The 288,358-nt window shown below is 40.4% G+C and overlaps 4 protein-coding genes and 2 long non-coding RNA genes across 10 annotated transcripts in view; 3 read left to right on the top strand and 3 right to left on the bottom strand.

The window, feature by feature from the left end:
- usp28 (ubiquitin specific peptidase 28) overlaps window positions 1-4,165 on the bottom strand; it is a 40,738-nt gene extending 36,573 nt beyond the window's left edge. For 2 of the 4 annotated variants that reach the window (XM_034682900.1, XM_034682899.1), the window contains exon 1: window positions 3,943-4,073. In XM_034682900.1, coding sequence (XP_034538791.1) covers window positions 3,943-3,987 — 45 coding nt within the window. In that variant the 5' untranslated portion in view covers window positions 3,988-4,073. Of the gene's footprint in view, window positions 1-3,942; window positions 4,085-4,108 lie in introns of those variants that run through there. The other 2 variants (XM_034682901.1, XM_034682898.1) reach the window with 2 other exon arrangements.
- Window positions 4,166-8,847: 4,682 nt separating this feature from the next.
- On the top strand, window positions 8,848-24,928 carry htr3b (5-hydroxytryptamine (serotonin) receptor 3B). The gene is made up of 9 exons (XM_034684042.1): window positions 8,848-8,881; window positions 12,467-12,630; window positions 12,988-13,032; window positions 13,180-13,289; window positions 14,117-14,286; window positions 17,608-17,765; window positions 20,679-20,889; window positions 24,206-24,415; window positions 24,663-24,928. The coding sequence occupies exons 1-9, from the start codon at window positions 8,848-8,850 to the stop codon at window positions 24,926-24,928; spliced, it is 1,368 nt and encodes a 455-aa protein (XP_034539933.1).
- A 10,171-nt stretch (window positions 24,929-35,099) lies between these two features.
- Window positions 35,100-49,996, top strand: htr3a (5-hydroxytryptamine (serotonin) receptor 3A). The gene is made up of 9 exons (XM_034683647.1): window positions 35,100-35,169; window positions 36,223-36,386; window positions 39,354-39,398; window positions 39,710-39,819; window positions 39,934-40,103; window positions 43,587-43,747; window positions 46,465-46,675; window positions 47,010-47,246; window positions 48,966-49,996. The coding sequence occupies exons 1-9, from the start codon at window positions 35,100-35,102 to the stop codon at window positions 49,274-49,276; spliced, it is 1,479 nt and encodes a 492-aa protein (XP_034539538.1). The 3' UTR covers window positions 49,277-49,996.
- Window positions 49,997-70,682: 20,686 nt separating this feature from the next.
- LOC117813211 lies at window positions 70,683-71,157 on the bottom strand. Its single transcript, XR_004631363.1, has 2 exons — window positions 70,955-71,157; window positions 70,683-70,726 (listed from the first exon to the last, which is right to left on the bottom strand). It is a non-coding gene; the product is annotated as an uncharacterized LOC117813211 (long non-coding RNA).
- Window positions 71,158-73,413: 2,256 nt separating this feature from the next.
- On the bottom strand, window positions 73,414-275,526 carry zbtb16a (zinc finger and BTB domain containing 16a). 2 transcript variants are annotated; one of them, XM_034683747.1, is made up of 7 exons: window positions 275,173-275,526; window positions 270,666-271,992; window positions 198,883-198,980; window positions 152,674-152,760; window positions 103,118-103,288; window positions 86,072-86,242; window positions 73,414-79,624 (listed from the first exon to the last, which is right to left on the bottom strand). In XM_034683747.1, exons 2-7 carry the CDS (start codon window positions 271,901-271,903, stop codon window positions 79,395-79,397), a joined length of 1,995 nt encoding a protein of 664 aa, XP_034539638.1. In that variant the 5' UTR covers window positions 271,904-271,992; window positions 275,173-275,526; the 3' UTR covers window positions 73,414-79,394. The 2 variants fall into 2 exon arrangements, with proteins under 2 accessions (XP_034539638.1, XP_034539637.1); XM_034683746.1 differs by lacking the exon at window positions 275,173-275,526 and adding an exon at window positions 274,455-274,822.
- Window positions 274,539-275,769, top strand: LOC117812802. The gene is made up of 2 exons (XR_004631271.1): window positions 274,539-274,919; window positions 275,289-275,769. It is a non-coding gene; the product is annotated as an uncharacterized LOC117812802 (long non-coding RNA).
- The last annotated feature ends 12,589 nt before the right edge of the window (window positions 275,770-288,358 follow it).

The following is a 288,358-nucleotide window of genomic DNA, read 5'->3' as shown; positions in this document are numbered from 1 at the left end:
AAGCTGTTGTCTCTGATAGACATTTTTTTTCCAAATATATATTCTTGTTAAATTCTTGTACTGTACACCTTCTTGTTTGCTGCTGTAACTCCATGAATGTCCCCGTTGTGGGACGAATAAAAGAGTATCTTATCTTATCTTATTAGCTCGTCTTTAACCCTTTTTCTTTCCTATAATCAAACTAACCTGTGTAACTCATCTTTAACGCTAGTTTTAACTGGTAAATCTCCCACCTCTCCCCCCTAAAAGAGTTGCCCTGTAGTCCACTTTGCCCCACAATGAGGCACTGGAACAAGCAGGCAACAATGTGGCAGCTGATGATAATAGTTCATGGCGCACTCACGGTCTCACTTTTAGCCTGTGACCCACATTGGTAAATCTGGAGCTGAAGGACAAACATCCGACGGACAGTCTGCCAGGCCATGACTATGAGGTCATCATGATAGCTGGGTGCAGTGTTCAAAGAAACACATAAAGGTTCTAAAATATTGCTGATATGCCTTCTAATCTAGATTTCAAACAGAGACAGACACCACTCTGACGTCCTGTAAGCAACCAGCAGGAGGAGGAAGGATGATAGTGATCCAAGCAAAGAAGCAGTCCAGCAAGTTAAACCTCATGAAACTGCAAATTAGAACATTCACACTTCATCCTTGAAATGAATCAAACAAACATTGTGTTGAGTGTTATTAAGTTAGCTTTATAAGTGCTAGAAGAAGGAGGACAAAGTTGTCAGGCTAACTCTTTCTGCAAAGCTAAGCGATCTACACTACCAGCCAAAAGTTTGGAAACACCTTCTCATTCAAGGGTTTGTATTTATTGTAATGATTGTAAACACTGTACATTAATACTGAAGACATCCAAACTATGAAAGAACATATATGGAATTATTGAATGAACCAAAAAATGTTAAACAAAGCAGAATCTGTTTTATATTTTAGATTCTGTAAAGTAGCCCCCTTTTTCCTTCATGACAGCTTTGCACACTCTTGGTATTCTCTCAGTCTGCTTCATGAAGTGGTCTCCTGGAATGGTTTCTAATGAACATGAGCCCTGTCAAGAGTTCATTTGTAGAATGACTTGCCTTCTTAATGTGTTTGAGACCATCAGTTGTGTTGTTCAGAGGTAGGGTTAGTACACAATGGATAGTCCTATTTGACTACTGTTGTAATCCAGATTATGGCAAAACCAGATTATTTCATAGTTTTGATGTCTTCAGTATTAATCTACAATGTTGAAAATAATTACAATAAATAAAAACCATTGAATGAGAAGGTGTGTCCAAACTTTTTACTGGTAGTGTAGCTGAATGCTAAAGCTTTGATTAACTGATAATAATCTGAGCAGTCATTTCTAAATTATTTTGATAATCACAGGAATAATACTAAGTGATGTACGACCTGACCTGACCTGACCTGACATGACCTGACATGACACGGCAGGTGAGACGAGAAGATATGAGATGATAGGATATGATGCAATGCAAAGCGACACGATATGATGCACAACACCTTGCCTATGATAACACTTATATCTAGAAGCCAAAGATCTTTGGTTGCACAGTTAAGATCTGGTCTTCCTCTGGCCATTGAGGTCGGTTGATTCAAAAATATCCCAGAAGAAAACAGACTGTGAGATGTGTGATTTAAATGAAGTGGAAACAGAGTCCCATTTTCTTTTGCACTGTACAAATTATGATGACCTCAGAGAGTTATTGTTTCAACAAATTTCCTGTAAAAAGCCTGAAATATTGTAGTGGACAGATGTTTCATTTTGACGTGTTTAAACTTGCTAATTTTGTATTAGAAGCCTGGAAAAGAAGACAAGATAGTCTCTTTAATTATTGTGCTTTTTATTTTTATAATTTTCTTTTATTCTATTGTCATTTTCTCCCTCAGTTTCCTTACAAGGAATGATCGTACTGTACACTGTGACCCTGGACCCATGCGAGCTGGGCATATGATCGTATGCATGACACAATAAAAACTTCAAACTTCAAACTGTATCGTGATACAGCAAGTCTGTGCTAATTGAAAAAAGTGCAAGACATTCAATAACAATAAATCATAATATCTGATGCACAGAAGAAATAAAGATGCCTCTAAAAGGTGAAGATTTCATTAACAACAACATCAGGAGTCCTGAAGTCACAGTGTGAGTCAGATTGGAAGAAAAATCTGTTTACAGCCCTGATTTATTTCTAAATTAAGATATTGATACATAGCGCCAGCAATATGACTACAGCATGAGCCAGAATGACAAAATATCATCATGAAGATATTATGTCTGAGCCTCCCTTTAAAAAACTAGCTGCTATCCAAAGTTTGTCATCCAATCTGAAACCTTATTAAACTATAAAACAGTCTGTTTTTGTTTTGGTGTCATCTTTTTGGGTTTGTTCCATCTAGAAATCCTGACTGTCTCATCATATGTTCTCAGGTTATTTTTAATTCTTCTGTATTTATTTTAAATCTTATTTTAGATTTAAGATTTTTGTACAATTTTAATGTAATGTTTGCATGTTGTTTTTAATCTGTTTTTATGTAAAACTGCCTAAAATCCAATATCCCCCCCTATGGGATAAATAAAGTTATTGTAGGATTAAGTATTCTCCTATCCTGAAGCTTCAAAAAAACAGTTGAATATACTCTCATGTATCTTTGTTATGGTTACATGTTTAATAAACTTGAGCTTCTTTCAAAAGTTTTGATGCTTGGTTCATAAAACTGTGTGCCACTTCATGTCCACATCATGTTATCCATCACATTCATCCAAGTAAACACAAACCCTCACAGGCCTTCCTCTGTTTTGACCATGTCGACGGAAACATGAAGTGCTCAGAAGGAATAACACACAGGTCTGCTGAGTGAGAGGCGCTATAATAAGCCTGCTTCCCCAACAGCAGGTGGACAGTCAGGGCATCTCTCTGACACACACACACAAGAGGCCAAGCGCAGGCTGACCATACTTATATGGAGTCCAGGGGCTATCTGAGACCCCCTTGGTTAGCCTCTATTTTAGTCTATGACATGGATACCTCAGGCCTCTGTTTATCATTCCACTCACCATGCCACCAGAACTGACTGACAAAGGCACTGGGTCTCTCTCTCTCTCTCTCCCTTTTTCTCTCTCATGTGCACACACACCCCTCCCTTGACAATACTGACCAGAAAACAGAATTAAACATAACTTTTCCCACAAAAAATGTAAACACTACACATATTTACTGCTGTGTGTAGACCCTGACCATGAGCAAGATCCAACATAGTGGACTGTCTGTTAGAGTATTAGTGAGGAAGGCCTGCTGGTAAAGCAATGGAGTATCTAGAGCTAATAATGACTTAAAAGCTACTTTTGGACTCCCTAATAATGAGTTGAATTCTTCCTGGGAAGCCAAAACTAAATATAATCAAATATATCTTTACACTTTTAAGCTTCTGAAAGGATTATACTGATAAGTCATGCGTCCTATGACATAAAAATGTGAAGTTAAGGCTCAATATGAAGGAAAATAGGGAACATAAGTATTTGGTAATTCATCACTTTGGGCTGCACCCTCTTCAAACACATTGGTTATAAAAGGAAACTTTACATTAAGTGTGCTGTTATTTTGTCTTCTTAAAATGTTCCAAATAAATAAATAAATGAATGAATGGAAGTGAGGTTAAAATGTTATTTAAACTGTATTTTAGTAGGTAGTAATTAATTTAGCCAAGAAGAGAGCAGCTTGTAAAAACGAGCAGATAAGAAGCAGCATAAGTAATGGTGAAAGTAATAAGTAGTCCTTTCTAAATATTTCTAGTGGAGTTTAAAGCTGTGGATCTTTAGTACGGATTGGCATTCAGACCACAGAGGGGTTAGTGTTCACGTTAGTTTCTCAGGCATTCAGACAAACATGTCACTTGTCATGTTAATATTGGTCCCATCATCCTTTGCGCTCACCGAGTTCGTTGAGTTTTCTCCATGTTCAGTCTGTTCACCTGTCATTGCAGAGTTTAAAATGTGAATTTCTTCCTGTTTCCCTAAAGTGTGATCAGCCGAGACTCCGAGTCAAACCAACTCCATCTGTCAAGCCCCCGAGAGCGACCAGGCAGCTGTGCGCGCTCACCTGTTCAGACATGCGCGCCGGCACGGACGATCATGCGCGCTCCCTGGCAGCGTGAATGGACAGTCCTAATGTAATAAAATTCTCTCTGTATCTGGGTCAGATTTAAATTTCAAACCTTACCACAGCGATTTTACAGAATGTCTCTATGCAGGCCGGGGACTTCAGCTTTTCTTGGCTAAAAAAATATTCAAACAAATGAAGAAATAAAAAACAACAACATTTAAATATCTGTAAAAATGTGCAATACTGTCATTTCATTCATAACATAATGTGTTTATTATTATATTCATCAACCAAATGTACACTCTGGCTTAGGCTAACTTATTCATGTCTTTAAAAGTAGTTCTATATCTTTCTTTGTACAGATAATATTTTTATTTTTATCTAGAATTTTTAGTTTAGTTTTTTAGGTGCAATTGTCCTTACTGTCTTGTTAAGTACAAGTGTTCCATTCACCACATTAAATTAATTAAAAGTGTGCGAGCTCACTTGGCAATAAACCTTTCTTGATTCTTAAAAAATAAAAGAAGAGAACAATTAAGATTTATTTTATTTTTTGAATTTCTTTTGAATTAAATTTTTTGAGGAATCATAATACAAAAATACCTCTCAATGATCTCTGCTTGCTAACAGAAATAAAGGAATAATTTCTGTTGTTACACCCCTAAGTCAGTTTAACATTAATTTAATTCCTAGCAATGCAATGAAATGAGAATGCTGGTCTTTTTTTTTTTTTTTTTTTTTAATCTAAAATGTATTTTATGAACCCAGAAAACTCCCAAATAATAGATAAATTAGACACAAGTGCATCTTGAAGCTGACTCCATGAATCTGTTATTGATAACTTCCTTAACCCTCAAATGAAAATATTCTACACTATTCAATGATCATATAAGACACATTACCTCCATATAACAATAATAATAACTCTTTGGGAAAAATGGGTCTCAAATTGGGTCTTAAATTTAAATTTCAAAAAGATTTATATTTTACAATGAAGAATTATTCGATTTATCTGATTTTATTGGGGTTTTTTGTTGCATTTTTTGTGGAATCATAATACAAAAATACCTCTCATTGATCTCTACTTGCTAACAGAAATAAAGGAATAATTTCTGTTGTTACACCCCAAAGTCAGTTTAACTTTAATTTAATTCCTAGCAATGAAATGAGTATGCTGGTCTTTTTTTTTTTTTTTTAATTTAAAATGTATTTTATGAACCCAGAAAACTCCCAAATAATCTATCAATGTGACAAGTGCACAAGTACATATTGAAGCTGACTCCATGAATCTGTTATTGATAACTTCCTTAACACTCAAATGAAAATATTCTACACTATTCAATGATAATATAAGACAAATTACCTCCAAATAACAATAATAATTACTCTTTGGGAAAAATGGGTCTCAAATTGGGTCTTAAATTTAAATTTCAAACTTCATCCAAGCGGTTTTACAGGATGTCATATGCAGGCTAGGGACTTCAGCTTTTCTTGCTTTTAAACATTTTTAAATAATAAAAAAAAAACAAAAAAAACAAAAAACATTTAAAAAACTCTAAAAAAGAAAAAAAGATTTATTTTACAATTAAGAATTATTCAATTTATCTGATTTTATTGGGTTTTTGTTGCATTTTTTGAGGAATCATAATATAAAAATACCTCTCATTGATCTCTTCTTGCAGTACTAAAGGAAAAAATTATGTTGTCACAACCCAAAGTCAGTTTAACATCCATACAATTCTTAGAAAATAAATGATTGTGCTGGGCTATTTTTTTTTCTGATTCAAATTTTCTTTGATAAACTCAGAAAACTCCTGAATAATTGATCAATGTGACAAGTGCACAAGTACATCTTGAAGCTGACTCCATTAATCTGTTATAGATAACTTCCTTAACCCTCAAATGAAAATATTCTTCACTATTCAGTGATCATGTAAGGCACATTAACTCAATATATTATTAATCATTCTGCGGGAAAAATGGGGTCTTGAACTTGATTTTAAATTCAAATTTCAAAAGTTAACCAAGCAATTTTACAGTATGTCTTATTCAGACTGGGGACTTCAGCTTTTATTTGTTTAAAACATTTTTAAATATTGAAAAAAAAAAAAACCAAACAAACACAACAACATTTAAAAACTCTAAAAAAAAAAAAAAAAAAAGGATTTATATTTTACAATTAAGAATTATTCAATTTATCTGATTTTATTGGGGTTTTGTTGCATTTTTTGAGGAATTAAAATGAAAAAATACCTCTCATTGATCTCTTCTTGCAAATAGAAATAATTTGAATTTCTAGCAATTTAATAATTAGGCTGGTCCCTTTTTTAATTCAAATTTTCTCTGATAAACTCAGAAAACTCCCGAATAATTGATCCATGTGACAAGTGCACAAGTACATCTTGAAGCTGACTCCATGAATCTGTTATTGCTAACTTCCTTAACCCTCAAATGAAAATATTCTACACTATTCAATGATCACATAAGACACATAACCTCCATATAACAATAATAATAACTCTTTGGGAAAAATGGGTCTCAGATTGGGTCTTAAATTTAAATTTCAAACTTCATCCAAGCGGTTTTACAGGATGTCATATGCAGGCTAGGGACTTCAGCTTTTCTTGCTTTTAAACATTTTTAAATAATAAAAAAAAACAAAAAAAAAAAAACAACAACATTTAAAAAACTCTAAAAAAGAAAAAAAGATTTATTTTACAATTAAGAATTATTCAATTTATCTGATTTTATTGGTTTTTTTGTTGCATTTTTTGAGGTATCATAATACAAAAATACCTCTCATTGATATTTGCTTGCTAACAGAAATAAAGGAATAATTTCTGTTGTTACACCCCTAAGTCAGTTTTACATTAATTTAATTCCTAGCAATGAAATGAGAATGCTGGTCTTTTTTTTTTTTTAATCTAAAATGTATTTTATGAACCCAGAAAACTCCCAAATAATAGATAAATGAGACAAGTGCACAAGTACATCTTGAATCTGACTCCATGAATCTGTTATTGATAACTTCCTTAACCCTCAAATGAAAATATTCTACACTATTCAATGATAATATAAGACAAATTACCTCCAAATAACAATAATAATTACTCTTTGGGAAAAATGGGTCTCAAATTGGGTCTTAAATTTAAATTTCAAACTTCATCCAAGCGGTTTTACAGGATGTCATATGCAGGCTAGGGACTTCAGCTTTTCTTGCTTTTAAACATTTTTAAATAATAAAAAAAAAAACCAAAAAACCTACAACATTTAAAAAACTCTAAAAAAGAAAAAAAGATTTATTTTACAATTAAGAATTATTCAATTTATCTGATTTTATTGTTTTTTTTGTTGCATTTTTTGAGGAATCATAATACAAAAATACCTCTCATTGATCTCTTCTTGCAAACAGTACTAAAGGAAAAAATTATGTTGTCACAACTCAAAGTCAGTTTAACATCCATATAATTCTTAGAAATTAAATGATTGTGCAGGGCTATTTTTTTCTGATTCAAATTTTCTTTGATAGCCCAGAAAACTCCTGAATAATTGATCAATGTGACAAGTGCACAAGTACATCTGTACAATGCTGACTCAATTAATCTGTTATAGATAACTTCCTTAACCCTCAAATGAAAATATTCGACACTATTCAGTGATCATGTAAGACAAATTACCTCAATATATTAATAATCATTCTGCGGGAAAAATGGGGTCTTGAACTTGATTTTAAATTCAAATTTCAAAAGTTACCCAAGCAATTTTACAGTATGTCTTATTCAGACTGGGGACTTCAGCTTTTATTTGTTTAAAACATTGTTAAATATTGAAAAAAAACAAAAAACAAACCCAACAACATTTAAAAACTCTAAAAAAAAAAATAAAAAAAAAAAAAAGATTTATATTTTACAATTAAGAATTATTCAATTTATCTGATTTTATTGGGGTTTTGTTGCATTTTTTGAGAAATTAAAATGAAAAAATACCTCTCATTGATCTCTTCTTGCAAATGGAAATAATTTGAATTTCTAGCAATTTAATAATTAGGTTGGTCCCTTTTTTTAATTCAAATTTTCTCTGATAAACTCAGAAAACTCCCAAATAATTGATCCATGTGACAAGTGCACAAGTACATCTTGTAAATGACTCCATTAATCTGTTATTAATAACTTCCTTAACCCTCAAATGAAAATATTCTACACTATTCAATGATCATATAAGACACATAACCTCCATATAACAATAATAATAACTCTTTGGGAAAAATTGGGTCTCAGATAGGATTTTATGAGTTTTTTATACAAAAATGTTACAGCATATTTTCAGGAAATGTTCAGACTTACTATTTGATATTTAAGTTGATAATGACAAATGAACTCAAGTGTAATATGAACAACTTAATAAAAAGGGAAAGGTTAGAAAATAGTGAAGTTAAGTTTGTATTATTTCACATTTTTCTGTAATGAAGCAACACACAGACACTCAACACATCTTTAGGGAGTCTTATCTCCACGCTGCTTCATTATTATATGTATCACCTTACCCGAGGAGTGGAAAATCAATATCAGTGCATCCAAAATGTCTGTGCCTCTCTGTTCACTCTCCTCCTACTACACAGAGTACTCCTGCTCTTCAAGTTATGGGATGAAACTGAGGATATTTGGGTGCTAACAGAGCGATTGTTTTGATTTAACACCTGGATATTGCTTTTAATCTGAAGGTTGATATTTAGCATGATGGATCTCATTTGGTTGATACTTTTATTCTCAGGTAAGAAATCTCAGTTTGGCTTATAAGAAACATTTCTGTGCATGTTTAAACTTTCCTGCACAGTTTTTATATAATATTTAATGTACCTTTTTTTTTTGATTGGACAACACTGAGCTACTTTCAGATGTTGAAATCACCTTTGTGATGTGATCTATGCATGTGCATGTACTTCATTTGCTACACTGGGTCAGCCACCAGTCTGTCTGTATCTGTGCTGTCTAATTGAATGTGATACATGCCTACATATTTAGTGCATCACAACAAATGTGAGCACATAAATCAATTCACATTTAATGTAAAATGTAAAAAGATTGGAGAAGCCATCAAAGTGCATTTGTAATTACCTTTTTCCTTATAAATCCTGACTGATAAAAGTGATAAAGTGACTTTTATTGGTCAATATTAAGTGTAATAAGGAATACATTTCTATCCCTGTGTAAAAAGGTAAAGATCCATGAAGCCATAAAGGTGCACATTCAATTTAATCAAAATATTTTTACCAAATCCTGACTGATAAAAAAAATATCTTGATTTTTTTTGTGTTTGTAAATATTAATGTGTGTAAGAACTTATTTAACGTCATATTAACCATCAGTGTGGAGTGTATTTGGCATCTCATGATCACTTCTTATTCCACCAGCCATTAAGCAGGGGTGGAGTAACTGCAGAGGAGGCCCAAGGGTAAAGACTAATTGAGGGCCCCCTTGCTGGCCCCCCATTTTCCCCATCCCCTTTTCCATACAAATAATGTTTCCATTGACTTATTGAAACACATATAAACACACTGCTCACTAAGGTCAAATCCTGTGTTGGTTTTCTTTATCTGCAACAAATCCTCCTTCACACACTCTGCTAAACAGCTTCTGGTTCAGATGACAGTCCTCACAATTCTTGATTACGGTGACATAGCCTACAGGTCTGCTTCCAACACTCTCCTTCACAAACTGGATGTCATTTACCACGCTGCTATCCGTTTTGTCACTGGAGCCCCATTCACCACTCACCACTGTCACCTGTCCTCTCAGCTGAACTGGTCCTCACTCCACTCTCGCAGACAAACACACTGGTTTCTATTCATTTACAAATCCCTCACTGGTAAACCCTGTTATATCTACAGTCACTAATCAAACTTCACAGCACAAACCGTAGCCTGCGCTCAAGTAACTTTATCAAACTCATCACACCCAAAGCCCGGACCTCCTTTGGTTGCACCTCCTTCCAGTTTTGCAAATGACTGGAATCACCTGCAACAATCCCTAAAGCTGACCTCTCTCATTCCACTCTCCACTTTCAAAAACTTAATGCACCCCATAACTCAACATCACTGCACTTGCTTTTAAGTTGCTTTTAAGTTGTTCACTGCTGTCATATTTTTGTATTGTATTGTTCTGTCTCTAGGTTTCTCTGAATGTTCTCTCTGGTTTTTTGTTTTGTTCATATTTATTGTCATGCCACCTGTGTTGCCTTCTCGCCCAGGTCGTTATTGCAAATGAGAATTGGTTCTCAATTAACTCACCTGGTTAAATAAAGGTTAAATAAAAAAAAAATAATAATAATTTATGTGCACATTTTTAAGTTTTGCTTCACAGAGCTGCAGGGAAGAAGCAGAATTCAATCACTTTTCTTATTGTGGAAAAAAAATTGAAAACACTGAATAGGTGGGTTGTTTTGTAAATTGGTTTCCTAAGCTTTTGCCTAAATCTAAATATACTAAACAAATGACATGCAAAAAATGTATCCCCGAAATGTAACTTAAATTAAAGCCGCAAGCGGCGATGAACGGGCCCTCGCACACCTGCGACCGCCGCCTACGCGAGCCGCCGCCACATGTAAACCGCCTCCTGATATTTGCCATCACATGATGTCAAAACAAGATCTGAGAGTATATGCTGCCTTAGGTGGTGCAAACGTTCCAAGTTTTTGGCAGATTGCCAAGAAAACCTCAAACTTCAGAGTCTGCCACGCCGTCAATTTTAGTCTGATCAGAATGCCTTTAATGGTTCTATAATCGTCAATATACCTGCTATACAATGTGCCTTGTTTGGACTGAATTGGAGAAAAACCCTAAGAGGAGCTCTCAAAAGTATGCACCTTTATTCGGGCTTCATTCTTCACATTCAGACCTGTGTGTGCGTTTGATGCCACGCCTCAACGCATGCCACGCCCACATTTTATGTCTGATCAAATTTTTTTCTGATAATTTTTTCTCATCAAGGTGTCTACTATAGGTTGCCCTTGGTTTGGACTGAATCAGAGAAAAGCTCTAGAAGTTAATAGTGTTAGTATGCACCCTTATTTTGACGCCACTTTTCATGTTCAAAGCTAGGTGGCGCTCTTCCTGTTGAGTTTGGGATATGGGTGCAAGAGGCTTTTTTGTGCGTCCTGATGCCATGAATATGTGTAAAATCTTTCAAGCATGTAGCTCAAAATAACCCCTATGGGGAGAGGTTTTTGAAAACTGTAGGGGGCGCTAGTGAGCACATTTTTTCGACTTTTTTTGCAAAACCCATAAAATGTCGCAATTTTCCCGAGGACTGATGAGTGTGTTGGATGAGGTGAGATTACGTGCATTTTAAAGTCACAAAAATCCATTTTCCAACGTTTTTTTTTTATGCCCCGCCCCAAAGTCTGCCACGCCCACATCCTTCGTCTGAACGGAATGCCTTTACTTTGTATTAATCGTCAATGGGTTTACTATAGAATGTGCCTAGTTTGGACTGAATCTGAGAAAAGCTCTAGGAGAAATGAGCAAATGTATGCACCCTTGCACAGACCCATTTTGGCCCATTTTTTCATGTTCAAAGCTAGGTGGCGCTCTTCCTGTTGAGTTTTGAATATGGGTGCCACTGGCTTTTTTGTGCGTCCTGATGCCATAAGTATGTGTAAGATTTTTCATGCATGTAGCTCAAAAAACTTGATGCGTAGGGTGTTATTTTTACCTCTAGGGGGCGCTACAGAATTTTTTTTTACAAGACCTATAATAACTTGCAATTTTCACCAGGCCCGATGAGTGTGCAAAAATACTCGCGCTTTCATTAACGTTCAGGGGTCCAAAACTGCAATCTCCTATAATATGAAACCCTTAGGGTTACAATAGGGCCTTCGCCACCATCGGTGCTCGGGCCCTAATTAATTTTCTAAAAAAAAGATAAGTTTAGAAAAATCAAACAACTTATACTGTGTATTAATGGCAAACTAAATAAAGAACTATAAGCTCCTACAGTTATTATAGCATTGCAAATTGAGAAGCCTTATACCTTTGTTGAAAAAAAAGTTGGCGCATGAAATAGTGTTGATTTTCAGTGTTTTTCAGTGAGGCTCACATGTAATATAATATATATTATATAATGTATGCAGGTTTGTTTACATTTTCCAAAATACCTGGAAAACAATTGCAGTGCTGAAACAAGTCCCTGTTTTTAAGTGTCAGTCATTATAGCAACTCCAATCAACGTTCAAGCATTAATCAGTACTACTGAAACATTTGTTGACATTTTGGTCTGAGGGACGATGAACAGCCTCAGTCTTCTTCTCCATGTGCTGATCCTAAAGTGATCCTGAAGTCTCTCTACCTTTCCCTTTCAGCTCACCTGGCTGAATGTGTGCCAGAGAAGCCAAAGAGATCAGCTCTGAACCAGCTGACCAGGACCCTCCTCAGGAAATACGACTGTGGGGTCCGACCTGTTCACAACTGGACCAGTCTCACCACCATCCACATAGACCTCATCCTGCAGTCTGTGCTGGACGTGGTATGTTAACTCATGATTTGATTTGAACACACAGCTGCTAGTCGTCATTTTTTCACTTCCACGCGTTCAAGAGATCTGACACCACATCAAACGAACATTATGAGTAAGAGCTTCATTTTGAACTCATTCTTCATAATTACACTGGCAGACATGAAATTTGCATTTCAATTTTTGATTGCCCGTACAGAAGATTGGTATGCTGCGTCCACAGCCCCCCTCTCTGTCTCAGCTCTATGAGCTTACCATTACAGCTGTGCCTATAATCAAGGTTAATCTAATCAGATTCAAACTGTTCATCAGAGCAAACACATGAAAAGCAATATCTAAAAGTATATTCAAACACTTTCTGTTATTCAGGATGGAAAGACTCAGAGCATGACTATAAGCATTTGGTACAGACAGGTGAGTGGTCTTCCTTTTACTTAATCTTTCCTTTAATTGTCTTGTCTTAAAAATAAAGTAAAATAATCATTCACCATATCTTACATCCCTATAATTCACACATTGATCTACCTTATACTATGCTGACACTTCCTTGTCCTCTTCAAGGTCTGGACGGATGAGTTCCTGGTTTGGGATCCAGAAGAGTTTGATGGTATCACTGAGATCTCACTGTCGTCTGATGCCATCTGGAGACCTGATGTTATCGTCAGTGAGTTGTAAGAAATCAAAGATATTCTAATAAAGTAACTCAGTGTCCTTCAGTAATACCAGGGTCCAAGGTTTTCAACCTTTTCTACTTTCCAACTGACCTTTGACCTCCATTGATATTGGTAATCTGTGAAAATCAACTCTATGAGACCTTGCCCCAGACCTGACAAATAATCAGGAGGTGCTTTAGCAATTATTCAACATGGTGACAACAAAGTAGTTATTGGCATCCTCCACTTTTGAGCTAGAGTGAAAACCAAGCAGCAAACCTCTGGTCTAAAAATATGAGTCAATGCGGAAGTGTTAAAAACTGCAGTTCATCGAGGATCCGCTTGAGGCTGGCTCCGGAAGTACCGGAAGTCACATACACATGAATGGGGAAAAGCTGATCTTTGCAGCATTAATAAACATGTTTACAGCCTGGTACAAAAGATGAGTGTAGTCTGAATAGCTCATTTCTCGATGTCCTCTCACTGTGAGGGGGGTGAATTTTTTTCTAATTTGGTAATTTCGAAGATATTGAGATTACTAGTCTTCCAATGAGAGGCACAGCTGCCTGCAGGAACACTGCAGCTGTTGGCTAGGAGGCTCAAAGCCCACCTCTTTATGTCACACTGGCTCGACAGCAGCAATATGGCTGCCGCTGACGATTGGTCTCAAAACAGCTCTTCAGAAACAGATGGGTGACATCACGGATCCTACGTCCATATTTTATACAGTCTATGGTGAAAACTGAAATGTTAACATGGCCTTTATACTTGAATATCTTAAAAGTGAGCCTTTCAAGCCTCCTGCCTCACCTTTCCTCCCTTCTCCCCCCCGTCTCATTTCACAGCGTGGATGCAGGGAAGTCTCCTCCGATCCCCTACGTGTACGTGAACTCCTCTGGATCAGTCAAGAACAACCGGCCCATGCAGGTGGTGCTGGCCTGCACCCTCGAGTTGTACGCCTTTCCATTTGACAAGCAGAACTGCAGCCTCACGTTCCGCAGCTGGCTCCACTCAGGTCTGTCCTCCTGTCTCTGATGGAGAGGTGCAAACCTGCTTCATTTATGATCCTAAGTAGTATAACTTTGGTGCAACTTGTCTTTGAACTTCTCAGATCTGAAAGGAGTTAAATCAGGATGAACTTATTAGCTTAGTTTTACGATTAACAGAGATCTTGTGTGCCTGGATGTTGGAATATAAAGCTGGAGTTTTCAGGTCCAATGAAGGCAACATCGTATCCTGGTTCACCTCCAATAAACAGAAAACACAGCCTCCCCCGGCTGGTCTCCCTAAAGAAGTAGACATCATTCAGTCGACCTGTGAACATACCAATCCAGGTCACAGCATCGACTGAGGAAAAATCAATAGAGCCCAACTGTGATCAGAGGCAGGGGGTTACGGTTAGAGATTAATCTGCCAATGACTTTGCTAAGTAACTGACTAATTACTCTGTCTATAAAATGTCAAATGTGTTGATGAATGGCAATCACAAATCTCTTAAGCTCAAGGTGACTACTTCACATAGTTGAAACCTTATCTCTGCTTAGTGATGACAGTTTTGGGTATCAGAAGCATTCTGGTCTCAGTTTTTAGTCCAAGTACTTTTTTCTGCTTGCATTTTAGCAGTCATTATATGGGGGAAAAAAGTCAGAATACATCATCTGTAATGCAACCCTGGATCCCAATGGAAGTCATTTGGCAACTATTTAGCCTTTTATTCATTTTTATAAAAAGGCATCTGTGCACAAGTGTATCAATCTGCTCCTAAACCTTGTTTCTGACTCCTGTCCATTCTAGCTTCTATAGTTCTAGTTGAATTGTACACAGAAAAAGCAGTCTTGACCAGAAGTCCCACAGCTAACGGCTGGATTCACCAAAAGGCCCTACAAGTTGCCTGCTTTTTACATCAGCTTGTCAGACATGAGCTGATTCCAAGTTTAAATTTATTATCAAACAAAGCAAAACAAAGCAGTAAGTATTCAACCTTGAGACCTTATTCAAGAAAATTCACCAACAATTTAAACCTATAATTGATAACACCATAGGGATGAAGCTCACCACAAAGGCTTGTCCCAGGAAAGACTGTGAAATCTGGTTGAAAGCTCAGAAAATATTTGCAAGTGACTCTGATTTCCAAGGGGTGTTTGTTATAACCATAGACTGTATGGACGTCACCCATGTGTTTCTGAAGCGCTTTTTTGACGCCAATCGTTGGCGGCAGCCATATTGGAAATGCTGAACTCAACACAACTGCTGTTGAGCAAGTGTGTAATAAAGAGGCAGGCTTTGAGCCTCCTCTTCAACAGCTACAGTGTTCCCACCTGTCAATCAAGTCAGCTGCACCTCTCGTAATGAAAAACTCGTAATCTTCATATCTTCGAAATTGCCGTGTTATGAAAAAATTCACCCCCCTGTACCGTGTGTGCCGATCAAGAAATGAGCTACTCAGACTACACTCACCCTTTTACCAGGCTGTAAACATGTTTATTTCTGCTGTAAAGATCGCCTTTTTTTAATGGGTGTGTATGTGGTTTCCAGTACTTCCGGAGCCAAGTGGACACTCCAGAAACTGCAATTTTTAAAACTTCCACATTGGCTTCAATTCTCACGTTCGGAGGTTGCCGTGCACAGATGTGCAGATATTGGGAATTACCTTTCAGTTTGTAATTTTGTAATTATTTTCCAATAACAAATTACCAAAATGAAGTTAATTTGAAAGTGCAATTCCTGGAGTGTCCGTTAGAGGCTGTATCCAAAAGCCAAAGAAACCCCATAAAAGTCCATGTGAAAATGCCCATTTTTATAGCAGAATTAAACAAGTTTACATCCTGGTACAAACAATAGTTTCAGTCTCTATATCTCATTTCTTTGGTCATAACAGCTGTTCAGTTTTTTTCAAATTGTATTAAGAGTAAGAGTTGTGCATAAGTAGGCATAATTAGGGGGGCTTTAAAGGCTTATCTGACTGACAGGTGGGCGAGTTGTACTCAAGGCTCAGCTACACTGTTAAAACAAAAAAGCTGTGAAAACTTAAAATTTCCAGGTAACTGTCTGCACTAGATTTTTGAGTTTTGAGGGTAACTAGAAATCTTACATTTGAGGCAACTGATGAGTTTTTGTTGAGATAAATTATCATTCATATGTAGTGTAACTTAAAGTTTGGAGTTCTACATACTAAGAGGTGAAAGTTGTGCCAACTTATTATTGTTTGTTCAGAAAATGTTCCTTTGTTACTGAACGTTACTGCACCGTTTTCACACCTGCAAGGTAGCTAGCTAATGTGCAAGGCTGCTAACTATTGGTAATGACCATGTCTTATTAAACTAACTAAACAAATTAAAGTGACAGTAACCGGTAATCAACTCACCATCAACTGACCAACTGTAAAGCTAGAGTTTCAATACAATACTCAAACCAAACACTCACCTTTAGGGCGATCAAATCCACACAGGACAGGAGAGATAGCGCCACATGTGAGGAACTGAAAGTGTGGATGAAGACCCCTGTAGATTTGAGTTGGAGACCCCGTTCTTTGCCTGAAGCAGACTCAGATAATTTAGCCGAGCCTCAAACCCATAACTTTAAGTTTTGCCAACCTAACTTATGAAATGAGACCAACTTTAAAACAAACTTCATACAGGTAGTTGAGATCACTACTTCGATGGAGTTTGAAACTCTAAATGGAACATTTTATGTTTACTTAACCAAAAAATCATTTTCAGGCCAACAATTTTAAGTTTTCATTTTTGCAGTGTACTTTGCCTTTTTCACACTCAGAAGTTAATTCAGCATTTCCAGGATGGAGTCCAAATCTCAGGGCTTCAAAACACCATCTATAGAAACCTACAGTCACTGAGACAACATCCATGTTTCCTACTGTCCATACGAATAACATATTTGGAGCAATACACGTCAGCAGCAGACATCAAAATGCCTTGACCAGAAATCAAACCAAACTTACCTGACATTAGAGGAACAGATGTGACAAACCTGAATCAAATCAGATGGATATTTGCCTGAATGAGAGTAGGACCAGAAGACATAGCTTTAAAGATTGATCTAAGATCCTGGCTCAGAAAGAATGTGACATAAAGACAGGCACTATGCCATTAATGATTCAACTTGTGTGCATGCCTTCATACACTGAGGAGACTGAAATACTTCTCAGGCACAGTTTTAGAGATGTGCCTTCACTGAGGCAAATAAAGATAAAACACATTTCTGCTTTTTCTTCATTATACTCCATCCACTATCTCTCTCTCTCTCTCTCTCTCTCTCTCTCTCTCTCTCTCTCTCTCTCTCTCTCTCTCTCTCTCTCTCTCTGTCTGTCTTCCTGCAGTGAAGGAAATAGACCTGGCTCTGTTAAGAAGTGCAGAGGCCATCGCTAATGATCAGAAGGAGTTCATGAATGACGGAGAATGGGAGCTACTGTCAGTACCCTCCCACTACTGGCAAATCCACCAGGACGACACCGACTATGCACAGATCCAGTTCAATGTACGGACTTTTATGTTTTAAGCGTGTTGATTATTCAAAACAAAATCATTTAAATAAGAAACTAATGAGTGACTAATACTTCATATTGTTTAAATAAAGCCATATTAAGTATTTTAGATGTGTAACAGCTCTGTAAAAAGTGAGCCAGTAAGTGCACAGTGATGTCTGTGATTGCTTATCGATGGTGGGCTTTAAACTGTAGCTCTCTGTGGGTTAGACCCCCTCCTCCTCCTCCTCTGCCTTCTCCTCCTCCTCCTCCTCCTCTTTACACTGTGCAGCAGGATTGCAAAGTGTTAAGCAATTGGCCGCGACCTTCATGGATTGGGGCTAGTGAGCTAATGCCAAATGATGAGACTGAGGCTGTTTCTGGCAAGTAAAGACACAGATAGAGAGGGAGGCTGATAGACAGGGGAGGGTGAGCAACCATAATGAGCCTGTCTCAGTGGCTGCCTGATCAATGGACTTCTTGTTAGTGGGGAGGAAAATGGCTCCATAGCCCATTGCAGGTGGAGAGCTGCTATTTATTCAGCTCAAAGAGAGAGGGCTTTTTGGTAACGCAGGGGTTCATGGCTCTCTGAGATATTGTTACACTGAGGCCATTTATTTCCAAATGCAGCTATGTGATGTGGAAAGAGTTGTTCAAGTCTTCCTCAGCTAAATTTAGATTAAAGCAAAACATTGGAGAGGTATTAGGAAGCAAATGTCATGAATAGACAGCTAAAACAGGAATATTACAAAACACATACAAATATAGCACATAAATTAAGCAATACAAAAAATCCTGTTGAGACGAAAATACTTCTCGATGGTCGAATGCCCACACAATAATAATAGTGATAAAGTTTATTTATATAGCACTCATCAAAACAGACTTTACAAAGTGCTTTACATCAAAAAACCCAGACATATAGAGCTGGCAAGACAATTTAAAGGTGACATATCATGCAAAATTGACTTTTTAATGGTTCTCTACCTGAAATATGTTTCCCTGGCATGTCTACAAACCCCCCGAGAATGAAAAAAATCCATTCTGCCCCTGTTGTGATTTCTACACCTTTCTGTAAATGTGTGTGAAACGAGCCGTTTCAGACTTCAGTGTTTTTGTTACATAACAACAATATCCGGTCTGTCACGGAGTCAGAGCTCGGAGCTTGTTCAGCCCATAGACTGTATAAAATAATACTGAATCCCTCCTCCGTTTTTCATTACCTGCACACATGTGTGCTAACAAGGAGCTTAGGAGGGAGGCATGCTAGTTGTAGGCTGTCTTAATAAACACAAAGGTCGGTTTTACTCCCCACGTCTTTTAGATTTGAAGATCTAGTGGATGATTTTTATTTATCATGGATAAGTGCTAGCGCTAGTTAGCATAGCTACATAGCTACATGTCGTAGTTGTAGTTGTGTAGCAAGACACACGTCAACATACTGACAAATAAAACAACAAGAAACACAGAATCTTTGACCAATCCTTCAGAAAAGGTCCCGCTGCCTTTCTGGCAGAGGTCGGTTTTACTCCCCACGTCTGCAGATTTGAAGATCTAGTGGATGATTTTTATTTGTCATGGATAAGTGCTAGCGCTAATTAGCATAGCCGCATAGCTACATGTTCATAGCTGTAGCTGTAGAAATAAAACAACAAGAAACACTAAATCTGTGACCAATCCTTCAGAAAAGGTCCCGCTGCCTTTCTGGCAGAGGTCGGTTTTACTCCCCAGGCCTGCAGATTTGAAGATCTAGTGGATGATTTTTATTTATCATGGATAAGTGCTAGCGCTAGTTAGCATAGCCACATAGCTACATGTTCGTAGCTGTGGACCAAGACACACGTCTACATACTGATAAATAAAACAACAAGAAACACTAAATCTATGACCAATCCTTCAGAAAGGTACTGCTACAGGCGCCTCTCCGTCAGGATCAGATTCTGGATCAGATTCAGAGGGTTGAAGAAACGTGATCTCTGAGCAGCCGTATATATTCAGCCAACATGTAAACATTAGATCAATGTGCTGGAGAGTCGAGGCACATCCACTTCCTGAGGGGGCGTGGTCAGAGGGAAAACAGAGTGTTTTGAGGAGGACTGAAGAAGAGGGTTTTTCAGGCAGACCAAAATCTGATTTCAAAGTGTTTTTTTGAGCATAAACTTTAAAGACATGTTTTGGGGACCTCTTAGACCAATATATGTATATATATATATATATATGGATACAAATATGTTTTCAGCTGTGATTTCAAAGAAGATGCAGCTCGCCTGAGATCCTCAGGCAGGTCGTTTCACAGTCGTGGAGCCTGCAAAGCAAATGCTTGCTCACCCTTAGATTTTAAGTTTGCGACAGGAACTTTAAGAAGGTTCCTGCCTGAGGATCTGAGGCTGCGCCCGGGCTGGGTGACAGCTAATCACATATATATTCAGGGGCCGTGAAGTGCTTTAAAACATGAATGAAAACAGACTTTAGTTTCAGAATGAAGAAAAGCTTTCTTAAAAACAGCAATTTACTTCCATTAAGATTTAAACAAAAGGATGCAAGAATAAAACAAAGGAAAAAGACTGCATACATCCCCTTTGTTCAACAAGACAATATTCAAATCAAACCTTTGTTTGGAACGTCATTGTGCAGAAGCATCAGCTCAAACATGACACGAAGCTTAGCAGACAAGTATTTATCATTTAAGTGCAGCAAAACCCCCCCCCCCCACAGTTTAAAAGGTCCCCAGTAAGACTAAAGAACAAAACATATCCATGAAATATTAAATAATAGCATGTGAGGTGCGGTAAGCTGGAATATCTATGAGTCTGATGGAAGTCATGGCAGGTCTTCATAAAACATATTTTGTGACATTTGGTCCAATAATCTTGTTTTGTTGGCCTCAGTTAAATCTCAGCTCTCTCTCTGTACTGTCTTCTGTTCAGGTGTTGATCCGCCGGCGCCCCCTGCTGTACGTGGTGGGTCTCCTCATCCCCAGTATCTTCCTCATGCTGGTAGATGTCATCAGTTTCTACCTGCCTCTGAACAGTGGAACACGCATCGCCTTTAAGATCAGCATCCTGCTGGGCTACACGGTCTTCAGAGTCAACCTGACCGATGAGCTGCCGTCCACTGCCGTCAGAACTCCACTCATAGGTTAGAGACTTTATCTATTGTGATGTAGTTCAGAATATTTATTTCCTTTTGATTAAACTCAAATTGGTTATTTATCTTTGCTGTAACCTAAATTATGTCAGCTTGGATTTTGAATATGTAACAAATGACTGGTGAAGAAGGCCAGCTCTGTCCTGGGCCGCCCTCTTGACCCTGTGGAGGTGGTGGCTGACAAGAGAATGATGGCCAAGCTATCGCCTCTGATGGACAACATGTCACACCCCCTGCAGGAGACATTAAAATCACTGGGTAGCTCATTCAGTTGGAGACTCCTTCACCAGCTGTGTCTCAGGGAGAGATACTACAGGTCTTTTCTTCCTGTGGTGGTCAGACTTTATAATCAACGACAAACACAAGCTCGATCTCCCCTGTTAAGAGTGCTGCAACCTCCATCTACATGTGCATCACATTTGTCCTGTAGACATATTGTAAATGTACTTTATATTCAATTTTATCCTTATTTCTGTACATGTTTTTCATAGGATACACTAATTTAATTTTAATAACTTATAATTGAATATTCTATATTTTGTATGCTTGCTATTAATATTTACCACTATCCACTTTGCTGCTATAACCCATAGACTGTACAGCCATGGCCAAAAGTTTTGAGAATGACACAAATATTACATTTTCACAAAGTCTGCTGTTTCAGTTTTTATAATGGCAATTTGCATATACTCCAGAATGTTATGAGGAGTGATGAGCTCAACTGCAATTAATTGCAAAGTCCCTCTTTGCCTTGAAAATGAACTTTATCACCAAAAACACATTTCCACTGCATTTCAGCCCTGCCACAAAAGGACCAGCTAACATCATTTCAATGACACACAGGTGTCACACACATTAACACAGGTGTGGGTGTTGATGAGGACAAGGCTGGCGATCAATCTGTCATGATTGAGTGACTGGACACTTTAAAAGGAAGATGGTGCATGACACCATTGTTCCTCATCTGTTAGCCATGGTTACCTGCAAGGAAACACGTGCAGCCATCATTGCATTGCACAAAAAGGGCCTAACAGGGAAGTTTATAGCAGCGAGTAAGATTGCACCTCAGTCAACCGTCTATCCAATTATCAAGAACTTCAAGGAGAGAGGTTCAATTGTTGCCAAACAGGCTCCAGGGCGCCCAAGAAAGTCCAACAAGCGCCAGGACCGTCTCCTGAAGGTGTTACAGTTGCGGGATCGGGCCACCACCAGTGCAGAGCTTGCTCAGGAATGGCAGCGGGCAGGTGTGAGTGCATCTGCACGCACAGTGAGGCGAAGACTTTTGGAGGAAGGCCTGGTGTCAAGGAGGGCAGCAAAGAAGCCACTTCTCTCCAGTAAAAACATCAGGGACAGACTGATATTCTGCAGAAGGTACAGGGACTGGACTGCTGAGGACTGGGGTAAAGTCATTTTCTCTGATGAATCCCCTTTCCGATTGTTTGGGGCATCTGGAGGAAGGCTTGTTCGGAGAAGACGAGGTGAGCGCTACCATCAGTCCTGTCTCTTGCCAACAGTGAAGCATCCTGAGACCATTCATGTGTGGGGTTGCTTTTCGGTCAAGGGAGTGGGCTCTCTCACAATCTTGCCTAAAAACACAGCCATGAATAAAGAATGGTACCAGAACGTCCTCCGAGAGCAACTTCTCCCAACCATCCAAGGGCAGTTTGGTGATGAAGAATGCCTTTTCCAGCATGATGGAGCACCTTGCCATAAAGCAAAAGTCATAACAAAATGGCTCGGGGAACAAAACATTAAGATTTTGGGCCCTTGGCCAGGAAACTCCCCAGATCTTAATCCCATTGAGAACTTGTGGTCAATCCTCAAGAGGCGGGTGGACAATCAAAAACCCACAAATTCTGACAAACTCCAAGCATTGATTATGCAAGAATGGACTGCCATCAGTCAGGATTTGGTCCAGAAGTTGATTGACAGCATGCCAGGGAGAATTGCAGAGGTCTTGAAAAAGAAGGGTCAACACTGCAAATGTTGACTTATTGCATGAATTCTGTGTAATTCTCAATAAAAGCTTTTGATACTCATGAAATGCTTCTAATTGTATTTCATTATACCATAGAAACATCTGACAAAAACACCTAAAAACCCTGAAGCAGCAGACTTTGTGAAAATGTAATATTTGTGTCATTCTCAAAACTTTTGGCCATGACTGTATATAATGGACAGTGTTGCTCTGCCTTTTCCCATTGTACGGTTTTGAAGCCGTTCCAGAACGCTGACATCTTGTAAATTTTCTTCAGCCAGAGTCTGCACAGTAGGGAATTTGTGTGTTTGTGTGCCCCACAGCGTACCGTCCAAAGGTCCTATGGAGTTTCTCTCTACAGCAGCTGTGAATCAAAGTAAACGCGGGTGTAGACCCCCGTTTTTTAACCTCTAATAACTAACGAAAAAGAAACTTCAGAAAAAAGAGGCCTTGAACACAAAACAGTCAAATAATAACTACATATCACAACAGCATACGGATGAGAGAAACGTTCGTACGACGTGTATTTGCAGCCCCATTCAAATGAATGGGGGAGACAGAGCTTTTGATCTATACTGCAGCCAGCCACCAGGGGGAGCAGTTTTTGTGGCAGCCTCACTTCAAGCCGAGAGAGATGACGTCCATTTTTTATACAGTCTATGGTATAACCCTGTAAATTTCCTCGTTGTGGGACAAATAAAGGATTATCTTATCTTGTATTGAATAAGATTTAAATCTTCTTTGTCTTAAAGCTGGGGTTGGTAGTCAGATTTAGATCCACTTTTTGTTATACTGGTTAAAATGATCTTTATGTCCTGATGGTAATCAATACATAATGTGTTCTTAAAAAAGAGGTAAAAAAAAAGCTGCTATCTACAGCCGGAGTAAACCTGGGAAAACACCAACCAATCACTGCCATCAGGAGCCAAATGATGAAACCAATCAAATCCCGTCCTGCCGTTCTGCCCGCCTCCTGCAGAGCGTACATTTCATGTTTGTTTGTGTTTTTAACTTTCACTATGAGAATGTAGGTAGACTGAATCCTGACTACCATGACTACCAACCCTAGCTTTAAATAATTAGTTTTGAAGAAATAGATCAGGAAAGCAAGTTTTTCATCGTCACTGCAAAAACATAACCAGAGGAGTAAAACTATGTTGGAAGGTTGGAAGGTCTTAGCAAAATCCAGAGCTGCAGAAATGATTGATGAAATCATGTCCAGAACAACTCATGTTATCAATCATTCCTCCCTCTGATTATTGGCTGTCACCAGCTGTTGTAAATGTGTGTGGCAGTGTTGAGAGCTTTTTCTTTTCTCTTTCCATACAGGTGTGTTCTTCGCGGTCTGCATGGCCATGTTGATGCTCAGTCTGTCTAAATCCATACTCGTGGTGAAGCTGCTCCACCACAGCGAGAAGGAGGTCAAGCAGTTCTCGGTGTCAGCCTGCCTGTTGGACAAGTACGGCTCAGCTGGTCAGGAGTTCACCGAGAGCGCTTTAACCTCCCTCAAAACCCTCGATTTCATCAACCCCTCTGGAGGTGAGACGCACCTGAGGATCTGAGATTTTTTGAGTCAAAGTTGTAATAAACCTTGGACAATATGATTCATTGGATATTTTTTTAAGCTCCTGTTATAGTAACTCAAACTGACCTTAAAAACAAACACAGTCTTGAAATGTTTCTTCCTGTTGAGCTATCTGGAGGCTTCGTTTTGTTGTTCTCGCCTGTTTGAAGGAACTGCATCAATCTGCATAAATCAAAACCTGATTATTTCATCTTCCTGCAGATTATGAGCTGGAGCCCTCTCTGGAGGAGGATCTGCTGTCCCTGAATGAGATCCAGGAGGCTCCTTCTGGACTTGAGTGGCTTCTCCAGGAGCTGGTCTCCCTCCGTCTGGCCTTTTCTGAGGACGACAGTGAGTCTTCGGCTCAGGCTGACTGGCTGGCTCTCTGCTCTAAGCTCGACCTCTTCTTGTTCCGCTTTTACCTCTTTGTTCTGGTCCTCTATGCCAGCACTCTGGTGCTGCTGTGGGCCAGCTGGAGCTTCTCCTGAACAAACACATGAAGACATAATGGGATTTATTTTGACACTGAAACTTAAAGGTGACATATCACGCATTTTTCATCAACATATATTGGTCTAAGAGGTCCCCAAAACATGTCTTTAAAGTTTATGCTCAAAAAAACACTTTGAAATCAGATTTTGGTCTGCCTGAAAAACCCTCTTCTTCAGTCCTCCTCAGAACACTCTGTTTTCTCTCTGACCACGCCCCCTCAGGAAGTGGATGTGTCTCGGCTCTCCAGCACGTTGATCTAATGTTTACATGTTGGCTGAATATACACGGCTGCTCAGAGATCACGTTACTTCAACCCTCTGAATCTGATCCAGAATCTGATCCTGACGGAGAGGCGCCTGCAGCAGGACCTTTCTGAAGGATTGGTCACAGATTTAGTGTTTCTTGTTTTATTTATCAGTATGTAGACGTGTGTCTTGGTACACAGCTACGAACATGTAGCTATGTGGCTATGCTAACTAGCGCTAGCACTTATCCATGATAAATAAAAATCATCCACTAGATCTTCAAATCTGCAGACGTGGGGAGTAAAACCGACCTCTGCCAGAAAGGCAGCAGGACCTTTTATGAAGGATTGGTCACAGATTTAGTGTTTCTTGTTGTTTTATTTGTCAGTATGTCGACGTGTGTCTTGGTACACAGCTACAGCTACAGCTACAGCTATGTGGCTATGCTAATTAGTGCTAGCACTTATCCATGACAAATAAAAATCATCCACTAGATCTTCAAATCTGCAGACGTGGGGAGTAAAACCGACCTCTGCCAGAAAGGCAGCAGGACCTTTCTGAAGGATTGGTCACAGATTTAGTGTTTCTTGTTGTTTTATTTGTCAGTATGTAGACGTGTGTCTTGCTACACAGCTACAGCTACGACATGTAGCTATGCTAACTAGCGCTAGCACTTATCCATGATAAATAAAAATCATCCACTAGATTTTCAAATCTGCAGACGTGGGGAGTAAAACCGACCTTTGTGTTTATTAAGACAGCCTACAACTAGCATGCCTCCCTCCTAAGCTCCTTGTTAGCACACATTTGTGCAGGTAATGAAAAACGGAGGAGGGATTCAGTATTATTTTATACAGTCTATGGGCTGAACAAGCTCCGAGCTCTGACTCCGTGACAGACCGGATATTGTTGTTACGTAACAAAAACACTGAAGTCTGAAACGGCTGGTTTCACACACATTTACAGAAAGGTGGAGAAATCAGAACAGGGGCAGAATGGATTCTTTTCATTCTCGGGGGGTTTGTAGACATGCCAGGGACACATATTTCAGGTAGAGAACCATTAAAAAGTCAATTTTGCATGATATGTCACCTTTAAAAAGTCAAAGTGTGAACACATTACTATGAGAAAAGAAGACTGCAGAATGCATATGTAGATAAACATGTAACTTATAAGTAATCACATGTAATATCCTCCCCTCAAGTGTTTGTAGACGTTAAACAAGTATAATACAAGAGGACAATTTGAACTGGATGCTAATGCTGTTAATCAATGCTTTTAAAGGTGACATCATAACCTGCCGTCTATGAGGTTTTCATTAGCCGTGGTAACTGAACACTTATCACTGTTTTCTCACATCGTAGCCTCCTTTTTTTTTATGTTATTGACAAAGTGAAATGTGGAAAGAAGGAAAAGCCTTCAGGGTATCAGACAGGTTGAAGAAAAATAAGTTAATTGAGATCATGCACAAAGTATGATATAGAGACAAACAAACCCTGTATAGTCCAACATACTGTAAGTCCCTGAGGGGTGAGTTGTGGAACTATTTGAGGACAAGTAGTCTGGCAAGGCAACGTCTAGTGTAAGATCAGTTTATATCAATCAATCAATCTTTATTTGTACAGCGCCAAATCACAGCAAACGTTATCTCAAGACTCTTTTACAAACAGAGCAGGTCTAGACCACTCTATGTCAAATTATGAACAGAGACCCAACACCAAGACAGGGTAAGACTCAGTCTGACCCCACCTTAATCCACCATTAGCATTGCACCTCACAGTATTTAGCTAGTTACAGCAGAGAGGAAACACTTCCTTTAACAGGCAGAAACCTCGAGCAGAACCAGACTCATGTTAGACAGACATCTGCCTCGACCGAGTTGGGTCTGGAAAGAGGGATAGAGGAGAATAAGAGAGAGAGGGAGCGGTGATAGTGATGAGACGAGTAGTAGTAGCTGTTGCCGCTGGAGTCCAGCACGTCTGTATCAGCTGGAGTCTGGAACGTCCACAGCAGGAGGACGTCTACGGCAGCTCAGAGGAACCTACGAGACAAGGGAGCTCAGGGACTCCAGAAAGGTCTATGGTTAGTAACTTTAATGGGACAGGGAGAGTTAAAGTAAGTGATGAGGGGGTTGGGGGAGGGGTTGAGATAGGATCCCAGTGTGTCAGTGCGCCAGTTACCCCAGCAGTCTGAGCCTATAGCAGCATAACTAAGAGCTGGTCCAAGCCTGATCCAGCTCTAACTATAAGTTTTATCAAAAAGGAAAGTTTGAAGCCTACTCTATATATGATGATGCATTTATTTAAGGTGTAATCAGGATTCCAATAATTTATGCAAACAATGTTCCATTAAATCAAAGATCAACAACAATCCTAATAAATCTCAAATGAAAGCTTGCAAATAAAAAAAGTTCAAAACAGTTGGCTTCTTTTTGTCCACCTGACTGCCATCACCTGTAGCCTTGACTGTAGCAGAGCATAAGCTCAGTGTTCAGTGTCGAAATTACACTTAGGTACAAATCCGTCATTTAGTGCATCATTTCAGCTCCAACACCAACCACACAACACTGGATTTACAGAGCACTGAAGTCAGGCTCTAATCAGCTGATTGGTTTCTGCAGATTTGCATCATATAATCACAGATTATTGGCAGATCAATCCTTCATGTGTATAATTCCTATCTCTCATTTTCAGTAGTGGACAGTAACAAAGTAAATTAACTTGAGTACAGTTTTTGAGTATCTGTAATTTACTTGAGTATTATTTTTTGGCGAACGTATTACTTTTACTCCATTTAAAGACAAATATCATACTTTTAACTCCACTTACCCAGAGGAAAATGTTACTGCTCAAGGCTTTCTCTTCTAAGTCTCCAGAGACAAAATTGAGATTCTCACTTCAGCCTCATTCAAGTTTCAAATTGTTCTCATTGGTTTCTCATTAGTGTCTCCTAAAATTCACTAGGAGAAATAGTTGAGACCATGACATGAGTCTTATTTGAGACTTAAATGAGAGATCTCATGAGAGAGGACTGTAGCCTCTGTATTTGGGACGCTTAGACTGCTAGGCCACCAGTGTCCAATAGAGTCCACCCCTTTAATTATAATAATCTGGCTAAATCTGGTCGGCCCTTTTGCGGCCCATATTTTAAATAAATGGTCTGTCATACCTGGAGATATGAAATCTCTATCTTTTGCAATTTCTCTCAAATCCACTAAATCTTTGTGAAGTTGTTTTGTTCCAAACAGACTTGAAAAGGAAGGTCCATATTGTAAAGTCAAAGAAGAGATCATTTCACATCTAAATTGCTGATCTTACAAGTGGTTCAAATGTTTTAATGAGAATTGTAAGTTTGTGGACAATTACATTGAAATCTTAATTTTGCAGGGCACTATAAATGTTCATGAAAAGATGAGCTCAGGCTCTTTCTTTGCTCCATCTGAGCTCAACTTGAGACACAAAAACTGAGTCTGACAAAAACAAATGGATGAGGTTAGATTGAGAGAGCTCCCTGATTTCTCCACCTGAGCTCAAAAGGAGTCACAACACTTGAGAAATACCTGAGAATCATTTCAAATTCTGACCAGGTCTCCTTTTGAACTGAAAGGGAGACTAAGCTGAGACTTTTTACAACTTTTTTTCTGGAGGCAAGAATGAGAAACAGGAAACATAAGCTATAGTCTCATTTTGCTTTCAAACAGATCTCATTGTTGTCTAGGAGACAGAATGAAACACTTTTGAGATCTCCTCTCTAAATTTATTTTCCTATGGGTAGTCAGCTGATGAATCTTCTTTTCTGAAATCAGATCCCAAAGATCGTAAACTGTTTGTGTACTTGTGTTTAACTTTACTTTAACTCAAGTCATAATTTAAAAGAACAACTTTCACTTGTATTGGAGTAATGTTTGACCAGAAGGATTTATACTTTGACTTAAGTAATGAAGGCAGCTCCTTTGTCCACCACTGTCCATCATCCAGTACTGAAACGTTTGTAGTATCTTGGTTTGATCAGGTTTCTGTATGTTCCTGTATCTGATGATGTCGCCCCTGTGCTTGTATTCATTAGGAGTTTTCCCAAATCAGCAGATCACTTTACACTAAATCTAACTCTAACTATATTAAATTCTGTAATGGGATAATGACATAAACACAGACTGTATAACTGATGTCACACATTGTTTTCTGAAGAGGCAATTATAAGGCCCCTATATTGGAAATGCTGACTTTAATTTACGCCAGACGATTAGAGACCAATAAAGGGGTGAAGTAGAGGCTGTACTTTTGCTACCTGACAGTTTATCCCTTATCTAATCTAGGGGTGTCAAACATGCGGCCCGTGGGCCAAAACCGGCCCCCAGAGGTTCCAATCCAGCCCACGGAACGACTTTGCAAAGTGAACAAAGACATTAACTGCAATTTTTCAATAAAAGTGACTACTATTTCAGATTTCTCTACTGGGGGTTGCATAAAATCATAGTGGTGACGAAGTGCACCCGAATGGAACTTTTTTTCTGAAAGTGAGAAAATAGATGACTTGCTGTTTGCATAATCCGGTTGAGATTCATAAAGACTTTTTAGAGCACTATAAGATGATCCACTAGCACTATACCCCTGCATACAACACTGTCCAGCAAGCAAATTGTTCATGCTGGAGCTGAGGGGTCCAAAATAATCAACTTATGTATTATAGGTCAGTTCATGTGCTCCTTTGGAGAAAATCACCTGTTCCATCAGAGGTAGCCCACAGCTGTTTCACAAGACCTGGGACCCCTGGATGGCCTATCTAGAGTCCGGTCAATACAATGTTTAACTTATTGGTACTCGTACTTCATCTGTGTTCAAATATCAGCCACCTGTAGATGTGTGAGTAAAGTGTAAGGGGAAGATATGTATGTATGTGTATGTTACATTGAAGATTGTGGGTGCATCTCTCCTTGTCATGGCATGGTTTTGTTTTTTTGTTCTTTGTTTTTGTTTTTGTTTTTGTTTTGTTGTTGTACTCTATGGTGTTTTGTAAAATGTTTGTCCGAATAAGAATGAAGAAAAATGAATAAACAGAATTTTCCAAAATAATCAACTTTACCTTCTTCATTATTATAATCTATCTGTTCTTTTGCTGTAAACATTACACTCTGTGTGTCAGGTGAATGGGTAACCTGTGTGTTTGCAGCAGGTTTCAGTGCTTAAAGAGTAAAATATTCGACCCCACTATGAGACTCATCATGGTGAAAAATACACCAGCTGTTTTTGTAGAAAGACAGTTCATTAAATGTGAACATTTTCAGAATATACTTGTACTGTTTTACACTAAAACAAAGGGAACCATGTAGAGTTGTAGTTATTTATAGATTATTATGTTATGATTTTGCTGGTCCGGCCCACTTCAGATCAACTCAGGCTGTATGTGGCCCCTGAACTGAAATGAGTTTGACGCCCCTGATCTAATCAAAACAGATGAGTTTATATAAATATGTCGTATAAATATGCAACACTGATGTTTGAATCCGGCTGTAAACATGTTTAATTCTCATGTGAAAATGGGCTCCAATGGGGTCTCCTTGGCTTTTCGAGCCTGCCTCAAGGGGACACTCAAGGAACTGCAGTTGTTTGCACTTTCACATTAGCTTCAGGAGGTACTTGGGCAGAAATGACTACTGTTACAAGAATTTGACTGTTTTTAGTGACGATTTCTTCAAACAGATTTGAAGCAGCGGGGATGGGGATCAGCACCTCCAAGTCTGAGGCCATGGTGCTCAGTCGGAAAAGGGTGGCCTGCCCTCTCCGGGTCGGAGGGGAGTCTTTGCCCCAGGCGGAGGAGTTCAAGTATCTCGGGGTCTTGTTCACGAGTGAGGGGAAAAGGGAGCGGGAGATTGACAGACGGATCGGGGCGGCGTCTGCAGTGATGCGGGCGCTGTACCGGTCTGTCGTGGTGAAGAGAGAGCTGAGCCAGAAGGCGAAGCTCTCAATTTACCGGTCAATCTACGTTCCGACCCTCACCTATGGTCACGAGCTGTGGGTAGTGACCGAAAGAACGAGATCACGAATTCAAGCGGCCGAAATGAGCTTTCTCCGCAGGGTGTCTGGGCTCAGCCTTAGAGATAGGGTCAGGAGCTCAGACATCCGGGAGAGGCTCAAAGTAGAGCCGCTGCTCCTCCGGATCGAGAGGAGCCAGATGAGGTGGTTCGGGCATCTGGTTAGGATGTCTCCCGGGCGTCTCCCTGGGGAGGTGTTTCGGGCATGTCCGACTGGGAGGAGGCCACGGGGAAGGCCCAGGACACGCTGGCGAGACTATGTCTCTCAGCTGGCCTGGGAGCGCCTCGGTATCCTCCCAGAAGAGCTGGTGGAAGTGGCCGGGGAGAGGAGTGTCTGGGCTTCCCTGCTGAGACTGCTGCCCCCGCGACCCGGACCCGGATAAGCGGAAGAAGATGGATGGATGGATGGATTTTTATAAGAATTTTAATGATGTACATAATTTTCTCTTCCAACTAATTTTATCACATCTATTAGACTGACCTGTAACCTTTTTTTTTTTCTTATCCATCTTCTTCTCAGCTCTCTCAGAGTATTCCCATTTGTCAGCTATAACTGTGATATGTCAAACCAGATCCAAATGATTTCTAAAGCTAAGAGAATAAAATCCAGACTGTCAAACACCAGGACTTTCTTTAAGTATTCTGTGTGCATAACCTCCAGGTATGCACTGCCCTTGTATAACAACAACATATTTTGACTGAGACATTACTGCATTGAGTCTGTTCAGTTTCCCCGACAGGGAAGATTTACTCCAAGTCTGTGTATAATATATCAGCTCTCTGGAGAAATTCCTCAGTGCCGGTGTGATGTTATGATACTGTATTCAAACTTTAATCTCCATCCCACCGCCACAAAGGAGATCAATAAAACCCATTCAGAGCTCGGCTGCTGTGTCTCTATTCCCCCGATGGCTTCCTAACAGTCATGATGAGAATATCAAGAGTGTTTCATAGAAAACCTGCTGCAGGAAAGATCCATATTAATGCAATTTTCACAGTATCTGAAAACCTCTTCCTTCAGTGGATCTGGTTACAAGTTGTTACCCAACAGAGCTGAAGATAAATGTTAAGTGAGTGCTTTGTTACAGTCTGTATGAGCTAACTAATGGCTGCCTGTGATGTGGAAGCTTTGTGTTGAAGCTTATAAGTGTAATCTCAAGATGATTCTTCCTGTTCTTTTGGAATAAAGGCATTTATGGTATTATTTTAAGATAATACATGACAGGAGTGGTAATAAAAGCTTTAATGACAATCCTGCCTATTCTTATTTCTAATGCACTAAGAGTCATAAAAAATCAGTTGGTTATTATAGACACAAATGGAGGCAAGGATGAAGAATTGAATACAGGGTTTTGATGAGACAACTTGCTACAGGTAGAGTTCAAGGTGTTATGGATGGCGAGTGGCTGGCTGTGGTTCTGGAGCTGAGCGTTTGATTCTTGATAAGGGAATAGTTTGTTTCAAGAGGAAAAAAAAGGATTTAAAAAGACACATTTCAAGAGGGCCTCAGCTGAGTACCACGCTTGGTAAATGGACGATCTGGCGATGAGTGGAGGACTGAGCCGGGCTTATGTACTACAGACAGAGTTGAAGGCTTGATTGTAGATTAGCAGCAGGTGAGCAGATTTGATTGCAGCAAGGTGAGTTAAGTCCACCCCCATCTTCAGGTGAGCAGACAAACAAGAAAGGCTGTTTTTGAAACCGCCTACTAAACTAGCAGTATGTTCTGATTTGCCCAAAATTCAGTATGTAGTAAGTAGTATGTGAACAAGAGCAAAATCTGCAGTATGCCAAAACTCCCCGGATGTCTACTGATTAGAGAAAATTTCACAGTGTGCATCAGACCAGTCTGCCTCACGTACTGTTTCCCACAATGCACAGCACTCGTTCAGCTTTTTATTTTTTCTTCTTTTTTGACGGTGGAACTCAGTTTTTATGTTCTGTAAAAATTATTAAATTCCATGTAAACCACTTCCTAACTTTTTATATCATAAGTGATCACTGTCTGGTTTGGCTCTGCAACCAAACTAGACAAACAGAAAAAATCATCGGTGTCGACCTGCCCCCCATCCAGGACTTGTACCGGTCCCGGGCCAGGAAACGGGCAGGTAGCATCACCGCTGACCCCTCACACCCTGGACACAAATTCTTCAAACTCCTCCCCTCCAGCAGGCGCTACAGATCACTGTGCGCCAAAACAACCCGCCATAAGAACAGTTTCTTCCCCCAGGCTGTCACTCTGATGAACACTAAACCATAACAGTGTCATACCTGTCAGATAAATACTCTCTGTAAATATACATGTAGATATACAATGTAACAATTCTCAAGCAGAATTCCATATTTCTATTTTTTGTACTATTTAACTTCTATTTTTATAATGTAAAACTACCTCTGCAACTCACCACTGCACTTTATCATATTATTTTAGCCTGTACATATTAGTCATGCCTATTTGTTGTTTCTTTGTATTTATAGCTAAGGTTATTGTTATTATATTTTTATTTTATTTTTTATTGTAGTTCTTATTCTTATTCCTATTCTTATGCCTTGTACAAAGAGAGCACAGTTTACTAAAGTCAAATTCCTTGTGTGTTCAAGCATACTTGGCGAATAAAGCTGATTCTGATTCTGATTCTGATTCTGAAGTGATGCTAAAGAAGCAGTTTATCTATCAGCTTGGCCGTTGTTTACTTCCACTTTCTGAAACCAGATATCCAGTGACGTCTGGCTCAGCATCCTGCAGAACAGATCCAATAGAACAGTCAAGCTACATATTAAATTCAAATGCAGTATGTAGTAGGCAGAAGGTACTACCTACTACATTTGTAGGTGTAGCAGGCTGTTTCAAAAAGGGAAACAGAAGAAGAAAAGGGAGGGAAGGATAAGATAAGATAAGATATACTTTATTTGTCCCCCATTGGGGGAAATTTATTTTGTTACAGCAGCTTACAACACGGGACAGGGGAATACAACAATGTACTAACATAGTTAAGAAATATAATAACAGTAATAATACAATGACAAAACAATGACAAGGATAAAATATAATGAAAAAATAAATAAATAGAATAGAATAGAATAGAATAGAAAAGAAAATAATAAAATAAAATAAAATAAAATAGAATAAAATAAAATAAAATAAAATAAAATAAAATATGGCAACTATTACAGATATATACACACTATGTACACTTCTATCTGATAAATATATAGTTAAGTTATATTAGGAAGACTAGTTATAAGGAGACTAGGAACCTCACAGAAATATCCATGTTTTGGATTTTTTGGACACATTCAACATGAATTCAGCTGCACTTAGTATCAATCAGTAGAGTTTGCTTATTACATTTGGATGCAATGAGACTGTTTACAACTTTGAATGCTCTATATATTCTATTTGTTATCCATCACGCATTTACGCTTTGGAAACATGATTTTCTTTATGTACTGGTAGCTTTTAATTTCAAAGTTTTGGGTCTTAACTTGCAAGAATTTTAGGTAGGCACATGAGGTTATATGTGATGTAGTTTCTATGAGGTAACTTGAAATTTTCAGTCAGTAATAGAGATGAAACAGTCTCTTAATTGTTCTAAGTCACAAAAACACACTACAGTCTCGGCATATCACTTCATCAGATGATCCCTGGCTCATGTTCCTGCACTCAGCTCTATTTATCCCACAGAGCTGCTTCTTTATTGAACAGGGAGGAGTGGCATCAGAACAAATGATACACCCCCCGTGAGCTGAGTGACACTAACAAGGTTCTGATGGTAGAACAGGGTGAAGTGATGGATATGGAGGATATGAGTTTCAGGCATCTTGTGGATTTCATCAGAGCGGCAGACAGACTGTCACAGGGAGAGGAGGAAGCACAGGTGAACTGTCACCATGAGACTCTCTGCAGCCTGGACGACACTCTTATTCCTGCTGATGCAGAGAGGATCCAGAGCCTGCACAGGTACCACTGATTCTGCTTTATTAACGACAGTTACTGCACTTTTATTCAGATTTATTGTCTGAGGAAGGCGACTGCAGAGAAAGCTTTAACTGTCCATGCAGCATGTTTTGACAGGGACAGACACATTACTGTATAAAAGATAAATGCTGGGCTACTCTTTGCATCATTTTTGGTAACATTTTTTAAGATTAATTTTGCAGAATTATTTAAAAATGAAAGAAAATTATGTAGATTTTGGAAATGTTATAATTACAATTGAGTGACTGTGAAAGTGATATAAATCAAAGCTGTAACACCTTCATTAAAAACATCACTGCTGACAGAAAGTATGCTGGGATAAAATAGAAGAATCATCTAATAAGAGTTTTTAAAAAATAATTTAACAAAAATATTCAAAAGTCTAAGAATCCTTGTTTTATTCTTCTATTTATAAAGAAATGTGTGTACAATTCAAAACTAATAATTATAAAATAAATTGATTTAAATCAAAAACTTCAACAGGATTGATTTACCTGTAAATTAAACTGTTACAGAATATATTAAACATTTTATTGCATTTCAATTTCAAAATTATATTAAATTACCGCAGCTCATATTTACTAAAGTGAAATGCTTTAAGGACTCAGAGGTCAAAAAGTTAAAATGCAAACAAACGTATCACATAATTAGACAACTTAAAAAAAAAACTTTTGTGTATTTAGCTATTTAGATTTAATAGTTAAGAAACCCAACAGATATTTGATGTATTCAAAAATAACAATCACAATTTATTTAACCAAATGTCTGCTTTTAAGTATCAGTTAAAGGACATATTCAGTAACATTGTGGCTCTATTATGTTACAGTGGTCTTAATTTAACTTGCATAGAGGCATACTAATTAAAAAGTAGATAAGTATGAACTGAATTATTTTAATGATTAAAAACTTTAGCATTAAAAGTCTGATAAGTGTACTTTTCTATCTGACAGTGTAACATATATTCACAGTTTGTTTTACTCGTTGATGTCAGTAAACAGAACGGTAATAAACAGAATATTATTTTCTGATCTTCAGTAAAGAAACCGGGCAGCAGCGCAGGAAGATTTGGCAATGCCACGTTAGTGCGGCTGTCTGAGTTCCTGAGCGCCGGGTACAAGAAGGGAGTGAGACCGGTGAAAGACTGGAGGACGTCCACCATCGTGGCCATAGACCTCATGGTTTACTCCATCCTCAACGTGGTGAGTTATAAAGCCACACACACAGAATGTCACATTTACAAAGTGTGACCTGCTGTTCAGTGTTATTTATATCCTTAACCGTGTGTGTGTGTATGTGTGTGTGTGTGTGTGTGTGTGTGTGTGTGTGTGTCCTTATCCTATATGCCTAATTATATCTAAGTGATTATCTCTGCATAACACAAGTGTGCAGACCACATTAAAGGCTCTATTTGATTTGTAACACTTTAAATTAACCTCACATTAGTGTGTGATTTAACATGCTATGGCAGATTCTGTCCCCATGTTCAGAGATGCTGACTGACCCAAAGTCTAATGTGAGGTAACTTGATTAATAAATGAATGTGGGGGTGTGTAGACACACTGTAAGAGAAGCCCTTTTAAGACTCGGCCTCAGGATTAAGTTAAGATAAGATAAGATAAGATAAGATATACTTTATTTGTTCCCCGTTGGGGGAAATTTCTTTTGTTACAGCAGCTTATAACACGGGACAGGGGAATACAACAATGTACTAACATAGTTAAAAAATATAATAACAGTAATAATAGTAATGACAAGGGTAAAATGAAATAAAATAAAAATAAGATAAAATAAAATAAAATAAAATAAAATAAAAATAAGAGAAAATAGAATAAAATAGAATAAAATAGAATAAAATAGAATAAAGTTAAAATAAAATATGGCAACTATTACAGATATATACACACTGACATTCGCCATCATGGACTCCAATTTCACTGTTACGCCGACGACACCCAACTCTACCTTTCCACCAAAACAATCAGCGCTGCCACTGTTTCCACCCTCACCACCTGCCTATCTGCAATAAAATCATGGATGACCACCAATTTTCTAAAACTCAATGGTAACAAATCTGAAATCATCATCATCGGCCCCAAATCCCTCCTCCCCTCCACCCAGGACTTCAAGCTCTCCATAGACGGTCACTCAGTCACCCCCTCCCCTCAGATCAAGAACCTTGGCGTCATCTTCGATCAGACTCTCTCCTTCCAACCCCACATCCGTCACATCACCAAAACTGCCTTCTTTCACCTCCGCAACATCGCCCGCCTCCGTCCCACTCTCTCCAAATCCGCTGCTGAAACCCTAATTCATGCTTTTATATCCTCACGACTCGACTACTGCAATAGCCTCCTGTATGGTCTTCCCTCCTCCCATCTACAAAAACTACAATACGTACAGAACTCTGCTGCCCGGCTACTCACCTACTCCCGCTCCAGAGACCACATCACCCCTGTCCTTCAACAGCTCCACTGGCTCCCCGTAAAATAGCGCATCCATTTCAAGATCCTGCTCACCACGTACAAATCCCTCAATAACCTGGCCCCCCCATACCTCACTGACCTTCTCCAGTACTGCCACCCCTCCCGCCGCCTCCGATCCTCTGACTCCAACCTCCTCACTCCCATTACTAAATCCAAGCACCGTACCTTGGGGGACCGGGCCTTTGCCATAGCCGCCCCCACCCTCTGGAACTCTCTCCCCCCACACATCCGTGCTTCTGACTCACTTCATTCATTTAAGAAACAGTTAAAAACTTAGCTTTTCAAACAGGCATTCCCCACACATTCATTATTCCACCTCTTCCCTTGTCGTCTGCTTGTCTTATATGTCTTTATTGTATTTATTTATTGTCTCTCTTGGAAAGCATCTTTGAGTTCTTGTAAAAGCGCTATATAAAACTTAGGTATTATCATTATTATTACTATGTACCCAATACATCCTTAAGAAGTCCCTTATAATGTCAGGTTGTGCTTCAGTAGTGCACAATTTATTTAACATTTTAAGTTAACTTGGCATAAATGAGTTGATACACAGTAAACCTGGGGCTTACTGGGGTTATTTTTTTATTTAAATTTGATGGTTTCAAAAACCTTTATCACAGGAGACAGGCTGATTTATGATCTAGAGGCAGAATGTGAAAAAAGGCTCTTTTCAGGTGTCCCAGTAATCATCAACCTTTATTTATACTGGAGAGATCAATGAGGGTAACGCTCATTTACAATGATTTCAAAAAACAAACAACAAACAAACAACAAGGCATCAAGAGTTTGAAAGTCATCAAATAGGATCATTTGTGATTTGGAGATCAAAACAATTAAAAGATAAAATGAAATAATACAAAAAGGAGGTGTAGGGGATTTAATATAAAATGCACTACAATAGGAAGGGACTGTTGATTGAAATGGTACAATAAATATACACAGGTAAACCTAGCTAAAACAGTTACAGAGCGGGGTTGAAAGGTTGAAAATCAAGTTTCTAAATTGTCCAAGAGGTAAAAGTGCATTTAATTCAAGACGCTGCTGTAACTTGTTCCAGGACTCAGGAGCGTGCAGAAGCAGCTGGTTTGAAGTACGAGTCTGATATAAACGGTCTGGGTATTTAAGAAGTTCAGTGAGGTATGGTGGTCATTTTCCTGTCTGTCTGTCATGGAGAGAGGGAATATCCATTTGCATCTTTAAGCCATAAAAGTGTGACTGTGAGTCAAAATGCTTAACACAAGGACCCTGGAACTGATTTTACTAAATATAGTTCAGCCATCACTGATTGAATACTTACACTGGACATTTTTATACTTTGAAATGTAAAAAAAAAGGCATTCAGGAGGATAAAACATGAATGGATGAAGTTCTGGGTGATCCTTCATGGTGCTTTTATACAATCTACTCCTTTCAAAGCTCTAATAACTACTGTTTATCAAAAGGACCCTAAACATTTTGATGGAAAAGTTTGATTTTTACATTTAATTTTATGTAATAAGTTGGACAAATGGGAACATAATATTAATATTTCAGATATCCAACAATATACAAATCATATTTCTTACAGAGAGTCACCCTGTATCTGAAGTGTGCTGTTATGTGCTGAACATAAAATACAACAAAATAAAACCTCATTAAAATGAATCTTACCTGTTATTGATGTCTTCTTGTGTTCCACTTCAGGATGAGAAGAACCAGGTTTTGACAACATACGTGTGGTATCGTCAGGTGAGATGAAGCTGGATGCATTCACAAAAAGCAACACTAAAAAGATTTGCCCTGCAGACGCTTTCAGCAACACCTAAATGAACTGAAGTCAAATATTTATCCTTCAAACCAACATGTCACGCTTTTAATTACAAACTTAAGGTCATTTGTGCATTTAGTACTTAAACAATATGATAGTTTCATTTGTTTGAAACTAATCTCTGCAGCATGTGTTACACAATGTGTAACACACTGTGTAACACACTGTGTGTGGATCTGTTTGTCTCACCTTGTTGTTCTCACTCAGCTTCTCCTGCTCTTTAATATTTCAGTCCTGGACAGATGAGTTCCTGGTGTGGAATCCTGAAGACTTTGATGAAGTTAAACAAGTTTCAATCCCCACAGCTAACGTGTGGGTGCCTGACATCCTCATCAATGAGTTGTAAGAACTCCTGCTTTTGTTATCATTGCAGCTTTAACGCTGTCAGGGCTGCATCACCTCTACCTCTCCTCCTTAATGAAAACTCAAAACAGCCTGTTTGTGTCTGATCTGCAGCGTAGATGTGGGGAAGTCTCCAGACATACCGTACGTCTATGTGACACATGATGGACTGGTGCGAAACTACAAACCCATCCAGGTGGTCACAGCCTGCACGCTCAACATCTACAACTTCCCATTCGACGTGCAGAAGTGCAGCCTCACCTTCCAAAGCTGGCTACATACAAGTAAGACAACAGCTGACACTTCAACCATTCTTCATATAGAGGAGTAGAGGTACCTATCACATACAGTAACATGTTTAAACTTGCAGAACAGAGCGACGCCTGTGAGTTAGTGTAGGCAGGCAACTCCAGCTGCACTGATTTCACACTTCACATATGTTGTTCTTAAAGGTGACATATCATGCAAAATTGACTTTTTAATGGTTCTTTACCTGAAATATGTGTCCCTGGCATGTCTACAAACCCCCCGAGAATGAAAAAAATCCATTCTGCCCCTGTTTTGATTTCTCCACCTTTCTGTAAATGTGTGTGAAACGAGCCGTTTCAGACTTCCGTGTTTTTGTTACGTAACAACAATATCCGGTCTGTCACGGAGTCAGAGCTCGGAGCTTGTTCAGCCCATAGACTGTATAAAATAATACTGAATCCCTCCCCCGTTTTTCATTACCTGCACAAATGTGTGCTAACAAGGAGCTTAGGAGGGAGGCATGCTAGTTGTTGGCTGTCTTAATAAACACAAAGGTCGGTTTTACTCCCCACGTCTGCAGATTTGAAGATATAGTGGATGATTTTTATTTGTCATGGATAAGTGCTAGCGCTAATTAGCATAGCCACATAGCTATATGTTCATAGCTGTAGCTGTAGCTGTAGCTGTAGCTGTAGCTGTAGCTGTAGCTGTAGCTGTAGCTGTAGCTGTAGCTGTAGCTGTAGCTGTGTACCAAGACACACGTCGACATACTGACAAAAAAAACAACAAGAAACACTAAATCTGTGACCAATCCTTCAGAAAAGGTCCTGCTGCCTTTCTGGCAGAGGTCGGTTTTACTCCCCACGTCTGCAGATTTGAAGATCTAGTGGATGATTTTTATTTATCATGGATAAGTGCTAGCGCTAGTTAGCATAGCCACAAAGCTACATGTTCGTAGCTGTGTACCAAGACACACGTCAACATACTGATAAATAAAACAACAAGAAACACTAAATCTGTGACCAATCCTTCAGAAAGGTCCTGCTACAGGCGCCTCTCCGTCAGGATCAGATTCTGGATCAGATTCAGAGGGTTGAAGTAACGCGATCTCTGAGCAGCCGTGTATATTCAGCCAACATGTAAACATTAGATCAACGTGCTGGAGAGCCGAGGCACATCCACTTCCGGAGGGGGCGTGGTCAGAGGGAAAACAGAGTGTTCTGAGGAGGACTGAAGAAGAGGGTTTTTCAGGCAGACCAAAATCTGATTTCAAAGTGTTTTTTTGAGCATAAACTTTAAAGACATGTTTTGGGGACCTCTTAGACCAATATATATTGATGAAAAAAGCGTGATATGTCCCCTTTAAAACATGACAAACACATCTTCCAAATTAGGCGGTCTCTGCTGTGTGAAGTAATTAGCAGCATTCAGCAGCACAGACTTGCTAACAATTGAATATACTGTTCATGAGTATTTTTAAATTAGAGTGTAATCACCCCAATGTACAAATATTTTTGTTTTTGTTAACTCAGATTGAGGTTTTTGTATCTAGAAGCAGGTCCTTTTCCACTGAGGATGCTATCCTGCACCGTCATGTTTCTACAGTCGCTCAGAGCAGACAAAGCAGCCACATTTGCATTTTTGTATTTAGTGAGGGGCTGAATGGCACCAGTTGGTTGACGATTTTTTTTTTACAGTGGCTGGGTAGTGCAATGCATATTTACAAATGATGAAACACTTTAAAAGTTTAGATACAAATTTAAATTTTTGGAAAACATTTTTACATTTTATAAAACAGAATTAAATTAGAAAAACACTTTTACCAAGGCCAAAAAATATTTACATTTAAGAAAACAAATTTACAAAATCAGACACACTTTAACAAGAGACGGAAAGTTTTTACCAGTCCTGAAACAAAATTACAAACTGCAGATTCTGACGGAAAAGGAATGTACCAATGATTTTCAAAATAAAATACATCTGTAATATGAAAATGTGCAACAGCCAGGGAATTAATACAAAGTACCAGTCAAAAGTTTGGAAACACCTTCTCATTCAAGGGTTTGTATTTATTGTAATGATTGTAAACACTGTAGATTAATACTGAAGACATCAAAACTATGAAAGAACATATATGGAATTATTGAATGAACCAAAAAGTGTTAAACAAAGCAGAATCTGTTTTCTATTTTAGATTCTGTAAAGTAGCCCCCTTTTTCCTTCATGACAGCTTTGCACACTCTTATTCTCTCAGTCTGCTTCATGAAGTGGTCTCCTGGAATGGTTTCTAATGAACATGAGCCTTGTCAAGAGTTCATTTGTAGAATGACTTGCCTTCTTAATGTGTTTGAGACCATCAGTTGTGTTGTTCAGAGGTAGGGTCAGTACACAATGGATAGCCCTATTTGACTACTGTTGTAATCCAGATTATGGCAAAACCAAATTATTTCATAGTTTTGATGTCTTCAGTATTAATCTACAATGTTGAAAATAATTAAATAAATAAAATCATTGAATGAAAAGGTGTGTCCAAACTTTGAATTGGTAGTGTATATTTAACATTAATCACCCTGTTTCCACTTAAATATTTTGATTCAGACTGATAAGAGAACACCTCAAAATGTTTTCCTGCCAATCACACATATATCTGATTTGGAATTTCAAAATAAAAAACATTTGAAATTCAGCATATACATTTATTTTGAAAAATCTGCAGTTTGAAAATGTATTTCAGGTACAAATTTTCCATCTCTTGTAAAAGTGTTTCTGATTTTATTAATTTGTTTTCTGAAATATAGATATGTTTTGGCCTTGGTAAAATTGTTTTGCTAATGAAATTCTGTTTTATAAAATTTAAAAAAAATCAAAAATGTAAATTTGTCTCAAAATTTGTAAAAGTGTTTTATCCTTTGTGGATTTGCATTTCACTTCCCAACCACTATACTTTTTTTGATTGCAAAACTTGACAAATGGACTTATCGTGCTTCTTTTCCTCTGAAGCCACTACCGCTTCAGTGAAGGGAGGGGTGAGAAAGGGAGTGTTTCAGTTTGGAGTCTGACCACTAGATATTGCTAAATATTCCCATTTATACACACTGTACCTCTAAGCTGCAAGATTTCCAGTCACTCTTTCAACTACCGCCCTGCACCAGTACTCTACTCATACATTCAGCCCCTCAGCCTCTCCAGCATCCACCTGTTAGCTCCAGGGGGTAGGGGAGTCTGCTAGGGGTTTACAACATCATGGCATCCCTCCTTTCCATCAATCAGTATTAATAAATTCAAACTGCAAGGAGTGATGAGGTCGCTACAGATGCCAAACATGAGCAACATTTCAAACCAATAAACCCAGGGTTGTCTGACTGAAGTAGAAAAATCCAGCTCTCTCTGTAACGTCTCAGTGTGCCTCTGAACTGTCTCCCGCTGTGACATGTGCTCAGAGAGCTGAGTGCTGAGTGATAGTTAACTTGTTAGTATGGCTGTTTCACGCTGCTCTCGACATCGTGTTCGATCTGCAGTCGATGACATCAACATCACCCTGATGAGGAGCCCCGAGGAGCTCAGCGAGGACAAGAGTGTCTTCATGAACCAGGGAGAGTGGGAGCTGCTCCACATACTGTCCAACTACAAGATCTTCAGTGTGGACAATGACGACTACTACGCTGAGATGAAGTTTCATGTAAGTGTATGAGATTAGGATTAATGAGGGATTGAGCGTCTCCAGTTTTATTAATGTGGACCGATCTTTAAATCTTCTCTAAATCTTTCAATTCAATTGTACAACAGCTGATCTGTCAATAACTATAGTATAATGCTTTATCAATAAACAACAAAAATAAGGCAACCAAGCCGTACATCAAAAGCGCATACATCACACAAACAGAAAGTAGCTCACAGGAGCTTTAAAGTACAGAAATCAAAACACAGAGAAGGCTAATGTCTTGACTTTACGTCTACCACGTCTGACAAGCTCATAAAGGAATGATAGTTCAGGCTCTGCAGCTTTCAGGGTGACACCTCTTGACGATACTCTGGTCTGGCCTTAAAGCTGGGGTTGGTAATCAGATTTAGATCCACTTTTTGTTATACTGGTTAGAATGATCTTTATGTCCCGATGGCAATCAATACATAATGTGTTCTTAAAAAAGAGCGAAAAAGAGCCGGAGTAAACCTGGGAAAACACCAACCAATCACTGCCTTTAGGGTCCAATTTTTTAAACCAATCAAATCCCGTCCTGCGGTTCTGCCCGCCTCCTGCGCGTACATTTCCCCGGCGTGTACTCCCCGTCCCCGTCTCCTGCCTCTGCTTCCCCTGACTCTATTTACTGCCCGTCTTGCTCGACCTCAGGCCTGTCCCCTCTGACCCAATGAGGTGGTTTGCTCAGGACTGTAGTCCGGATCAGAGTCTAAAAAGCTCTCACCACGGGGGCTCTGACAAGCAAAATAATCAATGACATTTAGTAAGTCCTACAGAAATGTATATGTACTGGTCCGGACACTGTAGTGATGACGAGCCGATTCGTGAACACGTTGAGCTTTAATAACCGGTCACTTTCGGCCGTGATCACGCCAACCAACAAAACAACAATCAATGTTTGAATGAAGGAAGAACTTCTCCTCTTGTCTCTCCAGCTCACACACTCTACACCTCTCCTGATGCCTTCACTGACCGTCAACACTGTAGGAATTAAGAACATCTATACTAAACACGTTTAACAAACAGTAGAGCTGTTACAGTATTATATGTGTGTTATAACTTTTCTCCTGATATCATGTTCACCAGTACAACTGGATAATGCTAGCATGATAGTTGTGAGTGCTAACAGCAGCCATGTTTGTTTGTGTTTTTAACTTTCACTATGAGAATGTTTTGGTGAGGACCGGTTTTGAATCAGTCACCATCATATGTTCGCGGGGGCGCTGTTTTTGAGGAGCTCCGAGGGGAGGGGGGGAGGGGTTAGACGGAGTCCTGAGGAAATGCTACATTCAAATTCATGCTAGTTTTCCGAGACTACCAACCCTAGCTTTAAAACCAGTATCAGGTCCAATCCAAAACCTCACTTGTACTCGTCACACAACTCAAAAATAATAAAGAAAAATAATAAAGAAAAAGCAGTCCGCCTGTACTATCAACACACTCAGCTAATTCACCACCAATCAATCAATCAATCAATCAATCAATCAATCAATCAATCAATCAATCAATCAATCAATCAATCAATCAATCAATCAATCTTTATTTGTATAGCACCAAATCACAACAAACATTATCTCAAGACTCTTTTACAAACAGAGCAGGTCTAGACCACTCTATGTCAAATTATGAACAGAGACCCAACACCAAGACAGGATAAGACTCTGACCCCACCTTAATCCACCATGAGCATTGCACCTCACAGTATTTAGCTAGTTACAGCAGAGAGGACAAACTTCCTTTAACAGGCAGAAACCTCGAGCAGAACCAGACTCATGTTAGACAGCCATCTGCTGAGACCGAGTTGGGTCTGGAAAGAGGGATAGAGGAGAATAAGAGAGAGAGGGAGCGGTGATAGTGATGAGATGAGTAGTAGTAGCTGTTGCCGCTGGAGTCCAGCACGTCCGTATCACCTGGAGTCTGGAACGTCCACAGCAGGAGGACGTCTACGGCAGCTCAGAGGAACCTACGAGACAAGGGAGCTCAGGGACTCCAGAATATACAGTTAGCATTGTTAGTCATGCTAACTTCATGGCTAAAAGCAAAGTCTGACCCTTTCTTTAAGGGTGATCACATATTTAAAATGGCAGAGACACATGCACCAACAAAAATCTAATCTACTGAAATTCAAAATGTAACTATACTGAAACTGCCCCCACCTCCAATAAACTCTGTCTACAACAACTAAATTGTAAATAACCAATCACAGCAAGCATTACTGAGCAGCTGATGATGCTGGACCGTTCAAACACAGCTTATATTTTTACTATTTAATATCCTTATTAAACTTTACTCACTTTCTGTATTTTTAACTGAATCATTTTTTAAATGTCTGCTTTCAACATTGAAGCTCTAAATGAGTTAATTCTAAGAGACAATATAAAAGAAAACCTTCATCAAACAGGCATCGACCCTGACTCTGACTTGTTCTCCCTCAAACTCTGTAATGAAGGCAGAAAATCACCCCAGATTATTTTGAGGGTAGAGTTCAAATGATATTAAGTAAGTAATAATGGGAGTGATAATAACTGTGTAGGATTATTTTCAGAAATATACAAAGTTTGAGTGTCATACCACGGTGTTAGGATGTTGTTCTCCTGAGGAGAGCCAGGCTGACTGTTCCTCTGTGTCCCTTTCACACAAACAAGCCATGCCCTGCTTTTTATCACAGCAGACGTTTTAACAGAGTATATTTCTCCCAGGTGGTGATCCGGCGTCGGCCGTTATTCTACACAGTGAACCTGCTGCTTCCCAGCATCTTCCTCATGGTGATGGACATCGTGGGTTTCTATTTGCCACCGGACAGTGGAGAGAGGGTTTCCTTCAAGATCACTCTTCTGCTGGGCTACTCTGTGTTCCTCATCATTGTGTCTGACACGCTGCCTGCCACCGCCATAGGAACCCCGCTGATAGGTGACCTGGATCCATTACTGTTAATCTGCAGTTTGTATTCAAGGCGTTTCTGTGAGGAGTTTCTGAAATATGTGGCGGCCTGAGAAACACTTTCCCCCCCACCTGATGTGGTGATGGTAGACTCACTCAGACGTCAGCTGAGCAGAAAACAAAATTGAGTTTAAAGTGTCTGAATTCAGGGACAAATGGAGAGTGCAGACTACATTCGGGCTGTAATGTTAACAGTCTGGAGGGCTAAAGACCAAAGTCTGGGCATAAAAAGTCTGGGGTACAATCATTCCACCATTTTCTTAAAGATAATCATCTACTCTTCATTATCTCACCTGCTCTGTAGGTGTGTACTTCGTGGTCTGCATGGCCCTCCTGGTGATCAGCCTCACAGAAACCGTGCTGATTGTGCGTCTGGTCCACAAGCAGGACCTGCAGCCTCCTGTGCCTCAGTGGGTCAAGTACTTGGTTCTGGAAAGAGCTCCAGTTCTCTTCTGCATCCACAAGAAGCACCGCCTCTGCTCCAGACTGTCCTCACAGGCCTCTGATATGGAGCACTACAAGGAGAGCAACTATGGGACGGGTAAGGTCCTGAGTGCGGAAGGCACAATAATCCATGAATAACGTTTCCTGTCATGTGGAAGCGTTACATTCGGCATTTAAATCAAATTTAAATGTCATGACCACAAATCTCAAAACTCTGCCTCGTCACTGCTAGAGTCTGTGACATTGTCTTCTCCATGTATCAGTCCTTAAACACTGCCGTGTCCCACACTGTGTTCCCTAAAGTGTTAACTCCATGTGACAGTTTCAATTTTGCAGATTTCTCTGTTGTAGCCTTCAGTTGTTGTGGCTACAACTTATCCAGCCTTTTCTCTGCTATGTTGGTCTCTTTTCTTGGTTTTCAGATCATATGAAAACCAAATATACCAAAAATCTCTTGCCACATTAAGATGCTCACAGTTAGTTTTCAAGAGTCTTTGATAAGAAACACATCACCAGCACTAAGTCTATTATTCATAACAATGGTCTGCTGTCAAAAAACAACGGACTGGTAGTATACAGTGCTGGGAAAAAGTATTTACCCCTTTCCTGATTTATCATATTATTGCACATTTATCTCACTTAAATGTTTCAGATGATCAAACAAATTTCAATATTAGACAAAGATAATCAGAGTAAAAATTAAATGCAGCTTTTAAATGATGATTTTATTTATTAAGGGAAAAAAGTGATCCAAACCCACCTGACCCTGTGTGAAAAAGTATAAATTAACAAATTAACTGTGATAAACCAGATTTTTTTGTAAAGCAAGCTGAGCTCAATTTCACTCACCACACCCAGGCCTGATTACTGCCAGACCTGTTGAATCAAGAAATCACTTAAATAGAACCTGTCTGAAAAAGGGAAGTGGGCTAAAAGATCTCAAAAAGCAACACATCATGCTGCGATCTAAATAAATTCCAGAACAGATGAGAAACAAAGTCATTGACATCTAACTCCACCTGGACCTGGACAACTTGCTGTGATTGATGGAACCATGAATTCTGCTCTCTACCAAAAAATCCTGAAGGAGAATGTCCGGCCATCAGTTTGAGACCTCAAAAGCTTAAGCACACTTGGATTATGCAGCAGGACAATCATCCAAAACACAGCACCAAGTCCACCTCTGAATGGCTTTTAAAAAACAGAATGAAGGTTTTGGAGTGGCCTAGTCAAAGTCCGGACTTGAATCTGATTGAGATGCTGTGGTGTGACCTTAAACAGGCCGTTTATGCTGGAAAACCCTCCAGTGTGACTGAATTAAAATAATTCTGCAAAGAAGAGTGAGCCAAAACTCATCCAGAGCGATGTTAAAGACTCATCGCCAGTTATTAACACTTGATTGCAGTTATTTCCTCCAAGGGTGGCACAACCAGTTATTAGGTTTAGGGGGCAATTACTTTTTCACGCAGGGTCAGGAGGGTTTGGATCACTTTTTTCCCTTAAAAAATAAAATCATCATTTAAAAACTTCATTTAATGTGTACTAGTAGTTATCTTAGTGAAATATTAAATTTTTTTGATGATCTGAAACATTTAAGTGTGAAAAATGTGCAAAAATATAAGAAATCAGGAAGGGGGCAAATTTTTTTTCCACAGCACTGTATGTATGAAGTTATGCTATGTATTAACCAATCAAAATCAAGTACTTAACTCAGCATTGTAACAAAGTAAAGATAAGATAAGTAAGACTGATAATAAGAAGTGTTTCAGAGTGAAGCAGATTAAGTAAAGTGACTGGTCTTTGTCTCACCCTGCAGCCCAGTGCACCGTCCACCACACCTGTGAGATCGGACGGAGACTCAGCCAGCACGACAGAGAGGGTGATCTGCTCAGACTGGGCCTGCCCCCCTCCAGAGACCCCACCCCGCCTGTCATGGACAACATCCTGCAGGAGGTGACCGCCATACGCCACTTCCTGGAGAAGAGGGACAGGTGCCGGGAGGTTGCGAAGGAGTGGCTGCAGGTGGGCTACGTGCTGGACGTGCTGCTCTTCAGAGTCTACCTGGTGGCTGTGGTGGCGTACAGCATCACACTGGGCACGCTGTGGTCGGTGTGGCAGGTCGCCTGAGTTTAACCCTTTGCTGCTGTGGACACAAGCTCAGAGTGTAGAGCAGGGGATAACAAGGCCAGAGGTACAGCTTTAGGCCTCATGTGGTTCAGAGGATACAGGGAGGACTCTACATAGTATGGAACTAAGAAAAGCTTCCTGTAGTTGAGGCATGTGTACACAGGTTACAGATGGTTCTCCACATTATATCCCTGCACACATTATTACTATCATCATCATTGAAGGACAGAGAGCGTGACAGATTTTATGAGGGCAACACCAGACTCTTTTCAGGACCAGGCCGCGCAGAATCTGACAAAATGACCCACACACTTATTACTTAATTCATATTTATCTTTATTATGGATTTAAAAAGATGACAGAAGAGCTAACTATACTGTATGAAAATTATATTACGACTAAGGGAAGAGTGTTGATATTAAGACCAGACCATCTCACTATCAGATGATATACATAAATATAATTATTTGCAGTGAATTTAAATAAAAAAGAACATTTACATATAATCATGGTTGTGAAAGTACAATAAATGTTATGGTTTTTTATTTACTGGTTTTAGGCCCTTTTAGAAGCTGAGGTGGGCTAAAAACCCAGGACAGTAGTTTGTGTTGTGTTCAGGAGAATAAATGTGTTGGTGGATAAAGTTTAGGATTAAAATTAGCTTTAAAAAATGAATAAATAAAAACTTCTAACATGTTAAAAGCCTTTTAAAACAAAGTATTGTTGGGATAAAAAATCTTGATGTTTGCAGCCTTACAGTGAAGACTTGGACGGTGAATCAACTTTATATTATTGATGTTTGTAATATATGTATATCAATAAGTCAAATAAGTATTTACAGGGGCGCTGGTGGCCTAGCGGTCTAAGCGCCCCACATATAGAGGCTACAGTCCTCGTCGCAGGGGTCGCCGGTTCGATTCCCGCCCGGTCGACCATTTCCTGCATGTCTTCCCCCGCTCTCTGCTCCCCACATTTCCTGTCTCTCTCCACCTGTCCTATAAAATAAAGGCAAAAAGGCCAAAAATATAACTTAAAAAAAAAAAAAAAAAAAAAGTATTTACAGGGATTAGGAAAATTACAAATGTGTTTAAGTAAAGTATTAAGAGCATATATTTGTCCCACAAAGATGTGACTCCACATCCTCTCACTGAACAGGTTGAATATTATTGCACTATTTTCATGCAAGTTAAATGTTTACACCTTCAAATACTTATCTGTAGTATCTGTGGAGAATTTTTGCAACGTTACGTATTACTTTCCTTACTCCAGCTTTCATGACAGTGTGCCTTTCTATCTGTGCGTACAATAACAGATCTGTGCTTCAAGGACTGCTATTTTTGCACCTTTTGTGTAACTGTGTTCTTGTGTCAACAACAAACAAAAGTTAGGATGTAATTACACAACGATAACAGACGTTTCAAGATATACTCATATTTCAATGAATGTTGTTTTGTTTCATCCTCACCATGAAGGCTAGAATTAATAAAAACATTAACGGGAACAAACCAAACCATGAAAAGATTCAACTCTAAAAACAGACAATACATTATTAAATCAAATAAAACATGATATTTAATTTGATATTATTATTGTTAAATTCTTATTCATTTTACAAGCTTTAGAAAATTTTAATTATCCACATAGCCAATTCATAGCCTGTACATACCTGTAGCAATAGTCACTCATGCAGATATATATTATATTTATACATCATTCATACCTCTGTATATTCTGTATTATTCATATTATTTAATTACTGCTAAAGCACTTCTGGTTAGATGCAATCTGTATTTCATTGCTTGTACATGTGACATGATAAATGACAATAAATTGAATCTAATTAAATCTAAAAATCTTTAAAATATATTTTGGAGTCATTATAATTTACAGTGTCTTTAATATCTGCTTTGTTATTAATTTGGTTGTTTATTAAATGGAGGATCATAATTTAAAAAATACCGCCTCACTCAACTTGATACTAAAAGTTTAGCACAAGAACTAGTCCAATGAACATCACAGCTTTGACTATGCAGACCTTATTTTCAGACTACGCTCATTTGGTTTCATTTCATAGACAAATAATTTCGAAGTTGCAAGATGACATCCATCAAAATCCTGGCTCTCCTGCAGCGTTCACATGAAACAGAAGATGAAATGCTCCACAGGTTGAGGAAATTGTCCTCATCATCACAGGCTACAAAATTCCACCAAAGAAATACTAAAATGATCTGAAAGTGAAGTTCCTATGACCATATCGTGTTATGATATGTGAGGAAAATATGTAATATGTTAAATCTACATTTGAGCATGTGATTAATTTAATTTGACTCTGCTGTAAATAGTAAAAACATATATTTGTTGCTGGTATAAGTGTCCTGTGTGGCTTTTGTTCTCTGTTTCAAACTGTTAAACTATTCACACAGTCAAAATAATGATGTTCACTGTAAACCTGAGACATAATGTAAGTTAGTATCCAAACAGACTCAAACAGCACTATCATGTCATTATAATTAACATTTAAGTGCGACTATGCTCATTTCTGTTCTAAGTGTTGCAGTTCACCCCGGCAGCCAGAGGATGGCAGCATGCACAACAGCATGAGTGACAGCAGCGAGGCAGTACTGTTTTCCTCATGCTCCTACAGTCTGTGATGCTAACACTGAATAATGGGGCTGAATATTAACAGGACTTAGCAATACATCTTTTAAAGTTAGCTTGTTATTGAAGATGAAATTAAAAGCATGTGGGATAAATAACAAAAAAAAGCATAATAATAATAATAATAATAATATAAAACAGCTCAGAAGGGAGTGTAGACCTCTTGTCACTTAAATCTAATCACATCAAGAATATCCTGGATTATTTGTTGTTTTTCCAGATTTTAAATGCAGTGCAGGTGAATCAACAATGCAACATAAAAGACATAAGCAGCACAGAGCTTCAGTTAAAGCAGGGATTTATTAACAGAATTTATCTTAATATTATGATTTTTAGATGATAATTTAAGACTTCTGAAGTAATACAAACTGTCTGAAAGCATTGGATTTAAAAAATGGAGTTGAGGGTCAAATATAAATATTTAAAAGTACATTCCTTATGCTTCACTGTGACTACACACATCAGACCCCAAATGTGTTTACTAATGGTGTCAATATTTTAACGCAGTAAAAATTGCTTCTTCTGACAGCAGCATTTCATCACTCTTTGTCTAATCTGACTGGCGTTGTACCAAAACACATCAGCTTCACATCAACAGTGGGGTTTTTATTTTATTTTGAAACACGCTGCCTTGATAGTTTATTTTATCAGATTATGTTTAGATGTGTTAAAATGGCAAACCTGCTCTCTGAGTCACCTGATGTTAGGTGAGGAGTTATCAACACACACTTTTCATTAAGTGTGTGAAAAACCACTGCACAACCTTTCAATGTGCAGTGGTTCTGTCTGTTTGGGGGGTTAGTTGATGGTGGAAGGCAGAAGTTTTAGTTCTTTAGTTTTAGTCACCTTAATTATTGTGTCTGATTGTTTTTTTTTCCTGGAGAAGTCAACCAGAGCTTGTGTTTAATAAATGTCTCAGTTGTTGTTGCCTATCAGCTCACAGAATCCAGGAGGAGCACATGTCACTCACACAGATTAACCCTCCTGTTATGTTTGTTTTTCAGTAACAGCAAAAATGTTCCTGGGTCAATTTGACCTGGGGCATATTTAATTATCCAAAAGTGTCAGAACCCCAAAAAAACCCAATAATCTCATTTTTTACTTCATTACTAACCATTTAAATCAAGACTTAGTCCATTGGTGTTCTTTAATCCTCACCGATCATGGTTCAATGAAGAGAACTCACTCCTTTTTCATTAAAATTCATGTTAAAACTTTTTCTAATTTACATTGGAAAGCCCTAAATATCAATACAATCATTTTACATGATATAGTTTTTTGTTCATTTTATTTTACATTTTGATTTAGTTATTTTTTTTATGAAGTGATGTTGATAAATTAACACATTAGCTGCTTTGGAAGGCATATATTGCCTGAAATAGACTTTAAAAGGGTCAATTTGACCCGCAACATAACATAATACATTTAAATCTCTTCAATACAAAACTAGGGAAGATGACTTGAAATAATATTCAATGATTCACAAATTGATAATATCCTTTTGTATAAGCCCTAAAAGGACATGGTTCAATTTTCTCTGTTTTCTCAAGAGCTCATCTTATTTTTCTCATGATAATGGGATCATTTATCTTGTTTTATTCAGAGAACGAAGCTCTTATTTTTATGGATTTGATCTTCAACCTGTTAGATATACAGTGGTGGAAAAAAGTTTTCGGACACCCTCAAAGGGATATTTCAGTGTTTTTGAAGTGGGGTCGTATGAGTTACAGTACACTATTGATCCTGTTAGCCACAATGAGTGCCGGTGAGCTCTTCCCCTTTAATGAGAAAATTCCCCGAGGACCAGCAGGTAAGCTAGGCTACAATTCTCTGCAGACTGGGCCTCCTATTTCATGTAATTTCGCCAAAGTTAAGAAAATATGGTCCAGGCACTCATCACGGTGCAAATGCATGAACCAGTAAAATAAATTGGAGCTATTCAGTTTGCTGTCAGAAACTCCTGTCCTTTGTTTTGGCACTATTTTCAGACGCACCTCGCAGACAGGTGTTCTTCCGCTGCATGAGCACTGATACACGCCGATCAGCTGTTTGGATCAACAATGTTTGTGAAAAGAACCAAAAAACAAAGTTGTTTATTTTTTCAGTGAAAGAAACTGACAACAGGCCTTTATCACCAGAAGTTACTTGGTTCCCATATCTATAAATGTACTCCTCTTATGTTTAGTACTGAAGCCCTAAAAGAACATGTTTAAATACATGTTTATTTTTCTCTGTTTTCTCAAGATATTGGGAGAGCAAAGCTTGTTATCTTGAGATATCAAGAAATATAAGTTGGGATCAACAGAGAAATTAAAATGTATTTAATCATGTCCTTTTAGGGCTTCTGTACTTCTGCTAATTTTCTTTTTACTTTTTAAATCTGGCCACAACAAATGTTGTGCTGTGCAGCTCTTCAGGGATTATTGTTATTAAAGTGAACAGCTGATTTATCGTCCATTATGAGAACAAAGCTCTTCACTAAGACATGGTGGTAACATGAGACAGGAAGAGACTTCTGCCTCTAATGTTTAAAGCATTTTTATTTTAAGTCACCAGCCTTACAAATTTGTAAATTACTGCTCCAAGTCACCAGATCAGTTAAATGTAGTCTGTGTTTTTTAATCAGTAGTTTCATTCAAACTCACAAAACCCTAAAAACAGGAGTATTTGGGATCAGTGCTTTACGAGAGGAGGCTGGCAACCTGAAGAATCTTAGATATGTGGGTCAAAGATCAGAGCTGAAACCTCACGCTGCAACACAAAGAGCCTTCTCTGTTCATATTACCATCCTGACAAACCATTCACCAGCCCCTGCCCCTTCCTTCCTAAAACCCCCAAAATAAGATCAAAGTCCAACAAAAACGCTCACAATGAGACTCTTTTCTCTCATTTCCTGATTTTGTTTTCTGCCACAATCTAAAAAAGTCAAATAAACAAACAAAACACAAAGCTGCACGGCGCTGGGTTTTTTGTGTCTTATATTTGGGAACGAGTGCATAACTAGACAGGGAAGTGGAGAGCTGCCTCATTAGTTTCAGAATCTGATCCTGTGTGCTGCAGACAGGAAATGAGCAAATATGAGGCATTATTGGGACACATTTGGAACACTTTTAATATGATATCTGTTCGTTGGACACACAGATACACCTCTCTTGTTTATCTTTATTGGGTGTAAAGGTGCAGCAACAAGCTGAAAATGAGGATTTATTACTGAGTCTGCAGGGTTTTGGAGTTTAAGGAGTAGTCAGGTGATTTTTGCACATTTTGGTGCATGATCAAAGTTTCACCTTAAAGCAGACAATTGAGAGTATAAATCCAGCATGTTTGTGTATTTACATGCTTATTGTGGCATCAAAATGGTAGCTTTTTTTATTCTGTGAAAGTAGCTCCTGTGTGGGGCGCTGGTGGTCTAGCGGTCTAAGCGCCCCACGTACAGAGGCTACAGTCCTCGTCGCAGGGGTTGCCGGTTCGATTCCCGGCCGGTCCATTTCCTGCATGTCCTCCCCTGCTCTCTACTCCCCACATTTCCTGTCTCTCTTCAGCTGTCCTATGAAATAAAGGCAAAAAGGCCAAAAATATAACTTAAAAAAAAAAAAAGTAGCTCCTGTGTGTCAGTCATTGAGTCCCCCCTGCAGAAACCCTACAATTGGTCTTTAATTTGAGCTTTGTGTCTGCAAACGGTTTATTCACTGAGAGACTGTGGACGCTCTGGCCTGAGTGGCACTAAAGGAAAAGGTCAGGAACAATAATCATTATAAATCTTTCAAAGACTACATGGAAATATTGCATATAACAGCTCAAACTGTTATTATTAAATTGCAAAAGCAGAATGATTGCAAATAAATGTAATCCCACTTATTTATATTGAATAATCACAAAATGCTCATCCTGAGTGTATTTCCGGATTGTTGTCTAAAGATGTTTTTAAATGGCTTTCTTTTCGAGGTATGTTAGCTGCTTCTAGTTTGTACTCTTAGTCCACATCCACAATGTTTTACCTTAGTGTCACGCTTGCTATGTTTACGCCTCGTTTCCACTCTGACATTATCAGCCCTTTTCAATCCACCAGCCTCATGCAGCTCCACCACCATCACACCATTGTTCTTTGGTATTGATCCTACAGTGGTGTAACATTGGTGTCCTTGTGTGTGTTTTCATACAGTGTTACTGGTCGAGGACGCACAGGAGGTAAACTCCAAGCAGCAACCTCCGGTCTGAAAATATGAAGCCCATGTGGAAGTGTTATAAACTGCAATTCAGTGAGAATCCGCTTGAGGCTGACTGCAGAAACACAGGAAACCACATACACACCCATTCAAAGAAGACCATCTTTACAGCAGGAATAAACATGTTTACAGCCTGGTACAAAAAACTGCTTCGGTCTAAATAGCTAATTCCTTTATCAGCACACACTGTAAAGGGGGTGAATTTCTTTATAACGCAATGATTCAGAAGATAGAAAGAAAGGTACTTTATTAATCCCCAGGGGGGAAATTAAATTTTTTTCACTCATGCTATTTTTGGACATGCTACACATACAGTTTTTTTGGTATATACATACAAATGCACACACATGCAGTGAACATGCTTAGGGAGAGATGTCAGAGTGAGGATACTGCCGTCAACCAGCGCACCCAGGGCAGTTGGGGGTTCGGTGCCTTGCTCAAGGGCACCTCGGCAGTGCCCAGGCAAGTGAACCAGCACCTCTCCAGCCACCAGTCAACTTGCCAAGCTTCGTCCACTGGTACTCGAACCGGCGACCCTTCGGTTCCCAAGCCAAGTCCCTATGGACTGAGCTACTGCCACCCCCAAGATATTAAGATATTAAGATTACAAGTTTTTGCCCAAATAAGGACATGACTGACTTGATTGACTGGCGGGAACACATATCTGTTGGCTAGGAGGCTCAAACCCCGCCTCTTTACCGCACACTATGTTTGGTTGAGTTCAACATTTCCAATATGGCTCCCGCCGACGATTGGCTTCAAAACAGCGCTTCTGGAACAGATGGGTGATGTCACGGATGCTACGTCCATTATTAACACAGTCTATGGTAAACACACAGTAACAAACAGACTTTCCGAGTGACGCCAGATCTTTTAGGGCTTCCCCTGGGGGTGGCTGGCTGCAGTATAAGCCTCGAGGCCTGCCTCCTAAATTATAACAGATGGAGCATGGGTCATATTAAGAAATTAAAATACACATCAAATACATTTATCTCAAAGATTATTTTAGTCATAGCAGTTAGTTCTCATAACACTGATATATTTGCAAGATTTAATTTTTCAGAGGAGTTTAGTTTTGATTTGATGTGAAAGGATCATTGATTGACTGATAACTCATGTCCTGCAGTGTTTCATATTATATTATCAGAGTAGATGTTGAGAATAAATGTAACAAACTTTAACACATGGGCGTTGAACTTTTCATCAGCTTGAGTGTCCGCTTGAAATCAGCAATCTGTCCTGCTGGGGGCTGTACCAACCTGAGGGATCTTTGATGTTTCACTGGTGAGATAAAAGTGCGTTTTGGTTAGTAGAGCGGGTGTGACGTCAGGCCCATATGTCAGCACCCATTGAGGCGGTATTTCGGCTTCACATACTCACACTCACACAGCGCCTTTCTGTCTTACCTGATGTGCTATCTTAATGTAGTCCAGTCTCACCTCTGGAATGCTGCTGTCACTTCCTCTGATGCCGACACAGCTATGGGACGACTTGGTGATGTTTACACTGAAATCCAGATGTTACAGAAAACTATAACAAAATATGAAGAGGGCTAATGAACACTCTTATTCTGTTTAAATCTGAAAACTAAAAGTTATATTTAGGTGTTAAAGAAATGATGAAACTGACACCTGAGAGTTGGATACTAAAAGTCACAAAGTTTGACCTGTTACATGTCTGACGTGTGACTTCCAGTCCAAGTTTCTCATCGTGTTGACCTCTATGCAAACATATGAAGAGATCAGAAATCAGATAAATCTGTTTTTATAAAAAATAATATTTATTTTTTAATATACATTTTAATAAGTTAATTTTTTAAGATACCTCTGATTATTAATTTAATTTTTGACTTGGGCAAAGCCACCCAACTTCAGCTGACTGATAATACCTAAAGCTAGAAATAGAAAAAATATGTTTTTTTAAACATTTTCAAAAATGTTAAAAAGTGAGTTATCTGTTTTTTTGCAAATGAACTCTTCATATCTTCAATTTTGGTGACAGCTCCATAGTCTTGTTGCTCAAAACACCTCAAAATGCCCTGGTCTTTCTCTGCTTCATGGCTGTTATTTGTCATATTTTCTGCAACCCAGAAACCAACACCAGATGAGATGAGTTTTACCAAGATCGTCTTAGCACATTCACAAGTTGATCTGGTTGCAGCTGTTGTAAGCACAACAAGCACAGACCCATTCGGAGTAAAGTCGCCAATTAAAATGGTCACTTGTTGAACCAAAACACCAGCATGCCATCTGTGAAAGGTAATGTGATATGTGTTTTTCAGGTTAAGTATTGTGAGAGATGACATCTTAAATAACTTGTTTCTGCTGGGTTCATTGATGTATCTTCTCATCTTCCTGTTTCAGAAACTGTGAAGTGCATCTTGAACTTACAGTCATGGCCAAAAGTTTTGAGAATGAGACAACTATTAATTTTCACAAAGTCTGCTGTTTCAGTTTTTATAATGGCAGTTTGCATTTACTTCAGAATGTTATGAGGAGTGATCAGCTCAACTGCAATTAAATGCAAAGTCCCTCTTTGCCTTGAAAATGAACTTTATCACCAAAAACACATTTCCACTGCATTTCAGCCCTGCCACAAAAGGACCAGCTAACATCATTTCAATGACACACAGGTGTCACACACATTAACACAGGTGTGGGTGTTGATGAGGACAAGGCTGGTGATCAATCTGTCATGATTGAGTGACTGGACACTTTAAAAGGAAGATGCTGCATGACACCATTGTTCCTCATCTGTTAGCCATGGTTACCTGCAAGGAAACACGTGCAGCCATCATTGCATTGCACAAAAAGGGCCTAACAGGGAAGTTTATAGCAGCGAGTAAGATTGCACCTCAGTCAACCGTCTATCCAATTATCAAGAACTTCAAGGAGAGAGGTTCAATTGTTGCCAAACAGGCTCCAGGGCGCCCAAGAAAGTCCAGCAAGCGCCAGGACCGTCTCCTGAAGGTGTTACAGCTGCTGGATCGGGCCACCACCAGTGCAGAGCTTGCTCAGGAATGGCAGCAGGCAGGTGTGAGTGCATCTGCACGCACAGTGAGGCGAAGACTTTTGGAGGAAGGCCTGGTGTCAAGGAGGGCAGCAAAGAAGCCACTTCTCTCCAGTAAAAACATCAGGGACAGACTGATATTCTGCAGAAGGTACAGGGACTGGACTGCTGAGGACTGGGGTAAAGTCATTTTCTCTGATGAATCCCCTTTCCGATTGTTTGGGGCATCTGGAGGAAGGCTTGTTCGGAGAAGACGAGGTGAGCGCTACCATCAGTCCTGTCTCTTGCCAACAGTGAAGCATCCTGAGACCATTCATGTGTGGGGTTGCTTTTCAGTCAAGGGAGTGGGCTCGCTCACAATCTTGCCTAAAAACACAGCCATGAATAAAGAATGGTACCAGAATGTCCTCCGAGAGCAACTTCTCCCAACCATCCAAGGGCAGTTTGGTGATGAAGAATGCCTTTTCCAGCATGATGGAGCACCTTGCCATAAAGCAAAAGTCATAACAAAATGGCTCGGGGAACAAAACATTAAGATTTTGGGCCCTTGGTCAGGAAACTCCCCAGATCTTAATCCCATTGAGAACTTGTGGTCAATCCTCAAGAGGCGGGTGGACAATCAAAAACCCACAAATTCTGACAAACTCCAAGCATTGATTATGCAAGAATGGACTGCCATCAGTCAGGATTTGGTCCAGAAGTTGATTGACAGCATGCTAGGGAGAATTGCAGAGGTCTTGAAAAAGAAGGGTCAACACTGCAAATATTGACTTATTGCATGAATTCTGTGTAATTCTCAATAAAAGCTTTTGATACTTATGAAATGCTTCTAATTGTATTTCATTATACCATAGAAACATCTGACAAAAACACCTAAAAACCCTGAAGCAGCAGACTTTGTGTAAATGTAATATTTGTGTCATTCTCAAAACTTTTGGCCATGACTGTACACACAGGAGAAAGACAAGACATGATTCACTAACTACTGAGAGTCAAATCTTTACAGCTAAGACGAGAGATTGAGCAAAGACACAAAAACTCATGTTAAATCAACTGCTAAAGCAACGAAAACACACCCAGGTAGATGAACATGAGCGACAACCTGCCACAAAAACACTCATCTAAAGCTTGTTCAGGTCAATCTACCCCGAACATTTTGTGTCTCGGCTCACTTCCTCTGTAATGACAATCATGCAAGTGTGACAGAAGAGGTGCGCACACGCTCACGCCCTGCATATCTAATGATAGCATTTATGACCTCTATGGCACAAGAAGCAGAGCAGACAAAGGGCAGTCAGGCTTGAAGAGCTGCAGTAGTTACCATTAGCTCATCACAGACAGGTGGTGAGACTGAGGAGCCAGACAGCAGAGTGTGCTTTAGCTGGGAACATTTGTGGGAACACACAGCAGACTGTCAGAGAGAGAGAGAGAGCGAGGGAGAGAGTGAGTGGCAGCATTTAGTCCTGTGCTTTTCACTTTCTTGCATCAGTTTGTGCTTTAAGGATGTCTCCCTCTTTGAAGGCCTGTGCTGCCCACATAACATCCAAAATCTACAAAGAGTAAACCAGATTATAAAACTGTGTGCACACAAGCCCAAGGTGAAGTTTACTGGAAAAGAAAATGATGGATTTTTAGGTTCAAGAGCTGACTGGCTAACTTAGCATTGCCGTACTAATTCCAAAATTCAAATGTCTGGAGCATGTCACTTCACTTTTGAGTCTCATGAGCGGTAAACAACAGACGTGAGCTAGAATACAACCAATCAGAGCAACAGTTGGTAACCAATCAGAGCAACACAACGTGTGATGAAGCAGGAAGCTGCTTTTGAAGGTAGTTATTTCATACATCCAGGTCATACATACTGTTTTCAAAACCTACTATACTAGTATTATGTACTGATTTGGCCTAAACTCAGTGTGTGAATCCAACTAAATATCTCAGAATGCTGCGGACAAGTCTGCCTCATGTACCATTTCCCACAATGCACAGCACTGCTTGGTTTTTTAGCTGCATTATCGCCACCTACTGTGTTGGAGTTGTATCAGACATTTAACGGTCCGTTACATTAACAGTGAAGTAATGTGAAATAAACGCTGGTGAATCTTGTAACTTCCAGTAATTACAGATTAAATTAACTTTTTACTTTAGCATCACTTAAATCATAAATGAAGTGAAGCTAAATAAGCAGTTTATATATCAGCTTGGTCGTTGTTTTACTTCTTCTTCCTGAAACTGGAAATCCATAGACCAGGCATGTCCAAAGTACGGCCCGGGGGCCAATTGCGGCCCAAGGTCCATTTATTTATGGCCCCAGGCTTCCATCTTAAATTGTGTTATTCATAGCAAAGACTTTAATCACCTTCTGAATCATCTGAACATTTGCAGTTTCTTTCAAGAGCTGAATCAAAACCAAAGTCAATCCAGAAACATCTCAAAAAACATCATGTGGACTACTTTCATAAAGCCAAAGCACTGGGGATTCTGCAAGACGGCAATAAAGAAGAAACACAAGAACTCTTAAAGCTGACAGGTTTTCAAATTAATGTTTTTATCATGATGTGAAATCTGATACATTTTCTTGATAAACTCTAAAAGTTCAGAAGACACAAAAGAGGACACAAGACAAGATCAAAATTATGGAATTGTACAGAAAAGGCAAAATTTGGTGCATAAAAAATGTTCAGAACTCAGGAAAATAATCATTTTGTTCTCAAAATGTCGTCCGCTGGTCAGAAATCCTTAATAACAACATGAAAAAGAAGTGTGATGAAATCCAGATCGTGATCCTGTCATAGAAAAATAATGGTACAATATTTTTCCCACATTGTCCGACCCTAATGAAAAACATTTTCCTCCAGAAGAAGGTAACGTTTGCTAATGTTTACATGGCTTGTTGAGAACTGAGGACTACCAAGTTACTGATTTATTGAGAATTTTTTTTAAATATTGTTATTAAATAGAGATTTCATGCATAACTTTTAAGATTCCAAAGTCTCAGTAGGAGCCACTGACCCAGAGGTATTCTGACAACAACATATGTGGCCCTCTTTGACAAAAGTTTGGACACCCCTGCCATAGACTGTATAAATAATGGATGTAGTATCTGTGACATCACCCATCTGTTTCTGAAGAGCTGTTTTGAGGCCAATCGGCATCGGCAGCCATATTGCTGCTGTCGAGTGAGTGTGATGAAAAGAGGCGAACTTTCCCATAGGAAAATACATTTAGAGAGGAGATCTCAAAAGTGTTTCATTTCTGTCTCCTAGACAACAATGAGATCTGTTTGAAAGCAAAATGAGACTATAGCTTCTGTCTCCTGTTTCTCATTCTTGCCTCCAGAAAAAAAGTTGTAAAAAGTCTCAGCTTAGTCTCCCTTTCAGTTCAAAGGGAGACCTGGTCAGAATTTGAAATGATTCTCAGGTATTTCTCAAGTGCTGTGACTCCCTTTGAGCTCAGGTGGAGAAATCAGGGAGCTCTCTCAATTGTCTCAATCTAACCTCATCCATTTGTTTTTGTCAGACTCAGTTTTTGTGTCTCAAGTTGAGCTCAGATGGAGCAAAGAAAGAGCCTGAGCTCATCTTTTCATCAACATTTATAGTGCCCTGCAAAATTAAGATTTCAATGTACTTGTCCACAAAGTTACAATTCTCATTAAAACATTTGAACCACTTCAAGATCAGCTATTTAGATGTGAAATGATCTCTTCTTTGACTTCACTATATGAACCTTCCTTTACAAGTCTGTTTGGAACAAAACAACTTCACAAAGATTTAGTGGATTTGAGAGAAATTGCAAAAGATAGAGATTTCATATCTCCAGGTATGACAGACCATTTATTTAAAATATGGGCCGCAAAAGGGCTGACCAGATTTAGCCAGATTATTATAATTAAAGGGGTGGATTCTTTTGGGCACTGGTGGCCTAGCAAATAAGACTCATGTCATGGTCTCAACTATTTCTCCTAGTGAATTTTAGGAGAAACTAATGAGAAACCAATGAGAACAATTTGAAACTTGAATGAGGCTGAAGTGAGAATCTCAATCTTGTCTCTGGAGACTTAGAAGAGAAAGCCTTGAGCAGTAACATTTTCCTCTGGGTTGAGCCTCCTCGCCAACAGCTACAGTGTTCCCACCTGTCAGTCAAGTCAGCTGTGACTCTCATAATGGAAAACTCGTAATTCGCGTTATGAATAAATTCACCCCCCGTACAGTGTGTGCCGATCTAGAAATGAGCTATCCAGACTACACTCGTCTTTTGAACCAGGCTGTAAACATGTTTTTATTTCTGGAAACGACGAAAGATCGTCTTCTTTGGATTGGTGTGTATGTGGTTTGTAGTACTTCCAGAGCCAGCCTCAAGTGGATCCTCGATGAACTGCAGTTTTTAGCACTTCCACATTGGACTCATATTTTTAGACCGGAGGTTGCCGCATGGCCTGATCCAACATACTGCAAAACAGATCCAACAGAACAGTCATACTACAGACTACCCTCCAACGCAGCATGCAGTATGTAGTATGTGGTACGTTACAGTGCATATACGAAATTCGTAGGTAGTATGTAGCAGGCGGTTTCAAAAACAGCCATAGCTTCAAGTTAGCTAACCTAGCGTAGCCGGGCCAATTTACAAATTTAAACATGTCTGGGACCTTTCTTGATTTCAAACAGGCGTCACAGGGCCACACCAAAATACTTCTCTTGGTACATGACCTGTACCAGGAGGCTACTATGCTAGGTGGCTATTTTAAACATCCAATTTATTTAGCTTCTAGTTAGCTCTGCCTAGCATTGCCAGACCGATTACCAAATTCAAATATGAGTTGAACTTCACAATAACATTTCCACGTGTGTTTTCTTCTTCTTCTTCTTCTTCTTCTTCTTCTTCTTCTTCTTCTGTGATGTTTAAAAGCAGCTAACATCCCAGAAGTTGCATTACTGCCATCTCTCATTCAGCTCCTACATTATTCTTATCAGTCCTCTTTCCGTTACAAAGTTAATAAAGCCCCCTCTGCCCTCTTTACTTGTAGTCCATTTCATTATTTTCTTCATTCCTCTTTCTCTCTAGCTTTTGCAAATCCTCCATCATGCCCTCCCTTTCCACTGCAACATGTGCAACACACCTCTGGAAGCCATCTTGGTTGGCAGGCAGGTTAACCAGCCTTGTTTGAAGACTGGTTGTGATTGGCCCAGCATGCATCTGATAGAGCAAGTGAACCATGAAGTTGTTCCTTCTGTACATTATATTTAGTTTTACACACTATCTTTTTTTTTTGTCATTCTGAAAGGTGAACTACTTGGATCAAAGTTGCTAACACAATGTTTTATTATATTTCCTTGTAGAAGCAAAGAGTAGTTGTGCAGAGCCACTTTAAAATACAAATCCTTTTGGTGTTTTGTTCTGCAGGTCTGTCCCTGAAATTCCCACTTTTATGTACAGTCATGGCCAAAAGTTTTGAGAATGAGACAACTATTAATTTTCACAAAGTCTGCTGTTTCAGTTTTTATAATGGCAATTTGCATATACTCCAGAATGTTATGAGGAGTGATCAGCTCAACTGCAATTAATTGCAAAGTCCCTCTTTGCCTTGAAAATGAACTTTATCACCAAAAACACATTTCCACTGCATTTCAGCCCTGCCACAAAAGGACCAGCTAACATCATTTCAATGACAAACAGGTGTCACACACATTAACACAGGTGTGGGTGTTGATGAGGACAATGCTGGCGATCAATCTGTCATGATTGAGTGACTGGACACTTTAAAAGGAAGATGGTGCATGACACCATTGTTCCTCATCTGTTAGCCATGGTTACCTGCAAGGAAACACGTGCAGCCATCATTGCATTGCACAAAAAGGGCCTAACAGGGAAGTTTATAGCAGCGAGTAAGATTGCACCTCAGTCAACCGTCTATCGAATTATCAAGAACTTCAAGGAGAGAGGTTCAATTGTTGCCAAACAGGCTCCAGGGCACCCAAGAAAGTCCAGCAAGCGCCAGGACCGTCTCCTGAAGGTGTTACAGCTGCGGGATCGGGCCACCACCAGTGCAGAGCTTGCTCAGGAATGGCAGCAGGCAGGTGTGAGTGCATCTGCACGCACAGTGAGGCGAAGACTTTTGGAGGAGGGCCTGGTGTCAAGGAGGGCAGCAAAGAAGCCACTTCTCTCCAGTAAAAACATCAGGGACAGACTGATATTCTGCAGAAGGTACAGGGACTGGACTGCTGAGGACTGGGGTAAAGTCCTTTTCTCTGATGAGTCCCCTTTCCGATTGTTTGGGGCATCTGGAGGAAGGCTTGTTCGGAGAAGACGAGGTGAGCGCTACCATCAGTCCTGTCTCTTGCCAACAGTGAAGCATCCTGAGACCATTCATGTGTGGGGTTTCTTTTCGGTCAAGGGAGTGGGCTCTCTCACAATCTTGCCTAAAAACACAGCCATGAATAAAGAATGGTACCAGGACGTCCTCCGAGAGCAACTTCTCCCAACCATCCAAGGGCAGTTTGGTGATGAAGAATGCCTTTTCCAGCATGATGGAGCACCTTGCCATAAAGCAAAAGTCATAACAAAATGGCTCGGGGAACAAAACATTAAGATTTTGGGCCCTTGGCCAGGAAACTCCCCAGATCTTAATCCCATTGAGAACTTGTGGTCAATCCTCAAGAGGCGGGTGGACAATCAAAAACCCACAAATTCTGACAAACTCCAAGCATTGATTATGCAAGAATGGACTGCCATCAGTCAGGATTTGGTCCAGAAGTTGATTGACAGCATGCCAGGGAGAATTGCAGAGGTCTTGAAAAAGAAGGGTCAACACTGCAAATATTGACTTATTGCATGAATTCTGTGTAATTCTCAATAAAAGCTTTTCATATTTATGAAATGCTTCTAATTGTATTTCATTATACCATAGAAACATCTGACAAAAACACCTAAAAACCCTGAAGCAGCAGACTTTGTGAAAATGTAATATTTGTGTCATTCTCAAAACTTTTGGCCATGACTGTAGATGAAAATGGATGTGTCTCTAAAACTTCAGTAACATTGAACTGTGATGTGTCTTCCTAGAACTGTGTCTATTTTTTCAGATTCAATCTACTATCTATCAAGACTCTTTTTTTTAAATCAAAATAATCTTCTTTAAAGCTGCTGTGAGGAACTTTTGATTTATATCCATTTTGGCACCCCTTTTAGGACAAAGTGATACCTCTTATCTATTCTTCTGTACATGCAAAGTAGTGTTTTCAACAAAAACCACACCCTGCTGTATTTTAACAACCTGATGTAACACTCAATTTGATTATTTGCCATGAAAACAGACAGAAAAAGGTGTTTCTAAAGCCAAATGTTAATCATGTGGTCTGACACCTACCCCCTCTGAGTGGTTTAAGTCATTAAAAATGACAACAGAGAAGGTATCAGTGTTGTTCTTTATGGTTTTGTTTGCTTTTGAAGGTCATATTGAGGCATCAGTGTTGGTTTCAGTCTGTTTCTCAGCTGGTGAAAAACTCCTCATAGTGCCTTTAAAATACTGTTGTGTTGTTTATGTTGTCTCAGTGTTTGTTGAGAATCTGCTGAGGTTGTTTTTCTCTGCGCTCTTCTGGACCTCACCTGTCAGAAAAACAATCAGTGTGCTCTGTTCGGCCTGGCTGGTACACCTTGTGTTGTACAGCAGTGAGGGCAGAGGAGGTTACTGTAAACCAGCGGTAGGAAATGTGTTGAATCTCTATCAGCGGTGCAAAAGGTGCAGGACTCGCTCCTTCTTCAGCACAAGTTGAAAGCAGAAGCAAATCTGATACAGTAGGTGGGTGTGTTAAACATGTAAATCAGTATCTTGAGCATCAGGGCGAGTAAACACTGATACTGTTTTTTATTTTCTATACAAAACTAATGTAGTTCAGTGTTTCAGCACTCAGTGTTATTAATTAGACACTTCCTATCTCAAACTAGTCCATGCATTTGTTACCTCCAGGTTAGATTACTGTAACTCCCTCTTATCAGGCTGCCCCAGTAAGTCTCTAAAGATTCTTCAGGTAGTTCAAAACGCTGCAGCTCAAGTACTGACTAAAACCAGGAAGAGAGAGCACATCTCTCCAGTGCTAGCTTCTCTACACTGACTCCCAATAAAATGTAGAATAGAATTTAAAATCCTTCTTTTAACCTACAAAGCTCTTAAAAATCAGGCACCCTCGTATCTTAAAGAGCTCATAGTGCCCTATTACCCCTCTAGAACTCTACGCTCCCAACATGCAGGCTTGCTAGTTGTACCTAAAATCTCTAAAAGTAGTATGGGAGGTAGAACCTTCAGTTATCAGGCCCCTCTCCTTTGGAATCATCTACCAGTCAGGGTCCGGGAGGCAGACACCCTCTCCACTTTTAAGAGTAGACTTAAAACTTTCCTTTTTGATAAAGCTTATAGTTAGAGCTGGATCAGGCTTGGACCAGCTTTTGTCATGCTGCTATAGGCCTAGACTGCCGGGGGAACTGGCACACTGACACACTGGGATCCTAGCTCACCCTCTTCCCCCCAACCCCCTCATCACTTACTTTAACTCTCCCTGTCCCATTAAAGTTACTAACCATAGACCTTTCTGGAGTCCCTGAGCTCCCTTGTCTCGTAGATTCCTCTGAGCTGCCGTAGACGTCCTCCTGCTGCGGACGATTTGGACTCCAGCTGATACGGACGTGCTGGACTCCAGCGGCAACAGCTTCTACGACTCGTCTCATCACTATCACCTCTCTCTCTTACTCTCCTCTATCTGTCTTTCCAGACCCAACTCAGTCGAGGCATGATGGCTGTCTAACATGAGTCTGGTTCTGCCTGAGGTTTCTGCCTGTTAAAGGAAGTTTTTCCTCTCCACTGTAACTAGCTAAATACTGCGATGTGCAATGCTCATGATGGATTAAGGTGGGGTCAGACTGAGTCTTATCCTGTCTTGGTGTTGGGTCTCTGTTCATAATTTGACATAGAGTGGTCTAGACCTGCTCTGTTTGTAAAAGAGTCTTGAGATAACGTTTGTTGTGATTTGGCGCTATACAAATAAAGATTGATTGATTGATTGAGTGTCCTAAGCATGAAACCCCCCCCCCCCCCTCAGAATCAGCTGATTTTTTGTTGCTGTGTTCTCAGTTCTCAATAATTAAACTTTTGGATCACCTCTACTTGTTAATGTCACTCTCAAATACCAACCAATCAAAAACAAGAAGAGACGGGACTTCTGATATCAACTGTGTCAACAATGACTGAAGTCCATATGGAGGAAACACAAACCACTCTCATTTTATTGAATGTATCATTTTCAGGTCTAAGCTGCTATGACACAAATTATGGCAATTATTTGATGTTTTCTTGGTGAAATGTTAATGAGTAAGAGCAAACAGAGCAAATAGAATAATTGGAAACAGACTCAACGGTCACTATTAAGGTAACAGATAATGCTGTGGGACAACTTTTGTCCTCGCAGCAGAATGAACTGCCAAGAAGTGCTCAGAACTGCTGAGAAATAGAGGTCATGGGCACTGCTAGAGAGACAAAAAAAGAGGTTGCAAGTGGACACAGGCCCTTATGCACCCTTTATTTGTCACATACTGGACTTTGGATTCATCTTTGAGCAATCTTCTAACACCAAAAAAGACAACCACAACTTTTCAGTTTGATTCAAGACCATCTGTACTCTCTCTGTGATTGTTGTTTCACTTGATTATTAAAAGACATTTGGTGACCATGGAAGATCAGTGTGCGAACAGTTTTTTCTCCCTGCTTGTTTTTGCAACCTAACCAGCTTCAGAGTCAGAGCGGTGAATACATTTTAAAACTTAAAGAGAAGTGCTAAGTTTGTCCTAAGTGGTGTTCTAGTCTACGTTAGTGATGGGAATTCCGGCTCTTTTTAACCCTCCTATTATCCTTGGGGTCAATTGGACCCCATTCAATGTTTAACGTCTCTAAATGAATGACTAACATCAGTTTTTTGTCTTCATATTTCATGACTTTCCGAATTTAATGGGGACAACTGGGGAAACATAAAATAAAAATTTTGATATGTTCCAATTTCCTGTCAAAAAAAAAGTCAAATCGGTGTTCCTTGGGGTCAATTTGACCCCAGGCTGTTATAGCTGTATATAACATAAGAAATATCAACATTTAACACACATTTGTTTTGGTTGTTTTGGATGATTTTGAGGTCACTATAACCAAGGACACTTTCGCATGTGGCTGCAGGAGCAGGGATCGAACTACCAACCTTTACATTGTTGAGAAAGAATATTTCCAGCCACCATGTCTCTAAAGACATTCAATGATGTGTCCTGTTTCATACGTTTTGATAACATAAAAGTAAGGCAGGGCCAACGAGAGCATGACAAACTCACAGCAGTTTGATGTTCTGTTTTACAGATAAAGTCCTTCTAAATGCTTTAAATTGTTTTTATGCTTGAAATATATATTGTTGACTATTTAGATAGTCAACAAAGAAACATAAAGTACCTGACACATAAACCTGGGTAACAATCATTTGACCCCAAGGATAAAATATGTTAGTACATTTGAGGGTAACAGGAGGGTTAAAGAGCTGGTTCTTTTGGATCGGCTCACTATAAAGAGCTCCCATTAGCTCCGCTCCCAAGTGGCTCCTCAGATTTTTTCTTGTTTAAATTAATGTATTATATCAAATGTGTATTATTTATGAGGCTTTATTTATATACTCAACATGGAGCAGAGTGCTACAAAAATGTGTTATAAAGTACAAAAACAAGACCCATCACAATTAGACAAAAAGATCCAATCTCTGATGTATGTATATTATTTTATAATCTTTTAAACACCTTCATTAACAGCAGGTTCCCTTCACTGTCTTTATTCTTCACTTGTTGCACTGATGGATAAACAGCATAGACTGTATAAAATATGGACGTAGTATCCATGACGTCACCCATCTGTTTCTGAACGCTGTTTTGAGACCAATCGGCAGCGGCAGCCATATTGCTTCTGTGGAGCCAGTGTGACGTAAAGAGGCGGGCTTTGAGTCTCCTAGCCAACAGCTGCAGTGTTCCCACAGTCAGCTGTGCCTCTCATTGGAAGACTAGTAATCTCAATATCTTAGAAATTGCAGCGTTAGAAAAAAATTCACCCCCCTCACAGTGAGAGGACATCAAGAAATGAGCTATCCAGACTACACTCATCTTTTGTACCAGGCTGTAAACATGTTTATTAATGCTGTAAACATCGTCTTTTCCCCATTCATGTGTATCTGACTTCTGGAGCCAGCTTCAAGCGGATCCTCCATGAACTGAAGTTTTTAACACTTCTGCATTGACTCATATTTTTAGACCGGAGGTTGCCGCTTGATAAACAGTTCTAATGTCCATGACCTGGATGACTGAGATCCTTCACAGACAGTTCTAATGTGCCTTTGCAGGTTTTTTTTTGCAGGACCCTGATTGTTCTGTCCTCAGTATATGTCCTGTATACACCTTGACAGACAGCTAAACTCTTTCTTTACACCAAGACTCTGAAGACGTTGTCTGCTTGTCCACAGGTTTATTGGTACCTCAGAAAAGGGTGAAACTATAAAATGTACAGAAAACAATATCAGTGTTGCTTTGACATATATACAGCGTTAATAAACATATATCACCTCTAATAAATTAAATCCTTTTAACGTAACCTTATTTATATATCTATGTATTTATTTATTACTATTAACTAGGGAACACAGTGTCACACTATAAAATATGTTAATCCCAAAAATAATCTGCTACTAATAAAGATATACATTGTACAAAGAACACTTACCCACGATGCTATCAAAAACAAGAATGTTCAGGCAGATGTCCCTGGATTGCTACTGCCATTAAAAAACACCACCATGCTCTCTAATGCTCTTTTACTTTCTGTTCACAGGTCATGTGACCCAACCACTAGAGGCACACTTTCTGTCACTCTTAAAGTGACAACACCAAACTGAAACTTATAATAAAACAGGAATAAAATGAACATATTTCAACTGTGTAACAGCACACTGATTGATGACAATTTCACATCAGGGTTTAAAAAAAAAACGTCTCCCAGTCAGGAGCCGGCTCCCGTCGATCACTTCAAAGAGCTGACTCTTAGAGCCGGATCGTTTGTGACCGATACATCACTAGTCTACGTGTATTAAATGTAAAGAGTAGACAAAACTAGTTCTATTGTCACTCTTTTCATAAAGCCTCTGTATATTTATAATAAGTAGGTGCTTTATGAACAGAAAGTTCTGGGGACACTTATTAAATGTATTTAAAACCTTTGTGTTGATCTTTTTTATTTAACTAAGACAAAGAAATCCAATAAGAGAGGTTTAATAAGCTTTGTTTTCAGGGGTGACTGTAAATAGAAACTAATGTAATTAAGTAATGTGATGCCACTGAGGCTGTTGGTGGATTAAGTACGCAAATATATACGATATATTCCACTATTTAAAGGTGACATATCATGCAAAATGGACTTTTTAATGGTTCTCTACCTGAAATATGTTTCCCTGGCATGTCTACAAACCCCCCGAGAATGATAAAAATCCATTCTGCCCCTGTTCTGATTTCTCCACCTTTCTGTAAATGTGTGTGAAACGAGCCGTTTCAGACTTCAGTGTTTTTGTTACGTAACAACAATATCCGGTCTGTCACGGAGTCAGAGCTCGGAGCTTGTTCAGCCCATAGACTGTATAAAATAATACTGAATCCCTCCTCCGTTTTTCATTACCTGCATACATGTGTGCTAACAAGGAGCTTAGGAGGGAGGCATGCTAGTTGTAGGCTGTCTTAATAAACACAAAGGTCAGTTTTACTCCCCACGTCTGCAGATTTGAAGATCTAGTGGATGATTTTTATTTGTCATGGATAAGTACTAGCGCTAATTAGCATAGCCACATAGCTACATGTTCATAGCTGTAGCTGTAGCTGTAGCTGTAGCTGTAGCTGTAGCTGTAGCTGTAGCTGTAGCTGTGTACCAAGACACACGTCAACATACTGACAAATAAAACAACAAGAAACACTAAATCTGTGACCAATCCTTCAGAAAGGTCCTGCTGCCTTTCTGGCAGAGGTCGGTTTTACTCCCCACGTCTGCAGATTTGAAGATCTAGTGGATGATTTTTATTTATCATGGATAAGTGCTAGCGCTAGTTAGCATAGCCACATAGCTACATGTTCGTAGCTGTGTACCAAGACACACGTCGACATACTGATAAATAAAACAACAAGAAACACTAAATCTGTGACCAATCCTTCAGAAAGGTCCTGCTACAGGCGCCTCTCCGTCAGGATCAGATTCTGGATCAGATTCAGAGGGTTGAAGTAACGTGATCTCTGAGCAGCCGTGTATATTCAGCCAACATGTAAACATTAGATCAACGTGCTGGAGAGCCGAGGGCTCATCCACTTCCTGAGGGGGCGTGGTCAGAGAGAAAACAGAGTGTTCTGATGAGGAATGAAGAAGAGGGTTTTTCAGGCAGACCAAAATCTGATTTCAAAGTGTTTTTTTGAGCATAAACTTTAAAGACATGTTTTGGGGACCTCTTAGACCAATATATGTTGATGAAAAAAGCGTGATATGTCAACTTTAAGATGCAGTGGGTCGTATTTAGCAGCATTTCGTAAACCAACTTGGTAGATATAGTATTCATAAGTATGTTTGAATTAGTGTATAATCACCTGAATATAAGAATCATTTTGTCTTTGTTAACTTAGAATGAGTCTTTTATATCCACATAAGAAATAGGTTTTCTTCCTAGCTGGCTGCCATCTTGCAGTGCCATGTTTCTACAGCTGTACAGAAAAGACAAACTACTGATGTACACAATGTAGAATCTGACCGCTAAATATTCTCATCGCTACACACTGTACCTTTACGTACTGTTTTGAAGTTGTAGCAGAAGTTCTGTATGTTATTAAAACCTTAAAACGTCAGTAAGATGATCATTATTTAGTGTTTCTGTTCTTTAAAAACATAATCAGGAAACAAATAGCGAGCCAGAAAGAGGGCTAAGACAGACAACATGAAGTCCATTTTTTTTATTTTTTTCTAACCGCAGATTGAAAGTATACAACTGAACATCATGATTTGATTTTTATTATGAGACTCATAAATAAAAATACAAAAAATATCCACTACAAAAACAATCTACTGTTAGTAGGATGTAGAAAAAGAAATATTCTTTATATTTTCACTATCAAAGGCACAACATTGACTTTAGTGACAACATGGAGAAGAGAACCTGCAGCATTAAATCTTTTATTTTTCCTTTTTATTTTTTTTCACACTCCATCAGAGAACACTGAAATGTTACAAAGAGAGGTGTCTGATTCTACATGGAAAGAAACAAAAAAGAACAACCTCTATATCAACAGACGGTGGCTATAGATTGGTGGCACAGCTCAACAGGAAACGTACTGCCACGGAGAAAAACAAAAATAGCACGTTGTCGCTGGAAAAGACAAAGGACCTTTGCAAAGCTCTAATGCAAATTTTCAAAAACTTACACAACCGACAACAATAAGAGAACGAAAATAAAGAAAATAAAAAATAATAATTGGGCACCTTCTAAGATTAGGCTAAGATTAGGTGCTGAGGTAGACAAAAACTATAACAATTCAAATCATAATAAAAACACTATTTTCTTAATACAGAGCAACTCGACTGGCACTTGTGCTGTCACAACAATGGAGGAGAGAAGTAGCACAGACAAGCCAGGGAAAGACAGAGAGAAAAGCTTTGTTACATAAAAAGCTTTGTTATGCTTGGTCCGACAGGGCAATTGGTCCTCAGTGCTAATATAAAAAAATACAATGTCTTGGTGCTTTGTTACTCAAACAGTTTTTAGTCTAGACCTCGATGGCACATGCATTGCAACACTGCATGAAATGGCTACTTTTGTTCTAGAAACACCACACCAAAACACAGAGTGCCAGCTCCAGGGATGCCATGAATCCTCTCTGACGAATTTTACATCCCCTTCTGAATGCAAAAGTAGAAAAAAAAAAAAGGGGGAAGAGGACTTTATGAAAAACAGAAACAAAGCAAAAGGGGAACTCCCTAGTGCCAAGCCACCCTAATGGAGGTTTTCTTTATCCTATTTTTTTTGAAGAGCAATATAAAGTTCACATCAGCAAACCTGTTGCTGACAAACAGGAGAAAAATAGAATCTACGTTGACCGTTGGGGCAGACTTTTCTATGTAAGGAGCAGGTTTTGTCTCTGCAGCCGGTCTGGAATCCAGTTTTTTTCTACGCCTTGTTTTGTCTCGCTAAATAAATGCTTTTGGGTGCCAATCACAGAGGACGGCCAAAGAAAGATGCAGAATCCCTCTGCTATGTCAGTAGCAGTGAGGGTTTATTGCAGTCCTTGAAGAAGAAAAAGCCCTGCTCCATCCAGGATTAAAAATAAAAGAAAAATCAGGTCATTTTCGAGCGTCATGACATCCCTAGGGTGCTGAAGACACCATTTTTATTTTCTTCTGAAAATACAGAAACTAAGCAGATATAGATGGATATTTTTGTTGAACAAATTCCATTTTAGGCACAAAGATAGTACAGAAACATCGGAGGAACACTGAGGGAAGAACTATAACGATGCCAATGTATATATATATTTTTTTCCAACATAGAGAAAAAAAGTGGCATAGAATATCATTTTATTTTGTATCTGATCTGATTAGTGCATTTTTCCACTAATACACACACACACACGCGCGCACACACACATTTGCACACACGTAGTAACACACTCTTTGACTCACTCTTTCACCCGCACGAGAAAGTAGAAAACATTCAGAGGACGATGATAGGAACATTGTGACTGATCAGTTTGCATTGTGGTGGTTCAGACTGAGCCGTGTGTCTGGGTATATTATAGTGGGTGGATATTATGCGAGGGTGCAAAAGCCCCTCAGCTCACAGTGTTTGAGAATAAAATGGCAAGACACCGCGGGACATGCCATCCCTTCTTCTTTTTTTTTTTCAAATACAAAAACAAAAAACATGTTGACAGTCAAGTTTGATTGAAAAACTGTGAATGACAAGTACTAATTGGTCGGTTTGGCAGCGCCCCCCTGCCGTCCCGTATTTTATCACCTTTTTTTTTCTGTTATTTTTTAACTTTGTCACATACACACACACACACTCGTAAAACTTGTGGCGGATAGATTTAGTCCTTCACCTACAATGCAATTGACATCCAGAAAGCAACACTTATTATTACAATATGTTCACACACGTTTTTTGTCCAACAATATCAAAGAGGAGCAAGGCAAAAATGATTCACACCCAGAGAGAGAAAATAAAACAGGTAAAAAATAAAAGAAATACAAATATTTGTGCCCTGCTGTAACCCTCCACAAATGGAAAAAGGACTGACACTGAATACAAAAATATCACAATTTTTATATATCAAATTGCCTCTGTTGGCTCTTGTTCAGGAATATGCTCGTGTCTCGAGAGAGCTGGTCAACCGAGAGAATCTCTATTTTCAACCTTCTGGTTTTCTTTTTTTCTTTTTTGATTACCACTTGCAGTTCCAATTGTCCAACGCACTCTGCATCACTGCAAATATGACCTGTCACTGGGCAGCTCAGCGCTTTTTGATGAACCTTTCTTTTTTCACATTACAAAACTACACTTCTATTCACATATTTTCAAGTTTAATCTTGTTTTTAAACCCTCTTAAAAAGCAATAGTACTTCCTCTTATCTGCCGCATCCCTCTTCCTCATCACTTAAGGCTTCAAAATTGCTTTTTTTTTCTCTGCTCGTCTGTTGTTGGAGGTGCAGGGGGAGACTATAAGAGAAGAATAAACATCCATTTGAATGACTTTTCCAATTCTATCAACCTCTATGTTTGTTATCTCTTACCCTTTTATATACACTTTGCTTAAAAACACAATCATAAATCAACTTTTGAAAAAAAAAAAAAAAAAAAGCATGAGATGAAGTAGCAATGATGAAATAATGCAAAACACAAACACACACAAAAATGTGCTTTTGCCAAAAATGAAAAACAACTTAGAGGTAGCTTTTATACATGACCAAACCTTCCGGCTCATTAACAAGCGGGGTTAATAATACCAAGTTTGGTAACAAATAATGCACAAAGAAATACACAGCATTAGAAAAACGAACAAAAAAAGAATCTCTTCACCGTGGCACTTATATTTTTCTCTGCACACACATTGCTTCATCATGTTGTGCAATGCATCTTTTCCAACATACACTTATCAACAAAATAAAAGTGTACAAATGAAAGAAAAGGGAAAATTAAAAAAATACACAAGCAACATGAGGTCACAAAACGAGGTAATTCAAGTACGATGTGTTGAGATCAAACTCAAGGTCAATAATAACAACAACAACAACAACAACGATTACAACAACAACAACGACGACAAAGAACAACAGGAGACGAGAGACGAAGCGCAGGGACAAAACCACAGAGAAAGAGCTGATTTATTCTGTCGTCTTACTGGTCGCCCCCTGAGCTGCTGGCTCGTCCTAACAGTGATTTCCCCCTTTTTCCACCGGCCATTTGGATATGTGATCATCCCGGTAACGCTGTGACGATGCAGTGATGCTAAATAAAGCCCAAGGTTCACCCAGAAGAGCTGCGGCTGTGTAAGCGAAACAGAGCTAATGCTGCTTTTCAGAGAGTTCAGAAAGTCTGACATTCAGAGTTTTGTGTTGTTCAGGGTTTTGTCAACATGACAATGGTTCTGTAAATATTAATATCTGCTAGCTTTTGACAACAGCACTTAATGCTGGATGGAGAGAATCTTCCAAACTGAGTCACCATGTTCACATGGCAGCCGCTTTCCTCAGACATTACGTCCAAGATGAGAAGCTAACACTCTGTCCTAACACCCTCCGACTGTCTTTCGGGTATCAGGTCTGAGAAAAGTAGGAATTTTGACAAATCACAGATTGATCAGCAAATGAAAATGGATAACACAAATTCAAGGAGACATCCAGTCATGTTTTAAGGAACACAACATGTTTAGCTACTGTTAAACCACAGCTAATGTTAGCATCCAAAAACCTCCAAGCTAACATTACACTGTGATTTTTAAACATGAAACTTTAGGAGAAGTCCAGGGTCTTATTCCCAGGCTTGACTACATTTTTTAAAGATGAGAATTAAAATTAACAAACAACTTTTTGCAACCTTTTTTGAGAAACTCCATCCAAAGGTAAGCTAACTCTAGCCACTCTCTAACTGCAGCTTGATGTTTCACATGTCTTTTTACTTTTGTCCAGAGCAATAAAGCAGTGAAATAAAAAAATGTAACACTTTGTTTTTACTGATTTATAACCTTGAACAAAGCAACATTTTAAGAGTCTTAAATCTTCTCATCCTGAGCTTGATGTGAGTGGAAAACAACCACCATGTGAAGCTGGTGGATTAAAAGCGTTCTTAAAGTTACATCCTCCTTGGTTTTGTGAAATGCAGGTGTTGACTTCAGGTGAAAGGCAGCATCAGCACCCTGTCTGATCTTACACAGCCCAGTATGAACCCGGCTCACAGTCTTTCACATTCATATTTTTTATGCCATTTAACAGTCTTCAACCAGCCGCACTCCCTTCGACAGAAAGCGTGCAGCTAAGGCATTCCCAACACGTCTTCAACATTCACTATGAGCAGTCGAAGTCACAGGACTCCCCACGGAAAGCAGCGATTTACCATTTCCCCATTTAGTCTTCCATCACTGTGGTGAATGGACAGGTCTGTTGTAGTCAGAGTGTTACTGTCTGTGTGTCAGTTTGTGTAGTTCATTATTAGTGTGAGATAACGATAGTCATCAGGTTAATGTACATGGATATAAGCAGTCCAGTAATCTATTGCTGAGTAGGCTGGGTTTAATGTGGCGTACTGTAATAGTGAGTAATGATGTAATGAAAAGAGATATAACTTGAAGACATCAAACAGAGACTGTTGTCGTGACACGTTTTACCTGTGCAATCAAGCTACGATAAACTACGATGCAGAGCTTAAAATATATAGGATGAAAAAAGTGACGCTTGTTAGCCGTTGGTTCTCCGCAGAGAACCGTGAGCGGCCAGTGGTGACTTGACTTTCGCCAGCCCTCATCTGACAGAGATGCAGAACCAGGAAGACTACTGAGAAACTGGGGAGACTTCCAACAAACAAAAAAAGCAGCACTGATATCATCCCCCCCTTACAACCAAACAGACGCTTGGTTTGCAGTATCATAGTGCTCCCATTCATCCAGTTCAACTGTGTAATCTACTGCACACTGACTCGGCTGCTGATTCTCAGGGGCTATCTCACTGCCGGGGCTGAGATCTGGAGGATCTCATGTAAAGACCGGCAGATCTGTGTGAAAACTGGGAGGATATGTGACTTATGTATGGGTAGAAATGACGAGAGGCTGTAAAACAGATACAGAAATAAAGGGGAACTTACACTGAATTTCTAAAGATCAGCTTCTTAGTGAGATTCTGAAAATTAATCTCCATCCTTCTTTGAGATTTCTTGGTTGTGGTTCATCACAACCAAAATAAAAATAGATGTGGCCATTTGGAGAACGTTTGGCTTCTGAAAGTCAGAAGTTTGTTTTTTTTACATTGTAAAGTTAAATCACGAGGACTCAGGGGCCTGAACTGAGGCTCAATTTCACATTTTCTTCATGTGATCTGAAAAACTATAACAGAACGGGCTTTGTGTAAACAAACCAATACTAAAGTAGAACTATAAAGACCCCAAACCTCCTGTTTGGAGAAGAAGTAAAAGGTTCAGTTTTTGATGGGGAGAATATTTTCAAGATAGCCCTTGAGAATCTGCATTCTCCTTCCTGGCAGCAGCATCCACAAAGTCACTTTCTGGCAGCTTTCTTGCTTTCTGACGCTGCATGAAAATGACCTGAAACACTTAACACAGTTGCAGATGTAGTGAATAACCCGATGAATCCGAACAATGGTGGAGAGGCTCTCTCCATGTCCAAGTCTTCCTCTTCTTAGCACTTTTGTCCCATCATCACCACCTTTTCACTCCGTCAGTCGGTCGTCGCCGCCTTTGCATGAACAGAAAAAAGAGAAAACAAACCCTCTTGCTTTCGAGTCTCTCGCCGTTGACATTCCTCGATCGTCAACACTCTTCACCTCTCCCCTCTTTGCTAAATTTCTTTCTCCTTTACTTCTCAAACCCTTCCCCTCCCTCACCCGTAACCTTTCTCTTTTCATCCGCTCTCCGGCCTCAGACGTAGCAGAGGTACAGGTAGGTCTTCTCTATGCGCCAGTCTGGAGGGACGTCTTCGGGCTTGTGGCCTTTCATGTGCTTCTGCATGGCTGACAGGCTGGGGCAGTACTCCAGGCAGATGGTGCATTGGTAGGGCGAGGCGCCGTTGTGGGTGCGCAGGTGCTTGATCATGGCCGAGTAGTCCCTGGATCGCTGGTGGCACAGCTTGCACTCGAATGGCTTCTCACCTGAGGATGATAGGGGTGGGTTTGAAGACAACAACAGGGTTAGCCTAAGTGCCTCTCAGTGATAGTGTTGTGACCTTTAGAAACATGATGTGACTGTTAATCAGGAAACAGAAATTGTTAAAAGGAGAAAGACAAGCTGTCTTTGTCTATGAGACACCTTCACATAAATTTAATGCAACACTTGTCACCACCAGTAGCATTAAAGTCTGCGTTGTTCCAAACACAATGTGATGGAAGAAGAAGTGTGCTAAATCAGAGCCTTTTCTGCCCGTACATGATATGGTAGGATGGATTTACTGAGCCTAGATAGTCAAATTGCTGTGATTTATTCCTAATGAAGTACTTTAACAAGCTGGCTCTTACTTGTGTTATTTTGGTCATGATTCATACCAGTTAATGTGATGAAGAGTCAGACCTGTGACATAAGTTGTTTCAGGAGACTTAGGTGAGACGTGTGCGTAATTACTGAGACTGGATGAGAATAAACATAAAGGATTAGAGTAAATATAAAAACCAATAAGAGTCATTTAACCAACATGTGAGGATTTCACTCTCTGTTTACATAAAGGGTTATTCTTTACTGAGCGGACAAGTTTGAAATTATGCTGGCTCATGTTGCACGTCCTCAGGTTGCACAAGCAAATACAACGGAGATCAGATGGTTGAGATTCAACATCATCAAAGACCTTGATTTGAAGATGAAGCATTATCTCATGTATTGCATTGAGATGAGCAGGTCTGTGTTTTGCTCTTAGACCTGAATGAGGGAGGATTCCTTCATGGTTACATTACTCTGCTTAGTTTAGTAATTTCTTGTCTTCCTAAATCTCCTTCTATCCCACTTGCAAGCCCAACACAGTCGGGGTTTCTGCCTGTTCTCTCACCACTGTTAATCGTTAAATGCTGCAACAGGCTCAGGATAGATTCATGTTGGATCTCTGTAGAAAGTATAATGAGTACAGTGTAAACCATAGACTGTATAAATCATGGCTGTAGAATCTGTGACATCACCCATCTGTTCCTGAAGCTCTGTTTTGACTCAAGCTAACTTAGTGTGAGGTACAGAGGTGGAGTTTGAGCCTCCTAGCCAACAGCTATGTGTTCCTGCCTGTCAATCAAGTCAGTCATGTCCTTATTTGGGTAATCTTAATATCTTCTGAACTGTTGCATTAGAAAAAATTCACCCCCCAGTGTGTCCTGATAGAGAAATGAGCTACGTAGAAACCAGCGATTTTTGTACCAGGCTGTAAACATGTTTATTTCTGCTGTAAAGATCATCTTCTTTGAATTGGTGTCTATGTGGTTTCCTGTGTTTCTGCAGCCAGCCTCAAGTGGACACTCGATGAACTGCAGATTTTAACACTTCCACATGTGCTTCATATTTTGAGACTGGAGGTTGCCACTTGGGTTAGACGTGCTATTTGTGCCTTGAGGTAACATGAATCATGAATTGATACTATATATGAATAAAGATTGATTGGTTAAATAAATCTGGGAATGATATTTCTACTAATGAGTTTGATGGGGCAAGAAACAAAGAGAAGATTGGGAACAAACCATCAGCTTATCAAATATATCTATTGTATCTGGACTTTCAAATGCAGGTGAAGATTTTGAAAATAATCATTATGACAACTCCTTTTTCAGACTTCTTCTTGTTGAGCATGTAACTCAGTGAAACCCTTTTTAAGGGGTTCAAAACAGCAAAAGTAACATCCACAAAGTAATTAAAGTGACCCATCCTATGATGGCAACATGTTTTGTTTTGGCAGTAAAGACTGCTGGACATGAAACCTGTCGTGTTAGAGGTTAAGATGTCCCTCTGTCAGGCGACAGGAGGGAAACATATCCCATCAACGCTAATCTAGAGACCACAGATATCACCCTGTTCGACCACCAAAATTCTGCTGTTGCTTTCATTAATTGGACTGTGCACAAAGTTTGCGGCATGTCAAACCCAGGAGTGAAATCCCAACAGTGTCCCTCGCAGCAGCTGTAAAAGACCACACTAACTCTGGTTCATCTGCCCCGAGTAATTGGAAAGAGAGACGAATAACAGTGCTGTACTGTAGTGAAGTCTGCTCACCTTAGAGAGACCTGCAAATTTTCCCCGGAGAACTAATAAAATAATCTGATTAATCTCATGGTTCAAGGGGAAGGAAATCATTTGTGTTTGGTTATCAGTTCATTTTACTGGTTCTGTTAAAAGGAGGTCACTGTACGGGACAGTGTAGCAAACAAAGGCTTTTTTCCACGCCATGCTGAGCACAAAAGATGTCCTGCCAGTTAATCAACTATTAAATGTGTCAGCAGAGGTTTTTAATGACTTGCTTTCGCTTTGTTATGTTCAACATTTACTTTCTTTGGATGTCCTTTTAAAAAAAACATGAAAGGAGAACGCTGAGGAGTCAGTAAATGATCAGTAAAGTCTGCATCCAGGCTGGAACATGAAGCTCCTGTGAGGAACTTTGGGTTTTTTTTGGTGAACAAAGCAGGACATTTTACTGCTTTGCTGGTCTTGTTCTTTACTTAATGAAAGCTGTACTTATTGTTTTTTTGTTGTTACATTTTTTGTGCTTTTGTGCCTTTATGATAGAGAGACAGGAAATGTGGGGAGCAGAGAGTGGGGACTACATGCATGGCAGGAGTCAAACCAGCGAAACCTGCGTCAACCTGCGTAGGGGCGACGCAGAAGTATAAATCAGCCTTTAGACTGCTTGGCCACCAGCGCCCCGAAAGCTGTATTTTCTAATAAAAACATCATCCTTCTTTAGTTTGAATGTCCAAAATGCAGCAAACAATGGATCTTTGATGTGCAAAACTTAAAAATGACTCCACGGTAGGATTGTTGGGCGTATGGAATAACTGTGAAGAAATAATCAGTCTTATCTCTGCTGCTCTGGTTTGCTTTTGTAGGTCATATGAAAGCATTAGCATTCATTTCAGGCTGTTCATTCCCAGGTACAAAATCCTCACAGGAGCTTTAAGCTGATACAAAAAGCGTACATTTCTTGGCCTGTTGGACTTTGACCGAGCAATGTCAGCACGTTCTTAGGTATAGTATAGTGTGATTAATTTCCTCATAAATGTTAGACATGCTGGTCAGAGCTGTGGAGAATACTAAAGAAGACCTAAGGTGCCTGAGACAAGAACAATGTCATAAAATTTACATTAAGAACCAAAATGGGTGTGAAATCTAAGAATATGTGATGTTTAAATGTTCCTTTTTGAATCACCTAATCTATGCTACATTACACTAAATACAGGTGCTGTCATGAAGAACTCCTGAAGGTGTCATAAATCAAAGTGCAGCGCTGTTCTTGTGCTGTGTGTGTGTGTGTGTGTCTGTGTGTGTGTGTGTGTGAGGGGGGGCTGCTACATTCTAGAGGCACATTTCAATTCAGCCACAGCAGCCATCCTAAATGTGCTAATGATTTGAGTGATGGCAGGGAATAATCCGCCAGCGCTCAAGCCGGCAGACGCAAATTAGACATGTAAATGCTGACCTTTACCAATGGCATTTGAAATGAGCTGTCGGAAGTGATCTGGCCCGGCGCTCGCTGTCACCTTTCAGCTGAGGCCCTCACGCATCTGTGCGGGCGAAATGGGCGCTCTCACACTCACGCCTCAGCCGCTCGCTCGCTCCGGTTCTTTTTTCAGAGGCCTGGTTAACCTTGACCTCCCTGCAGGGTTGGGTTACTGTGCTATTGAGCCAATGAGCGTAAACGCAGGGATGCAGGTTGTGGTGTTTGTGCAGAAGTGTGGACACCTGCACTGTGTTGATATTGATAACTGGACTGTAAACAGAGTCGCCTCAAATAAGCAGCTAATAATGAATTGCAAATGTGGCCCAGGTATTGATCCGCCATTGGCATTTGGGATGTGTGGAGAGGAGGGGCTGGGGGGGTTAGGTTGCCAATGTCGATGATTCATCAAGCAGCTCCCTTTTGTGCGAGGTGGCCTTTGACTGTGAGCTTGTCACTTGCTCTTGTTATCTGCTGTTGCTCCCTGGCTTAACGCAAAGCCCCCTCCCCCACACAAAAGGGGAAAGGGTGGACGGAGGGGAGCCAATTATTGGACAGGCTGCCTTGATAGTGTGGCTTAACAGCTGGCTTATTGAATGGGAGATGGGAGGGGGGCTGCTGCGCGTGTGTGTGTGTGTGTGTGTCAGAGAAAAAGAGATGGTGAGGAAGCATAAAGCCTTGGCAGCGTGCCATCCTGGCAAGCACCCGTGGTATCCTCGCTCAGTCTGCCTCATAGTGCGCACTCATTCTCCAGGGCACCCAGCTTATCACTGTGTCAACATCTTTATGGGGCTCTAAATATACCGGGATCAATACAAAGTCTTCTGAGACATCCATCTACTGTATCACAGCAACAAAGATATTCATCTGCTCTCGTCTGTGCCTCGCAACTCGGATTTCCTACAACAGAGTCCCTTAATAGGAACAAAAAGCTGCCTCACTTTCAAACCTGCATTATTATATGGGGCAATGAGGAGCTACATAATGTGGCATCTGAATTAAACCAGGAGAAGCAGGACAGCCGCCATATTTATAGGTGAAATATCTTTTTTTAAATAACAAAACAACAACATACAGCTGCTTGTGTTTTAACCTGGTGAGTTATTAGCTTATTAGCTAAAACATTCCTTGAAAAGGTTTAAAATGTTTTGGTAGATATTCCTTCTTTCTGAGGATGAGATTAGAAACGAGTGTCATGTGAAGGCTCCTATAGTGAGCTTAAGTCAGGAAGATCTTAGCTTCACTTAGCTTAGCTTAGCATGAAGACTTTTGTGTTTTGAAACCCAAAATAAAATGAAAATTTCACAGTTAGGTTTTTAACTTTAGGAAGTGCTTTTCTTGCTGAAAAAGAAAGAAACATCACAAGTCTTACGTCTGTGTGCAGAGGTGGAATCAGGTAGTGGAAAGCTTAGCTTAGCATCAAGACATAGTTAATGTGTTGGTAATAATTTAAAGTTTCAATGAAGAGCAGATGAGACTAACCCAAATCTGTAAGCTCAGCTCAGAGGATAATACTTGAAGTTTTAACTGAGCTTCCAGCAGGAGAACTTTTGTGTTTCAACAAAAGACATGCTTAAGGCTTGTTCAAGCTTCCTTCACTTGTGAAATTAGATACTTTTACGTTTAAACCGTATTACAAACTTCATGCTCCCATGCAGGGTGTAAAATGAACACCCGCCAAGCGCTAATGGAGGTAAAAAATTAGTTTGGCGTGTAAAACAAAAAACACACACCTGCCAGTGGCCGATGGAAAATGTTGTATTGCATGTGAGGTTTTGTTTTCATACTTTCACCCATTTCTGCAGACTGTCAGGCTATTTTGACCCACGCGGCCCGCTGAACTTGTGTTGTGATTTGGTACATTGGGAACGGTGTGACGTCAGCTACTGGAGTTCTATTCATTCCCTTTGCTTGATGAAGCACGGCGGGAAGAGCGTTTCGAGGAAGATGTGATATGATACATTCCCACCACAAACAAAAAGGATAAAGAAAGAGGCAGGAGACGATCAAGTTAAAGACGTTCCTGTTAAAGCTGTGAGACAGACATTTGGCTCACTCAGTCAATGTTAAAAGTTGCACTTTTGAATATTTCTAATACATGATGATGCAGCGGTCACCTTGAAATGAAGTATAACCTAATGAAATAGCAAGAATCTCATTTTATCTGTACATAACTGTATTCTTTAAGTGACGCCTAAGTTGGATTTTCATAATAAAAACATATGGTAATTATTTTAAATCAAATAAGGCATAAAAATATTTTTTGGCCAATACATTTTTGGAGGTCACTAGCCAATGGCGGATGAGGTAAAAAGTTAATTTCACGCCCTGCTCCCACGCATCCTTTATGTGGGAGTGGTCTTTAAACAAGGCATTCAATAATAAATGCACTTGCTGGCGGTACAGCACTGTTCATTGTGTGTTCGCTAGCTTCCAAACAACATGCAGAACTACGGGTAGAAGGCTCTGTCCGTATACTTAGAGGATGTAAAGTATAGGCAGGCCTTTAAAGGTTCTCATAACAAAATTAGCCATGCTTTATTCCTTATAGATTGAGATTAATAAATTATGTAAGTTCCCTATGAAGCTGGAGTCAGGAAACAGCCTAAAATAAAACCACCAACTCTTACAATTAAACTCAAAAATGGTATCTCAGTGGTTTGCACAGATTCCTTGGTCTACATCCTGGTAAACCATTGTGGGGTTGCCAGGTTTGATACCATTATGTCTGTACCAAAACCTCACTGTTTGGCAACCTGTGTGCTTGAAACACTGCAAAAGATATTCTGGGCATAAGAATAAACCAACGTGAAGAAAGACGTCGTTCCAGCACAGACAAGTTTCCAAACCTTTGATTATCTCCTTCAAATAATTTTGCATTTTTGTCCTCTAACATCATCCTGGTGAGTTTTGAACACGGTACCTGTGTGCACACGGTAGTGGGTTTCCAGCTGGTGCTTGAGGCTGAACTTCTTCCCACAGCCGTTACATTCATAGGGCTTCTCCCCAGTGTGGATGCGTTTGTGGCCCTTCAGCGTGCTCTCATCTCGGAAGCAGCTCCCGCAGAACTCGCACTCATATGGATGGTCCCCTGCTGTAATGTGGAGAGAGAGAAGCCAGGTTTACTTCATGTGCAGACAAGATGGTGTTGTTTGAAGCAAAAGCATGACAGTTAACCAAAGAGCAGGATGGACAAAAAAAAACCTTAGTATTAATTCCAATTGATGGGTGAAATTTGCATGCACATGGTAATCTAAAAGTGTCACCAGAGTCGAGGTTTCACTATAAACAAGAATCTTTTATAACAGCTTAGCTCCAATCAGCAGTCTGAGTGCAACTGGAGGTAAAAACACAGCAGAGAAACCAACAGGAGCCAGGACACTACACATGTTGTCTGGTTATTTGGGTGTTTCTATGCACAAAGCTACAACAGAAGCTGTTGTTGTATACTCACGTACAGGCTGTTAAAACCAGCCAACAAATCAAAGCAATCTTTTGTCTGTTCCTAAAAAAATCACCTGCATCGTAGGAAATCAACAAGATGTCTTTTTAATGGAAGCTGTAAAACTTTAATTAAAGGTTAAATTGAAAACCTTCAAGTCTCAGCCAATCACCATCCACTATCTGTGCTGGTTTGAATACTGTATTCAAAGTTATCCAGCTAATGACATCTAGGTTCAACAGCATGTGTGCGCTGTGTTATATCCCTTCCATGCTCTGTTTGCTCTTGCACACCCTGCCCCACTGGAAGCGCGTTTCAGGCGTAGTGTAGCTCGGCACGGCTCACAGCAGCACAACTTGTTGGTTTAATGTTTATAGTCATGTTGTTCTTTGTCATGCTGTTAGCTACAGACGAAGTCAATCGCTAGAACTCCAGTTGTGATCGGCGTGGATCACAGATTTGTGCCTCTATATGATCTGACATACAGTCAGGGGACTGTACAGTGTTGTGTTTCATAATTGAACAGATGCTCTATGCCTTTCCTGCGTCTGACTGCCTGTCCGGGGGGATCTATCTGTTAAGTTTGAGGTCTGCTGGGCGGACTCAGCATGCTTCTTTATCGAAGCGGACCGGACTGAGACATGATACAACGTTCTCTGTGAAAACACAAGCGTTGGCCATCATGGAAAACATTCACCACCCTCTCTGTGAATCACAGGAGCACATTCAGTGCAAGACTCATTCCCCCTAAATGCACCACAGAACGCCACAGGAAGTCATTCCTGCCTGTGGCTCTCAGACTGTACAACTCCTCCCTCTGATCACTGAACTACAACCTGTACTCTGTGAATTAACCGTACAATACATTGTGCAATATCCTTACCACGTTAACAGCCTTGTATATATATCTCCTTCATTCCCAGCGCTTTTGTACAAAGATATTCTGCGCTTCTGTATATACTTATTTTTATTTCGTTTCATTTCATTTCATTTATTTTATTAAATTAAATTAAATTAAATTAAATTTAAATTAAATTAATTTAATTAAATTTAATTTGTATTTATATCTTATTTTATTCCTTCTATTACTATTCTGACTCTCTTAAATGCTGTTTTTTAAGAGCTCTGTAATAACCGAATTTCCTTCCCTCCCTGGGATAATACATTTCTGATCTGATCTGATCTGACTAGAGGGGCCACAGATTGACTCTGGGGAGCGTAGTGCTCACAGACTGGACCGTGGCTCACTATTGTTTGTGTCATCAAGGCTTGAGAGGAGTCAGGATACAATTCTGTTCACGTTGGTTATTCATGAACACACTGTGGGGTTATTTTGGGTGATTAATCTGGATCATCATCTTACTCTAAATGAAACACATCACAGTTCACTTTGAATGGGTCCAATAAGTCGTCATCCGTCTCTCTGATAGGTCGACTCTCTGAACTGGATAAGCTTTGAAAGCAAACAGTAACTTCAGGTCGAATGAAAAGTTTTGTTTGCACAAAGTAAAGACTGATTTGGTGTTGCTGGATTATTTGGTGTCTGGTTATTTGCCTTTAATCCATCCTCAGAAACTCGTGAATAATGATTGTTGTCTCAGGAGCAAAGGCAGATGAAGTGTAATGTTGTTACAGAGCTGCAAACTTCTTAAGAAGAAAGAGGCAATTTGTCTTTGACACTGCAGACTGCTGTTAACCACCCATCTCTTTGCAGCTGCTTCTATTAAGCATGACCCTCATGTTTCTCTTCCATAAATCAAGCTCTCCTTCACCACTCTGGAGAGTGTTTGCTCATACTTCTTTATAACCTCCTTCTGTATCTTTTATGCTTCTTTTGATGACTGTGATGGAGACCAACAATCTAATGCACCTTTACATCAGACAGTCAGGTTATAGGTGTGAGTATCCAGACATCACCAGTCTGTTTAGATGAGTTACACACAACAGTCAGCACATATGGTTCTGATAGGACTGCACAAATTTGAACCAGATTTTGAACCAAATTCCACCAGATCTGTGTCCGCTACGTCTCCGATCCGTCACGGCACCAGATCTGATAGGTTTCTATTCTAGTCAATGTGTTAACTTCCACTGGATCCGCTCTGTTGCGTTCCAGCTGTGACTCTGATCTGGCAGGTTGGAACGCAACGGATCAGATAGTCAAGACTTCTATTGTTCTCGGATGCCGGAGCATGACGCATCAATCTCAACAGAGCAGATGGAGCGGGACAGGAAGTCAGGTTTCACCAAAACAAAATGAAAACATCCGGTTAATTTTCAGAATAAAACACTGTGTTATCACCAGATCGTATTTCACTTAACTACAACAACAAACCAAAGTCATGATGAGCGGAGCCAGGCCTGGAGTCAACAGGTCAGAGGTTTTCAGAGGACCAGAAAGACAACATGGATGAGGAGAGGAGGAGGAGAATCCTTGATTCAATGATTACAGAGTGAAAACCTCGGTCACATGACTCCAGCTGTCCGGAGGTCCTGCTCCGTGCTGCGTTCTGAAAACGCAACCGGTGAGTGTTGACAGACAAGAGAGGATGGAGCCGGACCGCAGCGGATCAGAGACAGACCGGACATGGATCTGGTGGAAGACTTGTGTCACAGAAGTCTGTTTTAAACACGTTCTCTGTTTTGTGTTCTGTGAAGCTCTGCTTGTAATCTGCAACTCTTTTGCACTTCTGTAACTCTGGTTTGACATCCTTGTTGAGTGTCAGGTGGCAAAAAGACATATTGAAATCTGATTTGAGCGTGCAGGATCTGAAGACTGACACAAGTCTTCAGAAATCTGGTTGGACTCTAATTTTCAACCTCCTCCAAATGCAGCTTGAAGTCAATTTTCTGTGTTTGCTTCGTGTTTTCTTCTTCTCAGACTTCAAACATGAATCTGAATAATAATTTCCAAACAACCTTGAAGTGCAAGAATATCAGATTTGGGATTAGCAGCATGAAAAAAGCCAGGGAGTCAAGGGTGCCAAAAGACATGGTATGAAAACTTTGTTTCTTTGCTTCATGTCTGAGAAGAGGACTTAATGAGTAAACTGTAGGAATAGGTGACTTAATGAAACTGAACTTTGAACCTCCTTTGAGGAGCATTTGGTTTTTGTTTTAATTTTGGTGCCCCTTACAGGTCTTATCTCACGCTGGTCTTGTCCGGTACATGTGTAAGTCGTGTTCTCTGATGAAAATCTGCTTCTTTAATAGTCAGGTTTATCTCTCACTGAATCTAAATCTTTGCCGTAGTAAATGCAAACAAAGGCTGATTCTGCAAACAAAGGCTGTTTCTGTGGTGTGCTATTACTCACTTAGTCTGACACCTACCTTGCCGTAGTGGAAACAAGCAGTGAAACAACCATAAACAGATGATCACTCTTGCTCCTGATGCTCTTGTTTGCTTTTAGAAGTCATGCAGGGGCATTCATTTTTATTTCAGTGTGTTTCATGCCCAGATACAAACTTCTAAAGGGAGCTTTAACTGCAGATATTTGGCTTTAAGTGCTTTAAGTGTGATGTTTTTGTTTTAAATAGAAGAACTGAGAACCTGGAAGTCCAGAGACGGACAAATGATACCCCAATCTGCCTCTAAGTGCCTTTACTTTAAACGTAACCCTTCACTGTTGGCATACCACTTCTCCTTTTGACTCCTCCTGCTAAGGGAGATGTTTCCTCCCTTTTTATTTACAGTGCATTGTATTTCCACTCTGAGACTTATTCCACGCATCAGGCCGACAGAGGAACGAGGGTGACAACAGGCGTCATGCTCACCACCTCGTGCTGTCAGAGCACAGGGCAGCAGTAATGGATATTCTGATGTCACTGATCAGGGATATTATGATTTCCAGCAGGCTGAAGACTAATTGTATTCGGGTGTTTGATGAGGAGCTGCTCCTTGCGTCATTTGCACTCTCCAGCCCAGTAATGTTGTGGATATTTATTAATGTATTTCAGTCCAGCACTGCAGGTTTAAGTCACCATCAGTGACCTATGCCTTTCATTATCTGCCTGTCCGAGCAGCAACGTGCCAGTGAATAAATTGCATTTCTTGTTATGTGCTGCTGCTGCTGCCCTGCTGTTAAGAGACAATTTCCTATCCATCCTGCATATTTCATTCCAGATGTTAATGCACCTCATAAAGTATATATGACTTTATTTGGTATATCTCAGGACGTATGGATGGATGAAATACAAATGAGAGGTGGATACGGATCCCATTTGGAGGTGTGCTACAGTGTCATGGAAGAAAAGGTTTTCAATGCTGTGTGATGTTGGATGCCTTGCTATTAAAGGGAAGCTTTGATGGGGATTGAGGGGTGTGGGTGGGTGGGGTGGGGGGGTAAAGCTGAGACAGGGATGGAGCAGGGGATGTGGGTGTATATGGCAGCAGAGGTGGGGGCGGGGTAAAAATCAATAAAAGTGACAGTCTTTATTTGTCTGCGTGAAGTTATCAGTGGCTCCTGCTGTAAGACATTGTGCTCTTTCTAGCGTTTCAACCACAGCAGAGATCACAATCCATCACGGAGCTCGGTTGGCTCGCACGACGCCACAGGAATAATAATTGAGCTCAGATTCACCTGACTTTAATTAGGGCCTCCGATCAGAGCAGCGAGCGGGATGCTAATACTTACAGGAGGCCTATGGAGGGTTATTTACGCTTAATGTCCTGTTGCTGCGCTAACGTTTGCTGTTACCAAACACTATCAAAAAGCTGGAATTAACAGGAAAGTGCATTTTCTCAAGGATGTTACTGAAAGGACTCACCTGAGTTCTTTCCTTAAAAGATCTACAACAAAATATGTACACTTCACATTTTTCTCCTGAAATGATTTACAGAGAGGTAAAAACAGAGGATAGAAAAGAACACATATGAAGTCCTTGAAAGCACTTGTAGATGTAAATAGATAAAGTTATGAAGCCTTGATGTGGATAACACTTCACTTTACACAAGTTTGTTGCTCAAAACCCAAATCCCAAAAAATTCCGAATGCTTCATCTCACTTATTTCATCTTTTGTGCTTCTTTCAACTTTATCTTTCATTTCAAATGTTTATTTGAAAAGCGTATACTGACATTTTGTTTTATGAAGTATTTTTATTGTATGTCTCTGAGCTCCAGTCCAACCCTCAAAACTACAAAATAAAATCCAAAAAAATCCAAACTTAAAATGATAAAATGTGTTTCACTATGCAGACAGCCGACCTGGATGCAGCAGCTGCTTGTTTAGACAAATAGTGCTTCTGCAATCGAGTACAAGCCTTGTCCATTACAACCTGATTTAGCAACAAATAGAAAGCACACACCACACTGATGCCATGTCTCTGATTTGGATAAGATATGGTACGTGCACCCAGAACACAGAGTGAAGATGTGAGCATGTTCAGTGTCCTCTGAAGCAGACTGCTTGTTTCAGCTCCAGCGTGCTGTTTTTGCTCAGGATGCATATCATGCATGTTAACTCCTGTTACCACTCGGGGACGCCAGAGTGCAAAGTTGCTCTGCAGAGCTTTAAATAAATGAGACTGAGTTCTATAATCACATTGTGAGGATGTAAAAGGCCTAACAGGACTTCATTTTGTTGGGATATTCTCACGGGGCGCTCACAGAATAATGGGGACATGTCCTCTGCCCATCCCAAATCTGACACTATTCACCCCTCCTCATGTTGTCCCTTTCTTTCTCCCCTCCTTCCCTCCTATCCTCTTTTCTCTGTCCACATGGCAGAGAGACCGCAGATGAGGACCCAGCACAGTGAGGTGGAACCACGGCACGGTGAGTGGACCCTTGGGTGCCCCCGAGCATCACCACCTGCGTCTCCTGACCCCCTCCTTCCACCACCACCTCTACATTTACACCCCCTTCCCCTTGTTTGACACCCTAAAGGCCGGCTGCTGAGGGTGCCTGTGCCTGCGGGCAGCCTGAGCGTCTTCATTATACACGGTAAGAGCCTGTAAATCAGCGGGCTCCATCACTGCCAGCACCAGAACCGACTCTCTCTCTCTCTCTAAATTTAATTCAGCGCTCTCTCTCTCGCCCTCTCTCTCCCTGGCTGTAGCGCTATCAAATACAGCTGCGAACACAAAACACCCCGCCACAGCAGACAGCAAATTGGCTCCGAGTTAAAAAAAAAACACACACACAGACACTTACACACAGACAGTGCACAACAACGGAATATTAATGAAGGCCTCGTCTGTGTGGAGTGTGTGTGTGTGTGTGTCTGTGTGTGTCTGTGTGCAGTGTAAAGGGAAGGGGAATGGCACAGCTGCTATGGATGCCACTGTTCGAAGCCCACTATGTGTATTTGTGTCATACTTTAGCGAACATACATGCAACAATGATAAATAAGCGAAATAAAGAGGCAGCATGGAGCTGATGGAGGTGATGAAACAGCAGGTAGATGGAGGAAAATAAGCAGAAAGACGCAGCGAGGGAGAGGAGGGAGAGATGACATGATTAAGATGCTGAAATAAACACCATTAAATCCGTTTTCTTTCCCTCGTCCTAAATGGTGATCCAGTGTCAGAGCGGCAGCAGCGAGGCTGCTTTCACTAGATAAGGCAGCAGACAGGTAAAATGAAGCACGTGTAATGAATGTCTATAAAAGTGCTTTTTGCTGCTATTCTGTCGTCGGTTGATACAACGGAGTGGGGATTCAACCAATAACAGAGCTATATCTAGAAAGCTTTCCATGGCTGGATGGGCAGCCACACTCTATCCATTAAAATTAGGGCTGAATACCTGGAACCGAGTCCGTGGTGTTTACAGGAAATTCTTGTGAAATTGACTCAGTTTCTGAGGAAACGCTCGCAGGAAATTGTGACGTTAGCAAAGGTGTGTTGTTGCACATGTCTGTGTGCTATAGAATTCTTTATCTCTATTTAAAGATACGGCACAAAATAAAGCAATTTGGCATTTAATATCTGTATTCAAGTGCAGCTGACAATCCACATTTTTGCACAGCCAAAACAAAAACACATGTGTTACTAGTTTGTCTGTTCTGTGACACTGTGACACTGTGGCTGTTTCCGAAATCGCCTACTATACTAGCAGTACGTACTGATATGTCCAAAATTCAGTATGTAGTAAGTAGTATGTGAACAAGAGCAAAATCTGCAGTAAGCCAAAACTCCCCGGATGTCTACTGATTCAGGAAAATATCTCAGCATGCATCGGACCAGTCTGCCTCGCGTACTGTTTCCCATAATGCACAGCGCTCGTTCTGCTTTTTCTTTTTCCTCATTTTTTGACGGGAGGAAATCCGTTTTTGGGTGCTGTGAAAGTTATCAAATTACATATAAACCACTTCCTAACTTTTTAAATCATAAATGGATGCTAAAGAAGCATTTTATTTATCGGCTTCGCCGTTGTTTAGATCCGCTTTCCGAAACCGGAAATCCAGCGAAGTCTGGCTCAGCATGCTGCATGACAGATCCAACAGAACAGTCATACTACATACTAAATTCAAACGCAGTATGTAGTAGGCAATACCTACTGCCTACTATATTAGTGAGTAGTATGTAGCAGGCCGTTTAGGAAACCAGTCCCTCCAGGAAGTTGCGATTTCGCGATCGCAACTATCAACGCAAATTCAACCAATCGGCGCGATTTTTTTGCGGCCTTGCAATTTCATACAATCAGCGCAACTTTCCCGCAACTTTGACCAATTACCTTAATCTCAGCCCCTGCACGTCATCGGTTTTGTCATCAATTTGACTTCCTAGGAACATAAACGTAAGTCCTCACTTGATCAGCACTTTTCAACAACAAAACACGCACAGAGAACGGGTGAAGAGAGGGGACAGCAGGCAGGACAAGTGACCATGACAACGTTATTATTTATAGATTGAGGGGCTCAGTGTTCGCTTGGTCTCTACCTGCAGCAGGTGTGCTTTATGAACCAGCTCTCCTCACCTCCATGCATCTGTCTCATCTTCATTGATGATTTTTACCCCCCCGGTGTGCGTTAGTGACAGAGACACACCCGGGGGACGTCTGTTTAATATTTGAGGTTTGACGTTGTTGCCGTGGTTACCGTAAAAAGCTCCGCGTCTACAGCTTGATTTAATCCAGTTTGGTGATACATCAGACACATTTAGTAAGTTTTGATCAACTCCTAGTCATCAAAGATGCAGATTCACTTCAGAGTGCGTGAACTGCCTGTCAAGTGCCTCTGTCACTGCGAGGTGCATTCAGGGACCATCGTAAATGTGCAATACAGACCTTTCATGGCATTTTTCTGTGAATCAAGAGAATCAAAATATAGTCAGTGGCCACATCAAGAATGTTTTCTAAAAACAACTGTAATTTAGCATATTTACTTGCCCCTGAGATGTTATTGGGGGAAAAAAGCAAAAAATAAAAATCGCAACTTTCACCGCAATTTTTTCAAAAAGCTGTCGCAAATTCAGGCTATTTGGGCCGCAACAATCACAAAAAAATCCCGCGAAATCCTGGAGGGACTGGGAAACAGCCCAAGACACTGGCTGTTTCCGAAATCGCCTACTATACTAGCAGTACGTACTGATATGTCCAAAATTCAGTATGTAGTAAGTAGTATGTGAACAAGAGCAAAATCTGCAGTAAGCCAAAACTCCCCGGATGTCTACTGATACGGGAAAATATCTCAGTATGCATCAGATCAGTCTGCCTCGCGTACTGTTTCCCATAATGCACAGCGCTCGTTCTGCTTTTTCTTTTTCCTCATTTTTTGACGGGAGGAAATCTGTTTTTGGGTGCTGTGAAAGTTATCAAATTACATATAAACCACTTCCTAACTTTTTAAATCATAAGTGATGCTAAATAAGCATTTTATTTATCGGCTTCGCCGTTGTTTACTTCCGCTTTCCGAAACCGGAAATCCAGCGAAGTCTGGCTCAGCATGCTGCATGACAGATCGGACAGAACAGTCATACTACATACTAAATTCTAACGCAGTATGTAGTAGGCAATACCTACTGCCTACTACATTAGTAAGTAGTATGTAGCAGTTTCGGAAACAGCCCAAGACACTGGCTGTTTCCGAAATCGCCTACTATACTAGCAGTACGTACTGATATGTCCAAAATTCAGTATGTAGTAAGTAGTATGTGAACAAGAGCAAAATCTGCAGTATGCCAAAACTCCCCGGATGTCTACTGATTCGGGAAAATATCTCAGTGTGCATCGGACCAGTCTTCCTCGCGTACTGTTTCCCATAATGCACAGCGCTCGTTCTGCTTTTTCTTTTTCCTCATTTTTTGACGGGAGGAAATCTGTTTTTGGGTGCTGTGAAAGTTATCAAATTACATATAAACCACCAATACCTACTGCCTACTACATTAGTAAGTAGTATGTAGCAGGCCGTTTCAGAAACAGCCACTGTGACACTTGCACATGGCAGTGCAAGATGGCTGCCTCTGTGGAAGCAGAAGACAAAAAAAGGCGAGAAATGAATGATCGTGCAGGACATCCAGCAACAATATGTGTGCTGGCAGCAGCGGGCCACACCTTCCCCTCTCTATTCCCCCCACCCTGGATCATCCTCTCTGAGGCAGAGTTCTCTCCTCAAGGACTGGCTTATGCTGATTAAAACCCATCGCAAAAAATTTTCGCAGGAAAAAAAGAACTTGTGGCATTGTCACCTACCTGAATCAATGAAGTTGCTTCTCAGTTAAGTTTAAGTTGGAAATGGTTTAGAACTGTTATCTTGATGTTTAAAAATGCCACAAATTTAATTGGAAAAAAAGCTGCTGGTAACTAATAAAATAAATGTCTTTGGAAAAAAAAAAAAAAAAAAAAAAAAGGCTCATTTTAAGTTAACAAACGGCAATTCATTTGTATATTCAGGTGATTAAACACTAATTTAAACATTCTTATGAATAATATATTCAATTTATAACAAGTCTGTTCTGCTAAATTCTGCTTCTTACTACACACTGCACCTTTAAGTCTGTTGAAAGTTGTACAAATTTAATCTCTCTCAGGTCACGCACATTTTAATCTGATTATCGCCAATAGGTCCCACGATTTCAGTATACTGTATAGGTCATATCCAAACCTCATTATTGGTACCATACAACTAGTAGCACCTGATGACTTTGACCTTGAAATGTTGGTTATTACTCTGATAAAACTTAATCAACTTTCAGGCTCTAGTGGTTTCCACATTTAATGGCTGCAGCGGCTGCTTCATGTCCAGCCTGGTCGTAAAAACCTGTCGTGAAAAAAATCTCCATGAAGTCCAGAGTGAACAAATGACTGAAGGATGTTTCAACAGGTGGATGTCTAAGTCAGCATCCAATGTCACCAAATTTACTCCTCAAAGATAGCCGTGATCTGAAGTTTCATTTGGGATAATGGATGGAACTCAATAATTAACAGTATGTCAGGTATAAACTCTTGTTTCTGTCAGATCTCAGCGTTTATTTCAAGATACACTAACAGACAGACTGTGAAAGACATAAAAGGATACAAAAGAACAATAATTATGAAGGACAGATTTGGTTAACCCCCTTAGATCTCACTCTCTTTACAGTGCCCTGACACCATCAAGGTGTCATTCATGATTCAGATGAAAGACACTCAGAATTGATGAAAATGTTGATTGGCTCATTTAAGTCGCCTTCAATTATAATCGTTTGCTCACAGCAATAAAGTTTACGAGCAGCAGTAAATATGGGCCTCTCTAGCCCTGGTTGTTACCTCTCAGGGAACTTAACAGGCAGGCCTAACCTCTAGACTAGCAGCACCACTGAGTTCTGAAATAAGAAATATGTCAATATTTTAATTACTGGGAAAAAAATACCCCAAAAGCTGGTTTAATCTTATTCTGATGAGCGGAACTGACCTTTAATAAACAACAACTGAAGATAAAACCTCAAAGGATGAAGTTTTTTTCGTGAGGGTGCAAATTTTGATATTTGAAATCATAAAATCAGCAGGATGAAATATTAAACACAGCATTTAAACTGCCTTTTTATGATTTTGTTTTGTGGTTTGATATGAAAACTAGAGGAAGGCGTTAGAAGTTATGGTGCATGCAGCCCTAAAACAGGAACCAGTGGATGGGTATGACAGATGTTAGCATTGGATGAGAGCCACCCACGTGTCTGTAAAAACATGCACCTCTTCATGTAACCTTGCAAGGCTGATTCACTGAAGTGAAAATGCTGTCTCACTCTGTCTGTTTGAACTCTATTTCTGTCCTATTACTCAGCAAACTGTGAATGAGATTATGCACATCAAAGTGTAAATGTAGAGGAACACCATGCCTCAGTTTGAGTTTTTTTGGGAGGGTAAATTAGGACCTATTTCTGGCGCCTGTAATGGATGTGAGTTGCTGACTTTATAATCCCCTGACAAAAGGCTGCACATCATATTTAAACGATTGCTTTCATGGCGGGCTCATTGTGATTTAACACACGCCCGCAGCGGGATGAGGTTCAAAGTGGCACGAGGCTGCAGAGCCTCATCTGCGGCTCAGGAGACGAGCTGAGGTGACATTTGCGTCGCCCGGGTGGGCAGGTGGATCAGGGACGCTGCCTGTGTCCTCTCCAATGTCTGCTAGACGGAGCAGATGTGTGCTTCTCTGCTACTGTACAGGCGGCTCAAGTAGCTCTATCCACCCTCCCCCCCCACACCTTCCCCCCCTCAGGCCGCTACCACCATCACACACTAATGGTGTATTCGCCTGACTTGTAAATAGGGCCGACTGCTCTCATCTCACAGCCTTTCGTTTCAAATATTTATCCGTGCGCTGGTGAGCTAAATCGGCTCTGACAGTGAGACTGTTATTTAAGGTCGCAGACAGGCGGCTGGGTGAGAGAGGGAGAAAAAAAGCATCCATCCCTCGCCGCTGAAATGGGATTCATTTCCATGTGTTCATATTCTGTCATGGCTCTTTTTTTTTCTTCTTTTCACTCTCAATAGCCGCATCCGTCAGACTACCTCTGCTCCCCCTGCTACAAACAATGTATTAGTATCCCGGCCTCGCCTCAGCAGAGAGCCGGTGCTGAGAGAATTACTAGTGGACTGAAGAAAAAACAACAAGGAAGAAGAAAAAAACCAAAAACAGCTCTGCACTGTAAATAAGCTTCGTCTGACTGCTGCAGAATTCATTCTGTGTTGACCTGGATTAATGCTGTTTATTCAGCTGAGCTAAAGCAGCACTGTAACTGGGTTGGAATAACATAATTCACTCTCATTTCCTAAAATAAAACATGACTCTTACTTTGTATTATACTGCGCGCTATACTTGCGCATGAGAATCCTCACAGTGAGACAGGGACTTCAATTTTACACAAAATAACAGAACAAATACTTTATTTTTTTTTAGATTAAGGGTGCATATTTGTTAGAGAAAAAAAAATCAGAAATGGGCTCAACATTTGTATACAAATATACAAACATTACGGTATTCAGTAGAAGGGGAAAACTACATTTTCATGCAAATAGTTGGATATTTTCACTGTAAACCTAAGTAGGTTTAAAATATTGGAGTCTTGTGAAGATTCAATATGCCTTATCTTTTTTTATTCTGTACATCTGAAATGACTTAAAATGTGTACTGTTTTTTATTTTTGTAAAGTGTGCAGTGGTTCTGTAATGTGCATTCAAAATATTGCATTAGTACATTAACAAAAATGTAATCTGCAACAGATCTAAGCTTCTGGACCTCGATTTCATTCATTTTAAATCAAATATATGCACACACTTTAGCATCTTGTCTTTTGTTTGCATTTTGTTTCCATTGCATCACTTTGTCATCTTTCCCTCAGAAAAGTCTATAAATCCATAAAAGTGTATCTTCATTAAGGGATTGTTCTGGACCAAGCGTGCCGGATACGGCCCTGGTGGTGAGGCTTTCAGCAGTGTGACTGCCCCCTGGTGGCTGGCTGCAGTATAGGTCAAAAAATCCGTCTCCCCCATTAATTTGAATGGGGGAGCAGTCAAACTTTAAAAAATGAATACAAGTCGTACGAATGTTTCTCACATCCGTATGCTGTGGTGATATGTAGTTAGTATTTGAGTGTTTTGTGTCCAAGGGCTCTTTTTCCTGAAAAGTTTCTTTTTCGTTAGTTATTAGAGGTTAAAAAACGGGGTTTTACTTCCTGGTTTCCTTTGATTCACAGCCGCCGTAGAACGAAACTTCAAAGGGCACACAGCGTCTTGTGACGCTACGCTGTAGGGCGGAGCTTATTACAAAGGCTTCACAGGCTCTGGCTGCACAATGGCTGCGCCCAGGAGAGGGATTTTTTGGCTTCAGAACTGTACAACGGGAAGAGGCGGAGCAACGCTGTCCATTTTTATTTACAGTCTATGTTCTGGACCCTTGCAAGGCGCCGCCTCTGGGCAGTCAGCTTTCTCTGTTTGTGTGTTGAAGTGTGTATGAGATATGTGTTACTCTGTGTTGTGTCTTGAGTTGATGTCGTGTTTATACAATGCAATGAGGCAAATTAGCCTTAAGCTCATACTGATATAGTGCAACAAGTGGCAACATTCAAGTTCAATATTGAACATGGTCCCTTTAAATACTAAATAATTAAAACTCTTTAAAAAAAGAACATTCTTCAACAAAGATTTAAAAAGTTGAGGAAGGTCACACCTTAAGGCTTCCATCATGTCAGTGACGCTGCCCTGAGATTTAGAGCACAGAGCAGTAATAGTTTAATCTTGTTATTTTGCCAAATAATAACAGAACATCATTCTAATATTGAGAGTGTATTTAACCATGGGTTGGAGGTCATTATTTACAACTCAACAGCTTGTATAAATGTGTTTTCTTCTGTTTGCACACCATGAACCCTCAAGTAGCTAATCTATGCCATCACTCAACAATAAATGATCCACTTACAGCTTTGCTCTTTGACTCTCTTCAAATAACTAACTGGTTCAGAATGTCTGAGATACCATCTTTTCAATGACTCTGATCCCTGAGATGCAACATTTGAAATTCCTTTCATTTGGCGACAAACTCTTGATGTCACAATGAATGCTCTCTGCTCTGTCATGCCATGCTCTATTAACAGAAGAAGGACATTCAAGTGGGATCTCTTCTGAATTAAAGGGCTCACTTTGTGATGCAAGTTTGCTGCAAGTTCTTATCCGATCATGAGCGACGGAGTGTCTTCCTGAACAGAGATGCTGCTGCGGCTTTGTGCTGGTGCGCCTCAGGCTCTAATGCAAAGCAGGTTGGACCAGGAGGAGAGAATTATTGGAGGGTGTGATAGAATTAAACTTACATTTACATTCATGACTCCAACCAGGTTATTTTGGACTGGTAATAGATGATAGAAGTACTGCTCATTTACTGGATTATCATGGATTGTAGAGATAAGGGGTGGATGGTAATGCTCTTAACGTGCCGGTAAATCTGTCGTCTAACCCTCATCTGGCCTCTGGACTGGATAGTGACTGCCACTCTACTGTAGTTATGAATGTTTGATGGGATAACTACTGTCTCCTCATGCATACAGAGCTTTGTATGGTGGGTCATACATCTGATTACATCTACAGGCCTGCAGATATTTTGGGTTTAAAATGGAAGCAGATAGTAGGGTTAACCCTGCGGTTAAAAATCTGCTATGATTCGAGAAGCTCGGTGTGCATCCTCAACCTGGACCTCAGAAAAGCACTGAAAATGAAAGGCTAGCCGCAGAGGTTAATGGTGTAATTGTTAAAAGTAAAACTATATCTATAGGTGAACAACTGACACTATAATTTGTTTTTGTTTTTACCGGTTCTCAGCTGGTTGAGCTGAGGCCGTCCGGCTCATCGGCCAAACCACTGGATATCCTGCAGAACTCTGGATTTAGGATGCATAGAGGCAGAGGAGGCATAGAGCTATGAGGGAGGAGAGCTGGTATAAGGAGACGGAGGTTTATGGAGAGGAGATAGAAGCCGTGTCTCTCCTCTCTCATCATGGGCAAGGTGAGATCTCTGGATAATAAGATGGACGAGCGAACAGGACTAGCCAGGAGTCAGACGGAGTTTCAGGAATGTAGCATGGTGTGCTTCACTGAAACGTGGCTGCATCAGGATATTCAAAACCACCTTCTGCATAGGAACAACAAACAACAGTGCCACATAAAGTCACAAGGGCAACACTTTTTGGTTCTCCTCTTCCTCTTCCTGAACCACAATGCTGTCTAATGTTACTGCTGTTAGGTGGTGTAAGGTTTTCTGTCAACTGTATGAATGAATAAATGTGATCATCAAGTATATTCAGTGGGGGTGTAACCATTCATCTACTACATCCATTTATATTCCTATGATCCGACTACATGGATCTGTGCTCGGCAAGTTGGCCTTCCAGACGACATATATGGATCTAACATCGTTTTATAAGGTAATAAATGGATTGTATCCATACTAGGAAATAACACATTGGATTTAAGCACAGCAGACTTTACATGGATGTGTTTTTTTTTACAATTTTAATGATAAAGACGTTAAACGTTAGTCAATTCAGGCTGCCTGTCTGTGATGTCATCGCCACGCGCCAGCAGACAACAAAACATAGCATGGCGGACGGCAGAGGAGAAGCCGGCGAGGTAGATGGTAAATGATCAAGCCACCATTGTGGTCCAGTGTGTGTAAACACTTTTGCTTTTGCAAAGACAGAGATGTTCTAAAGAAGTCGCTCTCTGTTTGTAGGATATGTAAAGGTCAAGTAAAGTTACCACGGCAACACCACAAATCTATCCAACCACCTACTAAGGCGCCATGGGATTTCACACAACGCTGGCCGTCCAGGCACCTCTTGCAGCGTTCCCGCTGCAGCAGCAGTGCAGGGTGACATCAGCTCAGCAGAAGCCTCAGGCCTCACCAGCAATTCATTATAATTAATTGATACCTGATTCCCTAACAAGAATCAACAGGAATCTAGGAATGTCCAGTATCAAGGGATTTATTTCACAGTCACACTGGTTGAATTTTGGGCTACAAACTGAATCGATTTCAAGTCACTGAATCGTTCTATAGTATTGTTCTAAATGAACCAATATCTTCCTTCAATCATTTCGGCAACCCCGAATCATGATATGAATGGAATTGTTGTTATAAAGAATCGTTACACCCCTAATAAGGGGGTGGCAGTAGCTCAGTCCATAGGGACTTGGCTTGGGAACCGAAGGGTCGCCGGTTCTAGTCCCAGTATGGACGAAGTTTGGCAAGTGGACTGGTGGCTGGAGAGGTGCTGGTTCACTTGCCTGGGCACTGCTGAGGTGCCCCTGAGCAAGGCACCTAACTCCGCCCTGGGTGCGCTGGTTGACGGTAGCATCCTCACTCTGACATCTCTCCCTAAGCATGTTCACTGCATGTGTGTGCATTTATATGTATATACCAAAAAAAAAAACCAAAAAAACAACTATGTGTAGCATGTCCAAAATAGCATGAGTGAAAAAAATTGAATTTCCCCCCTGAGGATCAATAAAGTACCTTTAATATTCAGTAACATCTGTGTCATCTTGAGTGTATCTACCAGTGGCATCTCTAGAAACTTCATAGTAAACTCTAACTTCCATGCTGAGTGCTTCCACTGACCTGTGTGGGAGCGTAGGTGACGCTTGAGTGCAGTATGGCTGGGGAAAGTCCGGTTGCATTCGCTGCAAATGTAACTGCGAACGCCGGCGTGGACCTCCATGTGCTGCTGCAACGCCGTCTGGGTCTGGAAACGCTTCCCGCAGAGCAGGCAGAAGATGGCCATGTCGGAGCCTGCGGAGACAAAAACACACCAGAGGAGTTAATGAGAGTAGATTTCATTCATAAACAGTCAATGGTTCATTACAACATGAGTTTGCTTTTGTGATTTCAGGGCGGTCTGATGTCTTTCCAGAGTTGGCGGCATGTTTCCAGATTGCAGGAATTACCAATTTCAGTTTAACTTGAACATTTTTTCACTCAACCATGTGCATAAGCTTAATAGTTAAACACCAGGAGATGCAACAGGTGTGATATCCTGAGCTCAGTTATATTATATTTTACTAAGTGTTCCTGCAGAGGCTTTCATGCTGTATTTATAGGATTAAAGGTGCACAAAATACTCGTGTTTCAGAGTGGGTGTGTAGAGCGATAAAGATCTCCTATGCAATACTTCAATCGAATCTTGACTCCAGCGAGCACTGTGCATTTTTCTCCAGCAGAGATAAAGAGCGCACAGTTGCAAGCACACAAACACATAAAAAAATCACAAACAGGAGAAACACACACACAGACACACACGCGGCTGCACGCTCCCTTGAACACACTCCCTTCACACTTTTTCAATTACCAGGCTGGGGAAAACTCTGGGGAAGGACTGAGTGTTTGGAGCTCAGTTTCTATTTCATCAGTCAATAACACATCTTTGGGGCAAAGCTGACACTAATTTAAAAATCTATGAAGAGCAGCCCGCCTCATGTTCATAACCACTGAAGGAGGAGGAGGGCCCACGACAGCCTCCGCGCCAGATCAATCACTGTCTCGGCTGCTCCACGCGCCGAAGACGAGGCATGGCGGGAGGATACAGCGCTGGAGGATGATGATAGGAGGAAGAGAGGAGAGGAGCAGCAGGTAAAGATAGGAGATCCAGTTTAGAGTAGAGGAACGTGATGGACAAACAGAGGGAGGGGAATAAAAATCTAATTTTGAGGTGTTTAGTGGAGAGAAATAACTATTGACAAACCTTCCCTTTCAAATTTAGACTCCGTCGCTGGGTTTATTTTGTTTTTACAGGAGAGAAGGTAGGTGAGTCTACAGGAGGGAAGAGCTCTTAATGGACATGAGTTAAACTGCCATGACTAAAAAACCTGAGGTACTAATCTGTCACTCTATAGGAGGATGTTTTCCTCAGTATTAGTGACTCATTAAAGCAGATTTGACACTTTTTACAACAATAATATGAAATTCAATCAAGCAGGCTGCTGTAAACTCACTTTAGATAAAGACCTGGTTTTCATGGCATCATTGAGTTTTTACCTACTCTCTCTGGAAGCTTGGTCATTCATTGCATGATCACTGTGCTTGGAAATTCATAGTGTTGTGCTGTTTATAAGACAAATTAATGACAGGAACAAACATGTGCATGTTAAGTTTGAACTGTCTTTGTCAAAAGAGTTCATCCTGCATGGCCCTTTAAAAAATACACTCTTCTCTTTTCTATTTTGGGGCTCTTATCGATCTGTGTTTGAACATATTTTAATATTTAATTATTGTTTAATGTCTTAAAATGTTCCAAAATGTTTGATGCAATGGTTTAACTCAGGCAGGGCCATTGCAGCGTTGTTGCAGATCAGTATAATGACCATAATGCACCATATTTGCTTTTTTTCTACAGATTTTCCCCGATGGTTTAGAGGTCAGAAGGAAAGTAAAGCAACGTTTATGAAGGCTGCTTTAAAATAGTTACAACTCGAATCACACCGCCAAACAATATATCAACAGGTAATTTAAAATGTAAACATAAAAGCAGCATAATGAGAGACAGACTAACTAAAAGATGAACCCAAACACAAGATAGAAGATTGAGGTCTGCTGGACGGCTTTGGATAAGCCACCTGAAGCAGACTGAAGATTCAGCAGATGAGACAGGTTGTTTGAGATGACTCCAGAGGGCTTCAGCTTAAACCTGATTACCTTTTGTTTTTGCAGTTTGTGCAGGGGACGGATAAAAGACGAGCGTTTGATGACTGGAATCGCCGAAAGGTTGGGTAAGGATTAAGATCAGAAGTTTAACTGATGGTGAGGTCATGAAGGGACTTAAATGTGACCAAGAAGAGTTGTTTATTCTGTTGTTTCATCTGAGTATTTCAGGAAACTGAGTGAGGGATGCAAGGACAGGGGAGTGGCATGACTTTGTCGACTACATGATTCTGATTGGTCATTGCACAGCCACAAACTGTAATCATGTCAGTGAGGCAAATGAAGCCTGGTTATTCGATGTTGGTTTGTTTACCACAGAAAACCAAGGATGGACAAACAGCAGAGAAAAGGCAGGAGAGGTAATAGACACAAAGACTTTGGGCTGTAATGGACAAATCTACAAGACTCAAGAAGGTGCATGACATAGCACCCTTTACTGATCACAGTGTGGGATACAGCGCTGTTTAAGGACTGATAAATGAAACAAAACCTCACAGATTGACAGTGACGGGGCAGAAAAACCCAAAGCTGTATGCCGCTGCTTCATGCAGGCATGTTCACCTCGCTACTTCACCATCAAAGTAAACGTCCAGTCTGATGTGAGTAATAACAGCTACGTTAGCTCATTTAGCATGCAGCTTGTGCAGCTCGTGCAGCTCAAACTGTGAGTGTAACACCCTACTTTTAAATACAATTATTTCTAAATCAATAAAATTATATTCAAATCAATATCTAGTGTAACATTATTGATATATCTAGTAAGTAGGGTCCATCTCCTATACTTACCCCGGAGGTTAGGTGTCAGTAAGTGTTGCTTTCTACTCTGAAGATATGACAAATGTCCCTGCACACTAACAAACAAATGATTCCCCTGTGTGTCCAATCACACTGGGATTGTAAACTGCATTACTTCTTCTGTACAGCTGGACTTTTGCCAAACAGCTGCAGGCACAGTGTGTCTATAACAGTAAATGTAAAACCCTTTATTGACTGCATGTCTTGTTATTCTAATTGGAGCAGCAGACAAAAGAAGAGGCTGTGAGGTGGTGAAGGCGTTGCATTTTATTCCTTCTGTTTGAAGTGTAAAGGGTTAAGCAGGGAGGTTAACGTGGTGAGAATGCAAACTTGTACCTAAAGGTAACTAATGCTAAGCTAGTCTTCTCCTGTGTTGCGTTCACTTGCCTGTCCCTTCTCCTCCTCTCTGCTTTTATCAATGAAGAGGGCTATTGACTGGGGTCGATTGCTTGTGGAATCCCTCCAGGACTCCAGGTACTTAAGTGGCCTTGATTGACAAGCGAGCCTCCTGTTCACTTCTATTCTCTCTCTCTATCCTTCTCCCTTCTTCCTGGTTTATCTTTGGAGTATCTTTGGTTTTCCGTTACTAGATGAGCTAACGCAGAAGACTTCTTCCTCCAGATACTTCACAGTCACGTTAAAGACTTCAAGTAACACCATTACGGTTGTTTGGAGAAACATGACAATGGTCAAAGAGGTAGAGAGTTTGGGAGGAGGGACTCAGAGAGGCTTTAAGTAAATAAGGGGAATTAGAGGAAGAAACTTTGAGGAATGTAAAAGGTTATCTGACCTCTGACCTGTGGTCCAGGCTAAGGCGTGGACACGGCTGAAACATGAAACCCTGATATTGACACACATGCACGCACACAGACAACAAAGCTAGAGAACAAAAAGAAGAAACACAGCATGAAAGGACTTTTACTTTGAAGTCAGGGCCGTTACAGTGGAGAGCTGCACTGTTTGTGAATGATGTGCCAACTTTAAAAGAAGCTGGACCATTAATGCTTTTAGAGGTGTGTTTTAAGGTATCATGAGGCAGCAAACGGAGGGTTAAAGCCATCTATCAACTAACCACATGAGACCTATGGATGTGTGATGATGCTTCTAAATAATGCAGAACTAAATACTGAAAATGACAACACCCTGAATCCTGTCTTTACTTTTTTTCCCTTGAAAAGTTTTCTTTCCTCCATTCAGCGGATAAACACGTCTTTTATGTCAACTGTGCAAACGCTTCCACTCCACAAATCAGAGTTTGACTTTTTATGCTTTTAGAAATTCAAGACTTCTCATGCTGCAAAACATGGCTCAGAATATTAACATGAATTGGGAAAGATACATGGGAACATTTTGCACAGGGAGCAAACATTGATGTGCTTTCACATTATTTTGGTTAACTTTTATTTAAAGCTGCTGTGAGGAACTTTTAGCTTGTATCGATTCTGGCACCCCCTTGTGGACAAAGTGATACCTCTTATCTCTTGTCCTGTACATGCAAAATAATTGTCTTCAGACAATAACCTCATCCTGTTGTCTTTTAACATTTAGACTTATCTTACAATGTGATTAGTTGCAATGAAAACAGCCAAAAAAGGGTGTTTCTAAAGCAAGATGTCAATCATCTGTTCTGACACCTACCCCCTCAGAGCAGTTTTAGACATTAAAATGACAACAGAGAAGGTATCAGTGTTGTTGTAGATGGTCTTGTTTGCTTTTGAGGGTCATAAAGAGGCATCAGTATCAGTTTCAGTCTGTTTCTCAGCCAGTTAAAAACTCCTCATAGTGCCTTTAACCAAGTTTAGCCCCTGAAAGAGGGCTATTGCAAGGAATAGTAGCAACACATACTTTCTACAACTAGAAGAGAGCATCTCCTGACAGATAGAATCTTAATGTGTGAAAACTGTAAATGTGAGTAAAACTGGAGATAGTGGTTCAGTCTAGATCCAAGTCAAGGCTTTGACAGTTTTTTAATATTCAACAGTCTATTTAGGGAAAGCAACTCACTGTCTTCGTCCCTCTGTCTGTAACCCCCAGATTGTGGTAAAGTGTAGTGTGGACTCTGATTAGAGGTAGACTAAATTAAGTGGTACAAACTGTACAGTCGGTCCAGGGAAAAATGTGCGTTAAGTGAGTAAAAGGTGCAGCCTGATGCTGATAGATGAAGAGAGCAGCGGGGAGATAAAAAAGGAAGGAAAGGCTGGAGAAAAGTAGTTGACCCAGGAGGTCCATTACAGTGCAAAATTGAGTCAGCCCAAAGTGACACCTGAACGGAGGAGTCGGGTGGAGAGGTGGAGGGGGAGGTGGTGGCGGTGGGGTTCTTAGTCTCAGTCCTGTTTGGTTGTTTTGGAATAATTTACCTCCTCTAACCAGCCTCTCTCTCCTTCTCCCGCCATCTATTTATAAAGGCTCGGGCAGTTTGTGGCTGTCTGTGTGTGCGGCTGCAGCAGTGCCGGTAGTGTCTTAATGGGCATGGAGTGGCAGGGCTGCTGTTATTTAAGTGGGGGACGGACGGAGGCCGGTAATGGAGAGGAATACTGCCCGATGGGAGGTGACAGAGGCCGGATAGGCACAGAGCAAAGAAATGCTCTGAAGCTAGAGGCTGGCTACTTTTACTGATTCTGATGTGGAGGCAGCAAAACCAAACATCCTCCTACCAGCTCGGGTCCTAAAAGTCCTATAATGATCAGTGATTGGCATTTAATGTTAGTAATACTACCTTGTTGACCTGCTCCATTGCTTGTGCATAACAATGACACTGAGGTTTTAGGAGGAGTAGGCTTACTGATTTGGCCCTGCAAGTTCTAGCAGATAACTGTCTACTAACGAGTCCGGTTCTTCCTCCTGAGGTTAAAAGAATGTTTTTTCATGCCATTGTTGATCAATGTTTGCTAATTAGTAAATTGATGTGAGTCCCTGTAAGTAACATTAGACACAGTCCAGTCCAGACCTCATCTTAAGTTTCACAGGAAACTATTACTGTGATTTGATCCAATTAAAACCATTACTGGTTGACTCACCTGATTTTGGTAAACTCACCCAAAGGACAGAAAAAAGAAAACTTTCTACAGGCTTCAGAATCTAAAGATGATGTCATTAGCACATTTAACATGCATGTTTTTTGTTCTTGTGGACAATGAACAAGAAATGGATGTAGCTTCTTGGTTTTAAGAGTGAAGCTGATGTGGAAGTTTCTTATATCTACATTATTTCTGAAGAAGTAAGAGCTGAAACCCAGGATAAGCTTCTCATCAGAGCAGTAAAAAAACAACATTTTCCACTCCTGACGCCTGCAGACAAACATGTAGAGTTCACAGATACTATTTTGTATGCTGCCCATGTCTCAGAAGCTTTAACATAAAGCTGTAATGTTTGACTCTACCAAGTCAAACACACGTTTTAAGATGAACATCACAGTCCTTAGGATCTGGGTCCAAATCTATCCTGAAAGCTTGTGTTTCTTGGCCTGCAGACGAGACAGTTAAATGCGTCCCGGCTGTGGCCTGCAATGCAGCGTGCAGAACAGAGGACCTGCCAGAGTTAATGAGGCAGAGAGCAGCGGGACCTCAGCACAAGGTGTTCAATCACAGGCCATTACCACAGCCCTCAACCTCTGTTACTGCTTGCTCCTGTCAATAGCAATCAATAATAAGCTATAGTTTGTCTATAGAGGGGGCTGCTAGTGAGTTAATGTAGGCTGCTGTGTCTTAAAAAATCTACACCAGTTCAAGGTGTCTCATTATGAGGCCTAATAACTAAATCATGATTCTGAAGTCAACACGTCTGGATTTATGACTGCTTTGTGAGACGCTGCCTTTAAGTGCTGCTTATAAAATCAGGCTTTAGAGTTATAGCTCACCTCAGTGACTCAGCTTTAGCCCTGTTGTTTAATCTGGACTTAAAAACATTTGTTAAGCAAATATATTAAATTGAAGGTTCACTCACAGGCTTTCCAAGCACAGTTTAAAATCTGGACACACTATGCAGCGTTCATTTTAAGGCTTATTCTGTCAAAGTAGTGATTTACACTGAGGTGACCTTCAATGACAATGATCACTATAACAGACTTTTCACATCTTCTTTCTGCTACCAGGCATATTCATTTTATTTAGCAGCTGTGCTTTATGTTCTCATATTAAAGTATTTGACATTCATAGCTCCAAAGAGTTCATTATTTTTCCTACTATGCTCACTTTAATTGACACAAAAAAGTGCCCAGATTAATATCCAGAGAAGATCTTTAAAATATTTGATAATTTGTCAAAAAAATTGAAGGTGCTTCATTCGGTTACAGCTTTAAATTATGGATTTTGGAGTTTCATCACACAAAAACAAGGTTTTATCTCATTCCTCAGAGTAGTTAGAGTTGAAAAAATGCAGTCAGTGTCATTTCCCTCCCGAGGAAATTATATAAAACGACCTTTTTATGAAACCTGTCTTTCTTTATTTTGAATCTTCCAGTTTTTGTTGATTCTTTTTGAACTGAAGTTTGTGCTACAATGACTGAGTGTTTAATACACGTAGCCCCCAAAATGCTCAGCTTCATTGTTTTTCACCATATGCTCATTTTAAGCAATGAGGAACTGAGGCAATGAGGGAAGAGCATGTGCACTTGTTGTCATGGTGCTACCTACAAGTACTCCTTACAAAATCAGGCTTTTAAATTGAATCTAAAGAAATAATGCACCTTGGTGTTGAATCACAGGAAAGTAGTTTCACTTGAAGTCTCTCAAGAGGCTTTCAAGGTGCGCTGGAAAAATGACGAGTGATGTAAGATAAACTATTTTGTCAGTGAAGGTGATTTATCTTTGTTTATGGTTACGTTTCTAACAAAATGTTCAACATTGATCTCATGCGTTCATGCAGTTTTCATTTCATTTGAAACCATCGTTTATGCTGCGATGCTAAAATGTGGCTCTAAAATCTCCAATTTCATCTTCGTCCTTTAAAAGGTCAGTTTATCAGAAACTGAGGCGGATATCTCTCCAAGCTTTGAGAAGAGAAATGGCCCGACATGTAAAAGAGTCTTCATCAGTACATCACTAATATTGGCGTTGCTGTATAAAGACACAGGCTTGCTTTCCAACAGCAAACCCAGGCTCCAAGAGTCAGTCACAACAACAGCCGTCCACCCAGGTGCTCTGTTGAATCCTCGACTCTGCTAACTGCCAGTCACTACAAACACCAGTCACAACAGAGAGAGGTGTGAGAAACCAAAGCAGGGGTGACGTTCCTGCTGTTCTTTAGCTTCGTCTAGTCTGGATGTGTTTGTTGTTACTCTCATCGGCTGCAATCAGGCTTCATCACACATCAAGAAAAAGACGTTCTGAAAAGGTCGCCAGGCACCTTTTTTTTTACCTGCAACTCCACAGGGTGTCAACAGTGAAATGAATAAATGCCGTGTATGATTTACTCATGTATGGATCAGAAAAGGTCCCCAGTCCTATGTAAGGGTATGTCCCTTAAACTCAGGAGTCATCATATCTGGCATTTGGCTCGCTACAAGGACCCCTGTGGTCGACTGTTGGTGTCGTGTGTCATGTGATGTGATCATAAGACACAAACAGTGCCCTCAAAAATTCCACTGAACACAAAAACATTGTCAAACAGTGTTGGGAACTTTTTCAACTTCAAACCAAGCGGCTGGTTCACTAAAGAAGATCTACTGGAGTTTGCTCTAGATATCTACGGCTGAGTTATTGGGTTGGAAATGGGATATGATGATCTCAAGCATGTTCTTATTAATGTGAAATCAAATAATAAGCTCAAATCGTTGGTGGTTTTTATGTTATCTTAGAAAAGGGTAAGACTGTCAACAACCATGGCGTCACAGAGTGAGACGAAGACACTGAACTGGACGATGGACAGCCTGCATGTCTGTAGTTGACCATACAATGAATACATGAGCATAAACAAACTGTCATGCCCAACACTTATATTTGTCAATTCCAAATCTAACAAAGAAGAAGGTGATGATTGATTGCTAAATGCTGACTTGAAAATAATAGGATGCTAATTATCAGACATTCTCCTGTTTCAAGACTCATTTTTATAAAAGTCTTCTCCTTGTTTCAGTACCTTTCAAATTTAACTCATCACATTAGAATAGAAGTAAAAATGGCCATGTGTCGAAGTGAAGCAGTTGTGTTTTTGGTTTTTAAAAAGCATACAAATTCAAATAACCTGCAGGCTCTCAGATGGATGACAGGTCTGGTGATGGGCATAATTTTGATCTGGTTTTCAGTCACATGACTGCTCTCATGTGCACTTAGGGACAATCTTTTTGTGCTTGGCACCTTTGGAAATTACAAATATTACAAAAAATAAGGAAAGCATCAAACTCCTCAAACACTCCTCACTGTGTCTCTCCATCTTCCATCCCCTTGGCACTGCAGCGGCAGATGCCGACTATTCTTGTGAAACCCTGAATATAAGAAAATCCCACTTTTTCCAGATGTACTTTAAAAAAGTATATATTTGGGTTAATACAGTAGTTAAAGTTCTTCTTGTTTTAAAACATATTGAAGTACTGTTTTCCACAGAATCTGTCATTTTCTTACTGCGTTATGATTTCTGTTTCCAAACTTTCAGCATCAACATTTGTGTTATCTGTGAAAAAAAGCCCAGTTTCTTGGTTGTAGATAAGATTAAATGGAGAAAACCATCCAAGCCTTTCATCCTATTCTGAACAGCTCATCTACATGTGCACAGACAGGGCAGGACAGCTTCCACATGGTGCTTCCAGAAGCATGTGGAATTACAACAGAGATACAGAAATGAGGAAATAAGCATGCTGTTAAAGTGGTTTACATAACTTGCATTGCATCCAAATTACATCACTCCACAGGACCTGGGCAAATCATCTCCTGTTTGTAACATTTAAAGTGTGGCTAATGGATGCATTTAGGGAAGTAAACAATCTGGGTTTAAGATGGAGATCAATTTGGATCTAATTTTATAAATATTCAGGCACTGGCATATCTATGTCCTGATATTTCCAAACACTCTTCACCAAAGGCTGTTCATCTGTCATGTGAGTGTTTCAGTGTTGAGCCTGTTGCTACTGAACACATGTTTTTGTTATTTTTTATGGTCATTTCTTGCACGAAACAACATGATTTCTCCACTGTTTGAGGAAATCATTTTAGATTTATGCTCTTACAGGAGAGGGCACAGTGCTGCGGGATCATATCTATCACCTTTTGGCTGCTGTTTATGATGCATAGCCTTTTTACTCAGTATCTAGTTATCCAGCTGTGCACGACTATCAACAACATCCTCTTTTCTCAGCTCACATTTTCAGTCTGGTTCCTCCTAATGTGCTTCAAAACACAGACACAAAACTCAAGGAACATGAACACAGTGTCCTTGCCTCTATAAAAGCACACTCCGGATTGAGTTTGTGTGTTGGAGGAGGAAATGAGATGTGATGTTGATACTATTGCTAATTTATCGAAAACACCTCCTCAGAATTATTAATTAATACTGGAGGCCAGAAAAAAGGCTCCTCTTTTAAGAGGCCGTAGTAACATCTGCAGGCACTGATTAATAATTTGACTGGGAGAAAAACTACATAAATTGATTAATTCTTGCCGTGCACCGGCTTAATTTTCTCACTTTTTCATTGTTTTGGCCTCTAGATGAGACTTCCTACTTTAAGATTAAAATCTCATCTGACTGAATAAAGAATAAGCAAACACAGAAAAGTCTGAGCTATGAGCTATCTCTGTTTTGACTGAAAATAGTCAGTGCTTGATGTTCAAGGTTGATAATGTTGTGCTATATTGACAGATGCAATGGAAATGGAAGAAACACCTACAGAAACATACTGGAAGAAGTATTAAGTTTTGGAAGTTTCTTTTTAGTTGTGAAATTTTAAAAAAGTGCAGTCTATCAGCTGATATCTTGAATCAGTGTTTCTAAAGCTGCTGAGGAAGAATCCCCCCTCAGGTTGTGAGATAAGTCTGAAGAGTCGAGAGGTGCTTCACCAAAAAAGTAAAGCAAACTGAAGTTATCCTTTGGGCAATTTTACCTTTATTAGATAGGACAGCTGAAGAGAGACGGGAAGTGTGGAGGAGAGAAAGTGTGTGTGTTAGTTTGTGTGTGTTTGGGTGGGCTGATAGCAGCAAAGGGCGGAGGTCTGTATTGAACCTGGGTTGTTGGGATGAGCACCAGAGACTCTGTACATGGGGCACGCCTTAACCACAGAGGTAAAAATGTAAACAATTACTTTTCACAAAAAACATGAAGCTAAGAAAACTTTCTGCTGTAATGATATTTTTTAGTAATATAAAAATGGACTGTTTTAGGGTATTTAAATTGCTATTTATAACGACATTTTGAGAAAAAAAAATCTAAACTATGAGAATGACATAAAGAGTAAAAAAAGGCATTAATTTATCAGAATAAAGACAAAAGATTAAATTGAATACAGTCTTCTTTTTTACAACAAGGTCTTAAATTTACTGGAAATAAGTCATAATATGATGAAATAAATGTGTATTACTATGAGAAAAAAAGTTGTCAATTTATGAGAACTAAGTCGTAATATGACAAGAAAATAACTTAACTTTATGAGAATTACATAAATAATTTAATAAAAGTCATTAATTCATCAGAATAAAGATAAAAAATTTAATTTGAATTGAGTCTTTCTTTAAAAAAACAAACAAGTAATAACATAATAAAAAAAAACTTGTTCTATTATGAGAAAAAGATTGTACATTTACTGGAATTAAGTCATAATATAATGAGAATTAAGTTGTGATATTATGAGAACAAAGTTGTTAATCTCTGAGAATAAAGCTGTAAAATAATGAGTGTAAGGTGGAATTTTACATGAATAAATTCACACATATATGAGAATAATGTTGGAATGTGACAAGAATAAAGCTGTAATATAACAAGATCATAAAGCTACATGAATAAAGCTGTGATGTTATGAGAATAAAGCCATTGGTCCATTGGTTAGCCTACCTTTTATTTTGGATGGGATGATAATAATAATAATAATACAAATAAAATACTATGGAATTGGCCATGCAGTATTATTTGGATTTTAAGTGCAAATAAACACACCCAAACAAGCCTTTGAATGTTTCATAAAGAAGTATCTTGAAAATAATAAGAAAAGCACAGTGACTGGCGTGGATCTAATCATGACTTCAGAGCTATAAACTCAGAAAAACAGCATCTCCTCACATTATTTATGCAGGAACAAAAGGAAAACAGAGAGAAAGCTTCCCCTATAAAAGAAAATGCTCCAGCATACAGTGAACGCAGCCTGCCCCGCTGTGTGTTGTTTTGTTTGGTCTCTGCCTCCCGGTTCCATCGGGCAGTGATAATTCACGTCGGGCCCGCAGCAGCGCTGACATTGTAAGATGAACTGCTCGCAGCTAGATTAATGCCACCAGATGCCAGGCGAGATGCCATATTAATTACCCAGAGATAATGTCAGCACAACCATATGGCAGCTCAACTGGCCATTTAGTTGACAGGGAGAGGTCTTTATAGCAGTGCAAATTTCCTCACAGCCGCGCCATATTCTCTGCGTACTGTAGCAACTGGAGCACTTCACTGCTATCAGCACATTATTACTTATGGTGTTAATTTGTGATCTTTAAGATGTTATGAATAATACATCATTTGGAGGACTTGATGGTCAAATGTTTCTCAGTAATTATGAAAAATGTGGTTATAACGACCTCGTTCAGATGGTTTAAACGTTGTAAACATGCACATGCGGCAGAGCAGGAGGACATATCAGGATATCAGGGCTGAGGATTTAATGATTATAACGTCATTTATATGGGGACTTAAGAAAGAGAGGTTTGCAAAGTGTCTTCTTTAAGTCAGAGAAGTATACTCACAGTCTATATAACAATAGAAATATTAACAGTAAGAACAAGAACCACTCGGCTACTGCACCAGTGAGTCCCCCTGCCACACCCACCTACATGACACAGAACACAGACTCTCATCCAACCCCATCGTCTCCAAACATTACACCAACATCAGGTCTCCAAATCAGACGCCATGTGCTACATTAACACAGACTAAAGTATTGTGTGTGTGCATGCACACTGTTTGTATATGTATCACTGTGTGGTATTTGCACTCAACCAGCACCATGCGCATTTCTGAACTACTGCACAGCTCCCCACAACAACCATGGCACATATTTGTTCGGCATTATATTTCATTTTTGTTACATGTTTGATCTTGTATCTTTTTTCTGCTACTTTTATGTTAATTTTATCTTTGCACCAAAAACACCAAAAACAAATTCCTTTTATGTGAAAACCCACTTGACAATAAACAGACTCTGAATCTGATGAGGCCAAACATGAGACAGACAGTATTAGGATACAGTTGAGATAAAGTTGAAGCAAGAAGACAACAGATCTAAAAACATGCAGGGTTTTTTTAATTACATGTCCAAGGAGCCAATTCTGTCAGCTTGTAGAGGGGTTGTTATTTCGCTAGTTAAGTACAAGCGGCAACCTCCGGTCTGAAAATATGAGGCCAATGCTGAAGTGCTAAAAACTGCAGTTAATCAAGGATCCACTTGAGGCTGAATGGGGGGTGCAATTATTTCTAACGCGGCAATTTCAAGATATTAAGATCATGAGTTTTCCATTATGAGAGGCACAGCTGACTTGATTGACAGGCGGGAACACTGTAGCTGTTGGCTAGGAGGCTCAAAGCCCGCCTCTTTTACTTCACACTTGCTTGACAGCATTTATGTTGAGTTCAACATTTCCAATATGGCTGCCGCTGCCGATTGGCCTTAGAACAATGCTTCAGGAACAGATGGGTGACGTCACAGATACTATTTATACAGTCTATGGTTAAGTGTCGGTTTAAGGAAACTTGTCAGATATGTCATAAGAGCTTATGTTGTCTGTTCCTTTAACGTTGCTATCACTGTAGAAAATGATTCATGTCAGATGCTAGCTGCAGGAAAGTGTAGATCAAAGACTATTTGCACATTCATAGAGGCATATCATTTAAAAGTAGAGATGCAGAGCAGTACTCTAGCCATTTGAAGGTGTAAGTTCTGCTTATAGCTGTCCCACCGTCACATCGTCGAATGTGTGGGCTCTCTCACGCAGACTTTACAACGCCATTTAACGCATTTTCTATAAATCAGCCTATCTGCAGACTTCCCTGTGGGAGGTGCCTAGAGTTCATTGCAAACTTGGTGACAGGACTGAAAAAACGTCTCACTTCCAGGCAACATGTGATGTCATGAAAGTGAGTCCCATCCCTCATCTTTAAAACCATCTCAAGCTCTCACAGATTCGGGCACTGAACACCTGACACCAGTGAAGTCTGTGAGGGTTCAGGTCTTGGGTTTAATGATGAACACTGGGATTAGGCATACGTGTGTGCAGCATCTACTCTTACATACATTAGCTTATCCCTGCCCATCATAGAGGCCTCTTGTTGTCCAAACGCTATTAAGAAACACGTCAATGAGGCACATTGATTCATGGGAGGACATGTTCATCCCATGACCAGGTTACATCCTCATATAAGTCCTGCTACTGTAAAGGGCATCACACATGGTTTAATCTTGCAACACACTACAGTGGCCATCTTTGCTAGGAAATACCAAAGGCTATTACAACAACAAGGCTGTATTTTTGTGACCTACGTCTTAAAAATTACATCTGCAGTGGAAACAAATAAGCCTAAATCAGGTCATAAAGCACTAAGATTATACCTTTTTGGTCTTTAATGGGTTAGATTAGAGTAATGCTTTAAAAATACACTGACCACAGCGCAATATTTCTTTTGAGTTAACTAGACAGAACATGTAAACAGACAAAGAAAAATCAGTATGCCTGAAACGTGGCCCCTGAAAGGTTTCTCAGGTCTTAAATACACATCTCAAACCCTTTCTTTGCACGACTGCAGTGGATATACATCCTGAAATGTCAGCGGAATTTATTTAGCAGCATGTGTTTGTTTCTTTCCTCACCACCATGCTGACTGTAAAGATCATAAACGACACACGCTGGGAATTAATGTCAGTGTGAGTAACAGCAGCGAGGCCCTTTATCATGATTTACAGTTGCACCGCCGGCCCCTTCTTGTTGTTGGACTTGAGGATCATTTACAAAGACGGACCTCGCTTGCCATCCAATCCGCCTGCCCTCCCACCACCACCACCGGAGCACCCACCTACCCCACCCTCCAATCCCCACAAATCCGATTTAATCAGACAACTTGTGCAGTGTGGCTCGGAGTAAGAAAAAGGATAATTAGTAAACAGAGGAGCTACTCGCCAGGCTTCATTGGCATTCGCACCGGGTTACTGTGTCGCATTTAAAATGCAGTCTGATGAAGTCTACAGAATCAAACCATTTGTTACTCCTATTGAGGAGGCTTCGGGCTACTGGCAATTAAATTGGAATTAGCGCTGGGGAATGAGATACGGCAGATTCATACCAAGGAGAGGAGGGAGGGAGGGAGAGAAAGGAAACAGAGAGAGAGCTCTGTCTGGACCTGGCTCGGCTTGACAGTGGGTCAAATCTGGAAGTGATTCGCTTTCTTTGAGTTTTGTTTATTTCCTGCATGACTTCAGATATCATTTTTATATCCCAAACCCTGCACTTAGCCCCAGAGTCTCTTATAAATCTCTAGTTTGTGGAGCAATAAACTGATTTATGCGCTTCTAAAAATGGATACTTAGCCAAAAAGGAAACAAAAGTGGTTTTCTATCAAGATAAAAAACATTCATGGGTGAATTCGAGTGTCTTTAATATCCAAAGGCTTTAACTTCTTAATGAGTACATATATATATTAGATGAAAACAAACATACGAGTGCACTTTAAGTCCAGGAGTCTATGAGGAAGAGAGAGACGAAACAAAGAGATGCCATTTGCTCTGCCACAGCTGACTGGGCACAGTGGAGCTCAGCATGGAGAGAGAGCTGGTCCACTGGCAGAGGGAAGGAAGGGAGAGGAAGCGAGGGGGATAGATGGATGGATGGATGAAAGAAGGGCGAGGGGGAGGAGGAGGAGAGGGGGCAGATAAATGAAGTGGAAATGAGAGGGAACAGCTCCTGTGCTACAGCTGGCCTCCCTAACTCTCAGCCAGCCCGGCCGTGACAACTGGCTCGCTCTTCCTCTGCCAGTCAGGAGGAGGGGGGGGGGGGGGGGGGGGCAGGTTTGACAGGAGGGGCCCGGGCTGGGGTGTAAGACTGGTGAAGGGCCAGTAGAGGCCAGTAAGAGGGAGAATGAGTCTAAATGTGCATGCACCAAAAGAAAAAGGGGGTTAATCTAGGATGTCATATACTGTAGGTCATATTTTTCTACCACCCAAAAACTATTGTTTCTGAATATCTGTTAATGAACTAACATGTGATCACTTTAAAAGCATTGAATGGAGCAGAACTCTGAACACTTTGGACTGGTCGAGATGATGATCACATCCAAATATTGATCTTACACGGAGCGTAACAAGTTAAATATAAAAGCTAGGTATTGTCCTACTCATCAGGTGAAAACATTTCCTCTGTGGCTCTGAAGGAGCTTTGCTGTGTCTGAGTAAATTATCGATTTTATTCTTATTATGTATTGTCATTGTTCTGTCATTAGGATCCTCTCAGCTTGGACTGGAGACTAACATTTTGAATTGGAAACATCCACATGACTATGTTTAGCCTTGAACATGCACATCTTTGTTTTTGCCTCTTTTCTACTTTGATGTTTTGGAGGCCAAAATCATCCCCCTGAGAACCTGCTGCCGATCTCATCTTACCTAAAACCTAACTCTGGGGTTGCAGGGTGTTGAAAAGGACATCCAAACGACTGGCTTGACCTTAGTCCCTGTACTAAATCTGTTTGGCCCCTATACCTATGAATACCTCACAGGATCGGCTGACATTGCTGTCCATGCTAGTCACTGTTGATGCTACCATTGCTTTCATGTGAACTCCTCTTTTGTCAAGTGGCAATATTAGTCTGACATAGATCATACTTGATTAAACATCCAAGGCCTTGTTACAAGCTTTTGCATTCCAAGTGTGTGAGCATTGTCATATGATGAACATTTCCAGGCTACAGTGCGTACAAAGATCAGTATTGGGTCGGTGCTGGTCTGGGCAGAGCTTGTTAAAGGTGACATATCACGCTTTTTTCATCAATACATATTGGTCTAAGAGGTCCCCAAAACATGTCTTTAAAGTTTATGCTCAAAAAACACTTTGAAATCAGATTTTGGCATGCCTGAAGAACCCTCTTCTTCAGTCCTCCTCAGAACACTCCGTTTTCTCTCTGACCACGCCCCCTCAGAAAGTGGATGTGGCCTCGCTGAATATACACGGCTGCTCACAGACCTGTGTTACTTCAACCCTCTGAATCTGATCCAGAATCTGATCCTGACGGAGAGGCGCCTGCAGCAGGACCTTTCTGAACGATAGGTCACAGATTTAGTGTTTCTTGTTGTTTTATTTGTCAGTATGTCCACATGTGTCTTGGTACACAGCTACAAACATGTAGCTATTTGGCTATGCTAACTAGCGCTAGCACTTATCCATGATAAATAGAAATCATCCACTAGATCTTCAAATCTGCAGACGTGGGGAGTAAAACCGACCTCTGCCAGAAAGGCAGCGGGACCTTTCTGAAGGATTGGTCACAGATTCTGTGTTACTTGTTGTTTTATTTGTCAGTATGTCGACGTGTGTCTTTGTACACAGCTACAGCTACAGCTACGACATGTAGCTATGTGGCTATGCTAACTAGCGCTAGCACTTTTCCATGACAAATAAAAATCATCCACTAGATCTTCAAATCTGCAGACGTGGGGAGTAAAACCGACCTTTGTGTTTATTAAGACAGCCTACAACTAGCATGCCTCCCTCCTAAGCTCCTTGTTAGCACACATTTGTGCAGGTAATGAAAAACGGAGGAAGGGTTCAGTATTATTTTATACAGTCTATGGGCTGAACAAGCTCCGAGCTCTGACTCCATGACAGACCGGATATTGTTGTGACGTCACAAAAACATGGAAGTCTGAAACGGCTGGTTTCACACACATTTACAGAAAGGTGGAGAAATCAGAACAGGGGCAGAATGGATTTTTTTCATTCTCGGGGGGTTTGTAGACATGCCAGGGAAACATATTTCAGGTAGAGAACCATTAAAAAGTTGATTTTGCATGATATGTCACCTTTAATGTTTAAAAGTTAAAAGTAGTAGTAGAAGTCTCATCTCCATTTACAGATTCAACACAAAATGCAGAATGTTCACTTGGGGGTCTGGAGTTTGCTCTGTAACTCAGAGTGAAGTCTGAGTAGAATCGACCAATCAAATATCAACAAGCTTTTGTGTGCACAAGAAAAACAGTGTGTGGAGAGCAAAAGCAAGCAGAACACACAGCCCGGTGATGACATCCCGGATCTAATAGGAGGTACAATAAGCTATTTTTCTCTTTAAACAGAAATATTTATTACAGTGCAGCAAAAAAATGTCATAGAAGTGTTTACTGCAAAGAGAGGGCCGAATTAAAGATGGAGTAGAGCTGCATTATGGGAAATATAGGATCAGAGACATCTCGAGCGTTATCCATTCTTGAGCTTGCAATCAAGATATAAGATAAGATATCCTTTATTCATCCCATAACGGGGAAGTTTAAGTGTTACAGCAGCAAAGTAGACAGTGTAAAACAGTATAAAGCAAAAGAGAGCCTATGAAATAGCAATTATTAAAAAGTTATTAGCAATTAAAATTAAAGAAGTAAAAATAAGCATGTCTTACAACATATATACACAACATATATATACACAACTAAATAAGTACATTTACAAATATTTCCAAAACCAATGACACAGTGAAAAATGTGCACAGACTTGTAGCCTAGGTATAAACAATGTACAGAACAGACACTGGGAAGATGGCTAGAAAGACGTATTGCACTTGTAAGAAGAGAAAGATGAACTGAGATGAGGTAGTTATTGAATGTTAATAAATAGATTGGGGAAATATTGCAAATGTGTCCGTTTTGGTGAGGTAATTGTTATTGGTTATAGAGTCTGGGGAAGAAAATATCTCGCCCTGTGTTAATTGAAACTATTCTTTCCTGTGTCTTCTATGTCACCAGGTTTATGTAAGTGCAATGCAAAATCACTGAAATGCACTTTTAATCACATATTTTAGAGAAAAATTGGTAACACTTTATATTAACTATACACTTTTAAGCATTAGTTAAGCATCAATTAAGCATCAATTAATACTTAACTCATCATCTGTAAAGCATTGTTCATACATTAATACTCATTTATATATCATGCACAAACACAGTTATAAATGTTTTATTATTCATGAATATGACTCTCTATAATGTGTTAACTAACTCTTTGTTCATACTTTATAAATGATGGACTCACCAATTACAAATGAGCTATTATGGTCATTATAAAGCAGTTATAAACACATTTACAGGTTATGATTCTAACATTCAGTAAGGGTTAGTGAACACCTTATTACATAGCAAATTCTGATTAATTAAGGTAGTCACAAAGGACTCATTAGTCTCATTAATGAATTATTTGTAAAGCCTAAAAAGTCCTCACTTTAGATCAGCTCACAAAACCATGAACAAGCAGCTTATAAGTCCTTTGTGACTACCTTGATTAATCATAATTTGCTATGTAATAAGGTGTTCACTAACCCTTACTAAATGTTAGAATCATAACCTGTAAATGTGTTTATAACTGGTTTATAATGACCATAATAGCTCATTTGTAATTGGTGAATCCATCATTTATAAAGTATGAACAAAGAGTTAGTTAACACATTATAGAGAGTCATATTCATGAATAATAAAACATTTATAACTGTGTTTGTACATGATATATAAATGAGTATTAATGTATGAACAATGCTTTACAGATGATGAGTTAAGTGTTAATTAATGCTTAAAAGTGTGTAGTTAATATAAAGTGTTACCGAAAAATGTAATGCAAGAGTCAGGGTATCTAGTTGCTGTTTTTTTAATTTCTATACTTAGAGAACACATTTTCTCACTTCTATGTGACATTGTGTTCTAAGTGCACAGATGTCACCCAGACAAATACCTGTACTTTAATAACACCAGTGAACAGAGCATTACTGTCTGGGTTGTAAATTAAAATATTAGCTTCATTTCCATCACAACTTCCCTGAAATAACAAAAAGGTAAAGAAAATGTGCTTTTAGAGAAAAAAAAAAACTGGAAACGAGGTTATCATTATCATAGTGAAGTGTGTTTCTGCGTCCGTGACTCCATAAACGCACATACGCACTCATATGCTTCATTCTCAAGGTTAAATACAAAGATGCTGTTCAAGCGGAGTATATTACTGCAGGAAACCAATGAAAATAAATGACAGCATTCAGTGGGAGGTTGGAGAATCCCACGGAGAAATACGCACAGCTCGGTCATTTGTACACCCCGTTTTCTCCACATTAAAATGCTCAATTGAGTGTTTACAGACAAAGCACGCCATATGAGTGCAGTCCTGCTCTGCTCTTTAACAGGAAACAGAGACGCTTTCACTCTGAATTTCTCAGAGAAGCTGTCGGCTGATGTAAATCCCTGTCACCAAGATTAATGATCTTGAACATGTAAAGAAAAAATAATAGTTCAGATCTTTTTTCTCAGACTCTGATTCACAGCAAGAACTGCTGTGCTCAACCTGCAAGGAGCATCAAATGTCAACTGTGTGCATTAACAGAGCGATCTGAGCTCTCATAGCAAACAGTGAAAACCACCTTAAGACGTTGTCCAACAAAAAGCCTGCTGTCCACTAATGTTCCTACATACTTGATGAGAGTTTTCATACTTAGTGTATATCCTTCTTCCTTATTTGATACTGTTGTAGTCACCGGCTTGTTGTTTGAGCGTTCTGATCCTTTCAGTTTCCCATTAATACTCTTTAATCTCAATGAAAGCTTCGTAATCTTAAGTAAATGTTTCCATTCTGAATCTTACTATTTACTTTGAATGAAGAATCTTTCTGTGTAGTACGGCCTGGAAGAAACTCACCCAACCCCACCCAAACTCTGTCCACGTCCCATCATCCCCCACCCTCACACCTTCACCCCCTGTCCTGCAAAGGAATCCCAAATCTCTCCTCGCCTTCCCAGGATTTATTCTCTCACTGGCCATCTGGACAGTGGGGGCACACAATGTAAAAGGAAAAGGGGGCTGACGAGGGGGGTCGGGGTTGCAAACCCACATTAGTCACAGGCTCTTAGGTCCTTCGGCCTGTACACACACACACACACACACTCACACACACTCATAGACACACACAAAAAAAAGCGACTGAAGCCAAATGACCCCAGCTCCCCCCTCACTTTTTTTCCCCTCACTGTGGCTGCTGACATCGTCTTTCCTGCTGGACAAAAGGCTTTTAGCACCTCTCTCTACTGTCCTAACCACAACACACACTCACACATACACACTCTCAACACCCTTCATCCTCCTAACACAGACAGGATAGGGTGTTTGTTTTGTTTTCTCAGACGGCTGGGAAGAAGGGAAGGGAGCGGAGGGGAGGGGTGGGAGCAAAGGAACAAGGAGGATGAGGGGTGTTGGGGTTTGGAGAGGGCGGCTATCTTCTATGTGTGACTTTAAAAAAATAAAGCGAATGATACGTGAATGCTCGGGGAGAAGCATGGCCAAATCGCTGCTGAATGATAAAGGTATTAGGTACAATGGAGATGGCATGCTCCTCCGTCGGCTTAATGTAGTTAACGTGGGGCTTTTGTTGAGAGCAGCAGAGGATGAGTACAGGGGTGGAGGTCTGAGAGAGAAGTCACAGTGCACTACAAGCATCTATTGTTGTGCAGAGGTTTGCATTCAACACACATACACAAGGTTTTCTGCTGAGGAAGAAACGCAGGGAGAATCACGCCAACGGCAGCAGAAGGCTTGGCTGTGACATTGAGGCTCATTTTAAGTCATCGCGAGCAGATCCAGAGAGGAAAACACATCAATACAACAGGAAAAATGACCACCTGACACCTGAGTGCAGCCTCAGCCTCTGAATGGAGTGGGAAAAACACTGAACCGATACCTCTGAATCACAGCAAACTAAACAATTAGCTGGAAATAAGTGAAAGGCTGCAGCCACAAATACCAGCGCTGCCATTCAACGGAAGAAGAACAACAGATTGTACACAGACGCACTTCGAGTCTGTATAACAAGTGAGAATGTGAGGAGAGGAAACAGCAGGAGATGAATTAGTTAGCAGTACGCAGCAGTGGATAAAAAAGTAATATAAGCATCAGTGTGCGGTATTCAGAGAGGTGGAGAGGGCGAGGAGGAAGCTGAACTCATTTTCAAAAGAAGATATTGTAATCTGAGATAATTAAGGATTCTCCGTCTGTTTTAAAAACTAAGTCAAATACTCTTTACGTTTCACAGCCCATTCAGATTCATCTAAAATAAACTGTGGGTGAAATTATATCAAGAGCTGCAAAGAACACTAGATCAAATTCTGATCAAAGCTCCTGTGAGGAACTTCTGTTGGTGTTGATTTTGGCGCCCCCTGTGGTCAAAGTGGTACATCTTATTTCTTTGCTTATTTTCTCCTGTACACGTGCAAGTTTAATTCAATTTAGTATTTGTCACTCAGCTACAGTTAAAAGTAATATTAATGAAGAATCTTTAATGTTGAAAATGAAGTGCTCAGAAAAACATCCTCAGAGGAGCTTTAATTTCAACTTTTGACGAAGGGAGGAAACGTAATAAGAAGAAGCAGGAATCAAAATCAATATTGATTAAATACAATTGAATTTCTTTTTTATTTTAGGCCTTTCACAATAATTTCAGTGCAATGAAATCTGAAATTAGGGCATTATTTCATTCATTTGATGCTGTTTTGTCCCTTTCGGCTCACCGTAGTTAAGCTGTTGCAAGTTACTCCTGCTTCCTGCCGCTGCAATGACGGAAAATAACGACACCACTGTGCTTTGAATGACACATTCTACTTTAGGAAACTTCCAGGCGGCACGTTTGACAAGTCAAAGGTAAAATACGCTTTGTGTCAAACCGAATTAGAAGTACTTTGAGTCTGACAAGTGAAGCAAACAGGTGCAGGTAATCAGATAGATTAATACATCATGAAAGCAGGCAGAGCACTATTTTGGAGTGGAAGAAACGCTTTGAAGCTGTCTCTTCCTTGACATTGTAGAAATGGACTTTAAAAAATCTTGAAACTAAAAAAAAACAATTATTTGTGATAAAGTGTTAAAATTCAGTGATCCAATAAAAATACAAAAACAACCTTTTGAAAGCCCTAGTTTTTCTTTTAATCCAAAATAGATATTTGAGTATTTATTTGTTATTTATCATCCTTTGGGAAATCTGGACTGCATGGAATATAAATAGAAATATTGTTTCTAACAGTCCACAAGAGGAGAATTTGTCTTTTAGTGTTCTCATATTTTGTTCTATAACTATATAATGTGCATAAAACTTGAAAACACTTCCCCCCCTAATGAAAGTGTCAAACATTGACTAAATAAAAAGCTACACATCAATGCATCAGCTTGAAGTCAGCTGCAAGAACAATTATCCAAAAATAGTGTCATATTAAAAACAGCGTGTGAACGGGGTTGTATGTTGGAGGTGTTTCGTCATCTGCTTGATTTCAAAAATTCCGTTTTGTTTTATTGGGGTTTTAAAAAGCCGTCATTTCAATAATCTTTGCTGGGGATTCAAGTGAAGAGAGAAAAAACAATCAACCCCAGTTTAATTAGATTTAATAAAAAGGTTTCCACTGCAAGTTAATTACAAACTACACCACAGTGTGCTTTAAACACTAAAACCTCCAACAAAACAAAAACCTAATGATTCATATCATTTTTAAGGCTGCGTCTGTGTGAAACAGCTGCTAGATCACATTTCTGTCATGCACGTGGATGAGGTTAAATTGACGATATTAAAAAGACGTTCAGTTTCTGCTAACATTTAAAAACCCCGGCACTCTCAAACATGCATTCATTTGTTTCTTTTTCGGTGTCCATTTGCAGCAAACAGCAGATTTACATTTGCTCAGAGTGCTTTTTTAAAGCCGCCTCCCCAACAAGTGGTGAGTGGATGCAATAAAGGAGAGTTCAGGCAGCTGCGACCTTGGAGCCAAACTGTGAGCGGCCGACGTGACTTTGTGGGTTGGAAGAAAAAGCTTTATTTATAGATCAGCTGTGTGTCGATCAAACTCCATCGAGGGGAAAACGGCTGCAGACTGAGGAGGATGAGGAGGAGGAGGAGGGAGAAGGAAAGTGTGTGTGTGTGTGTGTGAGGGTTGCTGGGAGGGTTGTGTTTTGAAGAACTAATACAGTGGTGTGCCTCAATCTCACTTAATTCCATTTAAAGGAAATTGATTTGGAGGCTGGGGGGATTCAGGAGGGGACCGCGCTGGGTTTTTCTCTCTCTTTCTCTCCATTACGATTGTGTGTGATGAAGTCTTGGCCTCGTTTTCTTCGCTCCTGTCCTTTGGTAGTACTTCATACGGTAGTGGGCTGTTGTGCTGGGATATACAGTAATAAGGGAGAATTGGGATGAAACTTTAATGATCCTTGTGGGGGGAAACGGCTCACTACAGCAACAAGTGGCAGGAAAAATTGAGTTTGAATATAGAAAGGGAGTTTAAATAAGGATTATAGAGGGGCGGGGTTATGAAGCATGGATATGTTCAGCACTGAGACATGCAGGGGACGCTCCAGAGGAGAGGCTTATGTTCAATTCTGTGATTAAAAAATGTCAGAAATGTTGTAACAGTCCACTCCAATACTTCATCGAACGAGTGCTCATTTTTTAAAACCCTTTTTTTTTTTAATCTAAACTAATTCTAACAGGATAAAAATGTTTAAATTATCCTGGAAAATCTAGAACAATGATCACCTTCAAGCATCACAGTAACACTAAAGCTGTAATCTACTCACGTTGAGTGCAAGAATATCAGAACACTTTTACCTTATTGCTACAGACCAATAAAAACTACCAGACCCTTGATATTCTTATTCATGAATGAGAAAATAGATGTTTTTATTGGTATTTGTCAGAAAAATCTTGATTTTGAAAACAGTGGAACTTGATTAAAAAAATAATGTACTTACTATTTCTGTCTTTATTTTGCTTGTGCACATTTTGTCCCTTGTACCCAAACCATCAAAGTTTCTTCAGGTACATTTAAATCCTTTTCTTTTTGTCTCTTCATATCATAAACATTAGATCATTTTCCTTTAATGTTATAATAAATCACTATATCATAACCTCTATTCTATTCACACTATTTTACACACTAAGACTAGATCAAGAAAAACATGACCCAAAATTGTGCTTATCCTTTATTTTCTTAAATTTGACCTTTAAAATAGTTACCTTTATTTTAGCAAAGACGTTCAATATCTGAGGGATTATTTAAAAAAGTATAAAAAAAACACTGCGTCATCATTTATGTTAATCACATGAAGGTAATAATGTGACAAAACATGACTTTTAGTGCATCATGCATCAAAAGCTATGAGTTCCTGAGAGGATATGCAACTGGACATGCATGTATTGAAATAAAAGTAACAAACGTGTCCTTTAATGATATTGGATGTTGTGCATTTAGGTCATTATGTGTATGTAAAAGCCCAACTAGGGACCACAGCAAAGGCTATAAACTCATCAGGTCCCTGCTTTGTATTGGAGCTGTGTTAGGTTGCATCACCCCTATCAAAAAATACCTTTAAATCAAATTGAAAAAAAAACAACTGTATTTTTATATTTTTGTGAGACAGAGACGGAGAAAAACTCACAAGTCATCTAAACTGTTACTTTGATTAATTTCCTATCTACATCTTCTCCAGCAGGAAACTCCACTCATCACAGCATCACGGACAACTTGTACGCTCAGTCCTCTCTCTGTGTTCACACTCAGGCAGACGAGAGCAGAGCAGCTTCATGGGTTTTTTTTTTTCTCCCACTTTTATACGAGAGAATCAAAGGCAGCCGAGAAAAACTCAGCGAGGCTCAAAAAGCTCCTCAGACTGAACGACAGAAGAGAGAAAACAAGAGCGTTCAGTGCCAGGACTGTTAACAACCACCTGTACGTGCCCACCTGTGGTTTTTATCACAGCTCTCGCAAAGAGACGACACCCAGGGGGAATTAAAGTAATCCGAAAATCATCTTTGAAAATGAAAGACTTTGGAAAATATTCACTCAAAGACGACAAATGTGCAAGAGATCTCTCACTCTCTCCAAGACTGATGCGTCTTTAGTGTGAGTTATATTTGGTAGAGTACAATAAATCACACAGCAATCCAAAAAGCTGCCAATTTCTGTTGATCTAAGCTGAAATATTCCCCCTCATGATGATCAAACTGGGATTCACTGACGGCAGAAATGAAATCATTACTAAAAGACCATCATCTTAAGCCTCTGTCTCAGGAGAGAAGCGAGACGCCGGCTGCCCCAGATTGCCTAAAAATGCAGATAAGAAACATCCTGCTCCAGAAATTGGTCCTGCAGGAGTATTACAGGGGAGAGATTAGTGGGAGATAATCATATAATGGCGATGATAGCACCGATCGCAGCAAAACGACCCCATAAAGTCACCTCTGAATAAAGACGAGGCGATACACATGAGTGGGAATGAAGCAGTGGAGTGTGCAGCACAGCTGTGCAAGGGGGCTCAGTGCTGCCTCTGGCCAGCAGGGGGCGCTCCTCTGTCTCCACACACTCTCACTGGTTCCCACTGGAGGGGGAGAAGTCCTCACATGACCTCCCAGTTCACAGGAGTTTGCCTCCAGAAAGAAAGCCTCTTATATTGTATATGGTGAGACTAAGCAGCCTCAGTGTCCGCCATGCAGACACTTAACGGCTGAGAATTAAGATTAGAAAGTAGTTTAGAGGGTCAGGTGTTTGTTACGGAGGGCCGAGGTCATCGGGGGTAAACGCATTTTCACATGAACATGCTTGTCATAAATGCATTCCTTATTTATTATATCCTCTGTTTATATATTTCTATAAACAAGACAGAATGACACACAGGGCTGATGAAGAAATGCTCTGTTGTGAGAAACAAATGAACTCTACTGTCCATTCTTCATAGATTTTTGTAAAATCAGCATGTGAGGGGTTAATATTCAGCAGAAATGCTGTTTTTTTAATGTGCATTTCTCATGTTGTTGCTTGTCATTATGCAGACTCCTAAAATGTAGAATAAAAATGAGCTCTAAAGCTGCAGAAAATATTGATCAGCTGCATTAAAGATGACTAAGACCAATCAAAAATGGGTTTTAGAAACATACTCAAACATTAAGTATTAGAGTAAGCCGAGACAAACAAGTATAAAGGTGGGAAAACTATTCAGTAATCACAGACACGTAACAATGAGCTGCAGGGTGTTAGAATAGTAATATGTTTGTTAATATTGTAGCTAGAGTTGGCAGGCCAGGCTGTTCTTTTTAACATTTCATTGTGCTCTCTCTCTCTCTCTCTCTCTCTGTTGTAATTTAGAGTCATGCTTTTTTTTTCAATCTGAGAAAAACGACATTTTATTGTGTTTTTCACAAATATGCAGCAGAATGAATTTGACAAAATGTGAAAATGAGGGGAAAAGTGGAGTGGAGGACATTTAGAAATCTTACAGTGTGTTAAATGACTGTCGTTAACTCTTTATAGTGTCTTTCAAATGAAAGGCGAGTCACTACAAAAAGTTTGTCTAGTTTGTCTTTAAAACCATTTGGTCCTCCTTTCAGTGCTGGATACCATTATACACTTGTGTTATCCTTATTTATTCCAACTTAATGCAAAAAAGTGCACCTAAATGTAAGCTTTAACTTCTGAAAAAAACAAATTAATTGTCAGAACAGCTTGGAGTTGTAGTTTCTGATATAACTTTATATTTAACTTTACCCTAACAGGAGTAAACGGAGTCTTTCTTTGGGACTATTTTCAGCAGCGGAGTGATATTTCTGCTTCTCTTATTTGTACTGACAGGAATTCAGAGACGCATAATACAAGACGTCAGCATCCTTTGTCTGTTTACTCCTGGGAGCAGAGTTCTGTTGAGTTTGTTCCTTGACTATCAGATATTGTGATATTTGTGTTAAATGGAAAACAATGTGTAACTTGTTGTCAGCATCCTTCCTCTGTGTCTCATCCTCATCTCTTCATGTCTGCTCCATCGTCTCTATCTTTAGCTCCCCGTCTCTTTCTCTACCTCTCTGTCTGCCGGCCGTTTTTCTCCGTGGACAGAACCCAGGAAATTATAGAGCAGTGTGGGAGGGAGACACCGGCAGCTCTCTGACCCGGACTAGCTGCTATAAATCCACACTTTCCTTTTTTTTTTGTTTGGCTTTGAGAGGGGGGGGAGTCTTCCACCTAGACCCCAACGCTTCCTCAGTACATCTGGCCTGCACACCAGCACGCTGATACCGTGGATAGAATCACACAGCATGCACAAACACCAGCTCTGCCTGCACGCTGAGGGTGGGCAGGAGGGAACAGATACAGTGTTTCTGACTAACAAATGTGACTGAGCAGCAACATGCTTGGAAAACTAACAGAGATTCTGTCTGTTGAAACAAAACACCCCAAATAAAGACCCTGGACAGCAACTCTGGAAACAAAGTGAACTTTACATTTCTTCTTGTTTATCATCGAATAAGTCTGAAGTTCTGCAATTTATACCACTATAATTTGAGATACTGCTTCCTTTTGTAGCCATTTGGGGGTTAATAGGATGAGGAAAAGTAATAAAAAGATTTGCATGGACGCCAAGACGATTATGTTTTTTTGAAAAATAGCCGAGAATAGCTCAAAGACATGAGGATAACACATGTTAAGACATGCTGTTTTTCTGCAGCAGTTTTGTGGTGAAAATAAAATAATTTCAGAAGATTTCTTTATAGAAAATACCTGAATAAAAATCCAGCTGATGAACTTCTCAGCAAAGTGGAAACATAACCTTGAAACTCTTTTTACAGTGATTTTACAGTAAAATGTGACACTGATGTCAAGTTTGGTTTGTAGGAAATGCTCATAAAAAACTACAACCAAAGAACTTTAACAGAAAGAAAGGTCATCTTGAAATCTTTCTTATAACTGCAATTAAAAAAAAAAAAAAATCAATGACTTCATAGAAGATTTTTATGTGGATGCCAGAGATTGTGTTGAGAAAATGTTTGAGAAAAAAACTGCAAGGGAAGAAATCTGAAAATGAAAAGAGGAAACAAAATCTTTGAACTCCATTTTTCTGAGAAAAGTGTCTGAAGACGGAAACCTTTTTCCTGGAGATAAACGCTTCAGTTCACTCCTCTGCACCGTGAGTTAAGACGTGAAGTGGGTACCTGTGTTAGTGTGGGTCTGTTCAGGTGGAATATTGTTAGTTTGTTCCACAGTAACACGTGTCATCTGATTTCACTAGAATTAGTTTTTTTTCAAAGAAATGTTCCTCCGATGATGATTCTGAGATTACTGTTTCAGATCTGAAAGGAGATTTCTCATTTTAGCTCTCAAAGCCACTAAATAGTTCTTCATTAGGCTGCAGTGTGAATTATTTAATGATGATTATTGATCTGGTATTAAATAAATGATCACAAAATAAAAATCAGACCCACACAGCGTCAGAGATTGGGAGTTTGATGTCAGACATACTTTCTCTTTGTGTATCCATTTAAAGCTATAAACATTTCAAAGAAATCAAACTTCCAAATGTTTTATTTTGAAAAGTGGTTACACTTCAAAAATGAGGAGCATCCTGGTGAAGAGGCTGCTTTTAATATGCCTCTGTATTTCTCTTCAGATTTGTTTGCAAACCTTTCCTCATATTCATATGTTTGAGAGCTGCTGCAGCTTCAGAACGCTCAATGTTTCCCCCCTCTCAGCTTTATACTTAAGAGTTCAAACCAAACCCAGTTGCTTACATCTACTTGAATGGAGATGTATGGGTATAAAAGACTCTGCATGTACTTATTGATGAGGAACAAAGCCTAGGCGATAGTCTTCAGACCTGGAATCCAAATGAAATCCAGTCAAGCTGCATTTGGGGATTTTAAAGACAGACTTTCCCTTTTTCTTAGTTTCCCTCCTTTTCCAACCCTGTTTAAGATTCCTGGCCTTTCACCTGACCTCAGGCCTGAGCCCGGGCAGTAGGGTGGGGGGCTGGTTTCTGGTGGTAGTAGAGGTTAAAGTGTAATCCTGGTCCTATGACCACAAAGGCTTGGCCCCTGAGGGCCAAGGACCAGCCACATTTTCTGAATTGCAATGTTATCCCTCAGCAAACCCTTCAGAGCGACTACATATCAAAGGATTACATCTGACGGCTCTTCTTTGCTCGCCTCAGATTTGAGTTTGCTTTTAGTTTTTAAGACAGAGAAAGTTTAAGAACCAGCTTCAACTTCGCAGAGACTTGCAGGAAAAGCGTTGCTGCTCATTATATCAACGCCTCAGTTCAACCAGTTGCACATCAATCTATTAAGAAGAGTAATTGCAGCATAGCATCATTACAAGCCACACATATTTTAAACCATTCAGATGCTGATATCAGGCTGCTAGTGTACTGCTAATTGCTTGCTTAAGTAATCCATTAAGGAGTGTTCTACAACAGCTTGCATGCTCCATTATCATTAGTTTTATTCGGAGCAAACCTTAACAAACCCTCTTAAACGGCACCGCGGCGCGGCCCTGAGCGCCTCTTTCCATTTCAACCTAAAGAATTTGCGTTTTTAAAGGAGCAACTTCAGAAGATGGAGAGAAGTGAAGCGAGAGAGAGAAAAGGTTTAATTGACGCCTCCCCCATTTTCCCAGGGTGAAGACCAGAGAGAGGGGGGCTGGGAGGGGAGGGGGGAGAGGGGGATGTGACACTGCTCTCCTGGTGTTGCGACTGTACAAAAGGAAGCGGATTTGCAGAGGAGGCGACCCCTGACCTCTAAAGCTTCAGAGAGGGTGCTCAGTGGCCCCAGCACCACCCAATCAATCACCTCCCAGAGCCCGCTGGTCAGCCGGACTGTAAGGGGACACCGCAGATGGACCACAACCCAGCCCCCAACATTCCTCTGTTGGAGCTCTCTTGTGGTCAAGGGTGGGGGGGTTCAGGAATAAAGGGACTGGTTTGTCATTAAAAAAATAACAAACTTGTTCTGATCTGTTAATTTTCTACCCCTCCCGGTCTACATTTTCACTTTGGAGTCATAAAAGTCCAACTAATATGAGATCATCTGCAGCAAAACAGCTTCTATTTAGAGAAAGACAGACATGCCAACCATGGTTTAACCCCCAAGAGCTGCTGATGAACAGATAAAGATGTTTCTGCTTTCAAAGAGCAAAAAACTACTTACTGATCTTTTTAGTTTTACATATCCTGAGTTTTTAGTTTTTGAGTTTTGCATCATTTCTTACAATAATTACCTCTGGTGTTGTAGGTTCATATTGAACAACATATCTCTCTCAAATTTAAAAATAATGTCAGACAGTTCTGACCTATAATGAGAAAAGTCTCCTAAAGAAACTAACAATAAAAAACAGAGAAGTGACCTCTGAGTGTTTGCTCTCAGCACTTCAGGGATACGGTTTAAAACCAGCATTTGAAATATTCAAACTTAAATTCCTCTCATTATTCTTTACTGAATAATGAGGAATTAACCTGTTTTAAAATGTTTATAAAAGGAATGTGTGGAGTGTTTTTCTTCATGTGAACGAGTGTTTGCATCCTTTTGTTGATTGCAGAGATGAGATATTTCACTCAAACAAACTTTTGCACACAGTGTGAACGTAACCGCATGGATTATTTATTTGTAAAGATATACTAAATATTTGATTTGTTAAGATAGAGGGATAAACCACCTACAGTTATATAAAGTGCCATATTACAGGGTCCTTGTTGAATCTACAGTGAGGTCTACTCATCCAGTCTGCCAGATCCTGGATGACTCAGATTCTTTGAGATCTACTTTGCTTTTACATTTCACATTTTTTTTTTCATATACAAACATTAAATAACATTTTTAAGAAGCCTGACTTTGTTTCTTTCCTCCATGAAATAAAGCATACGTTTCTTCACATGTTCACACTTTAAAATCAGATTCCCCCGTCCTTTAGATTTTATGATCTGAGCGTTAAACTCTCATCCTTCAGTGTTCTGTACTTTGTATTGCCCTCCTGAAACCACCACCTGACTGTATTATATTAAACTGCTGGTGCGGACGCTTCGATTTGCCAGTGTGATAATAATACAGTTGCTCCATTACTATAAAAGTTAGTGAAGGTCAGCGTGCAGCGAACAGCTGGCTGCTGACTTACGAGTGTGTTTCTGACACCATGGAGACTTTTGGCAGATTTGCTGGTGAATAAATACATAATTAAATGCTAAATTAATTTTCAAAAGAACATTTACATATTGGAGTCAGGAGAGCAGCAATGAAGGGCAGCAGAGAGAGAAAGAAAGGAGCAGAGTTTCTGACTGGGATCACTGGGGAAATACCAACACACCAAAGATCAGGTGAAGGATATTTCAGCTCTTAATAAGCCCGGACATCAAACATCTAAAACACATCAAACATCTAAAATATGCCGACACATAGACATTATGTGCTTTATTAGTCATTTAAAGTAACATCACCTCTACCCTGCTGTTAATGTTCAATGTCTCTGTCTTCTTGCGTCATCTTTCCAGAAATTTAAGGAGAAAACTAAAAGAGCGCTCGGTCCTTCAGTGACCTTTGACCTGTAATGTTGGGTGAGTCCCACTGTAAACAAAAGGCTGGTCTCAGATAAGAGGCATGGGTTCTGGTGAAACCGCTCAGGACAAACCAAACAGACAATAATCTTGAACAACGTGAGAGATCAGACGTTTAGCTTTGATGTGACATGCAGGTGACAGTGTTAGTTATTATTTGCAGCTCTCTCTCTCTCTCTTCCCTCTCTCTTTCTCGTAAAGCTTATTCAGCAGCTGTTGTGGTTTTAGCTGAATTTTAGCTGCTTTTATAGTTAGAAAAGTTGGACTGTATAACTTCTATTGCATCTGGTTTGAATATAGTTGGGCATTTTATGTTTAACAGTTGTATAAAACATCTTTAAATTGCTGTTTGGGAAGCTTTCCTCCACATCATCTCATTTCTTTCTGAAAAAAAAATGTCAAAAGGCTTCCCACATGGTGCAGGTCATTTTGTCTTTAAAGTCTCTGCATCTAAACACAGGATGAAACATGTTCAATGGAAAAACCAATGTGCAAGTCAGGAAAAGTGAAGTCCACAGCATGAGGATCAAAGCATTCCAGGTCACAGCAGTCCGTCCAAATGGAGCACGTAAAATGTGTAATTTGTGTGGGGAATGCTGTCTAATCAGGTGAAGTGCTGATTCACTCCTCACACACAACACCTGAGCAAACATGCACAGGGATCAGTGTGAGCAGCAGCCAATGATTAAGTGAAACAAGACGCTTTATTGTCCTGTGAAATAAAAACACTGAGGATTGATGGAGAGTGTGAGGGCTGCTTTCTCTTCACATGATACGATTCGTTGTTTCCTTTTGGAGTATTTTAAGTTTTGCACACATTAATTAAAGTAACTGAGGGATCATGCTTACAGGCTGTTGTGACCTCAGTTTCTTTATTTCCAGCACTAGATTTAGTCTTTAGAAGAGAAACGGAGGGAAGGGTATATTGACTGATTATGTGAACTGTGAGTCATCTCATTATCAGTCATTTTTCTGTCTTTCTCTTTCTGTTTCTTTTTTCAAATAACACTTTTGTGGTATGCAAGAAAAGAACAATGCATCAGAGTTATTATAATGCCTGATGGTGTTTTGACTGACACTGCACTTATAAAAAGAGAAGTGAATTAAAAGAAACTCAGAGCTATCTCTGCGTCATTGCCTACAAACACTAAAAGAAGGAATATTTCATTTGAAACAGTAAAGCTGAAAGTTTGAATAGTTGGTAATATTTCAAGTACGTCAGCATTTCTTGCTTTTACTCTTTTTTTTAGATCATGATATCAAAGTTGTTCCTGTGACGTATTCTAAGTATGAGTCGTCTCCTACGTCTACGTCACAGTTTCAGAGCACACTGGTGCAACAGTGCAGCATTCCAAGATCATAAAGTACATTTCATAGTACTCATTTCATTCTGAAACCAAGACACTGGTAAGAACTGCTTCAGCGGTTTTGGAAGGGAGTTTGTGATACTATCTCGAGCATTCATGATGAAATTCTTCCAACGAATCCAGAGAGTTGTTTGCTGGGTAACTTTGCTCATTTTAATTGCAAAGATAGCTATGCTATCAAGCTTATAGAAATCTTGCTGATCAGTGCCAAATATGTTTTGTTTTAAAATGGAAATCTAATGTTGACATTCCTGTGTGACACTGGCTCTCTGAAATCAATAAATGTGTTCCACTAGAGTAAATAACTTCCTGCCTGAGAAATAGGAGGAAAACATTTTATAAGATATGATAAACCATCTGGACTACATGGAAAACCTGCCATCTCACATGATGGACTGTGCCACTGTATACAAAACTGTCTTGAGAAAGTCTTGAATATCACCTTTGAGGTAAAGGCTCATTTTTGTCTCTTGTCTATTTTAACTTTTTCTTGTTTTTATATTTTCATTATTTTTGGAACTACCAACTGTCTGTATTTATTCTGTAATATTAACTTCTTTCATACAGTAGGTTTCCTTCTTTTCTGTCCTTAATGTCTATTTTCTGTTTATGTGTTTAAACCTGAAAAGCAAAATAAAATATTCAAAATACTAAAAGAATCGCTTCCCTTTGTTAATATGGACTTAAAAACTGATTTGAAATGTAAAAAAAAAAGAACTTTAATCACAGGTTTAAAAATATTAACTATTAAAATGTAACGATTAATTGTGATGAAAGAATTCAACGTTCATAAAAGCTATTTACATATTTCTAAAACACCTGCACACATGCTTTAATCTTCTCTTTCCATGCTTTGTGTTTATGTGTGAAACCAATAAGTTAATAAACATTACTAAACATATATCAGGGAGTTATTATGTAAAATGAAATGCTTGTGTGTGCATGTGTGTGTGTGTGTGTGTGTGCAGTAACAGAAAGAGACTTAAGCCCTTTTCATAATACAAGTCTGGAACAGTGCAGTCGTGCAGCTCCGCTAACATCCCGATGCCTTTGTACTTTCATATTGATCACACAACGCAACTCTACAGCATCACCAAAGCCTGCGGGGTAAACACACAGTGGGAGCTCCACATACACACACACACACACACACACACACACACACACACAGCACTGTTGAGCCCTGCCTTCTTCACTGACTCTCAGCTCATCATCTCGCCTTTATAATGCTTCTGTTACGTCCACAGGGTCGAGACGACGTGGTCCCACCGTCACGCCTCAATAACATCCACACCGAAGGAGGAGGAAATATCGCACCTTTAAATCGCCTTAAACAGGATTTAAAAACTTTTTATTGGAGACAGTGATGTTAGCTGTGAGAAATGATGGGTGATAACATGGATACAGAAACGCCTGTAACATGCATTTATTTTTAAAATCAAAATCATGTCTTTTGGAGAGCTGATATTTGAGTTTTTCTCCTGATCTGTGTAACTTTGCACATTCATTTTGGGTGTGGTTTTCATATTAGTCATTTAGAAGTTTCTTCAACATCAATATTTTGTCCATGTGCTTCTTATTTAACTATTTTTTGTTGAAACAAAACTAAATTAACCATATGTGTGTTTAACTCTGTTCATGCTACGTTCATTTCTGTCTCTGTACCCGTCTAATCTAGCATACACTTGTGTTTTTCCTTCCCTGTGCCAGGTTGCAAAGGCCTGACCAGGTGCCATCTATCAAAACAATCTGCTCTCAGGGGGAAACCTGCTATTAACTGATAAGAGTCTGCCCTCGGTGGGGTGTAATGGGTCCCACTTGAGTTTCTTTTCGGAGCATTGTCCTGGCAGGCCACCTCCAAGACAATCCTAACTCAATGACTGCTCTCTGTTTCACTCCTCCATGTCTCAGAGTACAGTGGCTGCTTCACCAAAACACAGTCCACAAGAGAGAAATTCAGCCCGGCCAATCGAAGAGAGGGATGTCATTCCTCCAAGGCGAAGGAATGCCATCACAGTGAGGTTTATACCTCTATTCAAAGCCCGGCGTTTCATTTCACAGAGGAATACGTACTTTAAAAAGATATTTTCATCCCATTGTTTCATTACTTCTATCATATGCAAATGACTTCCATGAAATCACACACTAGTGGCCTCTCGCTGAAATAAACAGCCTGTGGATTCACACGTCAGACCTCTTTACATTCAGTAAGAAAGAAAGATGAAGAAAAATCACAAAGAGACGAAATCTAGAGCTGGAAATAAATAAACTGGGGTCACACTATCCTGTAAACGTGATCCAGCAGTTACTTTAACTCATGTGTGCAAAACTTAAAATACTCCAAAAGGAAACAACAAATTGTATCGCGCTGATTTTGTATCATGCCACTTCATATATGAAGCCCATGTGGAAGTGTTATAAACTGCAATTCAGTGAGAATCCACTTGAGGCTGGCTGCAGAATCACAGGAAACCACATACACACCCATTCAAAGAAGAGGATCTTTACAGCAGAAATAAACATGTTTACAGTCTGGTTCAAAAAACAGCTTCAGTCTATGAAGCTAATCTCTCTATCGGCACACACTGTACGGGGGGTGAATTTTTTCTAATGCAACGGTTCAGAAGATATTAAAGGGGACATATCACGCTTTTTTCATCAATATATATTGGTCTAAGAGGTCCCCAAAACATGTCTTTAAAGTTTATGCTCAAAAAAACACTTTGAAATCAGATTTTGGTCTGCCTGAAAAGTCCTCTTCTTCGGTCCTCCTCAGAACAGTCTGTTTTCTCTCTGACCACGCCCCCTCCGGAAGTGGATGTGCCTCGGCTCTCCAGCACGTTGATCTAATGTTTACATGTTGGCTGAATATACACAGATTTAGTGTTTTTTGTTGTTTTATTTATCAGTATGTAGACGTGTGTCTTGGTACACAGCTACGAACATGTAGCTATGTGGCTATGCTAACTAGCGCTAGCACTTATCCATGATAAATAAAAATCATCCACTAGATCTTCAAATCTGCAGACGTGGGGAGTAAAACCGACCTTTGTGTTTATTAAGACAGCCTACAACTAGCATGCCTCCCTCCTAAGCTCCTTGTTAGCACACATTTGTGCAGGTAATGAAAAACGGAGGAGGGATTCAGTATTATTTTATACAGTCTATGGGCTGAACAAGCTCCGAGCTCTGACTCCGTGACAGACCGGATATTGTTGTTACGTAACAAAAACACTGAAGTCTGAAACGGCTCGTTTCACACACATTTACAGAAAGGTGTAGAAATCAGAACAGGGGCAGAATGGATTTTTTTCATTCTTGGGGGGTTTGTAGACATGCCAGGGACACATATTTCAGGTAAAGAACCATTAGAAAGTCAATTTTGCATGATATGTCACCTTTAAGATTACGAGTTTTACCCAAATAAGGACATGACTGACATCACTAGCATGCGGGAACACAAAGCTGTTGGCTAGGAGGCTCAAACCCCGCCTCTTTACCTCACACTAAGTTTGGTTGTGTTCAACATTTCCAATATGGCTCCCACCGACGACTGGCTTCAAAACAGCGCTCATTATTTATACAGTCTGTGGTTGTCTCATATAAACCTTCCCTGTTAATGAAACTCTTTGTATAATGTTTGTGATGATCAGTTTGAAGTTATTGAACGATGTAAAATCTATAACTCAATATCAGCTCGTATCAAAGCCTCTTTGTTTTCATAGAAGCAGTTTTCTCACTCTGTGGTCTGAGGAGTTAATTTTCTTTATAGGAGGGAAGAAGTCACCTCATCACCTCGGTGCTGAAATCACATTCAAATGGAGGGATAATTAATTAGGTCTAAATGTCATTGTCATGATTGGTATGGTCGAGGATCTGAGCTTGTTTTGTCTGAAGAATTGTCTAAAGGGAAGATGATGGAGGCAACAAATGCACACAAGAAGTGTCCTGCTGTCTTCCTCTGATGAGCGTTTATCATCTTGCAAGATATCAGTGCCGTCTTCAGACAGGGGAACCCCTCTCCTCCTGTTTAGGCGGTTTTACTCAGTGAATCCGTCTACGGGAAAGCTGCCAAAATGACCGCGCAGAGATTGACGGGGGTTAAGCTCCCATAATCAATATGACACTGCTAAGTGCCCTTTGATTGAGCTGCGCGCGGTGTAAAAGGACATTTCTGTGTGCCCGGCTGCTCCTGCCACCAAGAAATGCAGCATTTGTCCAAAGCTAAACGGTCTTCTGAATGTCATTGTCGCGGGTACATTAACTTTTATATGAGTCTGAGCGACAGACTCGGAGAGAGGATGAACGGCCATTTTCATTAGTGTGGCTGCTCGCTGCCATTAAGGGCGCTGTTGGACGGGTGGGGGCAGAAATGGTTTGCATAGGGGTGCAGCAGTGAAAGCTGGAGGCTTCACTCCCTCTCTTTAGGATGTACCACGAGGAGCTGGTGTGGTTAAGGCAGCGGCTAAATTTGCCGGTGTGAAACCCCCGTGTCACTAGGCAACTGGATCTGATGGCTCCTTTGTTTGGGGTGAAAGGTTGGAAGCACTCGTACTAATCTCCTTGCTTCACAATTAAGGAACACAGGAGAGCTGCTCGAACCTCTTCCCGCTCTCAAACAACAACAACAAAAAGAAAAGGATTGAAAGACTCCTCTATTGTGCCTGTTCCTCGGCCCCTGCTCCCCCTCCCTTCTCTCCACGCTAATCGAAAGGTATTTGCACTGTAAATTAAAAGGGCCCTCGCGCGTTGCTGTTTTAACACGGACGCACTCTCCTAAGATGTCCACAAACAGCTCCAATCTAATTACAGAGGGAGATTTACTTCAAATAACACCGTGCACAAAAGGACCCTGGCTATTGTTGACGTGGGGCCACTGTTCCACGTCTCTTTCTCTCTTTCACTCTCTTGGGCGAATCCTTTTATACTCAAAGTCCTCGCCTTGCCAAGGTTAAAATGCGATGGGATATCTGAAAGTAGGAAAACCTCCTGACAAAAGCGGCCCTTTTTATTCCCTGGATGGCAAGGGCCTTCGTTGATTTTCACTGTTCTGTCTGTCCCCTTATCTATCCTCTCTTTTTTTTTTTTTTCTTTTTTAAACAAGCAGGTCTTGAACAAAGCCGCAGCAGCCGACATGCAAATGTAACGGGGGAGAAAAGCGGCATCCAGGGGAGTTGAGATTGTCCGACAACGGGACGTGCTCGCCGGGGTTGCATTGTGACGTGCGGCTGAGACACATCCTCGGGGTCGAAGGAGGGAGGAAGGCTGGATATTGGCTGGCCAGATTTGCAGTGTGTCCTGCTGACTTCCATTTTATGGCCCGTGAATCGCAGAGCCCTCTGGGAGTCTATAATCCCCCCCCCCTCCCTCTGCACACTCTCCCACTGCCTGGACCACATCATTTTATTGGCCTCTCTGGATGCTGCTGTCCCTGCTTTTACAATGATCCAGCCATGTGGGGATTCTCCTGCAGCCTCACTGTTGTACCACCACGGACATCCCAATTTGGTACTGGATCCCACCCACCTATTTCCACCCCCCTCCTCATAAGACCACCACCTCCCTCTCTGACATGCTGTTGTCCCATGGTTTCCTGCAGAGATGCCTCAATGCGACGGTGCCCACCATGACACTAAGCCTCAGCGCTGAGGCTCGGCGGTGCAGGGGCCCAGTTGGGTATTTCTCATGAATGAAGCTGGGTGCAGTGCCAACTCTCATTCACACATTTTATCTCATTTACACACAAACCACACATTCACATAGGCGGCCCTGCATAGCACTTACAGCTACGGCGGATGATTACCACCAGTTTGTTGGTCACACCGCAGCCGTGCACAATATCCATCAGGGTCTCCCTCCGCCTGGAAAAACTCATTTAGATCTTATCTGGGGAAAAATTTGTTTGCTGGAGGAGAAGGAGGCGGGTAGCTGCAGGAGGAGTGACTGTAGTCCAGCTACTGCAGCTTGATTTAATTTAGCCCCCGATAGTGTCTCTGACCACTTGTGCTCGTCTTATTTTGGAAGGTGAGTGAGAGCGAGAGCAGGGAGGAGGGATAGAGAGAGGTAGAGAGGAAGAGGTATTTGTTTACAGAGACGAAGGGGAAGGGAGCCGTGGAGTTTGGACTATCATCTCACAATCACTTCAACTGTAAATAGACATGAAACAACCGGTGTGAGTGTAGAGGCAGAGCGTACGCAGAGACCATCTCTTCAGGAAATCTTAAATCAAAATCAAGTCAGGGACTGATACGAGAAAGTTGTTTAACGCTTGTAACTCTCCCTGCTGGAACTGAACACAGCTGACTGTAGTTCACTGAGAGATTATTAATCTGAAATAATTTGATCAGTGATTGACTTTTGAAGTCAGTTAAGCAGCAGAAACCTGCTAGTTCCAGCTTTTAGGATTTGCTGCCTTAATCAGAGTTTTTTCTTGTATCTGAACTTCAAGTCGCTTTGACAAATCACAGAGTGCAACTGGGTTTTTTGCACTCTTGGTTATTATTAGCATGGTTTATTATTATTTTTTAAATTATAATTGTTATTATTATTAATCATTTTACATTAAGAGTTAGTGTTCCTATAAGGCTGCCAAACAATTCATTTTTCAAACCCTGAGTATCTATAGCTCATCTCAATTAATCACTTCTAACTTAATCATTTAAAATTCCTTATAAACAATGTAAAGCAATTCCTACCAGTATCATGATTTGGGAATCAAATGAGTGAAATAAAATGTACTTTATTGTCTACACTTTTAGATTTACTCTTTAAAAACATGCTGCTCTGCTTCACCATTGTGGTCAGACACCATGACTTGGAGGAAGGACACAGCTTCAAAGAGGGGTCTGTGATGATTCACACACTTCAAAATAGTGCTCTGCCGGCTTTGGTAACACGGTTGCCCGAGGACATCAGTCTGATTAGCTGTACCTGTGTGCTTAACTTGTAGGTGGTTGCTCAAACACAGAGTACTTTGGTAAATTATTAAAAACCAAAACCAGGACTATCTTTTACAACATGTTGCATGCCTGTAGTCTACCTCATGGTGCCTCTGTGCTACACAAATCAAGTACTTTGTTCAATGAAACCAGCATTTTAGAAAACAGTGAAGTGAATTACAAACATAGCTTGTTAGAGATTATCTGGATTAAAAATGAAGCCGTATAAATACACTCTCTCTGCAGTGTTTTCTTTGTGCTAGAGGAGAAACCTTGGCGGACATTCACCCGTGTATCTCTTTACTTCCCAGTCTTTTTGGCTTGGCAAGGTGAACATGGCACCTGATACCCGCTGTGACCCAAACTGCCCCCAGTATGAGCTCTTTCTGGCCGGCCCCCGAGCAGACAGACAGACAGACGGACAGACAGATAATCTGCCCTTCATCACGGACAGCTTGCTCAATCATGAGTGGGATGCCGAAACGATGAGCGTTAGCCTGGTGCTAATCAGCATTTTGACACACCAGATGACTCCGGCAGGAAGCTCAATATGCTAACATTTTGGGATCAAAAGCCTTAATGCTAATGCACATCTGGCCTTTAGCATCGCTGGGCTAAAACGAACATGCTCATGTAATCTTTAAGGTGATAATTTAACAGTTAACCAGAGGTAGGAGTGAGCGGTAGGTTGAGTGGAATCACATTGAAAATTGCAGGGTCCAGGAGGATGTGTGTCCTTGTGTGTGTGTGTGTGTGTGAGAGTCAGTTTGTGTATGAGCAACACGTGTGTAGCTCTCCCTGCCCGCGCTGGGAGAATATTTGCTTTGCTTATCGCCATCCTAATGCTCACTGACAACTTAATAACATCACAATTAACTAAATGCTAAACAGATGCCAGTGCACGACTAATGTGATTGAGACAATCGGCACTTTTGACGTGACCCTTGTGTAGCGCTGCCATTGGCCTAATTTGCTTGAGTGACATGACTGGACTCAGTGTGTGCGCGCACGTTTGTCTCTCTCTGCGTGTGTGTTTGTATTTGTCGTTACTGATTGCAGGGCCGCCCGTGTGTGAACAATTTACAGGGAAGAAAAAGGAAAACTTTGACACAAAGAGGAGGCTTTTTTTCAGACCATCTTAACCCTGTTGTTCCCACCTCTCCTCTTTTCTCTTTTTCCTTTTTCTGCTTATCCTCCCATCCTCCCTCCCTCCCTTCTCTGCCTCTCTCTCTCCAGCCAAACTATTTCTGGCTTGAGAAAAGAAAGTGTTTACTCTGCGGCAGAGGCCTGCTGGAATCACGCTGCGTTCCCACTGGCTAAACCCACTATTGCCACTCCATGGTTTGCATATTTTCCTCTGTATTACAAGACTTTAAAAAAGGACAGAGGGAGATAAAGAGAGAGAGAAAGAAAGAAAGAAAGAGGAAAGAGAGCACCCTCCCCCTCCTATTATATGTGGATTTTCTCTGGCACTGCTGTGTGTGTGTGTGTGTGTACATGGAGAGGATCCATGTATAAACAGGAACACCAACAGTCGGACAACAAATTCTTGTGAGGCCTGTGGACTCTGAACTCATTTCTACACAGGTCACATGGGAGATGCAGTCCCTGTCGTTTCTGCTGCTACTCACAGCTCATGTTGAATAACTGCTCATGCTGAATGTGGCCTCAGTTTGGTGGATGAATGTGCAGATTGCCATGCAAATTACAAAGTGTGCACTTGTGAATGTATTCGATTCAGTTTGGCAGTTATAGAGCCTGCAGATCCTGCAGAATGCATGAATATCTAGCAGAGAAATCAGCAAACAGGAACACAACAAACACAAAAAGTATTTTCTCTGCACAGATTCTGAGCTTTTCTGCACCAAGCTGCAGTTTAATCAAGTGGAATGTGAGTGTGGTGGGTTTTACCAATAAAATACAAGAGCTATAAATTATGGTGGGGACCAAACCGTCTAATAAAAAAAGAAATGAAGATAGCTGGAAGAAGTATAGAGATAAAGAGTGAGTGACAGGAAAGCATGTCTTGTACAGCCCAAGAGGGAGAGGCTTACTGGAAATGCAAACTGAAAATGACACGTATGAAGTGGCCGTGTTTAAACGAGCACACTTCCACAATGGGACAAAATGTGCATTAAAACATGTCTGGAAACAGTTAACAGCAGATTTCACAAAGAGGAAATGAGCACTGGGTACCGCAGTGATGGACAACTGTGGCTTTTCAGACAGAAACTGTGACTTCTGAGGACTGTTTGTTCTATTCCACTGACTGTCCTTCATTAACTCAGTCTGCAAAGATTTATAAAACAGACAGCATTGATGGTTTCCTTATTAAACAATAACTAGCTCCTTAAAATTTACAGCAAGGTTCAATTTTTAGTGCAACTGTCCAAGGTTTAAAAATACATTTGAGCCTCATTAATTAGAAAAATCCCTTCTCTTTGACTTCTGAAGTAGAAGTCAGTGTTTCAAATACAACCACTACATTTGATGGCCATGTTAATAATAAAAAGAAAAGCCATACAAAATTAAATTGAGGCAAGCTCAAAGAGTCAGAGCAGATTGGATGCTTTCAAGGACTTTTGGGCTGCAAACTGGCATTAACTCCTGTGAAGTCACATTTCAAAAAAAGATTAATGTGGTTTGATATGTCTGTCACTGGTCCAGGTTGCACCTGTCTACAATTATGTAATATTACTCTGGGTTCAGGACTATAAAAACACCCTGCTGGGTGTACTGTGGGTGTTTGCAAATGTGTTAAAACACACAAAGTCAGAGATGAGAGGACTACTTTTTATCAGTAATACCAAAACCATGAAGTTTTGACCATTCACAGTTTAAGGGGCCTTCATCTCGGCTCATTGTGAGGTGTGAAGCCAAAAGATCCCATTCGTAGGTGCTGACATATTGTGCTGAGGCAGCCAAGGCATGCACAGAAGGGAAAGCTTGTAAATCCAGGCTACATCCTTTAAAAAATAACATGAAGTTTTTTGAACCAAGGTTATTCATGATTTTTAACTGCTGCAATGGATTCAAAATAATACATTTTTGCAGTCATATATAGCTAAATATTATAGAATTACCAGCTTATGTTTAGAGTTGAGGACTTCTACTTCTACTACTACTACTACTACTACTACTACTACTACTCCTCAGAGAGCAAGTGTTAGGCCCTTCAGTGAGGCTCTTACCACCAAATGAAGCTCTGGATGAGATCTTGTCTGAAAACAGTGTTGTTTTTTTATGTCACAAGTTAATGAGATGATTTAAACCAAACCTTGAATCTGTTTTTTCTAAAACTCTTCTTGTGAAAAAAATCTGAATTCAAGACAACAGTCCAGGTCAGCAACCTGTATTTGACTGCTCTGAATCAGGGACACCATCACCATGTTTAAGTCAGAATAGCAGAAGGTTCCCACATCTCCTTTCAAGGAAAACGCTCCACAGCAACTTCAAAATTAAAATTCAGTTTGGAGTGGTTTCATGCAAGTGTTGCACGTTACAATATGCCTTGCTTCCTGTCAATCACCTGACACATGATGAAACTGAAGTCTCAAGCAGGAAATCCTCCCTGTTAGCACGCAGCCTCACGTTTGTCTGGAAAAAAAAAAAAAACTGCCAACAATGCAAAGCTAGGTCTTAAAGAAAGAGATGAATTCTCAGTGCATAGATCTCATAACATTCAGAGGACACGAGACAAAGATGGTAGCAAAAGGGCAACATGACAGCCGGGTCTGTCTTTAAGGATGAGAGCTCCATGAAAGCCACACAGACTTTATTCCTTGCTTACACAAGCCCTGAGGTGAGTCCCAGTTTAAAGAAAAAGAGACACTCTGATGTGATGCCAACCAATTTGAGGAAATATGTGATGAGAATTAGTCGTCAGTAGATGTAATGCAACTCACAAGTGACTCTCGGCTTGTGAACACAGGCATTCCTGGATTTATTTGTGTTGCACAACACTGCCAAAGAAGGGGATCGTTTACAGTGTGTGTTTGTGCATGTGTATTTGCACGAGTTCAGTGGGTAAAAACAGCCACATGATGTTTTTGCTGCAAGTTCCCTTGGCATCCTGACAACAGCCCCCTCACCCTGCCTCCCCCCTCGCCCCCCCCCCCAATCCCTGTCCCTCCATGTCCCCATGCAAAAGAGCTTGTCCGTTAAGAATGACGACAACTTCAGGAATGTCTCAACGGCCTCCAAACCATTCCAGGTTTTGGATAACAACCCGCTTTGCGTCCCACATACAGTGAAAAAGCTGTTGAGTAGCATAAAGAGTTAAGAATATTCCAAGACCAGCTCTTTTTGAGAGCAAACACATCAGACAGAGCGAAAAAGACACAGAGGTTTGAGTCAGACTGCAGCTGATCGGGCCTGTAGAGCGGACGCCACAATAGTTCCCATTCAGAGCAGCAAGAAACAGCCACAGCCTCAGAGGCCAAATATTGTCATCAGAGAACATTAGCCAAGGGCTGAAGCGCTGCCAAGAGGCAGGCAGAGATCAAATCTGGCTTTGATGGCCAACAGTAACCCCATGCTCCCACCGCACACCCTCTCTGATGTTCTGCGTCTTGGGTACTGTACACACAGACATTTCTGTATAAATAAATTCATGTTTGTGAAGCTTTCTGGCTCAAACTGATTTAACACAGGGCTGCCCGTCTGATGTAGGGTCCTTTGTTTTTGTCTGTCCGTGTAAAGATCCCTGTAGAGATCTTGTTTATATCCTCTAGACTAATAAGAATAGAGGGTCATGTCTGAGAACATGATACAAGTCTAAAACATAGCTAGTGGTCCATGGAGAATGCCATGTTTGGCACAACACAGGACACCCAAGTGTCACATTTCATGAGCGTTTGAGCTTTTTTAAAAGTTTCAAAAAGAAGAGGATGTAATGGGTCTAAAGAAAGGAGAGTCCACATGGTCAATATAATCAAACATGGTTTATCCTCCTGGAAACATGAAATGAACTCTGAAAGTTTTTCAATTTCGATTAGGAGACGCAATGTGTTTGTTGACATCTGAAGATGAGAGTGTCACTGAATAGCTGCTGCATCTGAAGTCAAAGAGTTCATCCTCTGGGGGGCATGCATGTGTTCATCTGCACTGATTTGGGATATTTGTCTAATTTAGACAAATGGCAGGATTTTTCAGAGTCAACATAATTAACAAAATTATTTTTTGAACGGGAAACAACTTGGATTCTGAGTTGGTTTCTATGTTGTGCAATGCATTTAAAAGTAAGTCTGGTGGCATACAATTATCTTTTCATCTAGTTCCTAAGAGAGTATGTTATATTGGTCTGGCATCACAGCAGTGACAGCATTGAGTCTAACGTCTCCTGGAAGGAGAAAGCAAAAGTAAAACTGTCCAGAAACACTGTGAGTGATGCTACAGTGCAGCAGAGGCCAATATGGAATCTATTATCCTACAGACAAACCTTATTTTATTTTGCTGTGCCCTGTAATTTCTTCATCTGTACATGTAGCATAAGTGTGCAAAACTTCTCAGACTCAGAACCAAAGTGAGACGTTAGCAACACGTCTCTCAGCCTGCGTGTAGCTCCAGGGTCAGATATCTTCATTGAGAAAACCATCTGATATTTGGTTGTAGTGCTGCCAGTAAGAAATCACTTTAATACTAAAACTGAATGTCATACTTTCAGAGAAGAGAGGCCAAATGTTACATGCTCCAATCCAGATCCAGCTCAGTCATAATGAAGATTTACAGTAGCTTAAAGCCCTGAGACTGAGAGAGACTGAAACTGAAACATATGGTGCCGTGAAACTGCCTCGTCATATTTTACCAGAGCCCATTTTTTTAGACTTTGATCCCTCAGTGCAGCTCAACACATGGATGATTACTATACTACTACGGCTGCTGCTGCTCCAGTTGTCTGGCAGGAAAATATGTCTGGCCTTGGCTGCCACTGCACCCCCCTTTTCCCCAGCTCTGTCCATTCGTTCCAGACAGGAATGCCTATATTTAGAGTGCTCCTTTCCGCTGTTATGGCTGCTGGATCATTAGCCTCGTTTAACCCTTCTTTACCTCCAGCGAACTGATTGGCCGAGGGCATGCCCCACAGGAGAACCCCCCCCCCCCCCCTCACAAACCCTGACTACACCACCCCAATCTTCTCTCAAATGTTAAAGTAGGGGGGGGGGGCATGAGGGGTGTAGAAAGTGATGCCACAGTATGGGAGCTGCTACAGGGAGCCTGAGGGTCAGGGCTTCAGATGAAGGACAAAACACAAGATGATGATAATGATGATGTGCGGCTATTTTAGGGCGATTGGTTTCCAGTTTAAGTGTGCATTGGCAGCACTCGTTTCCCTCGTGTCATTGTGTTTGATGAGCTAGGGCGGAGGAAACGTGGATTAGTCAGAGAAAGACCCCACTGACCTTTTGTCTGGTGCCACAACAAGGCGAGTTTTCAGCGTCAGGAAAACCTGACAGCAAACTTGTAAAGCACGTTCATGGTGGCCAGAGGATGAACTGTTTCTATTTGGAGCACATTGTTTGGGAACATTGTTGTCAGATCAAGACTGGACCAAATGTGTTTGTGTAAACTTACACCTACAGGAGTTCAGTGTACTATTACATCTATCAGTTCCATAAAGCACTATGTGTGCTCTTGGTAATGTCATTGTATCTAGTGCACACTTGCAGGATGCATGTATGCAAAAAGTGGACCTGGCTTCCTGGTTTTAAAAGTGAAGCCGAAATGGAAGTGCTTTTAAACCTGGGTAATTTCTATTGGCCAGCAGGAGGCGACTTCACTTATTAAAAGGGGCAATGCAAGTTTATTCATAATCTAACATTCCCACATAAAATATTTAGAATAGTCGGGTTGTATTAAACCAGAAGAGAGGATGAAGCTACTTCTCAGTTAATCTATAAACTCAATAAACATTATCTGATGAGTTATGCTCTCAGCAGCTGTTTATGAGTCTTCTTCAATAAGGCATGCAATTATTTTTCATTTAGAGATGTCTGCGCATTAGAGGCCAATAAAAAAAGATGTAAACACTGTCTGCAGACACTGCAGGCAGTGTGGCTGCCGTCGAGCCATGTTTAATTCCCTTTGAATAAAAACAAGGTTTTCAAATCCTAAATGAAAACAGATCAAATCTAAAACAGCAACGGGCTGGTGTTGTGATATATTACACTACATTGTCGTTATGATGTATAGATAATGCAGTTTAATATTGATTCTGATTTAAATATCAGTCATGTTCTGATATCTATAAAACAACCCAATGTAATTCTCTATTCCAGGATGGAATTTAAAAATTCATCTAAAACATTTTATTTGTTAAGATATTGTTATGTGCATGGGATAATGGATGTTATTATTCTTAAATTGCTGTATTCCACTAAAATAAAAAATGACAATGTGATATTTGCATTATATATCGGCCACCAGCCGACCTGCTCTGATGTCCACATGTATTTCCTGTCCTCCACATATGATGCCTTACGACTCCAAAAGGATGAAACAGGTTAGTGAAACCCAAACTGTTGAACTCTTAAAATGAGAGATCACTAAAGGATGTTGTCTGCGTGGCTCCTTCCTCTTCTCTATCACAGTCTATAACTCATGCTGATGCTTACGCTGTAATTTGGCAGTTCGTATTCCAGATCTGGATTTACGTCGCTGGTCTGTGCTCCAGATGGAAACCATTCATAATAAAAACGTCAATCAAACTGAAGGTTACATTTTAAGGAAATACAAACAGCATTTCAAAGTTTATTCATACCTAATTGGCTCTAAATCTCTCTAATTTCTGTGTGCATTATATTGTTGCTGTCAGCACTTCCTGCATTACATTCACTTGTATGTAGTTCAAGAAAGGTCTGAATATTCTTACATCTGCAGTGATTGTACCGAATGCTGGATGTGACATGAGGGTATCCAAACACACAGGGATGCGTATGAGTTAGAAACTAAATACTTCCCTCACTACCCTCCGCCTAATCACACCATCTTCAGAACAAAGTGGTTAAAATTTAAGTCAATCTCTCCCCCCAAATTAAAGAGTTCATCAGCAGCAGTGAAACTGTTCTGGGCCATCACACATCTGCTAAAGGGGGATTTACTTCTTCCTATTTACATCTTGGCACCTACATCCTTCTCGTCTTCCCATCTCCATAGCTTAGAACTGATAAACAACATTGGCCTGCCAAGTTCTTCCCGTTTGTTGATTACTGCTGGGTCTGTCTTGATTTAGGGCGAGTGGGACTAATCTGAGATGATGTGATCCATCTATCTGTCAATCTACGGCTCCAGTTAGCCAGAGAGGGCTGAGTGAGCCACCATGCACCAAAACAACACGCAGCAACACAACATGCGCACTTATTAAGGAAATACACAAACCAGTCAGGAGTGTGAATCATGGGGGATCAGGTGATTCAAAGGGATCGCACTGTTTTCATATTTCAACTTGATTTGATTACAGTAAACATGTGAAGTTTTAAAGTCATGTACCACTTTGACCTTTTCATCACTTTTAAATACTTTGTCCTGACAAAATCTGCAAATTAGAGCAGTGCATACTGCCTTCGGGATACATTTGTCTACAAACATTATAAAGTGAAGGTAATACTTTCAGCAAACATGTTGACACAGTAGATCTGTGTGCAGTCTTACCAGTGTGGATCTGCCTGTGGGCCTCCAGGGATTCCTCTGTCTGGAACTGGGCACCGCACTGGTCACAAACTATGGCTTTCTCACCAGCTAGACAACAACAAGAGGCAAGAGAGTTCATGTTAGTACACATTTACACATAATAACTCTTTGTAGAGAAGTTGTGTAAAACAAAGAGAATATTATACATCTTAAAAGGAAAACATTTCTAAGTTTTCTGACATAGATGATCTCTACCACTGAAATGAACCAAGTGGCATCTATTTTTTCCCCACTACGTCCCACTCAGCGATGTTCCTATATAGTCAAACTTCTTGGTGAACACATCTTTTGAAGAGAAACATGATGTCATCCTTATGGTCCCTAAAACACGTCAAAAGAATCTACAGTTTTAACACTCCAATGAACCAACAACAAAAGAAAGAGAGACATATCAATAAAGGAATACACATTGATTAATGAGTAGCAGAAATGTTACAGTCAAACATTCACCACTGTAAATAAGACTGTAGCCTCTGCCCACTGGGCGTGCACTTTCATCCCTATGCCAAACTGGCTCAACTACAATCCAATAAAGGCCAACCAGTATGCAAGACTCAGTTTTATGGGAGACTACCAGAGGGAAAGAGATTTCAAATGTATCCCTGCGTGAGGACTTCTATCGTGTTCAGCAACGTGCAGTTTTAATGCAGCTGTGTAGCTCTTTCTAATACTATCTCTTATCGCCATCCTGCCAGCTACTTGAATAGCAGATGAGCTCGCCACCACTGGTCACTTGATGTCTTATATTGAGGAGTCTTTTAAAGGTGACATATCATGCAAAATTGACTTTTTAATGGTTCTCTACCTGAAATATGTTTCCCTGGCATGTCTACAAACCCCCCGAGAATGAAAAGAATCCATTCTGCCCCTGTTCTGATTTCTCCACCTTTCTGTAAATGTGTGTGAAACCAGCCGTTTCAGATTTCAGTGTTTTTGTTACGTCACAACAATATCCGGTCTGTCACGGAGTCAGAGCTCGGAGCTTGTTCAGCCCATAGACTGTATAAAATAATACTGAATCCCTCCTCCGTTTTTCATTACCTGCACAAATGTGTGCTAACAAGGAGCTTAGGAGGGAGGCATGCTAGTTGTAGGCTGTCTTAATAAACACAAAGGTCGGTTTTACTCCCCACGTCTGCAGATTTGAAGATCTAGTGGATGATTTTTATTTATCATGGATAAGTGCTAGCGCTAATTAGCATAGCCACATAGCTACATGTTCATAGCTGTAGCTGTAGCTGTAGCTGTAGCTGTGTACCAAGACACACGTCGACATACTGACAAATAAAACAACAAGTAACACAGAATCTGTGACCAATCCTTCATAAAAGGTCCTGCTGCCTTTCTTGCAGAGGTCAGTTTTACTCCCCACGTCTGCAGATTTGAAGATCTAGTGGATGATTTTTATTTATCATGGATAAGTGCTAGCGCTAGTTAGCATAGCCACATAGCTACATGTTCGTAGCTGTGTACCAAGACACACGTCGACATACTGATAAATAAAACAACAAGAAACACTAAATCTGTGACCAATCCTTCAGAAAGGTCCTGCTACAGGCGCCTCTCCATCAGGATCAGATTCAGAGGGTTGAAGTAACGCGATCTCTGAGCAGCCGTGTATATTCAGCCAACATGTAAACATTAGATCAACGGGCTGGAGAGCCGAGGCACATCCACTTCCTGAGGGGGCGTGGTCAGAGGGAAAACAGACTGTTCTGAGGAGGACTGAAGAAGAGGGTTTTTCAGGCAGACCAAAATCTGATTTCAAAGTGTTTTTTTGAGCATAAACTTTAAAGACATGTTTTGGGGACCTCTTAGACCAATATATATTGATGAAAAAAGCGTGATATGTCACCTTTAAATCAAACCTGCACCACACAAAGTTTTTTTAGTAAGTAGTATACCACTGTTATTTGATTATGACCCGATGATGGAGAAAGGCGTTAAAAGGCTTACTTATTTAAGCAAATAATCCTCTGGGTAAAATACTGAAATACAATCAAATATGTAATATGTACAGGACATAGCTACACCAAATGTTAAGGCCCTTTTTTGAATTAGGGCTCACTTGTTACACATTTGCATGTACTCTGATATCAGATTTTATTTATTTATCTATTTATTTATTCATCTAATTAATTAAAGGGACTGTGCATATCAATGAACATTTCATTTCAACATTATTTAACTGGTAAATTTCCATTTTTGTTGCGGCTGCAGAAATACAGTTTCAGCTCGGCTCTTATTCTCATGTTGTAACAAGCTTTCAAGCAAGTATGCCACATGCACAATACTTTCTTTACCACAAAGGACAAAAATAGCTACATTGCATCATTTCAATCTTGCTTTAATTTTTCCAAAAATCTGTTGCATATGAAGTCTTTCTCAACTCATGTGCAACCTCTTTAATTGTTCAAAACAAGTCGTAATTGGCCGTGAAACAGTGTCTGTTGTACATAACTTGTGCCAGGCCTAACCTAGCAGAGTAAATATATGCGATGTGGATCATTTATTGTGATGCAGGCTCATAACTTATTATCACAGAGTCCATTTTTGCAAAACCTTATGTGCTTGATCCATCAGCATAAGATCCTTGAGCTTTACTATTTCTTTGACTTCCACATGCATGTAAAGAGGACACCCTTTATGTTAATATACACTGTAGATCATTTGAAGATCATTTGATGTGTGCACGATTTGCATACGCGTTATACAAAGGGCGGGTACATTCCCTCTCATGACTCAAAGCTATAAAGTTATTGCTGAGTGTTCCTCCACTTGATTTCATCATTCTGCTGCTTATTATGTAAGTAGATCAAGTATGAGGCCCTGCAGCTACGGTTTGGTTTGCCATGTTTCGCCGATACTTTATGAATTTGTACAACAATTTTGTACAACAATAAAATCAGAGAGAGGAGACAGCAAGCAAGCACGCACACACACACACACACAAACACACACACACACACACACACAAAGTGCTGTTAAAGGGCACATCAGATCAGGCCCAGGCAAACGTCTTTTTATGGCTTGGCAGCAACCACTGTACATGCCATACACATCACACATCAAACAGACGCACACACAAACACCAAGCACACTCATTTAACATCTGGATACTGTGTGTGTGCTCAATAGGCGTGCATGTGGGCCTGTGTATGTGTGTGCGTGCGTCTGTTTCCAGTGCAAGCACAGAGCGATCTCTCCCCGACCAGACCTTGGTTTGTTCTTGGCACGGCCTCCTGGGTTACGACACCTCCAGAGAGAGAAAGAGAACACAATGAAAACAGGAAGCCAATTCTTAGATGACTGAAAAAAAGTCGGGGAGAGATGGCTTGTGTGGTTTTGCAACCGCAGTGACATTAGGGAACGGCCTGTACTGTAATAAGCCCTACCAAAAGCAGAAATGACTCGAAGCGTACATGACAGAGTGTGCCTGCCAGTAGAGTGCTTATGCAACAAGTTATGCAAAAGACGGTACGCTGCACAAGTGAGCGTGACTGGATCATAAGCCACAGCAAAGCAACCTTTAAAAACTAACACATCCTGGATTTATCTGTAATACACAAGATTTATTTCCATTTAACTACTTCACACAGCAGAGACTGAGCCTGTGAGCACGGCTCTTCTTAATTGGCTGCATATGCAAGAGGCATAATTTGTAGTGCGAGCGTATGGCGGGGCCAGTGTCAAATGCACAGCTGAGCATATGGCCGAATTAGCCGGCAAAAGCAGCCACTTAACCTTTGGAGAGCAAGACATGTAGTGGAGATGTAGACAGAATCCCCCAACACACACACTGATGTCCCTCATTTGCATTAATCACATAGTAGCTGTGTTGCTTCTTTAAGTCACTGATTCTTCATTATGGGATTTGTTGCAGCTGTAATTATTATTATTTCAGATGCTGCGGCTGCTACGCTAAGCTACACTGGACTGTTTTCCTTCTAATGTTGTATCCCTTGCAGAGATCAAATGGTGCGTTGCTTTAACAGGACTTTATCATGTGCTGTCATACACTTATACCCCAACTGGAAGTAAATGCACATTAGCTTTTATTATTCTTAAAGTGTGCAATACTGAGAATATTGTGCTTTAAGCTGATGCCACTCATGCATAATGTGATTTTAAATTACTGTGACCAGTTCCCAAAACATGCTGTTTGTTGTGTCTCTTTAAAAAGGGTTTTTCCTTCCTTCGACTTATCTTCTGGGCTAAATTTATTACATAATCTATGGAAATCAATTTGCAATTAACTGAAACCTGCTTGAAAATAAGTACTTCCACCACATTATCATGCTTTAAGGGTCTCAGTCTGATTCACATGGTTTCTCTCTGGTATTTGTCAAACAGGCTGTTTGGTTTAGGCACTGAAACCTATGTGTTGTGGTTAAACATTATGGGGCAGGTTTAAACAATAATGCAACAGGGGTTAATGTTACAGACACAGTTTGGATACTGAAGGTACCTTGTGTGTCTATACAAGGCCCTGAGGGCAGTGACACAGCATCAGTATTTGACTCCCTCGCTATGACAACCAGTTGGTCATGTATAGTAGGGGTTCCCAAAGTGTGGGTCGGGACTCCCTGGGGGGTCGCCAGACACAAATGGGGGGTCAAATTTTTTTTTTTTAAGTTACCTAAAATGAATGCATTTTACTCATTATAGTAACAATATCAACAAAAATAGAAGCTAAACTTGAAATAAAACCTTGAAAATAGAAAATGTAATGAGTTTTCTCCCTTTCTTTGTTGCCAGATGACTCCTAAGTTTAAGGTTAGTGAACAGTTAATTATCAAAAGCATCAGTAGCAGCAGGTTAATTCATAACAGCACAGGAAACACAGACACATGCTCATACAGGTAGGCCAATTTTCTGCAGACTAAAGGAAGCCTCATTAAATCACTTTGAAGGACAGTGGGGGTCTCAAGTCTTTGGCATCTATATTTTGGGGGTCGTGGGCTGAAAAGTTTGGGAACCCCTGATCTATAGCAGCAGTGACAGTTTCAGTGCCACCATGGAGCTGCTGCTGACCCAGGGACATGTAGTGGAGTGGCCAGAGGTGGCATTCCCCCGTTGTTAAAATCAGATTTTCTTTTGTTGTTAAGCTCAGATGATTTATATGTCATCACTCTGTTCTCATGCTTATTAAGGTAAAAAATATTCATACACAGGATTATAGCAGTCCAAGAAGTCTGAACACGCCCCTGCTCTGATCAGGGTTCTCCTCTCTCTGCTCCCCCTCAGTGGGAAAAAGATGAAACTGTAAATGTACCAGGCAGCTTCCAGGTGTGGATGTGTGTAGCTGTGTGAGTGTCTCTATTGTTCTTGGAAAACAAGCACTCATGCTCAGCGAATCTAATCAGATTAAAGAAATGAACGGACAGCACTGGCTGCCTGAGAGGTTGGGAAACACACATTCACATTTACAGTTTGCTTTATTGCAAAGTGAAGGTGACTTAACTTAACACAAGTATGGCTGCTACGGGTAACGACCCCGCCTCACAGACAGTACTACAGCTCCATAACCAGTCTTCTGGGAGGCCAAGAGGCGTGTGCTAAATGGACCAGGGATAGGATTTTAGTGCAGGGCATGCCCCCGCTTGTGGCACAAGGACATAAATTGTCAGGAAATGCCTGCATGGTGCCTTGCTTCAAGGAGAATGGAGTTGTGTGGGGTCACCGCGGGGCAAAGGGGGGAGGAAAAGTGGGAGTATAGAAACTCAGGGTACACACAGCCAGGCAGCCACCCAGCCAGATGCCCGTCACTCTAGTTAGCCAGCTAAGTGCTAACAGGGGGCCCTCGGCTTGGTAACAGCCGCCATCAGCCATTTTCACTGCCAAATTAAAGCCATAAATCCTGAGGCCCCTTTGATCGCAGGAGGGTGAACTTGTTAGTTAGGAAAGACGGGGAACCGGGACAGAGGAGACACACACTTGACATCAGCTGTTACTCTTGTTCTGTCTGTTCTGAATAATAGTCCCTCTCTAAGCAGGGGTCTATTTAAAAATACACGAGAATCTTGAAGCACTTAATTCAACATCTCCGTGAATCTGATCTTTAATTTCATCAAGTGAGATTTCCATTTGCATAAAACAAACATTAAATAGTGGCATCCCCCTGCTGCTCACCAGGAAACCCAGGAATGAATGCAAACTAAAGAGATTATTTGAATTAGAAAACAATTATTATGACTAAATCAAAAAAGACCAAAGAGAGAAGAAGAAGGAATCTCCTAATGAACGACTCACCCACTTGGTAAGTGGGGAGTCCTGTGTCACATTGCCACAGCTTTTTCCTTTAGCTGACATAATAAAGGTTGCACAACATATGCTATGTAAGAGTGTGTGTGTGTGTGTGTGCAGGCTGGGAGGTGGAGAAGGGGTGGTGATCAGGTGCCGCATGCCACTGAAGACGCTTCCCTTTTCACTTCCCCTCTCTGAAATATTGCACAAGTGTTTTTGCAGCGCAGTTATTTCATAAAGGGCTGCAGCAGAGACAGAGCCGAGAGAGAGGGCTGCCTGCCAGTCAAGTTAACCCAGGAGTGAAGAATGATATAATGTCTCATATACACTGTAATCTGTCCTTAAAGGCCCCACATCCCCCTCCTAAAAAACACTGTGCTGCATCGTCTGCTTTCAAAAACACTCCTGTGTCAGTGTACAGAGAGGTTACGCATTGTTTCTGTTAACTGTGGTTCCAACTAGGTATGCCAGGTGGTAGAAGGCTCATATCCTTTTCCTGTGTTTCCTGAAAAGCAAAGTTTACATCATCTTGTTTTTTAAGCTTTGCAGCAGTATTGGTCTCTTGAGTGCAGTGACAGAATAATCAGGAAACCTTGATTTGTTTTGGTTTTTGCATAAAGTCTTAGTTAAATCAGTAAAACAGAGAATCTGTGTCATTCTGGTCTGTTTTCAAATCTGCAGGTCTTGAACTTTTCTATGATCAGTCATGTTACAGAAGCTGAATACGTGATACTTACTGGGGTTTTATGTGATTTACAATTAAAGAGTTCATTTGCAAAATCAGATAACTCGGTTTTAATACATTTAAAAAAAACAGATTTCTTTTTAATATGCATATTTAATAAAGTTACATTTTTAACATACCTCTAATTAGTAATTCATATGGACTTAGTCATAACCTCCCAACTTCAGTTGATTGATAATGCCTAAAGCTAGTAATAGAAATGATATATTTTTTGAAACATTTTGAAATTTGTTAAAAAGTGAGTTATCTATTGTTGCAAATTAAATATTATTATTAATAATTAATGATTGTGTTTGTGGCAGAATGTGGCAGAGTATTTAAAGCTGGGGTTGGTAGTCAGATTTAGATCCACTTTTTGTTATACTGGTTAAAATGATCTTTATGTCCTGATGGTAATCAATACATGATGTGTTCTTAAAAAAGATGTAAAAAAAACTGCTATCTACAGCCGGAGTAAACCTGGGAAAACACCAACCAATCCCTGCCATCAGGAGCCAAATGATGAAACCAATCAAATCCCGTCCTGCCGTTCTGCCCGCCTCCTGCAGAGCGTACATTTCATGTTTGTTTGTGTTTTTAACTTTCACTATGAGAATGTTTTGGTGTTTTCTTACCGCTGAGTGAGACATGAGTTGATGTAGTGCAAAACACAAACGATGTGCTGAGGACCGGTTTTGAATCAGTCACCATCATATGGTCGTGAATCAGCGGCGCTCGTGCATGTGAGCGGGGGCGTCGTTTTGGAGGAGCTCCGTGGGGAGGGGGGGAGGGGTTAGTCCTGAGGAAATGCTACATTCAAATTCATGCTAGTTTTCCAACCCTAGCTTTAAGATTATTTCCAAAGAACATAAAAGTTAAAGGTGACATATCATGGAAAATTGACTTTTTAATGGTTCTCTACCTGAAATATGTTTCCCTGGCATGTCTACAAACCCCCCGAGAATGAAAAAAATCCATTCTGCCCCTGTTCTGATTTCTCCACCTTTCTGTAAATGTGTGTGAAACGAGCCGTTTCAGACTTCAGTGTTTTTGTTACGTCACAACAATATCCGGTCTGTCACGGAGTCAGAGCTCGGAGCTTGTTCAGCCCATAGACTGTATAAAATAATACTGAATCCCTCCTCCGTTTTTCATTACCTGCACACATGTGTGCTAACAAGGAGCTTAGGAGGGAGGCATGCTAGTTGTAGGCTGTCTTAATAAACACAAAGGTCAGTTTTACTCCCCACGTCTGCAGATTTGAAGATCTAGTGGATGATTTTTATTTGTCATGGATAAGTGCTAGCGCTAGTTAGCATAGCCACATAGCTATATGTTCATAGCTGTAGCTGTAGCTGTAGCTGTAGCTGTGTACCAAGACACACGTCGACATACTGACAAATAAAACAACAAGAAACACTAAATCTGTGACCAATCCTTCTTAAAAGGTCCCGCTGCCTTTCTGGCAGAGGTCGGTTTTACTCCCCACGTCTGCAGATTTGAAGATCTAGTGGATGATTTTTATTTATCACGGATAAGTGCTAGCGCTAGTTAGCATAGCCACATAGCTACATGTTCGTAGCTGTGTACCAAGACACACGTCTACATACTGATAAATAAAACAACAAGAAACACTAAATCTGTGACCAATGGTTCAGAAAGGTCCTGCTACAGGCGCCTCTCCGTCAGGATCAGATTCTGGATCAGATTCAGAGGGTTGAAGTAACGTGATCTCTGAGCAGCCGTGTATATTCAGCCAACATGTAAACATTAGATCAACGTGCTGGAGAGCCGAGGCACATCCACTTCCGGAGGGGACGTGGGAAAACAGAGTGTTCTGATGAGGAATGAAGAAGAGGACTTTTCAGGCATGCCAAAATCTGATTTCAAAGTGTTTTTTTGAGCATAAACTTTAAAGACAAGTTTTGGGGACCAATATATATTGATGAAAAAAGCGTGATATGTCCCCTTTAAAGATAGAAGCGGACTGAAACAGTGGAGAAAGGCTGCATGGTTTGTGTTTAAACCTTTAGTGTGTGTCAGAAACCTTTTATAAGTTGTTAAAGTCAAAACTCACGAGTAAAACCGTCACGATAGATTCTGACTTCTGCTGCAGTCATGTGTCATGTGTCCACACCTCACACTCCAACAATCCCCTCATCCACATTTTTGCTCCCCTTGTAAATCTCTCTCACCCAGTAGTGAAAGTGCTCTATAAATAAAACTTGTGATTACTGTTGGGTCTAGTTGACTCGAGGTACTCTAACCACTTCCCAGGCATTATTCAAGAGTGTTTCACTTAAAGTTAACTGCTGTGGGCTTCCACCAACAGTGGCAACATTTAGACGTGATGAGGATTGTGGATTAGCCCACTGAGCAGACCTCGCAGGGGAAGTGATGGTGCATTCCCTCGCCTGCAATTTCCCCTGACATACTAAGTGCTCATTCTCCCATTCGCCTAAATAATGTGCTGTGAAATGGTGCATTGTCCTATTTGCTATTACACTCGTTCCATGTGTGCAAATGCAAGCCATCATTATGTTATGATGCAGAAACAACAAAAAAAAGAAAGAGTAGATGTAACCTCAGTGCCCGTTTGAGAGTTTGTGGGTGTGATAAGTGTGTTTGGGTGCAACGACACACACACACACCATCCCCACGCTCACATCATCCAGCTCAGCTACGTGATCTCATAATGCCGCCATTCAGACGCTCCTCCATTCTAAAGAATATGTCAGAAGCAGAGAAAGGCCCTGTTTGTTTGGGGCGATTCTTTTGCTTTTCTGTGGAAGACAAAATATTTTTTCTGTCCGTATGCCAACATCCAGACTTGACACTTGTTGTTCCAACCTACTTTCTCTCACAGGTAGAGCATATATGCTAAGTTTGCAACAGATGTCCTCCCTTGGGGGTCGCAGTCTAAACAGAATCCTTCATCAAAGACAATCGCAGAATTAAACATAAGAGTTAGAGAGCCTGTCTTTGCTCACAGCGACACGCAAAAAAGTAGGGCATCGTGTTGAGATGAGAGCTAAACATTTCATACGGAAAAGGAGATGAAAAAAAAAAACAGAGAGTGCTGGACATTTGTTTATATGTGGAAAATATGATTGTAACACATGCATTATATGACCAACGTTCATCAGGTGAGCAGTCTGCTGAAATTAGGTGAAAATAAACTGCAAAGAATCAGCAAGGTCATGCACAGACCTTCTGTTCCCTGCAATACAGTCATCAAAATCACTTGTCAAATGGTTTCACATGCCTGTTTGCATGAGACAGCATGACACTATTTAGCATCCATTATACAGAAAATCCCTGTCTAAGAGCTTCCACATTGAGGAAAGGTTCAACAATAGAGCTGCACTGTTCCAGGAGAATAAGCCTTGTGTAATACACAAGATGCCAAATTCAACTCTGCACAATGCATCACATGTAACAGCATACCGTCAACAAAGTGCTGGGATGCATAAAAGAAGGCTGTCCTTCTGGGGGCACTGTGGAGAACCTGTAGGGTTGAATTTGTTGGGGACTGGTTGGTGTTGTGGTAGAAAGGTTCACCTCAAGTTAAAGTTTGTGTCAGTTAAGTTAAGCACATGCTATTTTGGTACTCTTGTGCACTGAAGCTTTAGTTTAAGTGGTAAGAGTGTGCATCCCCGGCTTCAGAGGCTAGTTTATGCAACTAAAACCAAATGTGGTGGAAGAGGCAGACGTGTTTTTATCATTCACAAGGCCTGAAATGTGTCTGTCAGCAAATGTGTTTTTAATGTAGATCTGTGATGATAATGTTGGCTAAGTATCCACTCAACAGATTTTTACAGGAAGATTAAACAATTCAAAATGAGTGCTGCATTTGGGTTAAATCTGGGATTGTAATACTTTCTGCTCTGTGACTATGAAGGAGGGGTTTCCATCTGCCTTGTCCCGGGTGGAAATTTCCCTCATAACACATTTCCTCTAATATGCACCGCAGGTCACTCTGACCTGAACAGTTGCCTCGTGTAACAACAACACAAGTTAGGTCAAACATTTAAAGACAACCGAGCGGCTGCAGAGGCCTGAAATCCTGAGTGGGTGGCTGATTTTTGCACAAGAACGAACCTGTAAAGGTTAACTCGACATGAGAAAATGAGGCTTCAGATTTAGTTCTGTTTTTTTGGCTCATTTTAGTTCCTATGGGTTAATTCATGCAGGACAAGACACAGTTTGGTATATGTGCACATTTTCTGCAAGAAACGTCTGGATGAGCTCGTCTAAAGGAGTCAGGGAGGCTAAATGGGAAATTAAAAAGGCTAATTACAGTGTATCTGTCAATGGCCAAGCAATATCACACTGAATGGTTTTTAACAGTGTATACAGGGGGAGAGAGAAAAGGGAGAGGGGAAGACAGACAGATTAGCTTGAGGGAGTGAGAGCATGTGTGTGTGTGTGTGTGTGTGTGTGTGGGTGTGTATGTGTGTGACAGAGGGAGGGAGGCAGACAAGCGCAGTCACCAACAAAAACATAGCCTGGCTGTTCACTGAGCCTGCCTAAATGGCTTACGTAAGACGGCCCTCTCAGAACCAAAAAACAGCTAAAATCCATAAACACACACACACACACACACACACACACACACACACACACACACACACACACACACACACACACACACCCTCCCCTCCTACTCCCTCTCACACATTCACACACACATTGGTTTTACTTTACTTGTGAGGACTTTCATTCATTCCAAAATATTACAATTAAAAAAACATTAACTCCTTCTGTCTTTGCCACATTCAACTCTTTAATTTATATTCCTTTAACCCTGAAAAGAAACTGAAGCAACAAGCAAAACGACATTTAGTAAAAAAAAAGAAATCCTTCTTCCCAGAATCTGAGACTCAATCTGGTTCACATAGAAATATCAAAACAAGTCTACACACACATCCACAGGAACACACACAGACGCAGTATGCCGTCAGAACAATAAGTACAGACACCACACGCTCTCTCCCTCTCTTCCCCTCCCTCCCTCCCCCCCCTCCCTCCTCAACTCGCTCTACCTTCAGCCGTATAACGAGCCGTGCTGTACAGTTTTATTTACACCAGCCTCTTATCAGTGGTACAGCAGCACAGAGCTGCCAATTGGAGAGGACAGGCCACGGTACTGCCTGTACCCTGTAGTGGAGTAGGTGTGTGTGCCGCCATGCTCCCAGCACGTTTATATCAAGGCTCAGAGAAAGACTGGGCCCGTGCCAGGCTGCCTCTCAAAATAATAAAGCACACTCACACAAACACACACTCAAGATACACAAACACACACACAGGTTGAGTGTGCAATAAGTCACACAAACTACAGGAGCTGTATTTCAAAGGTCCTGCAGGCCACATACATTAGGCAGGGTTTCCATTTAGGGGTATAATATATATATAAGCTCACATAGAGTCCTATTAAGCACCTTTGAACAGGCAGGATTAGAGTTTATTAAATGCAATTTTAGCTGAAATAAATCTTAATGTGCACAGGGAAGTATGTGACAGATGGCGACTTGCAGGAGGCAGCAGAGTTCAGAATCAAATGCAATCAGGACAGAATTTTCACAATATAATTTGGCACCAAAACAGAAATAATGACTACTTTCAAGTTATATCACTGAAATATGTATCAAATGATAATTTCACACAGATTACTAGAAGCTGTCTTAATCGTATACTTCTGGCATTGGTAGAAGAAAAAAAAAGGCAGGATCACAATTAGATTTTAAATATTTGTCGACATACATGATGAAGTAAAGCTTTTAAAAAGTCTTTGAGCAGCAAGTCTGCATGGAATTCAAAGTTGTCAGGTCTGATAGTTTTCTGCAGAACTCAAAGAATATAAATCTGGTATACATTTGAAGATGTCTTGGCTTTGGTATGCATTAAGACTACGACCCTGAACCGGACTAGCAACAGGTGAGACATAAAGACGCTAAGATGCACCAACCAGCCGTAACATTTCACCACTAACAGGTGGAGGAAAACTGTCTTCTTACAACAGAACCTGCAAGTAGGTTCCCCTTATAGCCAAGGCTCCTTGATGCACATGGAGAGTGAAGGCTGGCCAACACATGAACCACTGAAGCTCAAACTGCTGGTTCTGATTGAAAGATGTCAGAACACAGTGCATCACAGCTTGCTGTGTGTGCGGCTGTGTAGTTGCAGACCAGTCAGAGGGCCCATGCTGATCCGTGTCCACCGTTAAAGCAGATCTAATGAGGTAGCAAGCATCAAAACTGAGGAGGGAGATGGCCTGGAGGAACATTTCAGTGTTGATTTGGCCTCTAGATTCCTCAGATCTCCACCCAATCCACCATCTATGGGGTGTGATGGGGAGCCAAGTCCAATCCATGGACGGCCCACTTCCCAACTTACAGGACTTGAAGGTTCTTGAAGGATTTGGAGGATCAGATATTTCGGGCATGATCTGACTAGTAAGGTGGTCACACAGGATTGGGCTGGTGGTCATATATGGATGTATATCGATATATGAAGCTAGCCTCGTACCATTATACAAGGTAGAGCTTCAAATATACAGAATGGCCGACTCAGCTCATCTGAATTCACATATTAGGAAAAGGGAATGATTGTTTGCCAAAAATGTCAAATGACTTTCAACTTTAAATATCTAAGATCTGAATATTGAACTTAGAACAGTCAGGGTTTGGAACTTCCTATTTGTGTGACTGGGTTGGCCCTGCTTTTTGTCAGTCTTTAGACATGTGAAATACTAATAGCTCCAAGAAGTGGGTGGGACAGGATAAGAAAGAAGTATTCTTAAAGACAAAGAACCTCACACATGAAAATCCATCCAAACTTTGGTGTTAAACCAAGTGAGGAGGTGTTCAGGGCAAACACAAAGTCACTGCACATGAAACATACATAATGTACTGAGATGACAATGTAGTAGTTATAAATCACACTCTGGTTCTTATAAAAATATCAGTCAGACACAGACTCACACAAACAGAAATGACTTTATGGTGTGAGCAAACAGCGCTATAGATAAGAAGAGATAATCTTGCTTTCCTGTGAGAGGAGGAAAAATAGACAAGCCATCAAAAGCACAGGAACATGTTTGCTCCCGATGATATTGTTATCGACGGAGAGGAAGAAGAAATCAAAGGGAAGCGAGGGAGCGCGAGGAAGAGGGAGGGAGAGAAAAAGGAGGAAACAGATGAAGACAGAGAATATTCAGGTCGCATTTGACAGCTTTACGGTCTGTTGCTCCGAATGGGATGTCTAGGGACGTGGCAAAGCAGACAAATATTGACTTGCAGAGCGTTCGCCTGAACACACATATACACACAGACAGTCGCACACACACACACACACACAGACGGGGAGAATACACGAGACACTTCCAGATGAAGCGTCTAAATTCACCCCCCTTCAAAATGGATGAGCTCACATTGAACATCAGTCACCCTTGTTTTTTTGCCCAGCTCAACCTCTTAATCCATTTTGCCTGCAAACCAATTTGTTTGTCCAGTAGGTCACAGACAGTTCTCTGCCCTCACTGTTCCCTGCTCCCTCCTACTGTTTATTTCTCCCTCTCCTTTGCCTTACTTTCACTGAACGACAAAGCCATTTCCAGAGCTTTTGCCCCCTGGGAGATCGAGGGCATCTCAGTCCACGTATCCAGCCTCCCTCCTCCTTTCTTGTTTCCTGCATGTCCCTTCTTCTCATCTCTCTCATTCCTGTCCTCCTTACTGTTTTGACGTCAGAGAAACCTTTTTTTAAAGTGTGCACTGACACGAACGGACGAGAACACATATGCATGATTTAAAACTTTATATTTAGCTTCTAAACTCCCAAAACTTTTGTGGTTGAGACAAACAGATTGCTGTTGATGTGGCGTTGAGGACACAATGTGAGTGCGGGGGTTTTGGGTGGCTGGTCTGGCTCGAGTCGTCTTTATGTTATGTGAACAGATTTTATTTTTACTTGTTCATGAGGCTCTGTTTTAAGATATTTCACTTCCCTGTAACTCCTTTCCATTTGACTTCATTCATCAGTCAGATATGTTGATGTCATCTGATTCTTTTTGACAGAAACTTGATGGATGCCCTCGAGGCATTCATGGTCCCCAGTGGATCGATCTTAAAGACTTCAGTAATCACTTTTCCTCCAGTGTCACCAGGAGGGTGACTTTTTGGTTTAGTGGATAAGGTGTTGAGACTTCCTGATGAAGACTTGGAGTATTCATGACATCGACATGCATATAGGATATTCATGTTCTCCAGAGGATGAATATCAATACTTAATGTTCCTTAGGTCAAATAATCAGCTGTACTTTGTGGTTATCGACCAATGCATGCAAACAAACACAAGAAACTACGGTTTGAACCATGGCAAAGGGTTTCATGAATCGTAAGGCACATGTTAGAAGGGTTTGAGCTTGTAGACTTGTTTATTTGTAGCAAGCACTTTTCAGAGTGGAAATGTGTAATGTTTGTTGTTATAAATCAACCTATTGTTGAGGGGCATTAGTGTCTTTATTTAGATGACAGGAAAGAGGCTAAAGTTGGAGACTGGGAACAGAGAGCTGGCTTCAGGGACTTCAGCTGGCTCCAGGGACTTCAGTCTCTTCAGCCCACATTACAGCAGTTTTAAAGTCTATGCACTGGCTTGCTGTATCTTTTAGAATAGATCTTGAGATTATTTTATTGGTTTTTAATTTCTCTTAATGGTCTCGCTCCTTCTTATTTATCAGATTTGCTTTTATCATATGAACCAGTGAGAGCCCTCAGGTCTTCAAGTAGTGGGCTTTTAATGGTACCAAAAGTTAGAACTAAGACTCACAGTGAGGCAGCTTTTTATGATCAAGGCCCTGAGATCTGTGGAACAACCTACCTGAAGATCTGAGGGCTGCAGAGAGCATCAACATTTTTAAAAGAAAACTGAAGGCCGACCTTTTTAGTATTTATTTATTTATTTATTTATGTATGTATTTATTTATTTATGTATTTATTTATTCATGTTTTTATTTATTTATTTATTTATTTATTTATTTATTATCTAGATCAAATTTTTGTGTCACATTTTATTTTATTTATTTATTTATTTAATTTATTTATATATTTAATTATTTATTTTAAGTATAGCATCTTATTTTCTTTTAATGGTTTAATATTTTAGTGTTTTATTATCTTAGTAATGTATTTTATTTTGGTGAGTTTAATTTCCTGTGTTGAGTTTTAACATCTTATGTTTCCTCCAGTGTTTCCTCATTAAGATATCATGAGAGCGTTTCCTCAGTTCATTCAGAAACTTCTTCTTTTATTTTTCATTTATTTATTTATTTATTTTATTTTCATTGTTTTTATTATTATTGTTGCATATATTGTGTTCTTAACCTTAGGACTGTGGGGTGGGTTTGGGGTCAGTGCTGGGGTTGGGATTAGGATGCGGGGTCTTTTTATTTTCATTTTTATATGTATCTTCAGACTCACTAAAAATACACAAAGTCATGGGACACTGCTGGAAAACTTTAAAAGTTGTTCATGGCAAAAGTTGCTGTTGTCTGCCTGCTTTTGTTTGTGATGCCTCATGGTCCCTGATATAAAAACAACAAGTAGCGTCCTCCTGTGTCATTTATATTCAGATGGTCAATAAAACATCATCATAACTGCTATAGGAGTGAAGGCGATTGAGATTGAAGTAAAAACTTGTGATTCAGCCTGCTGCAAAAACAGACACTATCTCACTGTCTGGTAGTAGCAATTACTCTGCTGTTGCCAGACCCCGACCAAGTGTTTGAAAATACCCCCTATCCTCTCCAAACTCTGGCCTCCCCTCCTCCATGGCTACCCCAAGAGGTGAAAGGTGCCATGTGTTTTCAGCTTTGCTCTCAACCCCCCTCTGTTTTCAAAAAGAGAGGAGAAAACGAGGCTTTGACATGTATCCGTGTGCTCCTGCAGGCCACAGGCGCAAGGATATCTTCAGGGCCTTGGTTGGATGTGTGTATTTGTGTGTACATGTGTGTACACTGATGTGTGTGAAGAAGTGCAGGGAAGGAAACAAGAGCTGGACACACAGAGGAACCACCCGGGGCTCTCCTGGTGTGAAGAGGCAGGAAGTGAGTTAGGCTGCTCTAAAATGCCAAAGTGGACCATTTCTCACAAGCCTCAGGGTCTGGTATTAATAGATTCTGGGTGCTGGGGTGGGTGGGCTTCTGGTGAAATATACGCTGACATGAGTGACCTACTGCTGTTTGAATCCAGCACAGCCTGATGATAGAGGCCTTATCAGAGAAAGAAACTTTTAAGATGAACTTTATTTTCAGTCTGATTAAAATAATGTGATGTTTGAACACACTAACTGGAAACTTTGAGGACTCAACTTTCGAGCAAATACTCTAAAATGACACAAATGTGTACCAAGCTGAGTAGACCATCAGAATCGGTAACAACACAGCACAACATGCTGTGTTTTTAAATGCAAGTAGCATCTATTGTAATGTATCTGCAATGGCTTTGCAGATTGAAATGAAAAGGAACAGGGTCAATAACAACAACATACTCCAACCCTCAGAGCAGCATTTTCCTTCTATCTAGGAAAAACAAGAACATCTGAGACTTTAAAACAGGGCTTGAATTGGGCGGTAATGCTCAGGTACGCTACACTGACGCTCATGAATTTAACACCTTGGCGCACTTGTACTGTTTCAGCATGCTGGGACTCCTAAGCTGCCTTGAGTCTTTCCTGTCCTGTCCATGTTACAGTTTCTCTTAGTTAAGGAACCTAAAATCCATTAAGACAATTACAAAGTCAGCCTACTATCACCTTAAGAATATATCAAGGAGTAAAGGACTTATGTCTCAGCAGGATGCAGAAAAACTCCTCCATGCATTTCTCTTTAGCAGACTAGACTACTGTAACGGGGTCTTTACAGGACTCCCTAAAAAGTCCATCAGACGACTGCAGCTCATACAGAATGCTGCTGCTCGAGTCCTAACAAGGACCAACAAAGTAGACCACATCACTCCAGTTCTTAGATCTCTACACTGGCTTCCTGTCTGTCAGAGAATAGACTTTAAAATCCTGCTGATGGTTTATAAAGCACTGAATGGTTTAGGCCCAAAATACATTGCTGATCTGCTGCTACTGTATGAACCATCTGGACCTCTGAGGTCATCAGGTACTGGTCTGCTTTCAGTCCCTGGAGTCAGAATGAAACATGGTGAAGCAGCATGAAAAGCTGCAGGTCCTCTCCAACTCTCACCTCTTTTAAATCAAAGACTAAGACTTTTTTATTCACCACTGCCTTCCTATCTTAGCTTTTTTTAAACTCACTTTAAATGCAAATTTTACTGTAATCTTTTTTATATATTTGTAATTTTTCTTTTCTTTTCTATGTTTTATTATATGTGTCATTTTAATTGTGTTCTTTTATGCTTGTCTGAATGTCTCCAATGCTTTTAATGTTTTAATGTAAAGTCACATTGAGTTGCCCTCGTGTTTAAAATGTGCTACACAAATAAAGCTGCCTCGCCTAACCATTACATGATGCTCACATACATTCGTTGCACGACGCACAGAAGTCTGATGACTTCTCTGCACCACACACCAAAGCTACAGCTTACAGTTAATACAGCCTGATGGAAAATGACTTAGCAACAGCATGGTGGTACAGAGGTTTCTTGTTTGTGTGCCACACTGCACTGTGTTTCAATAAATGTATGATGTGAAAATCATCATCCTCTGGTATCTTTTATTAACTGTAGAAATTTGGAACATAATACTAATGACTTAATGATACTGCCTGCAGGATATACACGCAACAAGTGAATACGTGGAGAAGCACTGCACTAAAAGAGTACTGTGCTGATTTAGCATTGCATCCCCATAACAAGGAGGAGATGATTGAAGTCAGCGCACGAGAATGGGAAACCTGTGGCACCAGCATAACCATCAGTTAGACCAAGACGGTCCCGCTGGAGAATCAGGTGTTGCATGCAAGTATACAGTCTTATGTTCCCTCGAGACATGAGCTTGAAAGGGCTGTTTGGCTCACTTAGCCTCGTTACAATCCCCTAGTCATCAGACTCAACTTTGGCTGACTCATGTCAATCACTCGAGGCACTTTATCAGATTTGGTCGCTCCCTGTGGAGCCACAATCGACTTTATAAAACTTCTTTGCATATACAGCAGTGCTCCACGAGACCTGTAAACAGAGTTCAATGAGTAAGATCGACAGAGTTCCCCTCTAGGTGCATATATTGGCATTTAACTATCCTCTATCAGTCATTGCATAGCATGTATCAGTCTTATCAGTAACAACACCTGATATCAGAATTGAATTTGGAGGTCAGGGTGCCCTGATCCTAATCTACCTGACTCAGAAAAAGGTCAATCTAGAGTGAGCAGTAAAGAAAGCTGTAGTAAGTTAATGTATAATCTGCTTAAGACATTCACAGCAATGCAACCAGGAACTGCAATCACCAAACCGACTCCTCTGTCCAATGTTTGACGCTTCTTCCTGCATCTGACTAACACTGATTGTGTTCTGTTCTGCACAGGTGAGAGCAAATCAAAGAGAAGTCAAAGTGTTTCAACACAGTGTTCCTGTAAACATGATGTTACACGCTGATGCAATGTCTTACAAACCCTGTTTTGTTGACTGCTTTGCTCTTTTAATTCTTCTTATGAAGCTCAGCGCTGAGTCTTCTTTATTTCAACAACAGCCTGTTGAATTTATTTTACAAAAAACTCCACCCAGCACCTTTCCCATGCAGTTTGACATGAAACAGACGTTGGATACAGTCCTGAAACAACCTCACAGCAGTGCTGAATCTTTATTTCACCGTGCCCCGAGTCCAGGGAGCGCTGCTGTAAACTAGTTTTCAAGGAAATGCTTGAGAATTATTGAAAGCTAAAGTTCTGTGTCTTAATAATAAGACTAATGCAATTCACATATTACAGCAGCAGTGTTCATTACAACGGACTACATAAGGAAACAAACAGTTTTACTACTTCAACCTTTTAATGAGGCTTTATACGTTTGTACTGGGGCAGCCATGGAGTCTTAAGAGCATGAATGTGCTCTGAAAAGTAGATTAACATGAAGATTTGAGATATCTTAAAATGTTTTTTTATGAGTTATAATCTGACAATCTTCCAAACTTTCCAACAAAACTGGGAATGTATCATTTCATTATCAAATTTTATCCATTAAAATAAAGTATTTTTGTTGGGAGGAGAGTCTGACTTTATCCTCTGGGGACCATGAAACTGGACCTTATAATTTAAAATCTGGATCCTCTCTGCAACTAATGGTTGAATGGACAAGCCTCTGGCCTCTTCACAGAATCAAGAGAGCTTATTTCCATGCAACATTACCTTTATTCTAAGAGTACTGGAAAGAGAAACAGACAGAGCTGAGACTCTGACCACCGTTTGAACCCTTACCCCTGTGACCACCACACACTGTTGCCCTGCCAGCTGCTGGGAATCCAGCAATTGACATCCTCTTTACAGTGCTGTAAATGCATTTATAGTTCAAGAGAGGAAGGGATGAGATGGCCGCATGGATCGGGGCAGGAAAACTCATTCTGGCTGCCGTTTGCTGCCTTAGGGGGGGGGGGGGGGGGTTGCAAGTGGTGGGCTGAGGTTTAAGGTGATTGCACCAAATGTAGACACAGAAGCAACACTTGTTGCACTGCTTTTTATTTCACTTCTCTGCAGTAGCAGGAAAGATGACTGCCAAAGGAGTGCTGGAGAAGGAAACCAAAGGAACAGCCAAGTCCGACTCTGGGATTTTTACCAGTGTAACAGGAGACACAAAGCTCCTGCTCATTAAAAACCAGCATGGTGGACACACAATGCATTCACACAGTGTCATATAAGCATAATAATTCTCATTATACCTTGTTTTCTACTAGATTACAAAACCCTCCACTCTGTCTTTGCTCTTCTCTTGAACCAAAATGGCCACATGAACGGAGAAATCATGCAGAAGTTGTTGGATGCCCCCTCCTCCATGCACAGCCCCCCCCTCCCTCTCTGTCCCCAGGTCAATAACCTGTAAAGATTTAGTGTTTAGGGCCCATTATTTCCTGCTTTCAAGTCACACGTTGTCAAAGGCAATGCTGAGTTTATTAAGGCCGGAGTCACAGGGCCAGAGTGGAAAGCTGGGAATACAGTGGTCACATGGGCAGTAAAACTGTGACAAAGAAAAAAGGAGGGAAGAGTGTGAACTGGCAGAGAAACACTAAGCGACACTTAAAAACAGGACAGAGTTGGACAGCTTTGGCCTGTTCGGTCTCTGTTTCTGAAGTGAAAGTTGGCAGTGAATAAACAGTCTTGGAGGGAAATCTGGAAACACTGCACAAGGAAAGAAGTATCAAAGAGTTTTAGAATGATCCTTAAGAAGAAATCTTAAAAAATGAACTCTCTTTGATTCATCTGCGTGTTTCAAATTCATGTGTTTAGTAGTTGGTTGTGAGGATTAAAGCACAAGTGTTGATGGGAGTCAGTTCAGCTTGAGAAAGAGCCAACAGGAACAACATGTCTGAGAGTGCAGGTGATAGGATATCCAAACGGCTTAACAACAGGAAATGCTCAAAACATGCAGCTTTTTTTTTTTACTGCACTCAGGTGCATTGATTTACATACTTGTTTATTATGTTTGATTCCAAAAATCCTCTCCTCCACCCTGTTAAATCTTCCACATAAAACGTAATAAGTGCTGACTTCAAACGAGCAAATCGGATCAATTAGGGAAATCTCACAACAAGAGCTATTTAGGGGAATAAAATCACCTCAAATAACGCTGCGCTCGTTCTCATCAAGCCGGCCTTATCTGCCAAATGACACCATACAGAGGTTACTCGCTCTTTTCCATTAAGTCATCTGTTTTTCCTCAAATGGGGTGTCAGGGTGAGGATATTATATGGTAAGTACAAGTTAAAAAAAAAATGAGGGAAGAAAATCTCCATGTTCAGATTTGGTCCGGACCCACAGCACAGATGACATTGAGAAGCAATTAGTTATCATTTATGAGAGCCTGAGCTCAGCTTTTCTGGCTGTCTTCATCAGCTGCTTTCAGTTTGAGCTACAATAAAGTGGGAAGACATTGCTTACGGCATGCACTCAGCATTATATATGGACACTGAGTCCGAAATAGAGAACAGACACGTAGAAACAGATACACAGCTCTTCTGTGAACTGAAACATATGATAGTTTGAAAGATAAAGAGGGTGTCCACAGGTGTGTGAAAAGTCCTTAAAGTGTGAAAACTCTCTCTAAACAGGACTTAAAATGTGAAATTAGAGTTAGGAGTTCTTTGAAAAGCTGTCAAGGTAACAGTTTTCCAGTTTTAGTCGAAGGACTTTCTGCAGGAGTGTGTATCTGATGATACGCCGGCCCTCCTCTTTCTGCACACTCTTCCCTGTGTGTGTGTAAGGGCCTCACACAGCTCTGGATATAGATACAGCAGAACTGATACTGTAGAGGCAATGACAGCTCTTGGCAGGCAGCCAAAAGTGGAGAAGTGTGTGTATATAAGTGTGCGGTTGGAGGTGGTGGTGGTGGTGGTGGTGGTGTGGGAGCGGAGTTACAATCAGCTGAGGCAGAAATAGGCCAAATGGTGACTGTACGGTTCAAAGGGTTCGCCTGTCCTCTCTTGTTGCTCTCTCTCTCTCTCTCTCTCCTCTCTGTGTATGGAGGGGGGGATTTTTTTTCTTCTCTTCCTTTTTTCTCTGCTGTCATCTTGTTGTGTTATCATGAATAATCTGTGCAAGGTGTCTACCTTATCTCATTAGACTTCTTTAGTGTTATGATACACTTTTACTATTACATTTACTATTCACACCTTTCTTTTTTTCATTACTATCTTCATTGTATGCTTTTAGATGTCTCAAATAAGATTCAAAATGCAGACTTTTGAAATGCAACAAGTCAAGCAATGTACTTGTTGGAGCTATTTACATTGTTTTGTATATTTGATTATTTTTACTTTAATAAATTCATTTATTGTTATTTCATTTAAGGTCATTCTAGGATTAACTTTGATGCCTTATGTGTTATTAATATATTTTGTTACTCACTTTTGTAGGTTGATAGTTTTGCACCAGGTGACATGTATATAGATGGGCAGGTAAGATAGGAGAGGCGGACATTGGGAGAGGATGGTTTTTTAACAGGAGATTTGAAGGCTTAGAGACTTTCCCTTTTGTTTTTTGAGAAGCTTTTTTTGTGTGGTACAATAAACCACCAAAATACTGAATACTTGGCTGGACATCTGCAATCTTTTGGACACCGTGTACAATCCACTCTCCTTGTGCCTCTTGGCCTTTTTTTTATTTGAGTTTTGTAAAGTTTACCAAGCCAAATAGTCAATACAGTACTATCTTCACCTGACACCCACAGGGCAACTGCTGAAAACTGCAGTTCCTTGAGTTTCCACTTGAGGCTGGCTGCAAAAGCACAAGAAATCACATGCACACCTATTCTGAAAAGACGATCTTCATACAGAAAGATTTTCCTGAATGCTGGATTGACTGGAAGTTAGATTGAGTTAGCATTTCCAAGACGACCACCACCATCAATACGCTTCAGTATCATGGGTGACATTACTGAAACTACATCCATGTTTTATACATTATACTTAAAGTGTACGGCGGCGTGTCAACCTCCAATATACCAGTTTGAAACTTGCTATGCTGCATTTATTTGACACATCTGTTCCTTAAGCAGTTTCAGATGATTCTTATAAAACAGCACCAACAGTCTATTTATAATGTATTTATGTGACAACCGGTTTAATTCAGTCAGTCTAGTAAAGCTCTAAACTATGTGAAGTTGAAACTTTGATGATCGGTGTTAAACTGTGCCACTAGCTGCAAATGAGATCAGGGTGAGACACTTCCACTTCTCTGAGAGCTGGATGTGTTTTGTGAAGTTTTAAGGAAACTGATGGAAACATCAGTTAACAAAGAGTTTTACGCAACATTTCAAAGGTTTGTGTAAGTCTGAAAGTAGGTGACAGTTTGACAGAAACATCCGTACGACTGCTGTTGTCATGCTGGGTGCACTCATTATGTCTGTGTGCTCTTTATGTCTCTCAGTTTAACCCACAGAGATGTGTTTATATATTTAATGGACATCTTCAGAAAGGGAAAGCACTTTTTTGAAAGAACTTTCATGAAGCACATTTGACGGCAGTTCTCTTTTAAATGAGTTTATTAAGCAAACTTGTTCCGGATCAGTTCAAACATTGTAACTTAGTTAAAAAGAAGCTGGAAATGTCAAACCCTGCACAGTCTGCCTGCGGCGTATGTGAACTAACAGGGCTGACAGTGATATAACATGACTGGTTTGTTCACTTTCTCTGGTTTGGCATGCATACATATACAGTTATTGTCACTGCAACCTTTTGTAATGATTTATGCTTCCTTATGAGTAACCAAACAATGAAAACTTCAGTTGCTGCAGCCCAAATCTCACATAATGCTTTCGTGGCAGCAACATGTGTTTTGATAAGTCAGGTCCCACAGACCAGAGCTCCTTTAGCCTGATTAGTCAAACCCCTGGGGGTCCTTTTGGGGAACTGCGGGGGGATACTTCAAAAAAGTTCCTAAAATCATTTGAGAGATGACAGGAAACTCCACCAAACTCTTTCCAAACTGAGGACACTGTTGGACATTATCTTCCACCCTCTCAGTTTTCTTTGCTTGCTGAAAAGACTTTTTTGTTAGATCTTCAAATTGTAACTTTGGATAAACATCGTCATTTTGAGTCCTTAAACGTGCATTGATGCCACTCTGTTTTGTTACTTTCAAACTAAATACAGAGACAGAAACATGATGGTACCTCAGTGGAAGTAGTCAAAGTGGATATGTTTGCAAAAACGTATACATCAGTGCCCCACTTGGGCCACCCGAGTCCAAAGAGTCTGGACACAGCCCTGGAAGAATGATCAACACTTTCAAAGTAATAACAATAAACACCAATCTTCCTTCATGTGAATTCAGCCATTAGCTTATCAGCAGTATTAATACAGAGTTTTAAACCCAGAAGTCTTCCCTGAGAGTTTCAGAAACTATCTGCAGGAGAGTCAATCTAATAGCTGCAAATCAATACACCCCCTGCCCCCCTAACCCCCCTAAAATCCTCCAGGGGTTCATCCAAAAAGCCTGTTTACTCCTGGATTGAAGTGCTCTCCCCTCTGACCAACCATATTAGTATTCCATGGACACTTGCTTGTTTTCAACAGTTATAACACAATATCCATGCTTTGCTTTTATGTCGCACCTCCCAGTGGAATTAGCAGCATAAAAGCAATCCTTGTGTGTCCTGGCTACTTCCAGATGGCTTTGGGAGTGCTTTTATCTTCTCCCTCTGCCTCGCTCGCTCTGTCTCCTTTTACTTTCTCTTGCTTTCTTTTTCTTCCCCCCACATGAAAGTGCCGTCGGCAGATCTTTGCTTAGCCGGGGTTCATTCTCTCTTCATCCGAAAATATAAAAGTTTCAAAGAGCATTTCATGAGGGAGCTCTTCCATAAATGGGATTCATAGCTTTCTAATCTGCGCTGCGAAATTGATCTAAAAACTTTCCCAGAGCTATTGGCCAACTTACATAATGCAATAAAAGGTCGTGCCGGAGAGAATATTTACTTTTATTACCATTTGTGTCACAAACAAGCCCCCCCCCCCCCACCCAACACCACCATCATCACCATGATGTTTTCTCAGTTGAGATTTAAAGAAAATTTAGATCTCTTGCACAAAAAAAAAACTGACATTTAGTTCAGATTTCTAAACACATTTTGAGATGCAAGAGTGAATTTGGAACAAACTGTCAGAGGGGAAGTGTTGGCTTTTATTAAATAATATAAGAGTACGGGACATGAGAAGCAAGATTTAAGAGTTTTGCTGTCTTTTCTGGGCAAAGAAAATGACATATGTGCTTGATGATTATTTATCTGACAGTCTCATGGTGCAGCTACAGAGAAAATCATCCATTAGGCAACATTTTCAACAAACCACCGTCTTTATGCAGCTTTGATTTGAAGCCTTGTACACAAGCAGGCTGATCATTTAGTAAAGGACAACTGGACAGAACATGTGAGCAGAAATGTGTGTGTGACTGTCTGCACTGGTGTAAAACCTGACTAATTACACACACTGTCATGACACAATGAAAGAGCTGTCAGATTTGATTGGCTGACTCCATTCTTGCCGATGTCAGTGCATACCAGGGGCTCATTACAGAAACTGCGACAAGTGGTAGTGCAAATCTAATAGCCAGCGTGAATGTATGACACACTGTTCTAGCATTACCAGAACAATGTTTAACTGTGGGACATAATGCTGCAGAAATCGGAGGTATTTTTTTTTTGCAAACAGGAACAGTGGTTTGGCTCTGTTTCTGGCAGGTCACACGCTGTCTGTCTCATGGAATAACTCTCCCCTAACTTCCAGGTGAGACTCCCCGTCCAGCTCATGAGAAGATGATGGGAACAATAACACAGGGAGAAGAGCTGGTGGGGCTCTGATTCAATGCGACAGGAAGTGTTCAGTAGGTTGACAGCGACAGAGCTATAGCAGAGCTCACAGCGGACCGGACAGTTTACAAGACACACCGCGCTCTGACGGACAGATCATTTCACACTGGGATACAAACATGCATGACAAGAGGCCCGGAAATTCTGTGATATACTGTGAAGAACTTTAAACATTTGAACAACACGATTTCCAAACTTCATGATTTGACTCAAAACGATCGTGAATGTGATCAAATGATGCCGTTACAAGTCAGCTGACATTTTCAATGGAAAAAGCACTTTATGAAACTTTCTGCTGTAGAGATCATTCAAATATTCGCACCACTATTTCGATCTCAAACACAAGTAATGCATCCTGCAGCAGGGTGGAGTTTATGTATTGTTCAACTAACATCATCATTCTGAACGCCAATCTAAAAAAAACAACCATTCAAGGCCTGCAGCGTCTACACTACCAGTCAAAAGTTTGATCACACCTTCTCATTCTCAATCATTCTCATTTATTATTTTATTTGAATTATTTTCAACATTGTAGATTAATACTGAAGACATCAAAACTATGAAATAATCTGGTTTTACCATAATCTGGATTACAACAGTAGTCAAATAGGGCTATCCATTGTGTGCTAACCCTACCTCTGAACAACACAACTGATGGTCTCAAACACATTAAGAAGGCAAGTCATTCTACAAATGAACTCTTGACAAGGCTCATGTTCATTAGAAACCATTCCAGGAGACCACTTCATGAAGCAGACTGAGAGGATACCAAGAGTGTGCAAAGCTGTCATGAAGGAAAAAAGGGGGGCTACTTTACAGAATCTAAAATATAAAACAGATTCTGCTTTGTTTAACACTTTTTGGTTCATTCAATAATTCCATATATGTTCTTTCATAGTTTTGGTGTCTTTGGTATTAATCTACAGTGTTTACAATCATTACAATAAATACAAACCCTTGAATGAGAAGGTGTTTCCAAACTTTTGACTGGTAGTGTGTTCCCAACCATAATAAATGTTATACCTATATCTGATACAAAATCACAGTCTGTTTGGTTTGAACTAATGCTATCCATAAATGTGACAAAAATCCAAATCCAAAATCAACAGCCTTGAAGAAACATTGTTCAATCTTGCTATACCAGTTTTTTAAGATGCCAGTCCAAGATCAAGAAGACAGAATGTTCAGTATACAATATGTGTTGTAAGATATGCTTATTTTTACTTCTTTAACTTTAATTTTAATTGTAATACATTTTTAATAATTGCTATTGTATATGCTCTTGTTTGCTTTATACTGTTTTGCACTGTCTACTTTGCTACTGTAACACTTAAATTTCTTCAACTATTGGAGCTGTATTTATCAGATACACTAAAGGGATATGGTATATTTCTAAATGAAGTGAATATGTGGTAATGAACTGTACCCTACCAGGTTATCGTGTTGTGTCGTGAGTTATTCAGCTGTTTTATTGTGTGTTTTCTGGCAAACCCTTTTCAAAAATCTTGCAAAAGCAATGCATTGCACGGATAGAAATACTTGTGTGTGCAATGCATGATCAGATTTGGATCTGGAAGTAACACTTTCATTTTTGTCTCTAGTTCTGAAAATCTTTTTCTAATCCTCATACTTGACGAGTTTTTAAAAGTGAACACCTCAGAATAAGTTTCACATCTTAAATGAACGTGTCTGACACACACCGTCACTGTCCCCACACATTAAAATAAGTGTTGACTGTGTCATTCAAGGTCTACCAACACACAAACACTGCATGAATAGCAGCTCAGTGCTCTTCTGTGAGCTGTCCCGGAAACATGTCGCACAGTGTGTACATGTGTGTGTGTGCGTTTGCTGTGTGTGTGTGTGTGTTTGTGCGTGCATGGCTGTAGGTTTTACAGTCAGGCTCACCACGCGCACGGCCGCGTGCACACACTCGCACAAAGCAACAGAAATCCATACTAGCCACAGGCTCCTCTCCAATCTATTTTCTGCTCAGCTGGTTTTAAATGAAGTTATTATGACTCATTAAAATGCCCACAAGCTTGTGGAAGTCGGCCAATTACGATTTAAATTTAGCCTCCTGCTCTCACAACCTTATCTCCCTCCTGTACTACCCACCTCTCATCACTGGCCCTGCTTATTTGCTTTTTTTGTTTTGGGAGAGGGGGTGATCGTAAAGCCCCCCAGCCTCCCCCAAATACCCACCCACTGAAGCAACACAGGCACTTAGGCCTTCTGTGACACAATATGCAAGAAGTGAGATAAGATTATGGGACTGCAACGACCTGTGCGAGTATCTACAACAAAAGAATCAAAGAGAAGAAAAAATAGATTAAAATATCAAACAGGGCTCGTATGCACATGTGCTGTCCAGATACACATAGCAGCACCTCGTCCAAATGCGGCTGATGCCACTAATTGCTACACAGAACTGCACAACTGGACCTTGCCAGTACCACACACACACACACACTCTCACATACACACTCTCACGTACACACTGTAACGTCTTTACATAACTGAAGTTTTCCTTCGTAAACTTTGGTTTCCTTTTTTAAAAAGTCAAACCACAACAGCACTATGTTCAAATACAGGCTCTTGTTATGCGCTGTTCACTTTGACGTGCATTAAAAGGCCAGATGGCTTTGTCACATGTGACACACGCTGTACTGAACACCAGGTGTTTGGAAGGTGTGCAGAGAAGTTCTGCTACTTCTTACAAAAGCTGTTCTGTGTTGGCATTGTCGGGGTGTCTCTCCTCTCGTATCTTAGCAAATGCTTTAAAACCAAAGACTCACTGTGTCCAGATAAGAGCCCTGAGGGACGCACAATCAGCTCGGCACTTCTGTCATGTGGACGCCCTGAGACCATCTTAAGGACCCTTTGCCTAAAAAAAGACACTCCCAGAATACCTGGAGACCAGACCGGGCAATTCCACCTGATCCTGCTTTAGCCCCCTTGAGCTATGTTCACTATTCAGTCCCCCAAACACACACACACACACACACACACACACACACACACACACACACACACACACACACACACACACACACACACACACACACACACACACACACACACACACACACACACATGACCTAATTTAACATCACACTCTGGAGCAAACAAATGTCTGCAGCCAGTGAATCTTCTCCCTACTTTCAAGTTAATGGTGAACAGAGTGCACACGTGTGGTTGTGTGTGTGGCTCACCTCCTGTTTGTGTGTAACTGAGGGAGTGTGTGCTTAATTCTTATGTACACATGCATTGATGTGTGTGTGTGTGCGTTCTTCAGTATCATTCAAATTTCCAGGCGAGCAAATTAATTGGCAGTCTTTTGCAATAATTGACTTTTACCACTGACACACACACACACACACACAAAGACACACACAGGAAAACCTAAATACACACTTATGCACACATGCATTTAGTACACACAGCATGCACTCGCATCTCTCTCCCTTTCTCAGACACACACATGCACGCACACACACACACACACACATGCTGCTCTCTGACAACAAAGCTGCTGGGAGGAGGGAGGGATGATGAAGCGAATCCAAAATTCAATCGACTGTGTTCTTGTTTTGAGCAGAAGGCACAAAGTGTACTGTACTGTGAGAGGCCATAAAACTCTCACTCTACACCAAAAAAAGAAAGAGAAAAAAAAATACAAACAGCAGCCTTTGGTAGTCACAGACGTTTCAGCAATCACCCTCCATCAAAACACTTTGTCTCGCATACAAAAATAAGACTTGGCATCAGAGCTGAATACCAAATCAGGCCCATTAAGGGAGCACGGGGGCACTCGCTACTTAGCAACCAAAAGGATTTAAAGCTGCAATATCCCTGTAATAAAAGAAAAAAGATCAAATCCTGCTGTTCGTTCTCCTCCTTGTCTGAAAATAGAGAGGGCTGAAAAGTCAACTTTGAGCTTCCTTGTCAAACTTTTTGATTGACGGGCTTTCAGAGTAACCCATAGCAGAGCAAAAGGAGCGGAGCGATTTGATTACAAACTAATCTGCAGGAGCTGCTTGTTCCACAAAGCCAGCTGCTTGTGACATTATTTGGTTAGCAGTATTTAAGCTTGAGGAAAGATTAACCTTTCAGTAGATAAGAGGTGAGCTTGATCAGGGGATTTAGTGTCACTTATTGACAAGAGTAGAAAATATGTATGTCTTTTGCTGATGTTTTGTTTGTTGGATTTTGACTATCAATGACTATTACCCATGGATTTTGTAATATATGCATTTACCTTTAATTTAATAGTGATGACTTCTTGTATTCCTCATTTATTTAATCAATTGGTGTCTTTGCATTTACTCATTCCCTTGTTAAATGTTTTCAATGACATATCTAAAATGTTAACAGACAAGTAAGTAATTATACCTTTAAAGGGCCTCAATGCAGAGGAGAACTCTGAACTTTATTAAAAAGATGTTGATGGATTGTTCTACGTTCGTCTTTCAGTATGAGGCACTCGTCATTATCAGACCGCATAAAGAGCTAAACAAGAAGCAACACAGAAGTGAAGTATTTGTTTTCGTTGGTCAGTAAATTGCAACAATTAGCCACAGGATTCACGGTGAATGAGTTGTACTTTTGGAGCACGCTATAAACTGAAATTAGATGGGAGCTAGTCATAGTTAGACTTGTTTGCAGCAGCACAAAGGACACGTTGTCCAATATTTTTTGGGGACTTTTAAATCTGAAATTGAAGAAGTAGTTCATGCATTCAGACTCAGCAGACAAACACTTTAACCTATCGATGGAGTCATGGATACAGGAGAGGTGCATGCACACCATTGAGCCAATCAAGTGAAGGCACCCTCAGGTTTGGGGTATGCTGGTGCAAAAGCTGAGAAAGGAGAGTAATGTTTGGGAACATGTGGTTGTTGCACTCAGGGGGGGAATAAATCTGCAGTTCTGCTATTTGGAATGGTTTAGGTAAGATGACACTTTACCAACAATTTATTGAGATTGAAGAAACTTCACTTTAGCTAAAAGCTCTTGGGAGCCATAAAAATGTCTCACTGGAAGTTGGCACTTACTGAAACTCCATAGAGAAGCCTATACCTTTCTTGGTGAGGGTCCATAAGATAAGAGTTTGTAAAATCTAAATACTTTTTTTTAAATCAATCAAAATAGTTCATCCTCTGGAGAGCCTGAATGCTTGAATTTCATGTAAATCAGCTCATTGGATTATCATCATTTTGTGTAAAGAGCCTCAGTCCTGATATCATTTTTGGGCCAACATAAGTTCTGCTCCTTGGTGCGGCAGAGGGCTTCATATATCACAATAAACACTTCTCATAAGTTGGAAATTGTGGTTATAAATAAGATCATGCATTGAATGTAAACAAGAAATGTTTCCTCATTCAACACTCGGGCAGTTTTTGGACGGAGGCCAGGTGTAGTGTTCATGCTTTCACACCATCCTGCTGCAGTTGGATGAGACTAAGCTAGTTATCAGCTACCCTCACATTAGTTTGTGCTTCACTGATGTATTCTGGATTCAGGACGGACCAGCTAACATCATGGTCCTTGGCCTGCATCTGCAGAGTTGCTAAAACCTGTTCCACATTCTGAAGTAACCTGTACATTTGATAACGAAGTACAGTTTAACTACTGAGCAATAACATCCTGCCCAACATATCATTAGACTGCATTGCTCGTCGGTGACACATTTATCCGCTATAGGAGATACAGTTGATACTCAAACCACCTCTTCCAGGAAAGCAGCTTCAGGTGTCAGGTAGAACCACGCCGAGCAAATGGCATCTAAGGACATGAAGGATCCAGATCCCTGGCTGACCAGAGTGTATCAGAGGATCATCCTTCACATACTGTTCTCTTGGCTATTTTTATGTTTGATTTCTTTAAAAAAAACATTGCTTTCCCAGAAGCCCTCTGCACAGGTACACTGAGTCCTGGCTAAGGAGCGCAGCTGCTCAGAGTAACACGTTTCCAATGAAGTCACATTTACCCTGGACAGAGGTCTAACAAGTTCTCCCCCTCAAGAACCCCCTCTTCTTCTCTGGCAGGGAAATAAAATATCAGGCTGACAGGGTCGGCTGATGTTACAGTATACTAAGCTGACCCCTGTGTTGTGTCACCCCTCGCTTGTCTTCCTTCCCCCCCTTCTCTTGTAACAGAAGCCAGTTGAGATGATTCCAGCTGTATAATCCCAGCAGTGTTTAGAACAGTGAATCAACAGGCAGGGGGAAGTATTACAAGAAACACAGGGGATGTGGGGGCTTTGCATTGCAGGGAGGGAGTAATGTTATGCTGCTAAAGAATGAGCTACTGCTGTTTATCTGCTCTGTCTGTCACCCCTGTGTTACAGCCAAGATACATGTGTGTGTTTGGATGTGTGTGTGTGCGTGTGTGTGTGTGCAGAACAGAACCTTAGCTGTGGTAAAAAAAAAAAATGTACATGCAAACCGCTTTACACTTTTGAACTATACTTTTGTTTTTTTTCTGATCTACTTCTTTTCCTACTACATGCTTTTAATAGCTCTTTCCCCCCGCTGCCACTCCTCCCTCGAGTCTCCTATCTCTCCTTTCACTCATGCATACACACACACACACACACACACACACACACACACACACACTGAGTCACTCACACACACACACACATTTAGGAATTTGCGGCCTGGAAGGCAGTCAAGTTTCATTAATTTCTGGGTTTGGGTACAGTACAGTGTGTTCCTGGACTCACATCTGCGAGCGATCATAAATGCTGGAATGCTGGCAGAACATCCAGACCTGCCGGCACAAATATGTCGTCATCAGTGTGAGGGAAGAGGCGGCACGACGCCAAAACAGCCGACCCAGCCGACAGCCACAGAGCCAAACAAACGCCACAGCGGATAGAAACGCAGACAAAGAGCAGTGGGAACGCAGCCCTAACGCCTTTGCAGTGTGCATGCTCAAATTCTTTGCATTTTTCCCCTCATATAAATGCTCTGGACATTTACGTGGGCATGTAAGTCCCACAGTGATTGGGATCAGATTGGAACAAAGCTTTTAATTTTAGGCAGCCAAGATGAACATCTGGTTGGAGACAGCAGGAAACTTGACTTTGGTTAACTCTGGCAGCGTTACAATAATGTTACTTAATACATGTTGTTCAGGTCAAACCAACTGTAGAACAAGACAGGAACAATTACATGGTACTCCAGTGAACAGATGCCTAGAGCAATTTTTGCATATAACATACATTTCTCTCCTCATAATCAATCATGTTGTTCGTCTCAATTTAAACATCTCTTATGTATTCAGCTTTCTAAACCTCCTACGTTTGCTTCTAGAGGTTATAGGACAGACAGAATATTTGTAATTACAGTTTCTGTTTTGATACGACCACTAAGGCTTCTATTTTTGCCCAAAGTGGCTTGAAGTAACCCACCTATTCCAGATGTTTTTATTATACTGAACACGTAACCCTCAAAGATCACCCAACAGGGAATATAAAATGCTACGCCAACTAGCTGAGGTGTCGTTAAAAAGATAAATACCCTTCATGCGGGTCAAAAATGCTATTCTGAACTGCAAACCTCCCTCTGGTAACACACTGTACTGGCTGACTAACACAGAAACCAAACACAGGCATACCAAACTGTTGAAGCCTGGCTGACACACCAGAGCTCGACCAAGGACATTAGCAGCTGAAGTCATGTTTCCATCAATACTGAAGAGACTTTGAGATACAGCTGCTGCGAGGACACTGTGATAAAGCATGTGAGAATGATGGCTTCAGATCAGCCGAATGGGAAATTCAATATTTTGCAAGCTTTTGTTTTGTAGGACTGTCTGAATTTCTTATTTTAAAGGTGACATATCATGCAAAATGGACTTTTTAATGGTTATTTACCTGAAATATGTGTCCCTGGCATGTCTACAAACCCCACGAGAATGAAAAAAATCCATTCTGCCCCTGTTCTGATTTCTCCACCTTTCTGTAAATGTGTGTGAAACGAGCCGTTTCAGACTTCAGTGTTTTTGTTATGTAACAACAATATCCGGTCTGTCACGGAGTCAGAGCTCGGAGCTTGTTCAGCCCATAGACTGTATAAAATAATACTCAACCCCTCCTCCATTTTTCATTACCTGCACAAATGTGTGCTAACAAGGAGCTTAGGAGGGAGGCATGCTCGTTGTAGGCTGTCTTAATAAACACAAAGGTCGGTTTTACTCCCCACGTCTGCAGATTTGAAGATCTAGTGGATGATTTTTATTTATCATGGATAAGTGCTAGCGCTAGTTAGCATAGCTACATAGCTACATGTCGTAGCTGTAGCTGTGTACCAAGACACACGTCGACATACTGACAAATAAAACAACAAGAAACACTAAATCTGTGACCAATCCTTCAGAAAAGGTCCTGCTGCCTTTCTGGTAGAGGTCGGTTTTACTCCCCACGTCTGCAGATTTGAAGATCTAGTGGATTTTTATTTATCATGGACAAGTGCTAGCGCTAATTGGCATAGCCACATAGCTACATGTTCATAGCTGTAGCTGTAGCTGTAGCTGTGTACCAAGACACACGTCGACATACTGACAAATAAAACGACAAGAAACACAAAATCTGTGACCAATCCTTCAGAAAGGTCCTGCTGCCTTTCTGGCAGAGGTCGGTTTTACTCCCCACGTCTGCAGATTTGAAGATCTAGTGGATGATTTTTATTTAACATGGATAAGTGCTAGCGCTAGTTAGCATAGCCACATAGCTACATGTTCGTAGCTGTGTACCAAGACACACGTCGACATACTGACAAATAAAACAACAAGAAACACTAAATCTGTGACCAATCGTTCAGAAAGGTCCTGCTACAGGCGCCTCTCCGTCAGGATCAGATTCAGAGGGTTGAAGTAACGCGATCTCTGAGCAGCCGTGTATATTCAGCCAACATGTAAACATTAGATCAACGTGCTGGAGAGCCGAGGCACATCCACTTCCGGAGGGGGCGTGGTCAGAGAGAAAACAGAGTGTTCTGAGCAGGACTGAAGAAGAGGACTTTTCAGGCAGACCAAAATCTGATTTCAAATGTTTTTTTTAGCATAAACTTTAAAGACATGTTTTGGGGACCTCTTAGACCAATATATAGTGATGAAAAAAGCGTGATATGTCACCTTTAAGATTTGTTTTAAAAGCTAAAGGACGACAGGAAACGTGGGGAGAAGAGAGTCGGGATGACATGCAGCAAACAGTCGTGGCCGGGAGTCGAACCAGCAGGTACTGCAACAGTGCCATAGCTTCAGTACATGGGCCAACCAATGCCCCCAAACCTCTCATTCTAATTCAGATTCACTTAAGAGACTCACTGCCTTACATGCCTCAAGTTGCTGCTCATGTTTGCACCTGCATCCCCAATAAAGTTTGACTGCAGACGTGCCAAAAACTCACAGGAGCAGCAGTTGTTGAATGCTAACACAATTACCACTGGTAAGCTAAGTTATGCTTGTTATATACCAAAGTATTTTTATGAGTAGGGTCCAAAAAATTCTGAGCCCCACCACATGCAAGCCTTTGGGAACATTTGGCAAATGCGACAAAACTTCAACAACAGGAAGAAACCTTGAGCAGAACCAGATTCATTGAGAAGCAATCTGCTGCAGCTGGATGAGTCATGACAGAAGGACAGATGTGGAGACACACAGAGCAACAAAAACAAGAACACATAATAATAATAATAATAATAATAATAATAATAATAATAATGGACTTCTGGCTGCAATGTTAAAAATGTGTGTAATATTAGTAAAAGCAGCAGAATAATTCAAATAAAGTGATTATAATTCTGACAGTTCAGGTCTGTTTTACCATCATATGATAACAATAATAACACAAGGTCTATAATACGAATAAGACTGGTATTGCAGGTATCTCAAACTATAAACATGTTTGTATTACCTGTACATAAAGTACTTGAAGATCTGCCAAAATCAAGTGTCACCTGGAGGTCCTGTTACCTTTGCACAGGTGCTAATGTGTGATAACTGTTAAAGGTAAAGAGAGGAACACCAATGGTTTTCTCTCCTCTAATGTTCTTTTTGTTCTGTCTCTCAGAGGTCACATTATGAAGAGTCCATTCATACATCATCTTAGTGTGTCTTTGTGAAGGACGCCGGGCCTGAGACTGCTGCTTAAATAAAGATGGATTTTTTAACATGCTGCAGGTGTCACACTCATATCCACACACACACTGGAATCTGCTAATCCAGGAACTCTTTACTACGGATACATACTGTAAACAGAGGATTAAGACTCTTAAGCTATAAAGGCAGTGAGATGAAAAGTTGGTGCTAACAGAGATGGCGATGCAGGCGTTCAAGGAGAGTCTTATTGGTAATCTTATTATGCTGCAACAGCTCACTCAGAAAACAAACCCCCAATCAGATCAGACTTCTGGTCTTTCTAACACACACTCAGACACACACAGAAAAAGAAAGGCAGATTAGTTTTGATAATCTGGAGGAAATACTGTTTGACTGACATGCATATTTCAGACAAAGAATTAATTAAAGACACACTGAAGTCTGTGTTTGAGGCCTTTGAGCTGAGCTGGTTCCAATGTCAGGTTTCCATTGATAATTAATGCTGTCAGACTTTTCTTGATTATTTCCTTGTGATGTAAAAAATAGGCAAATATTAGCACTCAGGGAGCTTTGAAATGACCACAGCATGTCAGATTATTGAGGCGTATATGACTGACGACCTGGAACACAGTATAAAGACATGGTAACAATATTTGAGACTCCCACCTGGAGCATGATGCCACAAGAAGATGGTCACTGTGGGAATGTGGTCTATTAGAGTCCACATCATAACACCCATTTTTACAGCAGAAACAAACATGTTTACAGTCTGGTTCAAAAAGTGGTTGCAGTCCTTCTGCTTCATTTATTTTTTGTAACAACACCACTGGGGTTGACTCTTTTATAACTCAGCCATTCTGATTATTCTAAGGCGATGAGTTCTGCATAATTAGAAGGAGGTCATGATGGAGCTGTTTGCCAGGCGGCAGTGCTATGACCTCATTTTCACCTCCTCACCAGCTTCTTGAGCAGTCATAAGTTATTAGAGATGACATTTCCAATATGGCAACTGCCATCTTTAGGCTTCATAACTCCTCTTCAAAAAGTAAAGGGTGACATGTCTGAGACGACGTCCCTGTTTTCTAGAGTCTGTGATTTTGGTCAAGACAAAATTACTGCGGGGAAAAATCCCCCTCAAGTTTTGACCACTATTTTTCCAGGGCTTTAATGTGGTTTGACTTCTATTTCAGGACTGGAAACCATTAAAACTTTAGAGGAAAGAAATATTGAGATTTTTTGGGACATTTTTTGTGCATTAAACTGGTAAAAGATAGTGGAATATGGGGATTATTGGCCCTCAGCAATGTAAAAGAGCTGCTTTTTTTAAAGCAAACAACAACCAAGACCTCAACATGCACTCAAAAGGGGCTGAGTCACCGCTCTCCACCCTGCTTGAACCCCCATCTGCAGGCTTTGGCTCAGCAAATGCTGTCAAACACTGAACGTCAGGCAGAGATTAACAAAAAAAAAAAAAGAAAAACAACGTAGAGAGAGGACTGAGACAGACCGAGACGAGAGGGAAAAAAATAAATAGCTGGCACAAGGTAGACTGTACATACTGTACCCTCAGAGGTGGCAGGCAGCCCAGACTGGCGAGCCGCCAAGTGCTCTGTACAACAAGCACAGACAGACAGACAGACAGACAGACAGACAGACAGACAGATAGACAGACAGAAAGTGAGAGACGATTAGAGGGACATACAGAGAGTGAGAGACAGAAAGGAGAGCAGAGGGGAGGGGGGGGCAGCAGCGGCAGTGGCGACAGCATCTGAAACGCTTCACATCCACGACACGCTGTGCATACCAAAAAGCCTCTCCACTCTCCTGCTTCATCTCCCCAATAAAATTCTGTCGTTTCTGAAGCGAGCTGAAGGATGATGGCAGCAGTGAAGGAGGAGGAGGAGGGGAGTGGGTGAGGTTGAGGGTTTGGGGACTTGGTGAAGTGTCATCATTACAGAGAGACACGATAAAAATCGAGACGCGGCATCAGACCCAGAAAAAACCTTGAAAGTCAAACGGTGGAGGTGGAGGTGGAGGTGGAGGTGGATGAAGGGGGGGGGGGGAGGGGGGGGGAAAGGCAACAAAAAGTATCAAAGAAGCTTTGCCTCAGCGCTGTCTCTTCCCTAACCGTCGCTCGTCTCCACAGAAGCGCTTGTCTCGCCTTTTACACCAGACCAAAGCGGCTATGAATCAACAGTGATGTGTGTAACAGTGCAGGTTGATGTCGTGCGTCAACACAGCCCTGCTCAGAGAGAGGAGAAAAGAGAAACCAAAGAGAAAAAAGTTTGTGCACTTGCTGCCACTGTTGCTAAAAATACACTGCCCACATCTTTCCGCTCAGTTGCCTCTCTCAAGGCGGAGTGTGCGGTTCTTCCTCGAGTTTTCAATGTTCTTGTTTTTCCATTTGATCCGCTATCAACACAGTTTTCACCTCGTGTCAATGAGTACAAAATGTGACTTATTATTAACCTGTTGATATCAGAGGAGAATGAAAAATGATTTACTATCTGTTGGAAATCAGCTCAGGTAACGAGAACACAGTGTATCTCTGCAGGAGGTCTGAATTCATGTTGTAACCTTCATTAAGATCACTTTCACAATTCTCATCTATGATCTGTGCTATAAAAGAACATATGATCTTCTTCACTTCCAAACACTGATGTACCAGTCAGTCTTTTTCCTTCAACTACCCACTGAATCAATGTCAAACAGAATCACTGTCTTTCCTTCAAAATGATCATGAAACAGATTGAATCTGGAGCTTTTTCAGCAGCAGTGCTGCTTACCCTGACAATATTAACAGGCTGTTTCTGTTCACTCGTATCATGCAACTGATTACAAAAAGATAGATGACAGGATACAGAACCGTTGATTTATTTTCCTTTTCTGTGTTGCAAAAGAAGCCCTTAACATTTAGCTGAGCTGTAAGTCACTGACATATTTGACATGTTTAATAACAGGGTGTTTGAGTTAAACACTTAAATGCTGTTCTGTTTAGTTTTGTCCGTTAAAGCTTTTACAGAATCAACTACCCTGTTAGAGGAACATGTTTCAAAATGTCTAGCAGCACTGATATCAGTGTATACATTATACATATATCTGCAACTATTCATTTTTCAGTTGTATACGTCAAAGTAAAAAGTTTTAGAAAGGAGCAGAGGATGTAAGAAAGAGGTGAAATTTTACCTGGAATAGGATACAGCTGTTATCTCTGACAACAAAGTCTTACCTGCTACTGACTATTTTGTATCCAACCTTTGATACTGACAGAGCAACTCCTGCTGGTTTCAGATCATGTAACTGCCTATCAACACTTTTTTTGGGGGGGGTAATACAAATCTCACAAATATACAAAACAAGATGTGTCTACATTGATTGGAGCAGGGGGCAGCAATGAGAATGAGAAGTAGGCTTAAAGTAAGCAGTCAGACAGAGAAGTAAAATGCTGATAGGCTGCTAACGGTGAACACTAACCTCAAAATCTTGGGGAAATTGGTCAGACTTAAAGGTGACATATCATGCAAAATTGACTTTTTAATGGTTCTCTACCTGAAATATGTGTCCCTGGCATGTCTACAAACCCCCCGAGAATGAAAAAAATCCATTCTGCCCCTGTTCTGATTTCTCCACCTTTCTGTAAATGTGTGTGAAACCAGCCGTTTCAGACTTCAGTGTTTTTGTTACGTCACAACAATATCCGGTCTGTCACGGAGTCAGAGCTCGGAGCTTGTTCAGCCCATAGACTGTATAAAATAATACTGAATCCCTCCTCTGTTTTTCATTACCTGCACACATGTGTGCTAACAAGGAGCTTAGGAGGGAGGCATGCTAGTTGTAGGCTGTCTTAATAAACACAAAGGTCGGTTTTACTCCCCACGTCTGCAGATTTGAAGATCTAGTGGATGATTTTTATTTATCATGGATAAGTGCTAGCGCTAGTTAGCATAGCCACATAGCTACATGTTCGTAGCTGTGTACCAAGACACATGTCTATATACTGATAAATAAAACAACAAGAAACACTAAATCTATGACCAATCGTTCAGAAAGGTCCTGCTACAGGCGCCTCTCCGTCAGGATCAGATTCTGGATCAGATTCAGAGGGTTGAAGTAACGCGATCTCTGAGCAGCCGTGTATATTCAGCCAACATGTAAACATTAGATCAACGTGCTGGAGAGACGAGGCACATCCACTTCCTGAGGGGGCGTGGTCAGAGAGTAAACAGACTGTTCTGAGGAGGACTGAAGAAGAGGGCTTTTCAGGCATGCCAAAATCTGATTTCAAAGTGTTTTTTTGAGCATAAACTTTAAAGACGTGTTTTGGGGACCTCTTAGACCAATATATATTGATGAAAAAAGTGTGATATGTCCCCTTTAAGGTAAAAGTTCAGGTTTATTGTAAGGTTATCTAAGATTCATGTTAGCAGCAGCAGAATGGCTCTAGTTTTAATGTTTTTTCTAAGGCTCCCTGTCTTTATTTGATAAAATAAAGACAGCATGAAATGGAGAGAAGACGTGGGGAGAGAGAGAGGGGGAATAACGTGCACCAAATACTGTCCTGAACAAGCGGCAACCTCCGGTCTGAAAATGTGAAGCCAATGTGGAAGTGTTATAAACTGCAGTTCATGGAGAATCCGCTTTAGGCTGGCTGCAGAAACACAGGAAACCACATACACACCCATTCACAGAAGACGATCTTTACAGCAGAAATAAACATGTTTACAGCCTGGTTCAAAAAACAGCTTGGGTCTACGTCGCTAATTTCTCTATCAGCACACACTGTACCGGGGGGGATTTGTTTCCAACTCGACGGTCAGAAGATATTAAGATTACCAGTTTTGCCCAAATAAGGACATGACTGACTTGACTGACAGGCGGGAACACATAGCTGTTGGCTAGGAGGTTCAAACCCCGCCTCTTTACCTCACACCAAGCTTGGTTGAGTCCAGCATTTCCAATTGGCTTCAAAACAGCGCTCAGGAAACAGATGGGTGACATCACAGATACTATGTCCATTATTTATGTACATCGTGAGCTAAGCCAGCACCCTGAGAGCGTGGCCCTTTAAGGCCAGTCTCCACTGAAGCATGCAGAAAGGCTCACACTCCAGGAAAAATGCAACATGTGTCCGAACAAAAGATAAACTCTCAGATTCCACTTTATCACTTCTCTTGGCATAAAAAACAACTTTGACTTCATGTTTGCTTTAGCCACTGAATTCCACAATGTGATGATGACACGCGGAACAGAACAGAGGCTCCAGGAGCAGGACAGTCTGTCTCAAGAAGCTCAGATAGTGCACAAAGCGAGAAAACAAACTGCAAAACATTCAAGATCCAATGTGTCTTTGTGTCAGAGCTTCTGTCTTTTCTGCTTTGACATGTGAGTGAGCCGGGAGAGTGCGTGTTTGCAGCAGGGACTTGGGAAAATGGGGTATAATTTTAAAATAAACAGTGAATATTTCCTCAGAGCTACTTTTGTTTTTGACACGCTGTGTTGTGTGCGGAGCCGCATTCACTGGCACAGCGTGAGTTTGTCATTCATCTTTGTCACAACACAGGCGAGGGTGTCAGCATCCATCTCAGTCATTGTTTAAGTTTGGGTGAGATATGTACAAACAAATGATCCTGGCAATTATCGTTTTGTGCAAACTGACAGGGTTCCTGGGGAACAAATAGTGACAATAATGCCAAGTAGATATTCAGACACTTTAGTGTTCCCCGTTGGAAAACATGCAGGGTACCAAACAGAGGGCTCATTTTCCAGGCCAACATCAACATGTGGATTTTGTGTGTGTGTGTGTGTGTGTGTGTGTGTGTGTGTGTGTGTGTGTGTGCAGAAGGGGTTCCCTCAGAGGTCCCATGGCTTTTACAGTGTCTCAATAAACCATCTGCACTTAGGGCCTTAGGAGTGCGGAGCTCTTTGCTGCCTATAAAAGACGGTTCATGCTATTAAAACAGTGCTGTGCTAAGTAGGTTCAGAGCACAGGGTCTGCAGGTCTGTATGTGTGTGAATATTATATGTGTGTGTGTGTGTGTGTGTGGTTTTTAGGGGTGTGTGTAACAGTGTCAGATTGGACCAATCAATGTGTCCTGTGTTCTGACTCCTGCTGCCTCTCAGACCTCGAATGTCACAGAGGTGTAGGATGACAGGATGATGATGTGCAGGCAACTCTTTCAGTAAAGTTTCCCACAGCTGCTGGGCTCGGCTGGGCGGCAGAGTTATTTAATCTACGAATTAGTGAATCTGGGTTATGCTCCACATTCACAAATGTTAAACTTGTGTATTTATAGTGAGAGAAAGCAGATGTAAGGCAGGTCATCCTTCAGCACAGCTCTCAGGCTGCAGAGAGTCCAGAGCTGACATCGATTATGAACGCAAAGATCGTGTCCAAATCTGTTTCTAATACTAATAAAATGGATTCACAGCACATTCATCAGCTCCAGTCTTGGTTGTCAAGCGCACTTGTGAAATGTAAGAGTAAAATGTGAAGTCAGCCTTTACTGTAGGGTAGGGGATTATAAATCTGCTTATACACAGATATTTTGGAATGTTTTGCTCATTATTAGGACCAAAAACTATGAAAAATATATTCAAATAGATGTTCAATTTGTTGAATTGAGGTTTATAACTATCACTATAAGGACTGTTCATATGAAGAGAGTTGGATTTGACAGGGGATTTGAAGTTTGACTTAAATTCATGATGAAAAGAAGGAAAAATAAAGCTTAGTGGGTAGAAAAATGTTGTGGACTGGTTTGCAGAGGAATTTGGACTCTTAACCACAGTACTTAAGAAATCCTGGCTTTGGCCCGGCTTGATGTTGATACTATATCAAAGAGAACTCCAGGTCTGGTTATATTTTTGGAAAACCTCCAACTGGAAGGCGGCGTGGCTGTAACTACAGATCAAAATGATCATCAAAGTAGTATGGTTATGACCTAAATTGTAGTTATGTGAGGAAAAAACAAACATCTACAATTTAAGGGAAAGATCTTCAGCATGCTTAGAAAGTGTCCTCTGAGATATTATGTTCAATCAAAAATGCTAGTACATGCTCAGAAACTTCATTAGCATTTTTATTTTGAAGTGGAGTTGTATGAGTAGTAAGTGTGTTACCCACAGGGGATGATGCTGGTCAACTCGGCACTTAGGTTACCGCTGCAGTCATAAGACAGAAGGCGGAAGATCATCTGATAATAGTGCAGAAACGAATGTGCTTTCTGACAGTGCTGAACATTTTCTAAATGTAGAGTGTAGACTTATACAGACTCCAATGTTTGGGGTTGAAGTCTTTAAAAATGAGCCACATGATTTTGAAGCGTTGAGCTCGTCTGCAGCGGTTGATAGCTGAGCTTCTGTCAGCTCTCTGGACAGTTTCTCAACAAAGGAGCCAAGCTGAAATATTTTAGATGTTGTTTTTTCTCCTCATTTAACTACAAAGTACTTTATAACTAAACCGCTTTGACGATCAACTCTATCTACTGTCATTTTAAAGTAGCTGTATTTCTGGGGCCCCTTACACCAAACATCCGGTCATCAGTCAAGAATCTTGGTGTAATATTTGATGACAGGCTGAAATTTGAGCTCAGTAGTTAAAAACTGTTTTTATCATGTGAGGATTTTATGGAAAGTAAAGGGGTACCTTCCACTGAGAGATCTTGAGACAGTAATCCATGCTTTTATTAACACTACACTAGATTACTGTAACTCATTGTGTTTTGGCCTGGACCACTCACTCCTGCACCGCCTGCAGCTGGTACAGCAGGGGCGTCAAACTCATGTCAGTTCAGGGGCCACATACATCCTAAGTTGATCTGAAGTGGGCCGGACCAGTAAAATCATAACATAATAACCCTATAAATAACGACAACTCTAAATTTTCCACTTTGTTTTAGTGCAAAAATTACAAGTAAAGTCTGAAAATGTTTACATTCAATGAACTATCTTTCTACAAAAACAGCTGTTGTATTTTTTGCCATGATGAGTCTCATTGTGGACTGAATATTTTACTCTTTAAGCCCTGAAACCTGCTGCGAACACACCAAACACACAGGTTACCCATTCACCTGACACAGAGTGTAATGTTTACTGAAAAAGAACAGATAGATTATAAGAATGAAGAAGGTAAAGTTGATTATTTTGGACCCCTCAGCTCCAGCATGAACAGTTTGCTTGCTGGACAATGTTGTAGGCAGGGGTGTAGTGCTAGTGTTAGTAGTCAGTGGATCATCTTATAGTGCTCTAAAAAGTCTTAATGATCTCAACCAGATTATGCAAACAGCAAGTCATCTATTTTCTCACTTTGAGAAAAAAAAGCGCTGTTCAGGTGTGCTCCGTCAGCACTATGATTTTATGCGACCCCCAGAGGACAAATTTGGAATAGTAGTTACTTTTTTGAAAAATTGCAGCTAATGTCTTCTCTTTAATTTTTTCACTTTGCAAAGTTGTTCCACGGGCCGGATTGGAACCTCTGGCGGGCCGGTTTTGGCCCACGGGCCGCATGTTTGACACCCCTGTGGTACAGAACACAGCTGCCCGTCTCCTCACTGGCAAACACAAGCGTGTGTTATGGTCCTGATTTGTTGTGTGATTTGCCCTAACCCTCTCTCTCTCTCTGCCTGCAGGTTGCATGGGTAGGGGCGGGGCCGGTCTCCTCAGCAGTGAGGCTCATCAGGCACACCTGTCCCTGATCTGCTCATCAGCACTGGCTTCTTAAGCCACCACCAAACACTCCTCCAGTGCCAGATTATTTTCCTCTAGCCGCATGCTCCATGTCCCGTTGTAGCCTTGCTCCTGAGGAGATTCAAGCCACGCTTTTCTGTTTACTTATCTCGAGTGTTTTCCAGAGGATTGATTCCTAGTTTTTTGTTTGTGAGTTTTTGATAGAACCTTTTTCCCCTTTTGGGTGATTTTGTGTTACTCCTAGTTTTGTACTTTTTCTCAGTTGTTTTTACCCGCAAGGCGCTTTTTGTTGAACCTTGGTTTTTGCTTAATAAATACTTTTTCCCTGTACTCTGCATTTGGGTCCTAGTCCTTTGCTCAAGCCGTAACAGCGTGAGCACATATCCCCTGTCCTAGCTCCGCTGCACCAGTTGCTTTTAGAACAGATTTTAAAATGTTATTGTTTGTTTTAAAGCTCTTAATGGCCTCACCCCCCAGTATCTGACTGAGCTTCTTCATTACTATGACCCTGCCAGAACACTGAAATCATAATTATATATTTGCACTGTGTTTATGAATCTTAGTTTTGTATCTTTGACATTGTTTGGGGTTATTTTTGTCATTTGTGCTGCATTTGATCTGTACAGCACTTCGGTCAACTCTGGTTGTTTTAAACATGCTCCATAAATAAAGTTTGAGTTGAGTTTAAAGTAGGAAAGCATTAATGTAACTTAATACAGTAAAAGTGAATGCAGTGTTTTCAAATTAAGAGTCCAATAAGTCAGTCCCTACAGCTTACAGTGAACCCAAAAATAGAGACAGGAGGTGCTGTTATCTCCACACTGATCAGCGTATCCGGGGCTAAGGGCTTTGGGGTTGGTTTGATTTCTGTACCTGAGTGAGACAGCAAATGCATCCGTAGACGGAGGCTGTCCAGGAAGCTCTTCCCACACAGCTCACAGCCGTAGGTCTTCATTCCACTGTGCATCTTCCTGTTGACAAAAAGCAGAACAAACACCTTATTGTCTGGAATCTGATGAACTCTTCTGATTCAACCGGGCAAAGCTTATTTGCACGCAAGCTACTTAAATAGATATGTGTGTCCATAACAAAATGGCCCCTCTTTTTCACAGATAACTTTTAGCGATAATAAATGTTTGTTCCTCAGCAGTTTGTGAGAACACGTCCCACCCGATCAATCATACCATCAGCAAATAACAATAACCATCAGTGCAACAAGGCGCCCAGCAAACCACACATTTCCTTCTGCAGGGAGCAGCAGACCATGACTCGGGGCTGTAAATCACAAGATGCTATTCAAGCAGAGGCTTTATCAACTCCCTCTATCTCAAGTGCTGCAGATGGATAAAGAGCTATAAAGTGAAATACAATGATTTATTCAGGCAAACACAGAAGACAGCTACTTAGTGTTATGAACCATTTATGGGCCACTTTTTGATTGCAGCTCTCTAATCTAAAAAGGTGATGTGTAGCTGGAAGCAGAATCTGATGGGCAATGAATTGTCTGTCCCCAAATAGACAGTCATTAGGCTGTAACGTAGTTTAAGTGCACAAGGTCAGACAAGACTAAGGTTCAATATTTGATTATGTGGTAGAGGCCTTGAAGGTTAGGTAACTAAATAACATCTGACAACACAAAGTCTGGCCTCACGACTCTCTCTGTTACGAAATCCTCAAAGACCCCACGGCTCGGCACAAAGCGTATTATTCTTGAGAGATATCTGAAAGTGCTCTAAAGCAATTAAGGTGACAAGAATTGCCAAACAACTGCCACAGTGCCTTAAAGCTCCCGAGAACTTCAAATACCTAACCTTGGGTGAGATAGACAAAGGTGCACACACCCTTGATTGTAATGATTGTTTGTCAAGTCGAGGCTGTTTTTGATTTGACACTTTTAGTCTTTGGAAGAGTTGCATTTTCACACAGCAGCTTCAAAATTTGTCTTTTTGAGAATGCTGCTACATTTAGGTCAAATTAAAATAGCAAAAGAGAGTGAAAAACACATATGATTACACTTTACATTTAAGATATAGCAGCTTTGAGTTGGTTTGTATGGTCCTAGGTTAGATTAAAAACTTGAATGCAAAGCTGAAAAAGCACACCACAAACCTGCACAGTACAAGAGCAGGATTCTATATTCAGGTGAGTGTGAGCTTCTGGCAGACAAAACGAGGCATTCTTGGGGAAACAATGCCCTTGATAAGAGATCTGCTCAACTTGGGCGAGATGACAGCCATCCATCTCAGCGTCTCTCAACAAAGCCACCGAGGAGGAGGGGGTGCCACTCTCCCAAAACATGACTGATTGATGTCAGATGTCGCATGCAAATTGATTTACAGCTCTCTTTTGTGCCTCGAGAGGGGGAAATGGAGAGAGACAGAGCGGGGATGAGACCGCGACAGACGGAGAGAAAGAGAGATTATGGCGTTTCTTATGGCAATGGCTGCAGGAATTATTAAGCGATGAAGTCTGGGATGACTTTGGTGACAATTAATTGCTGTTAAACATCCTTGAAACCTGACAGGGAGGAAGGGTGCTAGGAATGCAAGGGAGTTGAGGGTGTCATGGCCACAATGGTGGTTAGATTTTATGCAAAACCCTAGCGGAATGAAAGACCTTTAACAAGCAATGAGTAATTAAAAAGCTTTAAAATGGGAAATTCCCCACAAAAGGGGAAAGTGGGACACTTGAAAGCCCAAAAGAATAGAAAGTGACACAACTGAAAAAGGAAAAAAAACTCTAACACTGTTAAGATTCAATCTTTGACAGCATACTTTACATTTGTTGCGTTCTTTGAAAAGCAGTATAGAGAGTAAGCATCAAAGATATCATGAGTTACATATATAGTTAAGTAAATTGCAGCTGCATTGCATTCTGGTCTTTGGAGGCAAGTGTAGCGGGAGAAACTGGCATATTGAAACTTCTATGTTTGGATTTTTCCTCTAAGAATTCCTTCATTTTTTTATTCCTTACTGAGGTGGATTTTTACCCCTGGTGTTTTAGGCAGATAAATTATCCTAAGGTAATTTTGTCTTCAACGAGTCCTCCACCAAAATGGACCAACAAACCGGACAAAGGAATGGAGCAGGACTCATTCCTTTAAGGATCATAGGTTGATGTACTCACACTCTTTCACTCTGATAAGGGGAAAAGACCTGCAAGCGGTAAACCACAACACAACACACACAGAGCACAAAGCCTTTTCAAAGGCCTTTTGTGTCCCTCCTCAATCTGACCATTGTGCCCCCCAGACAGAGCACTGATAAGGTATGGATGGACTTATTAAGGCCTCTAGAAGTGGAAGCAATGCCATGTTTTTTCCCACCTTGAATTGAGCGCTGATGAGCAAAGTGCCGAGTGTATGTTCCTAGCTGGAAGAGTGTTAAGTTTAACTGCAATAGCTAGCACTTGGCACTGAAACAGCACATTAGATGATGTTCAACAGAACAGAAACGGCACCTGTTCCTCTCATTCAGTCTGTTAAAGGGAAGGTCTGGGACTCTTAGAAGGCTGTCAGATAGAAACAACAATGTCCCCTTTGTTTTGGCATTTAACCATAATTGGTCTGTTTGGAATCTCCCTCTGCTATCTTTATTTATTCATTCATTATTTTAAAAATATCATATTTGGGTTATTTTATTTTATAGGAGAGCTTGAGGGAGAGAGGGGATGGAGAGGGGAATGGGGGACCAGTGTGATGAGACCTATAGGCTTTGTGCTACAAACTGAGCTTAACCAGCACCCCTCTTTATTTTATGACAAGAAGAAGCAATCACTATTGAACATGAGCTCTCCTTCATTTTACAGCATTAAAAGGAAAACTAGACATATTCATTTAGTGTATAGTTTAGACTTATTTGAAAAATCCAAGACATGTATCAAATCTAAAAGTTAACCTTGAGGAAGTATTTTGTACTTGATCTGGTTAAACGGTTTCAAAATGAGGCATTAAAAGCTTACCATTTATAAATATGAAAAAAAAATCTACTTTATAAAAAAAAGTGAAAAAAAAACTCACTCATATTCACAAACAGAGGCTGGCTCGAGCACATTTAAGAGAGAAAGCGTGTAAGTGAACAATCAACATTAAGAAGCACCGGTGATGAAAACAAAGCAAAAATCAAGACTGAAGATGTTATTTTCAAATTATTTATAGTACATTTTATCCATTATAGCAAAGAATATTGACAAACATAGTAGCTAAACTTGAAATAAAACCTTGAAAATAGAAAGTGTAATGAGTTTTCTGCCTTTCTTTGTTTCCAGATGACTCCTAAGTTTAGGGTTAGTGAATAGTTAATTATCAAAAGCATCAGTAGCAGTAGATTAGCAGTAGCAGCCACATGCTCATATAGGTAAGCTAATTTTCTGCAGACCAGCTAAATGAAGCCACATTAAATCACTTTGAGGGACAGTGGGGGTCTCGAGTCTTTAGCACCTATATTTTGGGGGTCACGGGCTGAAAAGTTTGGGAACCCCTGCTCTAAAGAACTTGTCCACAATGATTTGTGTGTCTCTGCTCCGCCCTCCATCACAGCCACACACCAACTCTCCTCATTTATAAGTCGGCAAAGACAGACACAAATTACATTTATGTCTTTTGCAGATAGAGAGGAGAGAGACCGCAATGTCACCTGGTCCTTTTATGTTTTCTATGAGTCCCAACCTGCAGACTGTTGACAGAGAGCTTCACAGCACTACACAATGATCGACGCCTGTAAAATGACCGTGTTAGAAAGATTATGGATTATGATCATTTTGCCTGGAGTCAGGAGCTCATTCTTTGTTGCCGTCCTATCGAAACAGGAATCAATATTGTTGATATTTAGTATTATTGCATCAAAATTCAGAGCTCTTGTACTCTTGTACTCCAGACTCCTACTGACCAGTGGACCAAAATCAGTCTGAATACAATGATCCACTCCCAGCAGGGCTGAGGACACAGATTTACGCTGCAGACACCCAAGGGTAACGAGCATCCCGTCACTTATCACTCATTTGTAGTCGGACCAGGACAAATATTTTGCATTCTTCAAAAATCTCTGCAGAGCCAAGAATAGACAGTGTTGTAACTTCAACAATGTTTAATGATATGTACAAGGATGCTAAAATATTTTGTCTCCGCTCAGTGATTTAGCTCCGATAGACCTCTCTCAAATCCCATCGTAACCGTCTGCTTTCATGTTGTGCTTCTAAAAAAGACAACGCAAAATGTGTGTGTGAGTGAGTGCTGGTGTGTGTGTGTGTGTGAGTGGTGGGTGTGAGCTCGGGGAGTGAGGGAGGCTGATTTGAAACAGACTGACTGTAGCCATTAAGCAACTTCCCATAAAACTCTCTCAGGCCATTTACTCAGTTAATAATCGACTTTGTCCAACAGTCACTTTTGACAACCGCCATAAATTTTAAATTTATGTCAACAAAACATATGCTGATCACCTCGCGCCGTGTGCTTCCTCGTAAAAAAAACCTGTCCAACCAAGGGGCTGCCTGAATGGGAGTGTGTGTGTTTGAAATGTGAGCCGATTACAGGCCCGGGTTATTGAGCCGTAACAGCTTGCCTCGTCTAATTCAGAACTTCTTTTTCCCATTTTGCCCCTGGACTTGGCTGGCCATATATCATAACTAGCAGAGCATTTGGTGAAATAAAGACCCAGACTCCACACCTGCCCCCCTACTTGTTGTGAAGAGCAGTTAAAAAGTCAAAATAAGGTGATCTACTGGTGCTACGCAATGCAACAAATAAAATAACCTCAGACTTCCACGGCGGCTTGATGGCTTCAGTTTATCTGGATTTCATATGTCTGGGTTTCAACAGAAGCAGAGGACCTACAGCCAAACTTCATTAAATCAAATGACTGCACACTGAAACCCTCCTAAGCTCACACCACCATTATATCACCAAAACATTTGGGAAAAAAAAACAAGTAGAGCCATGCTTGATGACTTGCACTTAAATCTCATTGCTCGCCTGAAATCTATTTCTCCCTCAGCAGCCTTGAGCGTTGTTCTCAATCCTCATCTATCCTTTCATCTTTTATTTTTCCTTTTTTCCCCTCCATCCTACGTGGGTGAAGGGAGCCATAAAATAAGCGGTGATGATGTTCGTAAATAAAAGCTTTGGAGAAAGAGGGATAGTGAGGGTTAAGATGAGAAGGGGAAAAAAAGAGCAAAAAGATAACGGGGGCAGGTGATAAGAGGTGGTAAATAGTAGAGGGGCTGTGCAGAGTGTGTGAATGGCTGTTTGTTCATTAGCTCTGTTGGTCAGAGGAAAAAGAAATGATGATTGGAGGAAGTAGAGATACTGAAAAGGCTAGAACTTGGACTTGAGAAGCAAAGAGATGAAGCATTGGTGGCAGTCATATGAGGTGTCTGCTTGCATCCCTGTGGAAATGAATTCAGTATTTAAAAGACTATTTTACTCAAATGTGTTTATAAATCTATTCTATGTATCCTAAAAGCTCTTGTATCAATAATATCATGATGGATCAAATGTTCCAAGTAACAGAAAAGGCTTTCCTCTTAGTCCACATAAGACTTGTTAACAAACATTGAATTTCTGCTCAGGCTTTCTCTAATTTTAAAGTCTCCTTTTTAACCTATTATTTGGGTTTTCGATACGATACGATATGATGTCCTTCTATTGTAGAGAAATTTGTATTTGACATCAGTGCTGCACACTTTACCTGCTCTTTAAAAAATCAAAATGACAACAAGAACCCACATAAAAAATACAATAAATAGCCAATTTCAAGCCAGAAATGTCTCATTACACCAGGGTGTTGACTCTATGGATGGTGGGCTTCCATCTCAACCCATTAAAAGAAGTGAAACCCAATATACCATCTTGATGGGTGCCGAAATGTTGCGCTAGTGACGAATTTTGGTACCCATGTATGTGCAGGAGTGATCTTGCTGCTGGAAGCGAGGAGTTAACATCAGGCTTTATACAGTTTATGGGTTATGGTGACAAATGGCATCTATATTATGCATATTACATTATATTATATAATTATTATTATTAGATTATCTTTTTTGGTAACACTTTACAATAAGGGTCCCTTAATTAGAGTTATATAATGCATTATGAAGCATTAATTAACAGTTTAATAATACTTTAATAATAATTATAATGTATTACGTAACATTAACTAACACATTAGTTAATGCATTAATAAGCAGTTAATTAATGTCCACTGCTCAGAGTTAATTAATACATTATTAAGCATTAATAAAAGTTACAAAACTTAATTAGTTAACCATTAGTGAATGCTTTCTGGACCCTTATTGTTAAGTGTAACACATGCATCACTTAAGTAACACATTATAAATGCTAAACTGCCTCATAAGCATAAGCATAAGCGTGTGCATCACTTTTAAGTGTCCTCTGGAAACACTTCTGTTGTGTTGCGGTCTATTTGCAGCGCTTTTTTTAATGTGTAGTGCTGTTGTCTTTGCATCACGTTTTCTAAATTCTGCGCATGTGTTTTCAAATTGATGAAGATGTTTTCTTAATTTGTTTGTGTTTTGTCTTTTTGCATGTGTTTTCTTAAGTTGCAGTGCTGTGAGCTCTCAGGGCCACCGTACTTCTCTGTGCCAGTTGAGATGTAATCTGTGATTATCTGTTTTATTCTAAATAAAATGTGTTTAATTCTGTATATGTGTTGCTTCAACTACATTTCAACTCATTTTGCTTCAGCGTATGTGTTACCTAAGGGATACATGTGTTACACTTTACAATAAGGGTCCAAAAAGCATTCACTAATGCTTAATTATGGTTAAGTAATGCTTATGAGGCAGTTTAGCATTTATAATGTGTTACTTAAGTGATACATGTGTTACACTTTACAATAAGGGTCCAGAAAGCATTCACTAATGGTTAACTAATTAAGTTTTGTAACTTTTATTAATGCTTAATAATGTATTAATTAACTCTGAGCAGTGGACATTAATTAACTGCTTATTAATGCATTAACTAATGTGTTAGTTAATGTTAGGTAATACATTATAATTATTATTAAAGTATTATTAAACTGTTAATTAATGCTTCATAATGCATTAACTAACGCGAATTAAGGGACCCTTATTGTAAAGTGTTATTATTATTGTTTACTACAGCTTACAGTCATATCATATACCCATATTTATTTATTATATTGCTTAATCTGTCATAATCGAACCATACTCACACCATGTCAACCTGTCAATACTGAATCATTGTTAATACTGCCTGTAATTACCACTATTTACACCATTTGTAACATTTGTATATATCTTAAATTTGTAAATTTGCATTCTATCTGTATTTATCTGTTTTTATTTTCACTTATTTAAACATATTCTTGATTGTACTTATGTCTGGGTTGCTGCAACAATCTAATTTCCCCCCTGGATCAATAAAGTAATATCTTATCTTATGTTATTGTAAACTTGTCACACATAAACAAATATCTCATTTGCCAACAAGTATTTCCTTTCCCAACTATGAGCACAAACCAACAAAGTTAGCCAATAGCCCACGGTGCATTACCAGAATATCACTGAACAATGTACAAAAGGAACCATTAGCCAACTGTACACAGCCTGTCTAGCACAAAAAAGACTAAGTTAGCTACTGTCTAATGATTCATCATTTGACAAAGTTAGCAACCAGGCTATTGTATTTTACCTGTATTTTGACAATGACACACAGACATAGCCAATAGCCTTTAGCTAATAGCTAATGTTAGCCTACTGCAGTTAGAAGGTGTGTTAGCTACTACTGACACTTCCTAAAACTTCAGTTTCCTTTGCCTCAAACCAAAGTAGCCTCCCAATGGAAAACCTACAATGATTGTTTCTTCATTTGGTCATCTTTGAACTCACGACGAAGAAGCTTTTTTGATTTCCAACACACTGTGTAGCTAATCAGGAGAAGTTAACCTTTTGTGTAATTTCACACGGTTCCATTTTCTCTCTTTGGTTTTTCTGCTGGATGGTTTTCTTTCAGAGGTATTGTTAGCATACTTAACCATTCAAAGTGTTAGTTGTAACCTGTTATTAAGCTGGGGAAATGTGCTATTACTGCTGATATTATTTATTTATTTTGCCTGTCATGTTGTAATTTTCATTTGCTAAAATGTTCGGCTACATAGGCTATATATGCTAATGCACCTGTCAACATGTTTGTTCTTAGTGAGCACCAGGTGCAAACACAAAAGTCTGAATTCATACAGTAGACCTGATTACACGCTATATTTGTTTCATATATTTGTTTTCATGAAATGTTGGCCGTAACAGAGCATGTAATGTGGCATTAATGGCAAATGCCGGTCAATAGGCATTGCACTATAAACACATGTCAATAAAAAGACTTGAGTTTTAAAAATTATCCATGGTATAAGTGGGATAATGCACTTTAAAAGTAAGAGCCCTACAAATGGTACATCCATTTGGGGGATAAAAGCAGAGGGTGGAAAAGGGCCATTGCCGCACACACAACTCCCTGTCAGGGTGAACAAAGGCAAAATGATGCACGAGGCGATTCACTGACACTTTGGAGGCTGATCTTAATGTGGCCATAAGTGGCGCAGTGTGCTGCCGCCACCTCTTATTTTGGCTTTCTGACGGAGAGAGACCGAGAGGAGGGACGGGGGACTTTTTTCATTGTGAATTTCCAGTCCATTAGGGGGCTGACCATGTCATGGAGGCAAACGTGGAGGGAGAAGTAAGAGGGTGAGAGGGAAACAAAGGATCATCAGGGAGAAAACAAAAGGAGGATCAGATCCAGAAGTAACTGAATAAAATGCATGACCACAATGTTGGGAAAAGCTATAGCACCTCATCTATTTGTCGAAATCCTTCACGGAGAGCCGAGGGTGATACATACAAATGTATCTTTTGAGGCGCCATGTGTGGTTCTTTGCGTTTATGTGGGTCCATTTTGTGTCAGTCTGGAGATTCAGGTGGAAAAAAAAGCTCCATTTCTGTCATTTTATCCCTGCTTTTAAACCTCCCCAATTCCATTGCCCTCCCACCCCCACCTCACCCCTCAGTCTTTGCTCAATCAAAATGTATCAGGCAGACTGGCGTAACACCGGTCGGCGTGGGCTGTTTATCCTGAGTCCTCCCGCACATATCAATGACTTGGCCCCCGTTGTCCCCCCTGCCGGGGAGACGTTCATATAAATTCAAGCCACACACGCGAACGCCGAGGCACTCGTGTCGAGCATAGATGAGTAGCAGGGCAAGAGGAAAAACAGGAGAGAGACAGAGGGATGAGGAGGGGGAGTGCCACTAGCTTTCATCCTCATTGTGTTATTTATAATATCACACACCCTACCACCCCCAAATATGCCCTGAGGCTGTCTCCACAGAATAAAAACAGCTACATCACGTTGTTGGGGTAAAAACAAAGGCACAGTGAACAATAGTTTACATGCTCCCTTGCTTGAGTGACACAGCATCTGCCTCAGCCAATCAGGAACATACATGTGATGTGTCATCGTGATGCCAGACATTAGTGGTAGTGACATGTTTCATTTCTCTCAACCTTTGTCAAAGTCCGATTGGTAGAATTTTGACAGATGGTTGGTCGTCGTTAGATTAATGATATCTGCAAGTTTCGTTAAATTCCAATCAGTTATGTCTCACTTAACACACACAAAAGGTGTCCAAACTTACAGAGCTAATTAATGCAATGCACAAACTTCTAACTGCTTGACATGTAGCTTACTCGTGCCAAATTTTGTGTCTCTAAGAATCCACATTCCTCATTAATCAATTTGGCAATCACCAAAATGTGTCCCTTTTGATTGGTACCTGAAAGAGATCTGAAGTCGGGATGATAAAAACAGTCATAATGCATTCATATCTATACTGTCGAGCTGCTATAAGGCTATATATGGAGAACAGATCTGTGTTATATGATTTGAACATCCTTTCATTTTAGAATGACAGCATTTTCTTAAGGCCTCTATCCCCTTTTCTGAAACGGAACACAAAAATCATTCATCCATTATGACCTTTTTTTAGTCAGATGTAGGTGTTAATTACATAAATGTTCTTTATGCTTTCATTCAGAATTAACCAATTAAAAAAAAGGCTCAATGCTCTCACAATAAAGATACAGAAGAGGCAGCTATGAAGACAATATCATGACGTAAGGAAAGTGTTGTCACATCAAAATGAGCAGGGGGTCAGTCCTCAAATACATTCATCATGAATATTATAAGATGTTCTTTTTAGAATTGTAATACTGGGACATGAAGACAATCTCCTTTAAAAGGTACATTGTGTAGTATTAACTTACTTTTAGCAGAACAGACCAGGCACCGGTAAAAACAATGAAAAATTACTAAGTGAATGAATATTCCAAAATCATTGCCCATCCCTATCTTTTATATCTTTTATATCTACATAGGAGTCGGCCCCCTTTACTGGAGGCTGCCATCTTGCACAGCCATGTTTCTTCAGTAGCACAGAACAGACAAGGTAGCACTTGTATTTGTATTTTGCAGGTTGCTGCTTAAAATGCAGTGGTTTGAAGATGAGGACAAGGAGGTTGTTGTTGTTGTTGTGTGCAAAATAATTTGTATTGGTAGAAGTTTTTCATGATAAAATCTTGTATCACAGGAGCTTCTAGTCTTTGGAGGGCGTCATTGTTTCTGGAATATCACCAAAGGGAGGAGTGAACAAGGGACAATTCCATCCAGAAGCTGACGGCTCGCTAGTATTCCTGTTTCTACACACTGCACCTTTAAATAAAGACAACAATGCTGCATTTACAGTGTTTAATATTTACTTATGAAAATGTATATTTTGTCCGTACAAATAAGACCTCAGGGGTCAAAAAAAGTTAGTCCACATTGGGTTGTTTGTTTTTCCTAAGGCCACAAAATATAGTACTTTAAAAAAGTTGACCTCAGACTTAATATTCATGCAGTTCAGTGACATGTGACACCTTTCTTTATTTTCAACTCAGTCCAAAAAACACCAATTTACATTCGCACTAATGATCCCCACCCAAGCTTGAACGCTACCTAAGCACATATTGTTAGAAGAGCCTGAGTTCTGCAGGTAATAGAGGGGAATAATCCAAGAAACTTCTAATTGTGCTTCCTGGGCAGTCAGACACTATTTCAAGCTAATCCCAGTTAGATACCCGGATTCCCCCCAAAGCTTAGAAGGTAGGATTCACTCTCTAATACCTTCCGCGTTACTCAGGAGCCCCACTCACTGTGAAGTGCTTTCGCTTTGACAAAGTCCCTTTTTTTTTTCAATAAAAGGTGACAATGAAGAGAGAACAGGCCCTGAGGTTGCAGCTGAAATCCCCTGTTGGAAGCAGTAAATTTTATCAGTGGATTATAATAAAAGAAACACAAAATCCACAAAACTGGAGTTGTTTTATTGGCACTTTTTTATAGCCTTCCTCAGAATAAATTATTCAAAAAAGGGAAGATGTCGTAGCTAAGTGAACTTAACTGACTCAAGATTGAACAAATTGGGAAAAAAAGACACAAAAGTGTTCAGAATGCTCCAGCTGGAAGAGTCCACAATCCAGTTTGAAGTTAGTAATCAGCCACATAACCTGTAAAACGTGTTGGATACAACCTAATAAACCTAGATTAGACTCTGCGCTGTAACTGTGCCGAAAAACTGGGCAGCATGCAGGTGTGAGTGTGAATAAGCACAGTCTCCCCCCCAGGTTATTACTATAAATGACAGTGTGCTCTTAGTCAACCAGCGCGGTTAAATAAGGATTAGAGGGATGAGGAGAAAATAACTCCACACTTTTGAGGGCAGCAAATGGTGTTTGCAAAGTCTGCAATCAAAAAGTGGAGGCTCGGCTTTGCCTGCAAATAATTTGACATTCCCACTTTCCCCCTGTTGTGTGATAGCTCCTTTTTTCCTCATTTTAACTAGACCTAAAGACACTTCCACTGAAGTGTTGGAACGGTGGGAACAAAGACGAAAGGAGGGCATGTAAGATCACACATGTAAAGTATTTCTGTTAAAGCCCATCTCTGAGACAAACACCCGCCCCGCTGCTCTCTCTTCCCCCTGTCTCTCTTTCGGTTTGTGCATCAAAAGACGCAGTTGTCTGAAAATAGCACGTCAACATTTCGCTTTCGTCTTGTTGTTTCTTTCTTTTTTTTCCATCTTCGACAATGTTGCCAGTTTGCTAGATTCCTGTTTTTCCTCTGCTACTGCCTCCTTGATCTGTGAGAGGTTACATAGCATCGAGTGAGACTGTTGGCTCTTTCGTGTGTGTGTGTGTGCGTGTGTATGTGTGTCTCTCTCTATGAGTGTACGTGTGTGTGTGTGAGTGCAGTAGCAGCAGCTTTGGTGGTCTATAAAAAGCAGCCAGACGAAGTCTTCCCTCTCTCCTCATGCATTATGCATCGGCATCACCTTCCATCAAGTGACAGAAAAACCTCAAAGATGTCTAAGTTTAGCTTCCATCCTGAAAGCCAAACAGAGGAGGAGATGTGTTATTTTGACTGCCACAGTCGAGCTAAGCACCTGTTACATCAATAAAAGCTGCGTTTCCAAGCCAGAACGACGACAACAACAACCTGTGTGATGGCACAGCCCTCACAAAAAAGTGGTTAAATGCAGATAGCAGCGGGGAGGGCGGAGAAAAGAGTTTAGATCAGGTTTGATGTAACCGGATCAAACTCTGACCTTGATCAGAAGTTTTTTGTCTGTGCTCAGGCGGTTTACAGAAAATTTGAGACTCTATTTGAGAGGCTAAATGTGGAAACAGCTTTCATAGTCGTGAAAGATTTCGCTTTGAGAAGGTTTTTTGTTTTCAAAGGTAGGACGAGGTGACGGCACTGTAAGAGCAGATTTATCTGATGGATTGATTTATTTAGAAGGTTAAAAACTGTAACTGTGACATCAAGCTGCACAATGAAGGCAAAAATCCTCAACACAGTTATTCTGACTGATATTCAGATCACTATTATTAAATATGATTACTCATTGATTTGACAACCCCTGCCTCACATGCATTAACTACAGCCTGTCTGTCATTTTCTTCAAGTCCCTCAATCTTTAAGGGTGCTGGATTGACTCAGCAGTAATGTTAATACAAAACCTGGCCGTACACACAGGTTAATAGTGTTTACTCTCTGTTGTCATTATCTAATTTAACAAACATAATTTAAAAATCATACAGCTTTTATATTCAAGTGTTGTTCTTTACTTTAAAAAATCTGAGTTATGATGCATCCTTAAATCTTCAAAGCTTAATTCTACTTAAAATATGTGTTTGGCAAATAGCCAATCAGAGCTTAGGATTTTAGGTGACGTCTGCTCATATTTTAATATGATACAGACCGATGTCACTCACTGTTTAGCGTGGCAGTCATTAGCTCTGTAACGTTCGTTATTCCTTCTCCTTGAGGAGAATACCTCCGATCACTGAGGTCCTCGAATGCTTCCCTTTTAAATGTTCCTCGTGTGTTACTTGAAGTAATTTATTTTTAGCCCTGGACTGCATTAATATTTCAATAATTGTTTAACATTTATTTATTTATTTATTTATTTATTTATTTATTTATGTATTTATTTATGTATTTATGTATGTATTTATGTATTTATTTATTTATTTATTTATTTATCTTTTTATTTATTTATTTATTTATTTATTTATTTATTTATTTATTTATTTATCTATTTATCTATTTATTTATCTATTTATTTATTTATTTATTTATCTATTTATCTTTTTATCTTTTTATTTATTTATTTATTTATTTATTTATTTATTTATTTATTTATTTATTTATCTATTTATTTATTTCTTTCTTTCTTTATTTATCTATTTATTTATTTATTTATTTATTTATTTATTTATTTATTTCTTGTATTCATCTGATCTTGTTAACTTATTTCACATTATCTTATTTCAAACTTTTCTTTCCACTCTTACTTATTTTATTAATTTTACTGTGTTGATTTTATTTTATCTTTAGGTATTTTATTTATAATCATGCCTTTTATAATTTTACCATTGCTGTTGTTTTCTGTCTCTCTGTTATTCTGTGAAGCACTTATGTGAAGCTTATATGTATGAAAGGTGCTACATAAATAAAGTTGAGTTGAGTTGAGCTCAATCTGTCCCTCTGCTTAACTAACACACACTTTTTACTCTGCATGAAGCCAAAATCCTAATTAAAACTGGATTAATCATCCAGCCCAAGTTAGAAATCGAGCTTGATTGTGTGAAAATACAACATTTGGGACCTCACTAACTTGAAGACAAAATAAGGTGCAAGGCTGGTGAATCTAAAAATGTGCTTGTGCTTCATTCAGGTCACAGCTGCATGGTAATTCTGTGAGGGTAAGTCTGACTGGTCGTTGAACACGTTGATATAGTATGTGTGACTAAGGTCTTGCACACCCTACTTTTTAAAATTTCCTCATTTTATTCCAAATTCTGAACACAAGATTGATTCAAACTACTCATTGCTGTAAAGCTAAAAAGTTAAATCTTGAACTAATAAGATAAATGTAAAAGATCATAATGCATAATACCAACGAAAGCGTTAATGTAAATGAGTATGGGATATATGGAGGAGTGCATGCTGACAAGTGATTGCTCCATAATTATGACTCCTACTGTTGTCCAGATGTTGCTAATCTCAGAAAACACTGGCTCAGTGTCAATATGTCATCGACAGCCATGTCCCAACTTCATAACTCTGCTCAGTGTAAACACCCCTGTTTGTCTGGAAGTACCAGAGGGACCTTGTGATTTTATTATTTGGAGCCAGAGTGAGCCAGAGCAGACCAGTTGACAAGGTGATTATTTTGGTATTTGGACACAGCTTGAAAACTATTATGCAATGCCACTGGGATTGATTTACTGTACGCCTTGTAACGCACAACAGATCACATTCTGGGAAAGAGATAGAGGCAGGCCAGTGTGTTTTTGTGTCTTACAAAGAAGCTGTGTGTGCATGTGTGTTATTCCACAGAGTAACACAGATGAGATTATAAGGAGGGAATCTATGCTGAGGGAAAATCAAGAGTTTAAAGGGAAAAGGTTAAGACTGCAGGGCTCATTCTGACACTGGAGATGTCCGCAGGCGGGTTGTTTTCATGTGTCTGACCTCAGGAACTGTTTTTGTTGTGTTGTGTTGTGTACGCGCGTGTGTGTGTGTGTGTGTGTGTGTCTGTGGGGCGGCTCAGGGAGGTTCAGGTGGCAGCGGTGGCGCTAGGCCATCTGCACTGTCATTCAGCACACGTCCGCCTTCCAAGAGTTGCACAGCACCCACGGGCATCCCAAACAGCCCCAGCCGGAGCTCTACGGGGCTGCAGTAAACAAGTCACTCTCATCTCAGAGAGAGGGAGAGACTGTGTGAGTGTGTGTGTGTGTGAGAGACTGTGTGATACTCTATATTCCTGTACACTCCATAATAACAGAGTGTACCATAGAGTGTTTTTGTTTCCTTTTTCCTGACCACTGAGTACTTCAAACTAGATCGACATGTTGTGCTCACATGGTCTCTTTGACTGTACACTCTGTATGGTGTGTATGCATGCACATTGAGTTCTCTGTGCAAAACAATACATTACATGGACTACACTGAGGAGCTCACATGAAAAACATTCACATGGAACTTTTGCATGATCACTTTTTGTGTATGGATATATTTGTTGTGTTGCTTTACATGCATATTTTTAAACCAATTTTCATATATTTTTGAATAACCTTTGGTGTCTGACGTTGTTTTGTATTTTCATCTTTTATCTACTTGTGCATTTTGTTTGCTGCTGGGCTCACTGTCACTAACAAGGCTTCAATGTATACTTAAAATAACAATCAAGTGTCTAATGTTATGTCTTATCAGTGTGTGCACCAAGCAGCAACCTCTGGTCTCAAAATATGAAGCCCATACGGAAGTGTTATAAACCGCAGTTCATCGAGCGTCCACTTGAGGCAGGCTGCAGAAACACCTGAAACCACATACACACCCATTCAAAGAAGACGATCTTAACAGCAGAAATAAACATGTTTACAGCCTGGTTCAAAAAACGGCTTTGGTTTTCTCTCTCGGCACACACTGACACTGACTCGATTGACAGGCGGGAACACATAGCTGTTGGCGAGGAGGCTCAAACCCCGCCTCTTTACTTCACACTAAGTTTGGTTGAGTTCAGCATTTCCAATAAGGCACCCGCCAACAATTGGCTTGAAAGCAGCGCTCAGGAACAGATGGGTGACGTCGCGGATACTACGTCCATTATTTATACAGTCTATGGTGTGCACCCATACTTCCTGCCACTCCTGCATGCACAAGTGCAACAGTTGCGCCACCCCAGTTCTAAAAGTCTGGATTCGTCCCTGCACAGGATGCATGCACACTCCCCCAGAGGAGTTCCATATAATCATTAACCTCTCTTATGTTCCAAAATAGGGAGAATAATAAAATATGTTTAGGATGAAGTCCTGCAGACTCAACTTTTGTACACAGACATCCTATTTGGCTCTCTAACAGCCTGTTATTATTCCATCTTCTCACATTAGAGCTCGTTAGACTCAGTACCAATTCCCCCCTCAGTCCGACAACTCTGCTCAACTGTGCATACAACACTATTTCTAGAATCCAAACTTTCCTTTTATAGGATAAAATAAAGCCTTCCTCTTATGGGAGCAGAATTGTATTAAATATGACTTACTCCAGACTAAGCCAACTCAAAGGCAGTGAAAAGATAATGAAGCATGACAATTGCTCCTATTTCTGGCAGCCCCCTGATACTCCCCTGAGATTCTGAACCTGACTTTGGGAATCATCCGTGTATTATTATGTAAGCACAGCCCCGCTCTGTTCTTATTCATACCTGACGTCTCTTCTTTGCTGCTGCCACGAGGCACTCATCACATCTGACCTCAAACATGTCGTTAACTATGGATCAACATATTGCCTGTGACTGCCACAGCTTACATTAGTGCCTTCATCTTTGCACAACACGCTGTTAAAGGGGAGAAAACTTCAGCGAGTGAGTATGACAGCTGAACAGCAGCCAGTGAACGGAGTGGGCGGTCTGTGCCAAGAATTTCTGTCGACTTGAATCAGTGCCTCTGCCCGCACAGAGGAGGGTCATGTGAGAGTTTAGGTTTGTGTGTGTGTGTATTTGTGTGTGTGTGTGTGCTTTTGTGAAATATAGCTAATAACAGAGCAATAAGCTTTTTAGACCAGTTCAGTTTTATACTGGGCCAATCTACGTTGGCAGTCTAGCTAAGGCTCCTGTGAGGAGTTTTTTAGCTGGTTATGAAACAGACTGAAATTAATACTGATGCCTTTAATGACCTACAATAACAAACAGACCATCGATGACTCTGCTAGTCCTCAATATTTGTTAATGCCTACAACCGAAGTGTTTGAAAGGATGCTGCAGAAACAGCTCTCCTTAACCTTTTCCACCAAATAATCATAGCAACTGAGATGAATTTAACTGATGTTAAGTAAGGAGGATTGAGATTGTTTGCCAGAAAACGCTGCTTAGAAATAAGATTAGAAGTAAACCTTTGACCTCAGGCATCCTGTGCTGCATTCTTAAAGCAGGTGAGCTTTAAGGGTGCAGCACAGTGCCCTAAATTTGGTGTATGAAATGCACTTTGACTCAGACCTTAATTTCAGCAGCCACATTAAGACAATTACAAAGTCAGCCTACTATCACCTTCAGAATATATCAAGGATTAAAGGACTCATGTCTCAGCAGGATGCAGAAAAACTCCTCCATGCATTTATCTTTAGCAGACTAGACTACTGTAATGCTGGTCTACTGCTACTTTATGAACCACCTCGACCTCTGAGGTCATCAGGTACTGGTCTGCTTCAGTCCCTAGAGTCAGAACGGAACATGGTGAAGCAGCGTTTAGTCATTATGCACCACATATCTGGAACACACTCCCTGAAAGCTGCAGGTCTGCTCCAACTCTCACCTCTTTTAAATCAAAGACTAAGACCTTTTTATTTGACACTGCCTTCCTATCTTAGCTCATTTTAACTCCCTTTAAATGCTCATTTTAATTTAATTGTTTAATATCATTCTAATTTTCCTTTTCTTTTCTATGTTTTATTATATGTGTCATTTTAATTGTGCTCTTTTATGTTTATCTGAATGTCTCCAATGCTTTTAATGTTTTAATGTAAAGCACATTGAGTTGCCCTCGTGTCTGAAATGTGCTACACAAATAAAGCTGCCTCGCCTTGCCTTTTTCACATTAAATAATCATAATGACTGAGATAAGTTGAACTGTTGTTAAGTGAGGAGGATTTACATTCTTGGTCAGAAAACGCTGCTGAGAATGAAGATTAGAGGTAAAGCTTCGACCACAGGCGACCTGTGCTGCATCTTTAAAGGAGATGAGCTTTAAGGGTGCAGCGCAGTGCCCTAAATTTGGTGTGTGAAACACACTTTGAGTACTGTTTAGGTCATCTGAAGAATGAGTCCTCAGTGTGTCCGATATACCAATAAACAATGCAGAAAGAGGGATTTTCACATGCCATAGAGAAGCTTTTTAACAGTTTTTCTCATTCACTATGTCACAATGTATTTAAAGAAAATGATAGTACGCATTAAGTAAAGAAACCTTGTTCAGTAATGATGCCATTATATTTGAGCCCCATCTATAAACTTGAACTTGTTTCATCTGATTATCTACAGACAATAAAGACCAGCAGCACTGTGGTGATGCAATGTGAGTCATTGCTTGTCCTCAGAAAGTCTGTGTGTAATGACCCTGAATGGATATTACCAGTGGACACTCAAGTCAACGTGTCAGAATGGGTGTGGAAAGTAGGTATAGGGACAGGTCTATATATAGAAAAGCAGCATAAAGGAAACAGCAGTTTACATAATAAGAACATTACACGCTCGTATAAGGGTTTTTTAAGATGATGCAAGGATCTATCAACAGCCAGCATTGGGTCAGTGTCACCGCTATGTACACAGAGGAGGAGCAGACCATGAAACAAGCGCTCAAACAAGAAAACGAGGGAGAGAGAGAGGGGGGGGGAAATATACTGTGCGAGCAAAAGGATAAAATATGTGCTGACAGCTTTTTGGCCGGAGGGCTCGAACACTGAAATAGTAACGTCTGGGTGTCAGGCCGGGGTCGCTCCTTTCACTCGAGAGCAGACTTTCCCCAACCCCGGCGAGGAACACATCACACAGCACTACAGTCAGCTGATAATGTAGTATCTGACAGATAATAGACTAACCTGTCCACATGTAGGATGAGCTGTCAGGTGGAGAAGATGATTTTGTCTAAAGGGAGAGATTGTTTCTTTGTTAAGACTCCTGAACAGACAGGAGGAGCAGGATACATATGGCCTAATTGAATGATTACATAATACAGTGTTTGATGACACCTGTGATGTAATGACACAATAAGTCATTTCATAACTCGAATTATTTATTATACTCTTGATTTTGATGTGGGGGGCACCTCTTGGAGAGAATATAAAAGAAGAAATTGGTATAACATTTTGTGTGTGTGTGTGTGTGTGTGTGTGTGTGTGTGTGTGTGTGTGTGTGTGTGTGTGTGTGGGTGTGTGTTCGAGCATGTGTGTGTGGGTCAGACAGGGAGAAGGAAAGGCCAGCTAAACAACAAACAGGACCTTTGAATGTTTTTCATGGTACAACTTTTGTGTGTGTGTGTGTGTGTGTGTGTGTGTATTGTTAAATACTGGAGGCATGTAATAGGGGATAAAACGTTATCACAGATTATGTAATCCAGCATAACCATGCATCAGTCCTGCTGGTTGATTCCCAGCCGTGTCATAAATGGCTTACACTGCTCTGGAGTTCACCAAAATCCCCCAAAGTTCCAAGAACAAGAAGAAACTTAGAACTCTGTGTTCTTTAAGCACAGCCAAACAGATTACAGGACATGGAGGAAGCCTGGCAACACCAAAATAGGAGCTTTTTGGAAATCGCTCCAAAGTGCAAGTCTGACACACACACACACACACACACACACTAACACACACACGCATGCACAAATGAAAGATAATGCAAATATTCTGCAGACTTACAAGGTGCTTATCTGCAGCGTAGGTTGCCTGTCAAATGTCTTTATACACAAGAACATTACATCGTATGTGTCTGTCAAAATGCTAACTGTGTAGTTCTCTGCAGGCTAACACGTCGTAAAGGTTGACAGCCTTCTATGTAAGGGCAGAGCCCGACTCTTTTTGACTGGGGTGGCGGTCCTGACTCATGCAGGAGTGGCATGAAGTGCTCATAAACACACACACAATTAACATTTAATTAACCCTTTCTGTTTCCACTAATCACATCTGTTTATCTACTAGCATTACATGATCTCATATCTGCTGTGAAAGCCAAACAATGCCCATCAACACAGATTTTACGACGTCCTCTTATTGATGGATTTGATCTGATCAGCTCAGTTCTTAATTCATACTGTAGGGTAGGGTGAGGTCACCCTTGGCCACCCTCTGGATTCACCCATGCTCCTTCATCAGGTAATCTTATTCTTAGTCAAAGTGAACAAAGGTGAGCTTGTAGCACCAAATAAAGCAGCAGTGGAACAAGAAATGCATTTCTAAGGAAACTTGTGATTTGTTGTCTTCGCTCTCATCAAATCAAAACTGTGATTTTAAAATTGGAACAAAAGGCAACTGCAGGGATATCACACATGCAAACACACTCTTTTTTTTGAGAGAAAACTATCCTTTTCTTCCAGAACAGCAAATCAAACAGCTGCTGAGAAATTGTCCCAACCTACTCGATCAGAGTGGGCATCTTAGCGTGTCTCATGGTTGGTTAAATATCTGCCAGCTGGGGTGCTTTTCTTGTTTCTCTGCTGCCTGTGTGTGTGTGTGTGTGTGTGTGTGTGTGTGTGTGTGTGTGTGTGTGTGTGTGGTTTGTTTTGTGAGTGTTTGGCCCGCGTGTCATGAAAAGCACAGTTCAGGTGCTGAATCAATCATACATGTAGATAGAATCCAATAAGCACAGAGCGAGACTGCAGCTGGGGTCTGCTGAGAAGACAAGAGACAGAGGGAGAGAGAGAGAGAGAGAGAGAGACAGAGAGAGGGAGAGAGAGAGAGATGCCCATGTTGGCAGTGCTCACTCTATCGCCCGGTCTCAGCAGATGCCATGTTACAGAGAGGGTAATTAATAGCCCAGTGGGGCCTGGGTGAGAATCGCCAAGACACCCTTTTACACACATACACACACAAAATAATAATGTCTCCATTTGCCCCCCCAGAGCAGCTTTGTGCCAACTAGCCTTCACCTCATTATGCCAATCAAATGGAGCAGGGGGTGTGGAGGGTCGATGGGGGAGGGAGGGAGGGACAGGGGAGGGAACAAGCTGTCCTCTCACTAGGCTTTTTAAAATATCTATGAGTTCATTAAAAAGGAAGATTTGCCTTTAATAAGAATGTCTGCACACTGACCCGTCAGGAAAAGAAAAGCTCTGTATTTAGTACTCCGGTTTGGCTTCACCAAAACACTAAAAATGTTGGATTTTCCAGCTGCCAAATCTGAGCCACAGCCTGAGCTGCAGCTGGTTTTCACAGTTCACTTTGCCTTTAAAAACTGTGAGGGAACTACTTACAGTCCAGGTGCCAGTAAACTATTCTAAAATAACAACGGGGGTTTAAGTGGAAACAAATTTCAAGACTCAAACATTGTCATCTCAACTTTTAGAGCAGGGTCTTTCTTCCACGTCGACTTTTGATGCCTTGTATTATTTGACCTGCCTCCTGTTTCAAATAAAAAGGCTCTGGTTCTGATTGAGGTTTTCTAAAGTACATCTTTGATGTTAGCACAGCACACTGCAGTGTACTCTGTGTTCAGTTATTTAGAACAACATGAACTTTCTATTTTATCTCCTGGAAATGTTCTCTGATCACTGAGGGCTTGAAAAGTGTTGCACCAGCGGAAAATTTCTCCACAACAAACTGATATAAACTATTGATCTGGTGTTCCAAGTAAACTAAACAGGCTGAACTTTTGCCAGATAACAGGAAACCTTCAGAGCTCTTGATGTTGGGACAAAAAGAGAGAGTTTCATTTATGACATGGATCCCTGAATATGAGACATTCTCAATGTGAAGGCTTGTTTTGGTTTCCGTTATGTAACACTGCTGAGCACGGCACACGTTTTGAAGCATCTTTTGACTGATTCTTGAATAGAGTCACTTTTATACTGATGCCTGTTCGTTATATACATACTGAAATGAGATTATTGGCGCCAAGATTGATTATTTGTTTAGACTGAACGTTTGTGCAAGTGCTAAGGTTGAATTTTCAAGATTGAGAGTGGGAATAAGAAGACCTTTTGCCTTTATTTGATAGGACAGCTTGAGAGAGACAGGAAATGTTTGGAGTAGAAAGCAGGGGAAGACATGCAGGAAATGGTCAACCGGCCGGGAATCGAACCGGCAACCCCTGCAACGAGGACTGTAGCCTCTGTATGTGGGGCACTTAGACTGCTAGGCCACCAGCGGCGCCCCAAGCAGATATTTTTCATTAGATAATTTTCTTTTCACAAAACGATTTGTCCTCATGGTTGACACTGAAGCAGAAATATAGACATTTTCTGTTTTAAAGGGGACATATCACGCTTTTTTCATCAATATATATTGGTCTAAGAGGTCCCCAAAACATGTCTTTAAAGTTTATGCTCAAAAAAACACTTAAAAAGTCAGATTTTGGCATGCCTGAAAAACCCTCTTCTTCAGTCCTCCTCAGAACACTCTGTTTTCCCTCTGACCACGCCCCCTCAGGAAGTGGATGTGCCTCGGCTCTCCAGCACCTTGATCTAATGTTTACATGTTGGCTGAATATACACGGCTGCTCAGAGATCACGTTACTTCAACCCTCTGAATCTGATCCAGAATCTGATCCTGACGGAGAGGCGCCTGTAGCAGGACCTTTCTGAAGGATTGGTCATTGATTTAGTGTTTCTTGTTGTTTTATTTATCAGTATGTAGACGTGTGTCTTGGTACACAGCTACGAACATGTAGCTATGTGGCTATGCTAACTAGCGCTAGCACTTAACCATGACAAATAAAAATCATCCACTAGATCTTCAAATCTGCAGACGTGGGGAGTAAAACCGACCTCTGCCAGAAAGGCAGCAGGACCTTTTATGAAGGATTGGTCACAGATTCTGTGTTTCTTGTTGTTTTATTTGTCAGTATGTCGACGTGTGTCTTGGTACACAGCTACAGCTACAGCTACAGCTACAGCTATGAACATATAGCTATGTGGCTATGCTAATTAGCGCTAGCACTTATCCATGACAAATAAAAATCATCCACTAGATCTTCAAATCTGCAGACGTGGGGAGTAAAACCGACCTTTGTGTTTATTAAGACAGCCTACAACTAGCATGCCTCCCTCCTGAGCTCCTTGTTAGCACACATTTGTGCAGGTAATGAAAAACGGAGGAGGGATTCAGTATTATTTTATACAGTCTATGGGCTGAACAAGCTCCGAGCTCTGACTCCGTTACAGACCGGATATTGTTGTTACGTAACAAAAACACTGAAGTCTGAAACGGCTCGTTTCACACACATTTACAGAAAGGTGGAGAAATCAGAACAGGGGCAGAATGGATTTTTTTCATTCTCAGGGGGTTTGTAGACATGCCAGGGACACATATTTCAGGTAAAGAACCATTAAAAAGTCAATTTTGCATGATATGTCACCTTTAAGTCTTGAGTAATGTTGTATACGGAAAAACTCTACAACCAGGGCTTTGCTAGGAAAAAGAGCAAAATGGCTACAAGCACAATCATATAGCAAAAAAAGAGTTAAACTGTGTGCACATGTATATTATTTGGACACTATGCACTCTTCTTCAACAAAGAAGAGTAGTATTAAAAATAACTTCTATATTCTACTGCTACATCTTCATGGCAGGGGTGCTCATGGGAAATGCAGTCTTCATTCAGAAATACTCCCATATTCGTCCAAGGGAGTCACCAGAATCAATACAACTCCATAGAGTCCTTTCTATCTAGTGTTAATCAAACTGTAAGTGTCATCAGTTTTGGTCTCTTTAAGCTAGTTGTTGCGATCTTAAATGTTGGCTGGAGGAGACCAACACAGAGCTAAAAAGAGATCTAATATCAAAAACTTTACCACTGCTAATGCAGCTTGAAGTCCCCTTGATGTAGTTCATTGTTTGCTAATGTACCGTAGTGACAGATTAATATGTGAGGAATCAGTTTCTACACTTCTTCATATCTGCCCCCTAGTGGTCAAATCCACTTCTACAATTTGACTTCTACGTATAGCGGAGGCTGTCTTTTAACAGAGAACTGTCCCCAATGCTCTTGCACGAGTTAAGATCTCTGAGGCGTAATGTAATCATCATATTTTCTCCGTCCAGTGGACAGTGATATAACAACAATGATTCAGTGCAAAGCCCTGACATTTGCTCTGGATGGTTAGTCCTCCTCTGACTCACAGGATGTGATTAATTACCCGTCTCACTGTATTTATAATTGTTGACAAAAAATAGATAAAAGGAACTGTGTGGTCAAAATGAGCAATGAAAAGACCAAGAAATAAATAGGAGAACACCCAAGTGAATCCATTTACACCTTAAATAGACAAGTGGTCTCTGACAGGCCGAGGACTGGAGGACACTAACAGAGATTTTACTGCAATGTCCCTCTGAAGTTCTATGCTTTTCTTTACTGCGTTCACCTAAGTACTAAGCAGGCTGACCTGTTGTTTTCAGGCAGCAGCGAGGTATAAGCAGATGTACTTAGTGTCAGCCGGCCTCTGCAGAGGGTCCTCTCTGGTGTCAGGACGGTGTTTAGACCGTTTCGGTAAAGAGCATCGGTGCATTTCATCCCCTGTAGGCTCATTGAAATCAGCTTCTTAACAAACACATCTCCATCCTCTTATTTCGTCTCTGACCCACTCCTCCACCCAGCCCCTCAGCCCCCCTCGCACCCACTGCCACCACCAAACTTCCCCTGTGTGTTACCTGAGACAAGCAATTTACCTTTTTTGTTGTTTGCCTGACCTAGAGAAAACAATTTCAGAGGGGTCTTCCTGCGCTCTTAACAGCCCTTCGTTTGAACAGGTAAAGGCGACTGGCGTGCCACAATGGCTTTTTTTTCCTCCGAGAAGATGAATTGGCGAGCTGTCAGCTTCAGACAGGCCGAGTAGCAGTGTTTCTGTAATGGGACACTGGAAGTGTCTTTGATTAATGGAAGAGCCATACTGAGCTGTTAGGGAACCCGCCGTGGCCCAGCGAGAGCGATTGAGCGGCGGATACATGCCGACAGATGTGCGAGGGAGCGCGGGCCTCGATACCGGCAGAGGAGGAAGGAAAAGGTGGAGGAGGAGGAGGAGGAGAGTAAGCAGTACTCTGCCTGGCGTGCAGCCATTTTTAACCTGCAGCCTATTTTCCAATCTTCTTTCATCATACAGATTGATTTAGACCTGAATCCTGTCAATTGCTTCACTACAGAGCTACTTACATCTTTGCTCGCTTCAATGCAGCTCTGCAATCCAGTTATTTGACGCTTCAAAAATATGAGACATGAGAGTGTTTAAAAAATTCAATAGCAATATAGATCCAACATGCACTTTCAAAATAAGACTAAAACAAGCATTTTTCATGAGGATTACTTCAAGTTGGTTATATAACAGCATCTGCTCACATGCTAGTATTGATCAGGGGGAAATAATTATCAAACACTTCAGGCATATTCACCCGCTGCATGCTCGGCTCTACATTTGAATCGCTTTCATGCGTTCTTGGCAGAGGGGCAAATGTGAGCGGCTCTGCAAATCCACAAAGCTGCAGTCAGGGGACACCAGACGTCCGCAAACTTTTTGGAGAAACCCTTAAAGCCAAAGTCAGAAAAGAAGGATTTTTTAACTGCAGCAGCAGCGACGCCAGCATCACGTCTCTGACTCCATGCTGTCGTTGTCCTGATTTGTCATTGCTGGATGGAGAAATCACAGCCAAGAGCGATATGTTTCCTCTCTAAAAATGCATTCTGTTCTGTCTTACTCAGATTTTGTCATCTTGTAGTTCAAGCAGAATCTAAATTCAGAGATCACTCCTCATGTAACAACCACTGAGAACATTCTCTTTAGTAACCTGAAACCCATCAGTGCGAGGAGAAGCAGCACAGCAGAGCAGAGTTGTACTGTAAACACTTTCTAATTCCTCTCTCTACAAAAATGTCAGAATAAACACTTATCTTTGAGAACAGCTGAAGGGACTTGTGTGGAATTTTTCTCCCTCTTGCAAAAGATAGCAAATATAAATACCCGCATTTTAAATGCTTCGCTGATAAAAATGGAACAAAATCATCCGTCCATGACGACCGCTGTTTACAAGACAGCTGGAACAGAGAGTTCCAGGCCGCACTCTCGCTCTGTGCTTTTTGTTTGGAATAATGCTTGTTTATTGGGATTGTGGCATTGCTGTGTTTTAAATGGAGGGAACGGCATTTTACAAGGTAATTAGTCAGGCTATAATCCCACACTCAGCCGAACACACACACACACACACACACACACACACCCTGCCTTCCTCTGCACACTGCATCCTAATACTATCATGTGACAAACCACTTTTGTCACCCTTGCTTCTGCCAGAACATCCAGGAGGAGGGTACAAACATTCATGAGGTGGAACTTCTCCTTCAGGACAGATAAATATAACACCAGTACCTGCTTTTTAAAGTTACAGGACACTTTTCTAGAAGTTTTCTTTAACCCCTCTTCCTGTAGCACCCTCATTATCAGCTCCACCAGGGATCGGAGGGATTTGAGGTGAGGGCCACAGAGGGGGATGGGGTTGGGTGTTTATATTGGCCCTTGTTTCCAGGGTCGGGAACCGTCCCGAGGGAGCGCATTCCTCACCCAGAGCACGACTAAAGGTATGTGAACCATCTGGACAAAGCCATCAGCCACAATGGCCCTACACAGGCCCGTCCATGTGGTCCGGCAGCCAGTCAGCGCTCTCACACTGTCAACTTTTTCATTCCCCTCAGCGCTGGAGGCACGGAGCTAGATATCCATCGACTCCACTGGGCCAGACTTCACCTCCACTGTTCCTGTGTGTGCGTGTGAATGTGTGTGCCTGTGCGAGTGTGTATGCGACTCCGCAGTTCCTTCCTCCCGACTCAGACCGGGTGAACAGGGTCATTTATGAGGCCCACAGTGATACCCGCACACAGTGCTGTGTGGATGTAAAGAATGCTGCCTAAGGTCAACATATCATTAGCCGAGGGGTCAATGAGACGATTGTTTCCTCATTCGCTTGTTTTATCATCATTTCAAATCATCATATGACTCTGGCTCGCCAAAATATGGCATTGAGAGAGGCAATGAATGCACAAGTGACAAGTGGAATGCCTGCTCAACATTTCCTATTGGATTTTAAAATGCTGATTTTTGCTTATTTGGCAGCACTTAAAGAAAAGTCCCAGGTCAAACCCATGAACAATATCTCACTTATGTAGGTTCCTGAAAATGAAATATGCATATATACACTTTTTTTTTCAGATTGCATAAAATTAAAAATCTAAATGCATTCCATGCTGGTACCTGATCACCAAAATCCATCAATTTGACTACTTGCGTGTCAAAGTTGCAAAGATTCTATATTTTTAACACAGTTTCATTTGTTTCAGGGCCAAAAAGCTTCAGAAACAACACAAATAATATAAATATCTGATAGCAGCTTATCAAAATGATGACCAGCTACACTCTCTTAATGAAAGGGACACTTAGAGTATCTCAGAGTTCAAACAGTTTAAGTTATAGTAACTGTAAAAGCAAAAGTCGACAAGGCGAGGCAGACAGAACTACTAAATGAAATGACTAGATCTTTTCTTCAGTCCAACTCTTCTACAAATTATTTTTGTTGCACCCATTCTGCAAAGCATTGTATAGAAGGAATCCAGATCCAATCATGTGCTCCCATTAATCTCCACTGATTTCTGCACCGTATCTGTTATTGCTACACATGAATGCAGACTTGATTGGGGTTGTCCTTAACAAATCCTGCACAGTATAGAAATTAATGAATACAAAAGGCAGTCAGCATAAAAACAAGGGAGTATATGAAAAAACAGACGCTCAAACACGCTGGTTTGACCCTGTACTCTGGTCTAACACTACAAACACGCACGATGACCCGCTCTCAGCAGACCCATGACTCTCAGCGCTTGCAGAGGACTGATCCTCAGAGGGTCCCGGTTTGATTGTGAGCTCACAGAGGACTCCTTCAGACGGCAGGATGAGTGCCGTTCTCATGCTGAGTGTCCTCCTCAGACACAGAGAGCAGAGACGGAGCATCGGGACGGCAGCACGGCAGCTGCGTCTAATAAAGAAACTGAATTTGATAATCAGCTGAGACAGTCAATTTGCTAATAAGGGATTCTAATTAATTAATCAATGTGCATTTGGTGGGAGCAGGCGCTATTGTCAAGAGTGGTCAAGTGCAGTTTTCTGTGCCTCTCTCTCCCTCTCCCCCTGCTCATTGCTTAACACATAAGTTGATTTCTATTTAATTTGGCACTTGGCAAATTTTCTCGCTGAAGAGAGGGAGGGGGGGGGAGGGGCAATTAAGTCTGAGTGAGCCACAGAGATCTGAATGGGAACTGCTTCTGGTCATCGTTGACATTAATACAGGACTGTCCTGCAAAAAAATGCCCCAAATAAATCAAATCACATTTACCGAATTATTGAGTAAAAGTTGAGTCAAGCCATATTTCCACTTGTTCTCACAGCCTTCTTTATTTTCCATGGCAAAAATTCTAATCGAGTGATGCATCCGACTGTTTAAAGAAAGCAGGATAAGATTTTCCTGTTTAAGAACTTTATTTACACATATTGATACAAACCAAACGCCCCTCACAGGAGCTATAATTACTTTATTCTGCTTCAGTTTTTCTCACACATCTCGGTATAAAAGAGCTTGGCGTGAGCTTTTACAAAACACAGAGACGCTCTTTTGTGGTACAGCTGGAGCTGCAGTGTGTGTTGTCAGTTATTGCTTCAAGATGCAGCAAAGCATTTGTTTCAAAAGGAACATGTGCTTCAACTAGTTACTTTCTTTTCAGTGCTTAACTGAGTATTTTTTTTAAAGAACTGAATTCATGGAAAGTATTTTTACTCTGCTTCATTTATCTGACAGCTTTTCTTCATCACAGTTCGAACTTTCTAGGTTGACTCTCAAATCTACAAGACATAATGATAATGTAATGCATCACATAATACTAAATCAAAACTTTTCATTTGGAATAACCGATGAGTCTCAAGGTATGGAAACACTCAGAACAAGACACATTCGAGCAATGTGTTTTTAACACGGCTAAGCATGGGACCACAGAGTCTGTGGATAAACTATGTCAAATCGACGTGTGCCAAAAATGGCTAACGTTAGCACAGCCAGCCTTCAGTCCTCCTTGCATCCACACCCTGTGCTGGTTACACACATAGACGATGAATGAACGTAGTATCTGTGACGTCACTCATCTGTTTCTGAAGTGCTGTTTTGAGGCAATCGGCGGCGGCAGCCATATTGGAAATGTTGAACTCAACATAAATGTAGCTCTAGCGAAAGTTCAGACAGGAAGACTATAAAGCAATCACAGCAGTTGTTTAACTCTCCTCTCCCTCGTTCAATAGCTCACCCTCTTCCAGCTGCACGCTCCGGAGCTGTCATTGGCTAATCAGCAGCGGCGTCATCCAATAGCTCAGTGGCACGCCCTTATCGTCAGCCTATCAACTTTCTGCTGTCTTTTTAAATGCGTCTCTCTCTCCAGCTAGTTCCTTCTTGCATTGATGGTGCGCACCCCTCCACCTCCCCATCTCCACCTGGTCTCTGCAAGTCTTCAATTCCTAGGATTCATCAACCACCACCACCAGTGTCTGGACTCTAGGGGGATTTCCTCAGCTGCCAAATTCACGCATCCTACGCTAAGCAGCGGTGTCATCCAATAGCTCAGTGGCACACCCTTATCATCAGCCTATCAACTTTCTGCTGTCTTCTTAAATGCATCTCTCTTTCCAGCTAGTTCCTTCTTGCATTGATGGTGCGCACCCCTCCACCTCCCCATCTCCACCTGGTCTCTGCAAGTCTTCAATTCCTAGGATCATCAACCACCACCACCACCAGTGTCTGGACTCTAGGGGGATTTCCTCAGCTGCCAAATTCACGCATCCTACGCTCACAACATTACCCCCATAGAGTCCTTACACCAAAGATTTCTGTCAAGAACCATCATTCATTCAGTTGTAATAAATAATCTTTAATATTCAAATTGTGTCTCTCCTGATTGAACTGCTATCGAGTGATTGTGACGTAAAGAGGCGGGCTTTGAGTCTCCTAGCCAACAGCTGCAGTGTTCCTGCCTGTCAATCAAGTCAGCTGTGCCTCTCATTGGAAGACTTGTAATCTTAATATCTTCAAAATTAACACGTTATAAAAAAATTCAGTGTGTTCGATCAAGTAATGAGCTATCCAGACTACATTCGTTTTTGTACCAGGCTGTAAACATGTTTATTTCTGCTGTAAAGATCGTCTTCTTTGAATGGGTGTGTATGTGGTTTCCTGTACTTCAGGAGCCAGCCTCAAGTGGATCCTCGATGTACTGCAGTTTTTAACACTTCTGCATAGGATTCATATTTTTTGACCAGAGGAGCCGCTTGGTTGCACATTGCTTCAGTAGAGTGGTCATACACCAGTTTAACCAGAAACAGCCAACATGGAACTTTATCACAACCATTTTTAAATCAGAATACTGCCCAACCCCTCCACGTAACATCACCAACTACATCTGTCATCTGTGATTGTTCACATCCAAATAGTAGAGCTGTGTAGTATTATTCGGGCATTTGTGTTGGACAGTTTGACAAACTCCAAAAGTGAGGTGTCTAAAGCATGGTCTGCAACAATTTTCTACTTATTTGTTGCAAAAGGTTCCCTCAAAGTTTGAAACTAATGTATTACAGACCTCTCTTTTTGCAGCCGTCTAAAGAGTCTGAGTGTTTAAACTGCTCTCTGACTTGGCAGTGCTAACAGGTGCTGATTGGCCTCATCTGTGCTCTGGCCGTGCTGATTTTAACACTTTGTGACTTCTCTGAACACTGGCACTTTGGCTGTACAGTCCAGTTGTCTTTGTGTGTGAGGGTCTGTGAGTGTTGCTGTAGGAGATCCTATGTTGAAGGCAGTAGTGCCCTCTAGGCGGAAACGCAAAACCTCCCCCCACCCCTGCACAGAGCTAATGGCTTGAGCGTGGTCGATGAGAGACAGAGGCAATGCACAGAGGAAAAACAACATCAACCCTCTATCTTCAGTCGTATGCATGACCTTAAAAGACCCACCGCTACACACATATGCTCCAGTCACACAGAGAGGTGGAAGAGGGATTTGTGTAGTAATGACTGGCTGACCCTGACGCTTTGCACATGGAGAAATAAAGAAAACACACACTAAGTAGAAGAAGATGGTTAAACTCCTGGTTTCTTTTTGCTGCAAAGTGTTCAGCATTTGCATATTCAGCACAAAGGAATGTACGCCTCAAAACTCTTATTTGGACAAACAACAGACGGACAACAAAGTGCTGCAGAGCGGCCAGGAGAAGGAATTTATAGAGGGGTGGGGGTTATCCTGCTGGTTGTGCTGGTGTTGGTGGGAGGGAAGGAGCCTAGTGGTTCTAGGGGTCAGAGGTCAGCTGCTTGCACTCAACAGCTGTCCTAAAAGCAGCAGAGATAAGGACTGAAAGCATCCTGTGTGTGTACATATATGTGTGTGTGTGTGTGTGTGTGGGGGGGGGTAAGTGTGTGTGTGACTCATACCAGCCACTGGGCAAATAGATACAGTAAAAGCTTGACCAACAGGAATCCTTTACATCCAAACCGTCCATGTCCAATAGGCTGAACACTCAAACTTTGTCTTAAGACCTGAGGAAAGGAGTAGATTACCCAACTAAAGGAAGGAGGGAGGGAGGAAAGGAGGGAGGGAGGGAGGGAGGGAGGGAGGTCAAGGCTTGACCGGTAGGCCAGGTCATTCATCAACCGCTAATGGCCAGAGCTTTATGCTGTCATGATGAATGACCTTTGTGCAAGGGAGGAACGATGCAAAGCTTGACTGCCAGACAATGGCATCGGCATCGGCATCAATTCTGCACATGTCAATCGCTTTCTGAAGGAAGCTGGCCTGGTTTCCATGTGTGTGTGTGTGTGTGTGTGTGTGTGTGTGTGTGTGTGTGTGAGGTGTGAGTGTGTGTGTGTGTGTTAGAGAGAGAGAGAGAGAGAGAGAGAGAGAGAGAGAGAGAGAGAGAGAGAGAGAGAGGAACACTGTCTTAAAAAGTTTGTATATCAGCTCAGGGCGTTTTCTTATCTCCGGCTCAAACAGGACAGGCAGGCCAGCAGCCTCAGTGTGGGGACAGGTGGCGACATGGACTTGTTCAGGCCTGTTTTGGCTAGTTGGGTATTCAAGCTGAGCCCACCCTCAAGCTTCACCTCCTATCCCAAATCATATGTGTATTGGAAGCTGTCAGTCGGTCCAATTGATCCGTCTTAAGGGCAATAATGAGGAAATGAGACATAGAGCAGAGCTGCTCATTTGAATTCATTTATGGATAATGGTCCTGTATTGAGCTCACTCTTGAATCATGTGTATTAAGGGAGGTAGTCACATACCCAGATTTGATTGAATTTCTTTCTTAGAATTTTGGATTTTCACCAAGATAAGTTTTAAATTAATGCTGTGTCATTCAAATTACTGAATGATGATAGTCACACATTAAGCTATGGCAAGTGGCAGCTCAGCTCGCTGCCCCTGAGGCCTTGAAGAAGAGCATAGAGGACACGCCATCTTTAAAAGATAAGCTGCTTAATTCCTGTTTAGGATCAAAGTATTTTAGGCGAGGAGGGGTCCACTGTGGATAACTTGGGTCCCAATGAACACCTTCAAACAGTGAAATAACCTGGTACTAAACACAAGCTGAACACCAACAGACAAGCATGTGACAGCTCAGCTCGCAGCCTCTCCAGACACTTTTGTTTAGAGTTTAACTGAGTGTTAATCACTCCATCCATTTCATCTGTAGATGACTCAGCTCTTAATAAAACTCTTAAAGAAACATGCTGAAGGGTCATGTAGGACAGTTTACAGCCTGCTCCTGCATTGCTTTGATTCAGTTAAGATATTTCATTAACACAAACGGTCGACTTTAAGGCTTGTGATATGATTGCCTAACTTTTAGGCATAGTGTCGAGTGTTTGATATGTTGCACCTTCCTTTCTTAGGATGCAGGTAAGAAGCAAACAGCCTCATCGCACACCATTATGTTGTAACGTCACTATGAGAGGTAGCTTCTGTATGTTCAGTGTGCCTCTTTTAACCCTCCTGTTATGTTGCGGGTCAAATTGACCCTTTTTAAAGTCCATTTTAGGTAATATATGCCTCCAAACCAGCTAAATGCAGCATAGAAATCTGGGCAGCATGTGACAGAAGAGGTGTCGTGTTAATTTAAAAAAAACAAACTTGATTTTAAATTAAATAAACAAAAATCTATGTCATGTAAAACTATTTTATTTATATCTAGGTCTTTCCAATGTACATTAAAAATAGTTTTGACATTAATTTGAATGAAAAAGGAGTGAGTTCTCATTGAACCATGATCTGTGAGGATGAAAGAACACCAATGGACTAAATCTTGATTTAAATGGTTAGTAATGGAGTTAAAAATTAGATTTAAAAAAATGTGTATTGGGATTTTTTGGGGTTCTGACACTTTTGGATAATTGAATATGCCCCGGGTATAATTGACCCAGGAACATTGTTGCTGTTCCAGAGAAACGAACATAACAGGAGGGTTAACCAGCTCATAGTGTAAACACTTCAGTATAAATCTAGGAGTGCTGTAATTTAACTACTTCCAATTAAGAAAAGCTTCGAGCTTCACAAACTTCAGTTTTTAAGTACGCTTCCTAAACACAGCTTTAAGCAGGACCCTCTCACTTACGGAACAATAACACTTATTCATTTGTCCTACTGGGCATGTGCATTCTGCTGAAACTGGTCAGGAAGGTTTTTCCAGTAGCCTCTCCAGTCGAACAGGAAGGTTTCCCCCAAGCATCTTTTCTTTAAATCTCTCATTGATCTCATAATTGTGATTACTGTGTGCAGGTAATAATGCCTTTGAGGGGAGGAACTCTGAAATCTAATGATGAAAACAGAGCAGACTGAAGTAGAACAAAACTGATAATTGGCTTGATTCTATGAAACATGACTAATTCAATCAGATTAAGACAAAGCAAACAGTTAATGGGCATTTATCTTTTATACTTGCTTTCAAAAACATTTCCAAATCTAGTTAACAGCAAGAGGATAACTAATCCATTCAAGGGTTTTATTTATATATTTTCAATACTTACATTTGTGAGTGCAACTCTTTAATCACATCGGACACTAATTAGTATTTGGATGAAATATTAAAAGTAGAAAACCTAAAATGTCCAAAATCTATCACGACATGGGAACCTGTGTGTGCGCAATGCAACTTTGGTCTACTGTGCAAATTGAAAGACATGCAAAGGGGTTTCAGCTGGTTATGAAACACACTCATTGACAGTGATGCCTCTTCATGACCTAAAAAAGCAAACCAGACCACCAGCAACAAGACCGACAATTCCTATTCTTTATTTTTTATGTCTGTAACCGCTGTGAGAGGGGTAGGTGTCAGACCACACGACTGACAGGAAACTGAAGAAGCAGCCTGTTTTACCTTTTCCACCAGAATCACAGCGAGTGACACATTTTACTTGACTTTTCATCAGAAAACACGCCCAACATGTTCGGAGAAAAATCAGTAAAGAGAAGAGAGGTATGGGGCGCCGTTGGCCTAGTGGTCTAAGCGCTCACCGCATGCACAGAGGCTATAGTCCTTGTTGCAGAGGCTGCAGGTTCGATTGACCATGACCATTTGCTGCATGTCTCCCTTTAGATTTCTCTCTTTAGATATTTTATTTATTTTATTTATTTTATTTATTTTATTTATTTTATTTATTTTATTTTTATTTATTTTTATTTTATTTATTTTATTTATTTTATTTATTTTATTTATTTTATTTATTTTTATTTTTATTTTATCTTTAGTTATTTTTACTTATTGGAACTTCTTTCTTGATTGTACTTATGTCTGGGTTGCTGTAACAACTGAAAAAGTAATATCTTATCTTATCTTATCTTATATGTCCAGAGGGGGCGCCAAAATTGACACAGAAGGTTCCTCACAGGAGTCCACAAAATGTGAATTAAGATTTTCTTTACGATGTGCTTCCTATGTTTAAAAACAAACCTGATACCTCATGTAAACTAGAATCACGTGTTCCCTGCAGCCTAAACTCCTTCCTGGACTCGGTTTGTGTTTTGCAGCTCATTAAAAGCATTCACTCAGAGACATCGCTTTGTCCAGAGGGGGCGCCAAAATGAATGGTCCCTCACAATAGGTCAGAAAATGTGAAGGGCAATAACAACGTAACAAACGTAAATTAAGATTTTCTTTAAGATGTGTTTCCCCTTGTTCACAGTTCACCTGATACTAGGGATGGGCAATGATTTTCGAATATTCGGATTGTAAAATTCTAAAAATGTATTTGAATATTTTCTGATTTTAAAAGTACAATTTTTTTACCGTTTTACCGGTGCCTGGTTGTAATACGGTATTTCCGCCAGACGGTAGTTACAGAGCATTTTAAAGATGTGTGCTAACCGCATTAAGTAACACAAGAAGAAGAATGCTAACTGCAAAATAACAAAATAACTTAAATAGCAAAAGAAGAAGAAAACATTTTTGTGTTTCTTTCAGAGTTCATCAGAAAACACATCCAGCATGCTTGGAGAAAAATCAGTAAAGAGAAGTGAGGTATCACTTTGTCCAGAGGGGGCGCCAAAATTGACACAGAATGTTCCTCACAGGAGTCCACAAAATGTGAATTAAGATCTTCTTTACGATGTGCTTCCTATGTTTAAAAATAAACCTGATACCTCATGTTAACTAGAAACACGTGTTCCCTGCAGCCTAAACTCTTACCTTGACTCGGTTTGTGTTTTGCAGCTCATTAAAAGCATTCACTCAGAGACATCACTTTGTCCAGAGGGGGCGCCAAAATGAATGGTTCCTCACAATAGCTCAGAAAATGTGAAGGGCAATAACAACAGGCAAAAGATAGAAAAAAGTCCTAACAGTAATGAAACGTAAATTAAGATTTTCTTTAAGATGTGTTTCCCCTTGTTCAGAATTAACCTGATACTAGGGATGGGCAATGATTTTCGAATATTCGTATTGTAAAAATCTAAAAATGTATTTGAATATTTTTTTATTTTAAAAGTACAATTTTTTACTGTTTTACCAGTGCCTGGATGTAATACGGTATTTCCGCCAGATGGTGGCTACAGAGCATCTTAAAACTGTTTGCTAGCTGCTTATGTAACACAAGAAGAAGAATGCTAACTCTATTAAATAGCAAAAGAAGAAGAAAACATTTTTTGTGTTCCTTTCAGAGTTCATCAGAAAACACATCCAGCATGCTTGGAGAAAAATCAGTAAAGAGAAGTGAGGTATCACTTTGTCCAGAGGGGGCGCCAAAATTGACACAGAAGGTTCCTCATAGGAGTCCACAAAATGTGACGGACCCTAACAATGGACAAAAAAAAAGAAAAAAGTAAAAACGGTAATAAAATGTAAATTAAAATCTTCTTTAGGATGTGTTTCCTTTGTTTAAAAATAAACCTGATACCTCATGTAAACTAGAATCACGTGTTCCCTGCAGCCTAAACTCTTTCCTGGAGTCACTTTGTGTTTGCAGCTCATTAAAAACTTTGATTCATTTTCAACATTACATTAAAAACAAAATGTCTATGCCGTCAAACTTTCTCCCAGTTCCTTCATTAGCTGCCCACTGCACTCTAGTAAACTCCATGATGTGCTAAGAATAAAAGTGGCTCATGTGAGTGATTCCACAGAGCCTCTCAAACAAAGCTGGAAACAGCTCCTCTTCCTCCGTGTCACTATCACTTCCTCATTCTGAGGTCTGCGCTCATTTCACCACATGCTGAATAAGTTCAAATCCTGCACGCCTGTGTTACTGTTGCAGGAAGTAGCTGCTTCCACACACACTTGCACACACGTGCTCACACACACACACACACACACACACACACACCCACACACACATTCAGGAGTCTCTTTCTTTGTGAGACATCTCCTCTGCGCTGTTCTTGGTCCGGTCTGCTTCATTATTGAATCGGATACAAAAAGGGATTGATTTCAAAGGAGGATTAATTCTGCACAGTCCCCAAAAAGGCTGTAAAAACAAACGGCCCAGCGTGGCCATGTGGATCCAGCCTCCTTATCATTTTATTAAAATGACTCCGGATGCATTTCTCTCTCTGTGATCACAGAGCGGGTGTTGCGTTTGACTGAGCGGGGCTTTTGGCGGGGAGTCCACCTCTCTGATGTGTTTTAATAAACACGACCTTGATTGTTCCCCGGTGTTATTTTGAAGCGTGGAAATGAGTCTCTTTTCAATCGCCTCTGCTGGACCTGGTCCTGTTGGCAGAGTCCTGGACGTCTAAACAAAGTGGGAGCTGTGACTGGCACAGGCCGTGTCAGACAAAATACGCCATTTTTAATTAGCTTTGTTGAAGAATAGAGGAGAGGAGGAGGGGGAACGGAGAGGTGAACATGTCTGACCACTGAAACTGGTTTATTCAGGGGGCTCATACCTGTGTCTACCTGAGCCAGTTAAAGCTGTTCTCTGTTCAACTTCTTTGATTCAGCTTCTTGTAACTGAATCGAGTTTTTACAAACATATTAGGGGACATTTGGAAAACTGATTTCTTTCTCTCAGTCTGACACATTTTTTATCAACTTTAGAGACCACATCACGTTTCATATTCTGATGTCTAAGTGAAGTGTGACCAAAAATATCTTCTGTTTGTTTTTCCTTGAACAGTTTTACCTTCTTAGAAACCTTTAATCACAGGTCCCGTTGGAAATGACCTCTGTGGATCTTTTGTTCCTCTTTTAATCTGGTTATTTTGTGGGCTGGTTTCATGAAGGCTGTTCATGCTGTTGCTCAGACATTGTTCTGTTTGTATTACTAAAAATACAAAAGTGCTGAGATTCAAATGACACTACAGAAAGGTCATCAGGGTCATCTGGATTGATGATTTCTGTGGCTGGCTGAGTCAGGCCTTCTTGCAAATCTGTTTTATTCTGACAGACTTTAGAGGATCTGTGTCATCAGCATCTGGTTTTAGACATGAGATAAGTGTTTTAATGTGAAGTACTGCAGCAGGACCGGCCCTAACTACACTTTTGGATTTGGTAATTACATTTTAAGTTGCAGTTTTTCAAATCATCTAAGCCGAAATGTGTCCGAACCTTCCAGTGGTAAGCACTTAGAGGAGGGCTCCTGGCTCGTGAGTTGATGTGTGTGTTACTGTAAAGTCCTGCTCTTGCCTAAAGCCACTCTGTGCCATCACTTGTAGGCGGACAGAGGATTCTGTTCCTCCACCACTGAGATGAATATCCAGACAGGTGGCGGCGACTGCCCTGTATATTTCGACTCACTAACGCTTCCCTCCCGCGCTCATCATTCCTCTGTCACCTCTCTGAAAGCCTGGTGTCTTTCTCTCTGAGGCTGTTTGTTCAGATGTGGGCAGCCAGGACACTGTGGCATGCCTGGGGCTTACCAATGAGATTAGACGGTGACAGTGACACGGCGTCGAGGCCAAATGATCTCCAAAACCGCAGGCGGGGGCTGGAAAAGGGATGTTCTGAGCCGTGCACATGAGTCACCGCAGCCCTGTTTGCTCTCCTGAGCCGCTGCTCTGCTCTCGTGTTTGTTTTTGGTGAAATCAGCCGCTTGCTTGTTCTGAATAGCAACAGTGAGATGTAAAGAGCTGATCTCATTAGCTCCATATTTGGGGGATACTCCTATCGAGATATCAGGAGTTGGTGGGAGATTGAACTACTTCTGAACATCAGCAGATAAATAATGATCTGGGATGGTGGAGAGCTGAATCTAGGCTGAAAATGATCCATTCATCTGCATCAAAGAAGCAAAAAGGACTGATCTATTTAGCTGTATGACATCTGAGTTGTAGCTGGGTTTCAGTTTGAGTTTCCTTTCAGAGAGAACCTGGAGAATATTTCCAGATATTCAATCTGAGACCGAAAACAGCCCAACAGAAGCTGGATGACCTTTTCCTTTAAATAAAAGTCCCTTTTGTGATTTTTTTGTCTGGGCTGTGTTTCCATGTCATGCAAAAGTGGCAAAGCTGAAGACAAATGTACCAGGAGACTAGTTTCTGGTTGACCTTTGGTGTGGTACTTAAAGGTGGAACTGGATGTTTGGTTGAGACTTTGAGAGAGACAGGAAATGTGGAGACTAAATAAGGGAGGATGACATGCAGTAAACACAGGAGTCAGGAATCGATCCTATGACTGCTACAACAAAGACTCTGGACTCTGTACATGGGATGCATACTCCACCAACTGAGCCTAACCGGCGTCCCCTTGTCACACCTTGTAAATTAACTTCCCTCTGATGAACATTGAGCTAAAACAATATGGGTTATTCTATTGAAATGTTCAAACATCAAATAAGAAACATGGGTTGACAGCTTAAGTAATATTTGGCGGCAGTAGTACAGTCTGGAGGGAACCAGAGGGTTTAAGGATCAAGTCCCACGACACACCAAAGTTAAAAAACTGGGCTGGTAGCTGGAGAGGCGTTAGTTCACTTCAGCAGGACTCTGAACCCCTAACTGCTCAGTACGGATCTTTTTGTGCCCCCCCTTCATTCTGACATCTCTCCTTTAGGATCCTGTGTGTGATTATGTGTGTATATATATCTGACCTCTGAGTGTGTTGCATATTCAATAACAGAGCATAACAACTGCATTTCCCCTCAAGATCAATATGCCCAACTTTTTATACTTCTTTTTCTTAAATTTAAGTTTCAATCTAAACCTTTTTTAGAGTCTCTGCATTGACTTCCAGTATCTTTTAGATTATAAGATTATTTTATTGGTTTTTAAATCTCTCAATGGTCTTGCTCCTTCTTATTTATCAGATTCGCTTTTATCATATGAGCCAGTGAGAGCCCTCAGGTCTACAGGTAGGAGTAGCAAGAACATAGACTCACAGTGAGGCAGCTTTTTAACATCACGGCGCACGTCTGTGGAACACCCTACCTGAAGATCTGAGGGCTGCAGAGAGCAGCAACATTTTAATAAGAAAACTCAAGACCGACCTTTTTAGTTTCGCTTCTAACTGAGTTTTATTCTTAAAACATTTGTATTTATTTATTTATTTATTTATTTATTTATTTATTTATTTATTTAATTAATTAATTAATTAATTAATTAATTAATTAATTAATTAATTATCTAGTTCAAATTTTTGTCACTTTAGATTTATGTATTCATTTATGTATGTATTTATTATTATTTTTTTAATAATATTATTATTATTTATTATTATTATTATTATTATTATTTCTTTTTAATAATATTTATTATTATTATTATTATTATTATTATTTATCTTATTTTGAAGTATGGCATCTTATTTTATTTTAATGGTTTAATATTTTAGTGTTTTATTATCTTAATAATGCATAAATAAAGCAACTTCTTTTTTATTTTCATTATTTTATTTGTATTGTTATGATTATTATTGTTGCACATGTTGTGTTTTTAACCTTAGTATTGTGGGGTGGGTTTGGGGTCTGGGCTGGGATTAGGACGGCTGGTCTTTTAATTTAAATTCAATTTTTTATATAAATGTATATATATATATATATATATATATATATATATATATATATATATATATATATATATATATATATTTTTTTTTTTTTTTTTTTTTACAATTATTGTATTTTCATTTGTTTTTAAGTACAGCACTTTGTGTTACAATGTCATTGTATGAAAAGCGCCTTATAGATAAAGTCTGATTGATAAATGTTTGGCTGGATGAGATTATTTGTTCAACTTCGTCTTTTATTAAACTTTTTAACTACCTTGTCTTGGCTTGTAAACTGATGTAACTCTGATGAGTTAGATTCAAACTGTGTTATCTTATTGAGAAATACAAACACTGAAATAGAAACATGAGTTTACAGCATATCAGCTGTTGGATTGACAACTTTCAGGGAACATTACAGAGTTAGAATTGACTCAACACACCACATATTACAACAAACTACTTTGTGTGAAACTGCCAAATGTTTAATGGAGTTGCATGCGGTTGATGCAGGAACACATCCTCTAATGTCTGCAACACAAAAGAGTCACTGAACTTCTTTTAATACTACAACCGGTCCAGTCACACTGTTATGATTTTGACAGCTTGATTAACTCACGGCACCCTGAGCGCGACCTGCTGCTCTGATAGCTGCTTTAAAAAAAGATTCATTAGTGCAGAAAGCAACTGAAATATAGCAGTAAGGTCAAACAGTGTGTGAAATATACGACTATAACTGCACTGCTTGCCTTTTTGGTCAGAGGTGTGAGTTGTATTTTCATTTCACTGAGTGGAGTTTTCTGCTGTCAGAGGACTGACACACTTTCGTTGTGGTGTTGCAGTTGAAGAAAGGAAGGGTCAAAGATGTTGAATTTTAATACATTCAGTCACTACAGCTGTCAGTCATCCATTATCATATCATATTATTCCCTCTGCCACCGTGGGACGCACTAAAGTAGAAGTTACCACAACATTTGGAGGACATGCTAATAATCAACTGCACATGCCTTGATGTTCTGAGATACTTTGTGGATGGCGACCGCATCCAGCCAGCAGGGGCACACGAGGAACCTGAGCATTAGCACTTTACGTCCTTAAAAGTGCTCATTTGGTTGTGAAAAAGCAGCGTGTGACAGGGGCATATTCAGCGTTAACAACTGTAATTTCACCACGATGCTTTAAAGTGATGTGCCTGTAGCAAGAATGACTTTCCACAAGGTCATAGGCTCACACACTCAAGAGGCCTATTCACAACATTTCAAACAGCTTCTGACATTTTCATTTGTGTAATAACACGTGAAGGAGGCTTTTCTCTTTCTGAAGCCACGAGTGGAGAACTCAATGTTACCCTGCTCAGAGTCCCCCATGTAACCCAGCTCTTGGATAAACATTAAATTAAACATTACTGTGTAAGTGTTTTTTTCTTCTTTCGCTCCACCCGATCATGATGAGTTCAGTGCTTCACATTCAAGGCAATTTCAGAACCTTCTCTTTGAGGACAATTACTAAACACTCCTTCAAAAGACACATCCAAGCTGTTAATCAAATCCGAACTGGCAAAACAAATACTTGTGACTGTACTACTTCTGTCGCATAGAGGCAATAAAGGGGCCACTTGAAATAATTGTAAGTAGAAGGTTGACACTTCATGACTTAGTCACGAGTAGAAAATGTATCCAGTTGCTGCTGACGGTATAAACAGTGAATGTAAAGTTAATTGAAAAAGTGCAGATGATGTCAGAGAGCCCAGAAGCACGATATGACTCCTTATAATTATGAAGCTAATGTCTTCGGACAGATCTGCTCAAGGCAGAGCTTGTAATTCAAAGTTGTATCAAAATTTGATATTATAGTGTTTCATATTTGTAGATCTCACACTGCCTCTCACCAGGGATGTCTCCAGACTTTCTGACTAGGGTGGCCCAGCTCAGGCCCTGACTTATGCAGGGGTGGCCCGTCCACAGTGAAAATTTAAAGTTTTCACAAAGACTCTGCTGGTTTTTAACAGACGACATCACATCACTCCTGTCCTCTCCTCTCTCCTCTGGCTTCCTCTGCGTTTTAGATCTTAAGATTTCACTGACCACTTTTAAAGCTCACCTGGGTCTCGCCCCAAACTGCACTGCAGAAATGCTAATAAATTAGGAGCCATCTCGCAGACTTAGATCCTCAGGTGGGGCATTTTTGGTCGTTCCAGAGTTGAGGCTCCAATGCAAAGGAGATCAAACTTTCTCCATCAGACTCCCTCGACTTTGGAATGACCTCCCTGAGGAGATAAGGCTCGCAGAGTCAGTGACATCTTTTAAATCTCTTCTTAAAACCTATTTTTACAGACTTGCTTTTATGTGACTTCATCCTTCTAACCGCTTTTATTTCTATTTTATTATTTCTATTTCTTATCCAAATAATTGTTTTCAATTTCATTAGATGATTTTAGTTGATCATTTATTGTTTTAATTTGTTTTTCATTTATTTTAATGTTCCTAATTTATCATTTTCACTTTTTCTAATTTTCCCTCTGTGATGTTGTCCTCTCATTCTGAGCTGCTGCCCTCGTCACCTCTCACACCTTTTAATCTCAGTGAGAATATATAGTTCAATAAAAGTTAAATATGTGAAAAAAATATTCTCTTGTATTGAATCATATGAATAATTTGTAAGACATACCAGTCCTTATCAATTTTCACAAACACCTGCCATATCTGCATGATTAATAGAAACTTAATAGATTCATGGGTTTCTTATTCTGTAATTTTACTTAATCCCTTTAAAACTTCCCAAAATCATCTGTTTAACTTTCACACACCTCTTCATGCAATCTCAGACTACATTCCTTCTGTTTGACCTTGATACTGATACTGAAGTGTAATCCCCAATAAATTAATAAATAAATAAAATGTTCATATTTTCTCTTTTTGGCATGAAGAAGGTCATGTTTAGGGTTGTCATCCAAAGTGTGATCGTTGTTTTTGTGGAAAAGCTTCTGAAACATTCAGAGTCAAAACTTAAGCTTTGGATGATGAAATTGGGAGTCATACATGTTCACGAGCATCCACTCCCAAAGGGAAAAGCAAGAAAATGTTATTCACTGTTATTAACTCCACCACTGTTGACTCTCAAATAAAATACTACCTGATAAAAATACAAAGTGTAAACAAAAAAAATTTGAACTGTAACCGCTGGCACGTTTTGTCATTAATCAAGCAACTGTGGATCCATCGTTGTTTATAAGGCAGGTTTAAAAAAGTTCTATGAAGATGTCTTTGGGAAACTGTGGTGGGAATTGTTCTCCTAATAAAAGACAGTGCTGATAAGTTGTGTGGCTTGTTCGTCACAAACGTTGAACTTAAAGGTGACATATCACGCTTTTTTCATCAATATATATTGGTCTAAGAGATCCCCAAAACATGTCTTTAAAGTTTATGCTCAAAAAAACACTTTGAAATCAGATTTTGGTCTGCCTGAAAAACCCTCTTCTTCAGTCCTCCTCAGAACACTCTGTTTTCTCTCTGACCACGCCCCCTCAGGAAGTGGATGTGCCTCGGCTCTCCAGCACCTTGATCTAATGTTTACATGTTGGCTGAATATACACAACTGCTCAGAGATCACGTTACTTCAACTCTCTGAATCTGATCCTGAATCTGATCCTGACGGAGAGGCGCCTGCAGCAGGACCTTTCTGAAGGATTGGTCACAGATTTAGTGTTTCTTGTTGTTTTATTTATCAGTATGTCGACGTGTGTCTTGGTACACAGCTACGAACATGTAGCTATGTGGCTATGCTAACTAGCGCTAGCACTTATCCATGATAAATAAAAATCATCCACTAGATCTTCAAATCTGCAGACGTGGGGAGTAAAACCGACCTCTGCCAGAAAGGCAGCAGGACCTTTTCTGAAGGATTGGTCACAGATTCTGTGTTTCTTGTTGTTTTATTTGTCAGTATGTTGACGTGTGTCTTGGTACACAGCTACAGCTACAGCTATGAACATGGAGCTATGTGGCTATGCTAATTAGCGCTAGCACTTATCCATGATAAATAAAAATCATCCACTAGATCTTCAAATCTGCAGACGTGGGGAGTAAAACCGACCTTTGCCAGAGAGGCAGCGGGACCTTTTCTGAAGGATTGGTCACAGATTCTGTGTTTGTTGTTGTTTTATTTATCAGTATGTCAACGTGTGTCTTGGTACACAGCTACAGCTATGAACATGTAGCTATGTAGCTATGCTAACTAGCGCTAGCACTTATCCATGATAAATAAAAATCATCCACTAGATCTTCAAATCTGCAGACGTGGGGAGTAAAACCGACCTTTGTGTTTATTAAGACAGCCTACAACTAGCATGCCTCCCTCCTAAGCTCCTTGTTAGCACACATGTGTGCAGGGAATGAAAAACGGAGGGGGGATTCAGTATTATTTTATACAGTCTATGGGCTGAACAAGGGGGGGGCAGATTGGATGATGACAAAATATCTACATTTCTTTTCCCTTTAATTCCCCGGTCTTTAAGCTATGTACGAGAAGAGAAAGTAGCCACCATGAAGCCACCTACTGATTGTTCTGATAACTATATTTATCCATGAAGTTCAACATTCAGCCAACCCATTCGTCTGCTGGTTCTATGTGCCAGAAGTGACCAAATTTAGATGCAAGGACAGAAGCTCAATGGCAGGCCTTTATTCGCTTGTCAGGGCACAATGGCAAAGTTGTGTCAATCATAAAGTAACTGCACACTAAAGCATACCCTTGTTTATTGCCTTATTTTACTATGAATGGAACCATAATTGACATAATTAATACCATGTGGTCCTGGTTCAGGTTTAAGGAACTTTTCTTTTATTGGCCTTTCTGTTCAGACCCAGAGGACAAATCCACTTCATATACAGGGTACGCTCAATCTCCAAGATTACAGATTTTTTTATAGAAAACTTCCAGGCTTGTCAACATCCATCATGTTCCCAGTCTGTAAAAAATATATAAGAGAACTAAAAAAAAAAAGTCTCCTGACATCCCAGCCAGTGGCATCTGAAGTTTGTAGCAAAGAACGGTGGACAGCTAAGACCACATATGAGTCTGAAACAGCCTGACAGTGAGAACCCTCCTCAGACCATCTGGTAGTTTAGCCTCATTGAGTTCCCAGAAAGTCACCTCAGATCTCTGCAGCCTGACCAACAGGTCAACCTGAGACGGAGCAGGATTTATCTTGCTTCACGTCAGTATTAAGACACATCAGCAAGGACAAAAAGCATCCGCATCAGCATGGACGGAGATTTGAAGAGCACGGTGGCAGGATTACAGCTGGCACATCACATCCAACATGTTTACCATATAATAACAATGCAGCACTCCATTGCTGCACTGTTGCTACAAGAGGATAAAGTTCATTGTGTCCTATCGTGGCTGTAATTCTTGATAGCCATGCACACATCTGTCGGCAGCTACATTTCCACGGAGGATTATCTGACCGGCCGGCAGACACGCCGGAGCTACTGTAGAGGAGTGTATTTAAAGGAGCAAGAAGAAATGTCTTATGATGGATTATTTGGCAGCATGAAAACATGGTGACTCAAGCATGAGGTGATGTATTTTTGAAGGAAGCAGGTACAGTCTCAGTGGACACGTGCTGTCCTAGAAAAAGAAAAGAGGTTTGGAGTATTTCGGGGAAAAGATGGCTGGGGATGTCACAACATGGCCAGTCTCCTCCACTGCTCCCCTCTGTCATCGTGTGTCTGCTGTACTGTCTGGGCTCTCAATCATAAGGCTGAATAAAAAATGTGTCAAGGATGGAGGTTACTTTGTTATTACAGCTACAAGAAGTGACTGAAATACCTGTAAAAACTGACACTAGCACTGAAAAAGGTGCACCTTGTGGGATTCTTCAGAAATATGGTTATTTTTTACTCTTTCTTCAGTGAGAAGAAGACATTTTGATGTCTGTGTGCAGTTTGATGCTCGTGGAATTGATAGCTTGTCTGAGCCTGAGCCTATATCGGCTCCTTTAAAGGGGACATATCACGCTTTTTTCATCAATATATATTGGTCTAAGAGGTCCCCAAAACATGTCTTTAAAGTTTATGCTCAAAAAAACACTTTGAAATCAGATTTTGGTCTGCCTAAAAAAACACTCTTCTTCAGTCCTCCTCAGAACACTCTGTTTTCCCTCTGACCACGCCCCCTCAGGAAGTGGATGTGCCTCGGCTCTCCAGCACGTTGATCTAATGTTTACATGTTGGCTGAATATACACGGCTGCTCAGAGATCACGTTACTTCAACCCTCTGAATCTGATCCTGACGGAGAGGCGCCTGTAGCAGGACCTTTCTGAACGATTGGTCATAGATTTAGTGTTTCTTGTTGTTTTATTTATCAGTATGTAGACGTGTGTCTTGGTACACAGCTACGAACATGTAGCTATGTGGCTATGCTAACAAGCGCTAGCACTTATCCATGATAAATAAAAATCATCCACTAGATCTTCAAATCTGAAGACGTGGGGAGTAAAACCGACCTCTGCCAGAAAGGCAGCAGGACCTTTTCTGAAGGATTGGTTACAGATTTAGTGTTTCTTGTTGTTTTATTTATCAGTATGTCGACGTGTGTCTTGGTACACAGCTACAGCTACAGCTATGAACATATAGCTCTGTGGCTATGCTAATTAGCGCTAGCAATTATCCATGACAAATAAAAATCATCCACTAGATCTTCAAATCTGCAGACGTGGGGAGTAAAACCGACCTTTGTGTTTATTAAGACAGCCTACAACTAGCATGCCTCCCTCCTAAGCTCCTTGTTAGCACACATTTGTGCAGGGAATGAAAAACGGAGGAGGGATTCAGTATTATTTTATACAGTCTATGGGCTGAACAAGCTCCGAGCTCTGACTCCGTGACAGACCGGATATTGTTGTGACGTAACAAAAACACTGAAGTCTGAAACGGCTCGTTTCACACACATTTACAGAAAGGTGGAGAAATCAAAACAGGGGCAGAATGGATTTTTTTCATTCTCGGGGGGTTTGTAGACATGCCAGGGAAACATATTTCCGGTAGAGAACCATTAAAAAGTCCATTTTGCATGATATGTCACCTTTAATAGGCAGGGACACAACTTCTGAAAGGTAAGGTGAATATTGTTTTTTATTTATAATTGGAATCACGTGAATTCACAATTGTACAAATTACATTTGTTACTTGTCATTTATAGTGATCCACCTTGTTCTTTGATGCAATAGTGAATAAAGGGGGAGGATTAGATAAGTTTGAACTTCTTCCTACTCCTTTTCACACATGTAAAGTCAAATGTTTCAGTGCTTGCTAATGGAACTGATTGATTTCAGGGTTTGTTTGTATAACTATTTCTTCTTTTTTGCTTGTATGTTTTTTTTGTCTATTTTTATTTTACATGTTCGAAATTAAGACATCAAATCAAATCAAATGTTATAAGACAGAACTCAATATATCAAATCAAAAAGAAACAAAAAGAAAAGACCAATGACAGAATGTGGGGTGTCTGTTTCACAAGAAAATAATAAATACAAATACTTTGATACACAGAAGTGTGTTTGAATATCTTCAACAACAGAAGGTCTTTTTGAGGAAATATAAGACATCCACTTACTCCACACTTACTCAAATGTGTCTTTCTGAAGCGTCAAAGAAAAGGTAATCCATTCCATTTTTAAAAAGTCATAATTATATGATACCAGTCATTGATAGATGGGGGCAGGTTTAAGACATTTTCTGGTTATTGCTTTCCTCGCAGCTATGCTCAATATTCCAAATAAATAAATAAATGTTCTATTATTGGATGTGTGGAGGTGTCCAACAAAGAGCTGGTCCCAACTAAAAGTCACATTGGTATCAAACACCTCCCTTAGTTCTTTATGTGTATCAAACCAAAAGGGGTGTATTTTGGGACAGGACCAAAACAAGTGATAATGATTTGCTTGCTGACTGCTACAGTTCCTCCAACAGTTGGAAGAACCTGTGTGGTGTAATTTCTGAAGTGGTGTAATAAAATATCTGATAAGACACTTCCAACCAAAAAGCCTCCATGAGACTGAGTTCATTATCTTCCATTGCAACATGTCTATTTTTTAAAAGCTCCTGTGAGGAGTTTTAGCTGCTTATGAAACACACTGAAATTCATTTCAGGTGACGCTTCATGAATTAAATTACTTTTAATGTGTGAATCCACCGCTGCATGGTCGGTGTCAGAAGCAACCTTTGTGATATTTGTCACTGCAAAGACTCACAGCGAGTGATATGATTGACTTCTTAAAGACAGCAGGGTGTGCTTTTTTGTCTGAAAATGCAACTTGAACATGTACAAAATGATCAGAGTTATGATGTAATCCTTTAAACACAGGGAGGACCGGGACATCTGCACAGTTGAGGTGCTTTTAAAAAAGGCTAAAAACATTTAAACTCTCACCCTTTAGAATAAAAGCATTAATGCTTATTATCAAAGGTCTCAACTTACAAAAATCACTCGCAGAAAATACAAAAAACCTTCAACAATCCATGAATCTGAAACTTCTCTCACACCTGTACAGAGACTCATTTGCATCTGGAAACATTTCAGGCCCTGACAAGGCCGGCTGGCTAATCTGGCAGCACAACGTTCCTCTGATTCTTATTGGCTGAAACCTCAACAATGCATGTATAAACCTTGAGTGATGCACAGCCAGATATAAACATACAACAGCACTGAACACAGAGAAAAGATGAAGGATGTTGATGAATGCAAACAGAACCGACGGCACAGATAGATGGAGTTAGAGTTAAGTCGAGAGACAAACATACTGTATTTGAGTTCTGCTCTATGACTGTGTATTTTAACAAGCTTCTTTAAGAGCTCATTGAATTAATTAAGACAGTAAACAAGGTATTTTTGGACAAGAGCCCCCTCCCCCCAATAAAAACATTACCAGTGTTTTCCATGGCAGCTCACGAGGTCTTTTTTTGAAGACTGTGTGTGTGCAGAGAGTTTGGAAAGATTCACATGACATTAAAGGTGAGACCACATCCCCGCGGTCTGCACGAAACCAGGAAAAGGAAATGTTTGAGATTAAAATATCAAATAATAAAGACTGGAATCTTGGGAATCATTTCGACCAATTAACCTAACAAGTTTATGATTTGTTTTCTTTAGTCCTGTGTTTTGTAAATCAGGCGTGGGTCTGGATGGTTGGGTTTTTGAGTCCAAACTTAATGCACCGTTACTGCTGTCCTAGACCACAAGGTGCTCAAAGAACCTTGTTTGTTGGTCTTGATGGGTTCATCTTGAACTCAGAGGTGTGATAGCTTGCAGGAGCTTGCATCCATGAAGGGAAAAAACAGTTTGCATCATGTTGCACAAGGAGTGAATGTTAGGAATCCAAACTTAACCGAACACCAGTCAGAGGATTTCTAAATCAACATACCACACCAAGACGAGTCCTCCAGAGACTGTTAGACCAACTGGAATCAATAAAGTGGATCCATAGCTGCCATCATTTTACAAAACAGAGTTAAACACCCTGAAAAGGTCCTTGCTCTGAATGTGTTGCTCTGATATACTCTGTGTTAGCTTAGCTGAATAATTTTTCCCAAATCCATCACATTACCAGCAACGTGCTGTCACGTGTGGATAAACTGGACCGATCCTAATTCAGGGAGACAGTTCTTGGAAATTCAATTGAGTCTTGCAGATACGTAAGGAAAAAACCTCACTGTTCTCCGCTTTATTCCATTTTCAATCACACTGGTACGTTTGTTCATCATTAAATAAATTCTTTAAAGCATTATTATGGTGCGATCAAAGCCAGTGCTGCAGAAATTCAGGAAAACATGTTTGCTGGAAATGAAAATGAAAGAAAACTGGATGTGAAGATGCTTATGCATGTTTCTGTATTTCAGACTGGAAAATGCTTCTGGCATCTGGCAGCTGTACATGCAAACTGACTTTGGCATTTTAACCTGAATATGAAGAGTTTGGACCGTGTGAAGTTAATCTGACCTGACATGCTGAGAGAGAAGGTTTGGTTTGGATGTTTACTTGAAGAAAGGCTTCTTATTTTCTACCTGGTTTTCCACTGGAATAAGACAACTTGACAGTGCATGAAAAAGAAACACACACACCTTTCCACGGCACTAAAAGAGCACTGGAACAGCAGAGAGTACACGATACAGACACATGCATGCACAAACAAGCAGACAGTCTGTAGTGACGTTATGAGAGATAGAGTGACGATAACGGTCCAACACCTTCCCAACAATGCTTCCTCTGGCCCAATAAAATCATAAAACGCCTCTCCGGCTGCTTCCCTCTTTTCCAGCATCTCTTTGAACTCGGCTGACGCTGAAAGCAGCCGAGGAGACGGCAGACGTGACAGTGTGAACAGCAACAGTCTGGTGCTAGACACCACTTTACACCCGTACTGCAAGTCTCAGTTCAAAGTGCAACTCTGAAAGAAAATATTCCAGAATGATGGGAAGGAATACAGATACGTGTGCCGAATACAAAGGGGTGATTTGGCGCCTGATGGGGTTAGCAACAAAATGGCGGCGGATGGCATGTGTGGGAAGGTCTCGCCAAGGCGTGAGGTACATGGTGAGTACTTGTCAGTCCTCTTGCGGGAATAAAAGCGAAACCAATGCCATCGCTGAATGGCGAGACAGAAATCGAAAGCACAGAGAGAAAAAGGAGGGAGATGTTTTGAAAACAAGCTTGAATAGATGCACGTATACAGTAACACAAAGAAATAAATGAAGCCCTTTGAAGAGAGAGCTGTGTTTTACCAAAAGACCGGGCAGAGAAACCGGCAATTTTGCAATTCTTCTTTTGAAGGTTTTCTTCTGTTCGGGGTGGAGTGTTGGGGGGTTTGCGGCGCACTGGCAGCTGAGGCAATCTGGGTCTCAAGCACATCTAAGGTTGGGCAATTAGTTCCAGTGCCACTATTAATGTGCTGAAGGGGCGCGCTCTGCGGGGGGTTGAGGGCTCAGCTCAAAGGGCTTCGGTCCTTGCTGGGAGGAGTGGGGGTGAATACGGCCAACAAAGGTGGGGGTCAGGACCTCAGGGCCATGTGAAAGCTGCACCTCGTCCACTGACCTCTGAGAGCCTGTACAGGCCCGCCTGCCGAACTGCAGGCCGATGAGAGAGGAGTACAGTTTCTACACTTCACCACAGAGACGAGTTTAAAACAGGAGAGTCAGAAACTTCAGGATCACTGATGATCATGAGTTCATATGAGCAACGCAACAGCAGACTTCAGAGGAGAGCAAAATGAAGTCATTAACAGACCAGTCAATCAGTCCTCCTGACACGAGATGAATCAAAACAGAAACATGAGCACATACCTCAATATCACATCTCTGGACACTTTTTCCAACAACTGCTTTTACACATCAGTTATTCAACTTTCTGTGACAGCACCTCCTTAACAAACAACTATGTGAGGATCATAGAAGAGAGTTTTATTACATTGGAGGAATATTTTTAGATCGTGCAATCCCAGAAATAATGACTATCTGTAAAAAAAAAAAAAAAAGAAAATTGCAAAACAGATCAAATGAGAAACATTTTTGAGATGATTCAAGGAAAAATAAATCTATCTGGCTGATATTTTTAAAACTTTTTATGACCCTGCCAAACTATAAGGAGCATTTTTCTTTTTTAATATTGCATCGTTACCAAAGTCAACAACTCAACTCCTGCATTCTTATTGTAATGCTCCTTTTTTTCTGCAGCCACAGTTTAATTCCAGAACGCTCTCATTGGTTGATTCTTCATCATTCAGAAATTATATAAATTAATAATTAAGTCAATAAATAAATACATACTTAAATAAGTCAATAAGTAACTATGCCTTTAATAAATATGTCAATAAATAATAAATATATGTCAATAAATAAATAAATATATGTCAATAAATAAATAAATATATGTCAATAAATAAATAAATATATGTCTATAAATAAATAAATATATGTCAATAAATAAATAAATAAATAAATAATTAAATAATCAAATAAATAACTATGCCAATAATAAATATGTCAATAAATAGATCAATAAATATGTCAATAAATAAATAAATATGTCAATAAATAAATAAATATGTCAATAAATAAATAAATATGTCAATAAATAAATAAATAAATAAATAATTAAATAATCAAATAAATAACTATGCCAATAATAAATATGTCAATAAATAGATAAATAGATATGTCCATCAATAAATAAATAAGTAAATAAATAAATAAATACTTAAATAAATACATAACTATGAAAATAATAAATATGACAATAAATTAATAAATAAATAACAACCCAAAGGAGAACGTATTAAATGTACAAAATGATACAGAAACAAGCGCAGCATACCGTCACAGTTCAGAGGTGATAAGCAGTAATATTTGGCACTTTCTATAATAAATGACGAGTTGAATTATCCGTTATCACCCTGAGTGTCTGCCCTGTCAGTCATAAATGCTGTAGAACAATGAGACTTTGTTGGGTTACTATTGTAAATCTCTCTGCCCATTGTTTGTTCTCAACACACAGGTCTGCTGACTAACACTGAGCACATCGGTAGGAGACACACAGACACTCAAATGCAGCAGTGAATATTTACATTGTAAGGCCTTGCTCTGGCCTACATCATACCTTGACACCCACATGCAGCCCACATCTCTCTCCTGGGCTTTTGATCTCCCCCGTAATATGTCAAGGACATTTAGGGGACAGAAAGCGAGATACAGGCAGGGATAATGTAACGCCAACAAACCCTTCTCGCTCAGCTGCGCTCTGTGATCCAACACCTCTGTGTTTTCTGCAGGGTTTTTGTGGCTGTCAGGGTAATTGAAAATGAATGATCAGTAGCTGTTGACAAATACTCGCTGAACAGTTCTGCTTGCTTTTGAGACGTCGTTTTTTTGGAGGCCAGTCTGGAAGCTAATCCTTTGAATGAACTGAAGAGAATAACTGATTTATTTCACCCAAAACAAATAGACCCTAATAAACGGTGAAACTCCTTCAGCAGTGTGTGGTTGATGCAGGCATCTTGCAACTCTCCATCCTTGAATTACATTTTAAACTAACTTTTGTTCATTCATTCAAAATATGTGTTTGTTCATTTTGGGTTTAATTAAGTTTAGTTGTGGGCTTTTGTCTTCATTCAGAGAGCACAGGACAGTGACAGAGGAAAAGGGTCTGCAAGTTGGAATCGAACCGTAGCCATGCGCTTAAAGGACTGTCGCCTATGTGCATGAGCCACGTGAGTTTAACCACTAGGCCAAACCGGCGCCCAGCGTTTGTTAATTATTTTTAGTTATCTTCAACCAAAGTGACTTTGCAGAGAAGGATTATTCTGCAAATGAACCTTTCGTCATCAAACTACATGAAAAACAAGAATGTGCAAACTTTAAACCAGCTACAGCTCTGACAGTACCTGATAATTTATCACATGTGAAGTTGCATTGTTCAGTGTTGGAGTAGCAATATAAATGCAATAAAAATGAAATGATTTAAGATTACATGTCAGCTATAACATATTATTTCATATCGACCTCCCGCTCTTCATGTCTTGCACAATATCCATGTGTGCAGACTCCAGAATCAAAGAATAGAGTTTTTTTTTTTTTTTTTTTTTCAGTTTTACTCTTTCAGTTTATTTGTTGATATCTGTTGGTCAAAGCCAAGAAAACATAAAATGATAAAAGTAGAAAGGATTTGTTTGATTCCATGTTGCACTTTTTATTGTGCACCTAGCTGTACTGCCCATAGTCTACTTAAAACACAGATACAGTCTTCATGGCATCGGCCTTTTGGTTCTGAAGAGACATTTTCAAGCTCCGTTATGGCAGTAACCATACTAGAGTTGTTGACTCCTAACCTAACTTTGTCCTGATTGCAGCTATAACACATTAACAATTTTCTCCTCATGAGCTGGAACATATGTGCAGTGTACAGGCATGGGTTCTTCTGGAGTGCTCACCATTTTTTGTTTTGGTGTTTTTCTGCCTCTGCATCTGTCTGCAGCAGTCTGCACCTGTCCCTTTAGGCAACATTCAGGCAGCCAAACTGAGAGACTGCAGATCCTCATTCAAGAAGAAAGAATAGAGTTTTTGACACCTCTTAATATGCACAGATTAATCTGAGGGTGTCATGTGACTGTGTCAAAAAGGTGTGAAATTATGACCAATATTATATAGCCTGCTCTCCATCCGCTGCTAACTGATCGCACGCTGAGCGAGGAAGAATTACTGATTTTCAGAGAATGATTTTCTTTAGTTATTGCCATAAATTCAAATTGAAGTGCAAGGCTGATACTGCAATGATGATTAAGCTGAGGTTTATTGTGCAGCTCCAAACTACAGGTGTCAAAACCACTAACTGCGGTGAAGGTAAAGTGCAGAGTTGCAGGATGTTCTGAAGTAATGTACATCAGGCTCAAATCTCTGAACAGCAGTTTAAAACAGATGAAGCACTTTTTTTCCCCCCTGCTCTCTTCATTTTGGTAAAAAGCCGTTTGAGAAAACAAACGGTCGCTTTTCTCTTTGTCTCCTCTTTGGTCATTGGGGACGCCTTCAGCCAGACTTAAACCTGCTGCTGCGGTTTGGCGGGTTTGGCCGAAGCGCTGACCGCTTGAGTTTGACAGGAGCCTTTGTGTTCTCTCCGGACAATAGGGGTGAGAGGTGGGGGGTCAAACCAAACTCCTACACTCCCCCATCGCACCGGGCTTCATCTGTAAAGTCCTTGCCTGCCGACCTTTGACCCCTCCTGTCATTGTCCGAGTAAAAATAATAAAATCTGTTCCGGCAAACAAATGCCTGGGAGACTTGTGTCCTTATTGTACGTCCCTGCTTGTCTCTTTCTCCCGTCCTGGCCAGCTGATGCTGAAGGTTGACACTCAGATTATTGTAAGATTATGTTTGAGTCTTCTGGCAGATGGTAGCGGTCCTCTCTCTCGTGCAGGCCGCTTGGCAACTTCCCATTTCTTAATGAAAGTCTACAAACAGGGATTGGGTTGGTAATGGATCCTGTGGGATTAAGCTTAATAAATGTACGTGACAGAAACTGCTTCAACGTGGAGGTGAAAGATTTTTTTTTAACTCCAGCCTCCTCTGAGACCATTTGAGTCTTGTTTTTTTTTTTTTTTTTTTTTTAGAAAACAGGGATTATTACAGAGTATTGAATGTCACGTGAGAGTGAAGATGACCTAACTGAGTGAATCTGAAGCATTGGGTTACGGCACGTTAGTGTAAACCGTTCTCTACTTTGTGTGTGTCTTACTTTGGCTTCTATAGCAGGTCCAGTTATGTGTGTGCATATGTAGGTCACAGAGTCACTTCAGGACAATTGATGCAAGCATGCAGCTATTTGTGATGGTGTTGAGTTTTCACTTTCTGAGCAACACCCTGACAGAATCAACGAAAACAAAAACACCTATGGAGTTGTTGTGTTGCTCTTCATGTAGGATGCAGCAGTTTAACATCCTTTAAAGACAGGTTTTGCTGAACAGTTTGATTTAGAATAAGCTGATATTTGAAGTAGAGGTATTTTCATCTCCTATAAAATATCTTGCGTAAGAGGAGGGGCAAGGACATCCTTTTTTCTGGTGAAGTGTTTTTATTCAATCCATAAAATAAAGAAAATGCAGAAATAATGTGACACCTTGAGGATCAAGACCTCAACTAAGCCAAATAGTGTGTGTCTGTATGTATTATAACTGACTACTTATCTAATAACAAATGAGTTTTAATTCATCCCATCAATACATGGTCTGACAACTGAAACACCGACTTGAGACTTGATGAGCTTCACTTTGCAAATTGCTGCAACACCTAGTGTTAAACTTTTTCTGGGTTAGTTTAGAAAACTTAAACACTTTTCCTTGTAAATGAAACTGCTGTCAAGGTCTAGTGTCAGTCTGTTCTTCTTCTGTGTTTTAATTCTTCTTTAAAAGTCACACTGTGCTCTATAAGCAAATTTCTTGTCTTTGACTTTAGTGCTCCAAACTTTAAAAATCTGACCACAAGCAGCTGAAAAACACGCTCACATGAAAAGAATAAACTATAAAAATCTGCTAACTTCTCCTTTAAAATGAAGGACTGTGCAGTCAAAGAGAAAACTAAACGTGACACGTTCAACAAAGCTATGAATGCCGGTCTGCTCTCTGAAAGGCTTTTTGTGGCTACCAATAAGGCCCTGGGGCTTAAAAACAACTCCAGTCAGCTTTAGCAAATTAAAGACACTTTTTAAGTGTCTCAATAACTCATTTCTGAATTTAGGCTGAGTTTTCAAGAAACATCCTGTTTGAAAATTTGAGGATCTTGATGATTTCACAAGAATATTGTTCCTTATGAAGCCTTTTGAGTATAATAATGTAATTTGTGATCATTCCTGATTGAAGATTCAACAGGTCTCATTTTTAGACCACGAAAGGACTATTGTTTAATCGATAAAATATGCATTTATAATAATATAGACAAATTAAAGGCAAACATGAGAACAGTCGTAAGTTTTCCTGGAATTAAATCATGATTTCTCACATTTACAACAAACTATGTTACTGGATAAACAGTACTGTTGATAAAACATCACATGACATCTGTTTCTGAACTATTGTAATTTAAATGTCAAAGTTACAAGAATAACCACGAACATAAATGTTATCTCAAATCCCAGAAAAGTGTGTATGGAAGTCATCACTGTCGCCTCTCCTCTGTGAAGCCAACCCCTCCACCACCTTTTCTTTTTCCTCTATGAAGCAGCACCCCCCCCACACACACAGACAAAAGTCAGGTCTGTAACCCCTGTGGCCCCACCCCCATGCGCTTTGACCTATACTGGAGGCCTGGCTGAGCACAAACAGTGGTCGTCCCCAAAGTCCCCCTCCACCACCTCCACCTCCATCCCTGGCTCCTGTTTCACTCAGGCAATGAAAGGGCCTACTGTAAATAACGGGGGCCTGGCTGACCCCGGCGTTTATCTGGGCCTGAGACCCCTGCATCCATCCTACTGTAACAGAGCCCGCCACTCACAATAGACTCTCTCATGGGTGTTAGACGGTGGGCTCTCTCCCCTCTGTGCCCACTCAGAATGGGGATTAGAAAAAAAATAAGAAGGGCCCCTGTCAGGTCCTCTGAGGGGGTCAACCCCCTCCAAACCAGCATCACAACCCCATCCCACAGACACTTTAGCCTTTGTCCCCATGTGAGACTTGGGAGCAGGGAGGGATGGAGGGAATGTGAAGGTGGGGCTACAGCCTGAGACCAATCACTCTGACAAAATGCAGGATCAAACTTACGGCTTCAAACAGCATCAAAGCTCACCAAGATGTACTTCTATCAGGATACGTGTCGGGAGGAGAATAACACTTCATTTTGTATATATTATCTCTATTCAAGATTTTTTTTTCTTCAATCTTAGCGTGGGTGCACGGTTCACATGCATCCTCTACTGTGTACGATTGATCTGCGTCATGCGGACGAACATTTAAAGAACCATTAGACTAATTTAGCAAAGAACCTGTATGACACACTTTTAGCAAAGTTCATATGAAGCCCTTCGACAGTACAGGTGGTAACTACAAATACTTGCATCTGATGACTCTGCCATTATTTCTAGTCACTACACTACAGGTATTAATCAAATCATTTAAAGCTCCTGTAAGACATTTTTGGTTTGAGGCAATTTTGGCGCCCCCTGTGGTCAAAGTGATATCTCATATCTGTATAAATCTTCTCATCTTGATTTCTTATTTTCTCTGTACTTTTAATTGCATTGTCTAACACCTACCTCCTTTGCAGCAGTTACAGACATTAATAGGATTTTTGGTATGGCACCCCAAAATTAAGCATACAAATTTACAAGTAAATGCTTTGGCATTTGCTTTGCTACTTGCTCGCAGACTGATCCTTTTTAACTGGAAGGCAAATAAACCCCATCATTTTTACAGTGGTTGAAGGAGGTGCACTCCTTTCTGACTTTGGAAAGACTCAGATATAAGATAGGTAAAAGACGCAGGGACTTTGCTGTGACCTGGAGTCCTTCTATAGACTACATCGAAGGTTCCCCTTTACATGAAGGGCCCTGCTCATTTAGCAGTATTTGCTTTTTTATATCCATGGATCAATGTGTGTACAATTCTATTACATGTAAAGGTACACAAGGAATGGTAGTAAGAAGACCCTGTCTAGTTTTGTGACTTTTTTGTTTGTATTTTATTTATTTTTTCTTTCTTTCTTTTGAGCCTCAGGGAGGGGGAGGGGGAGGGGGGGTGGATACTTGTATTTGTATTGTTTTTGTTTTTGTACTGTACTGTGGTTGTTTGTATGTTATGTCTGTTTAAAATGTGAAAAGCAGAAAATAAAGTTTAAAAAAAAAAAATTACAAAATAGAAATTGTCAATTTTTTTGCTTTGGTCAAATTGCTTTTTTAAGTCATAAATAAGACTCACTGTTAATTTCAGACTGTTTGGTAACCAGTAAAAAAAAAAACTCCACAGGAGCTTTAATTGGACAAAGCATTTTCATCAGAAGAAAGAAGCAGCTCAGCATGCAGCCCCCAAAGCCCTACCTAAGAGGATTGGGGAAACAGATTTTTAACGTGAATGTACTTTTGGTTTAAGTTGTTTTAATCACCAAAAAACATTCATTTTGGAGATGAGGCAACCTCAAGATTAATTTGGCTCCTGATAATAACCGTATGAACAATACACAGGAATGGAATCTCAACATACAAAACAAGCAGGCTGCAGTTCACTTTTACTCTTCAGCACTTTCAGTTTATGAGCAGACAACACAGATAATTGGGGAAAGTAATGGGGAAACAAAACAAAAAAATAGGGTTAATTTCAATATTTTGTTGGTTTTGCCTCAGGCTCTTCTGGATATTTAACTTAAAATAAGTTCTATGAAGAAAAGCTCAGAAAAATAATAAGTTTGGAGGTGATGATAAAATGTCTTCACACCCTCATCCTGTCGGTCCGCAGCATGCCCTATGTGTGTGTGAGAGAGAAAGAGGAGGGAGAGAGACCCAGAGAGATAGAGAGGAAGGTTTCAGGTCAGAGGCTAAGTGAAATATATCCCCACTCTGAGGCATGCAAGAGAGAGGATGCAGGAAGCTGAGGGCCAGAGATAAGGGCACAGACGTGGGCGATAAGCACCCAAACACCTGTTAGGGAAGCTGCAGCTCCTCGCCTCAGACCAACACTCACAGGAGGCAATAAAACACACGCAGGGAAGGAAGGGGAGGGAAAAAAAAAAAGACGGTATATGGACAAAACCATCAGAGAGAAAACTGCCGCTGTAATCTGCCTTTCTTCTCCGATAGGTGCAAACTGCAGAGGGTGTCTGGGTTTCTGCTGCACATACGAGGGGGGATAAAACCCCTTCCTGTTTTACACCATGCTTAATGGCATATGGCGGGAGCCTCCAGCATCATTTGTAAGGTCAGCGGCGAGACAGGAGTGGCAGAAATGATGCTGTTTGAGTCATGACATGTCAGAGCCACCCGCTTCAGTGATCAGTCCAGGAAATGGAATGGCTTTTTTTTTTCCCCCTTCTTCTTCTTCTTTTACTATCCCACTCTCCTTTCAGGGCCCAGGGACAAACAGACAAACACAAAACAATCTGGAAGCGGTCAAGAGAGACCTTGGAGACGGTTGACAGTCGGGCAGTAAACAAGAAAGAGAGGATTCATAATGTGTCAGGGGGGAATGCATGGGCTGATCGTGGCAGGAGAGTGGTAAAGGACATTCACTATCAGATAGCTCATCAATGCCAATACGGTGATTAGTGCTGGACTGATTCCATCATAATCTAACCGTCAACGGACATTGTATGAATGAGTCTCATTATGGTAAACACAGCACCAGTTAAAGTGCTGCATACATGGCACCAGTTTGAAATGAAGGCAGATGTCATCTCCAAAACTATGTCTGAACAGTTGAATAAAATATGATGTTTTTATATATTCCTTGTTAAAATAGGCTGCATGCTTGTGAAAAACTCCTGAGGGACTTCGCTCAACATTTTCAAGAAATTCTGTTGACTGCCAGGGGCTCAGCTGAAAAAATATATCATGAATGTTGATTGTTGCTTACTTTTTAATGTTGGATGGAGAAATATTAAGGATTTCAAGGGACTGATGCTCAAATAACATCACTTAACTCCACCAGGAAGGGACTAAACTTGATGTTATATACCAGAAATGTACACGACCAGTCAAAAGTTTGGACTCACCTTCTCATTCAATGGTTTTTATTTATTCTAAATATTTCCAACATTGTAGATTAATACTGAAGACATCAAAACTATGTAATAATCTGGTTTTACCATAATCTGCATTACAACAGTAGTCAAATAGGGCTATCCATTGTGTACTAACCCTACCTCTGAACAACACAACTGATGGTCTCAAACACATTAAGAAGGCAAGTCATTCTACAAATGAACTCTTGACAAGGCTCATGTTCATTAGAAACCATTCCAGGAGACCACTTCATGAAGCAGACTGAGAGAATACCAAGAGTGTGCAAAGCTGTCATGAAGGAAAAAGGGGGCTACTTTACAGAATCTGAAATAATAATAATAATAATAGTAACACTTTTTTGTTCATTCAATAATTCCATATATGTTCTGTCATAGTTTTGATGTCTTCAGTATTAATCTACAGTGTTTACAATAATTACAATAATTACAAGCCCTTGAATGAGAAGGTGTTTCCAAACTTTTGACTGGTAGTGCATGTCTGGAAACATTTGAGAAAAGTTTACATTCACACTACTGTTATGGGGAAAATGATCTGCATTTGATATGACTATGAGGGCAACATTTATGTGTTTTTCCTTGATATTGATCAATGAGAGTTGATGGGTGATTATATAAGGGTGCAGGTCTGTTATTTATTTGTTATTGAACCATTGAAATAGCAAAATAAATAATAAATCAGCTGTGATGCTTCATTTTGATCAGCCCTGGCAAGCATAAATGTGTATTTTCACAAAAATAAACCTTTTCAATTATATATCAGCTTCCTTTTAGTTACAGAGCAAACTTTTGCATTAATTAAATATAAAGAAGACTAAAACCTGGGTGAACAGCTCTTTGAAAACACAGAAACACTGGCATGGTCCTGTACGCACACCTCTGATAATAAGTGCATTTATTCCTGGAGTCACTCTGTTTTCAGACATTCTCACTCTTCAAGCAGACAAATCTCCCTTCAATTGAAATCAACCCCCACCTCACAAGCAGCCTGTGTGAGGGGGCCGACCTATCCATCATCAGCTCTCTGCCTGGAGTAATCTCTCTGGGCGTCTTCGGTCAGCAAATACATAAATCAATTATGGTTTTAAGCTTTATGCCATGATTTACCCAACTGATCCCTCCTGGATTACAGCGGAGCTTAAAACGTGTCGGTCGGCGCTAAAGCTCCAAGTCGCCTTGACATTCATTGCACTCCTGCCACGACGCACACCAAGCAGCATGTCAGACGCCACAAGTAAAGATCTGAAGCAATGGGTTGACAGGAAGATAGCCTGCTGGTGATTCGCGATGACGTTCATCTTATAATTACATGTTGATTTCTCTGTATTCTGACCCAGGTAAGCTACATTTGTTGACAGTTCTTGGTCGTATATAAGCTTGATGACCAATGACAAAATGCAGTATTATCTTTAAATGAAGAAATTAAACATATCTGGTTTTTTATTCAATTTAAATATAGAAAAAAATACAAATAAGATAGTGAACTACTTGCAATAAATAGCTCATACATAAATTACTTACTTGAAAATGAACATTGGCTTGTAAGGTGACCATCTTCAAGAAATAAAAATAGATTTTGGATTAAATGATCTTTCAAATATTTCAAATGCTAAATTTGCTAGTCTTAGATTTTCATTGCAGTTCCTCAATTGGATGGGAAAAAACGTGCAAACTCTGGTCCACACATTCAATTCATTTAGGTAATAAATCAACATGACATGTGAGGTGAGGTGGATTTCATTCAAAAGACTATGAATCAGAAGAGCTGCCTGAGGAGGTTATTTTAATCCCACTGTGCAGATTTCCCTTCTTTCTTTACTCAAAACACTCCACTAGCATTAGTCATATTATGTTAATCAGATTTAGCTTGTTTTTGACTATTTCTTATTACCTGCGCTTCTTTTAAGCTGCTCTAAAGTTATAAAATGTCTCTTTTCAACTGGTAAGGTGAGTTATTAGCTTTTTAAAAAAGCTTTCTGATGTTGTTCTTCAATCATTTGTTGCTTTGACCCTCTTAGCTTGTGAGCAGCTAACTTTAACTAGCCTAGCATTCACCTGTTGAGCAAACACGGCTCCTTGTTTCTCTTGGCGGAGGATTAAAAGCTAACACGGTCGTACTCTCGCCTCAGTCTCTACCTGAGAGCTCCTTTGTGACAGGTGATGGTGGAAAAGAATGGGGGGTAATTTTTATGACCAGCTTCTTAGCGTGCTGGTATCACTCCATTGGGGCCCCTTGCCAATCTCTGGCAAACCATTCAAGTGGCAACAAAGAGGCTAATTAGAAGCTCTCTCTCTGGAAGCCCGCGGAGGGCTCTGGTTTGATACTTCCCAGGGAGGCTCGGGGGCCTCTGAGGTGGCGGTGGCAGCTTTTTTCACACACACACACACACACACACACACACACACACACACACACACACACACACACACACACACACACACACACACACACACACACACACACACACACACACACACACACACACACACACACACACACACACACACTCTTGCAGGACATTTGTGAGCACACTTGGGTTGGCCCTTTGGCTCTAGCACATTTGCTCATTGTGGCCGTCCTCCCTACGGTCTGCCAGAGCAATAGAATCAGAGAGGGGGAACCGACACATCTTCTTTCATGTGGCGGGGACCCAGAGAGGGGATGCTAATGGGATATCGATGGGATTAGAACCCAGAGCGTTCAGGAGCAGGAGAACAGAGGCAGGGCTCCATGAACTAGAACTAAAACCCACTCAGCTCTAAGGCTGAATCATTCTAATACTATTGACTTTTTCTTTTTTAATGGCAAAGTTAACAATGATGCATGCACTTTAATACAGTAGAAAAAAAGTCTCCAAGGAGAAGAAGGTCTGACAAATAAAGGTTCACAAAACAAGCTGCTGAAATCCAATCAGTGTGTGTTTAAAGAGCAACTCTGGCACGAGCTGATCCCCTGCCAACACACAGCAGCTTCTGGAGGCAGAGATACACATCAGGAAGTTAAGGCCGATAACACATTTGCATGTCACCTGATAACTGCCTGTAATTAGTACTCCCCTTGAGCCCCCCTTCTCACAACAAAACAAAACAAAAAAGGGAAAAAAAAACACAAACCCACACGCTCACATGGACACACACAAGGCCAACTTCCAGTACAGTATGTTATCCTTATCCCTCCCTGCAGACCACAAGGCCCCCACAGGGACAAAAGATAGGGGCCTCAGTGTGTTCGTTTCATAGCAGCCCCTGCCAGACCGCATCAGCAAAGGCCACGTCTGCCGAGCGCTGCTAGCCACACAGAGGCAGCTGGTCGCACCGAGTCAAGCTGCTAACTTTTATTACACAAGCACCTCCCTCGGCTCTTATCTCTGGGAGGGAGGGGATCTAACCAGCCTTGCGCCTGTACATATTAGCCTCCCCTCACACATCTTTTACTTGATGTTGTCCTCCTGTGTTCCCTCCCTCCTTTTCCAATCCAGAATATCATCTCAATTTCTTCTAAAAAGCATCTCCAGATACAAAACGATGACTCTCCACCTGACGACCCTGCAGGACTGTCTGACAATAAAATGCTTCACTTATACTTGTGTTTGTGTGTATCTGTGTTTGTGTGTGTGTGTGTGTAGTCCATTCCACATGATGTAGCCCCCTGTGTTAAGTCTTTAATCGATACATCTCCCTATCCTGACAGTGAGGACAGAGCCCAGATCTGAGATCAGAGTGATGGCGGTGTAAATCTTTACGGTTCAACCAGAGCCTTTTAAAGCCTGTCTATAATTGGGCCTCAGCCAGCAGCTGCCTCGGCTGCAGCTATCACCGCGGGCCTGGTCAAAGCACCGGCTCCTCTGGGGCGTAAACAAAACACCGCACCTCCAATAAGGGCAAAAAAAGCACCTGTGAGAAGATAAAATGAGAGGCGGTGTGGCAGCAAGACTTGAATAAACCCCTCTGCCACCGTCTGTGGTGGAGGTATTTCTTGGAGAGGGTTTTTTGTGGAGTGAGGCTTTTTGTGCTATTGGATTATTACAGCAACATGTACTGTACCTCTGAGTGCGAGCTGGGGAGACTTAGCTCACTGAGTGATTTCAAATAGAGGGTAATCCACCGCCTTGTAATGGATGCTTTGTTGCCAGGCGTCTTTCGGGAAGCTGGAAATGCTCACACAGTTTTACAGGTTGGGATCACAGGCCAGACTCAGCTTCAGTTTGAGTTCTTTTATTTCAGACCCCAGGGGATGTACTGTGTGAACAGACAATGATGCTAACATCTGACTAGATGCAGCCAAGGAGTGAGTGTAAATGATCAATTTTGCTTTTTTCAATTTGACAGGAAAAAATCTGTCTTTAAAGTCAAGCAGAGGAAATGACTTATAAAAGCTGTAGCACTCAGTAAAACAAGCAGGGACAGCAGGGAGTGGATCTTCAGATACCACATATGATCTATAAATATACACACTAATTGTCAAAGTACAAGCCAACACTTTGGTTTGAATGCACATGTGAAGTCTGTGCAGTCATACATATTTGTCACCACAATAAGATGTCTGACTGTCTCAGGGTAGAGGTCAGTGCCTGTATCAGAGGCTAGAAAGAGTAAGAGATAGAGATAAAGAACTTGTTGCTGGTAGATCACGAGAGCTTTCACATAGGCTGTATTGCTTCTGGTCAAGGTTTCACATGAGGACAAGATAGCAGCACAATGTGTTCAAACTACAAGCAGCGCAACCACAAATCAAGTCCCTTCCAGCACAGTCCAACAAAACAGCCACTGAGTTAATTCTCTGCAAATCTGAGGAAAAAGTTGGCAAAAGCTGAATTTTCTGACACATTTCTGTTCTGCTGTCAACTTGCTTGCTGCTAGCTCATGGCAGTCACAATCCAAACAAGAAACCAATGATTTGCCTGTTCAACACCACGATGCTGTCTCCTCACCATCTCTCTGAACTTCTGCTGCATCACTCTGACAAACACTTGTGGAAATCTTAGTGGTTAAATGAGGCTTCAGCACCCAATCTTCAGCAAAGACGGTGGAGTGTGTACATAACTGAGTTGAGTTTGAGAAAGTGAAAACATAAAGGTGAAATCACACGGTATTTAAAGGTACAGTGTAGTATTTAGAAGCGTTTGGCTGAATAGAGCTGATGTAAATGAAATATAATATTCATAAGTATGTTTAATTTTGTGAATAATCACATAAATATAAAAATCATTTTGTTTTTAACTTAGAATGAGCTTTCTATCTACATAATAGGGATGGGCATTTCAAGCCAAAATACTATTCAATAATCATTGGCATCTATTCGATGATTATTCAAAGACACACAGACACACACACCTGTCCCATTAACAGACCGTTTGTGTGTCAGTCTCGTTAACCAGCAGCAGGACGAGGTGCTGCTAGTAGCGGGCACTGTCTAGATCTTTATGTCAGTGTTTCTGTGACGCAGCTTGGAATGTGTGTTTACATGTTACAGCCATGCTCAGTCTCTGGAAATACCTGTGTAGTGTGAGATTCCCAAATGGAGAAAATCACAGTGACTGTAGCTAATGTTTTCTTCTTCTTTTTTCTATTTAATGCAGTTAACTTTCTTCTTCTTCTGTTTGCTAATGCGGTTAGCAAACAGCTTCAAGACGCTCTGTAGCCACCGTCTGGAGGGAATACCGTATTACAACCAGGCACCGGTAAAAACTATGATAAATTGTACTTTTAAAATGAGAAAATATTCAAAGTAACTCTCTTCTATAAAGTGAATGAATATTCGTATATTCAAATATTCGAAAATCCTTGCCCATCCCTGCTACATAAGAAGTCAGAACCCCCGCCATCTTGCACTGCCATGCTTCTTCAGTAGCACAGAACAGAGAAACTAGTGCAGGCTACAGCATTTATTAGTTACTGTTAATGAAAACTTGACAAATGGAGGATCATACTCATCATGGCCACAGTAGCTTCACCAACAGGGGGGGTGAGGAAGGGATTCCTGCTTATACACACTGTACCTTTAAGTAACCTCAAGCTGAAGTACCCTCCTTGTGATTATGTGATCCTTAAAATGTTTTTAAATTAGAGTTATGTTTCTAATAAAGATCATGGTTTGCCTTTCTGACTGAGTTTTCTTTGTTTTAAATCTCATGCACGTATCTTCTGAAGCCGGCATAAGTAGCCATTCAGCAGTAATGGTGACCATTTGAACCCAGTGACTCTGTAACCCCTGGCTTGAATGTACATGAAGAAAGCAGTGGTTAATGGTTGATAGTGACCAAAGCACACAGGTGTCAATGTGTAGGGAAACCTTCCACTGGCCTCACCTCAGCATGTTAGGGTATATATGTGTGTGCATACATCGTTATCACCTGCAACAAACGCCACGGGCCGCTATCTTTGCTCAATCTGCTCTTGGTTTACTGAGGAGGAGTGCCAAGGGTTATCTGTCCCACTCTGATATGCACAGATAAGAGCCTTGGGCCCACTGTTTAAACACCTGGGGCCTCGGGTATTAGAGCGCCCTCCGTTCCCCCTTTACCACAAAAGGAGAGGAAATGGAAGAGTGAGCGCTGGCTGCTGCCGCTGCTGCCGCTGCTGCTGAGGCAAACGTGTGTAAGAAGTAATGAATGCATGAGAGTGTGCGTGTGTGGAGGTTAATGCAGGGGTGATTATTTCCAATCCTGTCACCCTGTACCCCAATACTTAAATCAATAACAAACAGATCTTAACACAGAGGAAAACAGAGGCATTGACTTGTCTCATCCATGCAACACCTCCCTCTTGATGTAAAGACCCACGGCTGTATTATGAAAGAAGAGCTAAAGCATTGATGCTTATCATTAATGTTTAACGGCTATATGCTGGAAAAGCGCCCCTTTAAAATAGGCTCTTTTTCACTTATGTGATGTACATTACAGCGAGGGTCAGTCATTTGCATGAGAATGGACGATTAAGTGAAAGAGATAAACCCAAGGCTAGTTCCCGTGAATTGGATGCTGTGTTTGGAATACCAAGCAGTGGAGCGTTGTTTTTTTTCCCCTTCTCTTTCTTTCAACCCCCCTAATGTAGAATTAGCCCTGTGCATCATGCATTTATTTTCCCAATAATCACTCAGGCCCTTCCTGTGTTGATTATTTTCTCAGTTCAAGGGTTACTAAAATATTGCTGTAATCCTGCCTCCCTGCAGCAGACAGCACTCACCCCAAGCTTCCTTTAAGGAATAAATCTGAGGCTTGTCAGTGGGGAGGTGGATCAGAGGAGGAGTGATGCGGAGCGGTTGCTGTTATTGGATGGTATAGATGAGCTGCTTAAATGTTGTTCACAGAACTCTTTCATTCCCCATTAAGTCACATCTGTCATTCATGTCTTTGGGCTTTAAGAACGGGCGGAATATCACAGAAGATAGTTCAATGTTGGAGTGATTTAAACACCTCCGCTTTGGTGGTGATATTAAATACTAATGGTTTAAAACTTCCATGAAATTGGAAGTACAATTTTGTTACATATTGTCTCAGCAAAAGCAGCCATACAATAACTACTATAAGTAGTTTTAAGAAAGAAAAATGTGGATTGTTTAAGGATTTTTTAATTCTTCTGTTATCGTTAAAAGTATTAGAATCAGCCTAAAATGCTGTATCAGCATCAGAGACATTTCAATCATTTCACCCCTCCTACAATAAATCTAAAGGTCACAAGTAAATCATCATGTGATGATGACAAACAAGAGTGCAGCAGTATTTGGCGATGAAAATTCAGTCAAAGTAAGCAAAATGTCAGCAATCAGTTTCCAGTTATATCGTCAAATATTTAACTTCTGTTCCTGGAAACAGTGTCAAGAAGAGAAAACAGCATCTATCAGAACATTTTAAGGAGTGATATGATCAGAGTAGTAATGATTGTGAACCTGACTGGATATCTAAAGTGTGCAAAGAAGTAATGTGGTCTTGATATCTCTGTATACTTAAGCGGCCGCATCTTTTGTGCCGAAACCCCATCATAGTGTCATTTACTTCTGCAACCGAGAGGGGAGTCCTGAAACCACTTTAAGAACCAATACACAATGTATTCAGTCTGAGCTGGTGTTTATTTATGATATGATCCAGGGCACGGAGGAATGAAAGGGAGCAGACACTAAATTTATACAGGAAACGGGTACTTTCTGTTGTACTCATTTTGACATAGACGCACACACACAGACACCTCACACCGGCGACCTGCACCACATCTGGAAACAATTACACTCATGTTTGACTTGACCTGCCTGCACCAAAGTGAACTCTGCCAACTTTTTTTATGTGTTTGTTGCAGAGGCAGCGGTGACCCTGACACAGTGGCTGTGGGGAAATGAAGCGTAATTAGTCCGAGGGAACACGACTCCACTCGTCTGAAATAAAACATCTTGTATTAACATCAAAAGAATCATGGAGCCTGACAGACTATACACAGGGAGGGGGAAAAAAGCATGTACTTGATATGCTATCAAATGACCCGCATTGGAATTTGTGAGGACATGAGGAGCGTCTGAATTATCAAGCATCTCACAGCAGACCTTTCATGTGCGGACGGCAAAGCAGACAGCGGATGATGCAATGTTTGATTTCTACACTTCAGGAGGCTGTCAGGACAGCGCGTACAATATTAAACAGTGTCGTGTCGGTGTATCAACCAGTCTAAATTAACCCATTAGTATGCTGTGGGGCAAAGCGGGAAGATCAATGCATGAAACGGTTTGGAAATCTCCTTTGATACAAGATTTCCCAGCTTGAGCGGATTGATGAAATTCCTCTTGAAACACAGGCAACCATTTCACACGCCAGACTTTTCTCAAGACAGAGACGAGTGTAGCCTGTCCTTAAACACAGCGGGACGGCATTACGGCGTCTTGAACAGTTCATTTTCAAAACTAATGTCTAAAAAAAGTGATCACAAGTAGCTCAAAATTCACTTCTCCAGTTTCTGTCTTTCTGAAATCAAATCTGTGCAGCTCTCCTGATGAAGGCCACACAAACGTGTACACTTTTAGAAACAGCTGACAACTACACTAACTGAAAAGTAACTTTTCATGATATCAAAGTGTGAGGTTGCAAACAAGGACACTTCTCTTTGGGGTGTAGCCATTCTGTAATATTTCTAAAATAGAAAACAGTGGGACAGATTTGGACTGAAGGAGTGCAGCTCTAACTCATGCATACCAAGATACTGGCTGAAGAAGTATGAAGGGATGGGTGATGGGGTTCAAATCCTCAAGTGAACTTTAACCACTGTGCATTCCTATTGATTTAAGCAAACATTACGGGTGAGAAGGTGGCCTTCAAGGAAGACAAAGGCCAGTCACAAAAACACACTCTGACGGTGCAAAATCCACAAAGGAGTGATGCAAGAGCCTTTCACAAGGTGCTTGAACTATGACAGGGACAATTATGACAAATGTAAAGCTATGGCATGATATTTCAAACACAGCACCCTATATTTAACCCTCGTAAACATTTCCACATTTCATCATATTAGCACTGTAAAAGGGACAAAAACAAAAAAATCCACATTTTTTGAAGTGTGGGGAAAATATCACGATTTAGATCTTTTAACCAGGAAAATAAGACGTTTTGGCTGCTTTGCTGTAAAACCTCCAACATCAGGTGCAGCCAATTGCCTCCAGGTTGGTACATGTGCATCCAAAATATGTCTTTTTTATAAACAGATTTAATTTGTTCATCAAATGGTGAAAGTAATTGCAGGTTTTAAAACTGTAAAATGGGGAATATTTCTGCAACACACTGAAAAAGCAGCTATGAGAAGGTGTGAAGATAACACTCAGCATCCTGAGTGAAATTTCCAGGCCTTAAGATGTATCTGTGCTCTGCTTGAAATAGCGCTGCGCTGGTTCACTGCCACTCCCCTGTCCTAGAACTACCTCAATGTCCCAGTGCTCAGGTTCAGCACTCATTTCCTGGACTGACCATCAACTCCAATTATCCAGCTAAACAAGGGCCCCCGTTGTGTGGTTATAGGAAAAGGGAGGTGATTCGGGACCAGGATGAGAGGGGACCACTTTGGTAAGTGTGTGTGATAGCTGCCGCCCACATCTTGTAAGATGTGACTAATGGTCTCAGACAATGTTACGACAGCACTGCTTCGGCAGGCACCTGAGCAGGCTCTGGAGTTATTGAAGGAGTGGATCTCTGGGCCTGAGCCAGCAAATAGTAAGATATATATCTGTCAGAGGATGTTGCATGTGCAAGTCGTTGATTTATAGGTGGTGTAATCTGTATGTTTTCATAATCAATAACATAAAAAATGAGAAAGAATAAACTAAAACGTTCATTTCTTGCTATTTCCACAAAAAATGCCTGTTTTTTCATTGTTAAGCCATAAAAAGTGTTTCCTTTTGGCTTAATAAGTGACTGCATCGCACATGGAAATCAATCAATGAATCATCAGAAAGATGTCCAGAAATTGTAAGGGCCAAGTGTCTTTCACTTTCTGCTGCAAATAGGGCCTAAGTAATCTCACATTTAAATGTGAATAACTGAAAAACCCAACAGCTGTGTTCAGAAGCACTTTACATTTCAAGGCCAAAACGATTAGCCAGTAGCCACTCAAAAGAAAACTTTGCTTACCTGTGTTGTTCCACAGATTCGTTATCTGGTAGTTCAGCCCCGCAAACATTGCATCGTTCGTGCTGGTGCCTGCCGTCTGGTTTCATGCCCACTGCCAGCTCCCCGAGCTTGCTGAAGAACTCTCTCTGGATGAAGCTCTGCGGCAGGAGACCCCCGTAGGCACTGAAGTCCATAGACATAGCCAGGGCTGGGGACATGGGGAGAGCGGACGCCATGGATGCCGGCATTGACATGATGGCATCTGACTTGTGATTGACAGGTAGGGCGTAGAGCGAGGCCAGATGTTTCTCCGTCATCCCGGCCATTGCTTCCAGCCCCATCTGGTTGACTTCGGCTTGAGGGTCACCCATGCCTTCATCGCGGACGTAATGAAGCTCTCGGGCGCTGGTGATTACGCTGCTCCTGGTTGGTGTTCCTGGACCATCCCGGTTCCTGTCCTCGCCACTCCGCTCTCCGTTGCTGGAGGCGCTGGACTCCATGTTCTGGGGGCTGTCGTGACCGTTGCCGCCCATGTCTACTTGCATCATTTCAGTCTTGACCTCTGCCATCAGGTGGTGGGCGTTGCCATGGACGAGATGTTCCCCCACGAAGCCCTGCTGGAGCAGAGACTGCCCGATGCTCATCAGGCTGTCCACCGCAGCTTTGGTGGGACTCAGGTTGGAGATGCCAAAGGAGGTGGAGACAGAAGGACTCTGATCCACCATGCCAGCCATGATGGCGGCGTGCTGGTGACTTGTCAGATATGGACTCTCCATGGAATGCTTTTTGGAGTTCTTGGCTCCGTTGTGGCCTTTGCGCTCGTCATCCTCCTCTGTGCTGCCGTCGTTGACATTCACCTCCACGTCATTCTCATCCGAGGACTGGATGGTTTCCAGGATCTTGAGGCATTGCTCCTCTAGGTATTCTATCTCCAGGATCTCTGCTGCATACAGGAGGTCATCTAAGTCCTCCACCTTGGCCTGGAGTGTGGCAGTGTAAGCATACTCCAAAATCTGCTGAAAAGTCTTTGGTGAAAGGAAGTCCAGGGTGTAATGCTGGCTGCTGCGGTGGAAGAGGATCTCGAACATTTTGCTTGTGCAGGCTAGCACCGTCCGGTGAGCGTGGAACTCCTGGCTGTCCACCATGATGACCACGTCACACAGAGTCCCGGCCAGGCGCATCTGGTTGGCCTTCTGCAGCAGGGCAGTGGGGTGGTTGGGGTTCTGGAGCTGGATCATACCCATTTTAGATAAATCCATTATGTCGATGCAAACCGCGAGGCCGACTCATGAGGCTTGCCTTCCCCGCTCAGCAGTGATTTTAGCTTTCTTTGTAAACAAGATGAAATCTAGACGGAGAAGCAGAATAAAAACACAATCAGATCAGATACATTCTGATGCAACGGCAAAAAAATGTTGTGCAGAACAAATCCACTGATCTTTTACACTATCAAATCCAACAAATGCAATCCACTTTCTTTAAAAAAATGAAGGATTATTAAACATTCCTTTGAAATGAAATGCAAAAACGGTATTAAAATTGAAGCAGGGTTTCCTGATAGTCATTTTTTAGAATATTATACAATCATTTTTAACATTCCTAAAATATAAAGGGAATCAATTTGTCAGTTAATTTAACCACAATCCATTTTGTCAATAGCAAATGAATTCAGTGGATGGTAAACACTCTGTGCAGAGGCATTGTTCCTAAAATCAGCGGAGAGTATTGACTGTAGGTTTCTGAAGGGAGACAATTTGCGAGCCGTCAGACAGGCTCACCCTGCATACCAATCAGTCCAACATATGTTATGTTAAGGAGATGTCTTCATTTGGTTATCTGATGAGGATGTACACACAGTTTAACAAGTGTGAATTGCATTTTTTTCACTGCTGCGTGGCTCACAAAGAGCGTCAGCAGCCTTTTTCTGAAATTAAATAGCATCTTACTCAGTATTCCCATCACAGACGGGAGCAGAGAGCAGCGGCCAGAAATGGATGGAAAGGAAAGCAGGACGAGGAGAAAAAAAAAAAGCACAAAACGCTGCAGCACCAAACACCCAGCTTTGCTCTCTGCCACTAATGTCGAATATACAAATAAATGATCGCCTCTGTGTCTGTTGTTTATTCCATGAGCCCAGTTCAGGGGGGCAACATGTTGCTCCACCTGAAATCTGCTGCACACTGTAAAAGAATACAGCTAAAATAATCAGCCTCACATATATGTTCTCTAAATGAAGTCTGTTTTTGTTGCTTCTGTTAACATGATTATTTCAGTAATTATACAGGCCTAGAATGAATGAGTGCTCTCCTAAACGCTGTGATTTTATACATGGTCTTGACATTATATACTCAAAATGAATTAATGAATGACCAGTTAAGGGACTAAATTGACCTATATCTCATAAGAGCTGGCTGAATCAACTGTTTTATTTTACAAGAAGGTAAAAAATGACAAACTGATTGCTCATTTCATCTTTTTCCTTTTTGAAAATCCTGATTTCAGGTTTTTAAATGCTTAATTTTCTTCTATTCATTCCTCAATGTCGTTTTTTTTCAAAAGCTAAATATTCATTTGAAAAATATAACATAAAAAGAGAAGTTTGTGAGCACTTTTTTTTGTTCCTCCCTGCCTGAGAACAATACACACACACACACTCTCTCACGCACACACGGAAAAGGAGAGGAAATATCAACAGTCTCCCAGCTAGACGCTGACTTTAGAAAAATAAAAGGATTTTAAAATTGCCTTCCCTTAAAAATAGCACAAGTCTTATTCTGGATATTCTTATTATTCTGCAGGAAGTTTATAATTCTGCGGAGAGCATCATGGGGAAATACATCCTCTAAATAAATGGTCTTTTCTGCGTTTAGGACCCTGGACAGTTTGTTTTTTCAGCACGTTGATCAAATCGATAAAGGAGGCAGGTAAGGATGGACGCACAGGTTCTCCTCTAACCGAGCTCAGCCTCACAGTCAACAGAGGTCATGCCTAAAACCAGACATTATCTTTATTACAGGTATGCCAAAAGCTGCGATTTATGGCCCCGTAAACGATCAATGCCTGACGCGCTCCGTGGGCCATCAGGCAAACTGTGGCTTCACCGGGACACAATGTAAAGTTGCTGTTTGGAGACTTTATCGCGCCTGTTGGCTCTGTATTAATAAAAGCCCCGCGCTACGTGCGTCTAGACAGTGTTAATATTGGCGAGCCGCACCAGACAAATTATACAGCGCGCTATGCATTATGCAAAACATCACGCACTACATTAAGTACATTAAGCCGGGAGAGATTTTCTCTCTGCACGGATGGAAAATGTAGCCCCGCTGACAATAACCAAATTAGGCCGACTTCACAGAAAGGCAGCATAATCAATCTGATCACGAGTTGTCTGCCATAGCTCGTCTTGGCGACTCAGCCACAACAAGAATAAACAGTGTTCAATATTCCTCACCACGAGCCACACTGACAGACACAAATGTGGAGAAAGCAAAATGGTTCAGCGTCTCTGAGGGGGGACAATCAGGGACGTGGAGCGTGCTGAAAAGTGAACACGAGACAGACAGCTGCCACAATCCCTCGCCGATTCGAGCCAGCTTTTCCTCAGATCCACGCACAGGTGGACTTTGTTTGGGGAGGGATGAAATACTCAAATACTGGCTCTTTAAAACTGACAAAAAGGAGGGATGATCTACAGGAAGGTGCCTGAAGGATAAAGAGAGGAAAAGAGTGAAAGGGGGGAAGAGAGAGAGAGAGATCAGACAGTCTCGATAACAAATCAATTTGCCATTGCATCTGTTACCAGTTCCCCACCTCACAGTCTGCTCCGCGTGCTGCTGCAAGCCGATTATTGGGAACCAATCAAACATCTAGTTGCCTGTCAATCAATTGTAGTCTGACAGTACAGTGGCGGAGTCTAGGTTTGTTTCTGAGATTAAAGACCAGTGTCCCCAGCACTCATCATGATGTCATCACGGCTAAATGAGCCACACTGGTGCGCCTGGAGACACAAGGACAAGGCAAAGAGTGTCGCTGTCTAAAAATTGCATAATTTCCACCAAAACGAGCAAACGCGATGTCTCCAGTAAAGTCACATGGAGCGGGGCGTCATATGTTGTCTGGCTCCCGGTGAAACAGCCAGACCTCACGTCCTCTGGCTGCGATCTCCAGCATACTAAAAACCAGACCGAGGGGGGTGGGGGGTTACGTCAACCTTAACATCTCTACAATAGACTACCGTGCGTTAATGCAAACTTCAACACCTTGCAGAGCAATCAGGTAAACACTTGTTATCATCCAACACTCCGGTGCGCAGAGCCAACTTGCGTGCCAAAGTCGCGTTTGCTGTTAACTTCAGCATGAGGTTGAACGGGGACAAGCGGCACGATCCCCAAGCGCTATAAACGCATCAAAACATCCACATGGTGAATGAAAGTACACAGAGAAAACAGTGGTAGATGCATGCAGAGTAGCGGCTCTGGCACTTGTCGCCGGGAAACTGCAGCTGCGTTTCTCCCGGTTTGGTACTCACCTAAGTTGCACGTTTTGATTCCGTATAGTGTGGGGGAGTGGGGCTACAGCATAGTAAGGCAGTTCGCAGTACCCGCTCTCTCAACACGCACTAACTCCTTTCTTCTCTTGCCTTAGCAAATCAACACGGCGCTGACGTCAACGCAGCCAGTCAGCCAGACGAGCAGCAGGCAGGCGGGCAGCCGGCGCGGCGCTCCAGCCCGTACAAACGCTAAGAAAGTGAGACACCTAGGGGGCTGTCTCATGTCAAACGGCTGTGTTACAGTATGGCAGTGAAAGGTGAGCGACACTGCTCTCCCTCCAGCTGTTTGGATGAAACATACAGCCTACAGTTGTTTTCAAACTCCAGCCAGGGGCAGACTTAATGGTTCAGCGGCCCTACAGGAAAAGTCAAGTATGGGTACTCCTGAAGCCCCCCCTACAACTCTTTCAACCCTTTCAATGAATTTATAAATATAAGTGCACAGCAGAGGAAAGCAGTGCACAGCACAGGTGACTATAAAGCCAAGCTGGGGAAATAATGCAGCTGATCCTACCTCCAATGGAAGATAAATTCAGAATGTGATTATAAAAAAGAACATGTCCTGTGTAATTTCATTTATTTTTGACATCCAGTATGAATTACATTCAAATAAAAAATATATATACAATAAAAGATGATGTAATATTGAAGCAATCTGCAGAAAGATATGGACACGGCAAGTTATCATCATAATTCAACAGGTGAAAATCTGAAATCCCTGGATGTTCAGATCCATTTGTCTTTTTTCTGATTTTAGAGCTTTATCAGCATCTCTTTTCTGCTTATTCCTCTTTTTAACTTGCTTTTTAATTCAATATGTCATTCTCAACTCAAAATACTTGCACAATTATTTTAGATTTCACTAAAAAACAGACATTATGTAAAATAATTGCTTTTTCTATCAAAGATAAGGAAGGACCAGATGTTAGAAAGTGGTTCAGTAGATCAACAGGGAGTTATATTATTCATCACATAGATATATAATGTTCAGTTATATACCTAAGGTCAGATATTCCTTTTCTTTTACCACATGTATCCTTCACTGTCGGACATCTCTGCTAAGTAACAGTCATGTGACCCACAGATACCTTAGTCACAATCCTGAACAGATGCAGGAGTCATGCAACAGACCAGATGACCACTTATGCCAACAATGCGGGCATGCATCAGCTCTTATGTTGAAAAGGGAATGAGCCTCACAGTGGCAGACAGTGACATTTGCATGTACAGCTAACATTAACAACCTTTGAATGGAAATGAAGCTGCCTCATTTGATTCTGTAAACCTTACAATGACTTAGAGTGTAAAGATGTGCAGATCTTACCTGATATCACAGGTTTTGATTGAAACACATGCAAACCTGATGATATGTCTAAAGTTGCGTCCAAAGTGTTGTGCTTTTTTGATCATTTGGAAGAGGCAATTATCTAGGTTTGAATTGAATGGTACAGTGTGCAGTATTTATTTGCATTCAGCAGAATGGACTTGGTAGACATGCATTGTGATATTCATAAGTATGTTTATTTTAGTGTATAATCTCCTGAATTTAAGAATAATTTTGTTTTTGTTAACTCAAAATGAGCCACTTTATCTACATATGAGTGGGTTCCTTTCCATGAAGGCTACCTTTTTGCACTACAATGCTTCTACAGAAGCACAGAATGGACAAACTAGTACAAATTATTGTATTTAATGGCTGCTGAGAAAACAGCATTCAGAAGAAGAGGAAAGAAAAATCAATAAATGCAGGATAATACTTAGCATGCACCCAGGAGCTTCTTGTTTTTGAAGGCCACCATTTGAGGGGTGAACAGGGGAGCATTTCAATCTAGAATCTCTCCGCTAGTTATCACTGAATATTACAATTTCCCCACACTGTACCTTAAAGCTCCACTGAGGATTCTTTAGCTTGTTATGAAACAGACTGGAAGTAATTTTGATTTCTCTTTATGACCTTAAAAAAGCAAACATGACCATTAGCTGAAAGGTTGATTATTTTTATGTAGTTATTTTTAATGCCTGAAATGCTGCCGGGGGTAGGTGTCAGACGTAATCATTGACTGCACACATCCAAAACAGCCATTTCTTCATTTTCTATTTCAAAGATTCTTGATGTTTGATATATCTGACTATTTTATAAAAGCAGAATGATATTTTATTTGTTGATAACACATCTAAAAATCACCAAAGAGAAAAGAGGAAATGGTTTGTCATCAGGGGGCGCCAAAACAGACAAACCAAATGTTATAACAGGAGCTTTGAAGATCATTCTTGAGGCTAGTGCAGGGTTAGTTTTATTTAATAGAGACTCTGGTATGAAAAAAATCCCCTGAAACTAGGACCAAGTGGAAGTTCTTGCCTATGATGAGGATCTATGTAGTGATTGTCTTTAAGTCAGGTGATTTGTCAGCGCATTGCAAGCCCTCCACATAGCTTTAATTTTCATCTTGCTTCTTCTGTGGACCAACGATCAGGGATGAAGTGGGTGGTGCACCTCATCCATTATCATCCTGATATGACTCTTGCAGTCTTTTATGGTAAAAGCATCCTTTAGAGCTGCTCTGAAAATGAGCTTGATTGCTGTTTTTGCCCTAATGATAAGCACTAACTGAAGGCTATTCTTACCAATGGATTCGTTTTACTATATTTTCATTCTATTGTTGTTTCCCCCTAAGTGCTCCTTGCAAGCTCTTAGTTCATGCTCCTGACGTCACAAATACAAATTGTCCTCCATTTAAGTGCTCTATTTTTGCCTGTTTTTTTAAAACCATGGATAAAGCAGAAGAAGAACAAAGAGAAGGATTTGAACACAATGTGAATGTATATTTATGTATCTGTTGCTTTATATTGGAATTTCAACCCACAGCAGTTTGTGAAATAGTCATTAAATACACTACCAGTCAAAAGTTTGGACACACCTTCTCATTCAATGGTTTTTATTTGGATTAATAGATTAACACTGAAGACATCAAAACTATGAAATAATCTGGTTTTGCCATAATCTGGATTACAACAGTAGTCAAATAGGGCTATCCATTGTGTACTAACCCTACCTCTGAACAACACAACTGATGGTCTCAAACACATTAAGAAGGCAAGTCATTCTACAAATGAACTCTTGACAAGGCTCATGTTCATTAGAAACCATTCCAGGAGACCACTTCATGAAGCAGACTGAGAGAATACCAAGAGTGTGCAAAGCTGTCATGAAGGAAAAAGGGGGCTACTTTACAGAATCTAAAATATAAAATAGATTCTGCTTTGTTTAAGACTTTTTGGTTCATTCAATAATTCCATATATGTTCTTTCATAGTTTTGATGTCTTCAGTATTAATCTACAGTGTTTACAATCATTACAACAAATACAAACCCTTGAATGAGAAGGTGTTTCTAAACTTTTGACTTGTAGTATAAGTTCAATACATTCCTGTTGACATCCAAACTTTATTTCAAACTGTGTCAAAAAAGCCTCAAAAAAGGCAGGTAACATGTAATGAGTGAGTCTGGAGAAGGAGGTCAAGGTGGTTGAATAGCTCAAACAAACAAGTCCTAAGTGAAATCAGAAGTCAGTAATGACCTATCACAGTTGGGATCTTGACCTACCCAACCTGAAACTGTCTCACAAAGTTTTCTAACACAGTCCTAGTTTCTTTGTACTCTGGATGGGTTCAGGAAAATATCAAGGTTGGAGCGAAATGAGAGACGCATCCTGCCTTTTGGTTTAGAAAATAGCTGAAGGGGAACTTCTCCCACAATGTGCTAAACCATAATTTAAAAGTAGGGCCCGCTTCATGTAGAAGAAATGGCAATTTGTATTCATATAAACAAGACCTATACAGTAGATTTTTTCATATATAATACATTAATTCCCAGCTTTTGTACATAGCTAATTCTAACTATTCAGTGCTTCTATACATTATAATTTTATTTTTTTCTCTTTTATTTTATTCAGATTTATATCTTATTTTAATTCTTCCTCTATTAATATTTTGACTTTCTTACCTACTGTTTATAAGAGCTCTGTAATGACCAAATTTCATTCCCTGGGATAAATAAAGCATTTCTGATTCTGATTTCACAATTATTCTTGTATTACCACGGCTGCCTCGGCTTCTACCCAAACTTTTATCCATTGTTACCAGGAGGGCGAAGTATCTCAATATTTAAAACAATATATAATATTGTATTGATTTTCTTGATCCTCTTAAAGTTTGAGTTTTGAGGGAGTCTTTGAAAAAAGGAAGATTTTCCTTCATGCTGTGTTTAATATTACACTTCTGTGATTAAACAAGGTGACATTCTGATTTGATGACTTTATTTCGAACATGTAAAAGTAAAAAAAAAATACAATTAAAAAAAAAAAGCAGAAAAGAAGAAAGAGTTATACAAACATAAAATAAAAAGAAACAGTTTTACAAAAGAAACAAAATCAATATTAGCAAGCAGTGAAACAATTTACTCTACATGTACGAAAAGGAGTAGGAAGAAGTTTAAAACTTATCTAATCCTACCCCTCTATTCACTATTTTCTGCCATTATATGAGTGCAGTCCCACATGTCAAATCTTCATATATTATCTTCATATTTATGCTAACAAACAAAAGTAAACCCCTCGTCATTATATACACTCGTCTTCCTCCTTGTACCTTATTAAAATCATTTCTTTGTACTTCTTCTTGAATTGAATTATGTTCAGACATTGCTTTAGTTCCATACTGAGACTGTTCCATAGTTTAACACCACAGACTGAAATACAAAAGCTTTTCCTTGTGGTCCGAACACTCATCATCTTTAATCTCAACTTCCCTCTGAAGTTATACATTCAAACATAGCTTACTGGTATCATTGTAGTAATTACGTGCATTCATTTTTAGCTGAGGTCCATTCAAACACTGTGACCTCTAACTGGCTGTAAAACAAGTTAAACGTATGGAACTGAGGGTCTCTGCGTTCCCTTTGAGGATCTTTGCCAGTCAGAGTAAGTCCATAAAGAACTTTGTGCAACACTGCTGCAGAATCAGAAGCTGGAAGGCCTCGTCCTCCACGATGATGTGTTTAGTCACTTCTGCGCCTCAGGCTCACATCAACACTTCGCTGACTGACAATGATAAAATGGAAGCAGTGGACACGTCGGGTCAGAGCCGACTATCAGAGGGGGGCTGGGGTCGCTTGGCGTCTGCAACAGATCACTCAGCGTGTTCAATCAATCAACGCTGGGTGACAGGGCGTTTCAGCATGTGGTGTGTTGAGGGGGGAAACATTGATATCAAGACATAGCGATGGATACCTCAAAGCCGAGGTACAAAGTTTGATCAGTGCTGTTCTTTGTGTTCAAAAGGGTACGCAATAAGGGTCTTTTGACTGACATTCAGAACAACCAATGACAGACAACAGCTCTGGTATGACATTAAACAGCAGGTTAGCTCTGTTGAAAGAATTTCTGGCTGACAGAACTTCTCCTCTGAACCTGCTCCAACACTGTCATTAACATTGACTTCAGTCTTCTCTATTCAATTATTATTTATTTCATTCATTAAATTATTCTTTTAAATTCCTGGACAAAATACAATAAATAAAGTAATAAGCAAATCACAGTGAAATGGTTCTTATAGTCAGGGGTGGCAGTGGTTATTTGGGCTGGTTGCCACTTTCCTTGATATGGAGGGACGATGACGAAGTAGCACATGCAATAGAAGAAGTATCCAGCTAGCTAGCTACCCTCTACCAGTGTGTGGCTTTCATTTCAGCACAAATCACGTTGGAGATGACATATGAAAGTGAGGTTCTCTACCTGCACAGAAGAGTTTCCTCTCAGTTTGGATTTCCTGAAAAAGACGAGCGTTTGTGGAAAATGTGCAAAGCAGAATCACACGCAGAAGAGGAGAGTGATTTTGTTTGATGCAAAGTTTGACTTTAAACAGCATTATAAATTATTGATGACATGTTGTTAAATTAAGAAACATGTTGCTCCACCTTTGTCTTGCTTCTCCTTAATTTGACTGACTGCATTTTCCTTAAGTTTTCCATAAATATTATGATAAAATCACATAGTGAATTGTTTAAGGCCACAATAATCATTATAAGAATATTTGATATGGTGATAGCCCTAGTTTGGACATTTGAAATGGTGTTTTGGAATGAGTCTTTTTTTATGGTGGCTAAAGATAATGAGCTTCACTGCAAATTTACTATTAATAGATATATATAAGAACCATATACAGCCTCACTTTAAATAATCAAAGCTCTTCCTTTAAGGGTTTTTTCACAACATCTTATGTGGATGTTGGATCTGCATTAATGCTAAATAAGCCATACATACTTCAGTGCATATATCATGAGTGGAAAAGCTTTGATTAATTTTAACTGTGTACTGGTTGCAATATTGAATTGACTAAGCATACAAATAAGCAAACCATCCACCTCATGTTTGGGACACAATTTTAGCTGTTTGAAAATAAACTAGTTTGCAAAATTAAGAAAAGAAGGAAAGGAGAAATCCATGATTCTCATGACTAACGAGAGTAGCACTTGAAAAATGTTCTTGTACATTTGCTAAAATATATATTGTCATTGTTAATCAATTTCATAATTCTGAATGTATCCACACAGGACTTTGTGTTGTACATAAAATACAAGTTAGGGATAATGTATAGTAAGCCAGTTGTTATGCAAAATAGGTCTTGACTAACCACTAAATATACAAATAAAGTGACAGTAAGTATCAAACTAAATATGATTTTATTGATTTAAAAATGATTTATTAATACAACTAAAAATAATTGTCCCTTAGTTTCGATGGTTGTTAGCGCTCCATGGCAAGGGTATTTTTTATCAGCCTATTTATGGGACAAATGAACAAAAAAAAATCTATAAATATATAAATATAAATATGAAATATCAATTCATTAATAAAAAAAAATAGTAATAATCAAAATTCAAAATCAAATAAAACAAAATCTATGTCATGTAAAACTATTTTATTTATATTTAGGTCTTTTTAGTGTACATTTAAAAAAGTTTTAATGTGAATTTTCATTAAAAACAAGTGAGTTATCCTCATTGAACCATGATCTGTGAGAATTAAAGAACACCATTGCACCAAATATTGATTTAAATGGTTAGTAAAGGAGTTAAAAATTATATTTAAAAAATGTTTATTGGGATTTTTTGGGTTCTGACACTTTTGGATAATTGAATATGCCCCGGGTGAAATTGACCCAGGAACATTATTGCTGTTCCAGAGAAACGAACATAACAGGAGGGTTACATTTTGTGAAATAACTACCAGACACAAATATTAACTGCACTAGGATATCTTTACTACACAAAACTACATGTTAGGGCCTGATTGTAAATCAGTACAAGCTAATAGACAGTGTAACTATTTATGGAAAAATAAACATTGCTTTTGTTTAGGGTTTAGTAACCAAGCAGCTTAAATTGTTGTTTGAAATTTTAGCTTTTTATGGGAACACATTTCCTTAATGTGTAGCACAGAACAATTCAACATTCCTTCTTCACATTCATTATATTTTAAAAGAGCAACAGGTCTGGGTTGTTGCACCAGGTTGTAAGTAATCACAGTAGTTTATAGCTGTGTCAGAATGGAAAGCATAGGTTTGAAGGGGGGCTTTCACTGAAATCTCATTTCCTTTAAAATACAGTGGTGCTCTGGGAATTTTTAGATTCATCCGGGCACGGATCACAGAGTGCTTCATTACCTTTGAGCTGCGTGCAGTGCAGGCTTACCCAGGGATAAAGAAAAAGGCACTCCCTTAATCTGGCAATAATCCACCGTTTTACAGAGGGAAAGGAAGATGAGGGCTAAATTATAAAAACCAGATCATCGCTGCACTTTAAAATAATACCAAGAGTTAGGAAAAGATGGGCTGCCTGGAGGAAAGTAAGGTTTGTAGCTGAGGGTAGAAATGGGACTATTAACTGTCAGTGAGTTAAAAGGGCTTTCTGTGTGATTCAGAGGCTGGTTAACTGCAGTGGACAGCATGTGCTTCCATTGTGTTCCCACAGATTTATCCTCTGATATTTTGGTGGAGTGAGATTATATCTTTAGAGAAACTATTAATGTTCCAATTATCTTTTCTAATCTTTTCATACATGATTATATGTTTCTACATCACTGTCACCAAACTGTTTGCAAATAATGAATCCTACAAAGAAGTATTGTCTGTTGAGCTGGAGCTGAATGTGTGACATGTTAGTTAACTTCATTACAAGAAGCATGTATTTAAAAAGCCACTCTACACACATGCTCCTTCTGTGGTAAATACACACTGTGTATTCATCCTCCATTAAAAATACTCCCAGTGCCCAGTTTGAAAATGATCAAGCCTTTATTACAAGTCAAATAATTACTTTTAAAAGGTCTAAAACTTTGGTGGATAGAGAAGGGGAGTTAAGTTCTAAAGATGTGTTTTACATTAAATTTAAATGAGTTTTCTAGTTTGTATAGATATGTTTGAAACCATGGTGTTCATGTATTAAAATCAATTTGATAACAAAAAGTTACAAAACAAGAAGCTTTTTTTGATTTTGTAAAGTTGCCACATTTCTCTAAACCTTCAGTTTGATCTAATTCTGACATGTTTTTTCTAAATGATTACAATATAGTTTAAGTCTGTGTATTCTATCAGTGCGCTCTCTTCTTTATCACTGTGTGACATTTAATTGTGCTTTATACATAAGGCTTTGTCCGTCTATTCTTGTGCAAATTTCAAACATTCTTGAACACAGAAATGTGGGTAACTTTTCTGTTTTGATTGAGGAAAGTATTTTAGGTTAACACATATGTGAGTCTGCTGACCAGAAACCCCCCATTGTCTGTGTCCTGTGTAGGCATGGCGCTTGGAGGAGGTGTGTGTGTGTGTGTGTGTGTGTGTGTGTGTGTGTGTGTGTGTGTGTGTGGGTGTGTGTGTGTGTGTGTGTGTGTGTTGGGGGGGGGTATAGGCCCCACACAGTGGACCTTTGTGAAACTCTGCCCATGCAGCCAGACTGAATGGACTCTTTTTACACTTGTGTAAACCTGGGGGCGTCTCCGGCACTGAGGCCACGCCTCTCTGACCCCTGACCCCCACCTCTGACCTTTGCTGGATTTGGTCGGGAAGTAGTTTTTGCTCGCCATGTGCTCGTGGGTATGGCCAAAAATCACACAGTGAGGATCTTAGTTTAACCCTCAGTCCATTAAATAAAGGACTGAAAGTAAAGTGAATATTTACTGTAAAGTGTTTATGGTTCAAAAGGTTTTAGGAGATCCTTTTCATGAGCAAGAGTTATTAAACAATAATCACAAAACCTTAGGAAAGTTTGTGTCACAAAACAGAATTGAGTTTAAAATTTCGGCATCATTTTCCAAAGCTGCAGATAAAAGAAAATCTGCACCAGGTGCTTCCTCAGTTCAAACTTTTCTGACCCCTGACTGACCAAACTCTGCGTGTTTACCAAGTTACAGGTTTGCTCACTTTCATGCACACACACTAACATGCACACACAGTGTGTTACATCACACAATGGCCAAACCAGCTTCAGGTTAATGGGTGGAATTGCTATGTTGACCTAGGTGTTTTATTTACCAAGTGCTTGTTTACTTCTCCATCCCAAGCCTTCAGCTGCATCCTCAGAGGACAAACTACAGCGCTTAAGAGAATCCTCAGGATCAATACTCCTCTTGTCCTGAACGCTAAAAGAATGGCAGCCTGACAAACTGGGTTTGTGTGGTCAGTTTCAGGTGAAGAGTACCTTGACCTAAGACTTCGCAATCATTTCTTAACAAAGCAATGATGGACCTTTACAACGTGGGGAATTCAGGGCGTGTTAAAAAGAGCTGTTTCTAAAGAGATGGGAGGTTTACTGAAACATTATCATCTGAAGGTAACCAGCCTGTTTGAGAGACAGTGTGCACTTTTCAAAATGTGATCATGCACACAAAGGTTGGACAAATATTATTTCTTTGGACAGGATGAGAAAAGGTTCAAAGGGAAATACTGAACACCTGGATTTTTTTCAATACAGAATGTCATTAATGGCTTAAGGAACAGAGCATTACTTACTTCTCTGCCACTAAAGTGAGACAATGTTCCAAGTGTAATTCATACAACCTTTACACATTATGTCTCCTGTGCATTCCAGTGCATTGGAACAGTGGTAAGTCTTGCTTATCAGCTGTATGAGAATGTAAAAGCATGACTTATACATGAGGAGTTATGTCATCAAAACATGCCTGTATTCAAGTGCTTGTTGATTACTGTGAAAGCAACCGGCATCCTATGTAATGATGCTCATATGAGAAAATATTGCAGTCCAACATTAAAGCCCAACAGCACTGTGCTAAGTGCATGTAGCATTCATTCAACAATACATGCTGGGTAAGATAATTATATAGTTATGTGTATTACCCTAATGCACAGAAACTGTAATTATTAAAGAAATGTATTTCATTCTTTTTAGGAAACGTCCATGAAGCTCTATGGAGTAAAAGTATAAAGTCTCCAGACGAACCGTGCATTCCTTACGGTGTGGATATTCAAGACGTTTAGTTACCCATCTGTTTTAAACCTAAGAGCAATCTGCAGAAAAAAAACCTGTAAATATATATTTGGCCTTTTATAGAAAATCAAAAAATAATAGTCATTTGAAAATGAAAAGTCATGCAGTATAAATGCAAATGTTTGCAAAACTAGATCAGACTCAATGTGTGCTAATAAATGAATGAATGAATGAATGAGCCCTGTGATAGGTTGGCGACCTGTCCAGGGTGTACCCTGCCTTCCGCCCACAGTCTGCTGGGATAGGCTTCAGCCCCCTGTGACCCCTAATGGGATAAGCAGTCAAGATAATGGATGGATGGATGAATGAATGAATGAATGAATGAATAAATAAATAAATAAATAAATAAATAAGCTATATCCAAGACAGTTTTTTGTACCAGTCTGTAAACATGTTTCATTTTGGAAGATAAAGTGGTCATTTCAATATGGGACCAAATGGGGAATTGGAAGCTTTTGCAGCCAGCCTCTAATGGATACTACAGGAACTGCAGTTTTTTGCACTTCTGCATTAGCTTCATTTTTCAACACAGGGGGTTGACGCTTGGGTCTTAACCAAGTGAAACAAATCAAGAAGGGAGGTAATGATTGACATGGTCAGAGCAGATATATTATTAAAACAACAATTCAGCAAATCGTCAATTGTAAAGCTGCTTTTGGTTTTTTATTGTTTTGGGTTTTTTGGCAGGTAGGGTAATTTTTGTTGCTGTCATTTATGCCTCCATCTGGGCCAGGGATCCTTATTAATCTTTGGTGTAAAATAAGTAAACATTGTTGAGTTAATTCAGGCCTTCATCAGACTCTCTTTAAAAGTGACAAATTCTATCGTACAAATTTAAGAAACAACTTTTAATCAAACATTTTTTCACAGGGTGTTGGTGGCCAGCAGTCTAAGCGCTCCACGTAGAGGCTATAGTCCTCGTCGCAGAGATCACTGGTTTGACTCCAGGCCGGTTGACCGTTTGCTGCATGTCTTCCCCCACTCTGTACTCCCAACATTTCCTGTCTCTCTTCAGCTGTCCTGTCAATAAAGGCAAAAAAAGCCCCAAAAAAGCCTAAAAAATAAAATAAAAGGTTCACATAAAAGTGTGTTTCCCTATTTTTATGAAAAAGAAAAACTGCTCCAAAGGCCTCCTCAGCCTGATTTAGTATCACAAACTCAGTCAGAAGCTATTTCACTCCCAGCACAGATCTGGAAAAAAAAAACTTGAACTTTGAAGCACTTATTCTAATTTTTTTGTCGTTGCAAAAATAAATGTATTTTGTCTACAAAAGCAAAAACCTGTGCTCAAACATAGGGCATACTGGCTTCCATCGTAAAAGTGATGCAACACAAATAATGTGAAAATAATCCAAATAATTAGTACTGAACCTTCCTAACTTCTTAAGTCAATAGGCTGATATTCATTCACAGTGAGCAGCTGCCAATCCCAAGTCTTGATGGATAGATTGGTGTATCCCTAAAACTCAAGTCAACAATGTGACTGATGGAGCAGGAGACTTTAACCCTCTGTCAAAGACTTTTGGACGTTACAGCGTCTAAATTGAAATGATTGGTGTTCCTTTGTGATCTCTCACAATGTTACTGAGGAAATATATGATCTACTTTACAAGACTCCCTGCCGCTGATACAAAAACCTATATGTACATGTGTTTGACAGGCTGCCTTATCCAGGGCAGGCTGCTATTTTTTATATGGTACATTAACTTGATGATTCATTCCAGCTTTGCGCTTGTACTTTCACTCCTGAGAGAAGATTATTCAGAACAAAACAACACAATAGGAACAACAAAAGAAGAGGAAAAAAACATTAGAAGAGACAAGGCAGGCACAGGGTAGAGAAAACATCTTTTCTCTAGGAGCTTCATGTATCCCCCCTGTATCCTTGAGGACACAACCTATCAGGCTCTAAATCACTACAGTCTTTTTGTTTGCTAAATGAACACTGAAAATGCTAATTGTACAAGAAAAGAGAGATCAGAGTCAGTCTTTTTCTCTTCAGAGGATGTTTTAAAATCATCTCACAGATATGAGTATTGTGACTGGATTGTATCTCTATCACTGCTTCAAGGTCTGCTTCTATTCTGGTTCAGACAGGTGATAGTTAGAAAAAGGAGTCACAAACCTGCCCAGACAAACACAAAACCCCACATGGACTTTGGTGGGGTAATTTTCTCATTAATAATTAACATGTGTGAACCCATTTACACTCTTCACCGATGTGAGCCGATCTCCTTGGTTGAAGAAATCACAACAGAGAGGTGGTGATCCGAGAGGAGAGGAGAGGAGCCCCGGTTACAGTCTGACAGGAGATCAATTCTCTCCCATGCCTCAGGTAGTGCTAAAGCATTGTACAGTGAGAGTGGATGAGGCAGACATTGACCCAATAAATCAGAGGGATTTCACTGTATATCAAGTCTTTCTTCAGGGAATCTCATAGCAAAGCCTTCAAATTTGTTTAAGCATGTGAGAAGTACGTGGGCTTTTAAAGATTTGGTCCACAAAGAAGAGCTCTAAAGATGCAAAGACCAAATGTGCTGAATCAGTGGGACATTAGTTACTGAGACAAATCAGCTTTGAAAAGAAACTAATGTGACAAGGTTTT

Source organism: Notolabrus celidotus, chromosome 5 (genome assembly GCF_009762535.1).
Source record: "Notolabrus celidotus isolate fNotCel1 chromosome 5, fNotCel1.pri, whole genome shotgun sequence".
NCBI classification, from domain to species: Eukaryota; Metazoa; Chordata; class Actinopteri; order Labriformes; family Labridae; genus Notolabrus; species Notolabrus celidotus.
This window is presented reverse-complemented; position numbering and strand designations above follow the sequence as displayed.

Excerpts from the sequence above, each read along its gene's own strand:
- htr3b (XM_034684042.1), top strand. The coding sequence starts at position 8,848 with ATGGATCTCATTTGGTTGATACTTTTATTCTCAG. Across the intron at positions 8,882-12,466 it reads GTTGATACTTTTATTCTCAG|CTCACCTGGCTGAATGTGTG; the intron begins GTAAGAAATCTC and ends TTTCCCTTTCAG. Across the intron at positions 14,287-17,607 it reads CCGCAGCTGGCTCCACTCAG|TGAAGGAAATAGACCTGGCT; the intron begins GTCTGTCCTCCT and ends GTCTTCCTGCAG.
- zbtb16a (XM_034683747.1), bottom strand. The coding sequence starts at position 271,903 with ATGGATTTATCTAAAATGGGTATGATCCAGCTCCAGAACCCCAACCAC. Across the intron at positions 152,761-198,882 it reads GCATTTGCTGTCTCACTCAG|CTGGTGAGAAAGCCATAGTT; the intron begins GTACAGAAATCA and ends GTTGTTGTCTAG. Across the intron at positions 103,289-152,673 it reads CCACAGGCAGATCCACACTG|GCTCCGACATGGCCATCTTC; the intron begins GTAAGACTGCAC and ends TTGTCTCCGCAG.
- htr3a (XM_034683647.1), top strand. The coding sequence starts at position 35,100 with ATGAGACTCTCTGCAGCCTGGACGACACTCTTATTCCTGCTGATGCAG. Across the intron at positions 40,104-43,586 it reads CCAAAGCTGGCTACATACAA|TCGATGACATCAACATCACC; the intron begins GTAAGACAACAG and ends TTCGATCTGCAG. Across the intron at positions 46,676-47,009 it reads CATAGGAACCCCGCTGATAG|GTGTGTACTTCGTGGTCTGC; the intron begins GTGACCTGGATC and ends CCTGCTCTGTAG.